Raw genomic sequence first — 288,358 nt, 5'->3', positions numbered from 1 at the left:
GAGAGAAAATCAAGGTGAGTCGGCCGTTTTTCCAGCAACGCCACTTGGCTTGCATTGCACAGGAAGACGAGCGTTTATCTCCAGAGTTCACAGTAGGAAACTGGAATTACAAATTGGGGCAGTGTCGAGTGAAACTGGGTTAAATATTGATTGAAGTGGGAAAGCGGAAAATGATGAAGTTGTAACGGTTTTTGTGTATTATTTCAGATTGTTGTATTGGGTATGTCTTGTAATTTGAATATGTGTGTTTTGCATGGGAGTAGCAAGGTAGTTTCGGAAGATTTTGTGGGTATGCCTGTTCCTTCTGCATCGCTCGATCTGGAGGAATGTTTCTGGAGAATGATTGTGAGAGGCGAAGTGTGAGGTATAATAAAAGATCCACCATCCGATCCAGGGAGTGCACAGTTGTGGTAGATAGATTACGAGACCGTAGTATGGAAATTCTCTTATGATATTGTCGTAGGTTGTAGAATTTGTGTGCTAATGAATAAATCAAATAGTGAAAAGAAAGAGATTAGTGGCCTATTTCATTAAATTGTATGTTATCATAATGTCCCGAATTTGTATAAAAGCCGTTAAATCAAAGACAAAAAGTAAGTGTGGTATTGCCAGTGCGTAGTGTGCAGACAGAGTTCTATAGTCAGATGCGTGTTTCCGTTGCGTATTATTCATGCAGGAGGATAATTTGTAACAAAATCGTAAGATACGAGAATTCATGTTGCTAATCCACTCGCTTGGCAAACCACCCATCTTGCAGGCCTGACTGCTTGATGCCACAGTATGAGAAAGGCAAGTGGGTGCCTCTCATAATTTCGACCCTGCCAGGATTATTTTTGTTAGGATATTTTGTTGTTAGGGTTTGTTGTTAAATTTTTTATTTTTTTTAATGGAATGTATTGTGATAGCGCTAAGAAGTAAGGTTTTCAGTTTGCAATTTCTTTCTGGAATGGTAAGGATCTTTTATTTTATTTTATGTAATTAATTGCGGTATCGCACAAGGGTAGAAGATCGTTTTATAATTTTTTTTTTTTTGCGTAATGTCCGTAGTAACTAGGTCGCAGGCTAAAAGTATAGTCACCATGGAGAATAACGATTCTGGCGTGAACGTAGCAGAGCAGCGGGAAGTAGGTGTTGACCGTGAGTTAATGAGAGGGGACGGCAGGCACTCCGAAGAGGCTGTATTGTTCAGTGGACCGCTGAAAGGGGAGCCTTTGTGCAGGGGGCTTTGTTCACTATCGGGGGCCTTTCCGAACGACGCGGGCGAGCAGGGACTCGGTCAGGTAGAGAGTGAAAGTGCAGCTACCCTTAGCGAAGCTACGGTTGCTCAGGCGAACGAGGAGAGCGTGTCGGAAGAAGCAATACTGCAGTTTTTACAGAAGATGGATAGGGAGGCTAAGGAGAGACATAGGGAGTTTATGGAAATGATGGACGCGATGTGTAGAGGTAATGAGGAAAGATGGGAAGCGATGGATAAAGATAGTGAGGAAAGTATGGAGGCATTGGATAAGGGAAATAAAGAGGCAATAAGGAAGGTACACTCAGTTACCGATGAGCGTCTGCCCGTAGTTAATAATCGGTTAGATGAGGGGGAGAAGGATCTGGGTGCGTTGAAGGAAGTATGTGACGCAGTGAAAGAAAAAGATAATAATTTGGAGGTACAAATATTTGCAATTGAGAGTGATGCTACTGAACGTAGGGACGTTTTGCCGGATGAGCGAATCGAAGAGGTAGTGGTCAGAATGAATATGATTAGTGCAGATGCAGAAAAGATCAGTACAAGAGGCGAGACAGGTTCTGACAGTACGCAGCGAGAGGTTTGTGCCGATCAGGAAGAGATACAGCCACCATTACAGTTTAAAGAGGGACAATTAGAAATAAGTAGGAAACATAGTGAGCTAGCACAGTTGCAATTAGCGTGCAGTAGCGAAGGTGACGCACCACCAGGTAGATTGCCGAGGGAGAGTGAGATAAACTCAGAAAGCGAAAATAGGCAGAAGGAGAAAGGCGAATTCACAGAGTCAGAAGAACGGTTTTGTCGGATAAAACAGGTGGCAGACTCAACTGGGTATAGTCCAAGGCTGTCTCAATTTCAGGACGCATTACCTTCATCGAGGGGATTGCTCCGCAAAACGAAGTTTGTGTATAACTATTTGAGAGACGAGGCTAGAGCGAAAATGCAGGAAGACCTTAAAGACGGTAGTAGCCATTTAAATGAATTCTGGTCGCAAAGTAAGCAGGACCAGGTTACGCAAAGCATATTGATAATGCCAAATCGTAACGAATGTGGAATAAGGGATCCAGTGTCGTGTTGTCAGAAAATGCTGAGACGAAATAGGGATTTGGATGTGCCATACGAACCTGCGGAGTTCATTAGGATTCGTATAACGAAGTTGCCAGTGAAATTGCGAGTAGTTATAGCGATAGCAGGCAGAGGCGTAGACGATTCTGCGTCATTTCAACACTTGGGTAATGAGAGCGATATCGTGAACGGAGACAGGTCAGATAGTGTCGAGGGTAGAAACTATCTGAATGACAGGAGAGCATGGAATCCAGGCATTTCATTCTTGTCACAATGGGTTCAAGAATAGGAGAAACTAATCCAACATATCAGCCCTTAATATCTTGCTCTAAAACACATGCAGCTGGCACTGAAAATTGTCTATGTAGCAGACAAACTCAACTAATATGTAGGAATGCAAATACCATACTTCTGATCAGAGAATAAAACGACAGTAATGGAATCTGTTAGGCTGGTATCTCAGTAAAATTTGCAAATTTTTTATTTCGAACAGTAAAGTAAAAGAGCGGTTTCTTCAAAGAATCCAGTTGCTAAAATGTTATGTAATAATGTCAAGGAGTCCAGTTGAATTAGTGTGATTTGACTATTGTAGATACTAAACACGTAATATAAGAGGTAAACATTGTGATCGAAGTTTTTAAATTATATGCCATCTGATCTATAGTATGTCATTGTCGTGGTGACAGTTATAATGAAGTGCTGTGTATGGTTGTTCGGAATCTGGTGTTAGTGAGAGAGGCCACTTGCACCTAAGTTTCCAACACTTGGGTTGCCCAATTCTCCCAGCTTGTATATTCTCTGCACACATTTAATTTTCGTGTAAGCACATATTCCTAACTAGGAAATTTTTTACTGTGTATAGTGGACCATTCAGAGTGAGGCGGATTGTACATGAAAATGCTGTACTGATTGAGACGATCAAAGGAAAACAATCTCGAGGGCTTCATCACATTTCTAACATCAAATTATGGAAAAGTTAAGGATAGATCTAAGGTAGTCAATTTATGGTAGATAGTCAGTATATTTATTTGTGGTGTGTAACGTTGTGCAGAGTCAAATCGAACGTAAGAATTTTCAGGCGGGATGTCAGGAAGTATGACGGAATAGACTGGTCGAATGAGTCATGAACAGGAGTCGACAGAGTGGCGTATGTACGTGTTTTTTGTCGTATGAATAAGGATCAAGCAGGAACGACGTGATGATTAATGAGTGAATAAAGATAGTAGATAGAGAAGCGACGTGATAAATAGTAGTGGATAAAGGTGAATTTTTGAGGAGAGAATCGACGTGAAGCAGTGTGAATAATAATAGGGAGATTCGACGTGATGAAACAGCGGTAAAATAAAGGTGAGTAGAATTGAATAATGTGGAGATGTCTTAGATGTATGTTACAGAGAGGCCTGTGTATGCTGCAATAGAGATTGATGCCAATGGCGAAGGAAGACCGGGAAATGATGGAGTAATGGACGGACGGAGAGCCGAAATACGAATGAAGAGATGAGGACAACTGCACAATGTGAAAGGACGTAAAGGGAGTATGAGACCCAGAAGGTGAACGTTGTGGAATACTGACGTAAGATGTAATGTAGGTGTAGATCTAATTCTTAGCATAACAATTGCGATTTGAGAAAAATAATATTTTTTGTTGTTGTTGAAGCCTCGTACCAGTATAACTAATCAAAACGGTACCAAGAATGTGTACAGCTATTTTTTTTGCAGGTTGATTAATTTGTGTATTTTTGTTCTTAGATGAAATATCGCGATTCTAAGTTGATATTTAGCATAAAGTAAATGCAGAGGTAAGCCGATGGAGAGAGGTGCCAGAGTGAAAGGACGAATTCGGAGTCTGGAATGCTATCTCCGAAACAGCTTCATGTGTTATGTGGTTGAGTATAAGGGAGCAAAGGTATGGTATGTTGTCGTGAGTGTGGTGGTGTTAAGGTTAGCTGACTTCTAGTCCTATTCTGTTAGTGTATTAATGGATTGAATGAGAGGGAAAATGTGATGTCTGGTGAGTGAGAGTCGTAGAGTATTGTGATCAATGCACACACTCCTGTAAAGGGGATGCTACCGATCCATAACTAAAACATTATTGTGTTTTATTGTTTGTTGGGATGAACCTCAATGTCAGGTCAGGATCTGTCATACGTGTCCTAGAAACGTTGCTATATATAATGAAATGTAAAATATGTGAAGAGATACTGATTTCAGTCTGTCACAAGCACAAGGGTGCATTATATGTTGTAGATTTAGAGTCACCAGTTCCTAAAATGTTTATTGTGTTAGGATGTTAAAGTAGTTTAATATTTAATAACCTGTGGTAGGTAATTGAGAGTTGTGTAGATTATTTTCTCATTTTTTTGTTAGAACACTTTCAAGGGATTTTAATTTCAGTCTGTCACAAGCACAAAGGTTCATTGTATATTGTAGCTTGAGAATCAACAGTTTCTAATATTTTCACTGTGATAGGATGTTAGAGTAGTTTACTATTTTGTATTGTAATTATGAGTTGTATAGATTGTTTCTTATTCATTTTGTTCTTTATTTTACACCTTCATGTTTTGTATGAGGGACGACAGGTACAATGAATAGCGCGAGTGTGGGCTATCTATAAAAAAAGGATAGATAAATGTATGTTGTCTGTGTAGAAAACTAGGGTGTATAATTTTATGTTCTTTTTAGAACAAAGATTCTTTTGTTACCAATGTAGCTAATAGATAATACATGTAATCAATGAGTGTTTAAATGCTGTATATCCTTTTGTCTGTAATGTTGCGAGATGCACGGAAGATCTGGCTAATTGGGTGTCGTAACGCCCATACCGCTAACGGGCCGAGCTGACGTCACCATGGCGACAGGCGACACAGCCGCGGCACTCCCCACTCCATTGTCGGACGAGGTGCGCTCCACGCGCCCGCTACAGCAGGTCAACGGCCTGGGGCGACACGCACGTATCACTGGCCATTCATGAGATCCGCCACCCTTACGACTGGGGAAGGTATCCCGCGGAGGCAACAGCGGGTGGTTTCTTCTGCTCAACGGCGCGCGCAGCGACGCTACTGCTGAATGGACGGGGCGCGACAGAGCCCGGCGAGCATTTTTTACCTGCAGCTATTAACTTGTACTGGACTGTGGAGCCGTGAAACAAGATGACTGCGACTTTCCATAAGGTGGAAAGTGAAGGACTGGTGTTTCCACATTGTGAGTGGTGGAAAAGATGTTGTCCTTAGCAGACGGGACGATTGTTTTGTTTTGTCTTGACCACTGAATGGTGGGATCCATAAACTTTTGGCAGTGACTTGTTAAGTGTGCTTTGTGAATTGCATGTGGGACACTTGGTATACTTAGAGGACAGTTGTCGTTTGGTGAACAATTATTGTATGAAGGCAAGAAACTAGAGTGAGACATTGACAGTTGCGTCTGTAGTAGGAGACATTTCTTGAATTGGCGCGGGAATAAGTGCTGTTTGTTGAAACTCACGACTTTTAATTACACCATGAACTGAAAGGACAGAACCGTGGGTAATAGTAGTTGTAGGGCCATTTTTTTGGACGAACAGTTTCGTGTGGATGGTACTCTGAGAGTGACTATGACATTTGTGTTTAATGAGAGATACAGTTTACTGTTCAGTGCGTGTTCAAAATGCCGAATTGAGTGACTAAAAGACTTTCGTCCGGGTAACCATGGGAGAGCTTTGACACCGAGACAGTGGTTCTAGGAAAACTATCAGCAAACTTTTTGACCCCAAGAAAATCACAGAATGAAATGTTTCCGTGTGACTCGCAAGATAGGGAATAATGTATTTGTAATTGTGTAAATGTTTTTTTTATATGTTTCATTCCTGAAGGGACAGCAAGCGTAATTGTATTTTATTAATAATTGTGTTTAGAATAGTTAGTGTTTGTTTTTTGGTTTGTTCTGGGTTATCAAGTTCACGTAGCATGTGTATTAGAATATTTGGTACTATGATGCTTTAACTATTAGCCAGTGGCGTAATACTAACGTAGCGGCCCTTGTAGCATTTATCAGTAAGGTTGTCACAGGGGAGAAGAATTTGCATTGCACAACAAATATCGGAATTAACTGATGTATTTTGATGTCGTGCATAGTAATAATCTTGTTGGTGTTTTGACTGAAGCCACTTATTTCTATTATCACAGTGGTGATATTTCACATTAAAGTGTAACGAAGGCTAGTCGAAATGCAAGTTCTTGTCGTCTATATGTGTGACAACAGAGAAATGAACAGTAGAGTAAGATAAGAGAGCTACTGGTGGATTCAAGCACTTATTGATAAACTATTTATTGCGAGTATTGATCAAAGTTGATGGACTGACTAGCTCAGCAGCAGGTATTTGTACTGATGGATATAGGATAAGGTTAAACTCACTGTCGAGTAGCTGTGGCAATTGTTTAGGTGATGATAGTTAATGAGGTGTGACATGATGTCTTAGACGAACTATATTACGTAACCAGTATGTAACTTGTGGAATATTTTATTGTTTTTCTTCTCAGTTTTTATTTCTCTGTAGGTTTGAGGTATATTTTAGAGTAATGGTATGGAGCCTGACATTCTACGTGTAACTAGTGTACGAATTTTTTTTCTTTTGTTGATTTTGTTTTGTATTTAGACTTTGCTGTGTAAGGGTTTTTACAGCGCAATTTATGAATGTCAGATTACTTGCTCTGTGTTTGGACGGTGAGCCATTTAAAATTTCATGAGTAACGAAGATCCCAGTAACTAAAGCAAAATTTTATCTCAATATTATTTTTTCATTTCTATGATGTGATGTTTTATTTGTCATGTGGATTGTTATATATTTGTATGTGTACGTTACTCAGGATTGTGGAGAGTACAATATAATTTGGTCGTCTATTTGAGGTCACCAGGGGCTAAGGTCTCCTCCTGGTTATTTTGATGAATTGCTACGTTTGTTTTAATACAGTTTTCTTAAAAAAAAAAAAAAAAATGTTCGGAACTACCCTCGCATTGCAAGGATAGTACCGTGCCATTTTTTTCTGCATGGGTAGCCGGTGATGAAAGGGTACAGTACCGCCCAACATTGAGAATAGGTACGAAATTCTTGTCAGAACAACACATTTTTTGTGTAAAAGTAACTCAATAATTTCAATTAATACAGCGAAGCCGGATACCAGTGTGGGAAAGAATGACAAGTTATTTATTTAATTGATCACATGTGCACTTCCGCAAAATAAATCCCTACATCCCGTTTGGTGAGATCTGTGTGGTGTAAATGAATGAATGTATGGTCGTCTGCTAACCACAGATAGTGAATCGATATGAGCATCTTTGAGTCGATCCTTTGGGTACCTTTGGTGAGACCAAAGAGATGGAAGTTACCAGAGCTTTGAGCGTCTGAAATGGGGCTGACCAATAAGGTAGCAAGGTGCTTCTCCCACTTCGAGAGAGGTGCGAGAGAACGAAAAGACGGCCATGTTTCAGACTCGGGACTCTGGCGCTGAACCTTCTGCTGTGAAGACCTGTTTTTTGTTGTGCTCCGTAATGAAAGCGTGGAGGCATGGTATGGATGTGGAATACTTAAGAGTAGTTAGAACTAATCATTTCTCTTTCCTAGGATCTTTTGTGGGGAAAATTACAAAGTGAGGCAGGTAATTTTAAAGGGATTATAGTAAACCAACGGTCACAAAGGGACCACGTGTAGTTATAAGTTGAGATACTAGCGTGGGTACAATAAGCTGAAATATTTAAGAATTAATATCGTGTGTACCATAAGCTGAAATATTTGAGAATTAATAGCGTGTGTACAATAAGCTGATATATTTAAGAATTGCGTGTGTATCATAAATTGAAGTATTTAAGAAATATCATTCCGTGTGACGCTGAATTTAAACTCTGAGAGAAAATCAAGGTGAGTCGGCCGTTTTTCCAGCAACGCCACTTGGCTTGCATTGCACAGGAAGACGAGCGTTTATCTCCAGAGTTCACAGTAGGAAACTGGAATTACAAATTGGGGCAGTGTCGAGTGAAACTGGGTTAAATATTGATTGAAGTGGGAAAGCGGAAAATGATGAAGTTGTAACGGTTTTTGTGTATTATTTCAGATTGTTGTATTGGGTATGTCTTGTAATTTGAATATGTGTGTTTTGCATGGGAGTAGCAAGGTAGTTTCGGAAGATTTTGTGGGTATGCCTGTTCCTTCTGCATCGCTCGATCTGGAGGAATGTTTCTGGAGAATGATTGTGAGAGGCGAAGTGTGAGGTATAATAAAAGATCCACCATCCGATCCAGGGAGTGCACAGTTGTGGTAGATAGATTACGAGACCGTAGTATGGAAATTCTCTTATGATATTGTCGTAGGTTGTAGAATTTGTGTGCTAATGAATAAATCAAATAGTGAAAAGAAAGAGATTAGTGGCCTATTTCATTAAATTGTATGTTATCATAATGTCCCGAATTTGTATAAAAGCCGTTAAATCAAAGACAAAAAGTAAGTGTGGTATTGCCAGTGCGTAGTGTGCAGACAGAGTTCTATAGTCAGATGCGTGTTTCCGTTGCGTATTATTCATGCAGGAGGATAATTTGTAACAAAATCGTAAGATACGAGAATTCATGTTGCTAATCCACTCGCTTGGCAAACCACCCATCTTGCAGGCCTGACTGCTTGATGCCACAGTATGAGAAAGGCAAGTGGGTGCCTCTCAATGTATTTGTTTATTCTTTAGGAAGATTTGGTGCGTTCCGTTGGATGATATCATTCGTAGAAACATTTGAAACAGAGATGTCCTGAATGCCATGAGCGCGAAGGCAGGTTTGCCACAGCTACATTTCTTCGTATGAATCTCACTCGAGAAAGAAACGTCGTTAAAAAATGGTTCAAATGGCTCTAAGCACTATGGGACTGAACATCTGAGGTCATTAGTCCCCTAGACTTAGAACTACTTAAACCTAACTAACCTAAGGACATCACACACATCCATGCCCGAGGCAGGATTCGAACCTGCGACCGTAGCAGCAGCGCGGTTTCAGACTGAAGTGCCTAGAACCGCTCGGCCACAGCGGCCGGCGTAGTTAATACTGATGAAGATTTCGCACGTTGGCAATAATTTCGCAGCAAACTGTGCCTAACGAATCCCTTGTCTGAAAACTGGCGCTTGGAATTTATTATTAATCAATATACATTACAGGAATTTCACTGAAAACAATTTCAAATAATTTTCTCATTTTTTAAAATTCATTCATCTGACATATAGTCAATAGAAGAATAAGAGCTACGTTATATAAATATACCCTGGAAAACATTCGTCCAATAATCTTCCACAGCCATGAATATATAAATGAAAAAAAAATATAAAAGTACGAACACGGGGCGCAAATTAAGAAGCGGTGACGCTAACCACTGTGTCACCATTTCGTCTGTGGATAGCGCGCGCTAAAAGACACCTGGAAAGTACCCCGAGAATTATGACCATCGTTTTTTCAGAAACGGTCGCGTATCTATAGACCAGCCGAGACGTTCGCTCATTTTGACCCCTCTTCCACTGAACTAAGCTTCTGTGAAGTCTGGTTATGGCACTTGCCGTGTCCCCCTCGTTAGTCCACTTTAGTCGATAGCCTCAGCTGAGGTCACGAACAGAGGCAGAGCTCTTTCGAGCATGGCTCCATATTGACCTTCATGCGAGGCACTATGGTGCTGAGAGAGAGGGCGTGTCTTCTGAAGCGCCTCCCATTCGTCGTTGCGGACTGCAGCATTTCGTTTAAGATAGCAAGAATCCTCCATAAATGACAGGTGAGTGGTTTTCCGTCCTTCTAAGATGATATCAGTGAAGGACAACTTGTTACTGCAAAAGGCTGGAATTTGTAAAGTACCATGCCAGTGTGGTGTGGCTTCATTGGTCAGACCACACGCAGCGGAAAAGAACGCTGCACTGAACATGAAAGCTGCATTCGCCTTTTACAAACAAGCATGTCTGCTATAGCCGAACATTGTGTTTCAACCAGACATTCAAGGAAGTATGATAAAAACAATGATTCTGACCGCACTGACATCTTTTCGGGACCCCGTTATAACGGAACCTGTGGAGATAAGCTTGACGGAAAAAATCTGATTAATCGTGATTGCGGTTACAAGTTAGATGGTGTGTGAAACACCATCACCTCCACGATTTTCTCTACTCGAAGAAGAGACCGAACGAGGTGGCGCAGTGGTTAGCACACTGGACTCGCTTCGGGAGGACGACGATTCAAACCCGTGTCCGGTCATTAAGATAAAAGTTTTTCGTGATTTCCCTAAATAGCTGCAGGCAAATGCCGGGATGGTTTCTTTCAAAGTGCACTGCCGATTTCCTTTCCCATCCTTGACACAATCCGAGCCTGTGCTGCGTCTCTAATGAACTCGATGTCGACGGGACGTTAAACTCAATCTTCCTTCCTTCCTTAGTCGAAGAAGACAGTGTGTGCTGACGGCTGTGGCGACCGTTAACGCAGAGGACAGCTGAACTCTACGGTTTCACCAGCGAGGGCGCTGCCGCTGGCTAGTCCGGTCCGTCTGTCAAGTTGATTTTGACGCGTGCTCGGAATCCTCACAGCAAGCTGTATATCACGGAACGGAGGGTGTCTTCGCGATAGCTCGCCTGAGGGTGACTGGCAGGAGCCCATTTAAAATATCGTGGGGTTTATGAATGACCACTGGCTGCAAGATCGAAATTTGTATGAACTTCCAGGGATTTGTCGCCAGTAGTGTAATGTAGTAGCAGTGGCCTTTCCACTATGTACAACGCATCGCGTTTATTTACGTTCAGGGCCAACTGCCACTCCCTGCATCTATCGCTGATCCTCTGCAGGTCTTCCTATATTTCGCTACACTTTTCTGGAGGTGAAACCTTCCAACAGACAACAGCATCATCGGCGAATAGCCTCAAGGACCCTCCAATGTAATCTACAACACTAAAGCGCCAAAGAAAATTGTATAGACATGCATACTCAAATACAGAGATATGTAAACAGGCAGAATACGGCGATGCGGTCGGCAACGCCAATGTAAGACAACAAGTACCTGGCGCAGTATTTAGATCGGTTACTGCTGCTACAATGGCAGGTTATCAAGATTTAAGTGACTTTGAACGTGGTGTTACAGTCGGCGCACCAGAGATGGGTCACAGTGTCTCCGAGTTAGTGATGAAGTGGGGAGTTTCCCGTACGACCATTTCACGAGTGCACCGTGAATATCAGGAATCCGGTAAAACATCAAATCTCCGACATCGCTGCGGCCGGAAAAACGTTCTGCAAGAATGGAACCAACGACGATTGAAGAGAATCGTTCAGTGTGACAGAAGTGCAACCCTTCCGCAAATTGCTGCAGATTTCAATGCTGAGACATCAACAAGTGTCAGCGTGCGAACCATTCAACCGGAGCCTGGGCCCGTCAACACCGACGTTGCCCTGTTGATGACTGGAAATATGTTGCCTGATCGGACGAGTCTCGTTTCAAATTGTATTGAACGGATGGATGTGTACGGGTATGGAGACAACCTCATGAATCCATGGAGCCTGCATCTCAGCAGGGGACTGTTCAAGCTTGTGGAGGCTCTGTAATGGTGTGGGGCCTGTACAGTTGGAGTGACATGGGATCCCTGATAAGTCTAGATACGACTCTGACAGGCGACACGTACTCAAGCATCCTGTCTGATCACCTGCGTCCGTTCATGCCCATTGTGCGTTCCGACGAAATTGGGCAATTCCAGCAGGACAATGCGACACCCTTCACGTCCAGAGTTGCTACAGAGTGGCTCCAGGAACACTCTTCTGAGTTTAAACACTTCCGCTGGCCACCAAACTTCCCAGACATGAGCATTATTGAGGATAAGTGGGATGCCTTGCAACATGCTGTTCAGAAGAGATCTCCACTCCCTCGTACTGTTACGAATTTATGGCAGCCCTGCAGGATTCATGGTTTCAATTCCCTCCAGCGCTACTTCAGACATTAGTCGAGTCCATGCCACGTTGTGTTGCGGCAGTCCTGCGTACTCGCGGGAGCCCTACACAATATTAGGCAGGTGTACCATTTGGCCCTTCAGTGTAGATAGTCACACTACTACCCCAGTCGCGTGAGATGGAAGCAGAATTGGTTTATTGTAGTAGACGCGGCAAACCCCGAGCACGCTTTTGGCATTGTGCTGAAGAAAAGTTCGAAATAGGTCCCTGAACTCTTTCTATGTGACGCAAGAAGAGCACGCGGAGATTCGTGCGTCGCCACCTTATTTTCGACCGACGTGAGTTTCGGGAGTTCCATAGTGATGCGCTGCGTCAGAACAGCTCTGTGCTCCTCCTCAGTAGTTATGCGCCAACCGTAACGACGTCGCTGTTGCTCTGAATTCTAAATCCTATTTAGTTGCCAGGTGTCAAGCAAATGGTGCCACGGTCGGTTCAAGGGCGTGCGCACTTCCGGATACAGAGCTACTGCGGCACGACTGCACATGTTAAGGTTCCGTTTCAAATGTCACGCTTACAGCTGCCGTGACAAGGCGGAAGCACCAGCACGAATCTGTGACGGAAATACTAATACACCACTTAAAAATCAACACTGAAAACCAGATCACAGCTAAGTTAATGTCATTTTTCGCTCCCCCGTTTCCTCACGCAGGAAAAGAACCGGGACCAAGACTTCGCATCACATCCTGCTACATTCTTTTTCAGTCCGAGTTTGATTGCCGACGCCAAAGACTAGGTCGTCGATAGTGTGCTAACATCTACATCTGTATCTGTGTGATTGTTTGCAATTCACAATTAAGTGTCTGGCAGAGGGTTCGTCGAAACACCTTCAAGTTATTTCTCTGCCGTTCCACTCTCGAACTACGTGCGGAAAACACGAACACATAATCCCTCCATGCGAACTCTGATTTATCTTCCTTCGTTTTGCTGATTATTTGTCCCTATGTAGGTGGGCACCAACAAAATATTTTCGCATTCTAAGAAGTTAGTTGGTGGTTGAAATTTGGTGAGGAGATACTGTCGCAACGAAAACGCCTTTGTTTTAATGACTGCCACGCCAATTCGTGTATCATATCCGTGGCACCCTCTCCCCTATTTCGCGACCGTACAAAACGAGCTACCCTTCTTTGAAATTTTTCGATGACTTCCATTAATCCTATCTGATGCCGACCCCACACCGGGCAGCTATGCTCCAGAAGAGGGCGGACAAGCATAGTGTAAGCAGTCTCTTCAGTAGACATGCTGCATTTTCTGAGTGTTCTGCCAACAAATCGCTGTCTTTGGTTCACTTTATCCACAACATTATCTATGTGATCGTTCCAGTTTAAGTTATTCCTATTTGTAATCCCTAAGTATTTAGCTGATTTCACAGCTGATTTCTGTGATTTATCTCGAAGCCGAAATTTAGCGGAACAATTTTAGTACTCGTGTGGATGTCTTCATATTTTTCCTATTCAGTTGCCCCGCCATACAGATATCTTGTTTAAATCATTTAGCAAGTAATATAAGTTAGTAGGTTTCCACGGCCGGTATCATTTTCGATAAAATAATTGTTCAAAATGGTTCAAATGGCACTGAGCACTATGCGACTGAACTTCTGAGGCCAGTCGCCTAGAACTTAGAACTAATTAAACCTAACTAACCTAAGGACATCACACACATCCATGCCCGAGGCAGGATTCGAACCTGCGACCGTAGCGGTCGCTCGGGTCCAGACTGCAGCGCCTAGAACCGCACGGCCACTCCGGCCGGCGATAAAATAATTCTGGGTATTGGGTCGTGTTCGTTGTAACTATTAGAACAGCTAAATTGCCGACGTTTCGACCGACTTGCCGCTGTTTTAGTAATAATAACGATGCGGTCCAGTACCCAGAATCATTTTATCCGAAATTTAGCAATTGGTTTTGATCATCTGACGACTTAACAAGACGGTAACAAACGGTGCAAACATTCTAAGCGGCTGCTCAGATTGTCTCCTACATAGTTTTATAGATCAGGAACATCAGAGGACCTATAGCGTTTCCTTGGGGACACCAGATATTACCTCTGTTTTACTCTAAGACTTTATGTCAGTTACTACGAACTGTGACCGTTCTGGTAGGAAATGATAAATACAGTCACACACCTACGGAGATACTCTATAGGTAAATAGTTAATAAACATTTTGTTCGAGGTAGTTCATACTGTTCGAACACTGTATATGTTCCAAAATCCTACTGAAAATCGACGTTAGTGATCAGCGGATGACTCTTATTTCCTTTCTTGAGTATGGCTGTGGCTTGTGCAACTTTCCATGCTATAGGTACGGGTCTCTTCGTACAGTGAGCGGTTGTATATCGAACTCAAGCAAAGAGAGTGACACAACTCAAAAATTCAATACTCGATAAAAATCGACTACGAGAACAAAACTAAATGTCCATATTGCTGGTGTATAGAAGGCAGTGGTATTTACTGCCAAAAGTACTTACTTGAAATTAAGAGGAAGTTTATACTATTTCAATATAGGTTGTACAGTATTCTTTAGCTCGATTTTTCTCAGATATTTCATTTTTGAGTTGTAGCACTGTTCTTGTCGGGGTGGGATATAACTACTTAGCGTGATGCTGTTGTATAAGCATACTATGGAAGGAACATGACTGGTATGCAATTTGAACCGGAGGTCTTTATTGAATGATTTAAGCTGATTCGCTACACTGAGGATATCTACTAATAAAGGAAGCTCCCCATCTGGACCCCCTCAGATTTAGTGGTAAGAAAGCCCATTGGATGGCCCGTCAAAAACTGAACACAGATCAAGAATTAAAACAGGAAGAAGGTGCACTGAACTATAAAAAAAAAAAAAAAACTAGCAAAATCGTTGCGGTAAACGGTCCAAACGTAAGAGGGGCGAGCTCGAGCGGACTTCTGAATATGTGGTGTCATGGGTATGTGGTCATGGTGTTGGATTGCGAAAGGGGAGGTCCGTGTTCAAATCTCAGTCAAATTAGTTACAAAAGTATGAACTGTCCGTCCGGTCACTGATGTGTCTGTTCACAGTATTCAGATATGTGTCGGTGTCGTGTTTTAACGTCCGTTTGCAACAGCGAGGTAAAGGAAGGGACATGCAGACATATGTACCTCGTATCTCTTCCACATAAGTACCACATGTCATGGCACTTGCGCCCGTTTTGGAAATTTTGACTCTTGAATTCCTTTGTTGTAGCACAGTAGACACTGTTTTTTTTCCCAATTCTGTGAGATCTCTATGCGATGTCTCGCCTGCTCTCGCTATTCATTGCCCTTACGTGCGACGGTAATATACGCTTACCACATGACTCATTCTACAACCAACGTGTAGTATGACAATTGCCAAGACTACAGAAGGAGAACACACACGTCAATGATCGGACGGAAAGCACATAATTTTGTGAAAAGAATATAGGGCACGAGTGAGACACCGTGGCCACACAACTACTATACCGTTGTTCATGCAGTCTGTTAGATTCTGCACGTCTTATGCTTGGACCGTTCGCTGTTTCTATTTTGCCTCTCCTTCCTGTTTATGGAGTTTTGACATAACGGCCAACACATGGGTAATGTTCGGCTGTAATTTTTGGTACAGCATACGGAAGGTACAAGGAAAGGAACAAGTCTCAACGGAACCTTAACTAGAAACATCTCACATAACGGTTTTTTTGCTTTTGTACTATACGCAAGCCTAAATAATTTCGTTTCAGTTTGCCTTATCTGAAGTACCGGCAGTTTTTAAATAGTGTATGCGTGTTTTAAGGGGTTTAATAAGTCTAGTATTAACAGACGTAGCTTAATGATGTGGTTTTAATCAGTTTTCATCAACTTCGGCTTTTCTTCGGATAGTATTTCGTTATGAAAGTGCTCCTATAAGTAGAAGCTATTTGTCGTTGATAACAGGTGCCTTCAATCATTTGAGTGTTCTTACGAAAACTATAGTCTGTTTTCAACGTGTATCTATGTAACTTGACGTTCTTCTAATAACACGATTCTACAACGTACTTGTTAAACTCAGCTAGTACACAAATATTTACTAACCTACATAACTTGTTTACACCACCTCTATAAAGCTTACAACGTCATTTCGTTCAAGATAATCGTAGCAGTGCCACACACAAACTTCCTGACGCCACCATTTTACCTCACCAAACATCGGGCTTCAGTAAAAGATGTGCCTTTGCCAGTCTAGTAATGGATCTATGTCAACAACACTGTTGCATAGAATGAGATAACAAATTCATCAAAGATGTTAAGTTTAAAACGCTATAAACATATCACAAGGCAAAAACTATGTAATATCTTACAAATCTATTGCTTTAGAGTGAATAAATGTAGCAATTCCTACAATTCTGAGTCATAATTCTCACACCTTTGTGTATGTACCACTCAAAACAGGAATGCGAGGGGAAAGTGCGGGCTTGCCCCTCGTAGGAGCTGCGCCTGTCAGAAGCAGTAGTCTTAGTCAACACCAGAGAATGTACGGAGGCGCTAAGCAGTCTTAAAAGAAAGAGCAAGCGAGAAGAGCGGCTCACTCCACATGGGAAAGTCGTGCCGGACTTCCAGGAGTCGGCCTTCAGGGATCAGCCTGCGAAAGAACTACACATAGTACTGTCGCAAGAGCCTTACCCTGAATTCCGACAATGGGTATTCACTCAGAATTTCCGAGGTTTCACCTGTGCCCCAAAACTTTCTTTCAAATTGGTTATGTAGCGCTTTCAATTGCACAGAACACCTTAGACTTCTAAATCAGCACCTATACTCTGCGAATCTATATGATGTGCGTGCACAGGGTACTTTTTATTGTAGCAGCTATACGTGGTGAACTCGACATCTGCCGGAAAAATTTCGAAGGTTGTTCAGGGACATTTTCTGAGTGTTTTCGTGCAAAGGACCCCTAGTCTCCGGTGGTTAGGTACAGCTTAATTGCATTCCGGTGATTTCTTACCCCCACTAAAATTTCTGTCTATACTGCAGTGATAATACACTCCTGGAAATTGAAATAAGAACACCGTGAATTCATTGTCCCAGGAAGGGGAAACTTTATTGACCCATTCCTGGGGTCAGATACATCACATGATCACACTGACAGAACCACAGGCACATAGACACAGGCAACAGAGCATGCACAATGTCGGCACTAGTACAGTGTATATCCACCTTTCGCAGCAATGCAGGCTGCTATTCTCCCATGGAGACGATCGTAGAGATGTTGGATGTAGTCCTGTGGAACGGCTTGCCATGCCATTTCCACCTGGCGCCTCAGTTGGACCAGCGTTCGTGCTGGACGTGCAGACCGCGTGAGACGACGCTTCATCCAGTCCCAAACATGCTCAATGGGGGACAGATCAGGAGATCTTGCTGGCCAGGGTAGTTGACTTACACCTTCTAGAGCACGTTGGGTGGCACGGGATACATGCGGACGTGCATTGTCCTGTTGGAACAGCAAGTTCCCTTGCCGGTCTAGGAATGGTAGAACGATGGGTTCGATGACGGTTTGGATGTACCGTGCACTATTCAGCGTCCCCTCGACGATCACCAGTGGTGTACGGCCAGTCTAGGAGATCGCTCCCCACACCATGATGCCGGGTGTTGGCCCTGTGTGCCTCGGTCGTATGCAGTCCTGATTGTGGCGCTCACCTGCACGGCGCCAAACACGCATACGACTATCATTGGCACCAAGGCAGAAGCGACTCTCATCGCTGAAGACGACACGTCTCCATTCGTCCCTCCATTCACGCCTGTCGCGACACCACTGGAGGCGGGCTGCACGATGTTGGGGCGTGAGCGGAAGACGGCCTAACGGTGTGCGGGACCGTAGCCCAGCTTCATGGAGACGGTTGCGAATGGTCCTCGCCGATACCCCAGGAGCAACAGTGTCCCTAATTTGCTGGGAAGTGGCGGTGCGGTCCCCTACGGCACTGCGTAGGATCCTACGGTCTTGGCGTGCATCCGTGCGTCGCTGCGGTCCGGTCCCAGGTCGACGGGCACGTGCACCTTCCGCCGACCACTGGCGACAACATCGATGTACTGTGGAGACCTCACGCCCCACGTGTTGAGCAATTCGGCGGTACGTCCACCCGGCCTCCCACATGCCCACTATACGCCCTCACTCAAAGTCCGTCAACTGCACATACGGTTCACGTCCACGCTGTCGCGGCATGCTACCAGTGTTAAAGACTGCGATGGAGCTCCGTATGCCACGGCAAACTGGCTGACACTGACGGCGGCGGTGCACAAATGCTGCGCAGCTAGCGCCATTCGACGGCCAACACCGCGGTTTCTGGTGTGTCCGCTGTGCCGTGCGTGTGATCATTGCTTGTACAGCCCTCTCGCAGTGTCCGGAGCAAGTATGGTGGGTCTGACACATCGGTGTCAATGTGTTCTTTTTTCCATTTCCAGGAGTGTATTTACACAACAGTGCAAATTAGCACGTTATCGGTATGTGACTTGCATGGAAACAAATTCATTCCATTCACTCACGGTACCTGCTGCTGGAAACATTAATGGCCACTTTATTCTTCGCGTTCCAGAGAGCATCCAGTACTCTTCGGTTATAATGTTTAGCAGTAAGAGTACAGTGGTATCCGTGTAATTCAGACTTCGTCCCTGAAGAGAACTAAGCACAGTTCTAACTGAACTACATAGAAATTTCGGTCGCCAGTAGACCTGTATGCGAAAAAAAAGGCGAGTATGTTGTTACAGAATCAATCAGCTACGATCAGTGTTTCACGAGAAAGACACTTTTTGTTTTGTAATTTTGATGTTGCAGCTTTAGAAAGAAACAATCTGCAGTCCGCAGTGTAAAAAAAAATACGTATTCAAGTTTAATGTTTTTACTGTATCTCTCACGTCACACAGTAGGAGGCAACATTTACGACATATATGCAAGGTGTCCCATTTATCTTGACCACCCTAAATAACTGTTTGTCCAGATGCAAATTACAAAATGTTTCAAGCAAATGTTCTTTAGCCGTCTAGGGGGCATCAATCAGCATGATTGCCTTCGTTGTAGCTTTGTTTTTTTTTTTCAAAGATATGAAGAGCGGTATGACTTTTTTAAATGGCACCTTGTATTTTTTATTCGGTAATTTATTTCCTCTCCTAAAGGTTTATTCAAAAATGTATCACAGTGTACCAATCACTGAAACACAACGTTATTAATTACATAACACAACACTGACGTTGACACTACCAGCGCTTAGTGCAGCTCCTCGGGGTAGTGGAACGCTGAATGCACACCCGTCATTCTGTCAACCATCGTCAGTTGAAGAGTTGTGTGAGTAGCAGTACACCAACGAAGAGAAGGTGCTACTCATCTATGGGGAATGTAAGTTAGCAGAACAGTATTTAGTCCTTTTAAATACTGTTGTATCGAGTAGGCATTTAGTAAAGGCTGTCCTTCCTACAAACTGCATCGACATAACGTTTCTTTTATTATTGTTGTTGTTGTTATTGTTGAAGGAAGGCGAAATGCTACGCAGGCAGCGGAACTGTACAGAGAACGATATCCTGACAAGAACCCCCGTTCCCGACGGATGTTTTCTCGTCTTGTTGCGACGCTTCAGGAAGCGGGAAGTTTCAGCCCACGACAACGCAATCGTCGTAGCACTCGCACAGACGAAGCTTCCGCTGCTATGAATCCACATGTGAACACACGACAGCTTGAAGACGAGATTCGCATTCCTAAAACCAGTGTACATCATATTCTTACACCTCACTGGTTCCATCCTTACCCGGTACACCTAGATCAAGAATTGCATGGGAATGATTTCCAGAATCGTGTACAGTTCTGTCAGTGGGCACAGCAGCAAATCCTCATCAACCCGAACTTCTTCTCCAATGTTCTATTTACAGATTAATGTTCCTTCTCAAACAAAGGACAGGAAAATGCAAGGAACAGACATTATTGGTCCAGCGACAACACACGATGGCTTAGACAGGTGGAACATCAGCGTCAATGGAGAGTTTACGTCTGGTGTTGGATGCTTGGTACTACTATTATTGGCCCCTATTTCATCAATGGTAGTCTAAACGGGACAGCGTATGCTACCAGCAGTGTCTCCTCAACGAACGCTCATCGAACGTTGCTGCTTATGGGCCTCCACAGAAGGCATCTGGATCATGTACCCATGCTGACTGCTGTTCATCGGCGACGAAGGCTGGAATTTTCACGCCGCTACCGTAACTGGACGTCCACTGAAAGGCTGCAGATGACTTTTCAGATGAATCACGCTTTATGCTCCATTGGTTAGATGACCGCTCTGCCCGCATCTCGTGGTCGTGCGGTAGCGTTCTCGCTTCCCACGCCCGGGTTCCCGGGTTCGATTCCCGGCGGGGTCAGGGATTTTCTCTGCCTCGTGATGGCTGGGTGTTGTGTGATGTCCTTAGGTTAGTTAGGTTTAAGTATTTCTAAGTTCTAGGGGACTGATGACCATAGCTGTTAAGTCCCATAGTGCTCAGAGCCATTTGAGATGACCGCTCGACTGTCGGAAGGATCCAGGCGCGAGGAGGGAGCGTTGTGCTTTGGGGAATGTCTTCGTGGCGTTTCCTTGGTGATCTCGTCATTCTGGTAGGCACACTGGATCAACACAAGTACGCATCTATCCTTTGGGACCATATCCACTCTTACATGCAGATGTGCACACGGGTCCATATTGTTGTTCTTGTACGCAAACACGGACCAAATGAAAGAATTTCAAGATAAAATTATAATTTCTACCACATCATGTCATTCAGATGTAAACAAGAAATCTGCAGACAAAATGATGGTACACAGAGAAAACAAAATTTAATTTATCACAGAGGACAGGGAGAAGCAATTACACATAATCAAGCAAACTACAGGGGCTAAAAATGTCATCCCCAGCTAAATGAGAGACAAAACGCAGAAACAAATAGCAAAGTAGAACAAAATTCCTGGCCTCTGGAGAGAACTAATAATGCAGTCAAATGGGTGTTCAGGAGGTAATATTCTTCAAAAATAGCAAACATACTTAGGTTACATAAAGTGAAAGTAAATTTCTCCACAAAAAAAGAGCCTATAAAAAAATTAGTGCACGACTTAAACAACAAAAAAAGATAAATTGGCAGACTCAGACATATGCAAAATCACATGTAAAAGTTGCTGAAGCTAGCACGTAGGACAAACTGGCAGGAACTTTCATACCAGGTACGCTGGACACATCGACTGTTACACACATAACCAATTCACAAAATCAGCAGCAGCAATACACATAAACAACACTGAACACCCTTTCAGAAACGTAGAAGAAGATCTTAAGACACTTCATCATTTCCAGAAAGCACATACAAAGGATCTGACGAAGGGCATGGAAATTTTTGTACACCTAAAAAGGAAGGGGAAAATTCTCAATGAGTGAATCACTTAATACCTTCAAACGTTTCTCCAGTGCATGTTGACGATAGGAAATCACGAAATATATTCACTACTTCATACAACTGAATCACTATTTACAACAAAATAGAATATAAAGGATAATTGATAATTAAAAGTCGTCCGCAGCTCGTGGTCGTGCGGTAGCGTTCTCGCTTCCCAGGCCCGGGTTCGATTCCCGGCGGGGTCAGGGATTTTCTCTGCCTCGTGATGAGTGGGTGTTGTGTGGTGTCGTTAGGTTAGTTAGGTTTAAGTAGTTCTAAGTTCTAGGGGACTGATGGCCATAGATATTAAGTCTCATAGTGCTCAGAGCCAGCCATAATTAAAAGTCACTAATCGTAACGGTAAGACAGAAGCTACAAATGACAAATTGATGCAAATAATGTAAGTTGCGAAGAGTGTAACACCTTGACAGCATCAAAATTTGTGAATCTACACTGTCGTGATAACTTTGTGCCATACTTTGATTTCACGAACAAACAGTGTGATTGATAATTTGGAGTGATGGTTTGTATGTGTGTGGACCATTCAGATATAAACAAGATAGTGTAAGAGGCACAGGTCTTGTAAGTAAAAAACAAAAATACGTGAAACTCACAAGATTGATTTTGTCCGATTTTCCAATTACAGTAAAACCACAAAAGACGAGCGCAGCGCAAGAGAGACAAACAACACCATTTCAAACATCACATAAAATTCCTACACTTGCACCTGACATTGAGAATGAATTCTCGAAACGCATCTTGCTAAGCACACGAAAACACGTAGCTGGTGCACTGATTCATTATTTAAATCAGGTTATGATGTTTTGCTTGAGCCTTTCCCGACGGACATGTTGTATATATGGTTCTCGGGCGAGACGTCGGATGTCATAGTGAAAACTCCACAATATTTCGTCAGCGCAACTGGCCGACATCTTCAGGTGCGACGAACTCACTGCTCTGGCAGGACCAGGGCTCCCCATTTATAACAGTTTTAAGCAGGAAGTGCGCATGCGTGGAGGCGTTCAGTGCATCTCTCTTCTACAGTGCGACAAGTTTGTCCGATGTACGAGATGCCGCAGCTACAAGGAATCTCGTAAACACCGGGTCTTCTTAGGCCAAGGCTGTCCTTAGATGAGCCCAAGAGAGCTCTGAGTTTTGCCGGCGGACGAAAACCACATTTAACTTTATGCCTCTTCAATAAAAAATGGTTCAAATGGCTCTGAGCACTATGGGACTGAACTGCTGTGGTCATCAGTCCCCTAGAACTTAGAACTACTTAAACCTAACTAACCTAAGGACATCACACACATCCATGCCCGAGGCAGGATTCGAACCTGCGACCGGAGCGGCCTCGCGGTTCCAGACTGAAGCGCCTAGACCGCACGGCCACACCGGCCGGCTCCTCTTCAATAGTCTTCCTATTTTTGAAGAGACACCGCCGATGTATGGCAAGATGACCATTCCCCTTTGTTCTTCGCCTTCTTCCACTTCCTCACGTTGGGTAACCCGCTTTGGTTGTAAGGCACGGCGAATCTCCCGTTCGGAGTATCCATTTTGTTGGAAAATGGTACGCAGATGGAGTAGCTCATTGGATAAGCTGTCTGAGTCTGATATGGCTCGTGCTCTGTGGACCAACGTCCTCAGTACGCCATTTCGTTGCGAAGGATGGTGACAGTTGGTGGCCTGTAAGTATAACTCCGTATGTGTTGGTTTACAGTACACTGAGTGACCTAACGTGCCATCTTCTTTTCTCCGTACCAACACGTCCAGGAATGGAAGTTCGCCGTTTTTCTCCATCTCCATCGTGAACTTGATGTTGGGATGAAGCGAGTTAAGATGCCCAAGAAAAACATTTAGCAATGCAATGTCGTGAGGCCAGATAACAAAGGTGTCGTCCACATATTGCCAAAAACACGTAGGTTTCAAATCCGACGTCTGGAGCGCTCTCTCCTCGAAGTCTACCATGAAAAGATTAGCCACAATGGGAGGCAGGGAATTGCGCCGCCGTCAGTCTGTTCAAAGTATTGTCCAGTAAATAATAAGTATGTCGAGGTGAGCACATGTTGGAATAACTCTAAACGTTCCCCATCCAGCTTCTCGCTAATGAGCAACAACGATTCCTGCAATGGTACACGAGTAAAAAGTGAGACTGCCGGCCGCGGTGGTCTAGCGGTTCTAGGCGCGCAGTCCGGAACCGCGCGACTGCTACGGTCGCAGGTTCGAATCCTGCCTCGGGCATGGATGTGTGTTATGTCCTTAGGTTAGTTAGGTTTAAGTAGCTCTAAGTTCTAGGGGACTGATGACCACAGATGTTAAGTCCCATAGTGCTCAGAGCCATTTTTTTTTAAAAGTGAGACTACGTCAAAACTCACGAGTATATCTGATGGTGCGAGCCGTAAGTTCTTGAGCCGACGAATAAAGTCTTGTGAGTTACGGATATGAAGCTCACACTTTCCTACTAAAGGGCTCAATTGCGCTGCTAGATGTTTCGCGAGATTATACGTTGGTGCCCCGATATTACTCACAATAGGCCGAAGTGGCACATTATCCTTGTGAATTTTGGGCAATCCGTACAGCCTGGGAGGTACGGGCGCCTGTGTACGTGGTCTCTTAGCAACCACATTGGAGATCGTGCTGTTTTTGAGGAGCTCCAAAGTTTTCCTCTGAATTTTTGCTGTGGGGTCCTTATTTACTGTGCGATATGCAGAGTCGTTCAGAAGCTGGTGCATCTTGCTCAGATACATCGACGTGGAGAGGATAACAGTCGCATTTCCCTTATCCACCAGCAAAATCACAATATCAGGATCTTCTCGTAGGGATCGAACCACTGGCCTCTCTGCAGCTGTCAGATTGTTCTTAGGCACTTGAGCCCGTGTCAGAGCACGGCAAGTCTCCCGCCGGATCTCCTCGGCAGATTCCCTGGGAAGTTTTAGGATGCCTTGTTCGACGGAGCTAATTATGTCCAGAACAAGTGGTGTCCTCGGAGTGGGTGCGAAGTTCAATCCTTTCTCCAGGACCGATACCGCCACGTCAGGCAAAGGTTTGGCTTTTTTTTTTTTTTTTTGTTTATGGGACTCAACATCTTAGGTCATAAGTCCCCTAGAACTTAGAACTACTTAAACCTACCTAAGGACATCACACACGCCCATGCCCGAGGCAGGATTCGAACCTGCGACCGTAGCAGTCCCGCGGTTCCGGACTGCAGCGCCAGAACCACTAGACCACCGCGGCCGGCGCAAAGGTTTTTTCCGCTAGATTGTATACAGTTCGTCTACGAACTTCGTTGTTCTCTTCTTGTGGTAAACGGTCCCTGAAGCGATGAAACTTATCAATTTGACGTGCTGCGTCTTGTTGTCGTTTCCAGTCTGAGAACGCCCAAGTAGCGCTGTCAACCCACGTCCAAGAATCAGCGGACAGTCTTGACGATATCTTCAAATGAAGTGCCAAGAGCTCTCTGGATACGAAGTCCAGTTCTCGCCGAGTATGGTGAATCCTTTCTCTTACCAGTGCGTGGCTTCCTCGATTTTTTATCCTTTTAGCGGCTGCAGAGGTTATGAAGTGCGTCACCTTAGCGAACGTCGGAATAACTCGATGATCTCGGCATCTTAATAAAAACGTAAAGGCACAAAGCAGTCTGCTCTTCTTATTCCGTAGTTTATCAAAACTATTAACTTCTTTTACCATCTCCTCCCCGTACAGGTATCGGATGTGTTGCTTGAGGCTTTCCCGACGGACATGTTGTATATATGGTTCTCGGGCGAGACGTCGGATGTCATAGTGAAAACTCCACAATATTTCGTCAGCGCAACTGGCCGACATCTTCAGGTGCGACGAACACACTGCTCTGGCAGGACCAGGGCTCCCCATTTATGCCAGTTTTACGCAGGAAGTGCGCATGCGTGGAGGCGCCAAATTCGATGGCCAATAGCGACGATATCAACTGATAGCTGGAAGGACAGTAACACCACATACAGGATGAAGAACCAAATACTTCGGCGCACGCGCGGATGCTACCGCCGCTGCTCTGCGTTGCCATCGGCAGCCCCAGCGACCTCTGTCGGAAGCCGCAAGCAGTACTGCGCGTCCACGTAGGCGCCTTGATTATCCTCCCGTTGTCAACAGAATATTTATGTTGCTGGCGAATCGTCGTCCGTCTTATGACCAAAAGTATTCCTCTCTGCTCGAAGCGACTTTAATATGGCCAGTGCAGGATCCCATGCTGAACTAAGCTGAAAGCCCGTGTCTCTGCTTACAAGATTCGTCGAGCTACGTATTTCCACTGCTTCCTTAATAACACTGTCCCAGTACGAACTCGTCGATGCGAGAATTTTTGTATGTAGGTAATTCATAGAATGGCCTGTACTGAGACAATGCTCGGCCACTGCAGACTTTTCTGGTTGCTCCAGACGAGTGTAGCGTCGGTGTTCAGTGCATCTCTCTTCTACAGTGCGACAAGTTTGTCCGATGTACGACATGCCGCAACTACAAGGAATCTCGTAAACGCCGGGTCTTCTTAGGCCAAGGCTGTCCTTAGATGAGCCCAAGAGAGCTCTGAGTTTTGCCGGCGGACGAAAACCACATTTAACTTTATGCCTCTTCAATAGTCTTCCTATTTTTGAAGAGACACCGCCGATGTATGGCAAGATGACCATTCCCCTTTGTTCTTCGCCTTCTTCCACTTCCTCACGTTGGGTAACCCGCTTTGGTTGTAAGGCACGGCGAATCTCCCGTTCGGAGTATCCATTTTGTTGGAAAATGGTACGCAGATGGAGTAGCTCATTGGATAAGCTGTCTGAGTCTGATATGGCTCGTGCTCTGTGGACCAACGTCCTCAGTACGCCATTTCGTTGCGAAGGATGGTGACAGCTGGTGGCCTGTAAGTATAACTCCGTATGTGTTGGTTTACAGTACACTGAGTGACCTAACGTGCCATCTTCTTTTCTCCGTACCAACACGTCCAGGAATGGAAGTTCGCCGTTTTTCTCCATCTCCATCGTGAACTTGATGTTGGGATGAAGCGAGTTAAGGTGCCCAAGAAAAACATTTAGCGATGCAATGCCGTGAGGCCAGATAACAAAGGTGTCGTCCACATATCGCCAAAAACACGTAGGTTTCAAGTCCGACGTCTGGAGCGCTCTCTCCTCGAAGTCTTCCATGAAAAGATTAGCCACAATGGGAGACAGGGAATTGCGCCGCCGTCAGTCTGTTCAAAGTATTGTCCATTAAATAAAAAGTATGTCGAGGTGAGCACATGTTGGAATAACTCTAAACGTTCCCCATCCAGCTTCTCGCTAATGAGCAACAACGATTCCTGCAACACGGGCTCAAGTGCCTAAGAACAATCTGACAGCTGCAGAGAGGTCAGTGGTTCGATCCCTACGAGAATAACGTATAATCTCGCGAAACATCTAGCAGCGCAATTGAGCCCTTTAGTAGGAAAGTGTGAGCTTCATATCCGTAACTCACAAGACTTTATTCGTCGGCTCAAGAACTTACGACTCGCACCATCAGATATACTCGTGAGTTTTGACGTAGTCTCACTTTTTACTCGTGTACCATTGCAGGAATCGTTGTTGCTCATTAGCGAGAAGCTGGATGGGGAACGTTTAGAGTTATTCCAACATGTGCTCACCTCGACATACTTTTTATTTAATGGACAATACTTTGAACAGACTGACGGCGGCGCAATTCCCTGCCTCCCATTGTGGCTAATCTTTTCATGGTAGACTTCGAGGAGAGAGCGCTCCAGACGTCGGATTTGAAACCTACGTGTTTTTGGCGATATGTGGACGACACCTTTGTTATCTGGCCTCACGGCATTGCATCGCTAAATGTTTTTCTTGGGTATCTTAACTCGCTTCATCCCAACATCAAGTTCACGATGGAGATGGAGAAAAACGGCGAACTTCCATTCCTGGACGTGTTGGTACGGAGAAAAGAAGATGGCACGTTAGGTCACTCAGTGTACTGTAAGCCAACACATACGGAGTTATACTTACAGGCCACCAGCTGTCACCATCCTCCGCAACGAAGTGGCGTACTGAGGACGTTGGTCCACAGAGCACGAGCCATATCAGACTCAGACAGCTTATCCAATGAGCTACTCCATCTGCGTACCATTTTCCAACAAAATGGATACTCCGAACGGGAGATTCGCCGTGCCTTACAACCAAAGCGGGTTACCCAACGTGAGGAAGTGGAAGAAGGCGAAGAACAAAGGGGAATGGTCATCTTGCCATACATCGGCGGTGTCTCTTCAAAAATAGGAAGACTATTGAAGAGGCATAAAGTTAAATGTGGTTTTCGTCCGCCGGCAAAACTCAGAGCTCTCTTGGGCTCATCTAAGGACAGCCTTGACCTAAGAAGACCCAGTGTTTACGAGATTCCTTGTAGCTGCGGCATCTCGTACATCGGACAAACTTGTCGCACTGTAGAAGAGAGATGCACTGAACACCGACGCTACACTCGTCTGGAGCAACCAGAAAAGTCTGCAGTGGCCGAGCATTGTCTCAGTACAGGCCATTCTATGAATTACCTACATACAAAAATTCTCGCATCGACGAGTTCGTACTGGGACAGTGTTATTAAGGAAGCAGTGGAAATACGTAGCTCGACGAATCTTGTAAGCAGAGACACGGGCTTTCAGCTTAGTTCAGCATGGGATCCTGCACTGGCCATATTAAAGTCGCTTCGAGCAGAGAGGAATACTTTTGGTCATAAGACGGACGACGATTCGCCAGCAACATAAATATTCTGTTGACAACGGGAGGATAATCAAGGCGCCTACGTGGACGCGCAGTACTGCTTGCGGCTTCCGACAGAGGTCGCTGGGGCTGCCGATGGCAACGCAGAGCAGCGGCGGTAGCATCCGCGCGTGCGCCGAAGTATTTGGTTCTTCATCCTGTAGGTGGCGTTACTGTCCTTCCAGGTATCAGTTGATATCGTTGCTATTGGCCATCGAATTTGGCGCCTCCACGCATGCGCACTTGCTGCCTAAAACTGACATAAATGGGGAGCCCTGGTCCTGCCTAGCAGTGTGTTCGTCGCACCTGAAGTTGTCGGCCAGTTGCGCTGACGAAATATTGTGGAGTTTTCACTATGACATCCGACGTCTCGCCCGAGAACCATATATACAGGTTATGATGTTATTGATGCACAACAGGCGATCGTACCTTGTGGTAGTCAGACGTGATCGAAAGGAATTTTGATTATGCGTATGGTTGCCCTCACGTTCCCATGCAGTCCAGCATCGGGCCACTCCGAATGTTCCACAAATCTAGATACTGCGCAATTTGACCAGTTGGCCAAATGGATACCCACAATGAGGCCCTCTCCATCTCTGTCAGGTGCTGCTAACCCTGTCTCACACGTGACGCTGGATCTCCGTATCCCTCAGAGTGAGCACTTACCATGTGACACTGTTTACGTCCCTCACAGACCATGCCTGATAAGAACACTACACACCAACAACTTCAATGCACCCTGGTAGCTACTCTACCTGCCACAGAGAACTGCAACTCAGTCGGGCTTAGGACAAACTGGTTGTAATAAAGGCATATTTATTATCAGCTCTTAGCTGTAACTGCGACGTTTACTACGTTTTTTAAACATATTCTAGAAATTCTTTCGTCGACTATGAAGTCTATCTCATATTATTGTGATCGTGTTGTTGGTGAGAGAGAAGGACTGGGAATAAACCCGGTCTGGAATATGACCTACTCCCATCGGCTAACTTAAAAGTCACATCCAACAAACTGTATCATTGTCAACAATGTCACAGTCCTCATCCCACAACAAGTTGCGGAAATGCTTAGGATTTCACTCAGCGTTGGCACGCAGTCTGGTGGTTAGGGAGTGGACACCACCAAATCTCCTTCCTTCTCTGGCAAAAAATTTTAAATACGATTTGAATTAGCTAACTGTGCGGAGATGGTCATTGCATTATCACAGGGTACGTTGTGAATCTAGATAGGAACTATTGAGAATCCTTATCAGAAGAAACTGAAAAGCTGCTCAGATGATGTGTGCAATTTGTGGCCGCATCCTTTGAGCGTTACTAGAGGGACACTCAACAAAGGCACTGTGTATCACGTGAGCAGCCTATTTCAAAATAACCAGAATAGTTTACGCTAGAGCAGAGGCGGATTAATGAAGATTTGTGGGTGGGGACGTTTGCCTAGAAGAGAAAGAAGACCTAGGGGTCCTCTCCTTGAAGATTAAGGAAAAAGCCTTCAAAAACTACTGTTTTAAGCTGTTTTGATACTTAAAAGTATCAAGCAATCGAAAAAATGTGATTTATTTGAGACAAAAAAGTTTAAAATTTCTTTGAATAGTGTGGCAGTCACAACCTTTCTCTGAGTAACTTCTTTTATATAATTTTTAATACACAGCAGCGAGCTCATAAGCCTTTTGTTAACACAGAGTTGATAAGAAAATTAAAAGCAAATAAACTGAAATTAGAATAACATGATTTTGATACTGTAGTTCTTAATTTGTTGCCAGTTATATTTTGGCCAGTTTAGTTCATATATATTTGGCGCCCACAATTCGAACAGGAGGGGAGCACAAGTCACTGGTACAGACAGTACATTCTCTCCGACACACTAAGTAAGGTGGCTCGGGGAATACTGAATTAAATGACAAAATCCACTGACCAAGACTGTAAATTCATGTGCTTAACTGTGGCGCAGATTACAAAAAAAAAAAAAAAAAAAAAATGGTTTTAATGTAGTTTCAACTCTAGGAGGGGGCGATAGCTCTCTCGCCCCCCCCCCCCCCCTCCGCCTTCCTCTTTAATCCGCCCTTGCATAAGAGATTTCGAGAAAAGAAACTACCCTCTATGTAGGTGAGCGAAAAGGACAGGGCACGAACAGAGAATACAGTCTTCCGCACACCGTTTTGTTTTTTTGAGTCGTCAGTCTTGTGACTACTTTGATACGGACTGCCACGAATTATTCTTCTGTGGCAAAGCTTTTCATCTCAGAGTAACGCCTGCGGCCTACGTCCCCAATTATTTGCTGGATGTATTCCAGTCTCTGACTTCTAAAGTTTTTTCCCACTATATTTCCATTTAGTACTGTGGAAATTATTCCCTGGTATCTTAACACATGTCCTGTCATCCTGTCCTTTGTTCTTGCCAGAGTTTTCCATATGTTTCTTTCCTTTCTTTGGCGATTTTGCGGAGAACCTCCTTAGCCCTTATCTTAACAGTCCACCTAATTTTCAAAACTCTTCTGTAGCAAAATATCTCAAACGTTTCAGTTTTTCCACTATCCGCGATTCACTACCATACAACGTTGCGCTCCAGACGTACATTCTCAGAAATTTCTTCGTCAAATTAGGGACTATTTTTGGTACCTGTAAACTTTTCTTAGCCAGTAATGCCCTCTTTGCCTTTGCTAGTCTGCTTTTTTTGTCATCTTGTTTGGCCGGTCACGGCTTATTTTGGTTCCAAGGTAGCAGAATTTCTTACCTCCGTCTGCTTCGTGACCACCAATGCTGATGTTAAGTTCATTGCTATTCTCATTTATTCTCTTTCTCTTTACTATACGACTGCGAAATATGTGAACTATGGCAGAAATACACGGTCGAGTCACTATCGCCTTTATTCGACGTGAACGTGCAGTAAGCACTCACAAACGGCAAGTGGCAGCACTAGCAGTGCGTGGTATATAAAGCGTGCCAGTTGACGCAGTAAATAGTGCAGTCTTGTCGTAATGCGGAAACGCAACGATTTATCGGAGTCCAAAAGGGCACGATCATTGGCTTTTGGGGCAAGGGTGTAAGCATTTCCGAAACGGCGCAGTTTGTAAATTGTTTGCGTGCCGCCGTGCTTAAAGTATACCGTGAATGGCAAAATGGCGCTATCCAAAACCGGCGTAGATGCAGCGGTTGTGCACCACGGGTCATAGATGAAAGAGGTGAACGATAGGTGCTGAAACGTGTACGGGTTAATAGACGAGCTACTGTTGAGCAGCTGACCGCCAGTTGAACCAAGGGACTACCAAAAGTGTCTCCTCAACGACCCTGCGAACATTGCTGCCTGCAGGCCTCCACGGCAGGCACCTGATTCATGCACCCGTGCTGGCTGCTGTTTTTCTGCGACGAAGGCTGAAATTCCCGCTCAGGTACCGCAGCTGGACGGCCACTGACTGGCGACAGTTGGCCTGTGGATGAATCACGTTTTATGCTCTATCGGACAGATGGACGTTGGAGTGTACGACCCTGCCATAATCGTCGGAAATGCCCAGGCCGGAAGAGGGAGGGTTATCATTTGGGAAATGTCTTTGGGGCATATCCTGGGTCATCTCGTCATTCTGGAAGGCACAGTCCTTAGGGACGATGTTCACCTCTAAATTCAGTTTGTTTTTCCTCGGAACGATGGCATCTACCAGCAGGACAATGCAACGTCTCACACAGTACACAGTGTACGTGCTTAGTTCGAAGTGCATTTAAATGAGTTTACCGTTCTCCAGACCCTGGTTTAATCCCAGTCTAGAATCTGTGAGATCAACTTAGTCGGGCTGTTCGCGCCATGGATCTTCAACCGAACAACCTAGCACAGCTGGCCACAGCACTGTCGGTACTCTCCAGAACCTAAATGATTCTCTTCCTGCACGTCTTGCAGCGGTCCGCGCTGCAACAGGTGCTTATTCAGACTTCTGACAGGTGGTCACACTAATGTGACTGGACGGTGTAGTAAGTGTAGTGGAGACTACTCTCAGGAACGTGCATGCGGCAAAAGGACCGAGCAAGATGGCGCATGGTTAGCACACTGGTCTCGCATTTGGGAGGTAACGGTTCTAAACTGCGTCCTGCCGTCCATATTTAGGTTTCCCGTGATTTTCTTAAACCGCTTCAGGCAAATGCAGGGATGGTTTCTTTGAAAGGGCACAACTGACTTCCTTCCCCTTCCTTCCCTAATCCGTTGGGACTGATGACCTCGATATTTGGTCCCCTCCCCCAAATCAACCATCCAGAAATTAAGAAGGGCAATAACTATGAGATTCTTGAGTGGACAGACATTTTATCAAGTCAGGTATGGACGAAAATCGATTGAAAAAACGAGCAAATTAAATTGTTGAATGCGAAAAAAATGGAAATGAGTGTATGGCGTTGTTGGCCGGGAGGCCCCATCCGTGGAAGTTCGGCCGCCAAGTGCAAGTCTTATTTCAGTCGACGCCACACCGGTCGACTTGCGTGATGATGAGGACAACTCATCACCCAGTCCACGAGCGGAGAAAATCTCCTACGCGGTCGGGAATCGAACCCGGGCCCGCTTGCACGGGAGGCAAGAACATTACCACCCAGGTAAGCAGGAAATAACGTAGGACATACACAGATAGAAAAAATCGACTCAGACAGAACTCTTAACAGAGGAGAGCAGCAGAAGCGTTTCAGCGAGGAAGTAGAAAAACTTACGCAGCTACTTCGTTTAGCGCCCAAAGGCTATGCGAATGATTGAAAGTTAAGGCCGATCTAAGTCAGACTGCAGCAGAAGGTACCAATCGGCTGTCCGTCGTGAGGCACAAGAACGCCAAGAGCACACCGTCGTGTCCAAACAGACCTTCGGAGCATTACTGCTTCACCACTACGTGTACGCGCCTGTCCAATTAGCATCCGTGCCAAGGGAATTCTGATCTTTACGTCACCTTATTGTGCCTCCGCAGTGTGCCTCATTATTATAATGACGGGGGAGTGAACATGCAATTTTTGCGTGTCTATTGTCTTCTTGCAAAGTTACTTGACGTCACCATCATATAGACTTGAGAGGTACCGGCAAGAGGGCTCTGTTTGAAGTTTTCTTTTAACAAAACAGACCACCAAAAGTAAACACGTACACTGTCACGATACAAATAAGGCGTGCGTGGGTGCACAAAAAGAATACCTCTGGAGAAATCGGCGAATGAAATGCCACGTAAATGGCAACGTGCTTTACAAATTGTGGGACATTTAGAGGAACTTTTCCGAATAATACTGTCTAGACAGCTTAATGCTTCTTTTGATCTATTACAGTGTCATATGACTTATTTCGGCCATTGTTATCATCAGCTCCAAACGTAGCCGAAGAGTGCAGATGTTTAATTGCGTAATGACACTGAACTTCGTTTCAGAAATTAGAAGTTTGTATCTGATAACGCTAGCAGCTGAAACTTATAACAAAAGACTGCTAAGCGAACTCCACAGTATTAATGGTAAACGTTCAGAACGATGGCTGACTCATTCCTTTCCTTTGTCAGTCCTACACTGTATGAATTTTAATTTGTGGTAGGAAAGGTTGACCAAAGACAGGGGCAATTATTGAAAAAATTATATCACTCATTCATTATTTATTTCCTGTTGCCATTTGGCAACATTATGCAGTCACATGTAACTCACTGTTCAAGAAACGACAGTTTTAGAAGAGCACAACGAACAAGAAAATTTTTAAACAAATACATTTTATGAATCAAACATTTTGGTGATGCTTAGATTTGAATTTAAATGTCGTATTATCGATCCGAGGTGACTTTTAAAGCCAGATATTGGTTTGAAATTTTGAAATAAATCTGAAGACATTAAAATTACTCTACATGATATTTAGTGAAACAGTTATTATACTTGTTGAAGTACAACTCCACATTACGTTTTTCGCGTTTAACAACCGCATTACTTTGCAATCTTCATTTTTGCTCCTCTGTTTTCTATCTAAATGAACAGGCCAGTGCCCGATCTGATCAAATCTGACATTTTTGCTTGAATGGAGTGGACCTGCTTCTGCTTCTTTGGTGTGGTTTACTAAATAACTTGCCAACCAGTCTTTGATGAAGTACTGAAACAATTTTCAGCGAAGTTTAAGCCAATTCAATTCTAAAATTTGCTAATTGGAGCTACTTTGTTCTAGACTCTCGAATGCGGATACTTTTAACTCTGCGATACAAACCCTGCTGTTGATTACAGATGCATCAAGAAGATGGTAAAATAATCTGAAAATGACGGTAAGGTATGCTGTTTAAATGTCGGTTTACGAAAACAACTGCGCCCGGTTGTACACCCAACAACAGTACAAACAATCTGAAGTATCACTTCTTACTATCCATTATGATCCTGTATCTGCTAGTGTGACTGTATAGAAGATCCACTCCTTCCTTTGTACAATCTTTGGAAAAAGTACAAAAACGTGTTCCTGGCTACTTCTATCAAATCTCTTTATATTGCTTACAGGTTCATTTCATACAAACGTCGGTGGGAACATGGCTCTCTTCCAGAGTACATACTTACAATCTGAAGTGTCTTTGTTGTGGTCTTCAGTCCGAAGACTGATTTGATGCAGCTCTCCATGCTACTCTGTCATGTGCAAGCGTCTTCATCTCCGAGAAACTACTGCAACGTACAGCCCTCTGAATCTTCTTACTGTTTGCATCTCTTGGTCCCTCTCTGCGAATTCTACCCCACACGCTTTCCTCCAGTACTAAATTAGCGATCCCTTGATGTCTCACAAAGCGTCCTAACAACCGATCCCTTCTTTTGGTCTGGTTGTACCACAACTTTCTTTTCTCCCCAATTGTATTCATTACCTCCTCATTAGTTACGTGATCTACACATCTAATTTTCAGCATTCTTCTGTAGCAAGACATTTCAAAAGTTTCTATTCTCTTCTTGTCTAAACTATTTATAGTCCATTTATCACTTCCATACATGGACACACTCCATACAAACACTTTCAGAAAGAACTTCCTGACACTTAAATCTAGACTCTACGATAACAAATTTTTCTTCTTCAGAAACGCTTTCCTTCCCATTGCCAGTCTGCATTTTATATCCTCCCTACTTTGCCCATCATCAGTTATTTTGCTTCCCAAACAGCAAAATTCATTTACTACGTTAAGTGTCTCATTTCCTAATCTAATTCCCTCAGCATCACCTGATTTAATTCGACTACATTTCATTGTCCTCTTTTTTTATTGTTGATGGTCATCTTATATCCTCCTTTCAAGATACTGTCCATTCCATTCAACTGCTCTTCCAAGTCCTTTGCTGTCTCTGACAGAATTACAATGTCATCGGCAAACCTCAAAGTTTTTATTTCTTCGCCCTGGACTTTAATTCCCACTCCAAATTTTTCTTTTATTTACTTTACTGCTTGCTCAGTATACAGATTGAAACTCATAGGGGACAGGCTACAACCCTGTCTCACTCCCTTCTTAACCACTGCTTCCCTTTCGTGTCCTCTACTCTTATAACTGCCATCTATTTTCTGTACATATCGAAAATAACCTTTTGCTCCCTGTAGTTTACCCCTGCCGCCTTTAGAATTTGAAAGAGAGTATTCCAGTCAACATTGTCAAAATCTTTCTCTAAGTCTACAAATACTATCAGCGTAGCTTAGCCTTTCTTTAACCCATCTTCTATGAGAAGTCATAGGGTCAGTTTTGCCTCGCGTGTTCCAACATTTCTCCGAAATCCAAACTGATCTTACCCGAGGCCGAATTGTACGAGTTTTTCCATTTTGCTGTAAATGATTCCTGTTAGTATTTTAGAACTGTGACTTATTAAACTACTAGTTTGGTAATTTCGCACCTGTCAGCACCTTCTTTCTTTGGAACTGCGATTATTACATTCTTCTTGAACTCTGAGTGTATTTCCCCTGCCTCGTACATCTTGCTCGCCAGACAAAAGAATTTTGTTATGGCTGGCTCTCCCAAGACTTTCGGTAGCTCTAACGGAATGTTGTCTACTCCAGGGGCCTTGTTTCAATTTAGGTCTTTCAGTGCTTTGTAAGATTCTTCACACAGGGTCATATCTCCCTTATCATCTTCCTCTATGTCCTCTTTCATTTCCGTTAATACTGCCCACAAGTGCATCTCCCTTGTATACACGCTCTATCTACTTCTTCCACATTTCTGCTTTCCCTTTCTTGCTTAGGACTGATTTTCCATCTGAACTCTTGATATTCATACAGTTGGTTCTCTTTTCTCCGAAGATCTCTTTTCATTTTCCTGTAGGCAGTATCTATCTTACCCCTAGTGATATATGCTTCTACATCTTTACATTTGTCCTCTAGCCATTCCTGCTTCCCCATTTTGCACTTCCTGTCAATCTCTTGTTTTAGACGTTTGTATTCCCTTTGGGCGCCTGCTTTATTTATTGTATTTTTATATTTTCTTCTTTCGTCGATTGAATTCAATTTTTCCTCCGTTGCCCAAGGATTTCCGCTAGCCCTCGTCTTTTTTCCTACTTGATCCTCTGCTGCCTTCACTATTTCGTCTCTCAAAACTACCCATTCTTCTTCTACTGTATTTCTTTCCCCCATTCCTGTCAATTGTTCCCTTATGCTCTCTCTGAAACTCTGTACAACCTCTCGTTTAGTCAGTTTATCCAGGTCCCATCTCCTTAAATTCCTGCCTTTTTGCAATTTCTTCAGTTTTAATCTGCAGTTCATAACCAATAACTTGTGGTCAGAATCCACATCTGCCCCTGGAAATATCTTACAATTTAAATCTGGTTTCTAAATTTCTGTTTAACCATTCTATAATCAATCTGAAACCTTCCGATGTCTCCAGATCTCTTCCACATATACAACCTTCTCTCAAGATTCTTAAACCAAGTGTTAGCTATGATTAAATTATGCTCTGTGCAAAATTTTATCAGGCAGCCTCCTCTTTCATTCTTTTCCTCCAGTTCACATTCACCTATCCCACTATCAAATTTCAGTCCCCCATAACTAATAATTTTTCGGCTCCCTTAACTATCTGAATAATTTCTTTGATCTTATCATACACTTCCTTAATCTCCTCATTTGCGGAGCTAGTTGGCGTATAAACGTGTACTACTGTGGTGGGTATGGGCTTCATGGCAATCGTGGCTACAATAATGCTACATTCTCAAGTACATTCCGGAGTAATCTAACAACCACATTGCTGCTAGCTCCAAGAACAGGCTCTGCATAATTCTTGCCCCATTCATGTTCATGGCCTGACTACGTTTTCATTTTGTAGGCGTACCTAGATACATCACACAGTCAAAGCAATATATGTATAGTAGCACACATCTGTTCATCTAGGGCAGGGGCGGACAAACGTTGCACGCGGCTCATGAGCGCACAGCGCTGCACGTGTGCTGCTCGCGTACAGGCGTCGACCGGGGCTGTGGCGACAGCCGGCAGGTTGCGGCAGTGTAGTGCCAGGCTAAGCTGCGGACGTTGATGCGAAGCGAGCACTATGTAGTGAACGTTGTATTTCAAGAAACGGAGAAGTGGAGATTTGCTATCTTTAAAAAAGTAATGGGAGAATCATTTTTTCTTTGTGCAAAAACGTGAAAATTCGAAATGTTTAATATGTGCCAGTATTCTCGCTGGTAAACGGAAGTTTAGTATTGAAGGCCATTATAATAAATTTCACAAGGACGAGTACAATTTATTGTCGGATTCTGAGCGGATGGGGAATTGACTGAGCTTAAGAAGAGCGATCTGACGATACCAGATGAATCTGTCGTAGTTGGCCGGCCGGAGTGGCCGAGCGGTTCTAGGCACCACAGTCTGGAACCGCGCGACCGCTATGGTCGCAGGTTCGAATCCTGCCTCGGGCATGGATGTGTGTGATGTCCTTAGGTTAGTTAGTTCTAAGTTCTAGGGGACTGATGACCACAGCAGTTAAGTCCCATAGTGCTCAGAGCCATTTGAATTTGTCGTAGTTGCTGTTGTCACGAGAGATCTGCGACTTTCTCTCGTCATGTCTCTCATCTAACTGATTTAACATTTTATGGAGCACTGTTTTCAAGTTTTCAGGACGACAACAATAATAGCCCAGCGGTATGTGCAAGTTACAAGACTGCGCTTAATATAGCGAGAGCTGGAAAACCATTTGCTGAATTAATAAGTCTCGGTAAGAGCACACATCAGTGATGAAAATTTACGTAACTGTTTGTGTTTGTCTGTATGTAGAAATTTTGTTCCAGATATTAAACGTATTGTAAACTCCACCTGTGATAATTAAATAAAACGTATCGTAGGTAATAGGTACTCTTTCAAACCATGATTTCTTTCAAGCACACCTACTAACCTTATTCATTCACTCAATAAAGCAAGCTAGGAAACAAAACGCATTACAGAGGAAGGAGCGGACAGAAGGTATGGTGGGGATGGGAGATAAGCGGGTGGCCAGCTTGCCCCTGTGTGCACGCGGAACAAGTGTTAACTGCACGCGCGCAAGTGCAACGCACATGTGCAGGATTCCTGCCCGCCCCTGATCTAGGGTTAACGACGGTTCCATCGGAATTGAACCAAATCTTTCATTCAGATGTATAAAAATAGGTGTTATCTTTCCCAGCTTGTCGTATGGAGTACAGTTTGATAAACTGTCTTGAAAAGTGCAAGAAGCGCCTCACTTGCTCAAATTTGTTGTGATAGTAATACTGTCTTGTACAATTGGCGGGCCCACAACGCTGTTCTAGTACATCTTCACATTCTTCAATGTTACAACAGAAGAAAGAATGTATACACCTAAAACCTTCCCAGTACCTTCCACGATAACATTGCAGAGCTTAAACACTTTCATCTGAGTAGTATAAGTGTAGATTCTCGTGAAAGCAACTCCAAAACATCTTGAGCAAAAAAATATATGAAAAGAAGTCATATGGAGTTTTCTTGGCTGGTATCTCGCAATGATTTTCTTCCTAGGAAGAAACTATCTGTGTTGTATGTAATGTCCTACCTTACACAGATATTCCAGGAGAACGTCCACTTGTACTCGCAACTGATGATCCTGCTGCAATTTCTGGTGGCTGCATTCATTGACTGCCCAGTACCATCAGATTCATTTCAAGTTACTCCTAGATAGGAAGCACTGACTTCGGAAACAATAAGATTAACGTTTTCACTCTGGTTTTCCACGAATTCTTGCTACTGTCACAAATTTCTTCTTCATTGCCACATTCATCTTCACTTTCATTCGGAATAAAATAAATTTTTTTCAGTACTAATATGACATAAACGAAAAAAAACGCAACACTAAGGAGTTGTGCGACATAAACGAAAGTTGGCCTGCGTGTTTCTACATCTGAAAGACGCTGTCTACTTAAATTTCAAATGGCTCGAAGCACTATGGGACTTAACATCTGAGGTCATCAGTCCCCTAGAAAATGGCTCTGAGCACTATGGGACTCAACTGCTGAGGTCATTAGTCCCCTAGAACTTAGAACTAGTTAAACCTAACTAACCTAAGGACATCACAAACATCCATGCCCGAGGCAGGATTCGAACCTGCGACCGTAGCGGTCCTGCGGTTCCAGACTGCAGCGCCTTTAACCGCACGGCCACTTCGGCCGGCCTTCAGTCCCCTAGACTTAGAACTACTTAAACATAACTAACCTAAGGACATCACACACATCCATACGCGAGGCAGGATTCGAACCTGCGACCGTAGCAGCTGCGCGGTTCCAGACTGAAGCGCCTAGAACCGCCTGGCCACAGAGGCCGGCCCTTAAATTTCACTCCAGTCGCTTAAGAGTGGCGCTAGTACCGCCATTATGAGAATGTAAATCAGATTTGCTTTAAAAATTCTTTGTAACGGTCATGAGCGTCGCTTCCTTTGAGATAGGACGTGGTGAGTTGATGTTAGTCAAGAACGCCTTTAAGGCGACAAAGACGCCATTATCAACAAGCCACTGAGTTTTAACTAGATCCTGTAATAGGTGAACGAGAAGCTGGATATATCTTCTGAGATACTGCAGAAAGACTTAGAGGGATGTAGCCACTGTGCATGATTGCTGATAGCGTTGGTCACAAGAATGTTCGGTCACAAGAAGATCGGGTTCCGGACTGCCACCTGGCACTACTGGGAGGGAAGATAATCGTGTTGACACTATCGCTCTGTCGCATCTTACTGCATCTACAGCGGCAACATGAGCAGCAGGTGGCACCGCAATGTCACAACACATAGGTTACTTCAAGGACAGTTCCGTGCCAGAGGCCCTGTAGCGTACATTCCACTGACTCCAAACCACCGCTGTTTGCGACTTCAGTGGCGCCAAGCTAGAGCTCATTGGTTGGCAACCTGGAGATCTGTTGTGTTTTCTGATGAAAGCCGGTTCTGCCTCGGTGCCAGTGATGGCCGTGTGTCTGTTAGAAGGAGGCTAGTTGAGGGCCTGCAACCAACCTGTCTGCGTGCTAGGCACACTGGACCTGCATCTGGAGTTATGGTACGGGATGAGACTTCATATGACTACAGGAGTACTCTCGTAATTATCAGACGCATCCTGACTCCAAATTTGTACGTCACTCTTGTGATTCGACCTGTTGTGCTGCCCTCATGAGAGCATTCCAGTGGAAGTTTTCCAGCAGGATGACGCTCGCCCACATACCGCTGTTGTAGCCCAAGATGCTCTACAGAGTGTCGACATGTTGTCTTGTCCTGCTCGGTCATCAGAATAGGTCAGGCGTGCACTACACGCCGGAAGCGGCTACAAGGGTAGCGGAGTGCGTGTGGAGTGCACATGGGGGTTTTTTAGGTAAGAGAATTCCCTCCCTAGGCCCGACAAGATGTCTCCTGAGACTCGGCAAGGTAGGAGTAGGCAAAATGCAACAGGGAATAACAATATTAATGTGCTAATAGTAAACTGCAGGAGCGTCTATAGAAAGGTCCCAGAACTGCTCTCATTAATAAACGGCCACATCGCCCATATAGTACTAGGGACAGAAAGTTGGCTGAAACCAGACGTAAACAGTAATGAAATCCTAAACTCAGATTGGAATGTATACCGCAGAGACAGGCTGGACAGTGAAGGGGGAGGCGTGTTTATAGCGATAAGAAGTGCAATAGTATCGAAGGAAATTGACGGAGATCCGAAATGTGAAATAATTTGGGTGAATGTCACGGTTAAAGCAGGCTCAGACATGGTAATTGGATGTGTCTATAGGCACCCTTGCTCAGCAGCTGTTGTGGCTGAGCACCTGAAGGATAATTTGGAAATTATTTCGAGTAGATTTCCCCACCATGTTATAGTTCTGGGTGGAGTTTTTAATTTGCCGGATGTAGACTGGGAGACTCAAACGTTCATAACGGTTGGCAGGGACAAAGAATCCAGTGAAATTTTTCTAAGTGCTTTATCTGAAAACTACCTTGAGCAGTTAAACAGAGAACCGACTCGTGGCGATAACATATTAGACCTTCTGGTGACAAACTATTTGAAGCAGTTAACGCAGAACAGGGAATCAGCGATCATAAAGTGGTTACGGCATCGATGATTTCGGCCGTAAATAGAAATATTAAAAAAGGTAGGAAGATTTTTCTGTTTAGCAAAAGTGACAAAAAGCAGATTACAGAGTACCAGACGGCTCAACACAAAGGTTTTGTCTCAAGTACAGATAGTTTTGAGGATCAGTGGACAAAGTTCAAAACCATCGTACAATATGCGTTAGATGAGTATGTGCCAAGCAAGATCGTAAGAGATGGAAAAGAGCCACCGTGGTACAACAACCGAGTTAGAAAACTGCTGCGGAAGCAAAGGAAACTTCACAGCAAACATAAACATAGCCAAAGCCTTTCAGACAAACAAAAATTACGCGAAGCGAAATGTAGTGTGACGAGGGCTATGCGAGAGGCGTTCAGTGAATTCGAAAGTAAAGTTCTATGTAATGACTTGGCAGAAAATCCTAAGAAATTTTGGTCTTATGTCAAAGCGGTAGGTGGACCAAAACAAAATGTCCAGACACTGCTAAGAGGTCCGAGCAGATGTAATTTCGATGTATTGCTCATGCGCTGCCTGCGATATGCAAGGTCTCTGACCAGAGAGCAGTGTTGACTGCAGTAGGAACTGTGTAGCTGTAGCAGTAAGTTGTTGCTAGTCTGGAGTCTGCTCTGGTCTGGTATGGTGTATCGTGTTGGCTGGCCCGGTCGCGGTGCAGTGATGCCGGAGCCTGAGTATTATTGTATAAGGTAAAAAGCAGCCTCGCGCATATGTAGTAATGTTATCTGAAGTCCCATGTAAACGTTTTAAAAATGTCATAATAATAATCTTTCTCATATGAAGTAAATTTAGCAACCATTCATTTCAATTTAAAGAATTTACTAATTTCTCCAATCCATGATCATCCCGATTATTGCAAAAGAAAAATCAGTTGTTTCCCTTTCATAAATGACAAATCTATCGGCCAGTATTGCACAGGGCTGTGCCAGAAAAATTTATTGTAAGAGCAGATATATATGCGTTATCCGGCGACTTCATTGTGGTAAGACTTTTTCTTATTTTTTATTCAGAATGATCTTTCAGGGCCATGACGCAGCACTGCTGTCGTCCAAAATTTACCATGTTAAATTCACAGTCAATTATTCAAAAGTTATAAGTGAGCGACAATTTAATTGAGAGGTTTGTTACATTGTATTATTACCAGGTTACGGAAATTATTTTGTTGGGACGATACACTGAATGTGAACGACATAATTATATTTTTTACTGTTGACAGGTTTAGGAATTTTTCTGTTTTGAGGTTACGTTAAACGAGAAAGAATTTTGTGGGGAGGTTACACAACAACCGGCCAGGATCGTATTTTTCTTTGTGAATTTCCGAGAAGTAGTCATATATCTGCTCTTATTTACTTAAATGTAGTTTGCATCTGGCGCAACCCATTTACTAATTTGTTACTCTTTCTTTCACAGATCATCGGCAGTTTATTGCTCTTTGTTGTAATTGTGTTTGTTCCATTTCGCTTCGTCTTTGTTTTATTTTGTGCTTAATTTTTGATTTGTGAGAAAATGCCGCGAAAAACTGTTAACAGTACATCGCGATGTGCAATGAGTGAAAAAGCCGACTCGAATAATTTGACCGATAATACTAGCGACACTCAGTGTAATAGTGATAATCCCCTAATTACAGGTAATCAGTGCCTGCCGATCACTAGTATTGAGTTAAATTCTAATGATGAGCAAACAAATTTAATTATGTCCACATTAAATGTAACAATTGATGACGCGGCACGTTCTGATACAATGAACGCTGCCCAGTTTGACATACCCGGTTTGCAAAATTTGCATTGTGAACAGATAAACTTTTCCCACGAAGATGAACAATGTAGTCAGAATACGTCAGATTTATTTGATTCCGATGTAGTGGCCAACAGTGCACATCCGATTGGCAAACCTTTTCAAGAATCACAAAATGACCAAATGGTTATACAAAACGTGACACATACAGATACATCATCACACAGCACAGAGAATAGAGTAGGTAATTTTGGCATGGATCAAGTTGTAGTATTATTACTACAATTCAATGAAAAAAAAAGATAACAATTACAAACAAATTAATGAAAATCTCCAACAGTTGAATGAAAAACACGACAACCTAAATGAACAGAACAAACAACTTAGCGAACAGATTACAGCCGTTGCCGTGCAATCTCATAATACAAAAGAACAATTACGTGAGGAAATTAAGCCTTGTGCTAGGAACAGTAGTGAAGAAATTAGATCTGTGGCACAAGAATTAAGTAATATACATGCAGCCACAACTAAATTACTTAGAGATGAAATTAGTGCAGTCGCTAAACAATGCTCTGAAAACGCGACACAGTTACGCGACGAGTTTAAATTAATGTCATCAGAACTTTCACGCACACTGGATGCGAAAGTAGACACGAAATTTGAACAACAAAACAACCAAATTGACGAACGTTTTAATCACCACCTACAAAACAGTGAAACGCGTTACCGTAAATTTATACAGGAACAGAATAAAGTAAAGCAACAAGTCATGGAAACAACTACTGCACAGAGACAGGAAGATAAGCGTAAGTTGTTTACGATAGCAAAATGGTTCAAATGGCTCTGAGCACTATGGGACTTAACTGCTGTGGTCATCAGTCCCCTAGAACTTAGAACTACTTAAACCTAACTAACCTAAGGACATCACACACATCCATGCCCGAGGCAGGATTCGAAACTGCGACCGTAGCGGTCACGCGGTTCCAGACTGAAGCGCCTTTAACCGCACGGCCACACCGGCCGGCTACGATAGCAAAAACATACGTAGACAACAATATTGCTACAGTATCGGACGAAATCAAACAGTTGAACACCGAATTGCATGATGAAATCTCCGATCTTAAAACAAAAACAGACACACACACATTAGACTTTCAGACAATGACCAACAGACTTGAAAAGTTGGAACTAATACAGGATGCCGATGCCATTAAAGCAGACCTTAAGAAATTGAACAAAACCACACGTAAAATACAAAAACAAATTAATGCTTGTGATACTAAAAAAGATGATCAGGTAAAAGCACTGACTGAAAAATATGATGAATTGGCCAGTCGAATTGACGTTATCGAAAGTAATAATTACATCAGACGATACCTCACCAGTTTCGTTTAATCAAACACCTGAATTCCAAAATTTACAGCAGACGATCAGTGAGATAGGTTCGTCCAGTAATACATTACGTAGAAAATTGTCATCTTTACAGCAAGAAGTGACGGAGATGAAAAATATTTCATCCTTTAACACATCACAGCATACGCCATTCTCCGAACATTTGTCAGACTCACACAGCCAATATAATTTAGGTAATTTACAGAGAGTACGTGACTTAGATTCCGAAGTCACAGACAAATAGGTTATCATACAATCCTGAACCTGTTAAGACATACAGAGACGATCATTTTGATTACAAGCACTTTCTATCCGTGAGAAAATTTAAGGTATTTAAAAATGACAGAACACAGATTCACCCCTTGGATTGGATACAACAATTTAGCTTTGCTTTTCCACCAAATGGCCCGTAACACACAAACTTGAATTTATTTGCAGATTTTTGGAAGGCGAACCGGCAACTCGCATGAGACCGATCGCGAGACAATGCTATTCGGTAGAATTTCAGAATGCTGTTCTGTCAGCGTATTGGTCGAAGACGACACAGCGCGGAATCAAGGATCAATTAATTAGTTTACCGAATTATGAGAACTCAAATTTTCCCACTGTGACGCAATTTTTTGAACACATGGTCCAACAAAACCAGTACTTAAGTGAGCCATATAGTGAATCTGCACTCATACAATTATGTATTTCTAAATTACAACGATCGTTAAGAGTATCACTTTTAACGGGTCAGCAGAAAGAAAATATTTCGGCATTCAGAGATCTGTTACAGCTTTTGGAAGTTCAGCAATCAGATTATTCCTTCATAACCAAAAATTTTTCACATCATAACCAAGGCCAACCAACATACAGTAATTACGATCAGCCATGGTATTTCAATAGCAAAGGTAATAGACGCTCCAGGAACGACAACCACCAGAACTTTAATAACAGAAAAAATTGTAATTATCAGTATCGTCAAAATTATCATCAACAGGAACCACATTTTGGTAACAATAGAGGTTTTTCCCAACAACAGCAATAAAACCAACCGGTTAGCATACCTAACCAACAATGTAATGTGCAAGGTCAACCAAGCTTTAATGTTTCGCCGCCTACACGTATAGCGTCGGCTCCGCCAAATACACTCCTGGAAATGGAAAAAAGAACACATTGACACCGGTGTGTCAGACCCACCATACTTGCTCCGGACACTGCGAGAGGGCTGTACAAGCAATGATCACACGCACGGCACAGCGGACACACCAGGAACCGCGGTGTTGGCCGTCGAGTGGCGCTAGCTGCGCAGCATTTGTGCACCGCCGCCGTCAGTGTCAGCCAGTTTGCCGTGGCATACGGAGCTCCATCGCAGTCTTTAACACTGGTAGCATGCCGCGACACCGTGGACGTGAACCGTATGTGCAGTTGACGGACTTTGAGCGAGGGCGTATAGTGGGCATGCGGGAGGCCGGGTGGACGTACCGCCGAATTGCTCAACACGTGGGGCGTGAGATCTCCACAGTACATCGATGTTGTCGCCAGTGGTCGGCGGAAGGTGCACGTGCCCGTCGACCTGGGACCGGACCGCAGCGACGCACGGATGCACGCCAAGACCGTAGGATCCTACGCAGTGCCGTAGGGGACCGCACCGCCACTTCCCAGCAAATTAGGGACACTGTTGCTCCTGGGGTATCGGCAAGGACCATTCTCAACCGTCTCCATGAAGCTGGGCTACGGTTCCGCACACCGTTATGCCGTCTTCCGCTCACGCCCCAACATCGTGCAGCCCGCCTCCAGTGGTGTCGCGACAGGCGTGAATGGAGGGACGAATGGAGACGTGTCGTCTTCAGCGATGAGAGTCGCTTCTGCCTTGGTGCCAATGATGGTCGTATGCGTGTTTGGCGCCGTGCAGGTGAGCGCCACAATCAGGACTGCATACGACCGAGGCACACAGGGCCAACACCCAGCATCATGGTGTGGGGAGCGATCTCCTACACTGGCCGTACACCACTGGTGATCGTCGAGGGGACACTGAATAGTGCACGGTACATCCAAACCGTCATCGAACCCATCGTTCTACCATTCCTAGACCGGTAAGGGAACTGGCTGTTCCAACAGGACAATGCACGTCCGCATGTATCCCGTGCCACCCAACGTGCTCTAGAAGGTGTAAGTCAACTACCCTGGCCAGCAAGATCTCCGGATCTGTCCCCCATTGAGCATGTTTGGGACTGGATGAAGCGTCGTCTCACGCGGTCTGCACGTCCAGCACGAACGCTGGTCCAACTGAGGCGCCAGGTGGAAATGGCATGGCAAGCCGTTCCACAGGACTACATCCAGCATCTCTACGATCGTCTCCATGGGAGAATAGCAGCCTGCATTGCTGCGAAAGGTGGATATACACTGTACTAGTGCCGACATTGTGCATGCTCTGTTGCCTGTGTCTATGTGCCTGTGGTTCTGTCAGTGTGATCATGTGATGTATCTGACCCCAGGAATGTGTCAATAAAGTTTCCCCTTCCTGGGACAATGAATTCACGGTGTTCTTACTTCAATTTCCAGGAGCGTAGTAACGCACCGCAACAAGGAAATCAGTACGTACAGAAAACACATCATTTCAACTCTTATCGCAACGCGCCGTATAGAAATGACTATCATGACAGACGTAAAGGTAATGAGCACAATTTTCGGCGTACGTTTAATAACAGTCGGTCTTACCAGCAACAGAATCATCCGCAACAACAGATTATCATGAATGAACCAGACACTAGATATCGTCCCGAACGTAATACGTCAGGACGAAATAACAGAACAGTACAAATAGTCGAGATGCCACGGCATCCTCCCGCAAATAATACCACGTCAGATAGAATTTGACTAGATACAGTGCAGAATGAATCTTCCAGCAACGCAAGCAATACTTTTGACACAGAGAATCTTGTTCACGAAAATGTTATTACTTTTGACGATATCAGAGACACACTTTTGAATGAAAAACCAGTTATTCAAAAAACCATTTCCCACCCTGTCATTGAAGTAAAGATTGGATCATTCAGATTTTCAGCAGTAATCGATTCTGGATCACCTATGCCAGTTATAAATGAAGAAACTTTCAACGAATGTAACAAAGAGAGTACCTATCCTACGTTATCATTAGGCAAAACTAAAGTAAAAGGAGCAGTATCTGGTAAAGGAGTAGATGTAAAGTTACAGACACACTTATCTTTTTGTATTGCAAGTCATACGTTCCACTCAAATTTTTGGATTGTTCCTTTATTGAAAACAGGCGTTATTTTAGGTACGAATTTTCTGGTACAACACGACGCAATTATTGACTTCCAAAATTCCTATTTAATGTTAAAGGATGAAAATGAACAACTGGCTTTAGAATTTCAGCACTCTTTATCTGCGGAAGAACAAACAATTAATCGTACAGGGGTCATTTCTGCATCACGTAACATAGACTGTCATTCCACATTGTTCACAGATACGTACGTACACAACTATAATACTCCAGACGAAGCCGACTATGACGTTATGCAAATGATTTCTGATAAAGTTAAACAGAGCAGTGCAAATACAGACGACGAACGCACGCGACTACGCAAAATTCTTTTACAGCAAGCTCCAGTTTTTGACAACGTACCTGGTACTATGTCCGGTTTTATGTATGAATTTCAAGTTAAACAGCACGACACATTTAAAGCCAAACATTATCCCATTCCATACATTCACAGAGAACAAGTTAAGAAAGAATTGCAAGCTATGCTTGACCAAGGAATTATTGAACCGGCAGTTAGTCCGTACATAAACCCGCTCCATATTGTTAAGAAAAAGGATGGTTCACTTCGCCTCGTACTTGATTCGCGTCATATCAGTGACATTATTATTAATGAAACAGATCGCCCACAGACATTAGAAGAACTTCTACAGAAATTTCATGGTACTGCTATTTATTCCACGTTAGATTTGAAATCGGGATTTTGGCAAATCCAGCTCAATCCGAACTGCAGAAAGTACACAGCTTTTCACTGTTTTGGTGACTGTTATCAATTTTGTAAATTACCGTTCGGTTTAACTATTTCTTCAGCACCATTTATTCGCGGTTTGAATACTATACTTCCGACAGAACTAAAAGACAGAATCACAACGTATGTAGACGACATTCTTATTGCAGAAGCTAACTGGTCTGAACACAATCTGATTCTTTAACAACTGTTGCAAACTTTTCGTGCACAAGGACTCACAGTTAATCTCAGGAAATCGCACTTTGGCAAAACTTCTATAAAATATCTTGGACATGTAATTTCAGCAGAAGGCATTGCTCCTGACCCGGAAAAACTTCAAGCTTTACGTGACATTGCTGTACCTACGACGAAGAAACAACTACGCAGCTTTTTGGGCTTAATTAACTTTATTTCGTAAATTTATTCATTACTCTGCTTTAGACACCCCTAGATTATGTCAATTGACGGGTAAAAACACTATTTGGTCCTGGGATAGCCAAGCGCAATCTGAATTTGTCAATCTGAAACAAGCTTTGTTGAATGCACCACTTTTATCACATCCAGATCTTACTAGAAAATTTTCCCTTGCCACCGACAGTTCTAACACCGCTTTAGGCGTACACATTTTTCAGGAAGTTGAAGAAGATGGTTCTACAGTAATTAAAAACATCGCCTTTGCGAGTCGCATTCTGTCACATGCTGAACGCAATTATTCTGTAACAGAGCTTGAAACATTGTGTGTTGTATGGGCATTTACGAGATTTCGGCATTTTCTTTATGGAAGACATACGACCGTTTACACAGACCATAGAGCTATCCAGTTTTTACTTTCAGCAAAATTTACACACGACAGATTAAGCAGATGGAAACTTTATTTACAGGAATTTAATTGTACAATTGTTCACATTCCCGGTACACAAAATGTTGTAGCAGACGCACTATCCCGTTCTCTCAGCAACAATCAGCAAGACATCGCAACCAATTTCTGCCAAGAAAATTTTAGCGTCATGTATATTAAACAAGTTGCATTTGAAAATTTCATTTCGTCGTCATTACGAGACATAGCACAAGAGCAGAGTAAAGACAACGTATGGAAAGAAATTAAACACCTTTGGCAAGATAGGAATAATGTTACCATCAGAAACAATTACACTGTACGCAATAATATTCTGTTTCGCCGCTCTCACCCTGACAGCAACAATTGGTTACTATGCATTCCTGACGAGCTTGTTAACAAATTAATTTTGTGTGCTCATTTAAGTTACGCACATTACGAAGCCAGAAAATGTTTTCTTATACTGAGACAGAACTGTTATTTTGCCAACATGGAGAAACGTATTCGACGAGTTTTAGCGTCATGTAAAATCTGCCAGAAAGCTAAGTGAGACACGACTTCACATATTCCTCCGTTACATCCCATTGTACCTGTTAAATTGAGACTCATGGCCGCTGTGGACATTTTTGGTCCGATTCCCAGAACTAATAGAGGTTTTTGTTACATCTTTGTCGCTGTTGAACTCACTTCGAAATTTGTAACCTTTACACCGTTACGCAAAGCTACTGCTAAAACTATTTCGAATGCATTTGTAAAACATTTTCTATTTCATGTAGGGCATGTATTGAAAGTAATTTCCGACAATGGACCACAGTTTCGATCTGCGATATGGACACGTATGTTACGAACAAGAAACACTTCTCCGATCTATATATCCAAGTATCACGCTTCTTCGAACCCTTGTGAACGACTAATGAAAAAAATTGTTAAACTATGTAGAATATACTGCCATAAAAAACATATTGGTTAGGATACACACATACTGTCATTCCAGGATGTAATTAACTCAATACCAAATGAATCTACTATGCTATCTCCGACTGTTATATTGAAAAATGTTGAACCACCTAACAAAATTAAAGAATTAGTATCCTTTCCAACATCTCGTCGACTACGCCACCATGAAATAATTGACATTGCACTCAACAACATCGAACGTGCCGCAGAGCGCCGGAGAAGACAGCAAAAACAGGTTTGTACACGCCGTGACTTTCACGTTAGACAGAAGATATTAGTACGCACACATTATTTATCCAACAGAGGAAAGAGTAGATGCAGTAAATTTGAGCTTTTATACGCAGGTCCATATCGAATTCGCAGCATTCCTCACCCCAATATAGTACACGTCGAAATTTTGAGAACCAGAAAAAGCAGGGGCAATCACCATGTCTCCAATATTAAACCCTTTATTGAATGAACATACTTTATGATTTATCACACTGTAATGCCATTTCCTGATTTTTATATGACCACTTATGCAATTATATTTGTATGACTACTTGCTGATGATTATCATATTTTTTCCTGGCAAGTGCCCGGAAAGGTAAGGTTAGCAGGTCGCTTTTCTTGACGTTACACATCAGACCGTGCACATTTTTCCAGATAAACTACATATTTTATGACCACTTATGCAATTCTATGTATGTGACTACTTACTGATGATTATCATATTTTTTCTTGGCAAGTGCCCGGCAAGGTAAGGTTAGCAGGTCGCTTTTCTTGTCGTTATATATCAGACCGTGCACATTTTCCATTTTTTGTGTAAGTATGATTGTTTCCCTGTTTTGTTTGTATGCACTACGAAATCTTTAAGATATAACAAACACCAGTTGACTTTGACATTTTTCTTTATGATATCTCAATATCTTGACCATTCTACACTTCTGGCTACTGCATTATGAGACTGTGTGTACATTTTTGCACCTGAACGCTCGTTATGTTTTTGACATAATACGTTTTCTGTCATGCTATGCTGTATGCTTAATTATATCACTAGAAACAAGTTTTTATTTAATGGGTATATGATTTAAATGCAAGATATTAATCCTTATTCATCATTTTCAGAAAGCAATAACGTGTAAAAGAAATAAATAAAACAAACCACAGTGGATTACTATGAAATGGGAATTTCACCTTCGGAATGAACGAAAGAAAATGCGATACCTTGTGATGAAGAGTAAATGGATCAGAATTAACAAGCATTAACAAGAATATACTATACACATCGTATGATAGCAGTCTTAACTAATTATTTTTCTTTCAGAATACGAGGCGATTGATGCAGGCTGTCAGACAGAACTACACATCTTAGTTTTGGTGATGAAATAAGAAACTCTATACTATGAGTAGTTGTATGAAGTAAATGGTAATGTGGATAATGAAGTGTCTTTTTTGCAGCTGATAATGAATGATGATGAATAGGTATATGAAGAATATGCTAATATGAATAATGAAGTCTTTCTTTGCAGATGAGGATAATGATGAAGTTTTTGTATTTACTGTTAGTTAAGAAATGCTATGTAGTTATTTAAGTATTTGTTGCAGTTCGTTTTGACAGTATGTCTTATATCGCATAGTATAATGACTGAATGTTTTGGAAAGGACAGCTACAGTATATACATATTGAGTAAACGTTTCATTACCTGTTAATTCGAAGTTTACTACTTTTCAGTATAATATGCGTTTCTTCTTTCAGCTCAATAATCCATTTTGTATTTTTTCCAGGAGAGGCTATTCATGATATTAATGTGCTATAAGCAGTTAGTCATTAAACCTGTTCTAGTACTTGCATTTTTTTTACTCATTTGTGTGTGTCATTCATGAATGTGATCGCATATACTCTACTTGTTCATAACCTTGCTACAGCTGACTCATGACGAATGACGTTATTAATCGTTATTTGCAGCAATAAGTCAAAATCAAATATTTTCATTCCCCAGCAATTAATTGTCGATCCCAACGCAATGCATTGCTAGCACAAAAAAAATGTATTACCAGTCCCAAATAATGCTACTACTTTAAGAGATATTTCTGGTACTAAATATAATGCAGGTTTCTCAGGTGTATTGAATTCATTATATCTATGTATTATTGGACCACAGACCTTGAGTAATAGTTACAGTGTGTTACATTTTAAATATGTCCTATGGAACTTGAATGATGAGTTCTGAGTAATACTGAATGATGTTTTGTAATAATGCATATATGCTATGCCAATAATTTCTGTAAATAATATTTTTGTTATACTCTATAAATGCTATGCCAATAATTAACTCTCATTTTCAATGATGACTTCTGAATAATACTGAATAATGTTTTATAAAACTATATGAATACTTTGTAACTGGCCAATGAATGCCACTGTTTCTTATATTTTAAATTTGTCTTATGTCACTTACATGCTATTATATATGAATACCAGTAGCTTGATGCTACACTCATTAGTTCCTGTTTTGATTGATGACTTCTGAATAATGTGTAAAAATGGTTTGTAACTGGCCAATGAGTGCCAATAATTACTATAACTAGATGAATTATGTAAATGCTATGCCATTAATTAACTCTTGCTTTGAATGACCACTTTCGAATAATGCATAAAAATGGTTTGTAACTGGCCAATGAGTGCCAATATTTATTGTAATTAGATGACTTATGAATAATGGTCAGTAATACTCCATACATAGTACAGAAATGTTTAGTAACTAGGCAATGAGTGCCAACAATTACTCAAATCGGTTGATAGACTAGTGTAATTCTCAATGATGACTAGCATAAGACTTAATGTCCTTCACCTTCTGACCTAATTACCAGAAATTACTGTAATATCCGTTTGTCCTGTCCATCCTCATGATCATGGAGCACTATATTTGGATTTTGCACTAATTCTACGTTGGTGAAAGAGTATGGATTCTACAGGAGTGTGGTGTTGACACATCATGCTGTCCACCACCTTGACGATGGAGATGTTATTATGGTCCCACTGTTTGGTGTACCTAATATACTACCAAAATGATAACATCGAATATTAATACAACATTTCAGTGTCTTGGCTACACTGATTAATACTTCAGGGAAGAGATCTTCAGATTGTCTCACTTGGTGTTGTGCTTCTGTAGAAAGATATGGACTTTCAGTTCAACTACGTGCAACCTACTGTGCTACAACCATGATGCAATCCATCCCTTTCCTTTCCTAGTTCTTGTAAAATGATAAAAAAATATATACAGTGCGTGTGCACTTTATGTCATTTGTTAATATGTTTTGTACTCATTACATATCCTAGTTCTTGTAAAATGGTAAAAAAATATATATACAGTGCGTGTGCACTTTATGTCATTTGTTAATATGTTTTGTACTCATTGCGTATACATTTTGTCATTCTTTGATATGTTCTGTACTCAGTACATGTGCACTTTATTTCATTTCATGTTCTGCACTTATATATATACGTATATACTCTGTGACTGTAAACTAAGTTAATTACGTAAATTATAGAAAAATTTGTTGCTCATGGCAAGTCCAATTGACACAACATCGCTGCCAAATTTTTGCGCCCCCCCCCCCCCCCAGTGGAGGGTTATGTAAGAGGTCCGAGCAGATGTAATTTCGATGTATTGCTCATGCGCTGCCTGCGATATGCAAGGTCTCTGACCAGAGAGCAGTGTTGACTGCAGTAGGAACTGTGTAGCTGTAGCAGTAAGTTGTTGCTAGTCTGGAGTCTGCTCTGGTCTGGTCTGGTGTATCGTGTTGGGTGGCCCAGTCGCGGTGCAGCGATGCCGGAGCCTGAGTATTATTGTATAGGGTAAAAAGCAGCCTCGCGCATATGTAGTAATGTTATCTGAAGTCCCATGTAAATGTTTTAAAAATGTCATCATAATAATCTTTCTCATATAAAGTAATTTTAACAACCATTCATTTCAATTTAAAGAATTTACTAATTTCTCCAATCCATGATCATCCCGATTATTGCAAAAGAAAAATAAGTTGTTTCCCTTTCATAAATGACAAATCTATCGGCCAGCATTGCACAGGGCTGTGCCAGAAAAATTTATTGTAAGAGCAGATATATGAGGGCCGTTCAGAAAGTAACCTCCAGTTGATTTAAAAAAATACACCAAGTTAAATAAAAATATTTTAATATATACATCTTACAACTACATCTTTGCACTATTTTTCTACATAATCTCCATAGTGATTGAGGCACTTATCGTATCTCTTCACAAGCTTTGAAATTCCTTCTGCATAAAAATCACCCGCTTGTGCCTGGAGCCAGCCTGTGACCGCATCTTTGAGCTCTTCGTCGTCATCAAACCGTTGTGACCCGAGCCATTTCTTGAAATGCATGAAGAGGTGATAATCACTTGGCGCCAGGTCTGGGCTGTAAGGCGGATGGTTGATAACGTCCCACTTGAAGGACTCAAGAAGGGCCGTTGTTCTGCGAGCAGAGTGAGGACGGGCGTTATCGTGCAAAAAAACGATACCGGAAGTCAGCATACCACGGCGTTTGTTCTGTATAGCCCGTCGTAACTTTTTTATTGTTTCACAGTACACGTCTTGATTAATGGTCGTACCACGTTCCATGAATTCAACCAAGAACACCCCTTTGGCATCCCAAAACACCGTTGCCATCAGTTTTATGGCAGAAAAATCTTGCGAGGCTTTTCTCGGTTTGGTAGGCGAATTTGAATGTGCCCACATCTTTGATTGTTCTTTTGTCTCAGGGTTCACGTACTTAATCCAGGTTTCGTCACCGGTCACGATTCTGTTTAACAATGGTTCTCCTTCGTCCTCATAACGTGACAGAAAGTCTAATGCAGAGGCCATTCTTTGAGTTTTGTGGTGGTCGGTAAGAATTTTGGGCACCCATCGTGCACAGAACTTACGGTAACCCAATCTTGCTGTCACTATCTCGTACAAGAGAGTCTTAGAAATCTGTGGAAAACCAGTAGACAACTCCGACATTGAGAAACGTCGATTTTCACGAACTTTTGCATCAGCTGTCTGAACGAGTTCGTCAGTCACCAATGATGGTCTACCACTCCTCTCTTCATCATGAACGTTTTCTCGTCCACTTTTAAATAAACGTACCCATTCACGGACAACTCCTTCACTCATAACTCTTGGTCCGTACATGGCACAAAGCTCACGATGAATAGCTGCTGCAGAATATCCTTTGGCTGTAAACAACCTTATGACAGCACGCACTTCACATTTGGCGGGGTTTTCTATTGCAGCACACATTTCAAACTGCCACAAAAACTAAACTAGCGCAGGTACGACGTTCACTCGACCACGGCTTGATGCCGACTGACCTGTTGAGTGCGTGAACGCACAGATGGCGTCGCTACTCCCCCCACAACCCGCACTGTGACCAATCGGAGGTTACTTTCTGAACCGCCCTCGTATATGCGTTATCCGGCGACTTCATTGAGGTAAGAATTTTTCTTTTTTGTTATTCAGAATGATCTTTCAGGGTCATGACGCAGCACTGCTGTCGTCCAAAATTTACCGTGTTAAATTCACAGTCAATTATTCAAAAGTTATAAGTGAGCGACAATTTAATTGAGAGGTTTGTTACATTGTATTATTACCAGGTTACGGAAATTATTTTGTTGGGACGTTACACTGAATGTGAACGACATAATTATATGTTTTACTGTTGACAGGTTTAGGAATTTTTCTGTTTTGAGGTTACTTTAAACGAGAAAGAATTTTGTGGGGAGGTTACACACTCTGTGACCAAAATGGTACTGAAACAGAGGATGACAGACTAAAGGCCGAAATACTAAATATCTTTTTCCAAAGCTGTTTCACAGAGGAAGACTGCACTGTAGTTCCTTCTCTAGATTGTCGTACAGATGACAAAATGGTAGATATCGAAATAAACGACAGAGGGATAGAGAAACAATTAAAATCGCTCAAAAGAGGAAGGGCCGCTGGACCTGATGGGATACCAGTTCGATTTTACACAGAGTTCGCGAAGGAACTTGCCCCCCTTCTTGCAGCGGTGTACCGTAGGTCTCTAGAAGAGCGTAGCGTTCCAAAGGATTGGCACAGGTCATCCCCGTTTTCAAGAATGGACGTCGAACAGATGTGCAGAACTATAGACCTATATCTCTAACGTCGATCAGTTGTAGAATTTTGGAACACATATTAGGTTCGAGTATAATGACTTTTCTGCAGACTAGAAATCTACTCTGTAGGAATCAGCATGGGTTTCGAAAAAGACGGTCGTGTGAAACCCAGCTCGCGCTATTCGTCCACGAGACTCAGAGGGCCATAGACACGGGTTCACAGGTAGACGCCGTGTTTCTTGACTTCCGTAAGGCGTTCGATACAGTTCCCCACAGTCGTTTAATGAACAAAGTAAGAGCATATGGACTATCAGACCAATTGTGTGATTGGATTGAAGAGTTCCTAGATAACAGAACGCAGCGTGTCATTCTCAATGGAGAGAAGTCATCCGAAGTAAGAGTGATTTCAGGTGTGCCGCAGGGGAGTGTCATAGGACCGTTGCTATTCACAATATACATAAATGACCTTGTGGATGACATGGGAAGTTCACTGAGGCTTTTTGCAGATGATGCTGTGGTGTATCGAGAGGTTGTAACAATGGAAAATTGTACTGAAATGCAGGAGGATCTGCAGCGTATTGACGCATGGTGCAGGGAATGGCAATTCAATCTCAATGTAGACAAGTGAATGTGCTGCGAATACACAGAAAGATAGATCCCTTATCATTTAGCTACAAAATAGGTCAGCAACTGGAAGCAGTTAATTCCATAAATTATCTGTGAGTACGCATTAGGAGTGATTTAAAATGGAATGATCATATAAAGTTGATCGTCGGTAAAGCAGATGCCAGACTGAGATTCATTGGAAGAATCCTAAGGAAATGCAATCCTAAAACAAAGGAAGTAGGTTACAGTACGCTTGTTCGCCCACTGCTTGAATACTGCTCAGCAGTGTGGGATCCGTACCAGACAGGGTTGATAGAAGAGATAGAGAAGATCCAACGGAGAGCAGCGCGCTTCGTTACAGGATCGTTTAGTTATCGCGAAAGCGTTACGGAGATGATAGATAAACTCCAGTGGAAGACTCTGCAGAAGGGACGCTCAGTAGCTCGGTACGGCTTTTTGTTAAAGTTTCGAGAACATACCTTCACCGAAGAGTAAAGCAGTATATTGATCCCTCGTACGTATATCTCGCGAAGAGACCATGAGGATAAAATCAGAGAGATTAGAGCCCACACAGAAGCATACCGACAATCCTTCTTTCCACGAACAATACGAGACTGGAATAGAAGGGAGAACCGATAGAGGTACTCAGGGTACCCTCCGCCACACACCGTCAGGTGGCTTGCGGAGTATGGATATAGATGTAGATGTCTCCAGTCGAGCACACATGGGCCATCATCGGACGACAACTCCAGCGTCATCCACAAACAGAATAATCCGCCCCTGTATTGACCGACCATGTACAACAGGCATTGGACTCCATTCCATAAACTGACATCCGGCATCTGTACTACACAATGCACGCACGTTTGCATGCTTGCATGCAACATTCTGGCTGTTACACCGGTAATTAATGTAGCAGCATTTCACATTTGCAGTAGCTTATCTCACGCATACATGAATGTGTGAGACTGTAATTTTAATCACTTAAATATGTTATGTGCACAAACATACTCTCGAATTTTCATCACTCTGCATTATAATTTTTTGATGTTGCGGTTGTTTTCTGTCAGCGCAGTTTCATTCTGCTGAGGGACTGGATTGAGAAATCTTTACTGATAATATTCAACGCCGAAAGCCTCGCACAAATGATGTTTTGGTTACTTTGCGTGATTATACATTTCATTATAATGTAAGAGTAATGAGAGATAATGAATACTATGACAGAGAATGTTTGCTAAAAGGCCCTCATATCACTGCATGAGATTTCAAAGAAAAGATCAGAAACTATTAAGAATTCCTTAAAAAGTGAAGGCATGTCTCCAGCTGACAAACTAGGGAAACACAGAAACGAAGCTCAAAAACCTACAGCAGAAGCAGAGCAAAATACCTGCACTCACATCATGTCATTCAAAGGGATGTTCAGTCACTACAGCATAAATAAAACAGAGAAAGTATACTTGCCTGAAAAACTAACTATCAAGAAGATGTTTCAGATTTATTAAGAGACACAGCCTATCTGATCATCATATGAAACCTATCGTAAAATATGTAATACAAAATTCGGTTTGCCTCGATGTGATACATGCAGGACTTGAAAAAAGTTGTCTGCAAGTTTCAAAGCTCTAGCGGCACAACTCACGCATGCAACAGATGGAATGAGCTGACGTTAAAAATAATATAAAGAGAGGGAACAATGAATATGAACTTCACCGCCAAAAAGCTAATGCATTATGTCAGTTTATAAGACAATCTAGATAGAGAAGCAGAAAGTTTACTTTACATTACATTAATACTTGTTCCATATGTCATCAACACGACATTTCCTAATGATGTGGAATGTGTCAGCTTAACATAACGATATAATTATTTTTTATTTACTATTACTACTTCATACCTAAAAATTCATGTCTTGAATAGGAGCTGTCATGCAAAAATTCTTTTACTTTGTTTTTAAACGGTGGTTGGCTATATGTCAGAAATCTGTCAGTCTTTTAATTCCGGAAAGTGACGAAAGACTTTTTTGGCACCATAATTTACCCCTTTCCGTGCCAAAATCAGATTTAACCTAGAATAGCGAAAATCATCCTCCCTTCTAGGTTTTATCTATGCATTTTGCTATCATTTTTGAACTGGAATCGGTTATTAATAACACATTTTATAAGTGAATATATGTGTTGTGAAGTGCTGTGAATATCCCGAGTTCCTTAAATAAACGTCTGATAGGCGATCTCGGGTGGGCTCCAGCTATTCTTCTGATTACACTCTTTTGTGCAATGAATATTTATTCTCTTACTGATGAAATATCCCAAAAATGATGCCATATGAAAGCAGTGAATGAAAACAGTCGCAGTAGGCTAATTTACTGGTGTGTTTATCACCAAAATTTGCAATAACCCTAATAGCATAAGTAGCTGAACTCAAACGTTTCAGCAGATCATCAATGTGTTTCTTCCAGTTCAATTCCTCATCAGTGCACACAACCAGGAATTTTGAATATTCTGCCTTAGCAATAGACTTCTGTTCACAGTCTATATTTATCAATGGTGTTATGCTATTTACTGTACAGAACTGCGAATACTGTGTTTTCTCAAAATTTACTGAGTGTCTGTTTGCAGAGAACCACTTAATAATTTTCTGAAAGACATTATTTACAATTTTCTCTGCTAATTCTTGTTTGTTGAGTGTAATTACTATACTTGTACAGTCCTCAAAAAGAACTTGCATCTTCGTGAATACAGAGTGGGAAGTCCGCCGAAATATTGTGCCCATTGGACACTGTAGACCGGCAGTACACCCGTGGATATTTTGATTATCATTTGTACACTGTCCAACTCATACCACAATATTAAGTTTATCTAGAAGAATTTGTCGGCCGAAGTGGCCGTGCGGTTAAAGGCGCTGCAGTCTGGAACCGCGAGACCGCTACGGTCGCAGGTTCGAATCCTGCCTCGGGCATGGATGTTTGTGATGTCCTTAGGTTAGTTAGGTTTAACTAGTTCTAAGTTCTAGGGGACTAATGACCTCAGCAGTTGAGTCCCATAGTGCTCAGAGCCATTTGAACCATTTGAACCATCTAGAAGAATTTCATGATTCACATACTCAAAAGCCTTTGAGAGATCCCAAAAAATCCCAATTGGTGATGCTAGGTTGTTCAGAGCATTTAAGATCTTAACAGTGAAAGCATATATAGGATTTTCCGTTTAAAGCCTTTCTGAAAACTAACAGTCCTTTTACAGAGCACGTTAAATCCTTATTTCAATTCTTGCTATATGCATTTTTCTTCCTTTGCCTGCACTCGTTTCACACGTTCTGATCTCTGCTTCCGGAGCTCTTCGATGTTATGAGGGTCTTTTCTTTTTCTTTCTCGTTCATCCCTGAAGATCACTTTCTGAATTTTGTTACTGAAAACATTCGTGTTGTGTATCCATTACGTTGATGTTTTCTTCTTTGCGGTCATTTAGTGTCTGCGCAAACCATGCAAGTTATCTTTTCAGCCTCGTAATTATACTAAGGATTTGCTTCGTCCCTCTGTCTATCTTGACTTGCTTTGTCTGCATCTACACGCGAGAGGCGTTCAATAAGTAATTCAACACTTTTTGTTTCTCCGCCAATTTCGGTTGAAAAAATGTGGAATTTTGCTGTGGGACATCGCGGAATATTCCCACTTCAGCCCATCCATTTTCATGAAGTTACGACAGGTGACGACGTCATGCATAGCTTTCAAAATGACGTCTGCAAAAGAGGTGCGTTCCAAGGAGAGACCACTGAGTTTCTTTTCGCGGAAAATCAGAGCATCGCAAATTCATAGGCGCTTGCAGAATGTCTACAGAGACCTCGCAGTTGTAGCCGGACCTAATAAAAAATGTAATTAAATTATAAAAATGAGTAATAAAGAGATGTTATTTAACTACATAAGTGAGAGTATACGTCTACATTTAAATTTAATACTGTGGATACAGTTCCACAATTTTCGCGGCTCGTGGTCTTGCGGTAGCGTTCTCGCTTCCGGCGCACGGGGTCCCGGGTTCGATTCCCGGCGGGGCCAGGGATTTTCTCTGCCTGGAGATGACTGGGTGTTGTGTGTCTTTCATCATCATTTCATCCTCATTCACTCGCAAGTCGCCGTAGTGACGTTAAAGAACTTGTGGAGCGGCGGCCGAGCCGCCCCCGCGAGGGTTCTCCCGGCCACCAATGCCATACGCTCATTATTATTTCTTACTTCCACAATACCATTATTTAGTTCCCAATCGCAGCGTAATTAAACCGGCTTCCTATAGCGAATATTTTGTTTATACAGACTGCTCTCTATTGTTATAAGTTTCAGTTCTGTCAATACCTTGTATCTCTTACACTGAAGCGCCACTGAACGGTATAGCCATGCACATTCAAATAGAGACACCTAAACATGCAGAATACGGCGCTGCGGTCGGCAACGCCTATATAACACAGGTGTCTGGGGCAGTTGTTAGATCGGTTACTGTTGCTACAATGGCAAGTTATCAAGATTTAAGTGAGTTTGAACGTGGTGTTATAGTCGACACATCTCCGAGGTAGCGATGTAGTGGGGATTTTGCCTGCGACCATTTCACGAGTGTACCGTGAATATCAAGAATCCGGTAAAACACCATGTCTCCAACATCGCTGCCGCCGGAAAAAGATACTGCAAGACCGGGACCGACGACGGCTGAAGAGAATCGTTCAACTTCCGCAAACTGTTGCAGATTTCAGTGCTGGGCCGTCAACAAGCGTCAGTGTGCGAACCATTCAACGAAACATCATCGGTATGGGCATTCGGAGCCGAAGGCTCACTCGTATACCCTTTATGAGTGCACGACACAAGCCTTACGCCTCGCCTTAGCCCATCAACAGCGACATTGGACTGTTGATGACTGGAAACATGTTGCCTGGTTGGACGAGTCTCGTTTCAAATTGTATCGAGCGGATGGACGTGTACGGGTATGGAGACAACCTCACGAATCCACGGGCCCTGCATATCAGCAGGGGGCTCTTCCAAGCTGGTTTAGGCTTTGTAATGGCGTAGAGCGGGTGCAGTTGGTGTGATATGGAACTCCTGATACATGTAAATACGACTCTAACAGGTAACACGTACGTAAGCATCTCGTCTGATCACCTGCATCCATTCAAGTCCATTGTGCATTCTGACGGACTTGGGCAGTTCCAGCAGGACAATGCGACACCCCAAACGTCCAGAACTGCTACAGAGTGGCTCCAGGAGCATTCTTCTGAGTTTAAACACTTCCGCTGGCCACCAAACTCCTCAAACATGAACATTATCGAGCATATCTGGAATGCGTTGCTGTTTAGGAGACATCCCCATCCCCTCGGATTTATGGACAGCTGCAAGATTCATGGTGTCACTTGCCTCCAGCATTACTTTAGGCATTAGTCTAGTCCACACCACGTCGTGTTGCGGCACTTCTGCGTGCTCGCCGGGCCCCTACACGATATTAGGCAGGTGTACGAGTATCTTTGGCTCTTCAGTGTATTTTGTCTAAGAGGCGACGACGTATGAATTGTTCGTCGGATCCTGTGTAGCAGTTCGGTCGACGTGCAGTTATATGGGCCTCATTTCCTTGTTGTAGAATTCTTTTTCTTTAAGGCTCTTGTGGGACATAACGTGAAGTAATTATGATACGCATTTTTCTCTTCTGTAACTCACTTATTATTTCCCTTCTTGGAATACACGCTTTTAACATTAACTTCATAACAGAAGGCACAACTGCAACTACACATTGCCCCCTTAACCTCACCGCCCCGCTAACTGACAACTTACGACTAACGGTCCGTGACGTCTGTCTGGGATCAACAGCTACAGCAAGAAGAGCTCAGCTCAAAGATATATCTATCTTATTCGAAGCCTACTCGTAACTTGTTCTTAATCCGTGAAAGCACGGTTTTCCCTGGCGTCCTCAAGCTCATGTTGGATATATATCTACATACTATTTCTTATTATTTAATTTAATGACATTTCACTGGGAAAATAAAAACAATTAAAGGAAGAATTGCGTAGATAATTTGTTCTTCAGGTGTAGATAATTATTTCTTGCCATCGCGACCTAAAGGCCCACTTCACAGTGAACAAAAACACGGTGAGTCGTTGGGCAGGTTGGCTGTCATCATCGGAACAAGGTCGCGCAAATCTCTCTGATCGCCCGCATGCTGGCCGGCCGCACAAAACTGTGACTCCTGCAGTGCTGGAACGTGCGGACACTCTCATTCGTGGTGATCGACGTTTTACAATCAGACTCCTTGCTACTCAATTTGATGTTCCTTTTGGTGATGCTGGCACACTCGCCCACCAGTTAGGGTCCCTCACCGCCCTACAGCCCTAGTCTCGTACCTTCCGACTTCCATCTTTTTGGCCCAATGAAGGATACTGTCTGCGGGAAGCAGTTCATGGATGATGGAGAGGTTATTTCTGCAGCAAGACGTTGACACCGACAGTGGAGTGGTGCTGTGCGGATGTATAGCTCCTCCCAGTAAGGTGGTGTAAGACTGTCACGTTGATCGAAGATTATATTTAGAAGTAGAGTTTAGTAACCAAATGAATGGGGAATAATATTATGTATTGGAATACTGAACAAAATTAACCTGCTTTCAGAAAAAAAGTGTTGCATCACTTATTGATCGCCCCTCGTATATTCAACAAAATTTTATGTACTCTATGAAACAAACAGCATTTCTGTGGCAGCAGGAGAGGTACCCTTGAGTATTAGACGTCAAATGCTGTCAGACAAATTTTTCAATCAAGGCATGGCGTTCATGGATAATCCTGTGTGCCTCCAACAGAAGAAATAACATTCTGGCAGTTTGTGCCAGCTTTGAAATCTGGTGTCCTGTGTTACAGTCTCTAATATTCATCAGATTTGCCTTTGTTTCAATATACGGCCTTGACAAACCCTGTTATCGGACTGCAATGTGTTTATATGTATATAGGGCGAAAAAAAATTCACGCACTCGGACTTCACAGCGAATATTACCGACATAATTTTACATGCTACAGACGAGGACAGGACAACAAAAGTTAAAGACGATAGCTTAATATCTATGTCCACCCTCCGCACGAACAAGCACGGAGTTTGAACGTGGAAACGATAATATGGCTGTGCTTAACAAAATACGAAAGGGTTTTCAAGTACCGCCACCAGTCAAAAAATTTGTCGGCTACTAAGTTATGTATTTAGCGATATGCTTCGAGGTGATACCATATCAGGCTATAGTGGCATTACAAAAATATTTAACGTAAGTGTGAATATATATTGAAGTTTCTTTACATGACTTCTATGATCGTCCTGTGGAGAGAGAGAAAGATAACCTAGTGACATCGCTTCTTACTAGGTTATCCTTCTCTCTCTGCACACAGGATGATCACAGTAGTCATGTGACACTTATGTTACATGTTTGTGTAATGCCACTATAGCCTGATGATGCGGTATCATCTGCAAACATGTTGCTAAATAAATAATGTAGTAGTCAATAAATTCTTGAAATTTTTGAAACAGTGACGGTCGATTGATGGTTAATATGGCTTCAAGTTACTTAACAAAATACTTGGCACGGGATTGGCGATGAGTTGCCAAAAATCTTGTGCTTAAGCAGATACGCAAATACTTTATCCTCTGTCCCCGTCGCACTCGAAAGCTAGTTTGTAGAGCCTTCAGTAAAGCAAGGTGACGCCTTCCTGCCTCGCTTTGTGTTGACATCCGAGGTGTGTCCCCAGGTGTTAAAAGTCGTGAGTCAAGCGTAGATGAGGAGCAAACTTCCCCTCGCCTTCCCCACGCCTCCGGCGGAAGAGATTAGCACCCTTCAGGGAACTTGACAGTCGAGCCCCGGGGCCAGAAAATCCACTCGGTCATCGTCGGAAGTGCCTTTTATGTACGCTGCTGTAAATTCTAGTCCTCGTTTAGTGCCGAAGAACTTTTCACTCCGAGAAGTAGGTACGATTTTTAAGGACAAAAATTAACGTTGTACATTGTGCGCTCAGAACAGGAATTTCTTTGCGTGGAAACTCGTGAGTGTACATTACTTCAACCATACACCCATACTGGGTTTATCACAATTAGCTGCGAAAAACTGTCACGGGTGAACGCTTACGATAATTGAAGCAAAAATGTTACAGTAAACAAAGGGCCCGGAAACAAGCCGTTTGCGACATAATAGCAACTTATTATTATTCGTATAGCTCACATGATCATTTTACATTCTTCCGTGATGATTAAATATACACTACTGACCATTAAAATTGCTACACCAAGAAGAAGACTATCGTGCTGAAACCACATCTCCTGATGCACATTCAGTGGCACGTCTTTCAAGAACGGTCCAATACCTTTTGTAGGAAGATCAAGTATGCATGACCAGTTAGCGTGAGTGGAAGAAGATATGGCCTAGTCACATGACCGTCCAAAATATCTGCCCAAGCGTTAATACCAAACCGGTGCTGACATCGCCGAACATGGGCGACATGAGGATTTTCGTCTGCCCAGACATGATTGTTTCGCGAATTCAGAATACAACCCCAGTGAACTTATATTCATCTCGACGTGGAAACAGGGGTGTGTCGATGCAGCGGTGCAGAAACCACGCCTCGTGCGGTCGGCGACACATTGCGGAAAATCGGCTGGACCCCATAGCGTACCTTTTAAGTAGTGCAGATGTAATTGTTGCTCACGCTGAACGTCCCAGACGATACTTTGACTAATACCCACTGAACGTGCAATTGTTCAAGTACTCGTTGACTAGTTCTCTTCAAGGCATCTTCAGATTTGGACGTGCGATGTCCTGCCTCCTCACGGTGAAGGCACCTGTTTCTCGGAGATGCTGCGTAACTTGAGCAAAAGGTTTGTGCGATTGCGTGCTACGTTGCGAAAAAGTGATACAGCCGACTAGCAGCTCTTCCGTTAGCTCGACCTTCACCATACACAGGGAGCATGTCTGTGTATTCCGATAACGTCCACCGAACCATGTTGACTGTATTGGAGACGCACAGGCATTGAATAGATCTCGCAACAAGGCAGGTGTTAAGTGACATCAAGCGACCTTTTGACGTAGTACACGTCATACTGTGTACCCTACTGCATACAAGGACAAGCAACACCGAGAGTTTCTCCTTTCCCTCAGCAGACGTGAACGCATTACACATCTGGACTGAAACCGTAGTGGAACAGAAACTGTACGTTTCCGGGCGTGGGTTCCTATTCGAAATACAATGTACTCAATCCCCACTACAAGTCCTAGAAGTTTGTAACGGGAATTTCCGAACACCCTGTATTCTGTAGTTGGTTACACAGAAGTGAGTTCTGATGAGTAGTACACTTCTGGAAACTTCTCGTCTAATTGACGATGCAATATTAAATGATACAGGCAGCCCTGAAAGTGGCATTGATTTAGTAGTGCCACTAATTATTCTCATCGCCTGATTTTGCTTAACATCAACTTTGCGAGCTCGTACACTGTTTTTCCACGGTCGAGCTCATTATTCTGTAGCAAACTATTGTCAGTGAAACAGTAGGAAGAATATCTGCGTTTGCACCCCATCCAGACCCAGATACCTTTCTAATGATATCAGTTCTGGTGTTCACCTTTTTCCTGTATTTTCTAAGCGATTCTGAAAAGTTAGGGTCCAATCTAAAATGACCCCCAAGTATTTTGGGTATCCGTTGCGTTCCAGAGTGACTCCTCAAACCCCCTATATTTAATTTGCGATTCGCCTCACGGATATTAAAATAGTAAATATTTATCTATCTTTTAGATGGGTCTGGCTTTTTGTGTTAATCTGTGGTCAACGCTCTTTTGCACTGTTTCAGGACTGCCAATTGACAAGCTGGCGCTAGATCGTCAGCAAATTGGTTCTTTTTAGCATTCGTGTCGGGTATATCTCTAATTCTTGAAGTAATTACTCATTTTGTGTTAATCTGTGGTCAACGCTCTTTTGCACTGTTTCAGGACTGCCAATTGACAAGCTGGCGCTAGATCGTCAGCAAATTGGTTCTTTTTAGCATTCGTGTCGGGTATATCTCTAGTATAAAGTTTAAAAAGGGTTGGTGGTAGCACACAACCCTGAGGTAGTCCATCATTCACCTTTCACCATCCACTAAATTTTTCTCCGAGAAATGCTTGGAATCGCCTTTTGCTAAGCATGCTATACATTAAATTAACCAGCATTTTGCATGGTATGATTTCTGTAGCAGGCCATGGCGCCATACTGTATCAAGTCTACATCTCTACTGACGTCTGCAACCGTACATATTCCGCAGTCCACGATACGGTGCGTCGCAGAGAGTACCTTGTACCACTACTCTTTTTTTTCCATTCCACTCGCAAATAGAACGAGAAAACATCGACTGTCTATATCGCTACCTTGGACGAAACCCGGCACATCTCAAAAACCACCAACTTAGAGAAAAAATCCCTTAAAGATAACAACCAAAGTTTCACTCAACATCACTTTTCTCCATGAAATCACATCAGCACTGTCTTTTTCTTTGTAAGTACTACATACTCAGAGGTAACTTTTACATAGATTTTCTTTCATTTTGAGTGATAAATTACCCTAATGGCTTCGTTATGCGACACTTTTCTACAAAGAAAACTTCAGTTTCAGTTAAAGGGTTTTGATTTGTGACACATAAAAATACAAATTTCAGCTCTTATATCTGTAAAGTGTATGAAATAAATAAATTAATAAAGAAATAATTATAAGAAAATATTTATTTATTAAAAATACAACATAACACTGCACAAATTATTTGAATCAAATCAAGAAATTAATCAACTCATTTCTTTTGGTTTGTTTTACATTTTACATAAAATAGTTCTCAAAGAAAATTAACCTACAACTTACCAAAAAAATCAAAATAAAATTTTGGAACTATATTTTTATGTATTAACTGCAACAGTCCAGCCTTTTTAGCATCTGATACACCTTTCTTAACAGTATAGGCTTTTGCCAGACACACCTTCTGCTTGCCAGTTTCTGATGTTTGTGATTGAGTTGTCTTACGATTATTAGTTAATAATACTACTTTAAAATCTTGTTCACTATCAGAGTTCTTTCACATCAGCTCGTTTGGTTTATCTCGGCCGATCATAAAAATCTAAACTTCAGAAATCTTGAATGTTTCTTTGTCAGTATTCCTTTTATTGATCTCCATGCCTTCATTTTGAAAGTCATAAAAATCCTCATAACAAAGCTCGTGCACAGTATATAGCACGCTTTTTTTCCGGCCTTATTAGGCTCACATAATGATCAGGAACATAGACAGGACCACAGATTTTCGAGCTTTCCTGATCTGTTTCTCAATATTAGAAAATACACTGTCTCCCTCGTTTTGGGTGTGCCCAGAGATTAAATATTTGTGCGTTATGGCTTTAATCCACTTGAAAGTCAGGTCAATATGGCTTTACGGTACATAGTAATAATGTTTTTATTTTGACCGGCGCAGTTGTCTGAACAAAAAATGATCTCTGTTTTGTCTCCGTTGCTTGACTCATTACCCCTTTCTTGATGCAGTTCTAAATAACGCCATACACAGGAAGTAATTTCAACAGAACCTCGATTTGCTTGTCCTTCGTGCCAAACGTAGCAGTTAACTGAATTTGTGTTAAGCTGAAAAATCGTGAAATTGCAAACGTTCAGTTTGGAAACGTAGTAAAACGTTGAGGCATCACCCACAGGACATGGTAATACAGCCTGTAAGTCATACACTGCTACTGTATTACTACAGCTCTTATCTTCCTCAATCCGTGATAGATCTTTTTTCTCTTTCAAATGGTTCTCATATTACACTGCAATTTTTTTCTTTTTCTTCATTAGATGCATTTTCAAACTTGATGCAGAGCTCGCACTCATCCTTCTTCGGGATAAAGGAAGCCAGATTAAATTCTTTGGTAAAAACTGTGTAATACATGAGGTAATTACCATACTCCAACTTTTCTTCTTCCCACATCTTTTTGTAATCTCTATAAAGGTCACTTATTATTTTACCAGCTTCAATGTATTCTTTAGAAGTTCTGGCACGGCAGTAGTGACTAGAAATCTTCGGAATTGAGCTGATAAGTTTTCTAATATTTTCTTTTACACTACTGGCCATTAAAATTGCTACACCAAGAAGAAATGCAGATGATAAACGGGTATTTATTGGACAGATATATTATATTAGAACTGACATGTGATTACATTTTCACGCAATTTGGGTGCTTAGATCCTGAGAAATCAGTACCCAGAACAACCACCTCTGGCCGTAATAACGGCCTTGATACGCCTGGGCATTGAGTCAAACAGAGCTTGGATGGCATATACAGGTACAGCTGCCCATGCAGCTTCAACACGATACCATAGTTCGTCAAGAGTAGTGACTCGCGTATTGTGACGAGCCAGTTGCTCGGCCACCATTGACCAGATGTTGTCAATTGGTGAGAGATCTGGAGAATGTGCTGGCCATGGCAGCAGTCAAACATTTTCTGCATCCATAAACGCCCGTTCAGAACCTGCAACATGCGGTCGTGCATTATCCTGCTGAAATGTAGGGTTTCGCAGGGATCAAATGGAGGGTAGAGCCACGAGTCGTAACACATCTGAAATGTAACGTCCACTGTTCAAAGTGCCGTCAATGCGAACAAGAGGTGACTGAGACGTGTAACCAATGGCACCCCATACCATCGCGCCGGGTGATACGCCAGTATAACGAATACACGCTCCCAGTGTGCGTTCACCGCGATGTCGCCAAACACGGATACGACCATCATGATGCTGTAAACAGAACGTGGATTCATCCGAAAAAATGACGTTTTGGCATTCGTGCACCCAGGTTCGTCGTTGAGTACACCATCGCAGGCGCTCCTGTCTGTGATGCATCGTCAAGGGTAACCGCAGCCGTGGTCTCCGAACTGAGAGTCCATGCTGCTGCAAACGTCGTCGAACTGTTCGTGCAGATGGTTGTTGTCTTGCAAACGTCCCCATCTGTTGACTCAGGGATCGAGACGTGGCTGCACGATCCGTTACAGCCAAGCGGATAAGATGCCTGTCATCTCGACTGCTAGGGATACGAGGCCGTTGGGATCCAGCACGGCGTTCCGTATTACCCTCCGGAACCCTCCGATTCCATGTTCTGCTAACAGTCATTGGATCTCGACCAACGCGAGCAGTAATGTCGCGATACGATAAACCGCAATCGCGATAGGCTACAATCCGAACTTTATCAAAGCCGGAAACGTGATGGTACGCATTTCTCCTCCTTACACGAGACATCACAACAGCGTTTCACTAGGCAACGCCGGTCATCTGCTGTTTGTACATGAGAAATCGGTTGGAAACTTTCCTCATGTCAGCACGTTGTAGATGTCGCCACCGACGCCAACCTTGTGTGAATGCTCTGAAAAGCTAATCATCTGCATATCACAGCATCTTCTTCCTCTCGGTTAAATTTCGCGTCTGTAGCACGACATCTTCGTGGTGTAGCAATTTTAATGGCCAGTAGTGCATTTCTGTTGACACAGTCGGTTGTTTACCGTGTTTTCCCCGTAAATCAGTGGAAATAACTGCTCCTTGAGCAGAAATTCTCTTTTCCTCAACAGTTCTAACCATTCGTCCGCTTATATCTAAAGTAGCAGTAAAAAAACTATTTACAAACTTTTGATTTTTCACCATTATGATCAACTATCTTCCTTCTGATAGCGGTACCTTGGCTGCACGGTTGTCATGTTAGCAGCGATGTAATCACGTTGCCTCTGTAAGTCTCCCATTTTCCAATAATCTTGAAAAATATTTTGTCTCTCTTCATCAGAAAATTTTTTTCAGCATCTAAGCCGACAGTTTTCCCCACATGGAGGCACCATTTTCCGAGCTTCTCTCATTACTAGAGTCCTTTCAATTGTTCCATCGTCATTTTGTATTTTCTTTGTGTACTTATAACTTTTAACATAGTTCCTTAGGATTTTGCTTTCATTTTTGCCATTTGTCATAAATCCTCTTTCTCTTTCGAGTTTTATTCTCAGATTTACATGGAAATGACACTTTTCTTTTACCTTTTTTTCTCCCTTCTTTTGACTTTGTAATTCTTTAAGCAGATTGTGAATCTGAAGTGGATGATGAGTCACTAGAATAGGCAACAAAATTAGGGTCAGCATCCGTGTCGTCGGAATCAAAATCTTCAAAAAGTTCATCTGCAACACTCTTCAAAAACGTGGAGGTACTGTTTTCACCTGGATCACTACAATCGTTTTCAGCAGATGTGTATCTGCTGAGGTTGTTATCATTTTGATCACCAGAATCATTCAAAACGCTACTGCCTTGTAAAACATCAGTGTCATCACAGCGTCTCGGAACAGCTGCAAGAAACAAAATAAGTACCTTTCATGTGAATTTCATAAAATATACTTAACATAATACATGATTTGTCATTGCACAGAACCGACTTTGAGAGCTGGTCATAATATGCTGTGCATTTTATTCAGTACTGTTAGGACGTTGAAGCTCCCAAATTGTAGCATTTTGATCATTTCGTTTGACAGCTAACGTGACAATTAGTGGACTTCGTGAACTAGCCGACATTGTTGTAACTAAAACAGATTCATCACTATATGTACTTCTTTGTTTTAAGAGTGGCACAAGACAAAATATTAGAGCACGACGTTACAGTTTCGAAAAAAGGTTATGAATAATTTTTGAGAAGAGTGGCACATCTCGAAATAAAACAAGAAAGTTTGTTTAAATGGCTCTGAGCACTATGCGACTTAACTTCTCAGGTCATCAGTCGCCTAAACTTAGAACTAATTAAACCTAACTAACCTAAGGACATCACAACATCCATGCCCGAGGCAGGATTCGAACCTGCGACCGTAGCGGTCGCTCGGCTCCAGACTGTAGCGCCTAGAACCGCACGGCCACTCATGCCGGCCTAAAACAGGAAAGGAAATAGTATCTAATCTCACCACTCTTCATGAGTGGTGTCCTAAAAACTTCAATGCTCAGTGTAGATGAGATGTTCTCAGTAACCTATGGACCTCCGGTATTCCGTTGCACTGTGTGCAAGAAAAGGTTTGCATTTCTTCTAGAAAACCTCCGCTTCGATTATAAAGCCACCAGAGAGGCCAGAAAAATCAACGACAAATTTGCGGCTTTCAGTGAAGTGTGGGACATGTTTGAATCTAACAGTGAAAAAAATTATAGTCCATCTGAATATGTCACAGTAGATGAGACTCTACTGAGTTTTCGGCGTGCCTGTCCATTCAAAACGTATGTCCCATCGAAACCCGACAAATATGGGTTGAAAATAATGTCACTATGCGACGTAAGGACATTCTATTTTTTGTGTGGCATTCCATACACTGGCAAGGACAACAGAATAAAGAGGAGACCTGGAGATTTGCCTTTACCTGCCCAGTATGTTTTGCGCCTGACGGAATCTATCAGGGGTTCTAATAGAAACATTACAGCAGACAATTGGTTCTCCTCATTGAAGGTGACTGACGCCCTCCTCCAAAAGAAACTCACATTTGTAGGGAGGAGGAACAAACCACAAATACCACCATCAATGCTGCTTTCCGCTCCAGTAGGCTCTTCAACATTTATGTATAAGGACGACAAAACTTTGGTGTCATTTACCCCAAAGAAAAATAAAAAAGTTTTGCTTGTATCGTCTATGCACTTCTCTGGAGAGATAAATGAAAAATCAAATAAGCATGAAATTGTGGAGTTCTACAATCTAACTAAAGGAGGGGTCGATGTATTAGATATGCTTTGCCACAGCAGGACCACAAAAAGAAAATCGAGAAGATGGCCCATGCGGTACTTTTATGCTATTTGAGACATCGCTGCTATACATAGTTTTATCATTTACAAAAGCAATAGCAAAATGGACAGCTTTTCAAATGATGCGAGAATATCATTTCTAAAAATCTTGCGCTCTCTTTGACAAAACCTCTTATGGAAAAGAGGTTGAATAACACACATCTTCCCCGTGAGCTCCGTTCGTCTATTGGAAAACTTTTAAAAAAAGAACCAATCGAATTAGACAAGCCTACTCAAGCACAGCCACTAAAAAAAAGAAGATGTGATTTTTGTGACTGATCAAAAGATAGGAAGGGGAATGCTTTTTGTAGTAAGTGTAATCGTTCTATATGTGGGGAGCATAAAGTTATTATATGCCCTGGATGTAAAGAAACAGATGTGATAAATTGTGCCAAATATGTATTTTCAGAGCTGTATGTGATCATTTCCAGGATAACATTACACATTTATTATTTGTTCCTATTACATTATGTGTACAAAGACATTTATTATTGAGAACTTTATATTTCGAAACTGCTGATACTGTAGTTATTTTCTACAATTAGTAAGATATGTTTCTCATTTAGTTCCTATCTTTAGAAATTCTAAAGCACTCAAGTTCCTAGTTGATGACTGATTTTTACTATGTTCTCAATAATTTTATAGAGAATATTTCTATTAAGGTATTTTTTGTAATAAAGTTCCTACTTTTTCCAAAGTACTTTATATTCTTACTTATTGACTATAAAAATAGAAAACTTGTTGTTGTAACAAATATTATATGTGTTTAATTGATAATAAAGCTTTTTCCCATTATTCATTTTTTACTTTACCCCGAAAAATCGATATTTGGAGGGTGGGGTCTGATCCAACCCCACCTTACCGTTTATGTCAGGAAACTTCACCTTACCATTAGAGGGTTAATGCAACATGACATAACTGCTCTCTAGTGGCCGAATACGTCAGTTACGTTTGTGACACTCTTCCACATAAAAGTATTCCACTTTCTCGTTTTGGTGATGACATAAGCGAAAAATCGGCATTTTTAGATTTGCCGGCTTTCTTCAAAGGTAGCGATATGCCTCCGTGCAAGCCCAATCCTCATGGTCCTTACGCGAAATGTACGCTGGAGGCAGTAAAATCGTTCTGCAATCAGACTCAAATGTACATTCTCTAAATTTTGTCAGTAGTGTTAATCGAGAACAACGTCGCCTTCCCTGCGGAGATTTCATTTGAGTTATCGAAACATCTCCATAATACGGTACTTGCTGTAACGAATCTAGCAGCCTGACCTGGCGGGGATCCCAAACATTCGTGCAGTACTCAAGAATGGGTTACATTAGTGTTCTATACGCGGTTTCCTTTACAGTCGAGCCACGCTTTCCTAAGAAACCGAAGTCGACCATCCGCCTTCCCTGCTACAGTCCTTACATGCTCGTTCCATTTCATATCGCTTTGCAACGTTACGCCCTGATATTTAAACGACGTTATTGTGTCACGTAGGGCACTACTAATGCTGTATCCGAACATTACAGGCTTTACCTACTCATACTTCTACCTACTCACTACTTCTAACGGTCCCGCCTAAGCATAGCAGAAGCGCGGGGCCAGTCCTACCAACTGTTGATGTTCAGGAACAAAAATCCCGTTTATATTTGATCCCCCCTCGTATAATGTGATTTGCGGTCTCTCAGTGACTGTACGTGTTGATGCACTTTAGATGCGGTTCACCCTTTACGTCTGTATGGTCTAATGTTGTTTTCCCTCTGGTCGCCACATGTGCTTTCCCTGCCTTTTTACAACAAAGTTGGTTGACATACCTCAACATGTCGTAATTGTCCATCTCTTAATACGCACCTTATAGACATAGTATAAATCGTGACACGCAATTTCATCTGGACTTTTCTTTGGTGTTATTCTCATCACAGGATTTTCACTCATAAGACCAGTTTTTTGTATATAGGAAGCCATTTGATTGAATACCTTCTTTAGCCTATTTTTTTCTATAAATGGAACATTCTGAAAACATCTCAATCTAAAGTATTTACAATCGTCACCTTTAACATGACTCATGGCCCACAACCCTTTTCGAAGAATCGGAGAAACGACCCAAATCTTTTCTTTTCCTTGTACCTGTATTCTGCACAAATCTGGAATCTTTATCTTCTTTCTCCGACATTTCTGATGCCTTCACTTCACTTAGCAAATAATTTTACACACAATCTCGGTAACAGCAACACAAGAGTGTTTCCGCTTAACTTAACGAGAAAAACTCCTTTTCCAGCCTACTATGGCTGCACATTGTGGAGCAATTTTACACCAGTCTTTGCTTTACACTGAGATGACAGAAGTCATGGGATAGTGATATGCACGTATACAGCTGGCGGTAGTATTAGGTACATGAGATATAAAAAGACAGTGCAGTAGCGGAGCCAACATTTGTAGTCAGATGATTCATATGAAAAGTTTTCCGAACGCGATTATGGTCGTACGACAGGAATTAACAGACTTTCAACGCGGAATGGTAGTTGGGGCTAGATGCATAGGACATTCCATTTCGGAAATCGTTATGGAATTCAATGACCCGCGATCCACAGCGTCAAGAGTATGTGAAGAGTACCAAATTTTTGACATTACCTCTCACAACGGACAACGCAGTGGCCGACAGCCTCCACTTAACGACCGAGAGCACCAGTGTTTACGTAGAGTTGTCAGTGCTAACAGACAAGCAGCACTGCGAGACATCAGTTCGACAGTCTTCTCACAGAAGAAAAATGGCCAGTAGAGTTTCCGTCTGTGACATCACACAGAAAACGTTAAACTTTAGCGGATCTCTTCCAGGCGCGACAGCTTCGTGAGAACGTTCAGTGTCCCACACTAATACAGTTTGGCGATTAATCTTTCCAGACAAACAGAAGGTTGCTTCGTCTCCGAATATCAACTTAGAGTTGAAATTTGGGACTTGCGAGGCACATATCCGTTAGGACAGTGCGGCGAAACTTGGCGTGAATGGGCTGTGGCAGCAGACAACTGACGTGAGTGTCTTTGCTCACGACATCGCCTGCAGCGCCTCTCCTGGGTCGTGAACATATCGTTTGGACCCTACGCAACTGGAAAACTGTGGCCTGGTTAGATTAGTCGCGATATCCGTTGCTAAGAGCTGCTGGTGGGATTCTATTTGGCGCACACTCCATGAAGCCATGCACCCAGGTTGTCAAGAAGGCACCATACAAGAAGGTGGTGGCTCCATAATGGTGTAGGTTGTGTTTGTATGGAATGGACTGGGGGGGGGGGGGTCTTCTGGTCCAGCTGAACCGGTCATTGACTGGAAATGGTTATGTTCAGCTACTTGGTAACCATAGGCAGCCGTTCATGTACTTCATGTTCCCAAATAACGATATAATTTTTATGTATGGCAATGCGGCGTGTCACTGGGCCACAGTTGTTCACAGTTGGTTTGAAGAGCATTCTAGACAATTCGAGCGAATGATTTGGCCGCCCAGATCACCCGACAAGAATCCCATCGAACACACATGGGACATAATCGAGCGGTCAGTTTGTGCAGAAAATCCTGCACCGGCAACACTTTCGCAATTATAGATGGCTATATAGGCAGCATGGCTCAATACTTCTGCAGGGTCTTCCAGCAACTTGTTGAGTCCTTGCCAAATCGAGTTGCTGCACTATGCTGGGCAAAAGGAAGTCCGATACGCTATTAGGAGGTATACCACGACGTTTGTCACCTCAGTGTATTACTAAGCATTGCAACAGTTCGCAGATCGTTTACAACGTGTAGGTGACTGGCAAGTAATGTTGGAAAACCAGTAGTATGAAGCTCTAAGTAGAAAATGGACTCTGGTCGTTCTTCCTCACCACCGAGTAGATCTTGATCGTTTTTCTCAGTAACATCAATACTTTGGCATATGAGGCGTCCAGAAGCAAACTGCAGTGAGTGCTCTAGAACATTTTTTTTTCAGGAAACGCAAAAAACTTCTTACTTACTTCATATGGCAGATATTCGAAATTACTTTTCATCATAGATTTATGCTTTCCTAACGAGTATATTTCTGACAATCCCTGAAATATTCGGCTTTTATTTTGCTAGTTATTATCTAAAACAATTTAGATTCACCGAGTTTTGCCTCTGTTCCCAGGGATCTACAGGGATATTATCATTACACAAAAATAAAAAGACACCTTAATACTGTTACAAAAGATTTAATGACTAAAACTGAATGTGATTATAAAGTATGTGACATTAAATAATAGTTTGAAGGTAGTTAATACAAAGTATGTGACATTAAACAATAGTTTGCAAGTAGTTAATACGTCACAAGCTTTCAAGTTCTCTCCCGTCCCCTATAAATTACACTGGCAACTCATTGTCCTCTGGATGAATTTCAAAGTCTGAATTCCATCTACATTGTTCCCAGCTGTCTGACAAGGGAATACATTCTTGTAGAAAGCAGGATTTTCCTTTTCTTCCCAAGTGTGCCCGAAATGCTTTTTGAGCACGGAATCAATGTCCCTCACTTTAGCTTCCTTTAAGGCTTTTCCAATTCTGATAAAGTTTGGCTCCATGGACAAGTAGGCTTTGCCTCGTCTGCATATCCCTCTTCCTTCACCAGCGTCCATTCTATAAGCCACTTGACCTCTTACTAGTGCATTTCTTTGTTTACTTCTGGTGATCACAACCCGTTTCACAGGGGCAAATCTGAAGTGTCATTGACGAATTGGCTTAATGACATCAGCAACTGCATCCTTCCAACACAGATTGTTGACATCTACTCCTAAATGCAAAACTATTCCGTGATCCTCAAACACTTCATTGTACTCACTCGGTGAGGTTATTGTGACTTCAGACCTGAGAACCTTTTCTAATTGGCCAAAACTTCTATTGGGTGGTAGAAACGAATTCCAGCCATTGGATAGAATATCTTCACTCGTTTCACGTTGACAGGAGCTTCTTGTGTTAACAAATAGCACAGCATACCCAACATCATCTAGTTTTTGTTTTGCCCTCCACAACTGTCTGATATCAGTCGGATGGTATGGATGTCAGTTAAGTCTGTAGATGTTAACCTGTGATGTACACAAGACACTATTTCATTGGATCCCTTTGCAAAGTCTGTTTCTTTCCATGTGTATATAAATGTGTTCTCCTTGTTTTGCCGTGAACCAGATGGTCCGTGACAGATTGTAAAATTTAACACGTACATTTGACGTGTATAATAAGATCTTTGATCTTGCAGTTTAGGCAGTGGAAGGTTTTTCTGGCAGTCAGATGTCAGGGTTTTTTCACCACAGTCCTCAACTTTCAGTATGTCATAAAAGGAATTTGTCTTAGCTTTGTGTAAAGCAAGTTGTGTTGTCAATTCTTGTTTCTTCACCTCATCTCCAGTTGTTCGGGTTAGTTGCTTTATTTGTTGTTCTAAGCCGGCCGAAGTGGCCGTGCGGTTAAAGGCGCTGCAGTCTGGAACCGCAAGACCGCTACGGTCGCAGGTTCGAATCCTGCCTCGGGCATGGATGTTTGTGATGTCCTTAGGTTAGTTAGGTTTAACTAGTTCTAAGTTCTAGGGGACTAATGACCTCAGCAGTTGAGTCCCATAGTGCTCAGAGCCATTTGAACCATTTTTTGTTGTTCTAAACTGATGCACACTGAGCAACGGTCGGTTGTTGGGAAAGCGAAACTGATATTATAATCAGATACAAAAATAGATCTGAATTGCTTTATCCTCAGTTTTCTCTGGATCCGCATTCAACATTTCCAAAGCTTTGCAATCGATAATTCACTGGATATAAAGAATCTACTGATGTTTTTTTCCACGTCAGTAGTGTGATAGCACTGGTTTCAGCTTCTCAATAAACTCCTTAACCGCACCTCGTTTTCCTTGATAAATATTCGCCATTCGGCCACCACCTCGTCTTTCAATTGGAGCTTCTCCTGACTGTGAGTACCGTCTACAGACTTTTTGTATTCTCGCTGTTGATATGCCAAGAAAACTAGTAAACATCTTTTAGCACACGCGCAATTGCTGAGTTTGGTTTGCTGCTTTCAGATGGGGCAAATAGTATCTGACTGAAGTATTTATGTTTTTCCTGGAATCTGCGGCTTCAATCCAACGCCTCCTCGGAGATTCGACTGATGAGTGTATAATTATAAACTCGTCCTGTTTAATTTTGTCTGCAACTTTATAAAAGGCCTGATGTGATCTCCTTATATCCTGCATTGATACTCTTGCACACTGGTATACTGATGAAGCTTCTTGCTTGCAATGGGAACCCACTTGCAGAATATCTACCAAAGAACAGTACTAATAAGGAGAAAGCTAGGATAATACACTAAAAAAATCATATACTGTAGTACGTTTTCCTAAACAAATGATTATAAAATCAATGATGCACTGTTCATTCGAGGAAATCGTTCCTGACTGCAGCCATATGAAATGACCATAATTTATATTAACATAAACCTAAAACATCACAGTGTAACTTACTGTTTACAGAAATGTTGGTAATGAAGGTCTTATTTACATGCAGTTAAATAGCACAAAATACTAGGGTTGAGGACTAAATCTTACCTCATGCGTTTTGCTTTGTTCCTCTTCCAGTCAGAAGGATTCCTTTTGGAACTGATTGTACATGTATTACATCTGTAACATCCATGATTATGGAGGAAATGATAAAGCACTGTTCGTATTTTATCCAACAACATTACCAAAAACGGTCTGCATGCACTCACAAACAAGCCAAGCCAAGAAAAAGGCGCCAATATGGCTAGGTAACAGTTGACGTGCTACTGTTTTTCGTGTCACATTAGTTTGCAGTAGGGACAACTTGACAAATTGCCACCCATAGGCTCAAAAGTAAAGTTTATGAAGTAATAAGCTGGGAAGGCTGTATTATTCGGACAAAATACATAATGTGTACAAATCGAGTTTTTGCATCTTCAAACCTTTTTAATAATGGCGCGTGCTAAGGATACACCAAATTCTGCTTCTTTATCATACAATGGATTCACTCAGTTTTGCTTTGCAACCAGAAGTGGAAAGACAGAGTTTTACATCTGCAGACGGTTTTAGATGTATATTTTAGGGCAGAAAAAAGCTGTTTTGTTCGTGTTTTAAGAGCGTAATCGATAGATGGCTGCACAGAGAACAAAATGGTGGCACCAACTCATTTTCGAGAAAAAGTGGATTTACAGCAGTTTGCATCTGGACGCCTCATATATCTTCGAGCGGCTTGAACGTTTTTACAAAAAACAAACCTTGCCACATTATAGTAATTCCATTCCCCTATTAGACAGCTTTTTGAACTAAACTTTAAATTTTGATGGACCTTGATCGCTATTCCCATACACTCTTCATATATATACATATTTCTTATTATGCACACTTATGTTCATGATTGTACCTGACAAATACATTGTACCAAATTGCTCTTTGATGGATGATTGAATAATACCATCGGAACTGCCTACTAGTGACATTTATTGAATTGCAAATTGGTGGAACATGCATTCAAAAATGAATTTATTGGTTTTAGGCATTAAGGGCCGTACACCCAATGACATGTCATAGGTAATATTTGAAAGAGAGAAGACATGTAAACTACTGTGACACTGACATTCTGATAATCTAATAAAACAAGAACTCAGGCCTGCATCGACGTATACCTCCATGCGGTTCAGTTCCATCGACATTTCAAGAATCTTTCACTTTGTTGCGTCCACAAGTCATAATGACATGTCTTGCTTACTATTTTGTTCATTGCGCAAACTTTTTACACAAAGAAGTACCAGGTGTAGAAGAAGTATGAAACCGGAATTTCCCTATAGGTGGTGCTAGCTGTCAGTGTATGGCCCGTGTATGACCGCGTCTGCAGCACCATCTTGCTTCCTGTTCAAACGGTTGACGACGAATACATCGGTATCTGTTTCAAATCCGTAAACATGTCGAGTTTTGTGCCTACGAACTTCAATTTGCGGGCAGAACTGGTTTTCTGTTGTCATTTGAAGAAAACTGCTGCAGAATCGCATCGAATGTTTGTCGAAGCTTTCGGCGAACATGCTCCTGGGAAAACACAGTGTTTCGAGTGGTTCAAAAAATTTAAAAGTGGTAATTTTGACGTGAGAAACGACGAGTGAGGGAAACCACCGAAAAAGTTCTAAGAAAACGAATAGCACGCCTTGTTGAATGAAGATGATACTCAAATTCAACAGGAACTCGCGGAACAATTGACTGTAACGCAGAAAGCCTTTTCTCCTCGTTTAAAAGCAATGTGAAAGGTGCAGAAAGTGAAAAATGAGTTCAGCGAAACGATCGAGGCATTCATTTGGGAAATAGTAGGACATGCGGCTTATTCTCCAGACTTGGCTCCGTCAGATTACCATCTATTTGCATCACTGAGACACGCTCTCGCTGAACAACGCTTCAGTTCGTATGAAGATGTCTGAAAATGGCTCGCTGACTGGTTCGCTTCAAAAGAAGAACTGTTTTTTTGGCGTGGCATTCGTAGCCTGCCGGAGAGGAGGGAGAAACGTCTAAATACCAATGGAGATTGTTTTGAATAAAATATTGTTTATCAGTTTCAAACAATAGAATGCATAATTATTGAACCAAAATCCGGTTTCATAATTCTACACCTGGTAGGTAGGTTTTTTGCAAACATGAACATTAAACAAGTGACCAGAATGAAATTCTCACTCCGCAGTGGAGTGTGCGCTTATATGAAACTTCCTGGCAGATTAAAACTGTGTGCCGGGCTGAGACTCGAACTCGGGAATTTTGCCTTTCGCGGGCAAGTGCTCTAACAACTGAGCTACCCAAGCACGACTCACAGCCCATCCTCACAGCTTTAATTCCACCAGTACCTCGTCTCCTACCTTCCAAACTTCGCAGAAGCCCTCCTGCATACCTTGCAGAACTAGCACCCCTGGAAGAAAGGATACTGCGAAGACATGACTTAGTCACAGCCTACGGGATGTTTCCAGAATGAAATTTTCACTCTGCAGCGGAGTGTGCGCCGTTGTGAAACTTCCTGGCAGGTTAAAGCACCGGCCCGCGAAAGGCAAAAGTCCCGAGTTCGAGTCCCGGGCAGGCACACAGTTTTAATCTGCCATGAAGTTTCATTAAACTTGTGTTTATGATATGAAAGTTGAAAATGTAAGGAGGAAGTGTAAGAACAAAAAGGAAGCCAGTAGTCTGTGTGACGAAATGCCGTGCAGTCCACTGCAACTACACATGCTTATGGGTGCCCACAGGGAACGTTGATCAGCCTGCTACTAAGAAAAAAGTTCTTGTCAATGTGCAGCAGTCCCATTACGAATAGAGTGTCACGCAGGTACATGAGCCCTGCAGTCTTTCTCAGCGCATTTTATACGAACTACTTATTAATAAAATTGCTTTTTTTGTTACTCTTAGCTTTACATATCAGCTTCATGGTGAAGTGCCCATCATCTCGCTAGTGTCAGACTTTTGCGATACTGGGATTTAGGGAAGACACTGCGTGAAATCCGAAAAGTTGCAATGAAAATTACGGGTCGTTAAGATTTTGCGTTGTGTGTATATTACGCCATTTGTTGCTGCGAATGAAATTTAGCTAAATATAACGTGGCCTCTAGATAAATGTACCATATGCCTTGCTCAAAACTTGTCACTGAATACAATTGTCTGAAGAAGAAAAAGTTTAAAAAGTCAGATGAAAATAATTTCCCAATTCTGATGAAGTCCCTGAGGGATTCCGTAAGCCAGAGCATCTTTAACAGAGAATAACTAGAACTGAAACTTATGAAAGGATTTTATTCCTACATTTCGGTTATCTTTGACATATGAAAAAGCACAACAAATAGCGCACCATCATTTCGTTCCCATCCCTGTATAGATGGAACAAGTGAATCTTCTTACAACAAGTATCTTTTCATTCATCAGTGAAATAGATTTTGACTAAGGTTTTCTGCAAATCGTCAGTGTGCTCACAGTTTCAGAGTTACATAAGCGTTTTATTGGGTCAGTTCTAACCTGCAGCAAAAATGCAGCACCGTTCCATTAGAAAAAAACAAATTTAATCCTATTTATCTGTTGATATCAAGGTTACGATAACATGATAGTCATTACTTTATGAACGTTTGTGACTATACACTAAGGGTAAAACAGATTATAAGTATATATAATCTATCTTTAACACATCAAAAGACAATTAAGGCGAAGAAGTTAACCACTTCACTCTGAATGAGGATAGAAACAGTAATATACTACATTGTTTGCTGTGAATGACTTTCAGATTTCTCAGACGAAGACCAGGGAGTAAAACCCTTAGCTAAGTTTTCCTTCCAGTCGTTCCCTATGAAAAATACGCTGGGTTACAGCTTTGCGCCAAAATGCAACACGATTGGTGATTTATTTTTGTGTGAATTAGTAACCTTCTCTCATTTGAAGAAGCCTCATCAGTTATGAGTAACGGCTACATTTATCTTGTAACTTCTAAAATTTTCCCGGCATATTTCTTCTTCTAATAATTTTCTGGTGTACAACCGGATCCTGTCTACATTCTGTCACAATATTTCGGCCCAGAGACATACGGCCATCTTTAAGAGAGTAGACAACTATTGAAGAGCCCAAGTGAATTTGCAATATTTATGCAGAACCTCGCGCGTGCGAAACGTGCTGGCGTCTTTCGGCCAGCCGAGTTGTGTGTGCTGCCATTGGTGGTAAAAATTAGAGATGATGTAATCATTGAGTATCGAATGACCCCGTCATTTCCGTTGTGAGTGGTAATTTTAATTACAGGATTCTAATTTTTATCCAACTTAAAGCCATGATTTATAAGGTTATCGGCAAGACATATTTCCACCGGTTCTTTGATTACTAAAGCCCAAAAACTGGAAACCGGAGCTAAATTTTTTTTCTATTGTATTCCATTGAGTATCCCATGGAAATACAATGTTCTGCTACTGCTGATTTTAACGTTTGCCGAAGACACTTGTATCTTTCATGTTCTGTACAACGATCTTGGACAGTTCGTGTCATCTGAACTATGTATGCAGCATCACACTAACAGGGAATTTTGTAAACGACCGCTTTTTTTTTCGTTGTGAGTCATCTTCAACGGATACAGCCACGGCCAAGCTCTTTGCTGGTGGACAGGAGATAACCCTGATTTCACTTTTCCAAAGCCATCTGCCTATTTCGGAAGACACTTTCCCGGCATATGGAAGACATGTAGATGATTTATAGTCGTCATCAGTGTCCTCAGTAGTAGTAGACCAGAGATAGAGCTGGCCCATTTTGTTAGTGTGGGTTGCCTACATCAGGGGCAGGTATGCACTCAGGGGCAAACCTATTGTTCTCCTTTAACTGACTGGTACTTAACCTATTGTTCTCCTTTGACAGGTACTTAACCTACTGTCCTGCTAAAAGGATTCTTCCTCCCCCCCCCCCCCTAAGGAAACCTCCACACTCACTGCTACAGGTACACTTTTTTCAGGTCTGAGTTATTGGAATAGCCCCTCTCACTCTTATCAGTTTGATTGACTACTTAATTAAATTGATCTGTTAATTAACCTCTCCCTCTCTGGTAAACCCCCTCCCCTCCCATCCTCCCTCCCAGAAATTGGCAGCAAATAGACTCCATGCCTACTACAGTAGTACAAGTTTATATGCCAACTAGCTCTGCAGATGATGAAGAAATTGATGAAATGTATGACGAGATAAAAGAAATTATTCAGGTAGTGAAGGGAGACGAAAATTTAATAGTCATGGGTGACTGGAATTCGTCAGTAGGAAAAGGGAGAGAAGGAAACATAGTAGGTGAATATGGATTGGGGGGAAGAAATGAAAGAGGAAGCCGCCTTGTAGAATTTTGCACAGAGCAGAACTTAATCATAGCTAACACTTGGTAAAGAATCATAAAAGAAGGTTGTATACCTGGAAGAATCCTGGAGATACTAAAAGGTATCAGATAGATTATATAATGGTAAGACAGAGATTTAGGAACCAGGTTTTAAATTGTAAGACATTTCCAGGGGCAGATGTGGATTCTGACCACAATCTATTGGTTATGAACTGCAGATTGAAACTGAAGAAACTGCAAAAATGTGGGAATTTAAGTAGATTGGACCTGGATAAACTGAAAGAACCAGAGGTTGTAGAGAGTTTCAGGGAGAGCATAAGGGAACAATTGACAGGAATGGGGGAAAGAAATACAGTAGAAGAAGAATGGGTAGCTCTGAGGGATGAAGTAGTGAAGGCAGCAGAGGATCAAGTAGGTAAAAAGACGAGGGCTAATAGAAATCCTTGGGTAACAGAAGAAATATTGAATTTAATTGATGAAAGGAGAAAATATAAAAATGCAGTAAATGAAGCAGGCAAAAAGGAATACAAACGTCTCAAAAATGAGATCGACAGGAAGTGCAAAATGGCTAAGCAGGGATGGCTAGAGGACAAATGTAAGGATGTAGAGGCTTGTCTCACTAGGGGTAAGATAGATACTGCCTACAGGAAAATTAAAGAGACCTTTGGAGAGAAGAGAACCACTTGTATGAATATCAAGAGCTCAGATGGCATCCCAGTTCTAAGCAAAGAAGGGAAGGCAGAAAGGTGGAAGGAGTATATAGAGGGTTTATACAAGGGCGATGTACTTGAGGACAATATTATGGAAATGGAAGAGGATGTAGATGAAGATGAAATGGGAGATAAGATACTGCGTGGAGAGTTTGACAGAGCACTGAAAGACCTGAGTCGAAACAAGGCCCCGCGAGTAGACAACATTCCATTAGAACTACTGATGGCCTTGGGAGAGCCAGTCATGACAAAACTCTACCATCTGGTGAGCAAGATGTATGAGACAGGCGAAATACCCACAGACTTCAAGAAGAATATAATAATTCCAATCCCAAAGAAAGCAGGTGTTGACAGATGTGAAAATTACCGAACTATCAGTTTAATAAGTCACAGCTGCAAAATACTAACGCGAATTCTTTACAGACGAATGGAAAAACTGGCAGAAGCGGACCCCGGGGAAGATCAGTTTGGATTCTGTAGAAATGTTGGAACACGTGAGGCAATACTAACCTTACGACTTATCTTAGAAGAAAGATTAAGAAAAGGCAAACCTACGTTTCTAGCATTTGTAGACTTAGAGAAAGCTTTTGACAACGTTAAGTGGAATACTCTCTTTCAAATTCTGAAGGTGGCAGGGGTAAAATACAGGGAGCGAAAGGCTATTTACAATTTGTACAGAAACCAGATGGCAGTTATAAGAGTCGAGGGGCATGAAAGGGAAGCAGTGGTTGGGAAAGGAGTGAGACAGAGTTGTAGCCTCTCCCCGATGTTATTCAATCTGTATATTGAGCAAGCAGTAAAGGAAACAAAAGAAAAATTCGGAGTAGGTATTAAAATTCATGGAGAAGAAGTAAAAACTTTGAGGTTCGCCGATGACATTGTAATTCTGTCAGAGACAGCAAAGGACTTGGAAGAGCAGTTGAACGGAGTGGACAGTGTCTTGAAAGGAGGATATAAGATGAACATCAACAAAAGCAAAACGAGGATAATGGAATGTAGTCAAATTAAATCGGCTGATGCTGAGGGGATTAGATTAGGAAATGAGACACTTAAAGTAGTAAAGGAGTTTTGCTATTTAGGGAGCAAAATAACTGATGATGGTCGAAGTAGAGAGGATATAAAATGTAGACTGGCAATGGCAAGGAAATCGTTTCTGAAGAAGAGAAATTTGTTAACATCGAGTATAGATTTAAGTGTCAGGAAGTCGTTTCTGAAAGTATTTGTATGGAGTGTAGCCATGTATGGAAATGAAACATGGACGATAACCAGTTTGGACAAGAAGAGAATAGAAGCTTTCGAAATGTGGTGCTACAGAAGAATTCTGAAGATAAGGTGGGTAGATCACGTAACTAATGTGGAGGTATTGAATAGGATTGGGGAGAAGAGAAGTTTGTGGCACAACTTGACTAGAAGAAGGGATCGGTTGGTAGGACATGTTTTGAGGCATCAAGGGATCACAAATTTAGCATTGGAGGGCAGCGTGGAGGGTAAAAATCGTAGAGGGAGACCAAGAGATCAATACACTAAGCAGATTCAGAAGGATGTAGGTTGCAGTAGGTACTGGGAGATGAAGAAGCTTGCACAGGATAGAGTAGCATGGAGAGCTGCATCAAACCAGTCTCAGGACTGAAGACCACAACAACAACAACATGGAAATTGGTGGCACTTTGGTGGAGAAGAAGGATCTCATAACAGGAAATTAAGGGTATATTGTTTATTTATAACAAAAAATTCAGTTTGTGGGGGTTGGATTTCTCTTGCTCATCATTCTCTGCTGTTTGGAAACATATAGGTCTTGTAAGAAGTAATTACATGGGGCAAACATGTTGTGTAACCTAATGTTCGGCACTGTACTCTGGGAATCTTAAACTAATGTTTGGCCCTTTGTTGGCACTTAACCTATTGTTCTGTTATGTGGTTTTCCATGGCACCCCATTTCCTTAAACTATTGTACTGCCTCTGACACCAAACTAAGAAATTAGTTATGTCCCCCTCCATTTTCTGGCACACTTTCCGAATTTAACATGGTTTTTAACGCGATTTCTGGCATTTTACATTGTCACCCACCCCCTTAAACTACTGAACTGCGTTTTACATAAAAATTATGCAAACTAACCTAGTGTTCTGCACTTAACCCTCTGTTTTGCTCCATGTCACCCACTCATGCACACCCTCCCCTTAACCTCCCGTTAACTATTGTACAACTAACACCATGTTGATATAAAAAATTTATGCAGATTAATTAAATCGATATTCTTCACATGTATGAGGTAGTTTTTTTTTTAATTCACAGCATCCTATTGTTCGGTGTAATCGATGGAATATAGTTTAAACAAAAGATCGCTAGTAAAAAACACATCCTGCCACCCGACACCCGACGACGATATCACTGACTCTGCATGGCCCCCAGGAGTCAGGGTGAACCGGCGGGCCCTGCAAAGTGATGACACGGCCGTCAGGTGCTGAGCCATGCACATGTGTCCATTCAGGTTCCAAAAGTATGAAGCAGTGGCATCCCTTTCATATTTGACACCTGAGAAATACCTGTCGAAATACGTGTTCACCTAGGCACTGTTGCTGGCGCAATGATGCATAGCTGCGGTGCAGGTCCAGCGCCGAGAGGTGTTTCCATAGCAGCTGAAAGGTTCTCAGTGTTATGACAATGTCACATATTTATGTAAATAACAGCCAAGTCCCCCCTCTGGATGTGCTATAGAAATCTGTTGCAATGCTTGCCAGAATAACACAGGCTACATTGTTCCTAGTGATCCTAACGGGACATGCGAGCTCCATCTAGCTGTGCATGCATGCTTACCTGCCCAGCTTGGCTGATGCATCGTCGTGAAATGTTCATCCCTCTGTCAACATACGTCTCAGAAACATTTAAAGTTCACACCGCTAAAGCCCTTCATCATGTCTGTGCACGCTCGCAAGAACACCATTAATCATAAACACATTCTTGTTGTTTGGAAAGAGAGCACTGTCTAAGCACAGGTGGGCAGAAATCAGAACAACTATGCAAACAGAACTCTAAGCACTATCTGACAGAAGACTAAATTGGCGGGAATTTACGGTATCCTACAATTACTGGCCTGGAGATGTCCTAATGCCACAGTGGTGGATGAGTGACGGCATCCCCGCAAGAGATGGATGGTGTGCTTCAACTTGTCTTTGAACACTTGCTTTCTCAGAACTTTCTGTAGATACCTTGTCTCTATCTTGTTCGAATCAGTTTGTAGACGCTCCTACGTCCGGGCACAAAGGATGTCTTGTGAATGAATGGAGCATTATGATTGGCTGTTATTGAATTTACCCACTGAATTACTGATACTGCCAGTGTGGGAGCACTGTCCGTCTTTTTTTTTTTTTCTGCAGACTAGACTTTCAGCAGCAAAAACTATTTTTTACAGATCACCGTATTGCACCGACAATTAAGCACTGAAAAGTGGCCTACAGATCATCAAATACGGAAAGACTCTTACTCAATTACACTGCTGTGCTACTGAGGACAGGAGCTTGAATATTAAAGTGTGAAACCTATTTCCAACTCAGCGATATATCACCGCATATTGTGTCGATGAAGTAAACATACAATTCGTATCCTTCACCATACAAAGTCGCCCCTTTTACATCATTTGTATAGCTATCGAACGCCAGACACTTGTAGGTATACCACGAAGACAGACAGCATAAGCACATGCACTGTAGGTATTGTCCTCACTGCACTAGATATTTCCCACAAGGTCGGGGGGTCATCCACTCCCGACACGTGAACAGAGCGCCCTCAAATCGAAGTCACTCTCAGAACTGTTGTATAAAGGCGGGGTCGGTCCCCCTCAGCACAAAGACGTTACTGTTTCTGATCCCGACCTGCTTGCTTGCTTACTCTTCTACACCCATCTCCAGACTCTGGGATAACACGAACATACGTAATTTCGCATTGTTTGACAGAATATCAAACCATTTTTGCGATACTTCTCGATATCAATCACATAGCAAAATTGCTTGCATAGCAGTACTGCTTGCGCAACATAGTTCCAAAGATATAGACTGGAAATTATTTCTCTAGAAACCCGAAACTTTAGCCAGGTGGAGTGTACTGTAAACCATTGCGTAACTAGAAACTTATCCCGTCTGCGAAGATCTTTACGTGAAAACTCGAAAAAAATAGAGAAAACTGATATTTCCACCCGTGAATACCGATGTCGGTGATATAACAGATTCAAAATCATCCCCATAATTTACAAAGTCAACTAGGTGTTTCTTATGTCTATAGAACTAGCCCGTCTTTCACCTGCTAGACGCGCAAACCACAGTCGATGTCCTCTCAACTAAATAAAGGCGCGAAATGTGCAGCCACACGTCTATTTGAATCTTCTCAAATTTCCACACGATCATGAAAGCTGTCCAACACATTCTAAGTATTAGTTCGCTATTCGGTCGTCTAGAGGACGACATTGGTAAGTCAGCTAGATTCCTACACCCCAACCAGCCTCTCCATTCGGACAGCTCCTACCGTTAGCAGGAAACGTGAATCATTCCCGCCACAGGGCACTGGCACTGCACGCCAAGCACGCATAGACAGAATCGTCCTAGGAAAAAAACCGGCCTCATATATATTTCATCCCTGTACTTACAATTAAATATTACGATTGCAGTTTCAATTGGACAACATTCGACAATGAGCGAAGTATCGAAAATACACCTTGCTCATGGCTGTGGCTCTGGAAATAGAAATATCTGTACCACTCTTATGACTTGCTATCACAGTATTCCATGTCAAATCCATACCTTCCTTACGGCTGGACATAGTAATTTCCTTTGCACATGTCAGAACACACACACATACCTTATAAACCTGATGCTTATGGTGAACCTATCATGCACCTCCTACTACTAAGTATAATGCTTCGCCAATAACTGATTGCCGGCGATACGAAATAATACTGACCGAAAATCAGTGATGCATGGACATGTCTCATAAGTTTTTCTTGCGAGTGGTACCACTGTATCAGAAAGAGCGACGTAATCGTCTTACAAACCACCAGATGTAAAAAACACTACCATATTGCTATCACAAGCGGTCTTGGTTCTACAGGTGCACACAAGTATCCATGTTAAAGCTATACCAGCTTTATAAATCGAGGTATGGCATTACCTCTGAAAGGAGTGTTTTTTCCAGACAAATAGTACGACATTGAATATAGACGGTAATCACTAGAGTGTATATTATCAGACCAGCAGTGTGATTACAGATCACCGAATTTAGAAAGTGATTTTGCTAAGGAATGTAGTATGAAGCCGATATTTGCAACTCCCTCATGCCGCTGCTAGATATTTCTCCAGTACTCTAATGCATTCTGTCTCGATGCCATGTCAGAGGTTATGCGATACATCCACTGAGTTATAGGCGATGATGGTTGATTGAGAGGGAACACAAACAGTAGTAAATGGTGTGCTGATTGCGGTCGTAAGAAATGTACACTAGCTTTTCAGATCTCTAGTGCTATACTTTCGGTAGAAATGATGTCTATGATTTGTAATCAAGTCGCTCTATTGAACCACATACCTGTGTTGGATCCTACGGAGAAGTCCTCTAATGATTACAGCCACTAGTGAATCATATTTCTGACTCTCTCATATCTCGAAACGAGTCATCTTTCTCGAACCTATCTGCTACTGTAAAATTCCAACATGGTTTTAGGTAGTCCCTATACATCCTGCAACTGCCCTTCAGACTCTGCGCGACCATACCTGCAGTTTTGCCCATGTGATCGTTCAAATGTAAGTCGGAAATGAGTAGAAGTTGGAGAAAGCTTATCTACCACTTTCTGCAACCCGTGTAGAAGCAGGCGAAGCTGAGTTACTGCGACAGAACTGTGTTTTGACCATTCAATAGAAAAGAAGCCTGCTCCTGCAACATGAGGTAGTATGAAAGACAGTACGGGAACTGGTGTAAGGACGTGGATTTGGCTGCTGCACTGTGGTGCTTCTCCAAACTACAAACAGGTACTACAGGTCTGAGTCCCTCAGGGCCCATTCTATCATCGTTATTCTGTACCATCCACCAGAGAAAAATTACGAACTATGAAAGCTCCACTAACTGCATCCGATAGAGAACTTGATAAGATTTTTACCGCATCTCTCTTCTCCCATAACTCGAAAACAAATGCCCCATGTGTGCCAGCATCGAGCACATGTGACGATCCTATTAAATATACAGCTGTTGATCCACTGCCATACATTTTGTTTTTTTTTCCCGCCACGACTTCGAGGTCTTTGTCAGGTTCTAAACTTACATTAACACATATTGATCTATTGCTTCTAACAGAAAACTAGAAGTCACATGGTATAAGTCATGTTGTTACTGCTGCTACCAAAACACACCACACCACACACACTGGATGATTTTAAATAAAAGTCAGTTACAACTTAAGGAAACTGGAAGAGTTTGGTGGCGTTGTGAAGAGTTTCCAAACTGCAGTTTGAAAGTGATTGATGACCTCTGCATATAAACTCATCTGTCACAGTGATGGAATAGCTGATGGCTGTGCATTCTGTTTCGACTGATCCCTCATATTGCAGTCATGTGCGTAATCACTGTTTCGGTGCTAGCCATTCCCAGAAGGTGTAACCCCTCCAACCAAACTCTTTCTCTAACTCAAACAAGGCATGTCAGTCAATCATTATGTGGTAATCAACAGCGTACCAGTGGATGGATGGGATGGAAAAGACACCGTCGATGTACTGTAATAATAAGCATCACAGTTGATAGTGCGAACAATTTTAGCAATTTTACAGTAATTTCAACACCGACCAATGATGCGACAGCATGTTCCTCAATTTCAGTATCATAGCTAAAACTCCCCTTCTCTACTTTGAGAGTATCATTGCGAATGTAGATAGATGACTGTGCAGTACATCTATTCGGGATTGTTAATTTTCGAACACATACATCATTAAAGTATACCAGACAGCACTCTACATATTTCTACCACATCAAGCGTAGTGCACAGCTGACGATCTATCCCTATGTGGATGGGAGTCACAGAGCATTCTCGCAGTCTTAGGATAAAAGATTGAAAGACCCACTCGCACTGTCTTTGACCAGCCCACCCTGCAGCACAGGTACCAATTTAATCTGCAGCTGAGCAGAAGTAGAGCGCTACATTCCACGTCTCACGAATGAATGGAGTTTGCCGAGTCCTCGCCCATCCAAGTGCACAAGATTTTTCCAGATGTGCCGATGTCAATGAGGTTAGCACTCCTTATCGAAGTATAGTACCAGATTTGAAAGTGTTGTGGTGTAATAGCAGACGGTTAAGAAGAACAAGAAACGGGTGATTTTTATGCAAGATGGAGTTCTAGACAGATGGAATTCAAAGCATTTTACATAAATCAAATACGCTATCAATTTTAAAGTATAGTTCTAGTGTCTGGGATCAGCACCAGGAGGGTATTGGCAAGAGAGAACATAAACACACACACTCCTAAGGCTACACGGTTTTGCACTTAAAACAGGCTATAATGTTAGACTGCTTGAGTTTCTGACCTATCAGTCGTGTGGAATACAGCGCTGTTAATATTCCAATGTAAAAAACATATTTCCAGCGCATGGAATACATCTTTCTTGCAGGTTTCTCCACGATAAACTATGGTAACAAACTGTAAAATGAAAAAATTCCTTCCTTAAAACAGTGGCTCTGTGTGATACATGTACAATATAGCTTTCCAGAGATGTATAGCGTCCACTGTTCACACCCGATCACGGTTCAGAGATTATACTATGCCCACGTCAGTCCTATATAAAATGATCATTAATAACAGAGAATACCTCTTACAAGGAAACAGATAAATGCATAGCAGCAGTGTTCAACGTGTGAAATTACACGTCACGGCGCCACTAGCTCCGTAAACAGCACATCTGTCAAGGAGATGTATACAAGGGGATTGCAGTGTTTCACAAACACCTATCGCTAACTTAGTTATGAAACTATTTTACACCCAAGATGCGATAGAGAATGTGTCGCGTTTCATCACACATGAGATAGAAGTCCTCTGATGACAGAGAGGTTTACTGTTAACAATCGCAAGTAGACACTGCTCTAATACCCACACAGAACATGCGACTGTATACAAGTCAGAACATCAGGAAAAAATGGTCAAATGACCGCCAACAACTTCTCCCTCTCCCTCTCTAGAATGCATCATCAGTCAACCATTAAATCGTACCTCGTTACAATTCCATCTCAACCAACCACACCATCCTCTCTATGTCATCCTTTAAAGCAGAAGCAAGTAAGTTTAGGGCAGATGGTTCTCTATCTTCCTGAAAAGCATCAAATACAGTAGTCAACTCGCGTGTGTCACTGTTACCTCAATAGACACACAGTAGAATGCTGCCTCGATGGGAAAAAGTTACTGTTTCCCTTGTTCCCTTCGCTTCCGTGTCAATGTTCTCTCGAATTCCTCTTGCTGTAGCATACTTGTTCCCACGTACAAATCGTTCTGTGCCAACCAGAAGACACACAAGTACTTCCTCAATTTCCCCGCATTTCGGTGTATATTCCCTCAATTTATATGTATTTTTCGCTATTGTATCGATTTTATGTCAGTTCTACCCATGCGATCATATCATAACCTCTCATTCCATGTTCTAAAATTGCTTGTAAATGTAGTATAGCTGCCAACACCTAGCGCAAATGCACTGATCGGGAGGCATAGTATAGCACTGTACTCGATTGTATCCAGTCGCCTCCATACCACATTTGCAGAGTGTCTGCTCTGTTTCTTGTATGTTTGTATGTCTGTGTATGTGCTTGTGTCACGGACGGCAGGTAAGCATGCGTGCACGGCTAGACGCAGCTTGCATGTTCCGCTAGGAACAATGCAGGCTGTGTTATTCTGGGAAGCATCGCAACATATTTCTACAGCGCATCCAGAGGGGGGACTTGGCTGTTATTTACATAGATATGTGACGTCGGTATAACACTGAGAACCTTTTATCTGCTATGAAAACATCTCTCGGCGCTGGACCCACACCACAACTATGTGTAATCGCGCCAGCAACAGTGCCTAAGTGAACACGTATTTCAACAGGAAATTCTCTGGTGTCAAGTATGAAAGGGATGCTACCAGTTCATACTTTCGGGATCCAAACGGACACCTGTGGATGGCTTGGCAGCTGACGGCCACGTCGTCACTTTGCGAGGGCCGTGGTTTTACCCCGACTCTTGGGGGTGCATGTGCAGTCAGGGGTGGCGGCAGCGGCGGGCGGTGGGTGGCGGGATGCGTTTTTTATTAGCGATCTTTTGTGTAAACTATATTCCAAAGATTTAACCGACCAATAGGATGCAGTGAATTAAAAACTACCCCCACATGTGAAGAATATCAATTTAATTACTTTGTATAAATTTTTTATATCAATTTGGTGTTAGCTGTACAATAGTTAGCAGGAGGTTAAGGGGAGGGTGTGCGTGAGTGGGTGACATGGAGCAGAACAGCAGGTTAAGTGCAGAACACTAGGTTAATTTGCATATTTTTTATGTAAAATGCAATACAATAGTTTAAGGGGGTGGGTGACAAAGAATAATGCGCCAGAAATGGCGTTCAAAAGCATGTGAAATTCGAGAAGTGTGCCAGAAAATGGTGGGAGGACATAAGTAATCGCTTAATTTGGTCTCAAAGTCGGTACAATAGTTTAAAGAAATGGGGGTGACATGCAAAACCACTTAACAGAACAATAGGTTAAGTGCCGACAAACGGCCAAACATTAGGTTATGACACCCAGAGTACAGTGTCGAACATTAGGTTATGCACCTTGTTTCCCCATACAATTACTTCTTACAAGACCTATATGTTTCCGAACAGCAGAGAATGACGAGGAAGAGAAATCCAACCCCCACAAACTGAACCTTTTATAAATAAACAATATACCCTTGAATATGAAATCCTTCCCTTCGACTAAAGAGCCACCAATTTCCATATATTCCATACACTGCCTTGAAGACCCTAAATTTTTTAAATATACAATATTCTACACATTGCCTAAATTGTTTAAACAATATTCCACACACAGCAATTGATTTCTGGACAAATTCTTTAACTAAATAAATAAGCTATATTCCATACACTGCCATAAATAATTAAATAATATTCTATACATTGACTAGAACTGAATTCCCTCCAAATGACCCATCAACTGAGTCTTTTTCTTTCGAGTTTCTGGGTGGGAGGATGGGAGGGGAGGGGATTTACCAGTGGGGGAGAGGTTAATTTATTAATTGATTTAATGAAGTGGTCAATCAAAGTGAGAGGGGCTATTCCAGTAACTCAGACCTGAAAGTGTACCTGTAGCAGTAAGTGTGGAGGCTTCCCAAGGAGTGAGGGTGGGGGGGATGGGGAGCAGGTGGGGAACAATAGATTAAGTACCTGTCAATCAAAAGGAAGTATCCTTTTAGCAGAAGAATAGGTTAAATACCTGTCAATCAAAGGAGAACAATAACTTAAGTACCTGTCAATCAAAGAACAATAGGTTAATGACCTGTCCATCGAAGGAGAGCAATAGGTTTGCCGCTGAGTGCATACCTGCCCCTGATGTAGGCAACCCACACTAACAAAATGGGCCAGCTCTCTCTTTGGTCTACTAGTCTCAGTACTTTGCTTCTAATTATTATAGCTGTTCATGGCCTTCCTTATTTGTCATGAAATGTAGCCATTCTCTTCAAAAGTCTTCTCAAAGTGTTCTAATTCAGCATGGAATTTCTTATTGACCGATATTACGTGCACCATATGTGTTAGGGTACTAAGAACACAGACGGTCTGTGCAGGGTGATGGCAGCTAGACACTTGAAGAGACAGATCTATGTGTGTGGGTTTTCTGTACACAGAATGTCACAATGATACATCATTCTTGCAGTGTACTAGCATGTCTAGAAAGGATAAAGTCCAATTTTCCCCATCACCACTGTAAACTTGATGTTCTCATGTAATGAGTTTACTTGACAAAGAAATTTCTCCAGATCTTGTCAGCCGTGAGGCCATACAAGGAAAGTATCTACAAAACGCCAGAAAACTGTGGGCTTTAAAACCACAGACTCAAGTGCCTTTAATGGATTCGTTACATCATATTGGTAACTTATTTAGTGCTGACCTCACAGCCTTGTCTTAACGAGCTCTCTGCTCATCCTACTTCTTATTTAACAATGAACTCTTTGAACAGACGTCGTCGCCATGGGGAGCCTTTGCCCTGTGTAGTGGCCAACCTTTTTATGGAGGACTTCGAGGAGAAAGCACTTGAATCTCTCAATCCATGAAGTTTCATTCTGTTTCCTCCTCCCCTTCTGGGTGGTTCACTTTTTTGCGTCACTTTATATTACATTATGGTTTGCTCTGGACACACAGCCAAGGCTTTTAATGGTTGTTACTATTTCTAGTACCAGTAAATGAAGGAAACAGGGAAGGAAGATTAGGGTTTAACGCCCTGTCAGCAGCAAGGTAATTACTTGTTCCTGGAGGGCAGATGCAGATGTGAAGGGGCTACAACGTGCTTGGTGTATACCACAATGATCTTCCTTTCTGGTGGTCAGATGTCGTCGACTGGAACGTTGTCGATGAGTGTGCTTGCTCTCACGTTCCCCTACAGTCCAACACTGGGGTGCTGTCATATCCACAATTCCCCACAAATCTGTATATTCCATGATTCGACCAGCCGTCCAAATGGAGACCCTTGATGATGCCCCTTTCAACCTCTGTCAATAGCTGAAAATGCTGTCTCACGTGAGTTCACAGCTTCTATATGTTCTTCACAGTGATAATTCAACACCTGACCCTGTTCACACCAGTTACATACCCTACCATGCCTGGTAACGCTAAGCACGAATAACACTAATTGCAATCTCGTGGCTATCTACCTGTCACAGAGAATTGTAATACACCTGCCACTGGTATGTTGTGTACTAAGTTACACTGAAGTGCCAAAGAAACTAGTATAGGCATGTGTATTCAAATAAAGAGATATGTAAACAGGCAGAAGACCGCGCTGCGGTCAGCAACACCTATATAAGACAAGAGTCTGGCACAGTTGTTCAGTCGGTTACTGTAGCTACAATGGCAGCTTATCAAGATTTAATTGAGTTTGAACGTGGCGTTATAGTAGGTGCACAAGCGATGGGACACAGCACTTCCGAGGTAGCGATCATGTAGGGATTTCTGTACAACCATTTCACAAGCGTACCGTGAATATCAGGAATCCAGTATAACATCAAATCTCTGACATCGCTGCAGCCAGAAAAAGATACTGAAAGAATGGAATCAATGACGACTGAAGAGAATCATTCAACTAGACAGGAATGCAACCCTTCTGCAAACTGCTGCAGACTTCAATGCTGGGCCATCAACAAGTATCAGCATGTGAGCCATTCAACAACGCATCATCAATATGGGCTATCAGAGCTGAAAGCCTACTCATGTACCCTTAGTGACTGCATGACATAAAGCTTTACACCTCACCTGGACCTGCCAACACTGACACTGAACTGTTGATGACTGGAAACATGTTGCCTGGTCAGACGAGCCTCTTTTCAAATTGTATTGATCGGATGGAAACAACCTCATGAATCCATGGACCTTGGATGGCAGCAGGGGACTGTTCAAGCTGTTGGAGGCTCCGTTATGGTGTGGGGTGTGTGCAGTTGGAGTGACATGGAACCCCTGATACGTCTAGATACGACTCTTGACAGGTGACACGTATATAAGCATCCTGTCTGATCACCTGCATCCATTCATTTCCATTGTGCATTCCGACGGACTTGGGCAATTCCAACAGGACAATGGGACACCCCACACATCCAGAATTGCCACAGAGTGGCTCCAGGAAGACTAGCTGGCCACCAGACTCCCCAGACATGAACATTATTGAGCATATCTGGGGTGCCTTGCAACGTGCTGTTCAGAAGAGACCTCCACCCCCTCATATTCTTACAGATTTACGGACAGCCCTGCTGGATTCATGATGTCAGTTCTCTCCAGCACTACTTCAGTCATTAGTCGAGTCCATGCCATGTTGTGTTGCGGCACTTCTGCATGCTCGTGGGGGTTCTACACGATATTACGGTGTACCAGTTTCTTTGACTCTTCAGTGTAGTTAAAAGAGGGGCTAACTCAGCTGCAAATTCAGTATAGAATCTGACAGGGATTCCATCGAGCCCTGGAGCTTTGTTCAGTTTTGACAATTTCAGCTGTTTCTTAGCACCACCGACACTAATTTATTTCATTCATCTTCTCAGTGGTGCGAGGATTAAAGCCTTTGCTTTGCAACCCTCAGTTTCAGTTCCTGTCCCATTCACTAGGGACTGGACACTATCTCCACTAACAGCCTTTACATACAACCAGAATTTCTTTGAAAAAGATCACATGTCAGTATTCTGCTACAGTAGTCATTCAAGGCATCACGCATTGCTCTCTTGATGGCAAAACGCATTTCCATTCAGCATCTCTCTATCTATAGCCCTACACTTTGTTTTACACTTATGATGTAGTGATCTGTTTCTTTACAGTGACTGCATACCATGGAGGTTCCCTCTCATTATGAATTGTTCTACTGATTACATATCTGTCCAGTGCATGGTCAACTGTTCTTTTAAACTTGAGCCATATTTCCTCTACATGCTCCTGCTCTGTGCTGAAGGTTCCAAGTTCCTCATTGAAATATGACACTAATGATTTTTTAACTAGTTTACACAGCTTGGTACAATTCAACAGAGTGTACAGCATCACACTAATGAACAATATTGTAGTGGTGTGGCATAAATTTTCTCATCATTGTCTTATCAAATGCAAGTCTAGAAGTATTGTCACCATAAAAATCAGATATTTCTTCACCACTAAGAAGTCACTTCCTACGTGAATCACAAATTTCGCTTTGCAACATTACTTAAACTATTAACTCAGCTTACTGCGCCACTGAGATTCTAGTGCCAACAAGGATATGATCTCCTCTCAATCAGCCCTTGTCAAAATTATGAATGGTTACCCTGTAAGCAAATTCTTCCTCGCCTCTGCTAATAGATATGACAATTTTAATAGCTAATGTAATCAAAATACCTTTTTCAGTACAGACTGATACTAACACTTACTCTCATCCGATCAACCATTCCAAACAGAGCAACTACTGATGCACTTTTTTTTATCTGCTCCATTTCAGAGGCATGGGCAAGCTCATTCCTCCCGACCCAAGAGATATCCCTTCACTCAAAGTCTCTTTTTTCAAAAACAGGATTTCATCTCTCTTTCAGCTGTTACAATTTATTTTGCGATTGCAATTTTGGCATTAAGCCATTTTCAAGCACAAGATTTTGTCATATTGGCATTAAGCCATTTTCAAGCACAAGATTTTGTCATATAGGCAGAGAAATGATGTAAAATATTCTCTCTGCCTACATGTCAAAATCTTGTGCTTCAAAATGACTTAATGCAAAAATTGCAATCTCAAAATAAAATTCAATGCCTGAAAGCAAGACAGAATCCTTTGAAAAATTTATAGAAGATGTCGACCCACACTACAAGAAAATAATGTCTCCATCTGTTGGATAAATTTCAAGAACCAATATTAGAGGAAGACTCAGCAACAAAGTCACTGTGGAACTGACTGCAGGCTGCACTGTTGTATTCTGAGCACAAATGGCAACTGTGTAATGTGCTAAATGCATTGCAGGTATCAGTAATGCTCGAAACAGTGTTCTGTGTAATGTGAGTGCATTATGTTGGAGTTAAGTGATTTCAAATCTGGGCAAATTGTTGGTGTTAGCATGGTGAGTGCTTCCGTAACCAAGTGAGCCGATGTTTTTGGTGTTTCAAGAGACACTGTATCAAAGATTTATATCGTGCACAAGGAAGAGGTAAAACATTGCCCAGCAAGTCACAATGCAGATGAAAATGTGTGTTGAGTGATCCAATATTATAAAAAGGAAAGTTGCTACACACCACATAGTGGAGATGCTAAGTCGCAGATGGGCACAATAAAAAGACTGTCACAAATAAGCTTTTTGCCAATGAGGCCTTTGTCGAAAATAGGCAACACCTACACCTACACACTCAAACACAACTCACACACATGACTGCAGTCTCTGGCAGCTGCAGCCACACCCAGCTAGCTTCTGCTACTAGAGACTGCAGTCATGTGTGTGTGTGTGCGCGCACACTTGCGTGTTGTCTATTTTCGACAAAGGCCTCATTGGCCAACAGCTTATTTTTGACAGTCTTTTTGTTGTGCCTACCTGCAACTCAGCATCTCTGCTATATGGTGAGTAGCAGCTTTCTTTTTCATAATATTGTTACATTCCATCCTGGATTTTCCATTGTGTTGAGCAATCACGATAGATGGTCATTGAAGAGGATTCTAATGAAAAATAAGAGGACAGCAGCTGCAAAAGTCACTGTGGAACTGAATCTCACACTCGTGAACCCTGTCAGCACCAAAACAGCACGAAAGGAGCTCCATGAGCTGGGAACTGCAGGGCAAGCTGGAATTCCAAAACCACTCATCAGAGATGCAAATGCCCATAGTAGGAAAACAAGGTGCCAAAGCCCTAGAACCTGGAACACAGAGCAATGGAAGAAAATCATTTGTAGATTGGAGTCTTGTTTCACACTGTTTCCAAATTCTACCCGAAATTACATCCCATGAATAAATATAGTGGCAGTTTGGGAATGGTTTGAGCAGCCTTTCATGGTATTTCATTGGCCTCTTGGTTACTCATCAAGGTCACATAACTGCCAAGAATTATGTTATCATTTTGGATGATGAGATCCAACCCTTGGTAAAATGTTTTGTTCTCCAAATGTGATGCTGTGTTGCAAGACAACAGGGCCCTAGTTCACACAGCACCCATAATCGGGGACTCGTTTTGTGTGCATGATAATGAATTGTCGCATGTCCCCTGGTCACTACAGTCACCAGATCTCAATATTATTGAGCCTTTGTAGTTCACTTTGGAGAGAAGGGTGCAGGATCACTATCCACCTTCATCATTATCACCTGCACTTGTCACTATATTGCAGGAACAATGGCATTCAATTCTTTCTATGCTTTACCTGTATTAAAATTTCTTTTCACATTGTCCAGATTTCTAATAACGATACAGCACCACATCTTCCTCTGAACTCGAATCAGTGCTCAATATACTGTGTGTAATGAAAAGATGCTTGAACATAACAATCAATACTGCATATCCTTCAAGCTCACAAGCATCAGCTGCAGTTCTCATCCCTTCAGAGCAATGCTGCGTGTGGTACTGTGTTGCCAATACGTCAGTAACCAGTCAGCAATTTTCATCATCCTGCCAGTTCTGTTCCTTCTGTATACTTCCGTGTGTGGATGGCCTTTGAGTTAATATTCTAGAATTGAAAATTCACTCTTCTTGGAACACGTGCTGATATAACAATTCCCAAATGATTATGATTCTACTCTGAACTGGCACTCAAATCCAGGCATTTGCCTCTAGTGGATGGACCTCAAGCCAATTGAAAGTATGAGTGAGTTCACAAGGCATACTAAGAATGTACATGGAGCAGCTATTGCTTTGCATGCTGTGGATATATGGCTTGAAGCCCAGTTCCACAAACATTTCCAATACATAACAAGCACTCATTAAATTCCATCTTTTATTAACAGCTGTGAATGATGAAACTTCCAGTGTGATGGATACTGCAATCTCTAAATGCTGACTGAAAATCAAAGAACTGAAATTCGGGAGTTAATGATTTAAATTTTTGTCCAGTTAACTAAACTCAGATTTTCTGTTGCTATTGCACCTCACACAATGTGACTTCATTGCTACATATAAGTTGTTTGTGTGTATACCTACTGCTAAGCCCAAAGTTTATGCAGTGAACGGTCACCTGTTCTGAAATTACTTTGAAATGTATCTACTTTCGCACCACATGTTATTTGACATTCCTAAGAAAAATAAATCACAGATATAATAAATTCATCCAGCACTGTCTTATAAAGGTTTTATTTTGAGGCAACATACCTTTTAGCAAGAATCTTTTATTGTGCAAAAGCATAACATTCTTTTTTTGTGATGTAAGCATTTTTCCCTTGAGAAGTGGCTACACTTTGAAAGTTGTTAATAAAAACATATTATTGCCTTGGTTTTACAGTTACAATTTGCAAAGATTTGCTTCAATCATACTACAGCAATAACTTTTTTCCGCCAGTCATTACATTTCTCAACAACAACGACATACAACTAACCATTACCTTTTGTTATAATGACATTAAAAATTAGATATTCAGAGGAGTTGTGGAAGGCCTCAAGGCCATTTCATGGTCAATTAATTTATTTGATTTGGCTGGGAAGTTATCCTCTTGCAGCTTCTATACTGTACTTCAAAACCAATACACAAAAGTAATACCACGAGTGTTATAAGGTTGTTAAGATCAAAGGTGCAGTTAAGTTACCGCATTAAATGAAGTCACAACACCTTTGTTTTGATTTACATTAATTTGGCAACTAAAATGAGTGCTTGCTGTTGTCTTTCTGAGTGACAACTTGCTGTTGTCTTTCTGAGTGGCAATGTGAGTCATAAATACTTTGAAATTTGATATTCCATCTGTATTTAATGCAACATGGTTAAAATGAAATCTTTAATTGCAGTATCAGGTATGACTTACGAAAACTGACTCTCTTATGAAGAGGTAAACGCAAAGGGAACAACAATGGTGATAAGAAAATGTTTAAGTGCTTACATTTATTAAACAGTAAATGGAATTTTATTTTGAAATTCTTGTTATAGATCAGATCACGTAACAATGTTACACTTAGAATAGAATTTTTCAAATATATGTGGTTTCTGAAGACAATCAGAAAATATTCTTCACATTAACCTTTTAATGCCTGAATAAATTTCTAGATGAAAAATAAAAATCAAACATTGTGGTGCTTTAGAGGTACCAGAAACACTCAGGAGACTGCAGCACTTGTCAGAAGCATTGATAGCTTCATGAAGAATCAGCATCTACTGGCATTGGCATTCAAAAACAGTTAACTTTCCAGTTATTAGCACAGCACTGGTATGATATGAAATCGTGACACTCGGCATTACAGGGTTAAATGAATTTTCTGTCAGAACATGACAGAAAAATTACATAGGAAACACATTCCTGATGTTCTGGAATTTCATCAGGTGATCAAATAAACAATATTTTACAGAACATTTGGAAAATGTTTCCTATTTAAAACAGTTTAGCAGACTTACAGTTTGCATGATGTCAAACAATTTTCATCACTGTTCTTAGTCCATAAACTGCAAAACCAAAACTTCACAAAAATATCAACACCTAATATTTCTAATATTATTAGTCAAAGTAACAACACATTTATCAGAAAATAGATATTGCAATAATTAATTATGGCTATGCTCACCATACATGAAAATATGTGAAAATTGTGGCCAAACACACAATATTACCTAAAAATATGTAATGCATTTTATACTTTTTCAATCACAGTTTTCATCCACTTACATATAATCATATGTACAATGAGATTCTGGTAAACTGCACCACATCAGTTTCAGGATGAGATTCTTGGAGAGCTTCACAGCAAACACTGCTCCAAGCAATGAGGCCAAATGTTGGGAATAAATAGTTTGCCCTAAAAACTGAGGCAATGCAATTACCCAAAAGTTTGAAAGTGTCTGCACATTCCACACTTTATTCTCTATGTGGGTGTAGCCTGTTGACCTGTCTTGGGCCTTCAAGGCCTGTACAAGGAGTTCATTATGGGTGTAACCTTACTGTAAAGTGCTACTGACTTTTGATGAAGCCTGAAGACAAACTATTGCTGTTGTCTAGTTCTCTCTCAGAAATTAAACAGTTGACTGGGCAGACAATGAAATATAAATGTTTTTATTTGTCTTCAAAATAAGTCTGAAAAGGATGAAAATATAAAGGTCAACTAGCTGATTGCTGAGTAGAGCTCTGCATCATCTCTGAAGTTGGAAAAGAATTTTTCCCGTGGTAACCAAACTAATTATGGCGATGGTGAAACCAATTAACACACAAGTGGACTGCATTGGGAGGAATACTGCTAAGAAGCAGTTATGTGACATCACATGAACTGCTCATAAGGGAAAGCTTTTGTATCATATGGCTGAAAATTAATTTGGATTCAAACATCTCATTCATAACACTGGGCAACAACCAAAAAAACGTCATGGGTTTCTCAGCTGATTTAGACTAATTTTGGTGTTCTGAGTCCGAATATCACATTGATTTTGCTCTATCAGGTCAACTTTTTGAGATACAGCCATAGGCCTACATGACCATTTTTCCCTGAAATGTAAGCCTTTTTATAGGCTTCAATATGCTAATATTAGGGGTTTTAAGGGGATTATTCAGGACATATGAAAACAAAAGAAGCCTTTAAGATTGTAACAGTTAATCATTCCAATAGATGCCTTTTTTTCTTACTATAGTATAAAATTTATTCTAATTTTTATTGTCTGACAGTCAACTGCATATTTCTATTACTATTTCAGATTGATATGGCTTCTGCGCGACGTTCATGCATGAATAATCCAGACTTTTCTGCTACATCTGCGGAGAATACACGCTTTCAGTGGACAGGAAGAACATCACGGGCTTTGTGAAGAACGCCTACCAGGCTTACTTTCAAGTCAAGCTGGGTGACCAAGATAAGCCCTGGGCACCGCACACGGTCTGCAAGAAGTGCGTGGAATACCTCCGGCGAAGGGCACGAAAACTTCACTGAAGTTTGGGATTCCGATGGTTTGGAGGGAGCCCTTGGACCATGCATCGGATTGTTACTTCTGCGCCATCAATACTACTGGCATCAACCGGAAGAATCGGCACAGCCTCCAGTACCCCGACCTTCCATCTGCCTGCCGTCCAGTTGCTCACTGCGAAGAAATTCCTGTACCAGCGTTCACAGAGCTTCCTAACATCGACGACGAGGCCACCACTGCAGACGAGGGAGGATATATAGCAGACGAGGAGTATGAAGCACAAGATGGTCGGCAGCTCTTTTCACAATGTGAGCTTAATGATCTTGTTCGGGATCTCAGCTTGTCGAAGACTTCATCCGAGCTGTTGGCCTCCAGACTCAAAGAGAAAAATCTACTTGGCGAGGACGCGCGTATCACTTTCTTTCGTAGAAGGCATGAGGACTACATGGGCTACTTCTGCCAGGAGGAAGACCTAGTGTACTGCCGAGATGTCGCCGGTCTTCTTGTTAAACTCGGGGCTCCTACATACGATCCGAGAGATTAGCGACTCTTTATTGACAGCTGCAAGCGCTCTTTGAAGTGTGTGCTCCTCCACAACGGGAACGAGTTCGCCTCAATCCCTCTTGCTCACTTCCACTCTCGTAGAGAAATATGAAGCAGTGAAGTACGTGCTCGACAAAATCCAATATGAGCAGCACCAATGGATCATCTGCGTCGACTTCAAGATGGTGAACTTTCTACTTGGTCAGCAGTCAGGGTTCACGAAATACCCATGCTTTATATGTATGTGGGACAGTCGAGACAGAGCCCAGCACTATGTAAAGAAAGTGTGGCCGCCACGAGAGCAGTTAGTACCTGGTGCGAGAAACATCATAAACGAACCTCTTGTTGACCGGGAGAAGATATTGATCCCACCGCTACACATGAAGCTTGGGTTAATGAAACAGTTCACGCGTGCTCTGGACAAGGATGGGAGGTGCTTCCACTACCTGTGCCGAGCCTTTCCGCGACTGACCATTGAGAAGCTGAAGGCCGGCATTTTCGATGGGCCACAGATACGGCAGCTCATAAAGGATACAGAGTTCGAAAACTCCATGAACACGTTAGAGTGCGCCGCGTGGAAATCGTTTGTGCAGGTGGTGAACAACTTCCTGGGGAACACGAAGGCAGCAAACCACGCCCGACTCATCAGCAGCATGATAGAGGCCTTTCAAAAGCTCGGGTGTTTGATGAGTATAAAGATGCACTTCCTGTACTCACACATGGAGAAGTTTCCTGAAAACCTTGGGGCGATGAGCGACGAGCAGGGAGAAAGGTTCCACCAGGACATGCGCCAAATGGAGGATAGGTACCAGGGGAAGTGGGACGCAGTCATGATGGCGGACTACTGCTGGATTCTGAAGAGAGACAACCCAGCAGCTGCTCACAAACGGGAATCGAAGAAACGCCGATTCATGCCGTGAACTCTGAACTTTTGTGTCACGTAACGCTCATTGTTATACTAATATTATGATAAATATGCTTATTTAATTTGATGGAGTAAATAAAAACTTAATGAATTTGCATATGTTGACTTTTATTTCTTGAGGAAAACGGAAAAAATCTTCCGGGGTTTCTCAGCAGATGATACAAAGAAATTTGTTTTGTTTTTTTTTTTTTTTTTTTTTTTTTTTACGAAAAATCGATTTTTAAAAATTTCTGTAGCAAAAAATCCTGACCTGATAGAACAAAACCAAGGTCATTTTCGGACTCAGGGCATCAAAATTATTCTAATTCAGCGGGAAAACCCTAGACTTTTTTAAAAAAATCAGACAGGTAATAGAGATAGAAGAATTATAGCCAAAATGGCATGAATAACATCAAAGAAAACATATGCACTGTAACTAAGGGTCACAAGAATTTTTGCAAGAAAGCTCTGATCATTTCTATTTGTTATGGCACAAAAGTGTGAGGGAATTAAGCCTTCAGTTCTGAGATCCTCCCTCCTGAGCCCACCAAAATATAGTGTTGAATGAGGCCGACAAACTGATACGCATTAAAGCGAGTTAGGGAAAATATATCAGTGACTACACATCAATCTTGTATCAATACAGTCTGAAAAGTTTTCTGAAGGGCACTCTGTTATGTTGACCTAATGGCACTGTCTTAACATGGAGTGTGGGAATTGAGATTTCTTTAAACTCTGATATTGTTACACGCTGTGGTCATAATATTTCTCAGTGGAATGGGAGTTATATTGCATGTGTTGACACTAATAGTAAATTTATTTGGTTGGTGAGCAAAGCCTTTCACATTTATTTACATTCACTAACTAAATTGTTTCTCCAGAAAAATATTACACTTTTACTGAGAAGATGAGGCAAATACAACTTGAATGTTACATTTCATACAATTCTCTTATGCAATATACTCATTACAATCACAAAGTCATGATAATACTTAACATATTGGAGTTACATGACGAAACTTTAAACTATGTATTTTCCGTCTCAATTAAAGCTTTGCAGTGCCAAAATATAAATGACACTTTTCTGCTCTGGGTTTACGCAAAATTATAGGAATTATTACAATAAAGATGAAAAAAGGGACTGGAATGCAACAAAATCACACAAGAGAATCAAAATTATATTGTATCAGCACCCATGGGTCATTTTCTAATGACCACTGCAAGTCTGCATGATGTGTAAACATTTTTTGTGTCATTTTTCTACATGTTAAAAATAGAACAATTTTAAATCTACAAATAATAAAGTCATAAAAACAGATAATACAAAAAACATTGATCAACACAATTTTTTTACTTTATTAAAAAATTAAAGACTTGTACTTTCCTTAGAGCACAGAACTGCCAGTCACATTGTCTTCTCTAATGAGATACATGAATAAACTCAAGTCACACAAACTGTTGTCAAGCATGTTTTACACGACAAATATGTTTCTATGTGTGTCACAGGAACGTCACTAAATTTGTTAAAAATCCTCTAACAAACAATTAACACTAATGCTACATTTGATACCCTACACACAGCCCATCTGATGGCATCAAACAAGAAATATTATCACAGCCTGTAACTCGATCATTATCATTTAATTAAATCTGATATAATAATATATATTTTATCTGTGATTAATTTGAATAGAAATCATTAATGCAGAAAAAGAAAACGATCTATCTAACATCTGCTGAAACTGGGACAAAATGGGCATGACTGATAAGGCATACAAAGAGTTACAAATATTAAAGCTTGAGATTTTGGAATGAACAGTTTCATTGTCAGGAAAAAGGGGATGACTCATACGCAAGAACTGCATAACCTGAGAATGCAATCTGCCTGACACTGTAATTTATGGGGCTGAAGAGCTTAGAGAAAGTCATAGAAGCACAGCAGTGTGTGGTGAGGAGACCACACACAGTACATCTGGAAGCCTTCAGGTGACATACAAATAATAAATTTTTAATGCAGCAGGCACATACCAGGACTGTTTGCCCTCTACATCTCGGCGTAACAGAGTGCTCAATGATTATATCATATTAATTTTCCACTTGACTGTGTTTGTTGTATACTTTATTTGCAGTCAATTTTGAAGCTTTTTCCTACTTCATCTCCAGGCATTTTGGTGCAGTTATCAAAATGGTATACACCTGGAAGTATATCCTGTTGCTGTACCACAGCATTAAATGCCTGAATATGAAGCAATAGTAGGTTTTGAAATCTACTGCAAATCAAGAACAGCAAATGCAGTTAAGAGAAAAATGAATAATAAAATTACCTTCACACATCACAGCAAAGCACTCCACAGATGATGTGCCCAATATTCAACAACATGGAAAAGCAAGACAGCCAATAGTTCCTCTCAGCATAGACCAATTTCATACTGCCAGGAGGCTTCTTGACAAAATGAGTCACTGTTTTCTATGGAATGTGGATAAGAAAGGTTCACCGTTACTGGGCAGCACCTTGGATTTCGACACCAGGTGTGGCAGATGACATTGTGACCACATATAGAAGGTAGGTATTCATCATTTGCAGAGTAGTAACTGGTAACTGCGTGCGAAAGAGTCAGTTTAGAGGGACTCAGTGTTGATCAAGCCTCAACCCTGGACTTGAATCCTGCTCTTGCTGTGCTGCTCAATATTTAGCTATCCGTACCTCCTCAAAACAGATTTTGTCTCTGATCTGCAATTAGATCCTGTAGCTTCATAGTGTTCAACCAGACAAACATTAAAGCAGTTCAGGTGACATTTATTGTTGTTTGTACTTTCCTCGGGAGGTTATTAGATTAAAAAAAGAAATCCAATTATCTAGCACCGCTTTGCAGCTAGCTAACCATACCTCCTCAATAAGTGTCAAGCAACATGTAGACCATTTACTGGATGCGACAGAGGACACGAAAAACATGAAAATATGAAACGTTCCAAAGGCATAGGAGGTGGTACAGAACCCTAGATCAAGAAAGCCCACAGTTAAAGGAGGAGGAGGAGGAGGATATTGGTGTTTAACGTCCCGTCGACAACGAGGTCATTAGAGACGGAGCACAAGCTCGGATTAGGGAAGGATGGGGAAGGAAGTCGGCCGTGCCCTTTGAAGGGAACCATCCCGGCATTTGCCTGGAGTGATCTAGGGAAATCACGGAAAACCTAAATCAGGATGGCCGGACGCGGGATTGAACCGTCGTCCTCCCGAATGCGAGTCCAGTGTGCTAACCACTGCGCCACCTCGCTCGGTCCCACAGTTAAAGAGCACAAATCAAGCAAGTACAGAAGGTTCAGAATCAGTAGCCTCTTTTGTTCCTATTAAACATGTCCCATTTAGCCCAATTTTTGGCTGCAGCACATTTTGATTATCTATGTGTTCATACACAGATCAGATAATATTAAGTTACATTTATTAATGGTAATTTTAATGCATAAAATATTCCCACACTATAGGAATTATACAAACTGAAATGACTTCAAACAACGATTAAAAGAAAGCACATCAGCAGAGTGGTTGCCCACTGAGCTAGTAAAAATACTTGCTGAATGCTTTGAAAAATACTTACTCTTACAGCTTTAACAATTAAGTATGCAACATTGTACAATATGTTATATTTATCTTCACAATTTCAACTGAAGAATTAGTTCATACTGCTACTCACTTACGTAGCCAAGCCCGATGTAAGAAGCCATTCTGTAATGGTGATACTTAATTAACAGTACATACAAAAATAAATCTTCACTATCCTGACAAAATGTTGGACCTCCAACTGTTGGTCCTCACATATAAACAAATTTATCACTCTGAAGTCTGCTACAAAATTAAATGCATTTTCAGTCTACTGTTTTAGTCAAAAGTAACATGAGAATTATATTAAAAATACAGCTTATTTTTCATACTCAGATGCTTGATCAAAAATAAAGATGCACTATTATGTCTTTTTTATTTCTTTTTGATTTGTCAAATTTAAAAAATAAAGGTTTCCTTCGCTTTCTTGAGGAACATTTCTTTCGTATATAGTACAAGTAATCTGTACAAAACAGGCCCTCTTTACTATGGGATGTCCACTGTCATAGATGAAATCTTTGAAAATAATAACAACACTGCAAAATCATGAAAAATATTCTTGGCCCCCACTTAATGGAAGACAACTACAGGTAAAATCCCACAAAACAAAAAATTTGTCCAGCCTTGTGGCAGACATTTGAAAAGGAAGATTAAAATTTTATGTATACGTTTACAGACGCCTAGTAACAAGACTTACCCACAAAATCATAATCAAACAATAGAAAGTCCAGTTTGGAATGTCAAAAGTACAAGATAAAGATAGATTGCTATTTGCCATAAAGACAACATGTTGAAGTTGCAAACAGGAACAATGGCACTGTGGTCTGAGCTGCTAGAGATGGCAGTCACGTGTGCGTGAAGTGTGCTTGCTTGCATGAATGGCTGTGTTTGTTTCCTTTTCTGAGGAAATCTTGGCCAAAAGCTAAAGTGTAAATGTCTTTTTGTTGTTGTTGTCTGCAACTTAACATGTCATATTTACAGTAAGTAGCAAGCTAACTTTTCCTTATATTGTCCCCAAAACCAGAACAAACAAGGGATGACTGAAAACTACATCCTGGAGTCAAATCAGAAAAGATGTAGAAAGAGCACAGATAAATTCCTCAAGATTTTAAGTAGAAATTCTTATACATAAAAAAGTGGCATTTGGGAAGTGGCATTTGGAGAACAACGCTGCAAAGAATGTAGGATTAAAATGGACTGAAGAAAAAAAGGGAATGCATGGATAAAAAAGAAAGAAAGAAAGGAGCAGACAGGAAACTCAGACAATTGAATCCTACAGCTATGCATGACCTGATAGGGTCTAATAACAATAATAAAGGTAAAGTCTGTGGCGCAAGCCCATAACTGTGCTACTGAACAGACTGCAGGTACAGTATAGCCTTTATTTGCTGCGGCACTAAGAGGGGTCAGGTGACAAATGCAGCATCATTGGAGCATTTTACCACTGAGAAGGATCCCTGGTACTCATTTGATAGTAACTGAGTGGACCTGGGACCATCCAGAGGGTCAGGAATGAGGAAAAATCCACACCCTTACCCAGGACTGAACCGAGGATCTTCAGGGCCAGAGTCTAGTACTCTACCTGTTAGACCATGATAGCCACAATAATTTCAATAATAATAATTTAAGTGTTAATTTCTGCTTTTTCTTACACACAGATAATATTGTTAAGTTATTGTCAGACTTTTGCAAGTGGGAACAAACACCTAGGAGCAGTTAGGAGGGAGCTCTCATACAAGTAAGCAGTTTAAATGAAAGGATTGGTAATTACAAAAGCTATAATTTTACAAGAGGTCAAAACTAACACTTCTGTTTCTCATGATGATATAGTTGCTTGAAAATCGATGAAAAGCTTATTTTTAATGCCAATTGTATCCTGGCCTAAAGTATCTTGGCTTGGTGTTCATTTTACAAGATTCCTCCTAAGAAATACATAACTTAGTGAAGAAAGAGATTCAGCACGATTACAAAGCTCTTTCCAAATGAAACAACATACAGCTGAGGTGTTGAGCCATTTAAAAATACATAAACAGGTTGAAAACATTGTTGAGCATTCAAGTAATATCCTTCTTCAGACTTAACTAAATTGCCTCTCCCACCCCCTCCCCCGTACACACACACACACACACACACACACACACACACACACACACACACACACACACAAAAGGAAGATTAGGGTTTCACATCCTGTTGACATCAAGGTCATTAGGGAGGAGCACAACCTGGGATTGTTTCAAGGAAGGGGAAGTAAAGTGGCTGTGCCCTTTCAAAGGAATCATCCCAGCATTTGCCTGGAATAACTTAAGGAAATCTTGGAAAACCTAAATCAGGGTGTTCAGATGCAGATTTGAACTATCATCTTCCTGAATGTGACTCCATTGTGCTAACCACTGCACCCCCTCATTTCGTCGGTCATGCACGTGCACCCTCACTCACACACTCACACACACACACACACACACACACACGCACACACACACAGAGAGAGAGAGAGAGAGAGAGAGAGGGAGGGAGAGAGCACTTAAGTAACTGGGATTGCACAGCAAGAGTATCTTGTGGAGGAATTTGACAGCATATCAGGAACAGGCTGTAGGGTTAGGACTTGATTAGGGATAGGGATGCTTTTCTGAGTTCACACTGACAGATGGAGTAGAGATTCATTAAAAATGGAATGTATCTATAAGGAGAGAAGAAAAGAAATGATATGGGTGTGAACACAATAGAGGAACACTCCAGATTAAACTGGAAAGAACATGCTAAAAGGAAAAGCAATGAAATAAATATGGGGAATAGAAAAATAAATACATGAAAAGGCTGTAAAAGGTTCAAAAGGGTGAGCAATGGCAACATAAACAGAAATTATACAGTGGGCTGTAGGATAGTTCCGTAGAATGAGAATATTTCATGTACGATTTAGGACTGTCGTGCATGGAAACATGAGGGAAATAATGAGCAGGAGAAAGGTGGATAGAACAGGGGATGACACACAATTATTTGATGATTAAATACTATTAAAAAGATATCCAATTGTCAGGACAATGTAGCCATGCATGTGCATGTTTATATTAGTTAGCTCTGAATACGAACACTATTCAAAAACTCAGTAATGTTTTCATTACTGTGCCTGAAGACTGCTGAATATCTCACCATAGTTGCCTTTACTCCTTCCATAATTTGTATTCTGCCCAGGACGTTCCAATACCATTTGGAAAGAAAAGAAGAAAAATGACTTCATCATCAATGCAAGAGTCAACAGAACAAAAACAGTTCACTGCTGTATTTCTGAATTATTTTATTGATGGTGGAGTACTCAACTGCCATTACTGTGGAGAAAAAGAGTGCTGGCTGGAAGATATTATTAATAATTTAATTTATGATAGTTACACATAAATTAAATAAAATATGATCCACACTAACCAGAGATGAAACAGCCAAACTTAACAAGTAATCAAATGTAACACAGGTCACAGCAACAACAGAAAGTGCTTGATTAATCTCAGCATTTTAAGCCACTTCTCTGGAAGTATATGTGGGAATAGGGAAGATACAAATAATAATGTGTCATCAAGTACCAAACAGAAACCTGTATTCATTTATGTGATATTTTTTGCAAATTTTTGTTTGTTACGTCTCCTTTCTAACTTTTAAAAAAAGTTATCATTGTTTCCAATCACAATTTTCACATGTGCCCACTAAATCCTCATTTTCAAGGACAACTTAGTGGCTGCATTGTCAGTCCAGTCTACTTCTCTGTCATTTGAGATCACTGGAAATGCCAAGAGCCTTCAACAGATAGTTGTAAAATGAACAATGTAATTTCACTAAAAATTCTCAGATACATTTTTGATTCATACAGAAGTGATTTGGTCCCATGTTATGGCTTTTTTTAGGATATAAAGTTATGCACAAAAAAAAAAGACAGGTCACTAGTCAGCAAGGAGCTGAAGTTGTGACCAGTAAAGAGGGACTCTTAACAGAGCAAGAGGTAATAGCACAGTAAGAACACTTTACACATTTTTCTATTTTTCAAATTCATCATTTTTTCCCTTCTGATCTGTAACAGACCACTTCAGCTTCATTCGCATTATTCACAGTTCATTTTTAAACTGGATGTTGACCTATTGTTCTACAGCAATTAAAAACCAAACACTGATTTTGCAATTTGTCTTGAAATGAACTAACAAAAACAGCATACTGTGTTTTTCTGTGAAAGAAGACATTAAGAGATCTCTGCCACACAATCTACACAGCAAAAGACGAACTAACTGGAGAAAATCCTACAATATATTTTGGTGTTTACATAATCTCCATTCAAACACTCTTCTTTTTCATCTGCTAAATATTTTTAGTCTTTGCTATATACATGAAGACTACTTATACCATCAGCTCATGTGAACATTATGTGAAGATATGGAGAACTGCATTAAGTTGTTTCTTTAGCTTTTAACAACAGTGATGTGTATGCAGCATATTAAACACCACATACCACACTCAATCTTTGTTACCAACAATTTCCATATAATTAAGGAGCATAAAATCATGAAAACAGTTTATTTTAATTGACAGTACTCCATAGAAATCCAGTGAACTATTTGGTTTCTAGTTTTAATTGCTCTATGTCTCTGTCTTAGACATTTTTATAACTACTACTTTCATTGTGACTAAGTTAAACACATCAACTAAGAACATAAGAACATAATGACATCCAAACATACAAGGAGCAGTGATTATATTATTAACAAAATACATGGCAACACACCTGATAGATATGTAGAGTATTTGGGTTTTTACCCCTGTCCAATAGATGGTATCCAATAATGTACTACATTAGTAATTGAAACATTTTTCTACAAATCCATGTAACTATGTTTGTAACATTTACTATTTAGCATTTATGACTTCTACCTTTTTTATGAACTGATATTCTAAATGTCATGATGATTAATATCAGTATACATATTTATAGGCTTTGATGTACTGCACTACTTAGTGACCCATTATTGTTTACATAAATGGGATAACAATGTAAATAATTTAGGAGTATGAGCTCGAGTGCAAACACACACACACACACACACACACACGCCTACCTATGTGTGTGTGTGTGTGGGGGGGGGGGGGGGGGGTTGGATGCACGTGTGGGCATGAACTCCAGCTCGTCAGAGGGTTTCCGCCAACAACTGGCAAAGTTTTTGTTCTCTTTTCTGCATCTTTATCAATGACTCAATACTTCAGCTAACACAAGAGTAGTCACCTTCACTCCTAAATTATTTACATTCTGTCAGAACTTGCCTTACATATATAAATGGGATAATATTTAATAAATGTCATCCAGAAGGAAAAAACCATGAGAGATTACATGAATCCTGCGGTAAATATCAAATTTTGAGTTTTTAGCTATGATTTTCTTTTAAAGGAACTACAAAAAAAAAAAAAAAAAAAAAAAAAAAAAAAAAAAAAAAAAAAAAAAGGCAACAGAGAGAAATATGTGCAAGAATGATACAAGTAAGAGAGGAAACAGTAAGAAACACAAAATCCTGTATGAGGAGAAACAAGAGATATTGTTTGTATTTCTTGTAAGTATATGAAAGTAATACAAAAAGTAAGGAGTATTTCATCGCAGACCTTGAGCTCCAGTTAAGTTTTTACCGTTCCTTTGTTTTTCATGCTAAGTTAAGTGTAGAACCATGTGTAGTGCTATTCATTCAATGGGTCTGTTCCTATAGTAAATGGGACAAGCTTGGCAAAAATCTCAGTAAAGCTAAGTGTGCCATCCACTGTGAAATGTTACTTGTGATTGGCTTTTACGCAGCTGGAAAATGTTAGATGCACTAGCATGTATAGCAGACTTGATATTGTATTTCACAATACTGCAGATTTGTTACTGTCTATGGCGATGGTGTTACAAAAGTGTTTTATTTCAGAAATTAGTGCTTGATGATTAAAAACGGGTGAACAGATGTCAACGATAAGCAGAAATGGTATTATCAACTGTCATTTTGGACTGACAAGGAAAAGGTGAACTGCAGCAGTAAAAGAATAAATGACTTCATGAATAATGCACATAATCATTGTTCAGCACGTACAGATTTGTGTGTGAATTTCTAAGAACAGATCCATGCCTACCAATTTTTGTACTTTGAATGACCAAGCAAGTTCGTATTATCTGAAGGTATTGCTTACATGGTGTTGGCAAAAGTGTGAATGTTCAGGGTGTTTATATGGAGTGGCACATAAAAGTACATAAAGTTGTGCTTAGCCTGTTTTTGCAGTGTTAATACATTTATATGATGAAATATTCTTCAATTATTAAATGACCCTTAGTGTTAGTTAATAATGAAGACATATACAGCTGTCCACTAAATGTGAAGCTGGCTTACAGACCAAAAACATCATTTAGTAATAATATATTAAATCCTCCTCCAGACAAAAGGCTACTTTCCAAGGACATCCCCTAGATCATAGTTTTCAAGCAACTTTGGTGTAACAGTTCAACTCAAAACAAGAAAATAAGTACACAGTATGATTCAGCCCAGTTATCTCTCTGACCAGTATTTCTACTTTTTTTACGCCTTCTTGTGTTTACGAATCTTAAAAACTATTTAATACCACTGATTATATATTGACAAAACTGTGGAATCATTACAAAAAAAACTTTGAATAAACAGTAACAACTCTGCATTCAACTGTCAATGACAAAAGGATGTGTTCATACTGGACAGAACAGATAATGTGCATCTTTACTTAACTTACAGCAATGACCACTTGGTTCTGAAGCTATTTCTACATACACATACAAAGGAAATTCTAAAGAGGAACAATGGTACTTTAAGATGCTAAGGAGATTTTTAATTAACATTTCCTTATAGTAAAAGTTTACTAAGCATGCAGTACATGTTCCATGCAGCTTTCTGGCAACCACATGAACTGCCTGGTCTCCTCCTCATTAGATGGGCAACAATGTGGAGGAGCTTTCATCAGCATGTCTCGGACTTGCTGCATGTACTAAAATTTAAAGATAGAACAGCAAATATTAATGGACATGAAGTCCCTGCAAAAACACAATAATAAATATTGTCAAAACTGAACTGAATTTTATTTGATCCTGTATGATTACATTGTGTATTGATCCTGTATGATTACATTGCATACATTAAATTTTTGTGTACTACAGGACACTTTTTATGAATAAAACAATCTATGTCACTTAATAAATTTCATTATTTACTATGCCATTTCAGTTACTGCCATCACAGATATCTGCAGTCAATATTAAATGAACAAAAAGAGCAATAGGCATTTTTTATAATCCAGCTACTAGAGCTCATACATCAAAAAGAGTAGAACTTGCAAAACAGCCTTCAGTTTCAGTATTAAAAACCCATGCATAATCTGAGTGTCAACTAACAAACTGGGTCAAAAAATTACACATAGATGTAAGTTCCATCCAGCAGGTGAACCCAGTGTGTTGGATGTTGTCTTCAAATTTTACTTTCTTTTCTTTATTTTTCCACCTTGATGCTTATAGCAGCTCCATCTTGCAGAAGAACCAGTAGCCTGCTCCCCGAGGTAGATAACTTGGCATTTAGGCATCAGGAGGCCTGCACATGTCACACTAGCAATCCTCAAAAAATATCAAAAAACCTGTTATGGCTAAATTAACTCTCTGTTCAAAACTGTTTGCAGAGCTCTGTTTCTGTGGGTAAAAATTTCTAGGTTCTCCAGTACATTCTAGGCATGTCCCTTTAGGGCTCCGTGCAACATTCCCATGCTTTCAATTAAGTTAGGTCTCGTAGTTGAAAGCATGGAAGTGTTGCACGGATCCCCAAAGTACGTGCCTTAAGCTTACTGAAGGACCTAGATATTTTTACCCACTAAACAGAGCTCCATAAACATTTTTGAATGAATAGTGAATTTAGATATAACTGGTTTTTTTGACATTTTTCAAGAATTTTTAGTGAGATGTGGGCTAACTGTTGTGCTCTCCTGCTGTTGTCTGGGCCAAACCTAATCTAACACTGAAATTAAAACTGCAAATGGACCACTTGCATAGTGCATACTTATGAAACGATTGGGAATCATTTACAGCTCTGCACAAGGAACTTGTGGTCTGTTCCTGGAACAACACAGGAAAAATGGAAAACCTAAGTCTACTAGGGATGCAACTTCACACTGGCAGACTAATAGATGAAACACTGCACACGAGTTAACTGTCCACTGTATTTCAGAGAGAAAGACTGATAAAAAAGCTACTATCCAAAAGCAGCTTATTTTATGACATCATAGTTACATGTATCCACAAAACAAAGAAAAATATATTGTATATGCGATGATAGGAAAATGCATATATCAGAAGCAACGTGTATGTCATGGAAATACTACTTTCAGACAACTTGTAACAATTAAAAGAAAGTGCTGTTTCACAACTGTTCAGTGCCTGAGAACAAAAACAATAAAAACATGATGCCATGTTAGCTACAGCTGAGTTTAAGATGCACCAAACCACTAACTGCATCAAGAATATGTACAAGTGAAGAGCCATCAGTAATTTTCTCAAAAAGGAAGTATGATTGAGACACATTATTTCTTAGACCTTCCAAGTGATTCACTGTTATCCGCCAGCGTTCCATATCTTTTCAACATGATATTTCGACGTCATAACTCAGTGTCTTCACCAGGCGTTTCATGAGACTGGTTGGCAAGGTGACTAGGTCCCATAAGAACAGTTGACAGAAGATCTAAGGAACACCAAAGCCATACCAAGCTACAATAGGCCACTAAACCAGCAATAGCAAAACATTGTCTGGAACTTGAACACACCATGAATTATGAAAAAAAATCAGGATCCTGGCTCAAACCCCCAGATTAATAAATCTATTTAAATCAAGATGGCAGAGAACCTGAACAACTGGGAAGCATACCATCTCAGTACAGTGTGGAAACCAGCTTTGGTACTACTATAAAAACAACGAAAGGAAGTTCCCTTCACCAGTAATGGACCTCAGATGACCAGGGGCATAATTAATGAGATCAAACCTCTTAGGGAGCACCAGGCAGCGACTACCTCATCAGGAGACAGTCACAGAGGTCACAGACAAGTTTGGGAACAACATCAACCACCTGACACCTCAGGCACCACACAACCTGCGAGCAGACATAGGATAAATCGACACAGTTGCCATCACCTTGAGAAATTGCTGCAGCACGCATGGACATAATATGCAGCTCCTACAGCAGCCCGATGCTGCAGGAAATGCACCTCGCAGGCGCAGGGCAGGAGAATGACGCAGTCAAGCGAGAAAGCCGCAATGGTCACAAACAGCATAATAAATGTCTACTGCATTATGATCGTGCTAGGAATGCACCTGGTGAGCGTGGACCTAATATGGAACACAACTGGATGGCTTCCACAGGGAAAAACAGCCACAACAGGCACGGACATAAGACAGAATGCCTTGAAATGGATATCACTGCCACAAATGGCCATAGCGGGTGCAGAAGGCACAGTGAGCACCAGACACAGTCCTTGCATAGATATAGGACCCGGTCAGTGTGTGAACTAGTCTCAGGACACCTGATGAAGGCACTGAGTTATAACATCTAACTATCATGTTGGAATGACTCTGAGCACTGGCAGTACACCCGATTCTACAAGATGACAATGAATTGCCAGGAAAGTCTAGGAAAATATAACTCAAGACCCTATGGGGAGGAAATGTGCATGAAGATGAAGCTACAGGGCATGCTACAACAGTGCAAAGAGGATGATGAGCTCACTCCACTTTCTATTCAGATGCAGAGAAAGAGACATCACGCCCGTATTGCCAAAATTAAACATCATATCACATCTAATGCGGCTAATAGGATTAAGCATTGTGCCAGTATGGTTCTGGTACGGGAATGGATCCATGACATGCGGCATAGAGTCTATGTCACCTCCAGGGAGCTACTACATCTACATCTGGACTTGGAAAACAACTTACCACCAGAGGACTTGGGCAGGATGGACTGTACGTCATGGTCACTGGCAGCATGCATGAAATACAATACCCGCAAGGTGGCAAATCTAAGTGGTCGCATATTACAAAATGTCACCTTGAAAGTACTTGGAAAGAGTCTCAACTTTGCAGACCCTCCTAGAGACCTATCAGTTTCCAGCTTCAACAGCTCTGTGGAGCAAGTGTTTAGCACACTAACATTAATTGTTACAAAATATATTCGGATAGAGAAATGCAGGGCACTAACCAGAGACAGGACGCCCAAAACGAACATCTCAAGAGGTGAGAGGATGCTCCTCAAGAGTTGCAAAAAGATGAAAGCTCAGTGGTTTTACCCTTGGACAAGGGGAACTCATACTGCTGAAGACAGACCTTGACTAGATGTGTCAACTTTTACAGGGACCTGCATACAGTCCATTAGAAAATGACCCCATGAACAGAATGGACAGGAAAACCCAGGCTCTGCTTAAAGAAACAAGACTGTTTGAGAAAGTCGTCAAGCACCTGAAAGCTAAGACACCAATACCACCCAGACTATATGGCACCCACACTATATGGATTACCCAAGGTCCACAAAGATGGTTTATGGCTTTTTCTGATCATAAGCTATATCAGTGCAGCCACATACCCTACAGCCACCCATCTTCAGATGATGTTAGCACTATATGAGTGAAAGTGCATCCATTACACCCGCAACTCCTCAGACTTTGTGGAACATCTCAAAAATATACACATCTCAAACACAGACATCATAGTCAGCTATGATGTGTCTCTTTCCACCAGGGTATCAGTTCAGGACACACTCAATTTAATCAGTGAGAGGTTTGACGGAGATCTGCTAGATCTTTTCAAGCATATTTCAACATCAACTACTTCCAACGTGGAGGCCAATTCTTGAGCAAACTGGAGGAGTGTCAATGGATAGCCCCTTATTCCTGGTCAGGGAAAATCTGTTTATGGAAAAATTTGAGGATGAGGCACTTACTACTCCTGCCTACCAGCTGATGTGTTTCTTCAGATACGTTGATCATACATACGTTCATCATCTGGCCACATGGCTGGAAAAGTATGGACGAGTTCCTGGACCATATGAACTCAAGACATCCCAACTTTAAGTTCACCATGGTACTATCAAATGATGGTCAACTCCTGCTCCTGGATGTCCGGTGAAGTGGTAGGCAGACAGCACATTAGGCTACAGTATGTATAGGAAACCGACACATACCAACTTATATCTAGAGGCCAACAGCTGTCATTACCAGCACAGAAAAATAGAGAGCTGAAACATTTGTACACCAAGCCAAAACACTGTCCAACCTAGACAGCTTGACAGCAGAGTTAGAACATCACAGCAAGAGTTCACAGACAATGGTTAATCAGGGAGGTCCAACAAGTGCTGTATCTCATCAGATGACCTGATACAACTGGAAAGGAACAAGTCGAAGAGACTAGGAAGGTAGCTTTTTTGCTGTAAGCAGGGCCTATATTTGCTAAGATCAGCAAAATGCTGAAGAAACACTACATAAAAGTGTGTTCTGTCTGCCAAACAAGATCAGGGTGATCCTTGGTTGGTCAAGAGCGATCTGGGGTTAGAAAACTTGTATCTACCATGTACCATCTGAATGGGGTATGTCTTCCATCGGTCAAACCACAAGAACAGTTTACATAAGATCTAAGAAACATGAAAGACATACCAGGCTATGATAGGCCACTAAATCAGCAATAGAAGAACATTGCCTGAAATTTGAATCTACCATGAATTACGAGAAAACCAGTATCCTGGCTCAAACTCTCAGATTTTGGGATAGGGTCATTCCATGTCAATTCAACCAATTTGAGAAAATGTTCCAGCTGATATTCTCAGATTTGACTGAAATTTAGCACACCAATGCTACCAAGTGTGGAACACTCATGTACAAAATTTTAAGTTCCCCTGCCAATTAGTTCCAGAATTATGGCTTGTGAAAGAAGGTGGAGTGACCCGGAAATTGCAACCCGCATCTGGCAATCTATCTTCAGACCCAACTTCAGGTCTTAATAACTTTGGAACTATTCCACACAATCCAGTGAAATTTTTACAACCCAGTAACATCCATTTAGAGAACACACTCCATGAATCAAAACACCAACAACATATTTCTGAGGGAAAATAAAAAATTCCAAAATGTGATTTAAAAAATGTAATATGTTAAAAGGTGCCCTCTATGTGAAATATAATTCACTAAAAAAGGGTATAAAATTTTTTGTGGTAAGCTTAATGTGGCCTAAACATACACAGAACTCATCTTGACATATCAGTCACACAAACTGAGTTACATGCACACAAAAAAAAAAAAAAAAAAAAAAAATTGAAAAATTATCTGAAAAACATGGATTGTCCAAGTGTGGTAGCACAAAAGGGACAAGTGATATCCAAGTCAAATTTCTAATACTGCATAAGTAGACCATAATATAATATGTGGCAAAATTTCAATTTGTTATTGCAAGGCATTTGTGTACCATAAAAATTGACAGAGATGTATTTGGTTATGTTTCTTTTAACACGATTTAGCAAGTAATAGTGATGATGCAGACAGCTTGTTTCAGATAAAGCTGCAGCAATTGTTGGGAACCATCAGGCAACAGAAAGTTAAACAATGGTAGTTTTCAGGGACAGAATGAGTCATTGTTAGGCAGGAACAACAAAGGAAACAAGCAACAATAACAGGTTACTCATGTTTTTAAGATTCTAGTTCAGACTGGTCAGTACTGTTGTGGAAAGTCAGTATGGAGGCAGAAGAGTGTACTAGTGGTGCTTTTGTTCAAACAAGTTGCAGTACTGGTAGAGCACAAGCATCTGAATGTCATAAAACAACATATGGAACAAAATGTGGCATTTGCTTTGTACTGTATGATCTGGATGAATCGGACCAAGATTTGTTGCTATGGAGATCCGGGATACACCCTGTGGGCACAAGAAGTACAGTTCCAGGAAACTTTAGTGTTTGTTATCATCATACGAAATTGTTTCTGGATAAGTATTCTTTCCTACAAAGAAGTTGTTTTGATCCATTTCGGATTCATAAGAAGACAGTGAAGTGTAGCTTCAGAGAATTTGATATAAAAACAGTATTGAAAGTGAATCAGTGCATGGGACTTAACATGAAACCAGGACAAAAGATATGTTCCAGGTGTGTTACACTGCTAAAAAATTAAGAATATTCTGCTAATTTACATGAAAGTGACGAAGAGTATCAGCCACCTGCAACCACAGCCAATGAGCAATTAAATACTTCAATGACTGCTCTTGGTTTGTCTCCCATGAAGACACACAAAGTTGGGAAAAGAGACAGGCCCAGCTATGGTAGAAAAAAACTACAAGAAGCTCAAATGGAATTGAAACACAAAATAGCTGACACACTAATGGTGGAAGAGGAAGAACTATCTGCTCCAAAGGAACAGAAATTATGCCAGAAATGCTCTGATTTGGACAAAATTATGCATGATTTGAGAGAAAAATGTGCCATATCCACACGCCAGAAAAAAGTAGCTATTCTTATCCTTGCACCTTCCAGCTGGTCTATTGACTACACTGCAAAGGAATTCAATGTTTCTACATATATGGTAAAGCAAGCTAGGAAAATAAAAGCAACCCAAGGAGTGCTTCCACAACTTCAGCAGGCTCAGGGTAAGCAATTGAGTTCAGAAATAAAGGTGCTAGTGTTGGATTTTTATGAAAATAATGACTACAGCTGAATAATGCCTCGGGTGGGGGGGGGTCTATGTAATGGTGAAAATGGGAAATGTACGTGTCCAGATGCAAAAAAGACTGTTGCTATGCAACATATCAGAACTGTATGCAGAATTCAAGGAAAAGTATCCCAATACCAAAGTAGGTTTATGATTTTTTTCAATCTTCGGCCAAAATGGGTTGTGCCTGTAAGTGCAAGGGGCGCACACAATGTTTGTGTATGTGAGACCCATCAAAATGCTAAGCTGATGTTTGTTGCTATAAAGGATTCTGGTCTGGATTACAAAGGTGCAATGAAGTTGCTAGTGTGTGGCATAAGTTCCTACCAGTGCATGATGCACAGGTGTGAAAAGTGTCCTGGTAAGGCAAATCTTGCAGAACACATGAAAAAAAACTGTATGGTGAACTCCTTATGGATGATGATGAACTTGTTTCTAATAAACAATAGACACACCTGGATCCCACAAGTCTTGAAACAAAGCAAAGTACAGTGGAAGATTTTGTTGAAATGTGTTGTCAAAAAACAGACAAACTGACCACACACAGCTTCACAGCAACAGCACAATCGGCTTACCTCCAGTTTTGCAAGGATAATTTGAAACAAGATGAAATTATAGTAATACTAGACTTTTCTGAAAATTATGCATTTATAGTTAAAGATGCCATCCAAGGATATCATTGGGCCAGCAGTCAAGCAACTCTCCAGCCATTTGCGATTTACTATAGAGATGAATCAGGTGATGTGTCTGTCATGAACCTGTGCATTTTTAGTGACTGTTTAATTCACGATGCCATTGCAGTTCATGCCCACATTCGCACTGTCATGGCATATGTGAAAACAAGCTGCCTCACATACATTTTACGAAATACTTCAGTGATGGGGCAGCTAGTCAGTACAAAAACTGTAAAAATCTCAAAAATTTATGCATGCATTACCATGATTTTCAGATTCACGCAGAACAAAATTTTTTCACAAGTAATGGTAAAAATGTATGTGATGGTGTTGGTGCTACCATTAAGCACGTCATCACGAGCTAGCCTGCAGCACCCTACAGAAGGTCACATTCTAACACCTCTTCAATTACTTACCTGGGTACAGAAAAATATCTCTGGCATACAATCATTCTGTGTTTCGAAAGATGAGGTGAAATCAGTCGAAGAGTTGCTAAAAAGCAGACTAGAAAACGTTAAAACTGCTGCAGGCACAAGGAGCCATCATCACTTCTCTCCAGCGGACTCTGACAATGTGCAGATGAGCAGACTGTCCGGTTATAACTATAGTTTCATGCCCAACATATGTCTTCACAGTGTGTCAGACTCAGGATTCAGAAGCAAAAGCAGCAACATACAACCAGGTTGCCATATTACTGCTGTTTATAATGACAAATGGTACTTAGGATGTGTTGCAGAGTGCTGTGAAGCAGAAGGTGATGTATTTGTGAACTTCATGGCACCAGCAGGACCGGCAAGATAATTTCATTGGCCACATTTGGCAGATAGGTGTTGGATTCCTTTTGAACATATTCTTATGACAGTACCAGCTCCTACCACAGTGTCAGGAAGACAGTACAATTTGCCACTCAACGTACAAAGTACAGTAGCTAAAGTGTGGGAGAACTTCTGTTTGAAGCACAATCGACTGGTTTTTAGCAGTTAAGGTGCAGTAAACATTAATGATAGGCTGTGTTAATCTGTCTATATGTTGTTGCTTAGTGATTAAGCAGTTGTGGGAGAGGATAAGAAGAGGCAGAACAGTTTATAATATGTTTTTACAAAATTGTGTTGTGAAACAATGACCACATCACCAAAAACATCTGTCAACTTCCGTTGCACACAAATGTCTAGCCCGTTGCACACAAATGTCTAGCAATAACATGCTGAAATTTTGAGATATTATCATTATGGTCTACTTATGCAGTGTGTGAAATTTGGCTTGGATACCAATTGTCCCTTTTGTGCTACCACACTTCGAAAATCCATGTTTTTCAAGGTAATTTTTCAAATTTTTGTATTTTCATGTGTATGTAACTCAGTTTTTGTGACTGATATGGGCATGATGAGTTCTGTGTATGTTTAGGCCACATTAAGCTTACCACAAAAAAATTATACCCTTTCTGAGTGAATTATATTTGGCATAGAGGGTACTTACAATATGTACCTTTTAACGTATTACATTTTTTAAATCTCATTTTGAATTTTTTATTTTCCCTCAGAAATACGTTGTTGGTGTTTTGATTCATGGAGTGTGTTCTCTAAATGGATGTTACTGGGTTGTAAAAATTTCACTGGATTGTGTGGAATAGTTCCAAAGTTATTAAGAACTGAAGTTGGGTCTGAAGATAGATTGCCAGATGGATTGCAATTTCTGGGTCAGGCTGCCTTCTTTCACAAGTCATAATTCTGGAACTAATTGGCAGGGGAAACTAATACTTTGTACACGAGTGTTCCACACATGGTAGAATTAGTGTACTGAATTTCAGTCAGATCTGAGACTATGAGCTGGAGCCCCTGGTTGAACTGACATGGAATGGCCTGATAGTGTCATTTATGAATCTATTGAAATCGAGATAGCAGAGAACCTGATCAACAGGAAAGCAAGATACCAGCTCAGTATGTTGTGGCTTTTGAACTACTACAGAAACAATGGAGGAAAGTTCCCTTCACTTGTAGGCAGAAACAACCGCCTCAAGAGACAGCCACAGCTGTCACATATAAGACAGGAAACATCAGCCCCTGAAACCACAGGCACCATACAAACTGCGAGCAGACACAGGACACAACTCCAGAGAATCGCCATCGCCATGAGAGATTGCTGCATCATGCACAGACATAATATGCAGCTCCTACAGCAGCTCAAGTGCACCTTGAAGGCACGTATCGAACTCAGTAGTGCAGGAGAATGACTCGACCATGAGAAGTAGCCGCAGCAGTCGCGAACAGCACAAGAAACCTCTACAGCATTACAATAGCGATAGGAACGAGTGTGGCAGGTGTGGACCTAATGTGGAATGCCTTGGGACAGCCGCCACTAAGACAAACAGCTGCAATGGACCCGAATGTAAGAAGAAAATGTGGGATGAATACCACCACCAGAAACGGTCATAGTGTGTGTGCAGAAGGGTACAACGGACCCCTGACACTGTCCAGGCATAAACATGGGACCCGGTCAGCTTATTGACCAGTCTCAGGAAACACATGAGGATGATGATAGGCGACATCAAAATATAGTGTTGAGAAGATACGGAACACCAGGAGTACACCCAATTCTACAAGATGACAGGACTGACACAGTTTAGTGCAACATAACTACTGCATTACACTCTAATAGAAGTACGTATGCCAGTAACAATACTCAAGCAAGAAGTACTTTTTATTTACAACACACCTAAATATGGGTCACTGATGATGCTGGACAGTGACAGACAAAACTTAGATAATGTGGATAAATCTTTGCCTTTTCACGCCTTTCATTCCTAAATAAGGAGAAATGAAAAGAAAGGCAGTGACATCATAGTTTCTTCAAGCCAAACCCAAGAAAATATTCTTTGTTTTAATATGTTTGCATATTAATACAGTGATATGTTAGCAATGTCTGAAGTTTTATCCTGTTGATACCAAAAATGACTATAAGCCAATTTTTTTCACTTTTCAAGGACTACAATGGGAAAATAAGCAAAAGAGAGAAAGAATAATTTATCCACATTAACAGTGAGTGAGGTCTGTGGCTGTAGATTGAATTACTTGTAGAAATACAACAACAAGACACATTTTGCATAGCTTTATTTCTGTTTGAAACATGTATTGGCAAAAATAGAGCTGCACAAAAAGTGGCTGGCTGCTGCATTCCTTCAAGTGATGATAGAAAGAAACTTCTGCAGCATGGACGTACTCCATACATGACACAAAAAGAAATGAATGCTAAACAGTGGATATAACTTGGTTATATTATTAACCAAGCAGAGAATTAGTATCTGCCTGAAACTAAAAGAATACAGGTGATAAGTCTACAGACTCAGTACCACTGTAATGGGAATGGGAAAGTGTAAATTTTGTACATTTTGTTCAGAAGAGGACCAATGCATTCACGTAGACTCTCACACACGGGAAAAAATTACTTTCTTGCAGATAACTTACAATTTGAAATTATAACAGTACTACACATTCAGTACCTCAAAAGCAAGAAATTGTGGGATATAGCAACAATCATGCATGGTACTAACTTGTTTATTCCTTCTGGAAGCATCTTGATGATCCACAATCCTCTCTGGGTAGTCCTTTCCAATAACACAGCCAGCTCGTTCTTGCACCTCAAGTGGTGCTTTCCACGGCTCATATAAATATTCTACCGGATAGTTTTGTAGTTCAGGTATGTAACGCCTATCAGGAAAAATATAAATGTTGTAAAGTATCAATGCTTACTAACAGAATATATTAATACAGAGTAGCTAGCAGCGATGAAGTAGAAAATGTGCACCATTTTATATAATTCATTGGAGAAAAATTATGTTTGTGCTACATACAATTAACAACAATAAAAATAAATTATAAATCACAAAATCAGCATGAGATTCTATGTACTACAACATCAAATTAAGACATACTGGATGTGTTCCAGGAGTATTTACTAACTGGTAGTTACGATCATAGTTGCCTAGTGACTATATAGCATATGGCAATTATCATAATGGCACCACAAGTAGTTTGCAAGTGTGTTAAAATACAAGAAGACTTAAGAAAACTGCTCAACATGTAACACTTTCAGCTCATAATGAAACCATTACGTTTAGCGTGTTATATTAAAAATAATTGAAAGAAAGTGGTAAAACTAAAAACTGTGACAAAGACATTACATGTGCAGAGAGTTCATCACATTACGACAATCTAACAAAAACATCACCCTCAGATTTGTGGCATTGCAAGAAGCATGCTATTAAAGGCATTATATAAGTTAACTGCAGATCTCTGTTAATATGAGTTCAAAATAAAAAACATGGTTTTGCACATGATGAAGGTATCAAAGATGATTTAGCACTTTTACTCAACACAAAGACAATAAAGATAACATTACTGGCTTGATTTAGGATGAGATACACATCCCAAGATCTACCTAAATCAAAACTGTGAAACAGAGAAGATCGAGACAAGCCTTACAGTGAGCTGTAGCCAAATACTTGGGTTAGAAATATTGTAATTTGCAATGGAAACTTATGTAGAAAATGTGTGAAAACAGTGAGCAGTGGAGATATGTGCTTAGAATATGAAACAAAATTTTACAACAATGTAGGAAAAGATAGATTACTACTTAGCATAAAGATAAAATGCTAAGTTGCAGATAAGCAAAATTAAATGACACACTTAAGCTTTCAACCACAGCCTGCGCCGGAAAAGAGAAACACACAGTTCATTGAAACAATGGGTCTCACTGAATGAATGGTGGGTTTCATTAAACGAATGGAGTGTATTTCTATTTGTCTGATGAAGGCTATGGCTGAAAGCTGATGTGTAAGTGCCTTTTAATTGTACCTCTCTGGAACTTAGTATGTTATCTTTAGGGTAAATATCAACCCATCTTTTCCTACATTGTTGATATTCCTACCTGGAGTTTCAATTGGTTAAACAAAATTTGACTTTCTATGAGTGCACGTGGATCTATATCTACATCTATACTCCTGCTAACCACAGTGATGTACATATAATTTTATTGTGGGTTGTGTGTGATACCTGCAGTATCACTATATCAAATGCAGATGTACTCCCAATAAACAATAAAAAGGAGGTCACCAACATCAGTGGTGAAATTGTAAGCACTATAAAACAGCTGAACGATGAAACTGGCACTCATTTTATCCGGACAATTGCTACTGCTCAGGATGCTAGTGCTTTAAAACACCTTAATGATCAATGATATTTTATCCATAATGGATCCTGTGAACTCCATGCCTGTTAATGGCTGTTGGTAAATAATGCAACCAGCTACAAACCTTTTAAAATGCTTTTATTTTAGAGCCGTAAGCGGTTTTTGGTATTCATACCCATCTTCAGACGGGTAACGTTTCCAGTTACGTAAATGCTTTCAACAGCAGCATGACATCAGCTCCAGAACTGCACAAGAATATTTGAATATTTACTGTGACTTAAGTAGTGTCAATGGCAAAAACGTGCTAATATGGCTGCATTTATTTAGATTTAAGGTGAAATAGTTGCATTTACTTACATATATCCCAGTGGACTACATTTCATCTTGCCATAGCCCTTCCACAACAATGTACAAACTGTTGCATTGTAAACAGTATATACATTCTAAACAAATTGCTGTGGCAAGTAAAACACACTTCAAAATATTCTTCAAGTCATTCAGTGTGAAACCCAGACTGCCTGGAAGGAAGGTAACAAAACGAGATACAGGTAAAACAACAGAAGCCATGGATAAAACAGAACTGTATTATAATGGAAGAGTGGTATTGCCACATGTGTTCCGAAATTTCTCTGGAAGCCCAACTGAGAATTCCTGAAGCCAGCTTCTATCAGTTTTTTCTTTTTTCTGCAAATAATTTGTGTCAATACTTTGCTTCTATGACTTATTAAACTGATGTTTGGTAATATTCACACCAGTCAGCCCTTGCCTTCTTTAGAATCGGGATTCAAACTTTTTTTTATTATTATATGAAGATATTTTGCCTGTCTCATACATCTTGCATACCAGGTGTAAGGGTTTTATCGTATAATGGTTGGTTCTTCCAATTCCATGGGGCTGATGTCTACTAAAGGTGCCCTGTTTTGAATTATGGTCCTTCAGTCCTCTGTCAAAATCTTGTTGCATTACCACTCATCTCGTCTACCTCCACTGGTTATATGTACCTTCCATGTTTCAACCTTCTGGTTTTTTTTCCATTCTTAGATCTTTATATTCATGTAGCGGCTTCTCTTTTTCTCCAACGGTTTCTTTAATTTGTCTGTGCATGTCACCTATCTTTCCCACAGTCATGCATGCTTCTATAGCTTTGTATTTTTCCACTAGCCATTTCAGCTTTGCACTTTCTGTTAATCTCATTTTTAGGTATCTGACAGCATGTGCTTTTTTTTGTACTTCACTTACTACTGCAGAGGGAGTTATTCACTTAAAATTAAAAAATACATAATAATTAAGTTTTTATACATTTTATAATTTGTATTTAACAGCAAGTTTAATGGAGTTATATAATTTAGTGAAAAACTGCATAGCAGATTTCACTTAATAGCTTCACACACATAGAACTAGAAAGGTCCAGGAAAACTATGATACATCAGATCTGTTAAGTGCTACAGTTACACAAATATGCAATAAAAAGTTTGTAATAAGGGGATGATTATGTGCACCATGGACAATATATCAGTATGGGCACATGAACCCACACAAAAGGTCCAGTACACTGAATGACATCAAGGATCACCACAACAAAAAAGTTGCCCTCATGTTCTGAGGCTTCCATACAAATTTAATTACGTGTATAGATAAAATAATTTTGTGTGGCTCAGTTGCCTGGTACAAGTCTTTCTTTTGGCCATCATTTCGATGACTAGTCCAATTACCCATCCAGGAAAAAAGCACGCAAAGTTTAACATGTAATCCAAATCACATGTTTCGTGTGACTCCTCCATCGTTGAGGTGTGAAGGTCAGAGATTCAATCCCACAACTTCTCAAGTTGCATGCATGTCTTTAGTACTAGACTACCAAGCTAACATATAGATAGTTCATGTATAGATTTTATTGAGTTTGCATCAAAATATGTGACGTATGTGGCCGTATCTTTTGATTTCATTAACTTAGAAGCTTACATTTTTCACACCATCAAGGGACTGTAGACAGCACTATGTGACATAAATGTCAAGATGATACCTCTACCCTTTCCTGAGAAAAAGGAGTCTTAACAGTCAGGCAGACAGACAGACAGACACAGGCAGGCAACAGAATGATCCTATAAGGGTTCCGTTACAACAACTGAGGTACAGAACCATAAAAATATCAACATGAACTCAGATAGTAGAGGACTGCAGATTAAGTGTTATTAGGAGCATAACAGTCACCTTTTCCTTGCAGTACTTAAAGGTAGAATTGCCACTGCATCACATTCCACACTGACTCTGCGAAGGTTATTTCAATTTTTGGCTGTAAGTACAACAGCTTTAGCAGTGACATCAGTATGAAAACAAATGAAACAGTAAAATATGAGACATTATGTTAACTCACTTTATATACTCCCCCCAAGGATCGAACCGCCTGCCATAGTTAACTGGGCAAACACAATGTGAACAATCAAGAAGTTGTTCAAAAGCAGAACTGGACACCCACATCCAGTTGCCTGCACACACTGACCAGTCAGCATCCAACAAGTACTTCAAAAAGTGTTGCAAGCCTGCCTCCCAACTGATCCACAGATCTCCACGCGTAAGAAAACAGGCCACAGCATTACGAGCCACATGGTGAATCCAACCTTCCTGTGAGAACAGAGGGACATATTTTAGCTACTAATTTCCTCTCTCTCTCTCTCTCTCTCTCTCTCTCTCACACACACACACACACACACACACACACACACACACACACACACACACACACACCTTTGATCTTTCCCCATGCTGCGATATTGTGATAGACATCACTGAGATATTCTCTGATGGTTGTTAGTAAATTCGCATAGATTTATTTTTCATTAACAACTTAGCTCTAATTGTCAGATTTTAAATGAATAAGAGGCAATTGTCAGATTTTAAACAAATAAGAGGCATCAAAATTTGAAACCACAAAAATAACAGTTACATCATCAAACAGCTGAATTAAGAACACTTTATATACGCTATGGACATGACCCAAGTACAGCCTAAATTTTTATTATTCAATTATTTTAATAGGTAATATGCAATCAAAATATATGTAGTTTTAATGCAACAAAGTATATTTTTAAGCTGCAAGTTACATGAATCAGTTATGTGCTAAGCACAACAGTATTCACTAAACTAATCGTGCCAACATAGCATTCATAATGAGACTCACTAGCAATCTAATCACACTTCATATTACTTTTCTTGTTGTTTCATCACAGGGTAGAAGGAGATGAAATAAAAAAAGAAAAAGATAGATATATAAAATACATCTGGTGTTACATTCAGAAAGTAGCTCTTTGTCTGACTTTATATGCTGCTATGACACGAGCAGTCATGATGAGGTCAGCTCAAAAGCAGTTTAGATTTAAAAAGTGGGTAAGATCCCATTCAGATTCATCGAACTGATAAAAAAGTTGTAAGATATGTAGAAGATATTACCAGCTTTAGCTGTCGCATAGCAGCATCAATGAAAGGATATCCAGTTTTCCCTTCTTGCCATCTCTCTAGATGTCCCTTCTCAGATCCATCTTTCCATGGAATGTTCAGGCATATTGGATTGTTAGCCATTTCACCATAAAACTCATTATTGACTGACATTGTGTAAAAATACTCTCTCCTTATTAACTGGTCAGTGATCTTTTGGTTCAAAGGAAGATTGCCATTGTAAACAGAGTGGAACAAGTCATGAATGCTCCAATAAAACCTGGGAAAACAATATATGAGACCAGAATGAATTTTTAACTCTACAATGGTGTGAGCACAGTTTTGAAACTTCCTGACAGATTAAAACTGTGTGCTAGGTTGGGACTCAATCTCGGAACCTTGACTTTCGTGGGCAATACTACTACCAACTCATAACAATAATGGAAATTTGTGGATGCAAAAATATGTAAAATAGGAGAAAAACAACCACTTACCTATAGATGATTGGTGCGTGGCACACAGAAACGTGTAACGGTAACGGTTAACACCAGATTCAAGCTCCTGCTCTTTTGCTCTTTTTCGAAGAGTACACGAACACACACAAACACACACACACACACACAACTAAACAGACACTCAAGCATACACACACACAGTAGCAGTGAGACTGGTTACTGAATATCAATTATTGGAAGTAGTTGCTGAGTAGATGGAGGTGGGGAGGGGATAGGGAAGGATGCACAAGGCAAGGAGGGGGAAGCTGAGTAGCGTGAGGTAGGTCTTTTGCCAGATAACTCAGCAGCTGCGCAGCAAGACAAAAGGTGGTCAGAGGGCAGAGTGTTTAAGGGATGGGGGGGGGGGAGGAAGGTGGTGGTGGAGAGGGAGGGTGGAGTAAGGGAGATGGGAGGTAAAAAGGGGGAGACCACTGTGGTGGTGTCTTTGTCTGCAGGAAGGATAATAAGGTATATAAACAAATTTGTTGTACTACATGGATACTCATATGACACCCTCCAATGGCAATGCATTTATGGGCTGTCTGGAGAAATCCTTCCTTTCCAGCCAATATTCCTGATATGAAAACCAACCTAGACCTTATTATCCTTCCCACAAACAAAGATCCTGAATTGTAATGACTATGTGATTGAGGATCTCTGCCAACTTTCTGACACCTCTGCAAACAATCGTTACGACCATGATCCCATCCCAGAAGTCCAACAAGACCTTCAGTAGTTACTGAAGGCCTTAGATCCATCTCAAAACCTGACAGCATCTCCCTTCTCACAGCAGCAACATCCTGCACTCCTACCTTTTACGTACTCCCCAAACTCCACAAACCCAACCCCACAGTTGTTCCCACTGGTTGTCCTATTGTGGCTGGGTATAATGCTGCCACTCAACAAACTTCTGCATTTGTTAGCTGACACCTCCAAACCATTATCCATAACCTCTCATCCTAGATTCAAGACATTGCTCACTTCCTTCACCACCTTTCCACAGTTCCTGTCTCATTACCGCCAGACTCCTGGTTGGTCACTGTGGGTGCAAAGGCCTTATACAGAAAAACATCCCCTGTGCTCATGACCATGCAGTCATGGAACACCACCTTTCCCAATGTCTTCCTAATAACAAACCGACCACCTCTTCCTAATCCTTCTGGCCAAACACTTACTGACCCACAATTCTTTCACTTTTGAAGGCCAAATAAATATAAAAAAATCCAAAGCACTGCCATGGATAATCACATGACGCATTCTTATGTCAGCTTGTTTATGGGCCATCTGGAGGAATCCTTCCTTTCTATTCAACACTTAGAGCCCTTTGTCTGGTTCAGATTCACTGATAACATTTTTCATGATCTGGACTCATGGGCTGGCACCTTTGCTCCTTCCCCTGTAACCTTAATGCCTGTTCCCAAACTCATTTCACCTGGCCCTCCTCAACTTCACACATCATCTACCTAGATGTTGATGTTCTCTTCTCAGATGTCTCCATAAATATATCCACTCATACCAAGCACACCAACCACTAACTATACCACAACTTAGAGAGCTGTCACCTGTTCTATGTCAAAGTGTCTCTTCCATAGAGTCTCACTACCCATGGACACCACATCTGCAACGGAAAGCAGGAGTCACTGAAATATACCAATAACCTTGCCAGAGCCTTTACTGACACACAATATCCTATCCAGCTCATCAGTAAACAGACATCCAATGCCATCTACTCCTCTGACACCAATAATCCTGTTAACCACCCAATGACCATCACTCGTCTAATCACTCAGTGTCACCCTGATCTTGAAAAGCTTAATGACATCCTTCATCAAGGCTCTTACTATCTCTAGTTGTGCCCTGAGATGAGAGAGTCCCACTCAATATCCTACACACATCACCCAAAGTAATGTTCCACTCCCACCCATCCCACAGAATATCCTTGTTAATCCCTGATACACTCTTGCTCTTAATCCTGCACCTCACGAGTCATTTCCCTTGTGGTCGACTCACGTGCAAGACCTATTCCATACATCCGCCCACAACCTCCTACCGCAGTCCAGTCATAGACATCTCCTATGCAATAAAAGATAGGGCCATGTGTGAAAACAGCCATGTTATATATCAGCTACACTGCAATTACTGTACAGCATTCTATGGGGGCATGACAAGAAACCAAGTGGCCACTCACATGAATGGCCACTGATAACCTGTGGCAAACCACAAAGTTGACCATCCAGTTGCTGAACATGCTGCACTCCACAACATTAATGACTTCAACAGCTGCTTCACTAAACAGCACAAGTTTCTCTGAACTACACAGATGGGAAATTATCTCTCCAGCGTACCCTGCACTGCTGCAATCCCCCTGGCCTAAATCTCCACTAACTTGTTTTCCAATTCCTCACCTTTCCTTTTCCCTTGTCTGTCCACACCACTCCTTCCCCTTCAAGATCGTGTACTACTTTCTCCCAACACTCTTCCTTCTCCCGCCCCCCCCTTTCCGTATGCTCTCTCTCTCTCTCTCTCTCTCTCCCCCCCCCCCCCACAGTTTTTCCCAACCCTCCCCCGTATTTTTTTCCTCCTCTCTCCCTTACTTCTCTCCTCCGTTTCCCTCTTCACCGTCATCTTTCTCTCCTTTTCTCCCTTCCACCCTCATCTCCTGTCTAACCCTCATATATGCTACCCTCAGAACTCTTTTCATCTTACTATGCAGCTGCTGAGTCATCTTGCAAAAGACCTGCCTCACACTACCCAGCTACCCTCTCCTTGCTTCATGCATCCTTTCCTAACACTCCCAGGCAACTACTTTCAATAACTGATATTCAGCTACTGGCGTCACTGCTACTATGAGTGTGTACACTTCGGCGTCTGTGTCGTTGTGTGTAACTGTGTGTACTCTTATTAGAAAAAGAGCAAGAGCTTGAAAGATAATGTTAATTGGTTCTATTATGTGTATCTGTGTGCCATGCACTAATCATCTATACGTATTTTTAAATGAAATCATTCTGCTGTTGGCTATTAAAAGCAATTTCAATAAATAAAAACCAAAAGTGGAACGATTTCATTCAAAAATTTCATCAAACTTCTGCATCTGTAAGTAAGTGATTGCCTTTCCCTTATTTTACCTATGATCAGCTCAGCTTCCCGGGCACAATTTACACACTGCCCTCATAGGTACACTTCTGCCAGTACTTCTCTCTTACTTTCCAAATTACACAGAGGACCCCTTGCATATCTTCCTGGACTAGCACTCCTGAAAGGAAGGACATGGCAGAGAATTGGCATAGCTACTAATCATCAGTCAATGCATTTCTCCACAGTAAGCTGTACCCTTTCTTTCAAGAGTGCTAGTCCAGCAAAATATGCAGGAGAGCTTCCGTGAAATATAGTGACAGAAATGAAGTTATGAGGGTGAGTCATGAGTCTTGCCTGGATAACTCACTCGCTAAGAGCATTGCCCGTCAAACTCGAGGTACCGGTAAACAGTCTTGGTCGGGCAAACAGTTTTAACCTGTCAGACATTTACTATATATACAGGGCTATTACAAATGATTGAAGCGATTTCATAAATTCACTGTAGCTCCATTCATTGACATATGGTCACGACACACTACAGATACGTAGAAAAACTCATAAAGTTTTGTTCGGCTGAAGCCGCACTTCAGGTTTCTGTCGGAAGAGCGCTCGAGAGCGCAGTGAGACAAAATGGCGACAGGAGCCGAGAAAGCATATGTCGTGCTTGAAATGCACTCACATCAGTCAGTCATAACAGTGCAACGACACTTCAGGACGAAGTTCAACAAAGATCCACCAACTGCTAACTCCATTCGGCGATGGTATGCGCAGTTTAAAGCTTCTGGATGCCTCTGTAATCAACGGGTCGGCCTGCAGTGAGAGAAGAAACGGTTGAACGCGTGCGGGCAAGTTTCACGCGTAGCCCGCGGAAGTCGACGAATAAAGCAAGCAGGGAGCTAAACGTACCACAGCCGACGGTTTGGAAAATCTTACGGAAAAGGCTAAAGCAGAAGCCTTACCGTTTACAATTGCTACAAGCCCTGACACCCGATGACAAAGTCAAACGCTTTGAATTTTCGGCGCGGTTGCAACAGCTCATGGAAGAGGATGCGTTCAGTGCGAAACTTGTTTTCAGTGATGAAGCAACATTTTTTCTTAATGGTGAAGTGAACAGACACAATGTGCAAATCTGGGCGGTAGAGAATCCTCACGCATTCGTGCAGCAAATTCGCAATTCACCAAAAGTTAACGTGTTTTGTGCAATCTCACGGTTTAAAGTTTACGGCCCCTTTTTCTTCTGCGAAAAAAACGTTATAGGGCACGTGTATCTGGACATGCTGGAAAATTGGCTCATGCCACAACTGGAGACCGACAGCGCCGACTTCATCTTTCAACAGGATGGTGCTCCACCGCACTTCCATCATGATGTTCGGCATTTCTTAAACAGGAGATTGGAAAACCGATGGATCTATCGTGGTGGAGATCATGATCAGCAATTCATGTCATGGCCTTCATGCTCTCCCGACTTAACCCCATGCGATTTCTTTCTGTGGGGTTATGTGAAAGATTCAGTGTTTAAACCTCCTCTACGAAGAAACGTGCCAGAACTGCGAGCTCGCATCAACGATGCTTTCGAACTCATTGATGGGGACATGCTGCGCCGAGTGTGGGAGGAACTTGATTATCGGCTTGATGTCTGCCGAATCACTAAAGGGGCACATATCGAACATTCGTGAATGCCTAAAAAAACTTTTTGAGTTTTTGTATGTGTGTGCAAAGCATTGTGAAAATATCTCAAATAATAAAGTTATTGTAGAGCTGTGAAATCGCTTCAATCATTTGTAATAACCCTGTATTTATTTGCAAATTTATTATACAAGTTCCACTAAAATAAAAATGAAAAATAAAGTACTCAGCTCACCTTAGGCACAACCAGACAATTGAAATTAAGGCAACAACAGAAAACCACAGGTGGATTACAACCAATGGTATGAGATCACAACTATGACTGCAATGCTGGAAATGTGGTAGTAGTGTTTTCTTGTAACAGAGCAAACTGGAATCATCCACTCGTTCTTATAAAATTCCAGACAGTAAAATATTATTATTTTTCTTTCATTTATTTGACGTAGTTGTGGGAATAGCCCACGTACAACTTTTACAAATTAATTATCCATTTTCTTGCTTAACATGGGAATCTTAAAGTCTTATTGTTCATAAGGTAATTCCACAATTATTGATGCTTATAGCCTATTTGGTTCACACAGAAATAATTTTTTTGGGTAAATATCCGTAATTTGAGGATTGGTAAAAACACCTGTATGTAGAATTTGAAGTGAGCTAATAAACTGTTCTGACTTAAGTCTACTTCGCAAACATCTTATTTTTTCCAAAAACATCATATAGTAAACTCTTGATTATCTACAGTAATTGGGGACTGGAAAACTGCGGGTAATCCACAATTTAAGTACACAGTAATGTATTAGGATAGTTAAAAAACAAAGATTAATTACAATGTCTAACTAATGTTTATGATAAATTCTACTTTAATCATCATAGTACGTGTGAAAATATGGAACTTACAAGCAATACAGAACAATTTAATTTCACATAACTTACACTACTCTTAAAACAAATAATCTTGAACTGATTTCTGCCTCGGTGAGGTAGCTTTTCTTTTAGTCTAGTAATCCTTCGGTCCACTGAAGTGATGATGCACGACTGATTACCGTTTCTGAAATTAGAGGAATGTTGTCATCTTTGTCACTGTCATTTGCCTCCTTGGATTCCCCTTGTATTCGCTAAATGACAGAAGTGTCACTCAACATCTAATGACCTAGCTGTGTGTGGTCAAAGTCAAACCAATACGAAATATTTTCTCTGTCAACAGCTTCACACCCTGAAGTACTCTTCAAAACAGCTGCTAACGTTGCTAATGAACAGTCTTCTTCGTAATAAGAGTTACTGATGAAATCAATTTTAGGGTTAATGTTTTTCTATGACATGGCTATGGTTGATTGTTTCACCTTCAACACTTTCTACATTGTGTCTAGCACAGTTAATTGTTTCCAAAATGTTTGAAGATTGCTGCCCTCATCAATAACTTTTTGTAGTAGACTTCCTCTATAATTTTTCTTCATGGCAGCAATGACTGTGATCCACTGGTTGGATTAAGGGTCTCACATTTGGGGTAAATATTTTAAAAATATCATCTCATCAGCCAATTTCAGAACATTTTCACTTGGATGCAATGGTGCATTGTCCAGTAGCAATACAGCCTTGCAGATGGACCCTTCAACAATAAATGTTCTCACAACTGTTGCACAAAGCAATTACAGAACCACATTTGAAATATTGTGTGGTCCATCCAGGCCCCTTTCTGGTGAAGATATGGACAGGTAAACTGTGCATTTATTTTCTTTTGAAAAAGTACAATTTTTTTGTATTGCCTATTATACCAAGTTTAACTTTAAATGATTCCATACCATTATCACAACACAATACAGTTATCCATTCCTGGCTTGATTAATAACCAGAGACACTATGCTCCGTCTCAAAAGCGTAAGTCTTTGTTGGTAGACAGTTTCCAAAGAACTCGGTCTCGTCTGCATTGTATATTTACTCGTTCTAAATTTTCTCATGCAAAAACTCCTGGGAATCATTACAAAATTCAGAATCAGCCTTATTATGCCCACTTAATTTTTCTTTTTGGACATTAATATTTTAGACTTTGTTAACTAGCCACAAAGATGCATTAAATTCTCCTTCTATCCCCAAGGTTTTGAGGAAAAACTGAGCTTATGTGGTACATATTGGGTCAGATAATTTTATGCCCTCTGCCTTTTCTGTTGAAACCATTCCAATATGGCTTTATCCCAGTTCTGCATATGTAGACATTTCCATAGCCTTCCACTTCGACAAATGAGTTAGAACTGCTAGCAAATTGGATTATTTTATCTTTGGTTTTTCGAAAATCATGGATCATTGTTTCACCACACTGTAAATCAATGTGAGATTTCATCTAACAATACTGGCTTCTTCCAGTTAGTATACGATTTCCTATAATTAACACAACACATTTTCAGCACTAACAGAAACTAATGACTATCTTCCTCAACAATTACAATCCACTGCTTGCAGTGTTCGAGCAGGGGGGGGGGGGGGGGGGGAGGAAGGAAGGAAGTGGAAGAAATAGACTATGGATAATTCACAAGGCAGACAATTCACCAACAGATAACCTACAGTTTATTATATTTCAAAAGTTTTTCAAGGAAAGTTTGCATCTTTAAGAATGTTCCATTTTTAAATGGTAATTATTTCCAAAATTCGGTTATCTTGTTATGTAGCCCTAATTATTCTGATTGCAAAAATTCTCATTAACGTTAGGAATACATGTTAATTTGCTAATTATCTGATCTAGAAAACTCCATATTTTAGCCATTCTTTACAGGAACCATGAATCCCCACATGAGTACACACCATATTCACAAAATAGCCCATTTAATTCTGTAAATTCCATGTCATTTAATTTTGCTAGCTTTCCTAACATAAATGAAATTGTAATAACAAATTTGAATTAATATTCATATGCATGTCTATAAATGTGCATAATGAATTATGCTTCAGCTAATCCTCGCTTACTCATCAGCAGGCAAATATCCATGCCTAATTATTTTTGTGGACATTGAGAAAGTCAGTCCCTCTTTCGCATTCATTTCATCAACATCTCTTTGAACAACTTTTATGTGTAGTGTATATGTAAACGAACCTAACTTCATGCTGTTTTTACACCAAATACGTAGAGAAAGTGTACTGCATATTGTCACAGAAGCAGTTCAGTAGCACAGTCACCATGGTGTAGTGGTTATGATACTAGACTGTTGCATGGAGGGTTGTGAGTTCTAAACCCAACTGGATTGTAAAATTTTACTTTCTATAATCGGTTCGAGTACATTCTAGAAGTATCCACAAATGTCAAGAATCATTGTATTGGAATGGTCTGCCGCAGGCAGTTCGCTCCGCACTTTTGTATGTGCAAGTGCTGAATAAATCTTCGTTAAGTGACGTTAGTGTTCATCATTCATCTAATTACACCTTTATCTACGTGACATTATTCTGGTGGAGACGCTGGGTATGGCATTTGTGATAGCGCACATTATCGACGACACAGTGGCTCCCATCGGGCTGCAAAAAGAGCTGACGTTCACGTGGCGAGAACTCAGAGTTCGAGCCATATTCAATAGATCGCAATCTATCAGAGACAGAAGAAGATGAGGACTTTACAATGGCAGCAACTGTGTGCCACCACATGAAACATCCTTCCGGGTTCTCTGGTGATGATGGCCAAGATCCAAACAAGTGGCTGAAGGTATATGAGCGTATAGCCAAATTTAACAAATCGGATGACACTGTGTGTGTGGCTAATGTATTTTTCTACTTGGAGGGCACTGGCAAGCAATGTTATGAGAACAACGAGGAGAAGTTCACAAGCTGGGAAGTATTCCAGGCAGAACTGCGCAAGTATTTCGGCAACACACGACGACAGAAGTGCAAGCCCTACTCCTGAAGAAGGTTTCAACAGCAAACGCCGTCATAAAATGGTGCCAGTATATTGAGACAATGCATCAAAAAATAATTACATGTAAAAAGTTTAAACGGCTTCCAAACATTGTATCAATGTCTGTGATGGAGGAAGAAACTGATTTCACAAGTGTTCTTCATCAGATGGTGAGAGAGGAAGTTCAGAAGGCACTTGCGTTGCACGACAAGCAAAAAAAACCTGAGACCCTTCAAGAGGTCATGAGGGAGGAAGTGGAACAGACATTGAACCCAATCTCTTGTCCTTCATTTCCCTTTAAAATGGTGAAAAAGTCGCGACCCAGATGGATTTACGTTTCTACAATGCCGCATGAGGAACCTGTTTGGACACCAAGGAGGACTAACGTCTGGAGGACCCAGGATAACCAACCATTATGTTTTCACTGCGGACGACCGGGACTTGTGGTACGCTATTGTCGAGGAAGGTGGCGGATATTTGATGACACCTGCGCCAGAAGACAGCAGATTAATCTTAGAACGACGCCAACTCCTGAACGACGAAGATGAACAAGAAGATGCAGGTGCAGGACGACGTAGGTCACCATCGCCGCAAGCTAGCCGATGGAGAGGACGTTCCCAAACACACCAATCAAGGTCTCCATTGCCGTTTAGAAGCTCCAGCTGATCACCTAGCCACCGCAATCTGCAAAACTAAAGGGTGCAACCTTCCTTGGAAGTGAGGCCGCTGAATAGAAAAATCCTCCCTGTAGATCACTACAAAAATGATAGGGAACTATGTCAATATCCTCTTGGATGGCCGACCAGCCCAAGTTCTTGTGGACTCTGGAGCATCATATTCAGTCATTTCGGAGAAATACCATCGCCAGTTGCAGAAAACTGTATTCATCAACAACAAAACATCCCTGCTGAAGGTGGCTAATGGGAAATATGTAAGACCTACAGGAAGATGTATCACTCGTGTGGGTATAAGTGGCCATGCACAGCCCTTAGAATTCCTCGTCTTACAAGACTGTTGTCATGATGTCATTCTCAGGTTGGGCTTTTTGAAAGCATCTCAGGAAATTATAGATTGTGGTCACTCCAAGATTATGCTAGATGAGATGGAATACTGTGGACAGGAAGATGAGCATCCAAATGCGTGGAGACTATGTGTGCTGAATGAAGTGATCATTCCTGCAGTTGGCGCTAGAAAGGTAACTGTTGTGTCATACCATGCATCAACCTATGGATCTTGTAGTGGAATTTAAGAGAAGCACACCACTGAAGAACAATTTGGTCATTCCAGCCACTGTTGTCTCGTTTAAGAACAGATTCAGTGAATTGTGGATAGTTAACTGTCACCGAGAACCGCAGAACCTTCCAAGATGCATATGCGTAGCAAACGTTGAGCTGTTAATTGCAGAATAGCTGAGCATCCTAGAAACCTCCCATGCCGAGTCTGTGGGCGAAATTAGCACTACCACTACGAGACAAGATCTTCTAGGTCAAATATCACCAGATCTCCACAAGGAACAACATGAGAAGCTACTTGCCATTCTTCAAGCGTTCTCTGAATGCTTCAATCCATAGGTGAAGAGCAAATTAGACAAATCGACAATGAAGCACCGGATTGGCACTGGAGACCATCAACCAATAAGCCAGAGAGCATAATGTGTGTCAGCAATGGAACATCAAATAATTCGCAACAAGGTAGAGAAAATGATGAAGCATGACATCATTCAGCCTTCGCAGAGCCCATTGTCATCACCAGTGGTTCTCGTAAGGAAGAAGGATGGCAGTTGGTGCTTTTGTGTTGATTATAGGAAGCTTAATAAGATAACTAAAAAGGACGTTTACCCTCTTCCACGAACTGACAATACACTATATGGTCTGAAGGTGGCTCAGTTTTTCTCAACCACTGACACGTACTCAGGATACTGGCAAATCAAAGTAGATGAGGCTGATCGTGAGAAAACTGCATTCATCACCCCTGAGGGCCTGTATGAGTTTAAGGTAATGCCATTTGGTTTGTGTAATGCACCAGCAACTTTTGAACGGATTATGGATAATCTTCTAAGTCACCTGAAGTGGACGATGTGTCTTTGTTATTTAGATGACATTATATTGGGGGACTGATGACCTAAGATGTGAAGTCCCATAGTGCTCAGAGCCATTTGAACCTTTTTTTTTTTTTTTTTTTTTGACATTGCATTGTTCTCAGAGACATTTGATGAACACGTAAAAAGACTGAGGGCTGTTCTTAAGTGTCCCCAACAAGACGGATTGAAACTTAATCCAAGAAAGTGTCTCTTCGGAGCAAAAGAAATGAAAATACTTGGTCACCTTGAGTGAAACGAAGGTGTGCGGTCAGACCCAGAAAAGGTGAGATCTATAATGGAATTTCCTATTCCTTAAAGTATTATAGATGTGAGAAGCTTCCTCGGCTTATTACCGTTGTTTTATGAAAGAGTTTTGTATCAAAGTCAGGCCACTCCAAGAGTTGTTAAAAGCTGATGCTAAATTTATCTGGGGTGGTGCTCAACAAGATTCTTTCAATGTGCTGAGAAAAGCTCTGACGACTGACCCTGTACTTGGTCTGTATGATGAAAGAGCACCTACAGAACTACATACAGATGGGATCTGTGCTGTTCTGATGCAAATTTTGGATGGAAAAGAGAAGGTTATAGCCTATGCTTCTAGGACACTTACAAAAGCCAAGAGAAACTACTCAATGACAGAAAGAGAATGTCTTGCTGTGACCTGGGCCATGTGCAAATTTTGACAGTATCTCTATGGAAGGCCATTCACAGTTGTTACAGACCATCATTTACTTTGCTAGTTGACAGGTCTTATGAAATCCAACAGGACTACTTGCCAGGTGGGCACTACGTCTTCAAGAGTAGGGCATTACCATAGTGTACAAAAGTGGGAGAAAACACCAAGATGCCGACTGTCTCTCAAGAAACACTGTGCCAGACAATCAAGACTTTGATGAAGATAATGACTATCTCGCTGCACTCCAGGATCTCTCTGCTGAACAGAAGGACGCCAAGATATCTCAAATTATGCTTGCCTTAAATCAGTCAGAGGATGTGAAATAACAATTTAAGGTAGTTAATGGATTACTTTGCAAGAAAAACTTTGATCCGTTTGGAAAGAGGTGGCTACCAGTGATTCCTAAACACATACGCTTAGATGTTCTACAAAAATTCCATGACACACCAGAAGCCGGACATTTAGGATTTATTAAGACATATGATAGGATCTGCAAGAGATTTTTCTGGCCAGGTCTATTTAGCAGTGTCCGTCATTATGTGTCGCACTGTCGAGAGTACCAGAGGAGAAAGGCAGTCCCTCAGAAACCACCTGGCTGACTCATACCAATTCCACCAGCCAAAACGCCTTTCCAGCATGTTGGGATTGACCTCCTCAGACGATTTTCAACATCTGCTAGTGGCAATAGATGGATTACTGTTTGCACTGATTATCTGACACGCTATGCCATTACAAAAGCCTTAAAAACAGCCGAAGCATCCGAGGTGGACAAATTAATCGTGGAAGACATTGTATTAAAACATGGTGCCCCAAGGTCATTAATTACAGATTGAGGGAAAGTTTTTCAATCGAATCTTGTGGCAGAGATAAACCATCGGTGCAACATTAGTCATCACATGATGACAGCCTACCATCTGCAAACTAACGGGCTTACTGAATGCTTTAATAAGACCTCGGCTGACATGCTATCAATGCTCGTCAATGTGCTACCTTTCATGATGTTGGCCTACAACACCAAACAAGACACCACAGGATTTACCTGAGGAAGCTCGGCAGTTAGCTCGACTCCACACGCTGCAGGCTCAAGAAAACGATCGCCAAAGGTATGACGTGAGCCACTGCCCTGTTGTCCACCAGCATGGTGACCTCATGTGGGTCTTCACTCCTGTTCAGAAGGTTGGTCTCTCTGAGAAGCTCCTCAGGCGCTACATTGGACCTTATAAGGTTGTAAGACAGTTGTCTGATGGTACTTATAAAGTTGAAGATTTTTACCCCGACACAAGACGACGAAAGATCAGATATACAGTCCATGTCCTTCGAATGAAGCCCTATAAGGATCCTGCAACCCAGGGTAAATTCGAAGCTCCAATGTCAGGCAACAAGCAGAAAGGTGACGAAGAGCGAAGTGGCAAAGGAAGTTCCAAGTAGATCACCACCAGTGTGAGCACCAGTCATTGGGAGTCGGAGTAAGCAGGACCAATAACTCGTTCCCGGACTAGGAGGACATATCACCAGGATGCTGTTCTCTTAAGGAGGGAGCAATGTCGCAGAAGAAGCTCAGTAGCAAAGTCACCGTGGTGTAGTGGTTATGTTGCATGGTGGGTCATGCGTTCTAAACCCATCTGGACTGTAAAATTTTACTTTCTATATTCGGTTCGAGTACATTCTAGAAGTATCCACAAATGTCAAGAATCATTGTACTGGAATGTTCTGTAACTGTATATATACTGTATGTGTTCTAGCCGGAGGCAGTTTGCTCCACACTCTTATATGTGCAAGTGCTGAATTAACCTTTGTTAAGTGACGTTAGTGTTCGTCATTCATCTAATTACACGTTCTTCTACGTGACAATATATTGCGACTGTCAAATATTTCATAATGGAATATACATAATAATCTGTGACAAACATACTGTACAAGTTACTGTATAGAAACTGAACACTGTAATGATACACAAGTCAATAAATGTTGAAAAGTGTCGAGATAACTGATGCACCATTTCATCCATCATTTCAAACTGTCATTAATACAAAAGGACACTACTCACAAAAAAGCAGAAGCACTTAGTTATCATTAGGTATACATAAAAGGAGGAACACTTCGTATCTTTCGGAGTTATCCTTTGACGAGCTAGAGTAAACACACACACACACACACACACACACACACACAACCTACATAGTGTTGGCTAAATTAACAGTGCCAATCACACACACACACACACACACACACACACACACACATATATGCCCCTACATAGTGTTGGCTAAATTAACAGTGCCAATGTAATTTTTAGGCAGGTGGACTTGTTGTTGTAGGGATTCTGTCAGGTGGGGTGGGTAAAAGAGGAAGGAGGTGGGGAGGCAGAGAGAGGGACTGGAGGTGGGTGGCTGTAGCTCAAATGGAGACAGATTGCTGGCTAGGAACGCAAAGAGGGAGGGTTGGCAGATATGTGGGCCGGCATGACTGTAGCAGTGACACATGCTGAATATGACGTGTAGCCATGAATTGTGCAAGGTTGACAGGACAGAGGAAGTGGAAACTGTTGGGTGGAGGGTAGGGGGGCTAGTGGGTTATCTGAGTTTGAGGTCAGGATGGCTACAGGAACAGAGAATAACTTCCACCTGTGGAGTTCCGAGATGTTCACGGTGGATGATAAGGTCCAGATGGCTCAGGCTGTGAAGCAACCATTGCCACCAGGTGGTCCACTTCATTCTTGGCAACAGTTTGGCAGTGGCCATTCATCCTAATCGACAGCTGGTTGGTAGTCCTGGTCGACAGCTGGTTGGTAGTCACACAGACATAAAAGGCTGTGCAGTGTTTGCAGCAGAATTTGTATATGACATAGCTGCTTTCAGAGGTGGCCCAGCCTCTGATGGGACAGAACAAACCTATGACAGGACTGGAGTAGGAGGTGCTGGATGGGTGGATTGGGTAGGTCTTGCACCTTGGTCTGCCACAGTGATATGATCTAAGATGTTTTGTAGGATGGGTGATTGGTGGAACATTACTTTAGAAGGAATGTGAAGGATCTTGGTTGGGTGTCCCTCATTTCTGGGCAGAATGAGAGAAATCAAAGCCATTGCAAAGGATATGTTTCAATTGTTCCAGTCTAGGGGTGAGCCTTTGTAGTTGATTCTTGTGGTTGGTGGGAGGATATGGCACAGGAAATCTGTCTGTGGACTAGGTTTGGGGCCACAAGGTTGGAGTAAGATGTTAACCGTCATCACCAATCCCACTCATATTGAACCCGTTCATCAACCCCTCACAACACCCGGACACTGCTTAATAGAACTCTTCAGTTTACCACACTCTCCAAAACTCCCTCACAACACCTCACAAAACCAAGAACCCAAGCAGACCCAAAACACTGTTGTCAAACTCTCCACCAAAAACCTCCACCCCATACAAGTTACAGTCCTATCCAGAAGCTAAACCTTCAGCCCCCCCCCCCCCCCCAAATTTAACCATGTTGGAGTTGTCAAAGACCTACTCTTCTTTTCCTGATCCCTACAGTGGAAACACTTTTTCGCCAGCAGTCCCTCAAACCAAAGCCAACCTAATCTCAACAATGAACCTCCCAGTTCATATCACTATCCATCTGTGAACCTTGCCCCCCCCCTCCCCCCCCCCCCCCCCCACTTAACCACACTCCCCACAGACTTATCCTACCTCATTAGATTCTGGGCACCTGTGAAAGCATTAATGTCGCAAGCCAAATCTGCTGCAAATACTGAACAGCCTTTTATGTTGGTATGACTACCAACCAGCCATATACCAGGATGAATGGTCACCACCAAACTGTGGTCAAGAGCAAAGTTAACCACCTGGTGTCACAACATGCAGCTGAGCACAGCAGGCTCAATTTCAATTGCTGCTTTGCAGTCTGACCCATCTGGATCCTTTCCTCCACCACCAGCTTCTCTGAACTATGCAGATGGGAATTATCCTCACAACACATACTCTGTTCCCGTAATCGTCCTAGTCTCAGGTAACCGATGTCCCTGCCACCTCCACCCACCAGTTTCTCCTTCCTCCAGCCTGTCAACCCCTCATGACGCTTTTGACCGGCTGCTACAATTGTGCCAGCCATATACCTGCCTCCCCTCCTTCCCGCATCCCTAGTTGGCAAACTGGCAGCCTTCTTCTGAGCCGCTTGCCAACCACCTCCAGTCTCTATCCATGACTTTCACCTCCTTCTCCCTCTATCCATCCCAACTGACACTACACCCACCACAACAATTTCACCTGCTGAAAGACAGCATTGCAGCATTAGCACTGTTAGTCACCATGGAGGGGTGTGTGTGTGTTTTATTCTAGTTCCACAAAGGACAGCTCTGAAAGCTAGAAAGTTTTCTTTCTTTTGTGTGTACTTACTGACAACTCAATGCTTGTGCTTTTCGCTGAAGTTCAAAACCTGAGCTGCAGTGCCCGAAGCTTATCTATGAACCCAAACAATACTCAAAGCTTCCCTTCTTCCTTTATATGTTGGAAGTTTGTCTTTTCTCAGTCCAGAATTGAAATTAGTAACTTGAGTTGCTCCAGTTACATAGGGTCAGAAAGCACCATCTATTTAACAAAACATCTACATATATGCTCTGCAAAGGTGGAGGGTGTTTTTGGTGTCATTATCATTTTTCTGTTTCATTGGAGTAGATTGTATGGAAAGGGCAACTCTACGTAAGTTCTGTATGACCTGTGAGTTATAGTTTATTTGATTTTTCCTATTTTGGTCATTTTGTGGGATTTACATTGGAGGAAATAATATGCTACCCATTTCTTCCCTGAATGTACACTCCCACAATTCCAACAGTCAATTTCTCTGTGCTGCACAACAACTAATTTGTAGCATTTAGAACACCAGTTTGATGAGTACAGTGAAAAAATACACTACAGACAGGCAATATAACTGTATGCAGTATTGGCCTCATTTTAGTGCACATTTTAAGGAGCTCTAATACGAATACTACTACATCATATAAGACGAGTGGTTGCCTGGCATCTGTAGCAACATTCACAAAATGTAGGTATGATTTTGATGGCAAAATATATCAGTTTATGGGTGGTCTTATAATGTGAATGCAGGACACGTCCAGTGGCGCTCTTGTGGAATGGGTGCAGGATTACAATGGAGCTCCCTGTCACATGCACACATTAACTATAAACTAGGAGAAAATGTAGCAAGTAAATTTTACTTTTATTACTGTTGATTGCCACAGAGAGAGGGGCAAGGTGTCAGTTAGCTGAAAGCAGACTTTGATAAATGAGCAAGAACTATATTTGTACGAAACACTCAATTTACTTGCCATTTACAATCTGCATAAAATCTCGAGCTTTTGATGAAATTCTTGATTTTCCTTGTCAGAGGCAAGAACAGCTATGGCTGCTGTTCTGGTGACAATTTATAGCCTACAGACAGTTTGAGATTGGTTGGTGAACATCACAATTGCCAAACTGCTCGATATTTTACCCAGATTTGATGCCATGAGTAGACGAAGAATGTTTTATAAGAGGATGTTGTTGTGGGAAACTTCAATTAAGTGTGAACCAGACTAGTGGCTGACTGTTGTTGACAGTGCTAGTTCCTACGCACTGATTCTTATCTTGTTTATAGGTCTGCCAATCAAAGAGGAAAGAAATTAAACAAATTAAAACCTTGAGAGCAGAGGTCATGATTCTCCCATCACAGTTATTTACAGGCAGAAAATAAAAAATTCAGATGATTCAGGGGAAGATTTCCACTCTCAGTGAGCCTCAACATACAAGGCAAACAAATTTCAGAAAGAACAGATTTCAATAGTTTATTACAGACAAACTATAAATGATAGAAACATGTTGTGCATGGCACTGGACAGAGGAAGGTTCAAAGCTTTGACACAGCTGCACTGTTGTTTGTCTGACGATACATGGTGACTACACTTTGTGCACTGGAATTTGCATGAAGTACTACACTTTGTGCATTGGTACTTGCATGAAGTCAAGATCTTGTTTATTGGTTTTGGCCTTAAAGGTCACTAGACTTCACACCTTACACTTTTTTCCTGCGAGGGTTCATAAAAAGACAGTCTCTGGCCCATCTCTGACAGCTACTCTTCAAGTTCTAAGAAACTGAACTGTTGCTTCCATAAAAAGGGACCTGTTGATTAGTGTGTGGAATGAAATGGACTACTGTTTTGATGTTTCTTGAGCAATGCTTGGTCTTTATGTTGAGTATATGCTCCAGTGTCTGTGTGAATATAAAACTTTGAACCTTTCTTATCCACTGACATGACCAATGTGTTTCTATCTTTCACAGTGTGTCTGTAATAAACAGTTGAAATCTGTTCTTTCTTTTTGAATCACCCAGTACTTAAAATCATGCACTTACTTGCGAACAGAGAGGCATCCAAAGCGAAGTGCTGCACTTTGACTGGTTGGTGGCCCCAGGAGGTCAGGTTTCGACTGATTCGGAAGATAGTAACCATCTCGGAATGCTGCCTCCTCTAGAGACAGGCGTTCTTTCAAGTGTTCCAGAGCTTGTGTCTCTCCACCAATCCAACGGATCATTTGTTCCCCACTGCCCATTTCAGGAAACACACCAAATTTTTCAGGTGTTAGAACACTGTTGACAACCTGCAATCAACATTTCTTTCATTAAGATTTGCTTCAGAAACACCATCAACGCCACCAAAAACACTGCACCCCAGCACACTTTTCAATAAATTCGTGCTAATCACTTCCATTTTCTTGTTTTCTCTTTATGTTCATAATGGTAATGAGGACACCTGCACATCACATTCAAAAGAGAAACCTGGAATCTTGATTCAACTGAGAGAGAGAGAGAGAGAGAGAGAGAGAGAGAGAAGGCAGAAGTTAGAGTCCCTTACTCCTTACAATAGGTTGTTCATTTTCAACCTACAGGCTGAGCGTCCTGCCCCCCCACCCCCCACCTCCTCCTTCCAACCTTCCCCATTCAATAACACTTTCCATCTTGAAGAAGAATGTATTCTAAAAGACAAGAGTGAAGTTTTCTGTATTAGATTTTTCTGTTTGCACCTCCTGAAATCAGTACTGGCCAGTCTTTCATCCATAACAACCTTTTTAAAAAGAAATAAAAAACTATGCATATTATGCTCTCAATTAGATAGCACGAAATGTGTAACACACACACTAATAAATAACAATACCACTGTTAACAATGTAGGAAAAGCCATATTGCTACTTACCATAATGAAGACACATCAAGTTGCAGACAGGCGCAATTAAAAGACACTTAACATAAAGTTTTCGGCCGAGCCTTCATCAGTAAAAGAGACACACACACACCATTCACACACACAGAAGCACACCTCATGCAAACATGGCTGGCAACTCCAGCATCTTGGACTGGAATGCAATTATCACTTGGGATGCAACCAGCAATCAAGGTGAGGCGGGGAAGGGGAAGGGATAGCAGTGTACAGGTGGTGAGAGAGAGGAACACTATCAGGTGGAGTGTGCAGGGACTAGAATGCCGACAGGTGCAGCACCAGAAGGTTGTGGGGCAGGGAGGTGCGGAAAAAAGAAGCAAAGAAGGAGAGGAGAAGGGAAAGACGAGCAGATGTGTTGGCAGAGGGCAGCAAATAAATGGGGTGAGAGATGAGAATGGGGAGGAGATGACAGGACAGAGGAGGTGGAAACTGTTGGGTGGAGGGTGTGGGGACAGTATGTTACCATAGGTTGAGGCCGGAATAATTATGGGAGCAGAGAATGTATGATACGGATACCTCTCATCTGCACAGTTCAGGAAAGCTGATGGTGGAGGGAAGCATCTGGATCAGGGGCGGGCAGGAATCCTGCATGTGTGCGGTGCACTTGCACACGTGCAGTTAACAGGTGTTCTGCGTGCACACTGGGGCAAGTTGGCCACCGCTTATCTCCCCTCCCCACCATACCTTGTGTCCGCTCCTTCCTCTGCAATGCGTTTTGTTTCCTAGCTTGCTTTATCGAATGAAGGAATAAGATTAGTAGGAGTGCTTGAAAGATATAGTGGTTTGAAAGAGTACCTATTACCTACGATACGTTTTATTTAATTATCACAGGTAGAGTGCAACAAAATAAGGTTAGTAGGAGTGCTTGAAAGATGTCGTGTTTTGAAAGAGTACCTATTACCTACGACACGTTTTATTTAATTATCACAGGTGGAGTGGAACAAAACTTCTACATACAGACAAACGCAAACAGTTATTTAAATTTTCATCACTGATGTTTGCTGTTAACTGACACTTACTAATTCAGCAAATGGTTTTCCAGCTCTCGCTATATTAAGTGCAATCTTATAACTTGCACGTACCGCTGGGCTATTATTGTTGTCATCCTGAAAAATTGAAAACAGTGCTCCATAAAATGCTAAATCAGTTAGATGAGAGACATGACAAAAGGAAGTCGCAGATCTCTCGTGACCACAGCAACTTACATTAGAGTCATCTCGTATCGTCAGATCGCTCTTCTTAAGTTCAGTCAATTTCCCCATCCGCTCAGAATCCGACAATAAATTGTACTCGTCCTTGTGAAAATTGTTATAATGGCCTTCAATACTAAACTTCTGCTGACCAGCGAGAATACTGCCACATATTAAACATTTCGAATTTTCACGTTTTTGCACAGAGAAAAAATGATTCTCCCCTTCCTTTTTAAAAGATAGCAAATCTCCACTTCTCCGTTTCCTTGTTCCACTCTGCCTTTCCGGTTCTTGAAATACAATGTTCACTATGTAGTGATCGCTACGCATCAACGTCCGCAGCTTAGCCTGGCACTACACTGCCGCAACCTGTCTGCTGTCGCCACTGCCTCAGTCGACGATTGCACGCGAGCAGCACACGTGCAGCGCTGTGCGCTTATGAGCCGCGTGCAATGTTTGTCCGCCCCTGATCTAGATGGCTCAGGTAGTGAAGGAGCCACTGAAATAAAGTGTGTTTTCTTCAGCGGCAGGCTGTGCCAAACGGTGGTCCACTTTACTCTTGGCAACAGTTTGGCAGAGGCAGTCATCCTGGTGGACAGCTGGTTGGTAGTCATACCAATGTAAAAAGCTGTGCAATTATTGCAGCAGTGCTGGTATATGGCATGGCTTCTTTTGCAGGCAGCCCTAATGGGGTAGGATAAACATGTGACAGGGTTGGAATGGGAAGTACTGGGTGGTGGATTGGGCAGGTTTTGCACCTGGGTTTTCTGCGGGGATATGATCCTTGTTGGTTGGGACTGGGAGTGGCATAGGAATGGATTGGATGTTGAGGAGGTCGGGTGGGCAATGGAACTTAGGAGGGGTGCAACGTATCTCAGGTACAATGTCCCTCATTTCAGGGTGTGATGATAGGTAATAAAAGCCCTGGGGAAGGATGAGTTTCAGTTGTTCCAGTTCAGGATGGTACTGAGTGACGAAGGGGACACTCCTTTGTGGCTGGTTCTTGGGGGTGGTGGGAGGATTGGAGGTGTGAGGGGAAATGGCATGGGAGATCTGTTTGTGGACTAAGTCTGGGGGACTTGGTGAGACCCTCAGCATACTGAGGAAGGGAGTTTTTGTCACTGTGGATACACCGTCCCCAGATGGCCAGGCTGTATGGGAGAGATTGTTTGGTGTGAAAGGGATGGCAGCTGTCAAAATGTGGGTACTGTTGGTGGGTTTAATGTGGACAGTGATGTGGATGGAGCCATCACAGAAGAGGAGGAGGTCAACATCTAGGAAGGTGGCACACTGGGTTGAGGAGGAGCATGTGAAGCAGATGGGAGAGAAGGTGTTGAGGTTGTGTAGGAATAAAGATAGGGTGTCTTTGCCTTGATTCCAGATCATGAAGATATAATCAATGAACCTGAAAAAAGACTAGGAGATTGATATTTTGGGAGGCTATGGAGGGCCCCTCTAAATGGCCCATAAAAAGGTTGGCCTAGGAGGGAGTCCTGTGGGTGCACATGGTTGAGCCACAGATTTGTTTATATATCTTCCCTTTGAAAGGAGAAGTAGTTGTGGGTTAGAAAAAGTTAGTAAGGTGTCTTTTGAATGAGGTAGTGGGTTTAGAATCTGAAGGATATTGGGGAAGGTAGTGTTCAATAGTGGTAACACACTGACCATGAGGGATGTTGGTGTATAGGGAGGTGGCACCAACAGTGACGAGTAGGGATCCAGGAGGTAAAAGGGTGGGGATGGTGGAGAGTTGGTGAAGGAAGAGGTTGGTGTCTTTGACGTGGGAGGCTAGAGTACGCGTAATTCTTTCGGTGGGGGCACAATAACCAGCCACAATGGGGAGTCCAGGATTGTTGGGTTTTGGGAAGCATGTAGAAGGTGGGTGTGCAGGCTGTCATACGGGTGAGGAGGGAAATGGATTCATGGGAGATTTTGTGGGAGGGCCTAAAGCTTTAAGCAGGGATTGCAGGTTGTATTGAACTTCTAGGATGGGATCACTCTGCCAATACTTAGAGGCGGAGGTGTGAGATAATTGGCAGATGCCTTCTTCCAGGTAATCACTGCAATTCCTAAAAAGAGTGGTGAAATCTTTGTCTGCAGGTATGATGATTAGGTCAGGATTTGTTTTGTGGCTGTGTATGGATGTTCTTGCTTCTACTGATATGTTAATGTTCTGAGGAAGGGACCTGGGGACGGATGATGAGGCTAAGTTGGAGATAAGAAATTCCTGGAAGGTGCTTAAGTAGGAGGTTCATGGATGGATGGTAGTATGAACTGGAAGAGGCAAGGTTCACTGTTGGAATTAGGATGGTTTTGATTGGAGGATTGGCAACAAAGAAGTGCTTCCATTGTGTGCATTGGTAGAAGGAGAGTAGGTCTTTGTCAAGTCCAGCATGGTTAAAGTTGGGTGTAGGGCTGAAGGTAAGCCTTTGGATAGGACTGAAACTTCTGTGGCGCTGAGAGTTTTGGTAGAAAGGTTAACAAAGCATTACAAGGAATGTTTTGGTGCTGGATTTGGTGAAGAGCTGGTAGGGAGTTTTGGGGGATGTGGCAAATTGAAAAGGTCAGCTGAGCAGGGTTTAGCTGCTATGAGGGGTGGACGAGGAGGAACTCTGTGAGTATGATAGAAATTGGATAGTGGTGCCCTGAGGTAGCAGTGAGAGAAAGGGATTCAGTTTCAAAGATATGATATGTGAAGTAGGGATTGCAGAGTATTAGTATCTTGCAGAGAGAGCAGACATGGTTTTGGGATACCTGTGCCATGGAGATGTGTTTTTGCAGTACCAGGTTTGTGAGGGCCAGGGATTGGTTGAATCTGAAAAGGTGTGGGTCATTGTGAAATGAGGGGTGGGATCCAGAGAAACGAATCTTTATGGGTAGGTCATTTGGGGGAATTACATGGTTTAGGGAGCATTTAAGAAACAGTATGTGGGATGTAGATTAAAACTGAAGAAACTGCAAAAAGGTGGGAATTTAAGGAGATGGGACCTGGATAAACTGAAAGAACCAGAGATTGTACAGAGTTTCAGGGAGAGCATAAGGGAACAATTGACAGGAACGGGGGAAAGAAATACAGTAGAAGAAGAATGGGTAGCTTTGAGGGATGAAATAGTGAAGGCAGCAGACGATCAAGTAGGTAAAAAGACGAGGGCTAGTAGAAACCCTTGGGTAACAAAAGAAATATTGAATTTAATTGATGAAAGGAGAAAATATAAAAATGCAGTAAATGAAGCAGGCAAAAAGGAATACAAACGTCTCAAAAATGAGATCGACAGGAAGTGCAAAATGACTAAGCAGGGATGGCTAGAAGACAAATGTAAGGATGTAGAGGCTTATCTCACTAGGGGTAAGATAGATACTGCCTACAGGCAAATTAAAGTCCTTTGGAGAAAAGAGAACCACTTGTATGAATATCAAGAGCTCAGATTGAAACCCAGTTCTAAGCAAAGAAGGGAAAGCAGAAAGGTGGAAGGAGTATATAGAGGGCCTATACAAGGGCGATGTACTTGAGGACAATATTATGGAAATGGAAGAGGATGTAGATGAAGATGAAATGGGAGATATGATATTGCGTGAAGAGTTTGACAGAGCACTGAAAGACCTGAGTCGAAACATTCCATTAGAACTACTGACAGCCTTGGGAGAGCCAGACCTGACAAAACTCTACCATCTGGTGAGCAAGATGTATGAGACAGGCGAAATACCCTCAGACTTCAAGAAGAATATAATAATTCCAATCCCAAAGAAAGCAGGTGTTGACAGATGTGGAAATTACGGAACTATCAGTTTAATACGTCACAGCTGCAAAATACTAACGCGAATTATTTACAGACGAATGGAAAGACTGATAGAAGCCGACCTCGGGGAAGATCAGTTTGGATTCCGTAGAAATGTTGGAACACGTGAGGCAATACTGACCCTACGACTTATCTTAGAAGAAAGCTTAAGGAAAGGCAAACCTACGTTTCTAGCATTTGTAGACTTAGAGAAAGCTTTTGACAATGTTGATTGAAATACTCTCTTTCAAATTCTGAAGATGGCAGGGATAAAACACAGAGAGCGAAAGGCTATTTACAATTTGTACAGAAAGCAGATGGCAGTTATAAGAGTTGAGGGGTATGAAAGGGAAGCAGTGGTTGGGAAGGGAGTGAGACAGGGTTGTAACCTATCCGCGATGTTATTCAATCTGTATATTGAGCAAGCAATAAAGGAAGCAAAAGAAAAGATCGGAGTAGGCATTAAAATCCATGGAGAAGAAATAAAAACTTTGAGGTTCGCCGATGACATTGTAATTCTGTCAGAGACAGCAAAGGACTTGGAAGAGCAGTTGAACAGAATGGACAGTGTCTTGAAATGAGAGTATAAGATGAACATCAACAAAAGCAAAACAAGGATAATGGAATGTAGTCGAATTAAGTCACGTGATGCTGAGGGAATTAGATTAGGAAATGAGACACTTAAAGTAGTTAAGGAGTTTTGCTATTTGGGGAGCAAAATAACTGATGATGGTCGAAGTAGAGAGGATATAAAATGTAGACTGACAATGGCAAGGAAAGTGTTTCTGAAGAACAAAAATTTTTTAACATTGAGTATTGATTTAAGTGTCAGGAAGTCGTTTCTCAAAGTATTTGTATGGAGTGTAGCCATGTATGGAAGTGAAACGTGGACGATAAATAGCTTAGACAAGAAGAGAATAGAAGCTTTTGAAATGTGGTGCTACAGAAGAATGCTGAAGATTAGATGGGTTGATCACATAACTAATGAGGAGGTATTGAATAGAATTGGGGAGAAGAGGAGCTTGTGGCACAATTTGACTAGAAGAAGGGATCGATTGGTAGAACATGTTCTGAGACATCGAGGGATCACCAATTTAGTATTGGAGGGCAGTGTGGAGGGTAAAAATCGTAGCGGGAGACCAAGAGATGAATACACTAAACAGATTCAGAAGGATGTAGGTTGCAGTAGGTACTGGGAGATGAAGAAGCTTGCACAGGATAGAGTAGCATGGAGAGCTGCATCAAACCAGTCTCAGGACTGAAGACCACAACAACAACATATGTGGGATTGGGTTTTAGCCACAGAAAGGGATATTTTTCTGAACTGGTGCAGAAAGTTGGAGCATAGGTCCACAGTGGGAGGAATAGTGTAAAGGAAATGGCAATGATGCAGAATTGTGCAAAATAGGTGTTGACGTTTGTAAGAGGAGCCAGATAAGCAAAAAAAAAAAACACACAAAAATGCAGAAAAAATACATAAAGATACACATAAACATGTAAAGGTATGCAAAATACATACAGATATGTAAAAATATGCACAAATATTTAAAAATATGCAAAAATATGTGAAGCCACATGAAATTATGCACAAAACATTAAAAATGTACAGAAATGTGGGAGTAAAGGAATGATAAGGCATGGGAGTGTGCATGTGTGGCGATAAGTGAAGAGAGAGGGAGGTAGGATGGTTTAGGTCATGGACCAAAAGTTCATGTGGCATGAGAACGTGTGGACAACAAAACACTACAGTACGTCAGGATGGAATCAATAGGAATAAATATATGGGATCAATAGGAATAAATATAACTATTGGAGGGAACAATCTGGGGCATCAGTTGCTGCATCAACAATCCGCACAGACACGAAGTCTATGTTGTGCACGGATGATCATTGATGCAGTGCGGCTCGGAAATAGATGTGGTTTGGTAGGTGGTGAATAAACACAAAAAGAAGGGAAAGAACAAACATTGAGAAGTGTAATGCTACAGAGAAGAGTAATAAACAAAAACATCACAGGGTTGTAGGATGGAAGAAAGTCGTTCGGCAAAATCAAATAATGGAAACCCCGGTAGGAATATCAACACTGTAGGAAAAGACAGTTTTCTACTTACTGTTAAGATTCATATGTACACGAGTTGCATTTGCACAAGTATGTGTGCCTGTTCGACCGAAAGTTTTGTTTGATAGTTTTTTTGTTGTGCATATCTGAAACTCAGCATCTCCACTATATGGTGAGTAGCAACTATCCTTTTCATAATATTGTACAGATTTTATTGTTGGAGTCGGAGTACAGGTTCAGATCTGTGAGGGATGAGGGATGAAAGTGACTGTCATTTTCAAAGGAACTCTGCTAGCATTTGCACCAAGTGATTTAGGAAAAATTGTGGAAAGCCAAAATCTGGATGGCTGGACAGCAATTTTAAGCACCATACTCCCAAATGTGAGTCATATGTCTCATCATTATACCACTTTGCTTGAACATATTGCAATTACCAGCATTTTAAATATATTTTGCTTTAACTGAAACTACCTAAATGTGAAGAAAACAAACAATATGCAATTCAGGAATATGGGTAAAAACCAATATCTCCATCTGGTACTGGGCAGAAATGAGTTAGAAAGGGTATGATGTGCAGAACTGTTAGGAATGAATCTCGCCGAAGACTTAAACTGGAAAGACTATGTAACTAACCTCTCCCAGAAACTCAGTTCCGCACGTTTTGCTCTGAGAATTATTTCTAAAGTTTTCTCCTCAGATGGTGCTAGAATGACATATTTTGGTTACTTCCAGTCCCTTGTAGATTATGGAATAGTTTTCTGAGGTAAAATTAATAGTCCACTAAAATAAATTTGTACATTACAGAAAAGAGGTATCCTAATGTTGTCACATAGCTCGGCAAGAGTGCACTGCAAGCCCCTATTTTAAAAAAAAATTGTTTGCTTACTGCACCCTCATTTTACTTACAGAAATTTATGTTGATAACAAGGGGTAGACTTGGTGACCTGCTAACCGACTCTGGTTACCGCAATCACAATACTCGCACTTGTGGGTCTCTCCATATACAACAAGTTAGAACAACCTACACTTAAAGACACATGAGCCACTTTGGTGCCATTCTTTATAATGTGCTGCTAACATACATAAAGAGGTTGGAGAAGATAACTGCTTTTGGATAGGAGTTAAAATCATTTCTTGTTAAGATGTGTTTCTACAATGTCAATGAATATGTTAGGCCTTCATTCGTTTTTGGGTTCTTTTGATTCTGTTAACAGATGTACCATCGGTGCTGTGGTTGTCTTTGCAAAGAATATTTCTGCTGTTTGTTTTCTGTTTCCTCCGTTTCAGAAACAGCATGATACATCTCTGCTAAGAAAGGATTTGGTGCTAGCTAGCTGAATTGTGATAGTTACAGTGCTTGCAGGTTTTCATGTGCCCATGCTTTACATACTTTTAGCAGTGCTATATAATGTGCTCTTGTATTTTATTTCTTGAGGGATGTTTTAAATCAAAGTTTCATGGTTTACCTACTTCATTGATTGACTTATTGTGTGTTTGTACTCTTCTACAGTTATGTAACTTGATCATGTGCTTTCACTTTTTCAGTAGTGTTTTTATTTTCAAAATTTCTTTTTCAGTTATTTACTTATTGTGCATGTTGTACTCAGAACATAGACAATGTATTTTGTGATTTCCCTTTCAAATCACGTACCAAGTCCGCGTGGCTGCTCCAGTCTAAAAGTACTGGACTCGCATTCGGGAGGACCATGGCTTCCCCTTCTCACTAAGGTGAATGCTGGAATGGGTCCTTTGATTAGCCCATGGTCAATTTCCTGCCCTGTCCTCGCCTTATCCTATCCTATTTTGCCTTAATGTTTTAATACAAATATTACTTCTGTAATGTTTCTGACATGCCCGATGTGCTATTGTACTAAATGGTCTACAGACAAATAAATAAATAATAAATGGTACTGAACAATTTTTACACATGTGGAAATGCATTACTGTGTCATCCTTGTTGTTGTTGTTGTTGTTGCTGTTGTGGTCTTCAGTCCTGAGACTGGTTTGATGTAGCTCTCCATGCTACTCTATCCTGTGCAAGCTTCTTCATCTCCCAGTACCTACTGCAACCTACATCCTTCTGAATCTGTTTAGTGTATTCATCTCTTGGTCTCCCTCTACGATTTTTACCCTCCACACTGCCCTCCAATATTAAATTGGTGATCCCTCGATGTCTCAGAACATGTTCTACCAACCGATCCCTTCTTCTAGTCTAGTTGTGCCACAAGCTCCTCTTCTCCCCAATTCTATTCAATACCTCCTCATTAGTTATGTGATCAACCCATCTAATCTTCAGCATTCTTCTGTAGCACCACATTTCGAAAGCTTCTATTCTCTTCTTGTCCAAGCTATTTATTTTCCATGTTTCACTTCCATACATGGCTACACTCCATACAAATACTTTCAGAAACGACTTCCTGACACTTAAATCTATACTCGATGTTAACAAATTTCTCTTCTTCAGAAACGCTTTCCTTGCCATTGCCAGTCTACATTTTATATCCCCTCTACTTCGACCATCATCAGTTATTTTGCTCCCTGAATAGCAAAACTCCTTTACTACTTTAAGTGTCTCATTTCCTAATCTAATTCCCTCAGCATCACCCGACTAAATTCGACTACATTCCATTATCCTCATTTTGCTTTTGTTGATGTTCATCTTATACCCTCCTTTCAAGACACTGTCCATTCCGTTCAGCTGTTCTTCCAAGTCCTTTGCCGTCTCTGACAGAATCACAATGTCATTGGCGAACCTCAAAGTTTTTATTTCTTCTCCATGGATTTTAATACCTACTCCGAATTTTTCTTTTGTTTCCTTTACTGCTTGCGCAATATAAAGATTGAATAACATCGGGGAGAGGCTACAACCCTGTCTCACTCCCTTCCCAACCGCTGCTTCCCTTTCATGCCCCTAGACTCTCATAACTGCCATCTGCTTTCTGTACAAACTGTAAATAGCCTTTCACTGCCTGTATTTTACCCCTGCCACCTTCAGAATTTGAAAGAGAGTATTCCAGTCAACATTGTCAAAAGCTTTCTCCAAGTCTACAAATGCTAGAAACGTAGGTTTGCCTTTCCTTAATCTTTCTTCTAAGATAAGTCGTAAGGTCAGTATTGCCTCACGTGTTCCAACATTTCTACAGAATCCAAACTGATCTTCCCCGAGGTCAGCTTCTACCAGTTTTTCCATTCGCCTGTAAAGAATTTGTGTTAGTATTTTGCAGCTGTGACTTAAACTGATAGTTCGGTAATTTCCACATCTGTCAACACCTGCTTTCTTTGGAATTGGAATTATTATATTCTTCTTGAAGTCTGAGGGTATTTCACCTGTCTTATACATCCTGCTCACTAGATGGTAGAGTTTTGTCAGGACTGGCTCTCCCAAGGCTGTCAGTAGTTGTAATGGAATGTTTCGACTCAGGTCTTTCAGTGCTCTGTCAAACTCTTCACACAGTATCGGTATCTCCCATTTCATCTTCATCCTCTTCTGTTTCCATAATATTGTCCTCAAGTACATCGCCCTTGTATAGACCCTCTAGATACTCCTTCCATCTTTCTGCTTTCCCTTCTTTTCTTAGAACTAGGTTTCCATCTGAGCTCTTGATATTCATACAAGTGGTTCTCTTTTCTCCAAAGGACTTTAATTTGCCTGTAGGCAGTATCTATCTTACCCCTAGTGAGATAAGCCTCTACATCCTTACATTTGTCCTCTAGCCATCCCTGCTTAGTCATTTTGCACTTCCTGTCGATCTCATTTTTGAGACGTTTGTATTCCTTTTTGCCTGCTTCATTTACTGCATTTTTATATTTTCTCCTTTCATCAATTAAATTTAATATTTCTTCTGTTACCCAAGGATTTCTACGAGCCCTCGTCTTTTTACCTACTTGATCCTCTACTGCCTTCACTACTTCATCCCTCAGAGCTACCCATTCTTCTTCTACTGTATTTCTTTCCCCCATTTCTGTCATCCCTATAGCTGAAAAATGATAAAGTGAATCCAAAAGGCACACAATAAATAAGAAAATAGTTAAGAAACTGAATGACATAGGACTTGAGCCAATCATAGCAAGAACTATTAGCAGGGCACATGTGGAATTCAGTACTCATTTAAAATGAATGCAACAACAATAATGGTGTTTAGTTTATAACTTTCTCATTAAGATAATGTTGCTGAGGATCTTGAGAAAGGAAAGATTACAGCAAAGACACCATCATCACTACCAAAACATGGTTTACACTCCCCTGCAGTCTAAAAATGAATCTCGACAACAGGGAAATATCTTGCAAAACAAATAGGTAGCTTCACATCTGTAGTAACAACAATGGAGACTCTGTTCATTAGCTGTTAGCAGTACACCTGCTTTGACAGTCTCTATTGGCACCAACTGGGACACACATTTAAAACCTCTCATCAAACAGCATGTTACCCATTAAACAGAAAAAGCTTGGATAATTAACTGATAATTCCGAATATGCTGCACAACCTAATACTGCAAAACAGTAGTGCTTCTCAAACAAACTAAGTGTACCTTTGTAAAGCATTCACTTATAGATGCAAAAGGCATCAAAGAACCAGAGGAAAATAGCTGAATATTTATGCTAACTACAAGTATTAGTATGTCATTTCTTAATACATGTTTCAGGGCATACTAAATGAAACATACCTTCAATTCTGTAGAAAGGTAATCAGAGAGCTTTCCAAATGTAACACCTGTCCAGTCTATATCGTTCACAGGTCGTGGAGGTGGGCCAATAACACCAACTGTATGCTGTAAACATGAAATCAAAACACTTAATCATCGGCTTAGACATATTACAATTTGATTCAATGAAACCAGATACAGTTTAACAAAGGTCTGTAGTGGCAAGCTGAAGCGTAGAGTACAGTGAAACGCTTGCAAAAAAATGCTATTGCTCATTATCTAATACCTTTATGGTGATACATGAGGAAAATGGTTTTTCTACCTCTTGTACATAATTGCCTCCTTGCATAAAGCAGTAAATTTCAGAAATATCAGTGAAATTTATTGTCAGTTACATTTATTCTGTGGAAGACCGATTTCTTGTTATTTATACCAAACAGAATGTTGTAATGCTACTACTCACAATATAGATGAGAATTTAAGCACCAAATTTTCAGTCCAAAAATATTAATTATTTGCATTGTCTACATCATACTATCACGCTTCTTCCACAATGATATACTATGTTTAGAGCAGGTAAATGTTACATGAATACTTCGTTACTTATTTGGTGAAATCAGAGATGTCAAAGATTGTTGATCATATTTATATGTTACTTATGTTCACTGCAGAGGCCTTGAGGTGATTTTATGTGTGTTTTGCCACCGCTTGATAAGTAGATTTTTTTATTTATCCAATTAAATTATTATGAGGTGATTCATTGGATTTTTTGATAGCCTTATCTGGCTGTGGAGGATTTTGCTTAACAACCAACTCATTTTCGTTTTTAGAGACCTTCATTTATTCACACAAACCAAACTGAACTCAACAGCACTCATACTGAATGACTCAATGCCTTATCTCAGTCGCAGCTGTGATTGTCTTTATAGCCTTTTAAGGATACACAAATTGTTCACTTCTTTGCTATGACTTAGGATATAATTACAATTTTATAATTCAAATTATTTTTCTTCAAGATTCACATTAAAATTTTCTTAATATTTTAAAAATATGATTAAAGTGATAAGTTTTTTCATCCAGTTTTGTTGAAATAATTTAAGTTCTCACATACAACACATTTCAATATTTTTTCCTGTTCACTTTAGGTTTTAACACTTGCCCACAAGAGATAGAATAACAATTAATAGTAACATTCTTCCAGCAATCTTAACATTTTCAAAATCACAGTCTTTTTATTACAATCCCATGAATTATGTAATGTTAACAGTTCCACGTCTTACAGGTTGTACAATAATAATCGTTACCAGTCACAATAGAAGGTGATTTTATTTAACATGACCAGTTTCAGGCTTGCGCCCACCTTCAGGTGGTTTACAGTCATTTACCTGGTTCTACACGCAATGATGGAATTCACTGTTTGAATAAAAAGCAAATAATGTGATGATGGCTATAAACAGTGAACTCCAACACTGAGTGTGGAAACATGGACATGAATGTACACCACCTGAAGATGGGCACAAACGCGAAACTGATTCTGTTAAATAAAATCACCTTCTATTGTGACTGGTAGTGGTTATTATTCTTCACCCTATAAAGCAACAGTTAGAGATTAGCTGCATCCTTTATGGATAAAATTCACTCAATGACTTACATCTCCCTATTATTGATTCACCTGGTCAGTTATTTCAACTATAGAATAATGAATGTAAATAAAGGAAAAAGATAGAAACATGAGTATAACTGCATAGCACTATTGTAATTCAGTTTAAGCAACATACAAATTGAAATATTAGCTATATGTGTATAAAACGTGTATCATATTGTTCATTTGACGAATAACTGATGATAGTCGAAGTAGGGAGGATGTAAAATGTAGACTAGCAATGGCAAGGAAAGCGTTCCTGAAGAAGAGAAATTTGTTAACATCGAGTACAGCTTTACGTGTCAGGAAGTCCTTTCTGAAAGTATTTGTAAGGAGTGTAGCCTTGTATGGAAGATGGAAGTGAAACATGGACAATAAACAGTTTAGACAAGAGAATAGAAGCTTTTGAAATGTGGTGCTACAGATAAATGCTGACAATTAGATGGGTATATCACGTAACTAATCAGGATATACTGAATAGAATTGGGCAGAAGAGAAATTTATAGTACAACTTGACTAAAAAAAGGGATTGGTTGGTAGGACACATTCTGAGGCACTCAAGGGATCACTAATTTAGTACCTGAGGGCTGGAAGGAAGCATGAGGGGTAAAAAATCATAGAGGGAGACCAAGAGATGAATACATTAAGCAGATTCAGAGGGATGTAGGTTGCAGTAGTTACTAGGAGTTGAAGAGGCTCACATAGGATACAGTAGCATAGAGAGCTGTGTCAAACCAGTCTTTGGACTGAAGACCATACCAACAACAACAACAACAACAACAACATTACAGTGTACAAGAGAACTGCATCATATCGGGAATCTGATCATACATTATCTAATCAATAACCAACTAACAACCCTATTGAACCTACAATTACTGATGAGACAAAATATCAAAATTTGATGATCTACAAGATGTTATTTCATTTGCAGAATAATCTTAACTCAATTTACTATACAACTATTTGTATTTGTTTTCTGGGCCACACAATGGTCAAGATAATTAGACTAAAAATTAATTCAACCTAATTACTTGATGGTGATAAAGCAATTAGATGTAGCTGCATTTTTTGGTCACAAAAGCCTTATAACTAAGTATTTCAAATAAACTCACAAATTATGACTGCCTTATCACAAAGTATTAAATGAGTTTGTTCAGCTAATGTGCTACAATCTAAGGAATAAACAGCTGTTGGCCAATTACTACATGATTGATCCAATTCACACAGTAATCAAATATCCTCTGCAGAAAACAAAGCTCAGTCACTTATGTCTGCTTGTGTCTGTGTATGTGCGGATGGATATGTGTGGGTGTGCGAGTGTATACCTGTCCTTTTTTCCCCCAAGGTAAGTCTTTCCGCTCCCGGGATTGGAATGACTCCTTAGCCTCTCCCTTAAAACCCACATCCTTTCGTCTTTCCCTCTCCTTCCCTCTTTCCTGATGAAGCAACAGTTTAATGCGAAAGCTTGAATTTCGTGTGTATGTTTGTGTGTCTATCGACCTGCCAGCACTTTCGTTCAGTTAAGTCATATCATCTTTGTTTTTAGATATATTTTTCCCACGTGGAATGCTTCCCTCTATTATATTCAGTTTTATTAATAGGTACACATAGTTATCAATGATTTTTCCAAGAGTTGCTTTGTAGGATACTAGCATATTTAAAAACGAAGAAAAAACTGTAAATGTTCTTCTATATCTTCCTCTGCAGGTGCTAATACTAAGATGACGAATGAAAAAGGACAAGATAGTATGATTTTCCATGTGCCACCCATAGTTCATCTGCTGATGAGTGGGGTGTCTGTCACTGGTCTTTGTTTACTTTTGTACTTATCAGCTGCTCAATGGTTCTTCTGTGTCTCAAACCATCTTTTCTAATACCAAATTTTCATAAAATAACTTAGCCAGCATAATTCCAAGCTCTTTGGCACTTTGAATGGCTTTTAATGTGATACTTTCTATAAGGCGCGGCTCGTGGTTTCTATACTGGGGAAGGCTGCGGCATTTATCGATCGGAGCCAACATAGACCTCGGGTTACACTACAGATTAGTCTGACATAAACAACTAAAAATTCAGGGGGAGGGGGGTGGCAGATCACTCTCTACCCATAATTTTACGTACTGCATCTTCTATAATCAGGTATTAAATATAATTAAAAGCTCACTTCGGATTAAAATCTTTGGTTAGTGTTTTTGTACATCATTACATATTCTGACACTTTGCAGCAAATCATATGAAAAGACGCGTTTTGGAGAGATCTTTAATGCGATGAATGTTAACTTTGCGGTTGCTTAATATTTTTGGTGTTTTCAGTACTAAATTTAGGGCGTTTATTGTGGTTAACCTCCAAAGCTCGAAGTTTACGAGTTCGCATGACGATACTGTGATGTTTTCGTGACGTCACAAGTCTTGTGCCGTGATTGGGTGGCATGAGCAATCCGTGCAACTGCCATATTAATTCACATGTTTGAGAAGCGAACAGTTCGTATGTATTGTGTATTATGAAAATATGCATTTATATGAAATAGCGCACTAAAGATATCTCCAAAATACGTCACTTTTAGTACGGTTTGTTGTGCTACAGTACACAAAATGTGACATTGTAGCGCAACACACTGTACCGGTACCAAAAGTGATTCGTTTCGGAAAATGTCATCATGTTTATGACTGTCTAAACATGACACTACACTTTTTTACTCACTTCACTTAATAGGCTAAGTAGGACTTAATATAAAGAAATTACCTCTTATCAATTATGAATGCACTTTCGTTTACCTCAATTCATTTGGTTATAGACGAAGTCAGCTCGTCTCCCCTTCTGCGCAGCAAAATGGTCTATGACCACTTCATTGAAATTTGGCCGATTCAATAATTCTTTTTCTAGGGAACACATTGCAAGCGCACAAAGTCTGTCCTCATTCATAGTGTTGCGCATGAATGTTTTCACTCGCTTTAACGTCGAGAAGCAGCGTTCTGCCTCGCCGGTCGTTATAGGGAAGGTTACTATTATTTGCAGAAGTTTTACACTTTCTGGAAAAGCTTTAGCCAGATTGTTATCGTAAAGAAAGTTCAACAAGGTCATAGCACCTGACGCCTTCATAAAATCTTTTCGGCTGTACAACACGTTCAGCTCATGACGTAGATCAGAAGACTGTAAATTGAACAAATTAACAACTATTTTAAACTCTTTTTCCGGAAAAATAGTTTGATGTTTTGCAAACAACGATGGATCAAACAGCTGTGCAATCGATAAGTGATCATTGAAACTGAATCGTTCTCTGATCTGAGTTGCGATGAGGTCGCAAACGTTTCGTGCACACACTATTCTTGATTCTGTGAAACGTCCCCGTTTTGCAGTTGGTTCTACCTGTTCCCAGTGATCGTCGGTTTCAAGTGAGGCCCTAATTTGCTGGACAGAATCTGCGAAGTGCGAAACATATTCAACAGTTTTCACTGCATCAATATTCCTCTGCTGCAGTTGATTAAAGAGAATGTCACAGTGAGGCATGACTGTATTAAAAAAAATTAACCAGAAGAGGAAATCTTCGTCTTGCAGGAAACCCTTCAGTCCCGTGGCCTTGTTTATTGTCTTGTAATCACTGGCATCATCATCAATAATTCTTTCTAGGCACTCAACAATTTCCTTTTGGTATTTGTACACAGTGGTTACGCTCCGTGATTTAAAATTCCATCTGATGGACTGAGGACAGGTAGGAATACGCTTCTTCACTACTTCGTCAAGAATGGCTGTACGGGTAGAAAACCGGGAAAAAAAGGTGGAAATTCCTTCCAAGTTGCTAAAGAAGATCCGCTCTTGTTTATTGCCCGTCACACAACGTTCAACAATTAAATTTAACTGATGGGCGTAACAGTGAATAAAGTGAGCAGTCCTGTACACTTCTCTAATTCTAGTTTGAACTCCACTTTTATGGCCACTCATAACAGGAGCACCGTCGTAACACTGAGCTATCAGTTTTTCAGGTGTTTCATGTACATTCATTTTCTCCAGCTCACAGAGAACAGCTGCAGTTACATCGTCTGCACTGTGACTTCTTGGGCGTACAAAGGAAATAAATCTTTCATTTATTTGTCCCAGTAGCTCATAGCGAATTATTAGGACAAATTGTGACAAATCTGCACAGTCAGTAGTTTCATCAACTTCTATTGCGAGAAAGTTTGCCTTCGACAGTTCACTCCTGATGAGATTGAGGCATACCTCATAAATTGATTCCAGGAGTTCATTTTGAATTGTCTTCGATAGGCCTAAGAAAACACGGTTTTCTGATTTCTAAATGTGCTGCTTCAAGACGCAGTCCAGTTCTGCCATAAGACTGACTAATCCTCGAAAAATTCCTGGGTTTTTGGAATCTTCTGTTTCGTCGTGGCCCCTTAAGGCAAGCTCGAATTTGCCGCAAAATTTAATACAGTCTATCAGTTTACCCAGAATATACCGATTTTTTGATACATTTTCATTAGATATCTTTATATTACGACGGTAAGCACTGTCTAATTGGCACATAATGTCCACTTTCCCTAGCATTGAAAACTCAATGAACCCATTTACATGTATTTCGCTGGAATTATGTTTTTTCACCTTTGCGTGAAAATTCTTTAAGTCAGCGATACCAGTTTCAGTCCAGGCACTATCAGTACTATTTGTAAGAAGACAGGTGAAACAGAAAAATGCATTTTTCACTTCACAACCACTCAGCTGCATCGTACATTGCTCTATTAAAACTGCGTTTGTATCCTTGCCTAGATTTGCACTGTTTCTGTTCTTGATTGAGCGTTAGATCGGGTCTGGGTGCACCAAGTTCTTTCACTTTCATCCTGTGGCCGTGCACACTGAATTCATATTGCGCTGGTTTCACACTCGCCGTATGTCGCAGATATTCACAAGGAAGTAAAACTCACTAAAATCTTGCAAAATACACTCCGAAATAGAAACTTGCTATCACACGGTATCAACAAAAGCAGTCAGCATCAGCAAGTAAGGAAAATAAAGTAACGGGACAAATTTGTATCAAAATTCAAAAATAAAATTTTCTAAGCAATTGGTCCACGATTCTATATTTTTTGTAGTTAAAAAAATGCATTTATTTCAAAATTTTCATTTCAAGTTTGAGTGGGGGTCTGAAAGGGCTAACAACTATGCCATTAGACACAGAATAGAAGCTGGGATCAAACAAGGATGTGGGAGTAAATCAGTTGTGCTCTTTTCAAAGCAACCATCATGGCATTTAACTTTGGTGGTTTTGGGAAACTGCATAATTTTAGACAGCAGGAGAGGCACATGAAGCCCTCTCCTCCCATGTTAGAGTACCATGCTGTAACCACTGAACCATCTCAATTGTCTCAATGTTATGCTCAATTGCACTGCAAAACAACTGTGCTAAAGGCTATTATAGAATTTCTATACAACGTTTAGTAGAGATGGACAGAATACAAACTCATATGAACATCTTAACTTTTCCCTGGTGGAAACAACATTTAAAATTCATGTTGCATGAAGAGGTCTTGGGGTAATCCAAGAGTGTAAATTAAATAATGATCAATATTTACAGTGCCACTGAAAAATTATTTGCTTATATTCATATAATTTAAAATGCATTACATCTTATACTTACCAAGAACATCTGGTATGTTAATGGGGGCGTACCTCCATTTGTTTTAATAACAACATTAGGATCCCAAAGTGTGTGAGAGACTTTTTCAACACAAATTATTCCATGCTCTTCACAAAACTTTTTAACAGCGTTATCTCGGGGACGCCAAATTGGTTCACAGTCCTAAAAAAGATGACACTTCTGTCAGCATTATTTACAATGAATTACATATAATACTTAAGATATTGTGTTAGCTATTTAAAATGGTTTGTGTGCTATATGTATGTGATGCCCTTATTAAATGAACTAAAGAAAACAAAAATTTGGAACAGGAAACTGCTATTGGGCTGATGAAAAATTACCCACGAATATCTCGAGTTAAAGGACAAAAGCTACAAACCATTTCAGTAAAGTATCTTAAATATCAGAGTACCACACGATCCTACACTTCACTTTCCCATCAATATTCCCCTTCAGTAATTTCTAAATATATTCAATAAAGTAACAGGAGTATGTTATAACGTCAAGTTTAACAAATATATTTCAGAACGACACAACACATATAAGTCACAGAGTAAGTTGACAAGCAAGACATGTGTACACGTTAGCATTAGAATGAGCACTGAGTCCCAGTCTAGCGGCCGATGCTCGGCTGGCCGCTTAGGTGGCGCAGCTGCTGCATGGCTGGCAGACAGCGCCGCACGTAGAGGACGCACGTAATTGCGCGGCGGCGCTTTGAATGATTGGCGAGTCACAACACTTTTCCCCCCTTTGAAATTGTTGCACTGGTCTTGATGGAGGTGTCCTGGAGATGGCTAACATCCATAGGCGTTGTTTGACTCGCCGTAAAGTCTCAAGGAGGAGGCTTCCCGTACGGACGGAAGTGTCCCCGATGATAACGGGTCGAGATGACAGGAGACGTAGGGGTCGAATCTGCTGGGGCCCCCTGCACCAATCTGCCCGTTGCGGCAAGTCCAGTTGATATGACAGGAGACATGGGCGATGTGTCGGCGTCCGTTGGAGGAGGAGGCGAGTAGATTTGCTTTGACAGAGGATGGTCATCCGGTTCCTGCATGGGCACGTCTCCTGGTGGCGTCCGTTCTTGTGCTGGCATCGCGATGACGGTGAGAGGGCTGCGTTGTGAGTATTGAGAGATGCCAAGATTCCGAGCGTCAGGTAGAGCCAAAGGTGGTGTAGCGGCATTCGGAACAGGCGTTGCCGGCACATGAGGCCGAAGCTGGTCCGAATGACGCACTGCAACACTGGTGTCCGTCTGGATTTCATACAGGCGTCTGCCACAGTGTCTTAAGATGTGGCCCGGGCTCCATTTTGGACGCCTGCCATATCCCCGTACCCAGATGAGGTCGTCGGCGGTGAACCGGCCAAGGGAAGGCACCTGCGGCCGTGAGGTGGGAGGCCGCAGAAGATGAAGTAGCGTGCAGGGCTGTCGGCCATGTAAGAGCTCAGCCGGGCTGTGGTCGCCCATAGGGGTGAAACAGTAAGACGCCAGAAACTGGAGAAGCGCATCATCAGCAGCAGAAGAAGTCAGAAGTTTCCGCATCTGAGTCTTAAATGTGCGGACCAGTCGTTCAGCCTCACCGTTGGATTGTGGATGGAACGGTGGGGCCGTGACATGCATAACACCGTGACGAGCACAAAAATCCGCAAATTCGGAAGAGGCAAATTGCGGACCATTATCAGTAACAAGAGTAGAAGGGAGGCCTTCCAAAGAAAAAATGCAGGCGAGAGCACTGGTGATTGCCGCGGTGGTAGGTGACATGCAACGGACAATGAAAGGAAAGTTAGAGTAGGCATCAATTACGAGGAGCCAATAAGTACCTAAAAAGGGTCCCGCAAAGTCAGCATGAATTCGCTCCCAGGGCTTCTCAGGCGAAGGCCACGGTGACAAAGATGACTTCGGGGCAGCGGCCTGTGACGCACAAGGGCCGCAGGCAGCGACCATGTGTGCTATTTCAGAGTCGATGCCAGGCCAGTACACATGACGGCGCGCCAGAGATGTTGTGCGAGACACACCCCAGTGCCCTTGGTGAAGGAGGCGCAAGACCGAAGCACGCAAAGACGCAGGTACCACGACACGCGGCGAAGCATTGTCAGTGGCGAGGAGGATAACACCATCCCTAGCCGTGAGGCGGTAGCGCAAAGCGTAGTAGTTCCGCAATGGATCAGAAGTCTTAGCAGATGGGCGATCTGGCCAACCCTTCTGAATACAGCGTAAAACCCGGGAGAGGGTAGGGTCAGAACTCTTAGCAGCCGCCAGCCTGTCCCCAGTGATGGGGATCCCGTCCCCAACCCGCTGCTCGGCAACATCCAGGTGGAAACACAAAAGTTCGTCCCTATCGAATGTCTGATCAGGACCCATGGGAAGGCGAGACAGAGCATCAGCATTTGCATGTTGAGCCGTTGGCTGGAAATGAATCTCATAATTGAAACGAGACAAGTAAAGAGCCCAACGCTGGAGGCGGTGTGCAGCCTTGTCGGGAAGTGACATTGATGGATGAAACAAGGAAACAAGTGGTTTGTGATCCGTAACAAGATGAAATTTTGAGCCATAGAGAAAAACACCAACTTATGAAGAGCATAAATAATGGCCAAAGCTTCTTTTTCAATTTGAGAATACTTTTGTTGGGCGTCTGTGAGCATTTTGGAGGCATAAGCAATGGGTTGTTCCGAACCATAAGAAAAACGGTGCGCAAGGACTGCACCGACCCCGTATGGAGAGGCGTCTGTGGCAAGAACAAGATGTTGGCCAGGTCGATAAGTAGCCAGGCATGGGGCCTGTTTCAGCATAGTCTTCAAATTCTGGAAAGCCGCATCGCATGACGCGGACCAGTGAAAAGGCATGTTTTTATGTAACAGGCGATGCAACGGCTGAGCCACTGAAGCCGCAGACGGTAAAAACTTGTGATAGTATGCTATTATCCCCAAGAAGGCCTGCAGTTCCTTAACAGATGTAGGGCGAGGAAGGGCATCGATCGCAGCGACAGTTTGCTGAAGCGGACGAATACCATCCCGAGCGAGTTGAAAACCCAAGTACGTGATAGATGCCTGAAAAAATTGTGATTTCTGAAGATTACACTTAAGAACGGCAGTCTGTAAGACATGAAAAAGTGTGCGGAGATTTTGAAGATGTTCTTCAGTGGTGGAGCCAGTGACAACAATGTCGTCCATGTAATTGATACACCCAGGGACAGGGAGCAATAATTGTTCCAAGAAACACTGAAAGAGAGCAGGGGCACTAGCAACCCCGAATGGCAAGCGTTGGTATTGATAGATGCCGAAAGGCATGTTAAGGACCAGAAACTGCCGGGAAGCATTGTCGAGAGGAAGTTGATGATAAGCTTCCGACAGGTCAATTTTAGAAAAATACTGGCCTCCAGCAAGTTTAGTGAACAGTTCCTCAGGACGGGGCATAGGGTAAGTGTCGATGAGGCATTGAGCATTTACAGTGGGTTTGAAATCGCCACAGAGATGAATATCACCATTTGGCTTAGCAACGACAACGAAAGGAGAGGACCACTCACTGGAAGTGACAGGAAGCAAGACCCCTGAAGTAGTGAAATGATCCAACTCCCGTTTTACCTGATCACGAAGGGCCACAGGAATGGGCCGAGCCCGAAAAAACTTAGGCCGAGCAGTGGGTTTGAGTGTGATATGAGCTTCAAAGTCGTTTGCACGGCCTAACCCAGGAGAAAAAAGGGACGAAAATGTCGTCGACGAGGAATCCAGTTGAGCATAAGGAATAGCATCAGAGACAATATTGACAGAGTCATCTATGGAGAACCCAAAAACGCGAAAGGCATCGAAACCAAAAAAGATTTTCTGCGTTGCTCTGGAGGACCACAAATATGGGAACAGTGCGAACGACGGATTTGTAAGATACCTCAGCATTAAACTGTCCCAAGAGAGAAATCTTCTGTTTATTGTACATCCGTAATTGCCGAGTGACACGTGACAGGAGTGGAGAACCCAACTGAAGATACGTCTGAGAATTAATTATAGTGGCAGCAGAACCGGTATCCACTTGCATGCGAACATCTCGACCAAGGATTTGGACCAGTGAGGAATAACTTCCCTGAAAGGGAAGAAGTGCAATTGACAGACAACACAGAATTAGAATCAGCGTCATGTTCATGAACATCATGTATGCGGTCGGATTTGCAAACGGGAGACACATGACCTTTCTTTTTGCAATTGTGACACACAGCCCAACGTTGGGGACAATCCTCGCGTAAATGTTTCGTAAAACACCGCGGACATGAAGGAAGTTGCCGGGGGTTTTGCTGCAGTTTCTTAGCGGGTTGTTTACGGCTAGGCCGAGGCTGCGTGTGGGAGCGCACTGCGGCCACGTCGGCCGGCGGGGACGCACCGCACGCATCATCAACAGCGCACAGAGGTTGTATTTCCCCGACATCACCCCACGCCTCTATCTGCGCCCCAGCGGCGCAAGAAATTTCAGAAAACTGTGCAATGGAGAGAACTTCATCTAATCGGATTCGCCAACTGAAGGGCACATTGCCGAACTTCTTTGTCGGGTGCTGACCGGATAATAGCATCCCGTACCATGGAATCGGCATAGGATTCTTTGTGAACGTCAGTAACAAATTGACACTTTCGACTGAGGCCATGAAGTTCAGCAGCCCAAGCGCGATAGGATTGATGTGGCTGTTTTTGACAATGATAAAAGGCCACACGAGAGGCTACAACATGCGTTTGCTTTTGAAAATAGACAGACAGAAGTGAGCACATTTCAGCAAAGGACAAAGATGCAGGATCCTTCAAAGGAGCCAATTGCGACAACAACCAATACATTTGAGGTGAAATCCAGGAAAGGAACAGAGACTTACATGGTTGTTCGTCCGTGACATGAAATGCCTAGAAGTGCTGTCGAAGACGTTTTTCATAATCAGACCAGTCTTCCGCCGTCTCGTCGTAAGGAGGAAAAGGAGGTACAGCCAACAACGAGAAACGCCCCGTATTTGACGCCGCGACGAAATCGCGAATCGCCGCTATTAGAAGCGTTTGCTGTTCAAGGAGATTTTGCAATAGTTGCTCGACAGTAGCCATGGAACCCTGTGGATCAACGGTGAAAAGGAAAAATCCACTACCTCGTCGCCAATTTTATAACGTCAAGTTTAACAAATATATTTCAGAACGACACAACACATATAAGTCACAGAGTAAGTTGACAAGCAAGACAAGTGTACACGTTAGCATTCGAATGAGCACTGAGTCTCGTCGTAAGGAGGAAAAGGAGGTACAGCCAACGACGAGAAATGCCCCATATTTGACGCCGCGACGAAATCGCGAATCGCTGCTATTAGAAGCGTTTGCTGTTCAAGGAGATTTTGCAATAGTTGCTCGACAGTAGCCATGGAACCCTGTGGATCAACGGTGAAAAGGAAAAATCCACTACCTCGTCGCCAATTTTATAACGTCAAGTTTAACAAATATATTTCAGAACGACACAACACATATAAGTCACAGAGTAAGTTGACAAGCAAGACACGTGTACACGTTAGCATTCGAATGAGCACTGAGTCCCAGTCTAGCGGCCGCTGCTCGGCTGGCCGCTTAGGTGGCGCAGCTGCTGCATGGCTGGCAGACAACGCCGCACGTAGAGGACGCGCGTAATTGCGCAGCAGCGCTTTGAATGATCAGCGAGTCACAACAGAGTATTAAGGTATAGTCTAACATTACAAATATGAATTGACTTCCAGTGAAACTTGTCAAAAAGTGTGAAAAAAAAAAGAGATCTGTGGGTAAAAGAGATACAAGCAAGAGAGTCAGTAATACATTGTTCGTAACTTTAGGTCAAAAGATGCAAATTAGGGATGAAGAAGTGGAAAATGTTCAGGTAAAATTATGGAATATATGAATCTCAAGCAGCTTATTTGCAAAGCATAATAAAATGACAGTATTACAAGGACTGAATCATCACAGCCAGATGTGTATAGAAGAAGTAAGGAAGATTAAGGTTTAATGTCTAGTGGACAAAAAGGTCACTAGAGATGGGTGTATCAAAAGAAAACATGTTGTCGATGCATGAAATGAGTCAAAATCGGCATGAGGAAAAGAGAGCCAATAAATACAATATAAAGCAGGACATGTGATAAATAACAGTGGAAAACAAAGGATGGGGATGGTAGAATTGTCTGATAACAAGGTAAGAATGAGAAAAAAAATTGGCAATGAACCAAGAAGAGGATAAAGGAAAAGACAGTATGAAAATATGGGGTGAGAAGAAAGGCAGTTAACAATAATAATAATCCTCTTGCAAGTATTTTAAGGCCAGCACTGCCCCTCACTTCCTGTATTTCACTTCCTCTGATCATGCCAGTCTCCTTCTTGCAGTCCTCTGGCATCCATCACATCCCAGACCTCTCAACTACAGCCCCTCACAAACTGTTCACATTTTCTTCTTTACATCCTTTTAGATATCCATGTAATTTCAGATTTTCATCTCTACGGTCTCTATTACTGATTTATCAACACCCATAGCCTCTCCTAGGTTGGTATTTGCAACATGGTACAGCTGGGAGATGCCACAACTTTGTCTCCACAAGTCCATCTCTAGTGCAAGCAACTTGTTTCCACATTTCTGCTCTGTACACATCAATGTTTTCAAAAACTGAGCATTATATCACCGTTTGGTACTTTTTTTATTTTGTTATGCCGTAGGAAAAAGTTCAGTTGTCATACAGCCATCCTGCCCTGCCATATTTCATTATTTATGTCATCTTTACTTTTTCCATGTCACGATATCATAATCCCTTCCCCCTCCCAGATATTTAACCCTTGAGCTGGTGCGCCTATGTATGAAGTGGGCCAACAACAAATAATACTGTTTTGCACAATTCCACTGTTGTTTTACAGTTGCGATCCCACCTCTACTAACATAGAGATAAGCCGTTTTATTATACATCCAAGAAAGCAGCAGCAATAAAAATAAACGGTGAGCCAGGTGAGAAAAAACTGTACAATCCATGCATGAAAACAACCCAGATTCCAAGTAAGCAGCACAACCCCTTAATGAAGCAGTTGCTTAAGAGATAATTAGTAACCAAATAAGTGTTTGGCGCTGATCTGATGCAACTGCTCTCTTTAGTATTCCGAGGGGATCATTAATGCACAGTAACACTTGTATGTAGCAACACAGTGATACAATGAAAGTTTATTTAATTATTGTTTAATTAAAGAATGACTTAACTCGTACACTGTACATTTTTATCATTGTTTAATTAAACTAAAATTACACTGTGATTCTGCTCATAAATGTTTACCTTGGTGACATGAAGAGACAGCTATGCTTTACATGTGTATAAAATATGCAGCACACCCACTCCTGTAATCAAAATCAGTGTGCCCACTCAAGGTTTGAAAGACTTACACTGAGTTGACAAAAGACGTGGAACAGCGATATGTACATACGAGGTCTGTTCAAAAAATTCTGGAACATTCGTAATTTTGTGACGATGGTGTGTTGGTGCAAATGCAGTTGGCATCTCTGCCCACACCTGTATTTAATGTGTAACTGCCCGAAGTTTCATTGTTGTATGTCTGTTACTGTTCAGTGTTGCATTGAGTAGAATGTTGTGTCGTGCAGTTTGCAAATTTCGAAATGACAGAGTTAGAGGAGCGACGTCTGCATTAAATTTTGCATGAAACTCAACAAAACTCTACAGAGACACACCAAATGATGCAGGAAGCCTACGGTGATTGGTGTTTAACCCATACTTGGTGTTACGAATGGTTCACGTGGTTTAAAAATGGCCAGATGGAAGTTAAAGCTGACCCTCATTCAGGACGCCCTTCGACATCTACTGATGACATTCAGTGTCAGGAGTCAACGAAATTCGTGCCACAGTGACAAACTGTCAATCAGAACATGTTGCAATACCTGCGAGAAAATGTGAGAAGGAAACAGCTTGAAATGTAGCGGACAATTCATGGCTCTTGCATCACGATAATGTACTCGCACATTCATCTCTGTTGGTGCACGACTATTGCACAAAAAATGAAATCACTTTTCTACCTCATCCTCTGTACTCTCCAGACCTGGCTCCTGCAGATCTTTTTATTTCAAAGTTGAAAATCCCACTGAAAGGATGAAGATTTGCAACAACAAATGAGATAAAAGAAAATTTGCAGACAGCGCTTCATGCGAGCCGACAAGGGGCATACCAAAACTGCTTCCGGAACTGGAAATGGCGTTGGGAGCAGTTATTTATACTCAGGTGGTTCTTGTGAAAGGTTTCCAATGTGATTATGGCCACATGATGGGAATTAACACAATCTGAAAACAGAATGATAGTTGGAGTTAGATGCATGGGACATTCAGTTTCAGAAATTGTTAGGAAATCCAATATTCATAGACACAGTGTCAAGGGTGTGCTGAGAATACCAAATTTCAGGTATTATCTCTCACCACAGGCAATGCAGTGGCCGATGGCCTTCACTTAATGACTGAGGGCAACGGCTTTTGGGTAGAGTTGTCAGTGCTAACTGACATGCAATACTATGAGAAGTAAGTATAGAAATCAATGTGGAACATATGATGAACTTATCTGTTAGATTAGGTGACTCTCCATCCAATCCAGATAACAATAGCTGTAGGAAACTCAGAAGTATCAGTGTAAGATTGAAAGAAATGCCTCCCACAGGTGAGTGTGTTAAAATCCTTATAGTAAACAGCCGAAGCATTCACAACAAAGCGCCAGATTTTGAAGCACTAATGAAAAGCAGTGAAGCTCAGAGAGCTGGTTGAAACCTGAAATTATTAGCAGTGAGATTTTTGGGGAAAATTTAAGTGCATATCGAAAGGATAGGCAAATAAGAAATGGAGGGGTGTATTTATCGCAGTAGACAAAAAACTCAAATCCACAGAGATATAAATTGAAGCCGCATGTGAGACTGTTTGAGCAAGACTCAATATCAGGGGTGGGCATAAAGTGATAACTGGATCCTTCTATCGCCCACCAGGCTCATCTCCTGATGTAACCAAAAACTTCAGAGAAAACAGGTCACTTGTACATACATTCCCCAATCATACTGTAATCATCAGTGGAGACTTAATCATCCAACAATTAATTGGGAAAATTACAATTTTCTCAGTGGTAGGCGTGATAAAGACATCCTGTGAAACTTTACTACATGCCTTTTCTGAAAACTACCTAGAATGGATAGTTAGGAATCCCACTCATGATTGAAATATATTGGATCTAATGGCAACAAACAGACCTGACCTCTTTGAGGATGTCCATATCGAAACTGGTGTCAGTGACCATGATGCAGTCACAAAGTAAAACTAAAACAAGCAGAACGACATGTATGTTCATTAAACTATACAAAAACTAACAAAGTGATAGAGGGGCTGGCCAGTACTTACCTCAGCTCAGTACAGCCAATAGATACACAAAACAGAACAGAAAATTTACGTATCCTAGCTTTCAGAACTTTGTTCCTTTGTCAGGGAGGAGAGAGGGGAAAAAAGGGGAAGAAGGGAAAGTGGATCAGTTACTCACAACCCAGGTTATGAAGCAACAGGGGAAAGGTAAACAGGGAGGGTAGCAAAGATGGAGGCATGGGTGTCAGAGGGAAGCCAAAGATATTCTACTGTAAGTACTGTGTCAGCTTCAAACCAAAGAGGATGCTTACAGAAGTAAAGAGGTATATAGTATAAAGATAAACGCAACTATGTAGGATGAAAACATTCGTGAATGGCAAAAGAGGAAAGGGAAAGAGGAGAAGACTGAAGAGTAAATGGGAGTGAGGTTGGTTACCATAGGTTCAGTCCAGGGGGATGGCGGGATGAAAGGATGTGTTGGAGCGCAAGTTCCCCGTTCATGCGGGCACAGATGAACTGTCCGCTTAGGAGATGTCCAATACCCAGTAGCAGAGCATGCCCTCCAGCATAATTCTAGGGACCTAGGAACCTGCTACACTGTTATGTGCCATTTGGCTTCTCCCACCCAACACCAATCCCTCGGAACTGCGGAGATGGGAACTTATGTTCAGCTACTTGGAGATCATTTGAATCCATTTATGGACTTCATGTTCCCAAACAACAATGGATTTCTGTGGATGGGAATCTGTCATGTCACCAGCACAAAACTGTTGTGATTGGTTTGAGAAACATTCTGTGCAATTCAAGCAAATTATTTGGCCACCCAGACTGCCCAACATGAATCCCATCAAACATTTATGGGACATAATCGAGAAGTCAGTATGTGCACAAACCCATGCACTGGCAACACTTTCACAATTATGGATGGTTATAGAGGCAGCATGGATCAATATTTTTGCATGAGACTTCCAACAGTTTGCTGAGTTCATACTATGTCGAACTGATGTACTACACCGGGCAAAAGAAGGTCCGACACAATATTAGGAGGTATCCCATGGCTTTTGTCAGCTCAGTGTAAAATATGGCTCAGAACCTCAGTGTCTATCCCCTTATCTGACTGGCTCCAACCTACAGGTCCTCTACGGTATTGTCGCCAACCTTCAGATAATCAGTTTTTCCAGACTAATTGTGAGGCCCCATCTCTCACACTCATTTTTTAACTTCCGAAGCATGTACTCAGAATCATCCTGGTCTTCTGCTACAATGACCTGGTCATCAGTGAAGAGAGGTGTGTACCAGATTGCATCCCCCACAGGGACTCCCATGTCTCTACATTTGCTCTTCAAGTCTTTTAAGTGCTTCCTCCACACAAATTTTGAACAGTGTCAGTGCTAATGGGAAACTCTGGTTACACTGAATTTCTGACTTCAATGGCACTTCATTAGGAAAGTAGAAAGTGCCATCAACAACGATAACAACAACAACAACAATAATAATAATAATTATTATTATTATTATTTCTTTCTTGTCTCAGACGCTATGTCTGGTTAAAAATGGAAGGAGACACGGACCTTGATCAAGCATGACTTCCTTTTAACTGTACGGTATATGTTACATTGCATTTAGGAACTTTCGGGTAATTGAACAAGCGTCCATAATTACAGATTTCTGTAGTTGTATATATAAGTTTGAATGTAGCTGTATTGCATTGATATACTGGTGGATATTGTGTGGTATGACTCCTGTAGTTGATAGTATAATTGGTATAATGTCAACTTTATCCTGATGCCACATGTCCTTGACTTCCTCAGCCAGTTGGATGTATTTTCAATTTTTTCTCCTGTTTTCTTTTGTATATTTGTTGTATTGGGTATGGATATTTCGATTAGTTGTGTTAATTTCTTCTTTTTATTGGTGAGTATGATGTCAGGTTTGTTATGTGGTGTTGTTTTATCTGTTATAATGGTTCTGTTCCAGTATAATTTGTATTCATCGTTCTCCAGTACATTTTGTGGTGCATACTTGTATGTGGGAACATGTTGTTTTATAAGTTTATGTTGTAAGGCAAGCTGTTGATGTATTATTTTTGCTACATTGTCATGTCTTCTGGGGTATTCTGTATTTGCTAGTATTGTACATCCACTTGTGATGTGATCTACTGTTTCTATTTGTTGCTTGCAAAGTCTGCATTTATCTGTTGTGGTATTGGGATCTTTAATAATATGCTTGCTGTAATATCTGGTGTTTATTGTTTGATCCTGTATTGCAATCATGAATCCTTCCGTCTCACTGTATATATTGCCTTTTCTTAGCCATGTGTTGGATGCGTCTTGATCGATGTGTGGCTGTGTTATATGATACGGGTGCTTGCCATGTAGTGTTTTCTTTTTCCAATTTACTTTCTTCGTATCTGTTGATGTTATGTGATCTAAAGGGTTGTAGAAGTGGTTATGAAATTGCAGTGGTGTAGCCGATGTATTTATATGAGTGATTGCTTTGTGTATTTTGCTAGTTTCTGCTCGTTCTATAAAGAATTTTCTTAAATTGTCTACCTGTCCATAATGTAGGTTTTTTATATCGATAAATCCCCTTCCTCCTTCCTTTCTGCTTAATGTGAATCTTTCTGTTGCTGAATGTATGTGATGTATTCTATATTTGTGGTATTGTGATCGTGTAAGTGTATTGAGTGCTTCTAGGTCTGTGTTACTCCATTTCACTACTCCAAATGAGTAGGTCAATATTGGTATAACATAAGTATTTATAGCTATTGCCTTGTTTCTTGCTGTCAATTCTGTTTTCAGTATTTTTGTTAGTCTTTGTCTATATTTTTCTTTTAGTTCTTCTTTAATATTTGTATTACCTATTCCTATTTTTTGTCTGTATCCTAGATATTTATAGGCATCTGTTTTTTCCATCGCTTCTACGCAGTCGCTGTGGTTATCCAATATGTAATCTACATCTACATCTATACTCCGCGAGCCACCTTACGGTGTGTGGTGGAGGGTACTTATTGTACCACTATCTGCTCCCCCCTTCCCTGTTCCATTCACGAATTGTGCGTGGGAAGAACGACTGCTTGTAAGTCTCCGTATTTGCTCTAATTTCTCGGATCTTTTCGTTGTGATCATTACGCGAGATATATGTGGGCGGTAGTAATATGTTGCCCATCTCTTCCCGGAATGTGCTCTCTCGTAATTTCGATAATAAACCTCTCCGTATTGCGTAACGCCTTTCTTGAAGTGTCCGCCACTGGAGCTTGTTCAGCATCTCCGTAACGCTCTCGCGCTTACTAAATGTCCCCATGACGAATCGCGCTGCTTTTCGCTGGATCATGTCTATCTCTTCTATTAATCCAACCTGGTAAGGGTCCCATACTGATGAGCAATACTCAAGAATCGGACGAACAAGCGTTTCCCTTGACTATGCTATTTTTCTTACATTTGTCTGTTCCAAAAGCCATATTTATATCATTGCTGAATACTTCTGTTATCTTTAGTAATTGGTTGAGTTGTTGATTTGTTGCTGCCAGTAGTTTTAGATCATCCATGTATAGCAGATATGTGATTTTGTGTGGGTATGTTCCAGTAATATTGTATCCATAATTTGTATTATTTAGCATGTTGGATAGTGGGTTCAGAGCAAGGCAGAACCAGAAAGGACTTAATGAGTCTCCTTGGTATATTCCACGCTTAATCTGTATTGGCTGTGATGTGATATTATTTGAATTTGTTTGGATATTAAGTGTGGTTTTCCAATTTTTCATTACTATGTTTAGGAACTGTATCAATTTAGGATCTACTTTGTATATTTCCAATATTCGTAGTAACCATGAGTGGGGTACACTATCAAAAGCTTTTTGGTAATCAATGTATGCATAGTGTGGTGACCTTTGTTTAGTTTTAGCTTGGTATGTCACCTCTGCATCTATTATCAGTTGCTCTTTACATCATCGTGCTCCTTTGCAACAGCCTTTTTGTTCTTCATTTATAATTTTGTTCTGTATTGTATGTGTCAATAATTTCTGTGTAATGACTGAAGTTAATATTTTGTATATTGTTGGTAGGCATGTTATGGGGCGATACTTAGCTGGGTTTGCTGTGTCTGCTTGATCTTTAGGTTTCAGATAAGTTATTCCTTGTGTAAGTGTATCAGGGAAAGTGTATGGGTCTGCAATGTAACTGTTAATAATTTAGTTACATGTGAATGTGTTGAGGTGAACTTCTTTAGCCAGAAATTTGCTATTTTATATTTTTCAGGGGCTTTCCAATTGTGAGTAGAATTAATTGCTTGGGTGACTTCATGTTGCAAAATTATCACTTCAGGCATTTGTGGTATCAACTTGTATGTGTCTGTTTCTGCTTGTATCCACTGTGCATGCCTGTTATGTTGTACCGGGTTTGACCATATGTTGCTCCAGAAGTGTTCCATGTCTGTTATGTTTGGTGGATTGTCTATTTTAATGTGTGTGTTATCTATTGTCTGGTAAAATTTCTTTTGGTTTGTGTTGAATGTTTGGTTTTGTTTCCTTCTATTTTCACTTTTTTTGTATCTTCTAAGTCGTTTGGCCAATGCTTGTAATTTCTGCTTCTTTTCATCTAATTGCTCTATCGCTTCTTGTTGTGAGATTTTACCTAACCTTTTTCGTTTTTTTTTTTTTTTTTTTTTCTCTGACATTTCATTTCTTATAAATTGTGTTAGCTGTCCGATGTCTTTTCTCAGTTTTTCTATTCTGATCTGTAGCCTGTGTTGCCATGCTGGTTTTGTGGGTTTCTTCTGTGTGTTGGTTGGTTCTGATCTCTGCCTAGTGTGTATATTTAGTGTAGTGAGTGCTCCTATATAAACCAGTAGTTGTAACTCTTCCATAGTTATGTTTTCATTTATTTTTTTGTGTATGATTGTGTTGATAGTTTTTATTGTTGTTTCGACTTGTGGGTTATTTGGCGGTCTATGCAAGAATGGTCTAATGTCTGTATTTGTGTCTTTGTATTCTACGTATGTCAGCTGAAATTTTTCTTCTATATCTAACATGTGTGTCACTTCGTGTTCTATTTGTGCTTGTTCTGGTGGCTGTCTTAAGATTTCGTTTTCCTCTTATTGTTTAATTGATGCGTGTTGTTCTTTGTTTGTTTGCTCTGGGATGTTTGAGTCCATTACTGTATTTTCTTCTTCTTCTGATTACACATTATTTTGTTCCAGTATTTGTTGTACTTGTTGTTTGATGTTTTGTAATTCTGACTGGGGTATCCTGTTATTTTTGATTATCACACGGATCTGATCAGCTAGTCATTGTTCTGTTAAAAATTTTAATTCTGGGTATCTGGTAATAAATGTTGTGTATACTTGTGATCTGTATCCAGTTATGTTGGTTCCTAGGTTTGTTGCTTGGTAATAATAGAACATGAGGTGTCGATTAACTTCATCTGACCATCTCATCCTCTGCCTTTGTTTTCCTTCTAGGGTGGTTGCAGGAAGCATATCCTGCAAAACACCTCTATTTGGATTTAAATCATTTTCCAGTTGGCTAGCAGTGTCGTTACCATTGTGGGCGGGCATAGGGTTCAAGCGTCGTCCCCGACCATGACGGTGCTTGTCCGAGGCTTCTTTAGTTCTGTCCTGAACCAACTAATCACACTAAAAGGGGGGTTAGCCCTATTAGTGGTTTGTTCTTTTCGTCGCCTTTTACGACTGTCAGAACATACCGGAGGCCTATTCTTTTCCCGGGCCTCCACGGTGTTTATTATTATTATTATTATTATTATTATTATTATTATTATTATAGTGTAAGACTATATGATAAACTTGGTGGCTATTACAGCTGATGCCTACTGACCTCACATAGTAAATGAAGACTCATTTCTCCACTCATAACATTAATGGAGTGAGAGGCATTATTTAATAGAATGAAGGGAAGAATAGTTACATGAGACAGTAATGAAGTTGTGACGAAGCAAGCTGGCATATTTTTACTTCCCCTCTTGTTTTGCCATCTGCCTCCTTAAAAATTCATTTTTTTCATCTCTGACTAATTACTACTAACACATGAACCTGGAGGATAAACGAAAGCTCCGCAAATCTAAGCCCAAGCCTAATTACATCTATATGCATAACTCCACTGGGCAACTGTATTGCGTTTCGTGCGACCGGATCTTCAAAGCAAAGCTTGGTTTTGCAAGACACATCTGAGCCCACCACAATACGGACTAAACGACTGACGGAGTCACTGTCGCCGGACACGGCGAGGAGGACATGATAATTAACATATGTGAGTATAATCTGCATTTTCATATAAGAAAAAGGTTGGCCCTCAGTTTTAAAGAATATAACACCAGATCTAATTTTGTGCTTAGTTTTATGTATGTAATTGATTTTCTAATTTATTTTGACTATTCCTAATTAATACTTTCACTATAGGGTGAAATCCATGATTGTTTTGTAACTTAAATTCTATTGTTGACATATAAACAAACATAAATTCTGTAATAATTGTAAACATTTGGAGAAACAACTAGTAGTATTCTCAAAGGATCTATTTGGATCTATTCGAAAACATGTTAGTTAAGCCAGCCCTTAATTAATTCCAAAGTAATTAACAGTTTTGTCAAAAGTATACAAGACAGTGTGATGGGAGACATGGAACAACAGGAGACTGGTCTGTAGACCATGGTGGTTATAAATCAGATATTAATGTAACTTTGAATGATGGGGACAAAAGTCCTATTGTAGATGAAATGATAAAAGTGTCATATACATTGATTGGTGATGCGAGCGAAATGGACGAAAACAGTACCGAAATCGGTAAGATCGTTAAGGTTAAGGAGGAGGAACCTAGTAGCACAAGACAGCAAGAGCAAAAGTTTGCAGCAGATGGAAATTTCAAAGCAATGTTAAGGCAAATTATGAGTAGTCTGAGTAGTATCTGTATGAAATTAGAGTGGAAAAGAAAACCATAGCATCAGAACTGACATGGTTAGCTTAAAGGACAAAATGAAGAAAGAAATTAAAAAGGAGATTCAGGCAGTCAGCTCTAATCTTTCAGAATTAAATAACATGGTTGAGACGGTAGCTAAAGATTGTGATGAAAAGATAAAGACAGTAGCACATAACACTAATGAGAAATTAACATTGATGAGTAGTAAATGTGTAGAAGAGAGAAAGAAGCTTTGTGATGACTAAGGTAGGATGTTGGAAGCTTCAGAAAAACAGTGTAAAGATGTAGTCAAAGCAGCCAGGAAATTTTGTGCTGAAAATAGGGTGAAACTTGAGCACCAAATCGATCAGATTAAAAATAATTTTGAAACGGAGGTAGAAACTAAGTGTGCAGTAGTGGTAGAGGAAAAACCAGTAAAAGTAAATGAAAATTTAAATTCAAAATTGAGGAAAATGGAGAAAAAGATGGAAGAGATACAAAATCTAAAGCATAGAGAAAGTGAAAGTGGGTCTGATTCTGACAGCAGTTGTAATGATGATAGCTATGACGAATCCAGTAGTGATGGGGACGAGGTATTTAAATTTATAATCAATAATGATGGCAATGTGTTAAGTAAAGAAATAATAAAGGAGCATAATATTAGGTCTAATGAAGAGTTAGAGTTTGAAAGTGGTAATGAGGAAGAGAACCATGCTATATGTCTGATTGTGTCTAATAATTATTTTGGTAAGCAGGATGACAGTTTTTCTAGGGAAAAGATTAAAGAGGATTTGTTGTATGAAGAAGATCACATGGTCAGTAAAAAGGAAGTGTGACACCCTGTAATAACAGCAAGTATACAAGGTATTCATGTTAAGTGTTTACTGAGCAGTGGTAGTGATTTGAATGGTATTTCACAGGCATTTTTTGCATCTATTAAGAACACAGAGGGTATAGTAGTGATGCATGTTTCTGGAATAAAAATTATTGGTGCTACTGGTAAGCTATCAAAGAGTGTGAAACAAGAGCTACTATATTAACTGTGGAATTGCCAGGATGGCTGTTGGAGTACAATTTGTTGGTGATCCAAAATCTCAACATAGATGTAATATGTGGGACTAATTCCTTGTGCAATTAGCAAGTATGGGGTTCAACATTCTGTGTTGGATTCACTATGTGGCTTAATGCTTTACCCCAGCTGTCTGTCTCATTTTTCATGTTTCCTGAGGTAGTCAAACTCTTCTCCTATCCTAGCTGTAGTTTATAAGTGAATCAGAATTATTCTGTCTCCTACTTTCATGTGATTTTGTGCAGCAGGATACTTTAGTATTGAAATAATATGCAAAAGGTTTCTCTAGTGTTATCTGTGTGTATATGTATATTATATTGTGTTAGTTATAAGTAATGGAATCATAAGAGGATGGAAGAAAGTAAATTGGTACCATGGTTAAAGAATTTCTGTCTAACAAAGAGGTAAGGTAAAGTGAAAATGAAAGGTGTCAGCATATGTGAAGGATAATTAGTATCTGAAGTAATCAGCTCATTGGTGCAGCAGCAGAGGCAATATGCAGTAAAAACCATCTTGAATACTAAGTTATTAATATTAATTGTGGTATAATATGAGTGTTTGTGTTCAATGCATTCGGTGTATGGAGATAACTGTCTACCTATAGAAGTGTGTCATGGTACAGCCTTTTCTAAAATTAAGGAATTACAACTGTAAACATAGTTGCCTGGAGTAATATGTGTGGAAAGAACAAGCAAGATTGGTATGTGTTATCACCCTTCAGGCTTAAGCAGTTTGATAGAACACAGTGAGATACCAGTTTTTCTAAGTGATAATTTTGTCTGATCAGTAATGAGAGTTAAGTTTGCCTTAGCATAAGGATCTGTTACTGTGGAATGTTTCTGCAGTAGAATCAATTTTCCATTGGATAAACAGAGAAGGTGTTTATTTATCAGATAATGAAACAATAATGAAATAATAAAATAATGAATGATGTTAGGATCTTAATGGTTAGGGAACCTGTCTCTGCAGCAGAGATAGTTTTTGAGAATGCATCCACTCCACTAGCTAACAAGGTAAGAAACATAAGTAAAATAATGGAGCTGACAGACAGGAATAATGAAAAAGAAAACTGTGTACAAATAAATGTGGTGTAACTATATTGGGTGATCAAATTTTGAACTAGGCAACATTGGGTACTGTGCATATTGTGCAATTCATGACACTGCAGCTGGGAATGAGAGCCTAACAGAAAGAACAATATTTTAGTGAGGTACAAGTCATTCAATGCTGCATTATCGGATGTATAGGTAATCTGAAAACTTCTGTTTGTGTACTGAGGAATTATGAGCTTAAAGTGGTAATACTGAAATGAAGAACAGTAAGTCTGCTGATTAACTGATAACTGTGTTGCTAGGTTGATGTGAATATTCGGTAACATTTTGTGATTTTGTGAGGATTTTATTTTCTGGTTGAATGAGAGTAGTGCTCAGAGTTGATTTGAGAAGTGGGACAATGATTTGGTACAACTTCCATTCCCTTAATTTTGATCTGAGTAGTAATTAAGTTATGTGATGGTGACACTATTCTTTTTTCATAACATAATGATTAGTATATCTATGCTACTGCAGACCTTGAGTTTTTGCTATTTTGCAAATGGGAAAGACACCCAAATCTTTCAAGTCTAACCAGTTTCAGACAGTTATTACTTAGAGTAATGTTTTGCAGTGTAATGTGCATTGATTTTAATTTTCTTTCTACTTGACACCTTTCATACTACAGTCCATTTCAGTGCTAATTATTGTGAGATTATGAGAACTTTGTAATGTATCTATTTATGAAGAATGATCATTATTTGCCATTAGTGTTTTTCCTTACATTTAAAAGTAAAAGTGAGTGTACTGAAGTAGGGTATTTTGCCTAATTTTTTCATGTGCTATGGCAGAGGAGAACCACCTCCAAGGGAACTGGTGGCAGCGCATTGCCTTACTACCTGCCACTTGGACCTGTTGAAGGCATGGACAACTTGGTGAGAAAATGTGTAAAAGGTCATTAAAAGTCTGAAAGTGCTTGTGAAAAATACTGAACATGGAGCACATGAAATTTTCTGTCTAAAAAAAGTGACTGCAATATGCAGTGTAATTTAACTTTTTGCAACCCATGAAGATTTATTTTGTTAAGCAAGACGGGCCTTGTATAAAGGGAAATGTATCTTAAAATGTAATCTTCGCTTACCCAAAAAGGACATCACTTATGACGAAGATGCCTGACTTTTTTTTAAAAAAAAAAGTATAACTTGTGGATATTTTGTGCAATTTTACAATACACTGTATGTAAATATTTTGTATAAGGATTTTCATATGGCCAGTTCATATAAGTATAAATTTGTGGGTATATGGTAAAACCCAATGTCTGGGGTCAATTGTAGTCGCTGAATTGCCCAGTTAGTTATTTGCAATATCTATCTGGTCAATCCAATGAGGGGATGATGTGATGAAGCAAGCTGGGATATTTTTACTTCCCCTCTTGTTTTGTCATCTGCCTCCATAAAAATCCATTTCTTTCATCTTTGACTAATTACTATTAACATACATGAGTATAATCTGCATTTTCATTTTAAGAGAAGGGTTGTCCCTCAGTTTTAAAGAATATAACATCAGATCTAATTTTGTGCTTAGTTAATTCCAAAGTAATTAACAGTTTTGTCAAAAGTATTGTTTGCATAATGATATCTGTTAATTTCATCATTTAAACAAATAATTTGGCCTAACTCTCCATAGTAGAAGAACCAATTTTTCGATGTTTTCAGTTAATCGAATGATTTAAGTTTCAATTGTAATTTCTGTAAATTAAATGTCGAGCAATGTATAGTTTCAGTGCCTATTATTGTGAGGATATATATGGGCCCAAAGTTTGGTACCAAGACAGTCAGTCCATGGCCAAATTTCAGACGAGAAACCTGTAATGGTTAGGTCAACAACAATGCATCAACTTAACTGTGAAATAAGTGTAACACAATTAGGCTGTGTGTTAAAACAATGACAGTGTCTGTTACACACATAACTTTTTATTCTTCAAGAACTGTGAAATGTGTTGTTAGGATTTTATTGCTCATAGATGTTCGACAGTAAACTATTCTAGCAGTATGTGGATGTTTGCCTGCAAACTATTAATGAGGCTTATCGAAAGTTAAACAACAATGCACTGGGCACATAACTGCGTATTATTGGGGGAGTTGTGAAAAGTGAAAGTAAAGAACTGTGAAACGCAAATGTACACCTATTGGCTACATCATTTAAAGCAGTCAATGTTTGACTTCCATCCCCCATTTTTCAGCCCATATAGTAACGCAGTACATCGACACCGAGGACCATCAATGAGGAAATAAAGCAGGCAAACGTCACAAAGTCTAATACAAGATGGGTAAGGTAAAGGTCAGTGGAGCATATATAGTGACAGTGTCAAAAGTGACAGGCAGAGAAATCTTTAGAGTTGGGAGTCATGTGATTTGCCACTTGGTGGGCACTGAATTGTCAACATTTACTGCTCAAAGGGAACAAAAATAAATTTACAAGAAAGCAAACCAGATTGTTGGAAAAAGCAAGGGGGTCAGCTCCACTTCTGAAGCAACAAAGCAATGAGAAAGCCTTGCCTTTTTCAGATGATGCCAGTTTATGTTTCATCCTTGATACAATGCTGTATAACACCATAAAGCATAGCCTACTTTTAACAACAATTTTAGGAAACCTTTTAAGGGCGATGGTAAATTGTAGTGCTGTGAACATCAGGTGCATTTTACCCAGAAGAAATATATACTAATCTGAGCAAAGGGTTTTATGGTTTTCCACAACATCTGACTCATTCCTGTATCCATAATGACCCTGATGGTGGTGTTCTTCTCTGATAGAATGTTTTATGTTGTACGCTCTAGTATTTGCAGAAGGCATAAAAACACCACTAGATGACACACTTGGCCTGGTACTTCACAGGCCGACAGTGACTCGGTAACAACCGGAGAACAGAACCTCGTGAATACAACAAACTCACTTACGAATTGAACTATGGCAAGTAGAGCACCCTACCTATGCAGATACGTGCACAACAATAACACAGCACATGGCTGGCAATGGTGGCTAATGACTGAGCACAACTCCTAGGCTAGGTCTGTAGCAGTCTAATTCCTAAGAAGCACTGGCCTGCTATGCTTACCGCCACTCACAAGTAAACACTTCCACAAGCAGGTCTGCCCATACAGTGCAAGGTTCTGCACTACTCTGCTGTTTTACCCATGCCAGCACATCTGCCTCCATCAGGACATCCACTGGCAGGGGTACTAAATCCCCCCACCCCCGAAAAGGCCACATAGGGCCAAAAAAGGCCAGGCTCAGATAGCGACCTCCGGCGCAGAACCAGAAAGAGCACGAGAGAACCTGGCAATGGACTGACCACCAAAGGAGGTAAACTGTATCTACTAGCTCCGCCAGAAGGGTGGAAGGACACGGAGTTGCAGCAACGAAGTGTCCACCAGTGGCAGTGGAGGAGAGGAGGCACAGCAGGAGAGGGGTGAGTCGAAAAGCACAGGCTCCACTATGGCAGATGGATAAACGAGCTGCACTAGGACCTGAGGATGCAGGCAACCGGTAGAAGGTAGAGGTTACGAAGGGGATGGCAATGATAAGGCACGATGCTGCAAGCGACTCCAGAAACTGTGTAGCAATCAATCCTGCCACTCAGGCAACTAGAATGCTGTAGTGGTGACGTTCCAACAAGGTGTGTGTGCAACTGATTGGCATGATGAGTCAGCTGCTCCCCACTGATATCCACTACAAACAACAGCCGATCTCTGTGACCTACCATGACACCAGGAAACCACCCAACCAACCAGCTGAAGGAATAGGCCCAATTGGCAGCCCAAGGAGAAAAACATGGCAGGCCATGGTGGTCTGCCAATCCAAGAGACCCTGCAGATGGTACCCATGTAAACATTCCAACTAAATGCCCTCATTGACCACTGTGCCCAGTACACAGCAAGAAACTTGACTATGCATCATCATCGGATGAGGCACACACACACTTCTGGCTCTCGGTCTCCAATGTATGCACAAAGCGCTCCACCTCTGAGTTAGAAACTGAGTGAATACCATTGCAAATACAAAAGTCTTCAAACTCCTGTGACACAAACTGCCTACCATTACTGGACACAAGGGTCCTATGGGATCACTCAATAGCAAATAAAAAAAGGGTAGGCATTACGAGGAAGACAGTTTGGCTGCATATGGGAAATTCAACAATGTATCAACTACCAACAAACTTAAGCACCCCAAAAGTGAATCTGTGAAATTGACATGCACACTGTCCCAAGGCCACTCTGGGACCAGCCAAGGAGAGAATTGGCACAATGGAGCGGCCTGGTTCTGAGCACAATCCCCACAAGCACAAACCATGTGCTGAATGTCATTATCAATCGCTGGTCAGTAAATAAGATGTCACACCAATGCCTCATCTGAGCCATACCCCGTTTTGACACATACAGCAATTCGAGTATGCGAGGACACACTGCCAAGGAACAACCACACAACCACTCAACAGCATTGCTCCTCTGTGGCAACCACGAGGACCCCCTGGTCAACACTGAGTTGAGCATGAAGAAGACACGCTGGATCCACAACTGAAAAACACGCTGTGGCCAACCCATCTGGACTGCTAAAACTATTTTCTGGAAAAATGGGTCAACAGCTGTGGTGGTCGTGATCTTTCATACAGTCAATAGAAAAAAATAGAAAATCCGGCAGTGTTTGCTACAGGGTGTCATCCGATGCCCCCCTCCCCCTCCCGGTAGCCTCCAAAGTGCATCAGCATTGGCATGCTGGTGGTGGAGGGGTAACAAATGTCATAAGAACAGTTACTGAGAAAGAGAGCCCACTGCTCCAATCAGTGTGCAGCTATGCAGCAGCTCGGAATGAGGGTCAAATAAGGAAACTGATAGCTTGTGGTCAGAGATGAGGAGGAACCTCACCCCAAACATGAAAAGGAGAAACTTTTTAACCCCATAAATAATAGCTAGAGGCTCTTTTTCCACCTTTGCAGCCACTCAAAATGTTTTGTTTGCGAGTGATTGCACCGTTTCCGTACCTAGCCACAAGGAGGCAGATCAGATCTTCGCTATCACACGCTGCATACATGGTTTAGTGTTACATTACAAAAGTATTACAATGTTAATAAACTCTCAGCAAATGTATGAAAACCAGAAAAAAATAAGAACATAGTAAATTAAACTCAATATCACTTTACAAAAATAAAATTCTGAAGGAGAAGGAAGATATATAACGACAGATGGATAGGAGTTCTGCAGAGAAGAGGGAAGACAAAATTAATTAAGATATAAAGTGAGGATTGAAATAACGAGGTAAAAATCTATTTGTAGCGGTTATGGAAAAGAGATAGTTGGGGATCTAGAGTTACGTAGAGGAGTGTAATAAAGTAACAGGTTCCCTTTCCCCAAAAATGGTATGATAGCTCGAAAGGTGTGAGCGTATCGTACTCATGTGATGTGCAGAAAAGTTTACATAGTACTACGTGTGTGCCCTGCAAATGTGCTGCGCTGTATTTTATATTATGTTTTTAGCATATTACTGACATACACATTCACTAAAGGATTTACACTGGTGATATCTGCTGATGGACACATATACTACACTTTTCCAATAATTACATCTGTTCTTACTACTAGGCTCTGTGTTGAATACCACAGCAAAGTTCTACTTTCTATTTCAAGATAATTTATCACATGTCCTACTCCTTAGACTGATTTCGTGTATCTGAAGTATTATATGTGTATACATTGTATACCTCCTAAAAACAATGCTGACATATTAATTTTATGTTACTTTCAAGGATACAGAATACATATTAATTACATATTACAAAGAAATACTTATCTCAGTACACAACACAATACACAAGAAATCATAAAATACCCAGAAAGGATGTAAGAACAGGCAACAGCTGTGCCTTTTGTGAGTTTTAAGTGATGGTACTTCCATATTTGCACTCACTATCATGGATTTATACACGTATTGTCCTATTTGATGCATATCTTTTGTGAAATTGTGAGCCCAAATAATGGGATTAAGGTTTTAAACAAAGCAACACATGCCACATAGGCATGATCCTACAGGTGTGCAGTACAGTTTTACATAATGATTTTAAATTACACAGAATTACACGTGAGAGAACTACACTGAACTGTGTAGTGTAAAAAAGGCAAACTACAGCATTACCAATATACAGTTATATATATTTTATGGGCCTTTGCATTAATCTGATCTCGGATATGTTCATTCGAATAGAACTGATTTAAAAGTGTGCTAACAATCATTTCAGAATACTCTTATTACTACTTGTTATAGAAGCTTCAAACATGCTAATTGTTCAATGCACTTCTGGTTTTCTTACAGTTGCTTGCCCTTGTTGCTTAAAAGCTGAATTAAGTACAAATAGACAATTACTAACACAAACAGACAACTTCATCTGCTTCAAAACGGAGGTTAAGCACAGCACAAGCAGTACAGTATTATGATTGGTCTACATACACCCTTGCCTTATATAATATTGTTTTAACATTTAAAATAAGATTTTAATAATTTACTTCATACTGGTATTAGCCACTGTATGTCACACTCACTTATGATTGATAAACTAAAGCATGTGAACATCACAATATATGAGTTTTGAAATTGGTTACTGCGAATAGTTACAAGTAATTACTAATAGTTATACAGATTTACTGAAAGTTATACAATTAGTCTTCTATAGGGTCCTAACCCCATCTAGTTAAAACTACATTAAGGATACATAAAACATTAAAGGCTATGAGCGGTACATTTATATATACCACCTGTAACAGAGGGCACAAGCCCTTTAAATGGAGCTACTTTTGAATTGTAATTATTACACACATTAGCTAAAGTATGTGCACTCCCTTCCTTTTTGGGGCGTCCGCCATCAGCTACTAGTGTAGTATAACTGCAAAGGGTGTAAAAGGTACTGATGACTACAGGGTCATTCCATATCAAATCACCCAATAAAAAATAAATTTTACACCCACCTCTTTAGATTTTCATGAAATTTGGCTCAAATGGTTCTAACACCATCCTGACAACACCTGCAAATTTTTTTTTTGCTGTATCTCTTATAGTTTTTTTTAATAAATTTTTAAAGTTTTTATGTTTTGTATTTTCCGAACCTTCGGAAATGGTAAATTTAATTTGTATTCAAAACTTTAAAATTGCTTATCTTAAAAACTCTTTTAGATAACATCATGAATTTTTGCAACAAGTTTATTTATTATACATATTTGAAGATAAAAATGATATTATTAAAATATATTAATATTTTCTATGAAAAAATATATGTATTTCTTTCTTTCTTTCTTTTAGCAGATGTTTCGTTTTATAATTGCAATATCTAGAGTCTCAGACCTGATAGAATGCTCAAATTGTTTTAATTTACTCTTAAACATATAGGCTACTTGATAAAACAAAAATAATGATGGCTTTTTAACATGTTTATTAATTATAGTAGATTACATTAGAATTATGTACAAAGATAGTGTACTTCCGACACTTATGTATAACCCAACTGATTGCTTGAAACATTGAATTTTTTGAGTAATTTTGTCTTTGTAATAAACATTAATGCTGATTCAAACTGTTTTTCCACTTCATCCAAGAGCTTTCAGTTCTTTTGATACAGTCTTTTTTGAAGTAATACATTCTTCCAGTGCCGCTTGATTGAGGTGCGTCTACTACACAGACTATGTGCTCCAAAGGCACTATGCAAGAATCTTCTCTTTCAGGACAATAAAATGATGCAGCTGGTCCTGAAGGATGTAGAAATAGAATTTATGCATCTTCTTCATCAGTGAATATTGTTTTTACCAGTCCAAAGTACCAGTTACCATCATAATTTGCAGCCACATAGCTATTTATGGATGGTTCAACACGAACCCAATCAGAAGAAGAATGGAAAGAAAAGACTAAGGAGGGTTTTACACTATCTGTAGTCCTTCTAATTTCAAGGTTGGTTGTTGGAAGTGGTTTGAAGTTATGAAAACTTCTTGTTCCAGGAATGGTTCGGGTTGCTGAAAAACGTTTTTCTAGTTTTAACCGTAGCAAATCAGCTTCTTTTTTGTCAATAAAGTGAAAATGAAAGTTTTCAATATTTTTTTCACAAAACTTGTACACCTCGATTGCTGTCATTATTTGTTCTTCGTCTGAAAGCTGTAGACTGGCTTTCCTTAAAATTCTTTTAATAGTTCCTCCTAAGCCATCACAAATGGACTTCCCATGATTTGTTGCAAAAAAAGAGTGTTGGACCTTCAAATTAAAGTCTCCCAAGTGTTCAGTCAAATTTTTAAAACTGTTTCTATCTTTGTACTGCCCGCCACAACCATCTGTAAAGTAGTGAACTGAGTCAATGTCAGTATGAAGTAATGACAGCCACTTTGTAATTTCTTTTTGTACAAAGTTAACAAAACCAGTGTCATGTTCTTGGTCATCACTAATAAAACAGTGGTTGGAAACAAAAACATTGTTTTCCTCATTTCTTAGAAAAACTCCAACTGGGTGTAGAGTACAACCACCTCTATTCCAGTGGTAACTTTTGATCTCATTTTGTATAACAAAGGAATAATTTTCACTGAAATCCATCACAATAATTGCTGTTTTGGGTGGTGGGTCTTCTTTCAATCTTTTAAAGGCTGCTGATTGGGATTTTGCTATAAACGAGTGCGGGGTGAACTTTTCCAATGACCTAACCAATAAAGAAATGTAGTCTTCAACACTGATAGACTGTTTGATCATTTCTGCCCTGTCTGTGTTAACCCACTGACTGATTACAATTTCTTCTTCTAAGTCATAATCTTCACTTAGTTTTTCAGTTAAGTACTCAGTTAGCGCAGTATTTGCAGGACAGCTGTCGCAATGATGTAGCATGCAGTTTTGGTTTTCCGTATTGCACACAAGCATCTTAATTAGGTCTTTATAAGATTCTTCAATTTTCACAGCATCCAGTAATAGTTTAACATTCTGGTGGATACTGCATACACATACAGTGTGTGTGCCTGCAGCACCAGCAAGGATACACCATTTAGGTCTCAAGAAACAAAATTTTGAAAATCCTACTTCTACCTCGGGATTCTCCCATTTGAAAGAATAATAGAGTTCTCTCAAGTTACACAAAATGAGTCTTTTTTGCATGTACACATTTTTTTGAACACTTACTTTGTATTTTGTTCCAGGTAGCACTCTGGAACTTTCATCCTTTTCATAAAAATCTGTTACAAGTCTTACTGTATTTTCAGAAAGAATTTTACCTTTTTTTGGACCAGGAGTTTCCAAAATACCCTTTTCAGATTTTAGCTTTCTAGCTTGTCACACCATGTACTCACTTACATTAAATTCTTTCATCATTTTATTTCGACTCCAAGAATCTGGAGCCAAGGTCAGAATCTGGATTTTTTTCTAGACCTCCCAACAGATGAAATCTTCTCTTTCACAAGAGAAATCATTACATCAAAATCCTTTGCTTTCTCAACCACACTTTTATCTTCTTCGTCATCATCAGAACTTGGCGCATCACATTTTAATGCTTTTGAAACCGCCTTTTTTGCAGTCTTTTCAATACTGCTAACCTTCCTTTTAAAATAAGGCCCTTTACTTTGTTCTGACAAGCCATGAAGCTTTATCGGTATTAAACCTAAATTATCAAGAGCAATGTTTGTTTGTACGAGGGATTCATTCCTGGATTCCAATGATTCTAATTCAACCATGACTTCATCATCTGTTTCACTTTCATTGATTTCAACTCTTAATTTTTCCTCACAAAAGTTACGGCATGTTGAGCAAAGCTTTTGTCCAGGTTTTATGCTAATATTTTTTGTCAGTAATTGTTTAGAAAGATCCAAGCCTACACTTCTCAACAATTTTTTGATGGGCTTTTTGTGTTTTTTTAGTGGGTCTACACATGTTGTTTGATACTTTTCAAAAACATTTAAAAAGTAGTAGCTGTGGTGTGAACATATATTCTTAAATTCACACAGATTAATTCCAGATCATAAGTGGATCAAATCTTTTTCTTCCTCACTCAATTCAGATACCGGTTGTAACTTTTTTGAAGGTGTGTAGGTTGTTTGGAAACAGTCAGATTTTTTAAATAATCCTACGCTACAGGTTTGAATATCTGACATACTGATTTCACTTTTGGTCTGATTACTGTTCTGGTTACTTTTATAGGATATTGGAAAAGAATCTCTGTAAACTAAGTAACAGTACTTACTGAAAGTTCGAATAAACTTAATAAAATACTATCCAAGCACTATTTAACACTGTAATAATTTTTTACTTCAAAACACAGGAGTAACAAAACAAAATCCAAGCGTACAGTGTTACTCCAAGAAGACAAAAACTTATTTTCGGTGTCTAAGTCAGTCACTTGGTACTTTTTATTTTTAAAATATAATTAATATTATTTTAAAAATTAGATAACTATTAAACAGGTTAAAAAAAGCCAACATAATTTTTCTTTTATCTAATAGCCTATACAAATAAGAGTATTTTAAAACAAATTTGAGCTTTCTATCAGGTCTGAGACTCTAGATATTGCAGTTTTTGTAAAACTAAACATCCGTAAGCTAAAAAAATAAATAAATAAAAAACTTGTAAATTTTTTTCATTTGGAAGATTTTAATATATCTTTATGGTAATTTTTTTAACATTTAGATATAATACACAAACTTATTCCAAAATTTCATACTGATATCTTGAGTATTCTTTAACATACAATTTTTTTAGTTGTGAGGACACGTTTAAGTTACGATTTCCGACTGCTGAAACAACGCCAAATCTAAAAACTTTAAAAATTTATATAAAAAAAAACTGTAAGAGATAGAGCAAAAAAATTTTATAAGTGCTTTCAGGATGATAAAAGAAGTAATTGTACCAAGTTTCATCAAAATCTGACATGGTTGGTGTCAAGGCCTGGGTGACTTGACATGGAATGACCCTACAGACATTTCCAGACCTCTGTTTGTATGTATAATTCCAGTTGTTGCTAGTGCGGAATTTTCATATAGTCTAAAAGCCTTCTTAATTACTTCCAGGCTGGATACTTCAATTCAGGTATGTTCTCCATATTGACACTACATCTCATTCTTGATCCATTCAACTTTGTGTGTCACTTCCAGAGTTAGTGTCAGTACTTGTATCTTTAGTGTAATTTTGGCCTTGTGTTGCATGATGTTCCTGCCTCCTACCATTAGGATTCTGTCTTCTAAGAAGACCATACATTTCTGTAGATACCTTATCTGTTGTGTCATTGAGTATATTCCAAGTTTCTTGGTTACGTATTTTTTGTTTTATATCTGTATCATCTAGTACTTGCCTTACGTGCGTAAGGGTATTACACTTAAGTGTAACATGTTCGGGGGTCCCCAAATCACCAGAGACACTAATCCAACTAATCCAACACATGTTAGATGTACTGGGTATGGCCCATGGCCCGTTAAAAAGTGGACCATCCCACGGCTTGGATCTACATGTGTCAATCTCAGCCTTTCCTCAATATCCGGAAAGAAGGAGTAGACGCGACGACCCTTGTCAGAGGATTCCCATTCCCTTTGCCACATTCATTACGCCATTTTTTAAGTCCCAGTCTGTCCGTAATCTCTTCCCCAGTAATCTCCTGCACCTTATCTCCTCTTCCTTTTTGAAGCCAGTAGGAGGCAGCCCTATATTTTATTGTGATGTCAATGGGGTAGATTCCCATGACCACACACAGAGCTTCCACAAATGTTGTGCTGAAAGCGCCAGCCGTTCTCAATAGCGTACTTCTCTGTCCTCTTCTAATAACAGTTTTGTTGGTTTGTAACACTAATCAGTAGTTCAACTGGACAGCAGAAAGCATCTTCGAAGCGTAAGTAATGCGCTGTTTGGTACCATCCAGGTTCGATGGACAGGATGGACTGGGGCGTGTTACAGGCCAAGGTCAAAATCTTACCTGGTGTACAGGAAGCCAGGCAGGGAACAAGGCACAAACACTGTTTCTGAGATTTAAAAGCCTGATGGCAATCCGCAGATCAGACAAACTTAACACCCTCCAGGCAAAGACGGTTGAGAGGTTGCAGATGTGCGCAGTCTGGGGAATGAACTGAGCAGAATTATGAAATATTACCCAAAAAAGACTGGAATTCCTTTAGGTTCTTGGGAGCTGATAAACTGATGAAAGCCTTGATGCAGTCATCCACGGGGATGAGACCACCTATGACTAAGCACATGACTGCACCTCGAAAAGAAAAAAAATTCCACTTTTCCTGTTTGGAACAGAGGCCACTCTCCAGGAGGCATTGGAAAACTGACTGAAGGTTCCTTAAATGCTTCTCCTGGCTAGGGTCTGTGACACAGATGTCACAAGATACCTGATCCAGTAGGGAATGTTCTGAACCAACTGCTCCAAATATCATTGGTAAATTCATGGTGCAGACGAGATTCTAAACTGTAAGCGATTAAACTAGTAGAAGCCAAAATGGGTCTTGAGGGCAAAGAAAGTCTGAGAAGCAGATAAGCATCAAGCAAGTCAATTTGGGAACAAAACAGCCCCCCTGACAACTTTGCGAAAAACTCCTGTTGCTGTGGAATGAGGTACAAATCCATGACACATTGCACATTGACCATCTGTTTAAAGGTACCAAAAAAGTAGCAAGCTGCTGCTGGGCTTCTGAATTAACACCAAAGGAGTGGCCCACTGTCTCAAGGAAACATGAGAAATGGCACAATGATCAAGCCAACGCTGCAACTCAGCCTTGACCTTGTTGCGCAAGGGGAAGGGAACGGGGTGTGGGCGACAAATTTTGGAACCCTTAACAGCTTAAAAGAAACATTTCCCTTGAAATTTTCTGCCCGGCCCATGGTATTCTCAAACAGAAGGCTACAGGATGGCTGTAAGAAGTCAAAATTGTGAAAAGGAATGGACTGAGACACTAAATGCACTTCAACCATGATCTGAAAGCCGAAAACAGAAAAGGCATTGGGCCCAACGATATTTTGCGCTAACAATGAACTGACCACTAACAATGTAAGTGGCCATTCCATATTCTTGTAATGCACAGAGATGGAGAATTGCCCTACAACAGAGAGCACGGTTGATGGAGTGACCATTGTAGCTCTGGGCACCCCAAGATCTTGTATGCATCCAAATAAGTAAGGCTGACTGATGCTCCTGTGTCTATTTCAAATTCAACCGGCTGCCCATCCAGAATCAAAATCAGTGAAATATGCTGGGGCAACAGGTGCAAGGCATCAGAGGCAGCCCCAGAGTCTAGTGAAAACATCAGGGAACTCTGATGACTAATTTATAGGGCCCGTCGACTGTCACAGACAGTTGCCAAATGGCCTACCTGCCAGCATACCCCCCACACATGGCCTCCACATGTGGGCAGTTGCATTGAACATGCACACCTGATGAGTCACCTGCCAGTTATCAGGAGGGACATCCCTTGCCACCACCATAAGCTCATGCAATTCCCCGATTTGGGCAACATAGGCCAAAGACAGGTCGGACAAGATCAATGTCCTAGTTTGCACCTCAGGAGCTAACCTGACAATCACATCCCTTATCAGCACGTCTGCATTTTTGGGACGCTTAAAATCATTCTTGTGTGATAGGCCTTGTGAATCTGCGATCCAAGCCACATATGACTGTCCAGGGCGTGTTTGGTGCTGGTTAAACTGCAACCGTACAACTATCACATGTGTCTGATGGCCAAAATATTGGGTAAGCAACTGACAAAGCTCATCAAAGGAATGCTTCTCAGGCTCAGTGGAGGGCTTCAAATTTTGGACAGCTTCATACAAACCCACGCTGCTGGACAACAACAAAGTGGCCCTATCAAATGGATTGTCAATATGCCTTATCTGACAGTGACAGAAGAATCAGCACAGGTAATTCTCCAAGCTTTCACAGACTCATCAAAACCAGCAAACAGTGTCAAGGGTCGTAAGGGCAGAGAAAGAAATTGCCCCGCAGGCAGGTGGCCTCCCACCAGCGAGGTAAGGGTGCAAACCAAGTCCGCATTCTGCATGTGCTTCTGTTGCTGCCAATGCTCCAGCTGCTGTTGCTCCTTCCACAGGCACAACTGTTCCTGCCACCACTGCAGAAAAAGTGGACCCGTGGTTGGCCAAAGTGAACACTATGAAAACAGGAAAACAAAAAGGAAAACACAGGGGCATTATGCGCGTAACAATGTGCCTCATACCACTTTAGTACCTGCACAAGGTCTGACAATGCTGCTACTCGATACAATCAGTACGGTGTTGCAAAGGCTGACCGTCACTTGCTAAAAACCGAGCAAGAGAACCTCGTGAATGTACCGAACTCATCAGGTGAACTAAACCTTGGGAAGCAGAGTGCCCATAACTGCTTAGGTAAGCGTACGACAACTCAGCATGCATCTGACACTGACAGCTAACAATTTAGCACATAACAACTCTCACCACGAGCGCTGGGCTAGGTCCACGGCCATCTAACTCTGCAGGAGCACTGGCCTACACAGTTTACTGCCGCTCACAAGTAAACACTTTCATCAGTGGGTCTGCCCATATGATACAACATGTGCCTGGAAGACTTCTGAAGTACTCTGCTGTTCTATCTATGCCAGCTCATTTACCTCCATTAGGGCATCTGCTGGCGGGGATACTAAATAAGTCATAATAAACTATCACTCAAAATACTGTCAACATAGTCCATGAATCACAGAAACTATTAACTAATTGCCAATCAATGGTAAATGAGATGATGGCTGATAAAGAATGGTTTTTCTAATACTTCTCCAATAATGATATATATCTTCCACATCTGAAAGATATAAATGAGCTGTGTCTTATGATTCATACTACCTAAGAAGAAGCTCTGGGATAATATTGTCTGGTCACCAAGGATGGCAAACACAACATGCATGTATCACTAATTTTTAGTGCAAAACAATGTTGCACAAACACCATCTGCTTGTTGTCACAACCGCAATTGCAGTGACAAGCTAACATATATTGCACTCTCAAGTTATTTGCTTAGCAAAAACTACACAACTCTATAAGGACGAATGACACTTTTGTATGAAATTTGTAGCAAAGATGGTGGAGTATGCTTTTGCATTTTACTTTTACACAATCAGCCCAGAGTACAGGCTTCTCTTCCACTGAATTCTATTTCCTAGTTTCTGCTGTCAATCACCCTCTATGCCTATCTGCAGCAAGTCCTCATGGATTCCATGTCTCCAACTTTTCATTGGTTTGCCTACTGGTCTTCTTCCTCAGAGAGTCACGTCCATTGGTTTCAAAGAACATCCACGTTTAACCATCTGAGCAACATGCCCTGCTATTGTAAGTCAATTGGTTCTCATCAGGCCTACAATATTTGGTATGTTGTAGATCTCATCCAGCTCACAATTATGAGAAATCCTCCATTCCTCAGTGATCTCACCATTTGCTGGACTACAGATCATCCTTAAGAAATTCCATTCGAAAATGAGAATATGATTTAAGTCTTTTCTTACGGGCACTCCAAGTTTCACAACTATATAGCCCTACAGGTAGGAACAGTGTTCTTTACAGCTGGAGTTTGAAATTCCTCGACTGACTGTAAGTTTTCAAAAACTGACTCATACTGAAGTATGACTGGTTAGCAGCTTGGAACCTTGCTTTGGTTTCTGCCTCATGTGAAGCATTCTTTGTAAAGATTACCCTCTAATATTTAAAATTATGAACACTTTCGAAGCATCTGATTATGGCCAAATGGCTGGAGCAGTTTCTTGAATGGGCGTGGGGCCTATCATCAAATATTCAGTATTTGATTTATTCACAAGGACACCAATCCTGCTCAATGACGCCTCCATGCTGTCACTCATTTGCATCAATTTTTCCTTAGATCTGAACAATAGGGCCACATCATCGTCAAATGCAAGATCTGTGATTTTCTGACTCTCTACCTCAATCCCATTGAAATTCTTATAGAGAGCTAGCTACCCTCTCATTATCTTTTTGAGCGCCATGTTGAACAATATCAGTGACACGTCATCTCCTTGTCTCAACCATGTGTTTATGTTAAAGCTCTCCATGTCTTTGATCCAAAGCTTGTGAGCTAACAAGCATTTTGCTCTCATTTCAGTATATGGCCGAAAGAGTCAGCCTTCAGGAATTGTGAAACGAACCCTATCATCCAGGACCGATGCCACAAAGAGCACAGATTCACCACGAGATGGGGAAACTCACAGGTGTCTATTGTCTATTGAGGCCTAAGCGCTGCAGTGTGCGAGAGACAGACGACAACCTACGTCATAGGGAAACCCCGAGTGAGACAGACGACAACCTACGTCATAGGGAAACCCAGTAGAAGGCTTTTGTGGCCAAGGAGATGTAGCAGTGTTAAATATGCTGGACTTAAGATCGGCCATAAAGGGAAACATTTATGAAAACTATTTAATTCTGTAGTAATGCAGGGAATTAAGCCATAGTAAATTTAATCTGCCATCCTCCATAAAATTTCATGGTGAACCCAATAAAACTTGAATATTGATCATTTCTATAATAGTTTAAGATTTACTGTTATAGTGAAATTAATAAGTTTTGTAACAAAGACCTGCATGCTAAAATCTGAACACTTTGGTCGATTTTAACGATCCGCATTTCATACAGAAGCACATCATTAAAATGACAAGCGTTGTAAATATCAACTCTGTAACTTCATTTGTTTAAGAGATATAGTAACTTTAAATTATCAGTATTTTCAGTTAAGCATCAGATCATCATTTCCTCCACACAAAACACAATGAACGATGACAGCATGACACCTTATTGAATCATTAGGCAACAGAATATTTGTTGTCAAGTTTAGTGCATAATAGTTACTTTTGTTCTTTATTGATTTATCAGAAAGCACATTGAAGCAAGGCTACTGGCCGTGACATTCAAAGTTAAGAAATTGTATTGGTTTTATGTAAAAGAAATTAACATTTATTATGTAATGGATATTATTGTTACTTTGTTTAGAACATGAAAGTGGTCAAGCTTTGATTATTTAAAGATGTTAAAATGTAAATTAATGTAGAATAAGCTGTAGCCAATCATATGGACAGCTTCAGGAAAGGGAACTGCTCTAGTCAGTTGAGCGAAGATGTTCGGCACACGGGAAACACTGTTGGAGACGGGCAGACAGCGGTGCTGGTTGAGACACCAAAGGGCACGGTTCGGATTGAGACGCGAAAGTCGACAGTCAGTCTTTAGGCAGCTAGGAAGCGAAACGACTTAGAAAATTTCACTTTGTGAGGTATTGCAGGACTTATTCTCTGAGCGGTGAGTAGCCGCGCACCTGGTGTGAACTCTTAACTTTTCGTGTAAATATCAAGGTGGAGTATTGGACTTGTTTCACAATGAGATTGTGAATGATTGAACTGTGTCAAATGGATATGTGCTCAAGTGTAATAGTAATTCTAAATACAGCCACTTTCACTATTAGTTTTCTTCCTGAATAAACATTACTCTAACTAAATGTGAACTGTGAGGCCTACATCATTTATGGGTCATTAATTTGGTTCCCGATATTACCACTACTGTTATTAAATGTTATATTAACTTTGTAATTCACAAACTTGCCATCAGCCACACAATTTAACCAAAGGGTCACAAGTGTCTAATTCAGGGCGTGTAATGCGACGCATGCGGTTCAACCCCTAGATGAGTTTGAGCCAAGACATTTTGACAAAGAGGAATCGCATGTGAGCCCGAACATCTATGGGATGTTAGCTCACAAGCTTCACTTTGCCTTTTGAATCACTCAGACAAACTCAAACTAGGGTGAGAAGTTTCTTGGTTATTTCAACTCGGATAGGAAGTTCATGAGGCTCTCCCGATGAATGCAGTCATATACCTTCCTAAAATCTATGAAAAATACATGAAATGTTTGCCACATTCCCATATCTTTTCGGTGAGCTGTTGAGCTGTCGCAGTACACAGATGTTGTCCACAAGCAAATGGTCATTTCTGTAACCACCGTGATATTAATCAAACATTTTTTCTGCAAACAGTTGCATTCTATCCAGTATACAGTTGACAAGACATAGCAGATGTTCAGATGTATCCTCTACCTTTCTAGTGTATGCATGGGGCACATGACCACTGTCTCCCAATCTTCTGGGACCTTCTCCACAATCCAGATCCTCTTGATTAGTTGTTAAATTTTCTTGTGCAGTCTCTCCTCTCCAACTTGAATGACATCTGCCAGGATTCCATCTTCTCCTGGACTTTTGTTGTTTTCCAACTTCATTATATGATTCTTTATTTTATCCAGAGCATGCAGAGGATAATCTAAATCAGAGGGTGGGGGGGGGGGGGGGGTGTTCAAACTTTTATCTTACCTGATGTACATAACACTAACTGCTGGGGATGGGTTGGTGGGGGGGGGGGGGGGGGTAGAATAGCTGGAGGTATATACAGTTAAAACATTTCATCGTGTGGTGGGGGTTTCAAATTAAAAATATTGAATTTACCATAACTAAACAGAATTTTATGGATTTTTTTCCTGATCATTTGACATACACTTACTTCTTAAGTCACACTGATACTTGTTTTGAGCCACATGCAGCCTGCACGCCTCAGGATGAACACCTCAATCTACCATGCCATGGGGTTGGAACTCTAACAGATCTTACAGATTCATCATAGTTGAGGTGCTTCCTGAAGTACTGTTTCTATCTCTCAGCAATGCTGAAATCACTGGTGTGTTGTCTTAAGACAAACTTTTGATGGCTCCGATATCCCTTCCCGAATAAGTGAACTTTCTGGTACATCTTTTGATCCACTTTTGCCAAGATATCATACTGAACCTCATCTATCATTCCTTTGCTCTCCTCAGTGTTTGGTTGTTCTCCATACTTCTTCAAACTGTACTTTGCCTCATGCAAAATTTGTGTCTCGCAGCCAGCTCATCTGGTCTTCTTTTCTCTTTGCTAAAGTCTTAATGCACTTGTCCCCCAACAAAATCACTGGCCTCTTTAAGAATGACTGTGTTTGCCACCTCATTTACTGCATCCTAGATGCATCCTAGACTTCTTCCTACATTTCTTCCGGGTTCTGTTTTGAATCCTTTTCCTGAAGAATTTCAAGACTGTTGCTGGGTCAGAGCTGAAATTCATCTTTCTTTGCAGTATCTTCGAGTACATCCACATAGTCATGTACCACTTTCTTAGGATTGTTTCTAACTCTGGCTGTGGGTTGTACTTGTAGCCAGCATTTTTCTAGGACTGTAGCCCTTGCTGTCTCTACACCTATCACCTAAACCTTTGCTTTCATGTCAATTCCTATGTGATCTATCTGATTAACTGTTTTACCACCTGGCAAAACCCAAGTTCCTTTATGGATATCCTTCCAATGGAACTTTGTGCTGCTGATGAACATCGCTTTTGAAGTTGCAAACCTTATGGACATGATGCCATTGTTGTTGCTGAGCTCATGTAATCTATGTCTTCCAGTGGTTGAATGGAATATGTCTTCTCTTCCCACTTTAGCATTCATATTGCCCAATAAGACCTTACAGTTGCTACTGGGGATGGCATCCATGACTACCTCCAACTCTGGTCAGAATTCATCCTTCACTTGGGAGGTGCTTCCTTCTGTGGGTACTTGGCAGTTCACAAATGACATTTTACATATCTTCATGCGTATTGTTAATAATGCTATTTAGGGGTCACTGACAAAAATCCTAATAACTCAGTAGCTCTACAAGCCTCACTCACAAAAAATCCCATACCCAGTTTGTGTCCTGCCTCACAGCTCCCACAAAAGACAGCATACTTTTCAACATCAAGGGTACCAGTATCCTTCCAGTGAGCTTCCTGTAAAGCAACTAAATTCTTCCTATATATTTCAATCTCCTTGACTAGACTGGTTGAAACACCTGTTTTTATAAACTATAAATAGTCCACATTCAAAATTATATTCCTTGTTCTCGCCCTTTTCATATATCTTTTACTATGAAATTCCGAGGCTTTCTTGTAGTCTGTTACCAAGTTTTTCATGATGGCGATGGATTACCACACCAACCCCAACCTGGAGGACTAGGGTTTCTGATTTAGGGGTAACTTTTCTCTGTTGTTGTTGTAGTCTTCAGTCCTGTGACTAGTCTGAAGCAGCTCTCCATGCTACTCTATCCTGTGCAAGCTTCTTCATCTCCCAGTACCTACTGCAGCCTACACTCTGCTGAATCTGCTCAGTGTATTCATCTCTTGGTCTCCCTCTACGATTTTTACCCTCCACGCTGCCCTCCAATACTAAATTGGTGAACCCTCGATGTCTCAGAACATGTCGTACCAACCGATTCCTTCTTCTAGTCAAGTTGTGCCACATGCCCCTCTTCTCCCCAATTCTATTCAATACCTCCTCATTAGTTATGTGATCTACCCATCTAATCTTCAGCATTCTTCTGTAGCACCACATTTCAAAAGCTTCTATTCTCTTCTTGTCTAAACTATTTATCGTCCACGTTTCACTTCCATACATGGCTACACTCCATACAAATATTTCCAGAAGCAACTTCCTGACATTTAAATCTATACTCGATGTTAACAATTTTCTCTTCTTCAGAAACGCTTTCCTTGCCATTGCCAGTCTACATTTTATATCCTCTCTACTTCGACCATCGTCAGTTATTTTGCTCCCCAAATAGCAAAACTCCTTTACTACTTTAAGTGTCTCATTTCCTAATCTAATTCCCTCAGCATCACGTGACTTAATTCGACTACATTCCATTATCCTTGTTTTGCTTTTGTTGATGTTCATCTTATACTCTCATTTCAAGACACTGTCCATTCTGTTCAACTGCTCTTCCAAGTCCTTTGCTGTCTCTGACAGAATTACAATGTCATCGGCGAACCTCAAAGTTTTTATTTCTTCTCCATGGATTGTAATGCCTACTCCGAACTTTTCTTTTGTTTCCTTTATTGCTTGCTCAATATACAGATTGAATAACATCGTGGATAGGCTACAACCCTGTCTCACTTCCTTCTCAACCAGCTTCCCTTTCATACCCCTCGACTCTTATAACTGCTGTCTGCTTTCTGTACAAATTGTAAATAGCCTTTCGCACCCTGTGTTTTACCCCTGCCACCTTCAGAATTTGAAAGAGAGTATTCCAATCAACATTGTCAAAATGTTTCTCCAAGTCTACAAATGCTAGAAACGTAGGTTTGCCTTTCCTTAATCTTTCTTCTAAGATAAGTCGTAGGGTCAGTATTGTCTCACATGTTCCAACATTTCTACAGAATCCAAACTGATCTTCCACGAGGTTGGCTTGTATAAGTTTTTCCATTCGTCTGTAAAGAATTCGTGTTAGTATTTTGCAGCTGTGACTTATTAAACTGATAGTTCGGTAATTTTCACATCTGTCAACACCTGCTTTCTTTGGGATTGGAATTATTATATTCTTCTTGAAGTCTGAGGGTATTTCGCCTGTCTCATACATCTTGCTCACCAGATGGTAGAGTTTTGTCAGGACTGGCTCTCCCAAGGCTGTCAGTAGTTCTAATGGAATGTTGTCTACTCCGGGGGCCTTGTTTCGACTCAGGTCTTTCAGTGCTCTGTCAAACTCTTCACGCAGTATCATATCTCCCATTTCATCTACATCCTCTTCAATTTCCATAATATTGTCCTCAAGTACATCACCCTTGTATAGATCCTCTATATACTCCCTCCACCTTTCTGCTTTCCCTTCTTTGCTTAGAACTGGGTTTCCATCTGAGCTCTTGATATTCATACAAGTGGCTCTCTTTTCTCCAAAGGTCTCTTTAATTTTCCTGTAAGCAGTATCTATCTTACCCCTAGTGAGATAAGCCTCTACATCCTTACATTTGTCCTCTAGCCATCCCTGCTTAGCCATTTTGCACTTCCTGTCGATTTCATTTTTGAGACGTTTGTATTCCTTTTTGCCTGCTTCATTTACTGCATTTTTATATTTTCTCCTTTCATCAATTAAATTCAATATTTCTTCTGTTACCCAAGGGTTTTTACTAGCCCTCGTCTTTTTACCTATTTGATCCTGTGCTGCCTTCACTATTTCATCCCTCAAAGCTACCCATTCTTCTTCTACTGTATTTCTTTCCCCCATTCCTGTCAATTGTTCCCTTATGCTCTCCCTGAAACTCTGTACAACCTCTGGTTCTTTCAGTTTATCCAGGTCCCATCTCCTTAAATTCCCGCCTTTTTGCAGTTTCTTCAGTTTTAATCTACAGTTAATAACCAATAGATTCTGGTCAGAGTCCACATCTGCCCATGGAAATGTCTTACAATTTAAAACCTGGTTCCTAAATCTCTGTCTTACCATTATATAATCTATCTGGTACTTTTTAGTATCTCCAGGGTTCTTCCATGTATACAACCTTCTTTCATGATTCTTGAACCAAGTGTTAGCTATGATTAAGTTATGCTCTGTGCAAAATTCTACCAGGTGGCTTCCTCTTTCATTTCTTAGCCCCAATCCATTTTCACCTACTATGTTACCTTCTCTCCCTTTTCCTACTGATGAATTCCAGTCACCCATGACTATTAAATTTTCGTCTCCCTTCACTACCTGAATAATTTCTTTTATCTAATCATACATTTCATCAATTTCTTCGTCATCTGCAGAGCTAGTTGGCATATAAACTTGTACTACTGTAGTAGGCGTGGGCTTTGTGTCTATCTTGGCCACAATAATGCGTTCACTATGCTGTTTGTAGTAGCTTACCCGCACTCCTATTTTTTTATTCATTATTAAACCTACTCCTGCATTACCCCTATTTGATTTTGTCCCTTTTTAAATTTTCTAACCTACCTGCCCGATTAAGGGATCTGACATTCCATGCTCCGATCCGTAGAACACCAGTTTTCTTTCTCCTGACAAATTTTTTCTCTAGACAAATTATTTTCTCTACAGCTGTTGAGGGTTATCTCCTCTTTCCTTAAAAATGTGAAATGATTAAGGCTAGGGAATGGGAAGATACGGTGCTGTGAGACCCACTTCATCTGGTTCATAACTAAGACTTGTCTGGCTTGGGAGATCTCCGCAGCAGGTTACGCTACCACCAGCATAGCTCTTACTGTCATATGAACACACAAACCTCTCTGTCCTGTCCAGATGGACAATGCTACTTGAAGGTGGTGTCTTCTGCAGAGGGGATGGGTACACAACTGAGTAAATAAATAAATACTATTTTATTGAAAGACACACAGGAGAGGAGTTTCACAGACTATTAAGCAAAGAGGATGCAGACTTTTTAGCACATAATTTGACCCATATAAACTTGGATTTTTGATTTTTATTAAATCGAACAAGCAAATCTACAACGACCATTTTGTTTCTTATAACAGTGTTTACCCAGTAACAAAATGCTTCCATATCTGAATGGTTAACGTCACTGCCTTCAGTGAGGAAGAACTCGGCTTTGATTCCTGGCAATACCTCAGTCCTTGTGAATGAGGATCTGCTTGAATAAGGAAGCAGCGGCATCATCAGGATTCATCTACTGGCAATAATGCTGGAGAGACTGGTGACATCTTCCACAACCATAGATCATTCCCTTCACTGCCTCGTAGGTAGGAGTCGACCAGTCAGAACGGGCCTAAGGCCTAATCTGTGAGTGGTTTGTACTTACTTTTTATCCAGTAGCTTTTGATGAGAGCACACCAATTCTTATCACTAACAGTGTGTTGGTTGCAGTCAATCTCACATGTTAACAAAAATGTTTTTAGTGAAACACGCTGTTTTGGACAAGGTACTTCAGTTGTTCTTCAGATCCATTTTCAACATTTCAACGCATTATCGAATAATAACTGACTACCCACAAGAAACACAGGAATCAACTGCCCAAAATGACAAATATTATTCCTGAAAACCATATCAGAATCTAATGCATGACAGTAAAAATTTGAAGAATAAAACACAAGAGGAAGTAATATATTTAGTCCTAAACAATTACACTTTTAATGCTACCATTACTACAGCCTAAAGTGAATGCAAGACTATACCACAGAAGAACTTCAAGGAAAAGAAAAGGTTATCAAGCTGCTGAGCCATACATACCTGTTCAAAACAAAGTTTATAAAGACCTAGCTCTTCATGCAAACCTTTAAACACAGAGACTGAGTTGTTGTGAAAGACATACAATCGTCCACCAACTGCTCTAAGCTGCCTGTCAATATCTTTGAGGGATTCGATCAGAAATCTCATTCTGTTGTAACCTACATTTTTTGTACCTGGAAAATACTTTTTACATTACTATCACACAAAAATAATTCAATGTTCACACAAAGTATGATATCAGTCTTTATCCTATGAGTGCCACCATGGTTAGCATGTGGTACTACACAATTCATTTTTTTTTTTTTTTTAAGAATTATTCTAAGATTCAATTATTTTAGAAAAATGAACAATCCAACTGCAAAAGAGGAAAAAATATCTACTTATCAAACAGAATCAGGACAACAAGCACAGACTACTGTTTAGTAAATTATTGTCCTTCACAACAAAAAGTTTCTTCGTCTGAAAAAAGATGAGACTTGGAGAAAGTGAGATTTAACAGGAATTGATTAGCAACATCAGTGTAAAACAAATGTGAAGCAATACCAAAAGGAAAGAAAATTTGTTCCCTTGACCTAAATAGTTTCCCTAATGAATTCCTAATTAATTACAGTTCTTTTAGACCTTTACTCTTTATTGATACTGAGAGTATCTGCACACACCTTAACATAGCAGTTGGATGTTCAACTACAGATAGGGTTTACTTTTTGCATAATGAAATGCTGACTAAACTTTTAGTGTACCATCACTAGCACTATACACATTATCATGAACACAAGATCAGTCAATACTATGGGCAAAAAAAAAAGTTTATAAACTCGATCTCATTCTTTGCCGCATATCATAAATAAACTTTGCAACTGCAGTTACCAATGAGACATTAGTTACTTAATTAGTCATTTAGTTAATTATGTGTTAAACAGATCATAGTCATGACAAATGTTACGATATGTAACATGTCAATTGAATAAACACACGACACATATTAACTAAAAAAAAAAAAAAAAAATGTGTGTCTGCATGTTGGCCATTTACAAGTTATCTTCTATGTAAATGATTAATTATTGCTACTTAAGTGTACTTCTGTGGAGCAGAAGTTGTTAAGGAGAAATATCTTCAGTGTACATTTGAAAACACTTCTATCACAGATCGGACATTTTATTTCTATTTGTAGATTGTCAACTACTCGTAGTTTTAATTGCATATTTCACAACTTCCTGTGCCAAAGCTAGATTCATTTGAAGGATAATGTCAATCATTTCTCCTCCCAGTACTGTACTTGTGAATATCTATGTTCTTCCCAAACTAAAAATAACTTATCAGCCAGCGTAAGCTCCAGTTCAAGAACCCGCTGACATCAACTGCCTCTGCCAGACTGCCTGTAATTTATCTAGTTTACTACATTTTTTCAAGTACTTAAAACAATAACATTAAGTTATGTTTATCACTGTTGTAATCCTATAACGTAAGCACACACAATCAAACAACTTGCAAATACAAGTGCCTCCATGGCCGGCCGTGGGAGGTTGCCTCACATCTGGAAAGGTGGTGCAGCAAGCACTGTGTCGTGTGCATAACAGGCCAATGTAAGCCGATCGTGTGAGCCCTCAGCCTCGGTCCTGTTTACTTACTTACTGTATGTTCAATAATGAGACTGTATGTTGATGTGTTCTATAGTTATGAGACTTTGCACTGTTCTATACTTCATTAAGTGTTTTGTGGACCTCTTCATGTGGAAGCAGAATAAAACTTGGTTGGTGTTCTTATAATGTGTCTGTACAACGTTAAAACAACTTGGTGTCAAGTGCAGTATTCTACTCCATTTGTTTCATTTCTTGGTTCGAGATACAACCAACATATCAGTGGAACAAATTCTTAAACTCTTGTTGAATAAAGTGAGCTCTCACTGACCAGGCTCTCTACATGGCACTAAGCAATTTGGCAGCATCACTGACGTGCCAGGTTCCACAGTCCTTTCCTCTGTATGATGATTCTACAGAAGATGGGGACACACATGAAAAACACCGTCAGCAAAATTTTCAAACTTTTGGAGTCACTGACCCAAATTTGTACAAGGCTTTATTTTTGCCATGAATTTCTCCTCATGTTTATCATCTTTTGTCCCCACTAGCTCGTCTTCAGGAGCCTGCCACTCTCTCTTCTGACAGACTGTGTCAGTTGCCCTTTAATTATCATTGCAAATGTACTCATGTTACAGCTGCTCAGACTGAGTAGCCATTTGTGCTTCCTCTCCTCCTCAACTGCCATTGGTTAGCTCACAGGCAGATTACAATGTTGCAGCCATGCAACAGCCTTCATGCCACACAGGGCAGTGTCACGATAAGCAGCAGTCAGCATCTCAACAGCGGTTGCATGCTCCTCTTCTGTTGAGCCCTTTTTGATTTGTTCAATATGAGTGGGCTATGTGCCCACAGCATTGGGCGATGTGAACCATTGTATTAAAAAAAAAAAAAAACATATTGCATCTATGTGCAACTCTCAACCTCCTTCACCAGACATGAACATGAATGTGAACAGTGTTTCTGAAGTGACAGTAGCACCAAACAAATTCTACATTGAAGTACATGTGATGGACAAGATATTAGAACTGCAAGTGGACATAGGTCCAGCATTCACTTTGTTAAATTCTCAAACCTGTGTCGATCTTGGATTAATGGTGTTGTCCACTCTATCTTGCCAGATGATGACAAATACCCACATTGGGGCAATTTTCTACTTATGTAGTGTACAAAACAGTTGTTTAGCCTTTGATTTTTCTAGTGCTGGGTGATGCCAATACTGAAAAATTATTTAGTTAGACACCTTCAAAATTTTTGGGCTCTCTATTTCCAATGAACTGTATGTGGTATCAGGCAGGTTCCATACCAACAACTGGACACACTCTGCTTGGAATATTCCTTCATGTTTTTGGAAGATTTAGGGTGTGCTACTGACTTCAAAGCTCACATTACAATAAAACCAATGGCATGACCCTATTTTTTTTTATTTTATTTATTTTTTTTATTTTTTCATACTATCCAGTCCCATTAGCTTTACAGGAGCAAGTCAAATTGGTACCACATCGACTCACATCTTTGGGTGTTATCACACCCGTCTCCTCTAGTGAATGGTCTACACCTGTCGTAGTTGTCACAAAACTAATGGCAACCTTCAGCTCTGTGCTGATTTTAAAGTGCCAGTAAATTCACAGTCAACTACTGATACTTGTCCCTTACCACATCAGAATGTAACCTTAGCACAACTTTCCAGGGGCCAACATTTTCCCAAAATAGACCCATCAGAAGCATACTTACAACTGTCTCTGGATGACGATTCAAAATCAAACCCTTCAGGTTATATCAATACCAGCACCTGCCATTCGGTGTGGCTAGCACCTCGCCCTTTTCCAATGATTTTTGGAGCAATTCACTGCCTTGGTGCTGGAGTGCATTAACTACCTGGATGATACTGTGGTCTCAGGTTCCTCAACAGATTAACATTTGTGGAACCTTAGCGCCTTATTCACGGTACTACAAGCCAACGGTTAGAAATGTAATTTGGACAAATCACAATTTCTTCAGCTGTCTATCATCTATCTTGGTTTTGAAGTCTCGTATGCTGGCATCAAGCCTTTACACCAGCACATCGGTGCCATTACAGCTTTGCTGCGTCCTATCAACGTAAAAGGGTTGTAAGCCTTTCTTGGAATCATACTGAACTACATTGAATTTCTTCCTGATGCATACACACTGGCCCATTCATTTCAAGTTCTCTTACATAATGGTGTTCCTTTTCACTGGCTGCCCACCTGTGAGTGTGCTTTTAACCTATTAAGGTCAAAATTACATTTGACACCTTGCTTGGTTATCTTCCAACCAGTCCAACATCTTGTTTTGGCCATGAACACTTCCCAGTATGGCCTTGGGGCTGTTTTCATGCACAAACATATGGACAGTTTCGATCGTCCTATTGCATATGCTTCCAAGACACTGAATCAGGCACAACAGTGTTGCTCACAGATAAAAAAACAGGCCTTCGCTGTTGTATAAATGCTCAAAAAATTTCATGTTTTCCTTTATGGTTCTAAGTTTCATTTGATTACTGGTCATAAACCTCTGGTTTCTCTTTTCAGTCCTTCATCATCTTTATCAGGCAAAGCGACCCATTGCCTGCAATACTAGGCTCTTTTTTTTTTGTCATCTTATAACTACACAATTCATTTCTGACCAACAGCACAACACTCTAATGCAGATGCTCATTCTCGATTGCAGACTGGCCCCAATCCAGCATTTAATCAGGATGAACAGTTGTGTCTGCATTTAGACATCAAAGCCAAAAACAATTGTGTCTGGTTTTCCCACTACCAGTTCTTGGATTTTTGCGACTGTCACGGCCGATCCTGTCTTACATCAGGTTGTTCAATTTGTCCATGTAAGGCCAGATAAACCACCGGGCTGAGCATTGGATTATTATGCTCTCCGCCACTGCCTCTCACTTTCTGATGATGTGTTACTATTGGGTACTGAAGAGTTGGTGTCCAGGGTTGTGATCCTGTCCACATTGCAGGGGGATGTCATGCGCATCCTCCATCTGGACCATTGGGGCATCTCTCGTACAAAATTGCTGGCCTGCCACCACGTGTTTTGGCCAGGTATTGACAATGAGAACATGCACATTGTGAAAGCCTGACCACAGTGCACTGGCCTGCCTCCCACTGCCCCTGGGAGTGTATTCATGCTGATTTTGCAGGTGTGTTTCTTAATCCCAATCTCTTGTAGTAGTTGACATTTTCTCAAAACTTCCATATGTGGTTCGTTGCCTGTCAACATCCATGGCAGCTACAGTCACAGCCCCCCCCCCCCTCAAAATTTTTTTTCCTTAGAAGGATAGCCGAATACGCTTGCGACGGACTTTGGCTCCAGTTTATGTCACAAGATTTTCAAAATTTTTGTATAAATGGTTGCATCTGACATGTTACGGCTCCTCCCTTCATACCCAGTCCAATGGAGAGGCAGAGCGACGGGTCCGTACACTCAAAACCCTCATGCGAAAATATATTACTCAACCTTCTACCAACGAAGCCCTCAATATTTTCTTAAGTGCATATAGGCGGACTCTAGTTGGTCACCGTAGCACTGTGGAGCTATTTCACAGCCGCCAGCTCTGTACGCTGCTTCATTTGGTTTCGCTGATGCCCGGCCACCCACCAGCACCTGCCTTTCATAGATTCCATAAGCGCTCTGCCGTCTAGGCCCGCGGATTTGCGAAGGGCCCTAAGGGGATACCAGCAGTCGTCCACCACTGGGCTTGGTGTCACAACACCTTGACCAGCTCTGTCCACGTGTGACTGACAATTCAGCAGAGAGCTCTTCGACCCGCAGCCACCTCCACAATCTGCACTGGCCCTCGCAGTGCGGTCCACGCCTCCTCCGGCTCCTGCGGTGTGGTCCACACCTCCTCTGGCTCCCGCGGTGCGGTCCATGCCTCCTCCGGCTCCTGCGGTGCAGTCCACACCTCCTCTGGCTCCTGTTTTCTCTGCTGCTTCTATCACCAAGTGCTTCCTGTGTGCGGACATGGATACAGCACTATCATCACAACTGCTCCCTTATGGCCTCTGTCAGGGGAGTGGGCGCCAGACTTGCCCACATCCACACCATTTCAGACCATATTCTCCTGTGCCAGCACAACTCCTGCTCCAGCAGTCATTACCTATTGACTGCTCCAGCAGTCATCACCTATTGATGAAGATATGGACATCTCCACAACAAACACTTTTCCCCAAGGGCGAAGGATTGTCTTAACCCTACAGTGAGAGTGTGCACAATAAAACAACAAGTGTTATAAGTGCCTCCATGACCAGCACAGAGAGGTTGCCTCGCAACCTGTACATACAGCAAGGCAAGTACTGTGCCGCATGCACAAATACCCAATATAAGCCTGGTGTGCCGGGCCCTCGGCCTCACTATTTTTACTTACTTATTGTATGCTCACTTACAAGACTGTACATTGATGTATTCTGTAGTTATGACACTTCATACCATTTTATTCTGCATTCAGTGTTATTGTGAATCTCTTCATGTGGAAGCAAATTAAGAACTTGGTTGATGTCACTTCTGACATTGTGACTGTAAAATGTTACAAGAATCATATTAGCTGATTTAATTTACTATGTCATTAAAGCAAGCGTGGTTCCTCACCAGTATGTCATGTCTTAGGTGAGAAATGACCTGCCCATATGGTCAGTGCAAGTTCTCTTTTCCAAAGACTCTGCCTATTCGCATGTACAAAACACAAAAAAAGCTCCCTTGTTTTCTTTGGACTTCAGGAACTACAATAACAGTTTATAATGCAGCAAATTTTAATACTTCTTAAAGTTAGTGAAAACTTAGGCTGTTCTTGCCTTCACGGGAAACAAATAACTCAATAATTCTCATCATTCGCTCACTACATCCTGAATAATGACACTCATCTTTTTGTTAACACATTTTTATGGATTGTGTCACTCAATATGTCAATAGGGGTGCCTCTAGAACAGGTAGCTGCACCACACGTCACTGCTGTTGTTTAGACAGCAGGTATTTTTCTATCTATTTAATTGTAGTTTCATTCTGATGACTATTTTTTTATAAATCTGTATTACTATTGCACTTAAAGAGAAGTACATGGAGCTATGAATCTATGTGACAAAAAGAAAAATGCTTGCAGCTTTTTCCCGTACTGAAGGCAAAGGGGAGGGGGTGAGGGAGGAAGGACAATATGGACAATAACCTTTAATCTGATAATACGGTAATGGCAAAGTCATTAGAGACAAGCAAAAGATTGGATCGGCAAGAGGACAGAGAAGGAAATCAGTCATGCTTTTGAATGAATCATCCTGGCATACACCTTTAGTAATTTGAGGAAATCGTGGAAAACCTAAATCTGGATGGTTGTCAGGGACTAGAACCGATGTCCTGCTGAGTGCAGCGTCTTACCACTGCATCACCTGGCTCAGTGATAATACTGTAAGCTGTGAAAAGTCTTGACATTGGAAAGACAATACAGCCTTTGCACTGCACAGAAAAATATTACAACCATACAAAGAAATAGGAGCCAGCAAAAGAGAGCCAGTCTAGACTGCAAACATTTTCTACAAGGACAACAAAACAAAAGAAGAAATTAAAACATCTAATAAGCTCTCATTAAAAAGGAAAACAGAGCAGGATGGGGTAGAATGGAACAGTGGATATGGTGAAAGTGCATTTGCAGTGTCTGCTGTTACTGTGTTGCCTGCCAATGTTGGTAACAACTAGCATGACGAGTAATGGGACTGAGCAAAACAAAATGTGAATTGGTTGTCAGTTGCCATCACAATGTGTGTTTTTAATTTCCTGTGGTTTATAAATAAAACTACCTGGGATTTTTTTTTTCTGTCGGGTTAAAGAATTTAAACACACTGTCATAATTTTCATCAAAACATAAGACATACAATTATGTTATTGCAATAACTAATGTATATCCCAGACTACACTACATTTCTACCTATTACAGCAATCCTATTTTTGTGTTGAGATTCACTGACTCTGCCAACTCACAAGCAAACTGTCACATTCCAGACTAACATAGGTCTTGGGCTACAGGTCAGTCTGTGAGCACATCTAGTCCCCTTCCCCCATTAACATCAGTTGACATCACAAACTCACAACCACACTGAAGAATTGCAACCTAACCTTGGTGTTGAGCTATGCTACAGGCCAGTCTGACAGCACCTCTTTCTCTTCCATTCACAAGCAAATTGTCACATTCTATAATCTAGATCTTACACTTCTTCACGGTGTCAAAATGTCAAGACACCCCCCCCCCCTCCATATTCATTGGCCTTATCAACCCTAAATCAAACTGTCACATTTCAACCAAACCTAGCCCTAGGACTATGCTACAGATCAGTTTTTCACCATACCTCGTTTCCTTTCCGCTCTCCATATCAAAAACAAATGTAGTCAATTTGTATCTTCTGCCAAAGGAAATAATTAGATTTAGCAATTCTCACTGGCTACCATACGAGTAGCTACAAATTGCCAACATTGGCTTGCAATGCAAGAGCTATAAAATACAGTGTGTGCTTCAGCCGGGGATATCTTTCTTTATACAGACTTACAAACTAATTATGTAATGATGAAAGCACCTGAAAAAATAAATACATTCTTTACAGAAGTACATATTTCAGCAAGTATACTAACATTGCTTTTATTTCTAAACAAACCTGAAATAAAAAAATTTCAAGCATGACACCCAAAGTATCAGTTCTTATACTGGGTGATTCAGGAGGAATGTCACATAATTTGTGAGGTGATTCTACATGCGAAAATAAACTGAAAAAGTCCTTTGAATATGTGTCCAATTTTTTATCATTACAGAACTAGAGGAGGATGAAGACTACAGCCATCCATGAACGATTATGAAGACAACTGTGACTATTACTTACAGAAATGCTGGGTAGGCGCTGTGGTGGGCAAAATAATGGTGAGACAGATGACTGATCCATCCTACAAGATGTGTTCAAGAAGCCCTCCACCCATCTCAGTGCACTTGTCAACATGCTGGAGGGTGTGTTGGGTTGCACACTGAGCATCATCTCAGCGGGCTTTAATACACACAACAGTGTCAGTGATGCAAGCGATACATTCTTCATGTGTATCCACTTTGTTGTGTACACAATGGGGTTAGGTCAGGTGATCCGGCAGGCCAGTTAATGAGTCCGCCATGGCCAATCCATCATTGAGAAAATGTGTTACCCTAATACTGGGATACTTGTCTGATACAGTGAATCGGTGATCCATCATGTTGCAGGTACATTTGCCATCGTCGCACAAATGTCATGTCTTCTAAAAGTGCTGGGAGGTCTTCTATCAGGAAATGTGTGTATGCTGCAGCTGTCATGCAATTTGGCAGGAACACACAACCTTTCACCAGATCGTCAATCATACCACACCAGACATTCACTGAGAACCTAACTTGGAATCCTGCTTCCCTAGCGTCACGTAGATTTTGCATCACCCATGTATGAGAACTGCAGATGAAGTGTATTGCATGATGTCTCTGTGTACAGCCAACCATTTACAAAATTGTTGTCTGCTTATTGAGTCACCTAGACGCAGATATTGCATGGGCTGCATATGGAATGGGTACAAGCCCTCAGAACGTCATATATGCCACACTTGCATTTGTGGAATATAGAGCTGAGTGTACTGGTAGTGAGACACTGTTGTACCATTGCAATAATGTCTTCCCTTTTTTCAATTGAGTGGACGACCTCACATTCTGATGTTATGTGTACATTGGGTAGTGTACCAGATTCACGCAATGTTCGAAAAACCCTGGGAAATACCCTGGCACAGGGGTTCATTGACCAGGGAAATGTCTCTGGCATTCAGTCACAGCTGCACAGCCACTACAATTACAATACCTGTACACAAACGACACGTCTGCATATTCTGCATGAACCATGAACACAATGGACTTGCTCAATTAAATAACACTCAAGCACAACACACACATGGCCTCACGGCTGCTCACTGATCCAATTTAAGACTGCACACTGGATATGCTTCCAGCTGTTGCCTTGGTGCAACGATAAAGTGCTGCCATCTGCTGGAGAACCCCCACACCTCCTGTGGGCTGGATCAGTCATCTGTTCCACCATTATTCTGTCCACCTCAGCACCTACACAGCATTTCAGTAAGTAATTTTCACATTTGTCTTCCTATTCTTTCATTGATGTGTGTAGTCTTCAACTCGCTCCAGTTCCACAATGATCAAAAGCCCGACACATGTTCATATGACTTTTTTGATTTATTTTCACATGTTGAATCACCTCACAAATTATATGACATTCCTCCTGAATCACTTTGTTTGTGTCAACCAATAACAAGTTTTCTATTTGCTACCACTGAATGAACATCATCCAAACCAACAGCATACAGTATCCTAATTCACACCCAAAGCAATGCAGTGATTTGCATTCCATCTATGACAGCATCTGGCAACACAAAAGAACAGCATGCCCATACTGTAATTCCTATAGTACTGACTGTGACTGTGTTAGCATCATAGCAGCAGCAGGAAGGCAACAAAGCCCATGTTATAGATGTAGATGCATGCAATACGCACAAAGCACCCAGTGAGGTACCCAGAGATAGGCAGTTGTGTATGGATACTACCACAGTACATCAAAAGATCCCTTCTCAATTGGATACCACAGCAACAAAAACGCTGAGTTCACCAGCAACCTACCAGACAGTTATTCCTGAATAACACCACTATATTGATCACACAAGCAGTCACCAGTTACAACCTTACGTGTACAATACAAATTGGCGACACAGCTCCAACCCATGATTACAGTTTGAGCAAGCTCCTTCTAGTTATCTGTCCTTTGAATCTTTACAGTAGCTTTTTCTGAATAAAATTCTCTCAATTTTTAAGATATGTCAAATCAAATTAAATCCTGAAGGATTTGAAAGTTACTATGACCATTGTTGTCATCACACTACCTTTAGCTTTTCAAAAGTCAATTTAGTGTGGGTCATATCTGAGATCATACACTATAATAAACTCAATGTCTATGCAAGGAATTCTCCCTCTTATTTGAGCAAGAACCCCCTTTTCTGCTGCCACTGATGGGCACTAGTTTTCATGGAGCATATTCAATACCGAACACCTACAAAAGGGTACATGTGAATCTGTGGTAATATCATCACAAAAATTGACAATCTATCCTCAATAGATCATGTAACAATCAGAAAAGTAGTTGTTCTGTTGGGCAGGCAGTCACTACCTAAAAACATTAACCAAGTGGTAGCATATTTTCTGCTAGGTCTTGACAATGAATAACATTAGTTCAAGCTGGATAAATCATAAACTCTCTTTCAGCACTATCAGCACATGAAACATTTTTCTGCAGTTTTATATAATAGTTTCTATGTGAGATTTCACATTTCAAGAATTACCTCATTAACTGGAACCAATCAAATTGCCCATCTACCCAAGTTTTCTTCCTTTTGCAACACATACGTTTGCTTTGCAATCTATGATGTGCCATCCTCAAGCCAAAAGTCAAGTACTTGGGGCATGTTCGCAGATTAGATAGGGTAAGACCAATGAATATTCAAATCTAAGTTATCAAACCCCCCATGAACCATGGACCTTGTCGAGATGCGGAGGCTTGGGTGCCTCAACAATACATATGACCACACCAAAGAACAATGACAATGGAGGGATACCTGTGGAGACACCAGACTAACCTGTGGTTCCCAAAGAGGGGCAGTAGCCTTTTAAGCAGTTGTAGCATCACAGTTTGGATGATTGCCTGATCTGGCCTTGTAATATCAGATAACATGGCACTGCTATGCTAATATTGCAAATAGCTCAAAGAAGGGGAAAGTACAGCTGTTATCCCCCCCTCCCCCTTCCTGTGCTGCTATGCTGCATGCGTTAACGAAGATGGCATCGTCTTGGGTAAAATATTCCAGAGGTAAAAAGAGTTCCTCTTTCGGACCTCCTGCTAGGGATTACTCAAGAGAACGTCATATGTCCTCAGGAAAAACAAAACTGAGATTATAAGTGTCAAATGCCATGAAAGGGAAGTCATAGTTTCTGCTTGAAGGAAGCTTATATCCCGCAAATTACATCTCTCGCTTGCTTATGCAGAATTTTATCACTTACCACTACCATCAGCGATGACAACTCACAACAAATGAAATAGAAATTCACTAAACAACTTGTTACGATCACATTTAATGCTCACATTAGCTAGGGACTCCACAGCAGAGTGCTCAGACACTACTGAATGGTCATTGACTGTCAGAGTATGCGTGATGTCACGTGGAATCTTTTATCATTCAAAATCTTGAACATGGCTGGAGGCTACTGCAGGTGAAAAACAGCCAAATCAGTTGCAATAGTAAAAAAGTTTATTAAAATCCCCTTACCTAGCTTTTGAAGTCTTTAAAAATGTCTTCTTCAGAAGGATCAATGACTGACACTGGATATATAATGTTGTCACATAATGTTGTTTATCGTACACCCCCCAACATTATGTAAGCAGTGTCAATCACTGATCATTCTAATGATGATGTTTTAAGGATGTCGAAGACTAGGTCAAGGGATTTTAATAAAACTTTTTACTATTGCAATTGATTTGCATGTTCTTCATCTTTTCCTCATGAAGAATGTTAGCTCTCTTAATTGGGCAGGTAGATCAGAAAATTTAAAAAGGGAAAAGGAAAGGTTGAAATTAGATGTGGTAGGAATCAGAGAAATATATGCCAGGAAGGACAGGACTTCAAGTCTCATTAGTGAAGGGTTATCACCACAAAATCAACTACAGTCCGATCCACGAACGATGGCAGTTCACACATGTCAAGGCATGGACAGGAATGGCACTGTTGACAATTCCAAATGACAGTTGCAGTACACACGTGTGCATGATTTCCACTTGAAGGAAGCTTATACCCTGCAAATTACATCTCTTGCTAGGTTATGCAGAATTTTATCACTTACCACTACCATCAGCAATCACAACTCACAACAAATGAAACAGAAATTCACTAAACAACTCACTAAGATCACATTTAATGCTCGCATTAGCTACAGAATTCACAGCAGAGCGCTCAGAACACTATTGAACGCTCATTGGCTGTCGGAGTATGCGTGATGCAGATGCACGAAGCAAGCCTAAACTCGGCCGCCATCTTTCGTGACTTCAACTATAGCAGTAAAGCAGGAGAACCACTGATCTTGAATAAGAAAATACAAATGCAGGTGGGCTAGTATGAAAACATAGTGAGCACATTGTCATAGCCAAGACAGACCAGAAGCCCATACCCACCACAGTAGTGCAAGTTGATATGCCAACTAGCTCTGCAAATGACAAAGAAACTGGAAGAATGTCTGCTGAGATAAAGGAAATTATTCAGATAGTTGGAGAGATGAAAACGTAATTATGATGGTTGACTGAAAATTAGTCATAGGAAAAGGAAGAGAAAGAAAAATAATAGAACATGAACTGGGGGAAAGCAAAAGGAAGCAAACTGGTAAAATGTTGCACAGAACATAATTTTATTATCGCTACCAATTGGATCAATAATCACGAAAGAAGACTGTATACTGGAAGAGACCTGGGGAGATTGCAAGTTTTCACATTGATTTAATAATGGTAAACTAGATATTTCAGCGCCATATTTGACACACGCTACTGTTTACAGACAGCAGACTGAAACTGAAGAAATTGTAAAAATGTAGGCAATTAAGGGGATGGGATCTGGATGAATTGAAGGAAACAGAGGTTGTTGAGAGTTTCAGAGGGAGCATCAGGCAACACTGGACTGAAATGGGTGAAAGAAATACAATAAAAGGCAAATGAGTGGCTTTGAGAGATGAAATTTGAAAAGCAACAATGGACAACACATGTAAAAAGGCAAGGCCTATTAGAAATCCCTGGATAACACAGGAAGTATTCAATTTAACTGATGAAAGGAGGTGCAAGGTTGCTAAGCAGGAATGTCTAGAGGACAAATGAAAGGCTGTAGAAGCCTGCATAACCAGGGGAAAGATAGATGTCACCTACAGCAAAATTAAAGAGACCTTTGGAGAAAGGAAAAGCAGCTGGATGAATATCAAGAGTTCAGACAGCAAGCCAGTACTACGTGAAGAAGGAAAAGCTGAAAGGTGGAAGGCATATAGAGGGTTATATATGGGGAAGAACTTGAGGACAACATAATGAATAGGGAAAAAAAGTAGGTGAAGATAAGATGGGAGACATGATGCCGTGAGAAGAAGCTGACAAGAGCACTGAAAGACCTGTGGAAACAAGGCCTCTGGAACAATGTTCCCTCACAATTACTGACACCTTTGGGAAAGCCAGTCATGATAAAATTATTTCACCTGGCGTGCAAAATATATGAGATGGGCTAAATACCTTTAGTTTTCAAGAATAGTGCAATAACTCCAGTTCTAAAGAAGCCAGGAGCTGATAGGTGTGAATGCTACCAAACCATCAGTTTAATGTAATGGTTGCAAAATACTGACTATTTATTCACAGAAGAATGAAAAAGCTGGTGGATTCCAGCTTCAGGAGAAATGTAGAAGCATGCGCGGCAATACTGACCAAGTGACATATTTTAGAAGGCAGTGTGAAGAAAGACAAACCTATGTTTATAGCTATTGAGACTCAGAGAAGGCTCTTGACAATGTTGACTGGTCTACACTCTAAGAAATACTGAAGGCAGTGACGATAAAATACAGGAACTGAAGGGTTATTTACAGCTTTTACAGAAACCAGATTGGTATCATCAGTGTCAAATGCCATGGAAGGGAAGTCATAGTTGAGAAGGGAATGAGACAGGGTTGTAGCTTACCCTTGACGTTATTTGATCTGTACATTGAGGAAGCCTTAAAGGAAACCAAGAAGAAATTTGGAAAGGGAATTAAAGTTCATGGAGAAGAAATACAAACTTTAAGATTTGCCAACGACACTGTAATTTTCTTAAAGTAGGCAAAGAATTTGGAAAAACAGTTAAACGGAAAGGATAGCATCTTGAAAAGAGATCATCGGATCAACATCAATAAAAGTAATTAAAATTGAGTTAGGTGATACTGGGGGAGCTAGATTATGATACGAGAAATTACAAGCATTATTAGCTTAGTTTTGCTATTTTGGAAGTAAATTAACTGATGATGGCCAAAGTAGAGAGAATATAAAATGCAAACTAGCAACAGTAAGAAAAGCATTTCTGTAGGAGAAGAATTTGTTGAGATCTCATATACAAGTCCAGTCACATTAATATAATTACCATCTATTTTTAATGTCAACCTGCAGTAATCACTCAAAGATCACAGGTGGCAGCACTAGCAGTGGAGAGTATATAAAGCATGTTGGGGGGCACGGAAAACACATTGTTATAATGCAGAAACAGAGGCTGGCTCGAGCAATCAAAGTGTGCACATCACTGCTACTGCACAGCGCACTACGACTCTTGTCGAGTCTCAATGTTTGGTGACACGAGAAGAAGGCACCAATGGCAAAACGTGCAATGGTAGCCTCAGGCACCAGAGGAGACAGGTGTAGCCTCGCCTTCTCATGTGGAAGAAACCACTGAAGAAGACACCAAGACAGGCAAGCTGGAAACAGCAGCAGCACAATCTTCTGTCACCACAGACTGGCCACTCTCACCAGTCAAAGATGAAGAAAGTGCCAAAACAGAGTTGAGGGGCGACCAACTGTCGCCCCCCTCCCCCCCACCCACCCCAGTAGAAGAAGGCCTGCCGCAGGTGTTCACCCATTACATTGGCAACATTCCACGGAAGGATATGCGCACCAACGTGACGCAGTTAGCCAAGGCAGGAAACAGCATCAGAGTAGTCAGCCAAAGCCAAGTTCTCAAAGCCTGCATCAGAAACAGCAAGGAGTCACAGCACATGGCCAGGGGCTTCAGAGAGCATGCAATCAAAAAGCCAACTACCAATAAGAGCAGAAACAACCGCTGATGCAACCTGAAGGTGCTCAATCTGAGGTCTACCTTCGCAGATTGAGTGATGAGAGGCAGTCAACCACTTTGACGAGCTGGGCTTCTGGTGGGGTACAGCTGACAAGAGGCCCACCTGGGCCTAGAAACTGATCAAGGACTTCGACAAATAATTGCAATGCTACCACTGCTGAGCGCAAGTGAACACAATAGCAGACATTGCCCAAGGCATCCTGACACTGCCCCACATGTGCCAATTGCAATGGCCTCCTTGTGGCAAGCTGATGCAGCTGCAGCAAGCACCAAGGTACCCCTGAGAAGAGACTACATCAAAGACACAGCTGCAGCAAGTGACCGTCAGACAGGGACACCAATGTGGTGCTGGAGAGGAGGCACCCAACACCCACTGAGAGTGGGAGTTAGAGACCTAACGCTGTGTGCTGCAGTGCCAATCACCGAGATGTCTGTGTGGCTAGCCAACCCACTGTCGGCAGAAGTTGTGTTGGCTGCCATTTCACCAGTGAAGAAATAGGCACCACACTGAGCACCACTGCAGCTAGTGCAAACCCCGCCAAGATGTTCACAGTTGCAGAACACGCTGCAACCAATCACGAGAAGGCCGCAACCATACCAACACATGTTCAGACAGCCACACAAACTGAACAGCCTGCCACTGTTGTGGCCCCTGCAGTGATGCAGATGATGCAGGAGACTATAGGGGCAGCCATTCAAACCGAGCTGTTGGCCATCCAAACAATGTCAGATAACTAGAGGACAAACTCTCAAATCATTCCAAACATCATCAAATCCATGCTAGAAGTCAGACACGTAAAGCCCTGTGGTCCTTCTAAGATATAAAACACAGATGCGAGAAACGAAAAACAATGCAGTCGTTGTCATACTGCAGAAATGGGCCGATCTATCTGACATCCTAAAGGGCATGATTGTTGGCTTTCCAGCCAAGGGTGGAAGCACTGCCAAAATGGCTAACTTTCTATGGGTTTGCATGCTGCCATGATTAAAGAACACCATGCATCACAAAATGGCATTATCCAAAAATGGCACAAAAGTGGGTGTGGTGCACCACAAGCCATAGCTGGCATCTACATCCATACTGTGCAAATCACAGTGAGATGCATGGCAGACAGTTCCTCCCATTGTACCAGTTATTAGGGTTTCACCCTGCTCCATTCACCTATGGAGGGTGGGAAGGATGATTGTTTGAATGCCTATGTGCATGCAGTAATTATTCTAATCTTATCTTCATGATCCCTGCATGAGCGATGCGTAGGGGGTTTTAATATATCCCTAGAGTAATCATTAAAAGCTGGTTCTTGAAACTTTGTAAATAGACTTTCTCAGGACAGTTTACATCGGTCTTCAAGTCTGCCATTTCAGTTCCTTCAGTATCTCTGTGACACTCTCCCATTGATTAAATAAACATGTGACCATTTGTGCTGCCCTTCTCTGTATACGTTCAATATCCCCTATTAGTCACGTCTGTTGTATGTCCCACACACTTGAACAATATTCTAGGATCTCTTTTGTAGACTGATTCCACTTCCTCAGTATTCTAACAATAAACTGAAGTCTACCATCTGCTTTACACACAACTGAACCTACGTGACCACTCCATTTCATATCACTACAAAGTGTTACAACCAGATATTTCTATGTGTTGGCCGATTCCAACAGTGAACTCATTGATATTATTGTTTAGGATACTACCTTCTTGTTTTGTGAAATGCACAGTTTTACATTACTGAACATTAAGAGCAAGTTGTCAACTCTGTACCACTTCGAAATCTTATCAAGATCAGACTGAATATTTATGCAGCTTCTTTCAAATAGTACTTCATTGTAGATAAACACATTACCTGCAAAACGCCTGATTTTACCATTAATTTTGTCTGCAATGTCATTAATCTACAACATGAACAGCAAGGGTCCCAACACAATTCCCTGTGGCACACAGATACTTCTACATCTGACGATGACCCTCCATCCATGATAACATGCTGTGTCCTCCCCAACAAAAAGTCCTCAATCCAGTCACAAATTTCACTTGATACCCCATACGATTGTACTTTTGATAATAATCGAAGATGTGGTACTGAGGTAAATGCTTTTTGGAAATCAAGAAACACCCCATCTACCTGGTTGTCTTCATCAAAAGCTTTCAGTATGTCATGTGAGAAAAGTGCAACTTGGGTTTCACATGATCAATGTTTTTGGAAAACATGATGGTTGGCATGTGTCATTCTGTTCAAGATACCTCATTACATTTGAGCTCAGAATGTGTTCTAAGATTCTGCAAGAAATTAATGTCAAGGATATTGGACAGTAGTTTTGTAGATCACTTCCATTACCTTTCTTGTAGATGGATTTGGCCTGCGCCTTTTTCAAAGACCTGTGCACAGTTTTTTGTTCGAGAGATCAACGACAAATTATAGTTCGAAGAGAGGCTAACTCAGCTGTAAAATTCAGCATGGAATCTGACAGGGATTCCATCGGGCCCTGGAGCTTTGTTCAATTTTAACGATTTCAGCTGTTTGTCAACACCACACACACAAATACTTATTTCATTCATCTTTTCAGTGGTATGAGGATTAAATTGGGGCAATTCTCCTGGGTTTTCCTTTATAAAGGAGCATTTTAAAATGGAGTTAAGCTTTTCAGCTTTGCTACCCTCAATTTTCCTGTCTCATTAGCTAGGGACTGGACACGAACTTTGATGCCACTAACAGCCTTTAAATACAACCAGAATTTCTTTGGATTTTGTGAAATGTCATTTGACAGTATTCCACTAATGTAGTCATTGAAGGCACCATGCATTGTCCCCTTGACTGCCAAATGCGTTTCATTCAGCATCTCTTTATCTATAGCCCTGCGCTTTGTTCTACACTTATTATGCAGTAATTTCTATTTCTTTAGAAGTTTCTTTGCACTGACTGTATACCATGGACGTTCCCTCCATTATGAACTGTTCTACTGGTTACATATCTTCCCGTGCTTGGTCAAATATTCTTTTAAACTTGAGCCAGACTTCCTCTACCTGTTCCTGACCTGTGCTCAAAAGTTTCAAGTTCATCACTGAGATATGACACTATTGATTTTTTATCTAGCTTGCTGAACATATATAACTTTCTGATTGTTTTAGTTATACTTTGTACTTTGGTAATCATTGTTGCCACAGCCAACTCATGGTCACTGATACCAGTTTTGATGCAGACTTCCTCAAAGAGGTCAGGTCTGTTTGTTGCTATTAGATCCAATATATTTTTATCATGAGTGGGGTACCTAAGTATCTGTTCTAGGTAATTTTCGGAGAAGGCATTTAGTAAAGTTTCATAGGATGTCCTATCACGCCCACTACTAACAAAACTGTAATTTTCCCAATTGATTGTTGGATTATTAAAGTCTCCACTGATGATCACAGGTGTGAATTGACTGCCCCTAGATGAATGAAGGGACTATCAACAGAGCCTCCTGAATGACCTTTCTGCGAATGTTGCTCTCTAAAGTCCTCTGCAGCAGTCACCTGGTTCATGCACTCGTGCTGAGTGCTGTGCATCAGCCACAAAGGCTGAAATTTGCCTGCCAATACCACATCTGGCTACACAGTGAGTGGCAACAGGTGGTCTTCTCAGATGAATCACACTTTACGCTAAATTGGACAGATGGCCATTGGCACGTACGGCCCTGCAACAATCATTGGAAGGATCCACACCGGAAGAGGGAGTATTATGGTCTGGGGAATGTTTTCCTGGCATTCCCTGGGTGATCTTGTCATTCTAGAAAGTACAAAGGGCCAATACACTAATGCATCTATCCTTGGGGGCCATGTCCAATCCTACATGCAGTTTGTTTGTTACACCAGCAGGACAATGCAATTATGTCACATAGCTCTCAGTGTATATTCGTGAATCGAATACCACGAGGAGGGTTTGTCATACTCCCCCGGTGACCAAACTCCCTGGATTTAAACCCAATCGAGAATCTGTGAGACCACTTCAATCTGGCTGTCTGTGCCATGGATCATCAAGCAAGGAACCTAGTGCAGACGACTATGGCACTGGAGTTGGCATTACTCCATATTCCTTCCAGAAACTCAGTGACATTCTTTAAGCTTTTCAAAGTTAATGCTAAAAATATAAAATAAAATGCTGGAGATTAGGTGGGTAGATCGAACAACAAATAAGGAAGTGCTGAATCAAATCGAGGAGAAAAGAAATTTAGAAAAAAATCTGGAACACCTTGACTAAAAGAAGGGATCAGTAGATGGAAAAAACTCCCAAGACATCAACGAATAGTTGATCAGGTAGTGGAAAGAAGTGCGAGGGTGGAAAGTGAAGAGGGACATCAGGGGTAAAATACAACAATCAAGTTGAAATGGATGCAGGTCGTGGTAGTTGTGTAGAGATGAAGAGGCTCACAAAGGACAGATTATAATGGAGAACGGCACAAAACCAGTCTTTTGCTGAAGATAACAGCAGTAACAAAACCAACATCGCCAAAGCACAAGCGCAGCTCAGAATAATTAATTATTATCTACAATCCCTCTTAAAATCACAATGATGGCTACGTGATAAACAAGTTCTGAAATGTCAGTGTTTCAATCATTTTGATTCCAAAATGCAAACAGCTTTCAATCAAGGACTGTGTCACAAGCATTTCACATCATGTCACACTCATTTATGCAATAGATGTGCACATCACTGTTTTAAGGTACTGGAACAGTACTGTCATCAAAATATTTAGTTGTAGATGCCGTCATCACCAAACAAGAACTATTCATAATGTAAAATGGAAGAGTTAGCCATTTACATAAGGCTCTGTAACTTCACTGATTACAAATATGGAGTTCCAACCCACTAGTTGTGAACACAAGTCCTTCTTGTGAATCGGGTTTAACTCATGTTGTCCTGTGTGCATGCCAAAACAGCTTGTTAGGGATTTTCATTAAGTATGAACAACTTAATTGCAATTCTTTATAATGCACTGTCAACACATATAAAGAGGTTGGAAACGGCTTTTAAGGCAGAGATAAAAAATTTATTGTTATGTTTATGTGGTTTATAGGCACTCAAAAGTGAGGTTATCAGTGCCCTCATTTCTTGCTAAACAGCATTTCTACAGTGTAACTGAATATGTTAGCTGGCAGAAATATTAAGCCCTCCTTTATTGTTGAGTACATTTTGTTCTGCTAAAAGGTGTAGCATTTATGAATTGTGTGCATTTGCACATGAATGTTTCTGGTGTGGGTTTTCTGTTTTCTATACTTCAGATGCAGTGAAGTACACCTCCTCAGATAAAAGTATCAGCTGCAAGAATAGTTGTGATGGATATAGTGTTGACAAATGTTTCTGTGTTTATATTTTTCAGAAGCATAACATTACAAAGCTTATATTCTTCAGAAGTATAACATAACAAAGCTTTACATTCTAGTTATATCACTGATTATGTTTCTTGTGCATGATGTAAGCTTCTCATGGACTATCTTCTCAATTTTTTCTTTTTTTTCCAGATTGTACATCAGGTGAGATGGTTACAGAAAGATTAGGGCAGGACATCCGTCCATCTTGATTTGGGTTTTCCAAAGTTGCTAAGATGAATGCTGGGCCGGTTCTATTGATATAACCATGCACGACTTCCTGCTTAATCCTCACCTAATCATATCCTACTCTATAACTTGTTATGCATATATTATTTCTGTATTTATCTGACTTGTCCTACAGGTCTACTGTTGTAATGAATGGTCAAAGTGCAAATAAATAACATAATAAACTAAACCGATTAGTTTCTAATTATAACAGTAGGTTCTTGTAATGATCTAAGAAACTAACCCTTATCTGACTTAATGCAAATGCCTTTAATCTGAAAGAGTAAGAAAATTATGTTGTCTCTAGGGAGTGTATAATTAAACTAAATGCCTAGACAACATTAGCTATAATGTCACTTTCACATCAGCTAATTCTAAATCCCATTTTCAATCTGTGGATGGAAAAGGTGGGATACTATCGCTTTGACAGTGCAAATATAATTCTGAGTTCATTTAGTCACACAGCATGACACTGGTCCAACTTAGTTGTTTATGAAAATCTATGATTACCTGCGCTTTCTCCATCGAAGATGAATACTGCATAAAATTCTTCACTTTCTTTCAATGCTTCGTGCAAGGCTGGGTTGTCATGTAAGCGCAAGCCATGCCGAAACCAATGAACTGTAACCTTCCGTTTCACTCCTCCTGCCATAGCTGTTGAAACAATAACAAAATGAATAATCAGCTAAAAAGTGAAAAGGGGCGAATTACAGCTAAGTGTCTGTCCGAGAAATACCTTATTTTATAGTCAAATACAGCATGTTGACATTACCTACGACAATGTATGGACTGCTGGCGTATGCAGGACTCTCAAGGCACTAGACCCTGTGTCGGCTTTAACAGTTATATAAGTATGCAGCTGGTGATCAATAAACTGGATGCTTCGTTTTTATTTTGAGTTCAATCACTGGCAACACTGTAATCATGGAATTATAATTCCGTTTAATATTCCAACAGCTTTACTTGCAGCGTAAGTGTTAAACAGCTGACTGAAATGAACACCAAATGTTTTTGGATGAAGCTTAAGAGATGATTGTTACACAACAATACATGCAACACTCTACATAAAAACATTTACTTTTGTCAAAACTGCAGTTGGCGTCACACAGTGTCAAATTCGTTTTCATGTTTAGAAAACGTACTTGTTTATCATGCTGTAGTGCAACTGTAAATTGTTGGATCGGCTGCTAGACAGGAAGAAAATCTTTAGAAGGCGTAAAAAATTTGCGACTGTGCACAACAGGCGTTCCGTTCGTGGCATAAATTCGCTTGTTCTATGATTCTCAATCCGCGTGAGTAGCAAAATTCTGCTCTTACCTGGTTAGGTGAACTCATGAGTAGAAATCTAATAGAACGGAATCAAGCTTATAGTCGACGACATCTAAGCTTCAACAGAAGTACAATCGGCTCATTCGCAACAATGCGGGATGGATCTACGCCCCGTAGCACTAATCTTAACGCCTTCTCTAGGAGTGTGCTCCATGTTATATAGTGTTTCCATTTGCTGTATGCTCTGCGTTGTAGAGTGAATAGGATTCCTATGTTTAACGTTTCGATTTTTACTAGAAGTCTCTGTATCGACGTACCGAATAAAAGTATGAAGCTAAAATCTGCAGAGCCTCGACATTTCTTATAATACTCTTTCCTGGTCCTCAGAGTTTGTGAAAAATCAGTTACATTGTTACTTTCCTCTATTCTCTTGTAGTCGAGCAGATAAAAGCGCTGCAGCCCCAATGGCTCTGCCATATTTGATGTTCTCTTCACTTGATACGCGTGATTAATACCAATGAAAAATTTCGGCAATGGTTACAACCTTCCGCCTGCTCTTAGCATATGATTATTTCTTGAAGATAATCTATTTTTGTAAGAGGCTTTTACACGAATTTACGTAACTATTGAATCCTTGTATAACATATGGTCAATAAGTCTTACAAAATACTCGACAGCTTCTAAGTTAGAGCTTCTGGCTTCAGCATGTTCAAACCAAGTCCTGTATATATTGAGCGTCTGAATGAGGTAGTGAAACACAAATATTCTCATTTATCTCTGCATAGTGCATGGCTGAAGATCCATTGTACGGTAGCTCTACACTATTTCTTTTGTGTTATGAGTGAAAGATGACTATCTACACGCTTTATAAACAATTTCCCTTACAGATGCCTGACAGGAACTGTGCAACAAACTCCATTCGTCTTCCCTACATAGTACAGAATTTACTCAATTATTATGTATCACAGCAGTTTTTAGTATAAACCCTTAAATATTTATATGGTGTGACGTGTTTTAAGATGATCACCGTTTATTCTTTATTCGTTTGATGTCGGGGTCTTTGTTGTGGCCATTAGATGATCACCATTTATTTTTCTGTCGTATAGTATCAGGTTCTTTCTCTTTGTTATGGTTATTATCTTGCACTTATCGGCATTTAAAGAGAGCTGTCATTAGAGCATTTTTTTCCCAAATACCTCTGCATTTTCTTACAACTGTCCAACGACGTTACTTTCTCGCGGACATTGTCACCAAACAATTTTACAGTGTTGCTGACCCTGTACCCAGATAGCACAGTAAGCCGGTTTCAAACTTGTTTCCAGATGTAAAGTTCAAGTATATAAGCTTGATCAAAGCTGGAATATTCAGGCCTGTTAGTTGGATTCAAGCTTGAAACAAACATCAAAGTTGGCAGAGTTCAAGCTATATTTCAAGCTTGACTTATCAAGTTTGGCTCCAGCTGTATCTACACACGTGGAATACAGCCTGGTATTTACAGCCTGTTTTAAGCTACATAATTATTAATCTGAATTTATTGAACCTAATAAATTAAATAAATATCACAATGGAAATGGTGTGAAAAAAATTATCAAGACATGTATGTTTAAATTTTTTATTTTCAAAGTGTTTAAAATTGTTTTATTTTAAAATTTAATTATTCTGAAGCCCCTCCAGCCCCAGCACACAGACCAGAGCAGGATCAAATATCGCTGACTTCTGCCGGTATAATGATCCTGTAACAGGTAAAAGAAAATGTTAGCCATACCTAAACATAAAAAATGTAAACAGTTGAAACTGATCAACCTAAATATAATTTATGCCCCAGATTAGCAAAATAACTTCAAACTCACTGATGTAGTAAGAATCATTAACTAGTATAAACGTCACTGAGTAAGCAGCTGCTTCTAGTGACTTCATTCCAAAGAGTTTTTAAAGTAATTTGAAATAACTTTTTGTTTGAAATTTTTAAAGTAAAGATGACATTTGCGTAATTTTGCGATGACTTCGTGAAGAAGCCACACATCACTATTTCTAACAGTTTCAGGGCCATTTAATCTGAATTATAAAGAAACAATTACTTGAAATCATATACAACTCATACTGTAAGCTTGTAAGGAAACTACCGTTTAGAAAAACGTAGACGTTTTATTCTATCCACAGTTATTTTTTGGTGAGTAAAACTGAATCAAAATGAAATAAAAGATGAAATCGAAATGAATTTAAGAAATTACCAGTTCAGTGGAACTGAAATGTAAAAGAACAAAAAATGTTCTCCTTGTCATGTTTTAATATTGCCTTTTATTAGATTTCAGCCACATTACAAATAACAATAAAAGTAAGATGTACGAGTAGGCCTTGCAGTATTATTTCACCTAGGGAACAACAAAATTAAGAGCAATTGAAGACCAGTCAAAGCTACGCAAATAAGAAAGACTGACACCTATGTAGTGACTGGTTCTTGATACACTTTTTCCCGTTCACCATGTCATTACTATTTGTATTCGCAAAGAAACTTTTCACACTTCACGATTATTCATTCATGGTGTGACACACACGAGTATTTACAAGTAAACGAATGTAATAGGGCGATATATATATATATATATATATATATATATATATATATATATATATATATATATATATAAAGGCGAGATTTTAAAAAGGTAAAATAACATTAAGTATTAATTTATTGGTGCCACATACTAGAGAGCATATATGAACAATTTATATTTTGAACATTAACAGTTCTGTTACACTTTCTTGGCCACATGATGTAGTGTACTTTTTCTACTGAACTTTCGCTGTCGTACTGGGTTATATTAGTCAAATATTTACCGAAACAGTTGCATATACTCTATAAGATCGTATTGTCCAATACAATTGGTAATTGTAAGATGGTGAATTCTTTGTACTTGGCACTTGGCAGCATCTATCATTTGCAAGCTGCATTTGAAGCGAGTGGTTTATTCCCAAATAATACTGACTGGGAAAATTTACTTTCCCCTCAAAAAATTTGTAATTTTAAAATTTATAATTCGCTCTAGCATCCTGCAACAAATGGACTTTGAGGATATTGGTCTGTAATTCTATTAATACGTACGTTTACACGAGTGACGCAGTATTTTGTCATCTAAGTGCATCTGTTCACAGTACAAGAAAGTCTCAATAAATATGAACTAGGAAAAAAAGCTAATTTCGCAGCTTATTCAGTTTAGAATCTAATAGGAATTTGGTTACTGCCTGGTGCAATTTTCGCTTTGGATACACTTAACTGTGGGTGTTATTCGAATATATATCATTTGTGACTGTGTGGGCCCGCCAGACGTTGGTAGGTACAAGTAGTATCCTTATTCAATTGTGACACTTCACATTTTGCTTTTACATCAGCTGCTTTCAGTTTCAAAACCATGCTAATCCACAAGATCCTGAATCGATGGTTTGGATCTGTCCATTATCTTTCTTATGACCAGAACTTCCTTGGACTTCTCATAGATCTTTTGCCAGAATATGACTATGGAAATTATCCTTTGCTACATATATAGTAATTCTTACAGAAATACAAGTTAGCATTAAGTTTTATCCAGCAATTTTTCTGCAATCTTTTGTATAGCAAGACAGCAGTATTCTCTATTTTCGGAGCATTCTTTGAATGCTTGCATTAAACCAAGAGGGGTTTGTGTCAGATTTGATTACTTAGTGCATCTACACTGTTGTGTTAAACTTCAGGATGAAAGTAATTTTAGCTTGATGTGCCACTGTCAAGTAGCATAGCTCAATGAAACTTGGCCCATACATAGAAATAATTGCTAAAACATAGTACAGAAGATAACTGAGAGAAATAGGCATGAGAGGAACAGAAATGACGCTTTTCTTCAAAAACAATAACTACACTTAAATTATTGCGATTTATGATGGTCCCCTGGACATGGCAAAAGATGGGGTATGGTTCTTAACACGACGTGTGGTGAGCATGGACGGCAGCGTAAGCTCTGCAATGTGCTTCCATGCTGGCCACAAGACTGATAGAAGTTCTTGCGGTATGAAGTGCCATCTACTTCTACACTCTGCAAACCACTGTGAGGTGCACTGCAGAGGGTATGTCCCATTGTGTCAGTTATTACAGTTTCTTCTGTTCCATTCACTTATGGAATGCGGGAAGAATAATTGTTTGAGTGCCTCTTTGGATGCAGTAATTATTCTAATCTCATCCTCATGATCACTATGCGAGCGATACATAGGGAGTTGTAGTATATTCCTAGAGTAATTATTTAAAGCCAGTTCTTGAAGCTTTGTTAATATACTTTCTCAAGGTATTTTATGTTTATCTTTAAAAGCCTGCCAATGCACTTTCTTCAGTATCTCTGTAACACTCTCCCATTGATTAAACAAATATGTGACCATTTGTGCTGCCCTTCTCTGTATACGTTCAATATACCATACTAGTCATATCTGTTGTATGTCCCACACACTGGTTTTCCCCCAGTCGTAATACAAAACTACAGGGACCTTAGTGTCCTCAACACAACATTCGCGGAAAGGCACACACCTTGCACTCTACACACAAAGTACTCTGGGGATAGGGCCTCACTGTACGTATCAACTAACAATGAATATAAAGATCTCCTTATCTTCCTCAAAGAAAAGGGGATCGAACATTATACGTACAGGACTGCTGAAGAACGGACACAGCAGTACGTGGTAAAGGGAGAGGACCCCAGTACCCCAAACACTACAGTACAAGCGGCGCTCAACTTCCTAGGATTCGACTGTAAAAGTGCTTCCAGGATGACGGGCTTCCGCTCCAACCACCGTCTACCACACTACCTGGTCGAGATGGCCGACACGGCCGCCTCCCTCGGCCTTCTGCAGATAAAAAGCCTTCTGCGGATGGACGTAAGGGTAGAGATATACGAACCGCCACAGGTCCCCCAACAATGTAACAACTGCCAGCGGTTCGGTCATTCAGCCCTCCGCTGCGGCCTGGCACCCAGTTGCCGCGGATGCGCTGGCAAACACGCATCCAACGCATGTACACTAGTCCACGAAAACATACGCCGTTGCGCCAACTGTGGCCAAGACCATGCGGCCAACTACAGGGGCTGCGACGTGTACAAAGAGGCGCAAAAATCAACAGTCAAAGCCACCCAACGTCATAACACGTCCAAGGCCCGCATCCAACCCTGTCAGGAATGGAGTGTCGTTCGCGATGGCTACACGCCCTGGGGGAGCGGAGCAGGCCGCGGAACCTCTGCGCCCAGCACACGCACCTAACACAACCGCTGCGACAACAACACAGTCGTCTCAGCCAACACACAACACTACAACCACACCGGTACCAACACCAGCCCCCAAAAACAACACAACCCCACCCCCTGAAGCCACTGCCTGCGAACATACACACGACACACAGGAAGACACACTTACACAAGGAACCCCAGAACCAAAAACCCAGAGAAGGCGTAGGCGACCACGTGGAAACAGGAGCGGGAACACACGTGCACCACAACAAAGTACCCAACAACAACAAAACACGGACACACAGAAACACAGTCAGCAAGCCAGTGATACCAGCACACACACTACTCCACCCCCAACCACATCTGACACACAGGCGCCTCAAAATGTTCCACATAACAACAACACAAGCGCCAGCCCACATATAATGCCAACACCCGCACCAGCGGCCGCCAACACCACAACCGAGTCACAGGCCGACACACACAACACCAACACAACACTTGAGGGTTTATTGGAAACAATATTCCCCCATCACACGACCGCTCAGATCTTTAAGAAGTTCGTGGCGGCCGTCACCACACTCGTCACACGGCTCATAACTGCTCAACCCGGGCAGTACTGGGCCACCATACAAACAGCACTCACCACACTGTTTACACCCATACATGGATAACACGCCACACCCGGCCCCCATCACAAACAACGAGACACTGACACAGATCCTGTTCTGGAATGCAGACGGGATCAACAACAAAAGGGCGGAATTTGCCGCGCTCATGGAGCGTAAGGGTATCCTTAACGCACTACTGAGCGAAACTAAGCTCAAACCACGCAACCAACTAAACTTCACCGGCTACTACGTCTATCGTACTGACCGACCGGACGGCTCCGGTCACGGCGGAACAGCCATCATCATACACAAAGACATAGAACACACAAACATAGTGCTCCCTGAACTTGAAAAACTAGAGGCAACCGCCGTCAGGGTCATGTTCAACGGAGCCTACGCTACACTGGTGTTAGAATACAACAGCCCTAAAAACATTAACACACGCGACATCAGCACAAAACTCAACATATCACCGCGCGTAATAGCCGCTGGAGATCTTAACGCGAAACACCCGGACTGGAACTCACGAATACGAAACTCCAACAGCAAGAAACTATACGAACACGCACTAGGACGAAACTACATCACACTAGCGCCGACCGAACCGACGCACATTCCCTACCGGAGGGGACACAGGCCAGACGTGTTAGACATGGCCCTCATCAAGGACATAACAAAGACACTCAACGTTTCCGTTGAAAACGATCTGCCCTCAAATCACCAACCCGTTATACGGTACATTGAAGAAACACTGCAGCACATGGAACAACGCAGGATGTTAGTCTACAGGCGCGCGAATTGGATCCAGTTCAAGGAAACGCTTGACAGTCGCATCCCACCCATCCACGCGATTAACGAGACAGCCCAAATTGACGAGGCAGTTGAAACCCTCACCGGCGCCGTCCAGGACGCAATAGCCGACAACATACAAATCCGCACGCCACAACAACACAGTGCTGCCCTGCCCCAGGAAATCCTGGGCCTAATCTCAATGAGGAACCGCCTCAGGAGACATTGGCAGCGTACCAGGCGCCAGCACTTCAAACAGCACATTAACAGGCTCCAGGGTATAATCCGGGAAAAAATACAAACATTTAAGACACAACAGTGGGACCAGAAACTCGAAGGGCTGAACACCACACGACCTGGCTTGTGGCAGCTAGCCCGACACTTCACCAGGGAGAAACTGTACTCCCCCACGTTACAAGGGCCCGACGGACCAACATATTCTGCGGAAGAAAAAGTGGAACTGATGGCCCTCACACTCGCAGCGTCATTCACACCGAACCTGGATCCCTCAGGCCCAGCGTTCACACTTTCTACGGACCAGGAGGTCACATGCATCTTGACCCAACCAGCGCGCAACATCATCCGACAAGCTAGTACAGCAGAAGTCAAATGAGCCATCATGCATACCACCGCTAGGAAGGCCCCTGGTCACGATGGCATCCAAAACCGTGTCCTCCAGTTCACGGACAAAGCTGTAGACTACCTAACACACATCACGAATGCCATACTCAAGCACCAACACTTCCCAGCCTTTTGGAAGACGGCCAAGGTCCTGATGTTCAGGAAGCTGGGGAAAGACCACTCCCTCCCACAAAATTACCGACCCATCAGTCTGCTGAGCGCGCTCAGCAAGATCGTTGAGAAGGTAATATTAAAACGACTCACCAGGCACTGTATCACAAATGACACCCTGAGACCGGAGCAATTCGGTTTTAGGAATCACCACTCAACAACACAACAACTCCTCCGCGTCGTTGAATACATAACACACGGATACAACACAAACAAAGCAACTGGGGCGGTGTTCCCGGACATCGAAAAGGCTTTCGATCGTCTATGGCACAACGGCCTAATACGCAAACTTAGCGACGCAGGGTTCCCCGACGGGCTCGTACGTCTCATACACTCATATCTCACAGACAGGAGTTTCAACACCGACGTGCAGGGCAAACAATCGACACGACATGATATACAGGCAGGAGTACCCCAAGGAAGTATCCTAGGGCCCTTACTGTTTAACCTCTACATTAACGACCTCCCAGCTACACACAACACGATGGTAGCAATCTATGCGGATGACACCGCCATCCTTGCGCAAGATTGGAAGCCATCTAACATTAACTCACGACTACAGACTGCACTCAGAACGGCGGAGCCTTGGCTGGTGAAATGGCGTGTTAGAGTGAACGTCGAAAGTGTGAGGCCGTTCTGTTCACTAGAAGACCGAAGCAACTGCGCAAACATCAGCACTGCAATCCAATAACACTACACACACGCCCAATACGTTTCCGCGAGAAGGTCAAATACCTCGGTGTCTGGCTGGACAGGAAACTACACTGGGGGGACCACATTCAACACGTGACCAACAAAGCTAACGCGAGGCTCAAACAACTCTACCCTGTGCTTAACAGGCGTAGCACACTGAACAGGAGGGTGTCTAGGTCCATGTACGTGACACTTATTCGACCCCTGATGACATACGCAGCCCCTGTCTGGGGATACGCTGCGCCAACTCGCCTGCGCCGTCTGCAGCTCATACAGAACAAAGTACTCAAAATCATAAGCAACGCTCCGCGCTACACACGCATCGCGGACCTTCACCGGGAATACCGGCTAGATACTATCTTGCAGGTATTCCAAAAACTCTCCACACGACTGTACAATAACACGAGACACTCGCGCAACTTGTTTCTCCTTTCTCTGGGTAACTACGACCACAACCATAGATGGAAGCATAACAGACCAAAGACATTACTGGCTAGGAATTAAACATCTATGGTCCATAGAACGCTAACACGACAGTACTGGCGAGCCCCTGCAACACAGTTATTACTGGAAACCCCGGATGTTCGACCAGCCGAAAAACAGGCAACCGCAGGGAAACCGTACTGCACACAGCACGCAAACCAGCCCCACACACCCCCTACACCGTCTGTGAGCCGATCTATGACCGATCGCCCACTAATCTACAACGACCCTGAACTGTTGCAGGGACGCAGCAACTGCAGCAAGCGCCGCAACAAGCTCCAACAACGACAAAGGTAACGATGCACGATACCTCGAACTAACATAACCACACCTTGCATGCACTGTCGCAGATAGCAAGCCGCTACTGCCCTTACTACCTGTCCTACTGTCGCAGAGGTTTTTTTCCCTCGGCTCTTGCCTTGGCACTTTTTTTCCTCTGCCTTTACAACCGCTACCCTTCGATCACTTTCGTCCGCTCTCTATCTCCTGATGGACCATGTTAATGAGTAATCTTACCCAGACGCATGGATAACATCACAGCCCGCATCCTGTGACTCCTGATTCAAAAACTAACATGTTATACGGAGGTGACAATAGAACTTTTGGTTTGGTCTCCACGTTGGTGTGGGCATGGAGGGGCCCCATCCTATAAAAAAAAATAATAATAATAAAATAAAAAAAACACACATACTTGAACAATATTCTAGGATGGGTTGCACAAGTGATTTGTAAGCAATCTCTTTGTAGACTGATTACACTTCCCCGGTATTCTATCAATAAACTGAAGACTACCACTGCTTTACACGCGACTGAACCTACGTGACCACTCCATTTCGTATCGCTACAAAGTGTTACAACCAGATATTTCTATGAGTTGGCCGATTCCAACAGTAAACTCATTGATATTATTGTTTAGGATACTACCTTCTTGTTTTGTGAAATGCACAGTTTTACATTACTGAACATTAAGAGCAAGTTGTCAACTCTGTACCACTTCGAAATCTTATCAAGATCAGACTGAATATTTATGCAGCTTCTTTCAAATAGTACTTCATTGTAGATAAACACATTACCTGCAAAACGCCTGATTTTACCATTAATTTTGTCTGCAATGTCATTAATCTACAACATGAACAGCAAGGGTCCCAACACAATTCTCTGTGGCACACAGATACTTCTACATCTGACGATGACCCTCCATCCATGATAACATGCTGTGTCCTCCCCAACAAAAAGTCCCCAATCCAGTCACAAATTTCACTTGATACCCCATACGATTGTACTTTTGATAATAAGCGAAGATGTGGTACTGAGGTAAATGCTTTTTGGAAATCAAGAAACACCCCATCTACCTGGTTGTCTTCATCAAAAGCTTTCAGTATGTCATGTGAGAAAAGTGCAACTTGGGTTTCACATGATCAATGTTTTTGGAAAACATGATGGTTGGCATGTGTCATTCTGTTCAAGATACCTCATTACATTTGAGCTCAGAATGTGTTCTAAGATTCTGCAAGAAATTAATGTCAAGGATATTGGACAGTAGTTTTGTAGATCACTTCCATTACCCTTCTTGTAGATGGATTTGGCCTGCGCCTTTTTCAGACCTGTGCACAGTTTTTTGTTCGAGAGATCAACGACAAATTATAGTTCGAAGAGGGGCTAACTCAGCTGTAAAATTCAGCATGGAATCTGACAGGGATTCCATCGGGCCCTGGAGCTTTGTTCAATTTTAACGATTTCAAAAAAAATGGCTCTGAGCACTATGGGACTCAACATCTTAGGTCATAAGTCCCCTAGAACTTAGAACTACTTAAACCTAACTAACCTAAGGACATCACACACACCCATGCCCGAGGCAGGATTCGAACCTGCGACCGTAGCAGTCCCGCGGTTCCGGACTGCAGCGCCAGAACCGCTAGACCACCGCGGCCGGCTAACGATTTCAGCTGTTTGTCAACACCACACACACAAATACTTATTTCATTCATCTTTTCAGTGGTATGAGGATTAAATTGGGGCAATTCTCCTGGGTTTTCCTTTATAAAGGAGCATTTTAAAATGGAGTTAAGCTTTTCAGCTTTGCTACCCTCAATTTTCCTGTCTCATTAGCTAGGGACTGGACAACCAGAATTTCTTTGGATTTTGTGAAATGTCATTTGACAGTATTCCACTAATGTAGTCATTGAAGGCACCATGCATTGTCCCCTTGACTGCCAAATGCGTTTCATTCAGCATCTCTCTATCTATAGCCCTGCGCTTTGTTCTACACTTATGCAGTAATTTCTATTTCTTTAGAAGTTTCTTTACACTGACTGTATACTATGGACGTTCCCTCCCATTATGAACTGTTCTACTGGTTACATATCTGATCCAGGTGGTTTTCAGAGATAGCATTCAGTAAAGTTTCGCAGGATGTCTTATCGCACCCACTAATAACGTAACTGTAACTTTCCCAATTAATTGTTAATTGATTAAAGTCTCCACTGATGATTACAGTAGGATCGAGGAACGTATGTACTACAGAACATACCGGCACCAGCATGGTTGACGACTGCTGGAAGGTCTTTGGTGCATGTGGTCGTGCTGCACTAGCTCTTCCTAATGCATGTTCGAGGGGTTTTAAGTCAGGGAATGGGCAGTGCAGTTCTTTTGCCAAGTATCCTATCGTTCCAAGAGCTCCTCCGCCTGTGTAGTTGGACATGGTCGCGCATTGTCATCTATAAAAATAAAATCAGTGCTGAATGCACTCTTGAAAAGACGCACATGATGCCCATATAACATTGACTCCTCACACCATAACACCTGACTTCGCCAACCAGAACAGCAATTAAAAAATTTTGTTGGTGCTGAGCAACAGTCATGTAGTATTTTTTGAAAGAATAAACCAGCATTTGATTCTGTATTATTCTGTTTATCTTGTGTAGTGTCTATATTTCAGCTGCTACGCATTATCGAGTATAATTATAAAATGTCTTAGGCCATTAAATCATTGTATCATGTAACGTCAGCCCATCATAGATAAACGAGAGCTCCTTTGTGCTGACTATACCAGATATGATGTGTTAATCGTCTAAGAACTTTCTGAATTGTAGCCAATAATGATGTAAAAGCCGAAATCTACATAGTACAGAAGAAAAGTACATTAATATACAGTCAAAGGACATTAATTCTTAAAATAAAACTGTTTCTGGGTGCATTAGGCTTTCCCGTCTCTTATCATATGAGGGCAAGTCTAACACTGCAGAACATAATAGTTTTGATGGTCCAGGTGTTACAGTGTGGAGAGACAAATACTGCAAGGGGTATACTGACCGTAAAGTCTTTGAACACAATACACTCACTGGTCAACGTAATTGTGAAAATTTACTAATTCCCCATATGTGCCTTCACAGAGTAGCATTCGGCCCTGACTTCACTTTAATGGATGACACACAATTACATCAAACAGCATATGTGGAGAAGCACTTGGAACAAGAGGATATTCAGCGACTGAAGTGATCTACTTTTTTCCCCAACTTAAATTCAATTGAGCATATATGTGATGCTTTGGGGAGACATATTACAGCACATCCACATTTACCAAGTTTAAAGGATGTCAATGATAAGATTCGCTGATGAATTGCTATTCTCAGTGAAAGTAAACTAGACTTACAGAATCTGCTGAATGGAATGAACAGTCTAATGAGTACAGACTACAGATTGACAGTAAATTGAAGAAAGACAAAAGAAACGAGAATCAGCGGAAATGAGAACAGTGAGAAACTGAACATCAGGACTGGTGATCACAAAGTAGATGAAGTTAAGGTACACTGCTACCTAGGCCGTAAAATAATCCATGACAGATGAGGCAAAGTTGACATAAAAAGCAGACTAGATCTACATCTACATCTACATGGATACTCTGCAAATCACATTTAAGTGCCTGGCAGAGGGTTCATCGAATCACCTCCACAATTCTCTGTTATTCCAATCTCCTATAGTGCACGGAAAGAATGAACACCTATACCTTTCCGTACGAGGTAGGTCGGTGTCAACAAAATATTTTCGCATTCGGACGAAAAAGTTGGTGATTGGAATTTCGTGAGAAGATTCCGTCGCAACGAAAAACGCCTTTCTTTTAATGATTTCCAGCCCAAATCCTGTATCTTTTCTATGACTCTCTCTCCCATATTTCGTGATAATACAAAACGTGCTGCCCTTCTTTAAACTTTTTCGATGTACTCCGTCAGTCCTATTTGGCAAGGGTCCCACACCGCGCAGCAGTATTCTAAAACAGAACGGACAAGTGTAGTGTAGGCAGTCTCCTTAATAGGTCTCATACATTTTCTAAGTGTCCTGCCAGCCTTTGGTAAGCCTTCCCCACAACATTTTCTATGTGTTCTTTCCAATTTAAGTTGTTCGTAATTGTAATACCTAGGTATTTAGTTGAATTTACAGCTTTTAGATTAGACTGCTTTATCGTGTAACCGAAGTTAAGGAGTTTCTTTTAGCACTCATGTGGATGACCTCACACTTTTCGTTATTTAGGGTCAACTGCCACTTTTCGCACCATTCAGATATTTTTTCTAAATCGTTTTTTAGTTTGTTTTGATCTTCTGATGACTTTATTAGTCGATAAACGACAGCATCATCTGCAAACAATCGCAGACGGCTGCTCAGATTGTCTCCCAAATCGTTTATATTGATAAGGAACAGCAAAGGGCCTATAACACTACCTTGGGGAACGCCAGAAATCCCTTCTGTTTTACTCGATGACTTTCCGTCAATTACTACGAACTGTGACCTCTCTGACAGGAAATCGCAAATCCAGTCACACAACTGAGACGATATTCCATAAGCACGCAATTTTACAACGAGCCGCTTGTGTGGTACAGTGTCAAAAGCCTTCCAGAAATCCAGGAATACGGAATCGATCTGAAATCCCTTGTCAACAGCACTCAGCACTTCATGTGAATAAAGAGCTAGTTGTGTTTCACAGGAACGATGTTTTCTAAACCCATGTTGACTGTGTGTCAATAGATCGTTTCCTTCGAGGTAATCCATAATGTTCGAACACAATATATGTTCTAAAATCCTGCTGCATATCGACGTTAACGAAACGGGCCTGTAATTTAGTGGATTACTCCTACTACCTTTCTTGAATATTGGTGTGACCTGTGCAACTTCCAGTCTTTAGGTACTGATCTTTCGTCGAGCGAACGGTTGTATATGATTGTAAAGTATGGAGCTAATGCATCAGCAAACTCCGAAAGGAACCTAATTGGTATACAGTCTGGACCAGAAGACTTGCTTTTATTAAGTGATTTGAGTTGCTTCACTACTCCGAGGATATTTACTTCTACGTTACTCATGTTGGAAACTGTTCTCGATTCAAATTCTGCAATATTTACTTGGTCTTCTTTTGTGAAGGCATTTCGGAATGCTGTGTTTAGTAAATCTGCTTTGGCAGCACTGTCTTCGATAGTATCTCCATTGTTATCGCGCAGAGAAGGCATTGATTTTTTCTTGCTGCTAACATACTTCACATACGACCAGAATCTCTTTGGATTTTCTGCCAGGTTTCGAGACAAAGTGTCGTTGTGGAAACTGTTATAGGCATCTCGCATTGAACTCCGCGCTAAGTTTCGAGCTTCTATAAAGGACCACCAAGCTTGGGGATTTTGCGTCTGTTTCAATTTGCCATGTTTGTTTCGTTGTTTCTGCAACAGTTTTCTAATGCGTTTTGTGTACCAAGCAGGATCAGCTCCGTCGTTTGCTAGTTTATTTGGTATAAACCTCCCAATTGCTGCCAATACTATTTCTTTGAATTTAAGCCACATCTGGTCTACACTTATATTATTAATTTGGAATGAGTGGAGATTGTCTCACAGGAAGGCGTCAAGTGAATTTTTATCTGCTTTTTTGAATAGGGGTATTTTTCGCTTATTTTTCGAGGATTAGGGGATTACAATATTCAGTCTCGCTATGACAACCCTGTGTTCAGTAATCCCTATATTGGTTTTGATGCTGGTTATTAACTCAGGATTATTTGTTGCTAAGAGGTCAAGTGTGTTTTCACAACCGTTTACTACTCGCGTGGGCTCATGAACTAACTGCTCGAAATAATTTTCAGAGAATGAGTTTAGCACAATTTCGGATGATATTTTATGCATACCTCCGGAATTAAACATGAATTTTCGCCAACATATCGAGAGAAAATTAAAGTCATCACCAACTGTTATCGTATGAGTTGGGTATGTGTTTGAAATCAAACTCAAGTTTTCTTTGAACCTTTCAGCAACTGTATCATCTGAACTTGGAGGTCGGTAAAAGGATCCAATTATTATTTTAATACGGTTGCCAATAATGACCTCTGCCCATACTAACTCACAGGACGTAACTACTTCAATTTCGCGACTAGTTAAACTACTTCTAACAGCAACAAACACGCCACTGCCAACCGTGTTTAGCCTATCTTTTCGGAACACCGTTAGGTTTTTCGCAAAAATTTCGGCTGAGCTTATATCCGGGTTTAGTCAGCTTTCAGTGCCTATAAAGATTTGAGCATCAGTGCTTTCTATTAGTGCTTGGAGCTCTAGTACTTTCCCAACACAGCTTCGACAATTTACAACTGTTATACCAATGGTTCGTGTACCTATGTTCTTCCTTTGTTCAGCCTGTACCCTTTCTGACTGAAGCCCATCTTGTGTTTTCCCGAGACCCTCTAACCTACTAAAAAACCGCCCAGTCCACGCCAAACAGCCCCTGCTACCCATTTAGCCGCCTCTTGCGTATAGTGGACACCTGACCTATTCAGCAGAACCCGAAACCCAACCACCCTTTGGCGCAAGTCTAGGAATCTGCAGCCTACACGGTCGCAGAACCGTCTGAGCCTGCGATTCAGACCCTCCACTCGGCTCTGTACCAGAGGTCCGCAATCGGTCCTGTCGACTATGCTGCAAATGGTCAGCTCTGCTTTCATCTTGCAAGCAAGACTGACTGCCTTTACCACTTCTGTTCGTCGCTCGAAACCAGAGAGAATCTCTTCTGATCCAAAGCGACACACATCATTGGTACCGACGTGAGCAACCACGTGCAGTTGGCTCCACCCTGTGCTCTTCATGGCATGCAGAAGGACCCTTTCCACACCTGAAATGACTCCACCCGGTATGCACACGGAGTGCACATTGGTTTTCTTACCCTCCTTGTCAGCCAAGTCCCTAAGGGGCTCCACAACGTGCCTTTTGGAGCTCCCAACTACCAATAGTCCCACCCTCTGCGATTGCCTGGATCTTGCAGGCTGAGTGGTTTCCTCTGAAACAGTACAGGCGACAGCATCTGGCTCAGCGACAGTGTCAGCCACAGACAGCACCTGGAACGTGATTGTCAGACAAACCAGGGAGGCCTAACGTGCCGCCGCCCGGAAAGTCTTTCGCCGCCTGCTTCGCCCCGGGGCGACCGCCCACTCGACCACAGGTGAGGAGTCAGCCTCAGTGCGAGCAGTAACTGGGTTGGCCACCGGTGAGGACCGATCGGAGGACTCTGACGCGCTGGACGTCCGTTGGATCCCCACAGCTGGGCCACGACAGCGATGCCCATCCACTGCAGCCTCCAGCTGTGTAACCAAAGCCATCACAACCTGAAGCTGAGAGCGAAGTATCACCAACTCGGCTCGCATCTGCACAAAACATCACAGTCCCTATCCATACCAAAGACCGTGGAAAACTAAACTATGCAGATAAACGGACTATCGGCACGTGCTGCGCAACTCTAATGTAGACCCTGACAAAACGCACGAACTGTGTCTAGTAATACGCAGATATTCAAGAACCTAACTACCGAAGCACTCATGTGAAACTAAATAATTTACCCCTGATAAGGAACTTGTAATATATCACAAAATCGGTTTACTTTCTGACGCAAACTAAAACACAAGAACTGTGGCTATTTTAAATTTACACGCAGAAACTCAAGAAACTAAAATATTAAAGCACACAGATGATATAATAAAATTCGCTCCTGGTTAAGAACTCGTAAATGTCACAAAAGCGGTTTTTTTATCTGTTGCTGCGTCTGTCGCGGTCGGCTACTACCAAGGTTATTTAAAAGGGAGGTTGGGCCCGAAGCTAAATCGGCTGCGATTGGCTGGCGCAGTGACGTCACTGTAGGAGCGAGTCAGCGGCTAGCGCAGCAAGCGACTCTTACTAAGGACAAGCAACTACTTATAAAACCAATAAGTTCTCAGGAAATTATTTAAAACAGTTGATTTACCTGTTTAGATGTTTGCAGTAGAAGAAGAGTGTCGCTGTCTTGATTTCCGCTTCTGTGCTGCTGTTGCTTTCTGCATTTTATGCTTCGTATTGAGGAACCGCATACGAATGAAAAGTCGTGTTCTGACATATACATAGTTTTATAACGTGTGACGAAAATTTCGGATATTTAGTTTGGACAGCAGTGCATATTGTTTTCACTATATTTTTTTCTTTGGAAATACTATCCAATCCATTAAATTCATTAAAAATTAGTTCAAACTGAGACACCTTATGTAGCTACTCATCTGTTGGAACTGTAAGCCCACTGCGAGATAGAAATTCAATCCAACCATAATTTTCATTTGTTGGAGGACTTAAAATATCACCAGACGGCGTTCCCAGTGTCTTGTCACAGTTCTTTGCACGATATGCAATGTAGCCAGCCAGGTAACGGAATCCTTCTGCAGAGCAGTCACATCCCTCTTTGACAGCAGATTCTTCTGGTGCAGGTTGAACAGGAAAGTTAATATCTCGTAGCTCTTTTTCACCATCTATCATTTGCAGTGCTTCGCTCATGTCGCAAAATTCCTGTGAACAGATGTGACGTCAAAAATCCGTCACACTCATCTGCCTGTACTGAGGTGTCACTTGACAGAGGAATGTCATCAGCATTGTGTCCCAGCAGTAACAGCCGTAATCGATATTTTACTTCTGTTGGAGAAGGGTTCAAATGGAAATGACCAATTCCTCTGATCTGTGAGAAAAATTTTTCCAGTGCATCCTGGTTCAATCTTGCAGTTAATATATATTTTATTTGTAGTGGCTGAAGATCTGAAAACAGTCCAAATAATGACCGAACAGTTGTCATAATGCCTTTCTGGAATGGGAGCAAGTGATTTGCATTGCCTACACGCGTTTTTTCGGCACACGTATACAGTTCTCTCAATATTCTTTCTTGAACATCCTTATGTATCCCATAACCACATGATAACACATTCTTATTGTACCTCCGAGCATTCAGAATGTTAAATGCGCCGTTTGCTAGCTGAAAAAAATTTGCTGCTTCCTCTTCTTCAGACATTAGGTACTTTATGGCTTTAGCTGTGGTACTCGAAAAAAGTTGCATTGCCAAATAAACCCTTTGACGCTCTCTCCCCTTGACACTGAGATGAAGCTGTGACAGTTTAGGACACAACTTTATTTCACTCCTATCTAATGCGAGCAGTCTTTCTACAATAGATTTATTAACAATTTTCCCACTTGGAAGCTTTAGTCCGTCATCCAGAAAGTGGTTCCTCATTAATTTAAACAAATGCGGAAAATCTGAAAACACCCAGATACTGCGGATTGGAAAAGCAGGAATTTGTCTCTGTCACATTAAAATCTTTCCACACAGATCGATTTTTTGTTCCAAGGTCCCACACTACCGCAACAACATCGTAACCAACATCTTGTACAGAGCAGATAATACTGTTTAACCGATCAGCTGTTATTTGTGTGCCAAAATCATAGTAAATGGGTTGCTTCCATCCAGAAAACAAACCACGTACCATAACAAATAGCACGTTACTGTGTGGCCCTACAACACGATTTTCAACAGGATCATAAATAATATTGCTGTCTACATTCATTTCGTCGAATGATAGCAGACACACACGTTCAGTTTTTGTCAATACAGATGAGTGGGCTTTCATTAGTTGCAAAACGTCTGTCAGCACACCAGGAAAGCATCTGAAAGAGCGTGACGGCCATCTCTTAAGTGTTGACAGTCCTGGAAGTGGGAAACCGACCTGATTTCTTAAAAACAAATAACATTTCCTAGACACAGCACGAAGTGTAACCGCTTTACAAATATCTTCCCTTTGCCATTTTGCTCGTTTCTTTACACTCAACAAGCAGTTTATCTGTGGTTCAAATGGCTCTGAGCACTATGGGACTTAACATCTTAGGTCATCAGTCCCCTAGAACTTAGAACTACTTAAACCTAACTAACCTAAGGACATCACAGACATCCATGCCCGAAGCAGGATTCGAACCTGCGACCGTAGCAGTCCCGCGGTTCCGGACTGCAGCGCCTAGAACCGCACGGCCACCGCGGCCGGCAGTTTATCTGTGTTTTTTAAAACAATTTGCCTAATATTTGAGTCACTTTCTCCTGCACTTGCTTCTTTTGACACTTTTGTTGATATTTTATTTTCTCACCGCAAGCTTTCACTTTGAGTTTCAAATGCTTCTCACTACACCTGAGATTTGCACACATAGCTGTCAGTCTGCGGTTCCTGTATTCTAATTCTTCTATACGTTTACAGAGTTCGCTGATCTGGTTACTATCAGTGTCACAGTCATCTATCTCTGTTAACTGGTCTATTTTTCTTTTTTTCGGAGACACACTAACCAGGTGCTCAATTGCATTTTTCATTGTCTTTCTTGCCTGCAACCTGTCTGCCCTATTCGGAGAAACTGTGTCATCAGGGCCTGATTTCCACTAACACTGGGGACACTTCCTGGTATATTCACACTCGGCACTGCGTCTGGTTTAAGTGTTTTCTTCGGCGGTAGATTGAGAAGTTCTGCTCGCAAGTCACGTAGATAATCATCGGATGTGAAATGCAAGGAACGAACAGTTGACGTCGTAACATTGAAGCGATCTTTTCGATGGCACTTCATAATCCAGGCCTTCTGCACTTTAACGTGTTTTGGGAACGAATGATAAATTATATCCGTACCTTTTGTCTTTCGGCTGTACGACAGACACCCTGTTACAGCACACCCAGGCATTTTAACGCAACACTTTTACAAAGCACCGCAACAACACCACAAACTAAAGCAAAACAACAACATCGGTAAAACAGCTCTTTTGGCGCCTCGACACAACGTGCTCCTATGCTGACGTCATGCGCAGAACGACGAAATATTCGCCGATTTGCACAAGCCATTTGGGCCCCCCCTGGCTACTACTGCCTGACTGACTAACGCCAACAAGTGGTCACTAGTTTTCAAAATAAGCGAACAAACGACTATCGACTCGCGCTACGGAAATCTACGGGCAGACCCTGACGAAAACGCACGAACTGTGTCTAGTAATACGCAGATATTCAAGAACCTAACTACCGAAGCACTCATGTGAAACTAAATAATTTGCCTCTGATAAGGAACTTGTAATATATCACAAAATCGGTTTACTTTCTAATGCAAACGAAAACGCGAGAGCTGTGGCTATTAGATTTTAAATTTACACGCAGAAACTCAAGAAAATAAACTATTAAAGCACACAGATAATATAATAAAATTCGCTCCTGGTTAGGAACTCGCAAAGTCACAAAAGCGGTTTAATTACCTGTTGCTGCATCCGTCGCGGTCGGCTACTACTGCCTGACTAGCACTAGCAAAAAGGGTACTCCTGGCCAAGAGAAGTCTAGTAGTATCAATCATAGATCTTAATTAGAGGAAGATATTTCTGAAAACTTATGGAGCACATTATCGTATGGTAGCGAAAAATGGACAGTGGGAAAACCGGAAGAAAAGAGAGTAGCAGCATTTGCGATGTGATGCTACAGAAGAACGTTGAAAATCAGGAGGACTTACAGGGTAAGGAATGGGATCTTCTGGAGAATCGGCAAGGAACGGTATATATGGAAAACACTGACAAGCAGAAGGGAGAGGACGGTAGGGTACCTGTTAAGACATCACAGAATAACTTCCATGGTACTAAAGGGAGCTGTAGATGGTGATAAGTGTAGAGGAAAACAGGGATTGGAACACATTCAGCAAATGATAAAGGATGTAGGTTGCAAGTGCTGCTCTGGGATGAAGAGGCTGGCTCAGGACAGGAATCCGAGACAGGCCATATCAAATCAGTCAGAACACTGATCACTAAAAAAATGCACCAACCACCAACCAGCAGTTGTTAACTGCACTGGTGCAGGAATGGAACACCCTACCACAATCTTGCCAACTTTGTGACCAGTATGGAAAAACAGGAAATTTGTGGTTCATAACTATTCTCTTTGAATAAGAGTGTCCTTTCGTGCATCTCATTGCATATTTCTTTCAATTATCTTCTGTACTATACTGTATAGCAGTTATTTCTGTGTACTGGTATGTTCCAAGTTTCATTAAGCTATGTTACTTAACAGTGAACCATCACGCAAAAGTTATTTTCGTTCTTTCGTTTTGCACAGCAGTGTAATTAGTAAATGGCTAAAACTACCACATAGCCCCAGCTGCAGAAAGCTTGTCTAACAACATGGATTTCCAGTATTTCATATTATTATTGGCAAAATTTGAAAATTTAAAATGCTGTCATAATCTACTCATTAAGTGGGACAACTTTACATTAAGGATTTATCAAAATAAAGTATGTGTATGCCTTGAGGCAGCTTAACTCACGGCGCGAAATTACCTAGATTATACTTATCCAGATTTAGAGAATGAGACCACTTTGCGTCTTCTATGCAGTAAAACGTCTCCATCAGACATTGCATTTTACTTTATTGCTACTCTATTACTAACGATATTCGCAACACATTTCACAGACAGTACCCACATACACTACCGAATGTATCTAAAAACCACTGTACAGCACCATAGTTCAGGAGACATGAGGTCATGAACATTGAGATGCATGAAAAAGTAACTTTTCTTAAAGCGGAGTGATAATTATCCTGACTATACTGATCCAGTGTCTGATGATGAGAGCACTTAGCGACTTATAACATACTTTAAGCTTTATTTATAACCTTTTCTAAACTCTTTCTCAATAAAAGACCAACAAAATTATGAAAGGAACACAATTTATCGGTTATTAAATGTTCGTTTTTCATGTGGTAAAATTTCAACATCAAGCATGACGTTTTGGTTTATTATTTCTTTACTACTAAATCTATTCGCTACCTACTTTGCAGAATGTATTCACGTATACCACTGAAGATACTTATAAAATTTTTCCACTGTATATAACAGTTTAGGGTTTTGCGTCTTCGTCCATAAAGGTTTTAAATACACTCATGTTCAGAAAAAACAGAACACCTTGAACGACTAGACATAAGATGTTCATATTCAGAAGACATGTACATTAATATGTTCTGCAGAAATGATTGGCATTTCAGACACCTCAGCTCAGCATGTATCCTGTTGCCTGGTAAGCACAGGGTCTGCAGTGGGCCCTGATAAGTTCCTCAATGCACGATGGCATCGACACGTATAAGGTGCGAATGGCGTCCTGTGTTCTAGCCATCTGTGCTGCATTCACTTGGTTCCAATGTTCATCTGTGGTGGCAGGCATGGGTCACTGTCCTGCACCCATGGTTTCAGCGTATCCCATACATTTGTGATTTGCAACAAGTCTGGTGATCTAGTGGGTCAGAATAAAAGGTTGACATCCTGACACCATGAAGGCACGTGAACCTACAGCATCATGTGGTTGTGCACTGTCTTGCTGAGAAATGTCGCCTCAGATGTTGTGCAGAAATGGTATCGCTAAGGGCGCAGGATGTCATTACCTAGTACAAACTGGTCACAGTGCCCTGGACACGCACCAGTTGTGATGTATGATTGTATCCAACAGTACCCAACACCATAAGGCTGTGAGTTGGCGCCATGTGTTTTGTGTGAATGCAGTCACTGTGATGCCACTCCCCCTGTCGGCGACGAAACCAAATGCGGCCATCATTTTCAAACAAACAGAGCCTGGATTCGTCTGAAAATACTATCTGATGCCTTTAGTGTCCCCAGTGACATCATTTCATACACCATTGCTGTCTAGCGTGTTTCTGCACTTACGTCAAAGGTAGGCGGAGAAGTGGACGACGCACATGTAACCTATGCCATAATACACTGGAGAGCCAAAGAAATTGGTACACTGCCTAATATCGTGTAGGGCCCCCGCGAGCACGCAAAAGTGCCGCAACACGACGTGGCATGGACTCGACTAACGTCTGAAGTAGAGCTGGAGGGAACTGGCACAACAAATCCTGCAGGGCTGTCCATAAATCCGTATGAGTACGAGGGGGAGGAGATCTCTTCTGAACAGCATGTTGCAAGGCATCACAGATATGCTCAATAATGTTCATGTCTGGGGAGTTTGGTGGGCAGCGGAACTGTTTAAACTCATAAGAGTGTTCTTGGACCCACTATGTAGCAATTCTGGACTTGTGGGGTGTCGCATTGATTTGCTGGAATTGTCCAAGTCCGTCGGAATGCACAATGGACATGAATGGATGCAGGTGATCAGACAGGATGCTTACATATGTGTCACCTGTCAGAGTCGTATCCAAATGTATCAGTGGTCCCATATCAGTCCAATTGCACACGCCCCAAACCATTACAGAGCCGCCACCAACTTGAACACTCCCCTACTGCGATGCAGGGTCCAGGGATTCATGAGGTTGTCTCCATTCCTGTACACGTCCATCCGCTCGATACAATTTGAAATGAGACTCGTCCTATCAGGCAACATGTTTCCAGTCATCAACAAACTAATGTCGGTGTTGACAGGTCCAGGTGAGGCGTAAAGCTTTTTGTTGTGTAGTCATCAAGGGTACACGAGTGGGCCTTCGGCTCCAAAAGCCCATATTGATGACGTTTCGTTGAATGTTTCACATGCTGACACTTGTTGATGGCACAGCATTGAAATCTGGAGCAATTTGCGGAAGGGTTGCACTTCAGTCACACTGAACGATTCCTTCAGTTGTCGTTGATCCCGTTCTTGCAGGATCTTTTTCCAGCTGCATTGATGTCGGAGATTTGATGTTTTACCAGATTCCTGATGTTCATTGTACACTCGTAAAATGGTCGTAGGGGAAAATCCCTGCTTCATCGCTGCTTTGGAGATGCTGTGTCCCATCGCTCCTGAGCCGACAATAACACCACATTCAGACTCACTTAAATCTTGATAACCTGCCATTGAAGCAGCAGTAACCAATCTAACACTGCACCACACACTCGTTGCTTTATATATGTGTTCACAACCGCAGCGGTGTGTTCTTCCTGTTTACATATCTCTGTATTTGAATAAGCATGCCTATACCACTTTCTTTGGCGCTTCAGTGTAAATGGCTATGGGCTATCATCCCTTATAATATGCGATATGTTACATTGTTCCACTGTTGCGCCAGAGCCGAGAAGGATGCAGATGCAGTGCCATTCAGATGGGATGTCGATTATCTTCGGATGTCGATTATCTTCTCGAGGTTTGCTCTAGGTTGTGCGACCTTACCCATCTAGTCATGTTCTACGACTTTCCATGAATCATTCTGCACTGCTGAAACACTTTATCCCACACGAGCAGCAATTTCCTGGATGGATGCATCATATTCTCTCATGCCAATAATGCGCCCTTTTTCAAACCCACTTATTTGATGGTATGGTTTGCGCCTATGTCTGCGAGGCATCCTGCATGTCTGCTCAAGTCACACTGATCAGTTGCCTTCGGTTTATAGCGACAACGAGAGCCACAGGCACATTTTGCCGGTAGGTGGTGATGCGATGTGATATCGATGATGACCTTTAAGCTGTCGGCGACATGGTGCATGTACATGTCCCGTGAATATGAACGTCCTGTCTCTAGTCATTCATGGTGTTCTGTTTTTTCCGAAAATAAGTGTACTTAACATCAAATATTTAACACATTAACTCATTAAGTGATCAGAATTTTTAAGCTCTTTTATACACGGGAGTTTGATTCTTTAAAGAGCTGGGGGTTAGGTTTAGTTGTGTTTATGGTCTGAGTGAGCTGTAACCACAACTGTTATGTGTTTGTTGGATTTCAAGAAGTACATTTTCTCAGTATTGGTCTTCAATAAAAGGTAGATTTGCACGAATTGGCGGGCAACTATGGTGGATACCATTGGGAGAGATCTGGTGCAGGTACAGAGGCTAGTAAGTGCCAAGATAGCCAGTGTTGTGAAATGGATTAACACCCAATACAATAGTGAGTAACTGGACAACATATCCTCTATCAGCACGCACCTCACATTGGGAGTATGCATGCAGTCACACGTCGTTTCATTCGAACATCACATTGATTCACTACTGAAAAGTCGATCACTGCAATAAGGACGATAACAGATTAGAATACACCTGAAACGACTTTTGTTGATGTGACCATGTGTGTAACTGAACTTAGTTTGGGGGACTAGAATATTTCCCCATAGAAACTTCGAAGAACGTATTTTACTAAGCTGCTTCCTCGATGAACCTACCTGACAAAACTAGTGCCACTGGTTCAAAAAATTGGAAACTATTTTCCTCAGTTTTATCTCCTTCTATGGGAGCAACAGTGTCAGTGTGGCTGTTTGTCGACTGATTGCAGGTTTGCTTTTTAGAGGTCGTTTCTACACCCCCCCCCCCCCCACCATGAACAATGGACTTTGCCATTGGTGGGGAGGATTGCGTGCCTCAGTGATACAGATAGCCAAACTGTAGATCCAATCACAATGGAGCGGTGTCTGTTGAGAGGCCCAAAAAACATGTTGTTCCTGAAGAGGGGAGCAGCCTTTTCAGTAGTTGCAGAGGAAACAGCTGGGCTGATTGACTGATCTGTCTTGTAACACCAACCAAACTGGCCTTGCTGTGCCAGTACTGCAAATCCCTGAAACCAACGAATCTACAGTCGTAGTTTTTTCCATGGGCATGCACATCTACTGTATGGTTAAATGATGATTGCATGCTCGTGGATAAAAAATTCTGGAGGTAAATTAGTCCCCCATTCAGATCTCCATGTGGGGACTACTCAGGAGGATGTCATTATTAGGACAAACAAAATTGGTGTTCTATGGATCAGAGCATGGAATGTCAAATCCCTTAATCAGGCAGGTAGGTTAAAGTTGGATATAGTGGGAGTTATTGAAGTTTGGCGGCAGGAGGAATAGGACTCCTGGTCAGGTGAATACAGGCTTATAAATACGAAATCAAATAGGCATAAAACAGGTGTAGGTTTAATAATGAATTAAAAAATAAGAATGTGGATAAACTACTATGAGCAGCATAGTGAACACATTATTGTACCAAAGATACACGAAGTTCACAACTACCATAGTAGTACAAGTTTTTATGCCAACTAGCTCTACAGATGAGGAGGAGATTGAGGAAAAGTATGATGAAACAAAAGAAATTATTCAGATAGTTAAGGGGGCCGAAAATTTAATCGTCATGGGGGACTGGAATTCGATAGCAGGAAAAGGAAGAGAAGGAAAAAAAGTAGGTGAATATGAACAGGGGAAAAAGAATAAAAGAGGAAGCCACCTGCTACAAATTTGCAAAAAGCAGAATTTAATCCCAGCAACACCCAATTTAAGCATCATGAAAGAAGTTTATACATGTGGAAGAGACTTGCAAACAAATGGCTCTGAGCACTATGTGACTTAACTTCTGAGGTCATCAGTCGCCTAGAACTTAGAACTAATTAAGTAGCGGTCGCTCGGCTCCAGGCTGTAGCGCCTAGAACCGCACGGCCACTACGGCCGGCAGACTTCCAAACACCAGAAGGTTTCAGACTGATTACATGATGATAATACTGAGATTTCGGAACTATATTTTAAATTGTAAGACATCTCCATGGGCAAATGTGGACAATTTATTGGTTACGAACAGTAGATTAAAGCTGAGAAACTGTAAAAAGATAGGAATTTAAGGGGGTGAGACCTAGATAAACTCAGAGAACCAGAGGTTGTATAAAGTTTCAAAGGGAGCATTAGGGAACGATTGAGAAGTACAGTGGAAAGGAATACAGTAGAAGAAGAATGAGTAGCTTTGAGATATGAAATAGTGAAGGCAACACAGGATCAAGTAGATGAAAAGGGGAGGGCTAGTAGAAATCCTTTGCTAACACAAGAAATACTAAATTTTAATTGATGTAAGGAGAAAATGTAAAAATGCCGTAAATAAAGCAAGCAAAAGAGAATACAAGTGCCTAAAAAATGAGATTAACAGGTATTGCAAAATGGATAGAGGACAAATGTAAGCATATACCACTAGGAAAGATAGGTGCCGCCTACAGGAAAGTTAAAGAGACATTTGGAGAAAAGAGAACCTCCTGTATCAATATCAAGAGATTAAATAGAAAACCAGTCCAAAGCAAAGATGGGAAAGCTGAAAGGTGGAAGTAGTATATACAGGGTCTATACAAGGGAGATGTAACTGAGGGCAGTATTATAGAAATGGAAGAGGACATAGATGAAGATGAGATGGGAGATTACTTTGTGAAGAATTTGACAGAGCACTGAAAGACCTAAGTCGAACCAAGGCCCCAGGAGTAGACAATATTCCATTAAAACTACGGACAGCCTTGGGAGAGTCAGCCATGACAAAACTCTTCTATCTAGTGAGCAAGATGTATGAGGCAAGCGAAGTACAGGAAGGCAGGAAGGATGTAGTAATTTCAATTCCAAAGAAAGCAGCTGCTGACATGTGTGAAAGTTACCGAACTATCACTTTATAAGCACGATTGCAAAATACTGACATCAGTTCTTTACACAAGAATGGAAAAACTGATAGAAGCCGACAGTGAGGAAGAGCAGTTTTGATTCTGAAGAACTGTAGGAACACAAGAGGCAATAATGACACTATGACTGCTCATAAAAGATAGGTTAAGGAAGGACAAACCTACGTTTACAACATTTGTAGACTTACAGAAAGCTTTTGTCGATGTTGACTGGAATACATTCTTTCAAATTCTAAAGGTGGCAAGAGTAAAATATAAGGAGCGAAAGGCTATTTACAATTTGTACAGAAACCAGATTGCAGTTATAAGAGTCGAGGGGCATGAAAGGACACAGTAATTGAGGAAGGAGTGAGACAAGGTTCTAGCCTATCGTCAATGTTATTCAACCTGCATATTCAGCTACCAGTAAAGGAAATAAAAGAAAAGTTTGGAGTAGGAATTAAAGTCCAGGGAAAGGAAATAAAATCTTTGAGATTTGCTGATGACATTTTAATTCTGTCAGAGACAGCAAAGGACTTGGGAGAGCAGTTGGACTGAGTGGACAGTGTCTTGAAAGGAGGATGGAAGATGAGCATCAACAAAAGCGAAATGAGGATAATGGAATGTAGTCGAATTAAATCAGGTGATGCTGAGGGTATTAGATTAGGAAATGAAACACTTAAAGTAGTAGATGAGTTTTACTGTTTGGGTAGCAAAATAACTGATGATGGTCAAAGTAGAGAGGATACAAAATTTAGACTGGCAATGGCAAGGAAAGCGTCTCTGAAGAAGACAAATTTTGTAACGTTGAGTATAGACATAAGTGTCAGGAACTCTTTCCTGAAATTATTTGTATTAAGTTTGGCCACAAATGGAAGTGAAATTTGGGCAATAAACAGTTTAGAGAAGAGGAGAACAGAAGCGTTTGCAAGAATTGTGAAGAGTAGATGGTTAGATTACATAACTATTGAGGGGGTACTGAATAGAATTGGGGAGAAAAGGATTTTGTGGCACAACCTGACTAAAGAACAGGTTGATTTGTGTGACTAATTATGAGACATCAAGGGCTGAGCAGCTTAGTACTGGAGGGAAGCATGGGGTGGGGGTGGGGGGTAAAAATAATAGAGTGAGACAAAGAGATGAATACAGTATGCAGATTGGGAAGGATGTACACTCCTGGAAATGGAAAAAATAACACATTGACACCAGTGTGTCAGACCCACCATACTTGCTCCGGACACTGCGAGAGGGCTGTACAAGCAATGATCACATGCACGGCACAGCGGACACACCAGGAACCGCGGTGTTGGCCGTCGAATGGCGCTAGCTGCGCAGCATTTGTGCACCGCCGCCGTCAGTGTCAGCCAGTTTTCCGTGGCATACGGAGCTCCATCGCAGTCTTTAACACTGGTAGCATGCCACGACAGCGTGGACGTGAACCGTATGTGCAGTTGACGGACTTTGAGCGAGGGCGTATAGTGGGCATGCGGGAGGCCGGGTGGACGTACCGCCGAATTCTTCAACACGTGGGGCGTGAGGTCTCCACAGTACATCGATGTTGTCGCCAGTGGTCGGCGGAAGGTGCACGTGCCCGTCGACCTGGGACCGGACCGCAGCGACGCACGGATGCACGCCAAGACCGTAGGATCCTACGCAGTGCCGTAGGGGACCGCACCGCCACTTCCCAGCAAATTAGGGACACTGTTGCTCCTGGGGTATCGGCGAGGACCATTCGCAACCGTCTCCATGAAGCTGGGCTACGGTCCCGCACACCGTTAGGCCGTCTTCCGCTCACGCCCCAACATCGTGCAGCCCGCCTCCAGTGGTGTCGCGACAGGCGTGAATGGAGGGACGAATGGAGACGTGTCGTCTTCAGCGATGAGAGTCGCTTCTGCCTTGGTGCCAATGATGGTCGTATGCGTGTTTGGCGCCGTGCAGGTAAGCGCCACAATCAGGACTGCATACGACCGAGGCACACAGGGCCAACACCCGGCATCATGGTGTGGGGAGCGATCTCCTACACTGGCCGTACACCACTGGTGATCGTCGAGGGTACACTGAATAGTGCACGGTACATCCAAACCGTCATCGAACCCATCGTTCTACCATTCCTAGACCGGCAAGGGAACTTGCTGTTCCAACAGGACAATGCACGTCCGCATGTATCCCGTGCCACCCAACTTGCTCTAGAAGGTGTAAGTCAACTACCCTGGCCAGCAAGATCTCCGGATCTGTCCCCCATTGAGCATGTTTGGGACTGGATGAAGCGTCGTCACACGCGGTCTGCACGTCCAGCACGAACGCTGGTCCAACTGAGGCGCCAGGTGGAAATGGCATGGCAAGCCGTTCCACAGGACTACATCCAGCATCTCTACGATCGTCTCCATGGGAGAATAGCAGCCTGCATTGCTGCGAAAGGTGGATATACACTGTACTAGTGCCGACATTGTGCATGCTCTGTTGCCTGTGTCTATGTGCCTGTGGTTCTGTCAGTGTGATCATGTGATGTATCTGACCCCAGGAATGTGTCAATAAAGTTTCCCCTTCCTGGGACAATGAATTCACGGTGTTCTTATTTCAATTTCCAGGAGTGTAGGTTGCAGTATTTACTTGGAGATGAATGGGCTTGCACAGGATAGAGTATCGTTGAGAGCTGTATCGAACCAGTCTTTGAACTGAAGACCACAGCAACAACACCATAAGAAAGATAGTGGTAAATATATAAAGAACTATCACCTTCTCATCCTTTTGTCCACACTGTACGAAGTTTTGAATCGAATTTTGACTACCAGATTGAGAACTACACTTGACTTGGCTCATACCACTGGGATAGTAGTAGCAGCAGTAGTAGTAGTAGTAGCGTTATTCATCCATAGATCTCCTTTTACAAGGATAGAGGACATGTCAAAGTATTTACAAGTTTAGACCAATTTAAAATAAGCTAATTCGAATACACATACATTTACAGACTTCTAGTTAGAGACAACCATTAGATTTACTCCTGGTATACAATACTTGTTTTACAAATAACTTATTAAATAATGCAATGCCACACCGTTCACTCATATCTCACTATCAGTCACTGCACACACTATACAGGCATTGTTTCATGACATTTCACTCACTACACAGACACACACACACACGTGCGCGCACACACACACACACACTGGTGATCTCTGGGCCATTGCCTGTACCACAACTTCCCACTTGCTATCCTGAAAAACTGAGTCAGCATCCCTCTATAATGAGTGAGATGTTGAGCTCAGAAAGAGGAAGAGGTGTTAGTACTGTGCAATGCATAGCTTGGGGGTTAGTTTTTCTAGAAAAGGAAAAGGAAAAGGGTGTGACGTCATAAGCGCGTGACTGCGTGTGAGATCGCTCTCTAAGTTTTCATCTATTTTTAGGTTTCAGATATATATTTTAACGGTTTTGTGATAATATTTACTATATAAGTGACTTATTAGTGGTTTCTTCATTCACCTCTGCATTTCTTGTGTTGTGACCTGGTATTTGTGTTTCATATCGAGCAACTTAACCTCTTACCCGTGTTTACATTCCGCGCTGACCAGTTGCAGCTGTAGCGGCGCATCGAAAGCTAAGTACTAATTAATTGTTTGTGTATAGTAGTTTATTTAGGAACTTTAGTAGTCTTCAACCGGTGTTCGTGGTGTTTTCTGGTGAAATAACTTCAGAAGAAATTTTTGCGAACTGCTTTCAGTTTCGTTACTGTCATTAGACGTTTGATTTTCTTTCTGTGTTAGTATTTTGTTATATTCTCATTTGTTGTTGATTAATACTGTCAATAATAGTAGTTACTGTAGTATAGAGCAAGTTTGTGATTATTGTAGTCAGTTTTTAACATCTTCTTGTTGTAGTAGCGGAACTTAGATAAAGTTGTTTTCTTGTTTCAATAACTGTAAAATTTTACCATGAGTGAGAAGTGTGGGCTTTGCCGTAGGTTCGTGAGTAGTGGATTGCGGTGTGAGACTAGTTAGAAGTATTTTCACTGGGGGGAATGCAGTGGGGAAGCCAGTGGGCATTCTGGTGAGATCCTCTCCTGGAACTGCAGGTTATGCAGCAAGAGTAAGTTGATAGAGGAGCAGGAGCGTAAGATCTGTGCCCTTCAGGTGCAGTTGAAAAACGCACAGGAGGAGCTAGATAGGATGAGGAGGGAGAAGGGGGTTGGGGAATGGGAGCTGGCTGTTGGCAAGAGATCTGCTAGGAGAAGGAGATTTTCAGATACTTTTACTATTTGTGTTTGTAATAGATATGACCAACTGTCAGAGTCTAGTGGAGAGGAATCTCTAGTAGCTGTAGATGTAGGAAGTATGCAGCAGACCTCAGCAGTTACGGTGGCTAGGACAGTTGCAAAGTCTAAGAGAAAGAAGACGGTTCTGCTGTTAGGTAGTTCTCATGGTAGAGGTGTAGGCCAGCAGTTGCAGGAAGTTTTGGGGAGTGAGTACCAGGTCACCAGCATTGTGAAGCCTAATGCAGGATTGGCTCAGGTGACTTTTAACATAAGGGGGTTATGTAGGGATTTTACTAAAGAGGATCAGGTAGTGATTGTTGGTGGGGCTGGTAATAGTATTGATAGGGATGGGGAGTATGACATAGATCGTGACCTGGAAAAGATAGCCACTCAGACTGGCAACACGAATGTGCATTTCGTGTAACTGTTTCAGCGTCACGATCGGCCTCATCTTAATACAGCCGTCAGGCGTAATAACATGAGACTTGGGGGTGCGCTGATGACAGAAGGCATGAATCACATTTCAGTGGTGTCGGTGGAGTCTATCAGCAGGACGGGTTTCAATAGACATGGCCTGCACCTCAACAGGTATGGGAAGGGGAGGTTGGCAAAACTTATAGGTGACAGCATAGGTGGGGGTGGTGGGATCACTCATGGGAAAATTCCGGTAGTTGTGGGTGTTAGGGCTGTACCTTTTTTAGATTGAAGTCAGCTGATAGGTATTCCTGCTTAAGGGAAGTCTCTCTAACAAAGAAACCACTTTCTACAAAGCTTGGGTATCCGATTAATGAGGGAATTAGTATATTTCATCAAAATATACAAGGTATTAGAGATAAAGTTAGTGAACTGCTTATAGATGTTGACTCTGAAATTATTGGTATATCTGAACACTTCTTAAATAAGGAGATAATTCAGAGGCTTCCTTTACCAGGATACAGGTTGGCTGGCAGCTTTTCTAGGAGCTCTTTGCGGTGTGGGGGAGTAGCCATGTATGTGAAAAACGGTATCCCATTTGAGTCAATTGATGTTTCAAAGTACTGCACTGAAAAAGTGTTTGAATGTTGTGCAGGTGTGGTTAAATTTAGTGGAGCTAAACTTCTTACTGTTGTTATTTATAGATCCCCAGACTCCGATTTCACAACATTTTTGCTAAAGCTAGAGGAGGTTTTTGGTTCACTTTATAGGAAATACAAAAAGTTAGTTATATGTGGTGACTTCAATATTAATTGTATAAGTGATTGTGCAAGGAAAAGGATGCTTAATTCATATAATCTTATGCAAACCGTATTCTTTCCAACGAGAGTGCAAGGGAACAGTAGAACAACCATAGACAATATTTTTGTTCATTCGTCATTACTAGAAGGGCATTCTGTTAGCAAAAAGGTGTATGGCCTTTCAGATCATGATGCACAAATTTTAAGTCTAAAAGATTTTTGTGCTGCAACACATGTTAAATATAGTTACCAACTTTTTAGGAAAGCTGATCCAGTTGCTGTACAGACTTTTGTAAACCTTATCAAGGAGCAAGAGTGGCAAGATGTTTATAGTGCTGATACAGTAGACAATAAATATAATGCTTTCCTCAAGACTTTTCTCGTGCTCTTTGAAAGTTGCTTCCCGTTAGAACGTTCAAAACAGGGTACTAGCACAAACAGGCAGCCTGGGTGGCTGACTAAAGGGATAAGAATATCTTGTAGAACAAAGTGGCAATTATATCAAAACGTTAGAAACAGTAAAAATCTAAATGCAGCATCCCATTACAAACAATATTGTAAGGTGCTTAAAAAAGTTATTAGGAAAGCAAAAAGTATGTGGTATGCAGACAGAATAGCTAAGTCTCAGGATAAAATTAAAACCATATGGTCAGTCGTAAAGGAAGTGGCTGGTCTGCAGAGACAGGTCGAGAATATAGAATCAGTGCGTAGTGGGGATGTCCATGTTACTGATAAGTTGCATATATGTACAGTATTTAATAATCACTTTCTGAATATAGCAGGTGAACTAAATAGAAACCTAGTCCCAACAGGGAATCATATAGCGCTCTTAGAAGAAACTGTTCCGAGACTGTTACCTGAAGTGCTCCTCCATGATACTGACAAGAGGGAGATTGAGTTAATAATTAAATCACTAAAGACCAAGAACTCTCATGGATATGATGGGGTATCTAGCAGAATACTGAAGTATTGTTCCATGAATGTTAGCCCAGTACTTAGCCATATCTGTAACTTTTCCCTTAGGAGTGGTCGGTTTCCTGACCGATTAAAGTACTCGGTAGTGAAGCCACTTTATAAAAAGGGAGACAGGGATAATGTTGACAATTATAGACCCATTTCTATGCCATCGGTGTTTGCTAAAGTTATCGAGAGGGTTGTATATACAAGGTTACTGCAGCATTTAAATTCACATAATTTGCTGTCAAATGTACAGTTTGGTTTTAGAAATGGCTTAACAACTGAAAATGCTATAGTCTCTTTTCTCTGTGAGGTTTTGGACGGATTAAATAAAAAGTTGCGAACGTTAGGTGTTTTCTTTCATTTAACGAAGGCTTTTGACTGTGTTGACCACAAAATATTACTGCAGAAGTTGGAACATTATGGAGTAAGGGGAGTAGCTTACAATTGGTTCGCCTCCTACTTTAAGAACAGAAAGCAGAAGGTAATCCTCCGCAATATTGAGAGTGGTAATGATGTTCAGTCCCAATGGGGCACTGTTAAATGGGGCGTTCCCCAAGGGTCGGTGCTGGGGCCACTGCTGTTTCTTATTTATATAAATGATATGCCTTCTAGTATTACCGGTGTTTCAAAAATATTTCTGTTTGCTGATGACACCAGCTTGGTAGTGAAGGATCTTGTGTGTAATATTGAAACATTATCAAATAATGTAGTTCATGAAATAAGTTCGTGGCTTGTGGAAAATAATTTGATGCTAAATCACAGTAAGACTCAGTTTTTACAATTTCTAACTCACAATTCAACAAGAACTGATATTTTAATCAGACAGAATGGGCATGTTATAAGCGAGACGGAACAGTTCAAGTTCCTAGGCGTACGGATAGATAGTAAGCTGTTGTGGAAAGCCCATGTTCAGGATCTTGTTCAAAAACTAAATGCCGCTTTATTTACCATTAGAACAGTATCTGAAATAAGTGACATTTCAACACGAAAAGTAGTCTACTTCGCATATTTTCATACGCTTATGTCATATGGTATTATTTTTTGGGGTAATTCTACTGATTCAAAAAGGGTATTTCTGGCTCAAAAACGGGCTGTTCGAGCTATGTGTGGTGTAAGTACGAAAACCTCTTGTCGACCCCTATTCAATAGTCTGGGAATTTTGACATTGCCCTCACAGTATGTATTTTATTTAATGTCGTTTGTTGTTAGCAATATTAGCTTATTCCCAAGAGTTAGCAGCTTTCACTCAGTTAATACTAGGCAGAAATCAAATCTGCATGTGGAATGCACTTCCTTGACTCTTGTGCAGAAAGGAGTGCAGTATTCTGCTGCATCCATTTTCAATAAGCTACCACAAGAACTCAAAAATCTTAGCAGTAGCCCAAACACTTTTAAGTCTAAACTGAAGAGTTTCCTCATGGCTCACTCCTTCTATTCTGTCGAGGAGCTCCTGGAAGAGCTAAAAAATTAAGCAAATTCCAGTGTTACATTATTGATTTTCTTTATTTAAACTAACGACTTGTCGCCCGAATATGTTTCTTATATTTCATTTTATCTGTTTCTACAATCGTGTTATAATTTCATGTATTGACTCGTTCCATGGCCATGGAGACTTCTCCTTAATGTGGTCCCACGGAACAATAAATAAATAAATAAATAAAGAAGAAAAAAATCATAGTGTGAAGGTGTTATGTGGAATGCTGGATATTTTATATTCATTATTATTATTTATTTGTATAACATTTTTTTACCAAACCCCTACTCTGTTTTATCTAAGTAATACTTCAATGTATAAAATGAATTGCATAACAGGTACTTATTAGCTGCCTTTTTAAATAAGTGTGTTTTTGCAGTTTCTTTTATCTCTTTTGGTGATTCATTGTACAGTTTTATTCCTTGGTAGAAAATGGTGTTTTGAGTTTTATGTAAACATGGCAAATGTAAGTTGAGCCTAACTCTTGTTCCATGGTCATGGACAGAACTGTTTGTGGTGTAATTACCAATGTTATTTTTGATGTGTACAACTGACTGGTAAATGTATTCACATGGAGCAGTTAAAATCCCTAGTGTTTTGAACAGATCTTTACAATGAGCTCGACTTTGGTTATGATTCTTATAGCTCTTATCTGTAGTTTGAAAATTGTGTTCATATTTTATGCAATTGTTCCCAAAAAAATAATGTCATAGCTAAGAATTTAGTGTACATATGAATAGTATGTAACTAAACTACATACTGCTAATAGGCTTCTAAGGGCATAACATACTAATGACATTCTGTTTGCAAGTACCTTTGTGTGTTCATACCACTTCAAACGAGAATTAATAGTCATACCTAGAAATTTTGGATTTGTTACACAGTCTATAGACCTACTATCTACATTTAATTTAAGATTGTAATTTCCCCTCTTCAAACTGAAATCCATGCCATTAGTTTCTTTATGTTCAATGTCGCTTTATTGCTTATTGAGCAATCATAAACTTCCTTGAGAGGGTCATTTGCTTTCTCTGCAATGAGTTCTCTTGTTTTCTCACTGACTATAATATTGCTGTCATCAGCAAAGAGAATTTTTTCACCATGAGTAACACTACTTGGAAAGTCATTGATGTATATCAGGAATAGTATTGGTCCTAATATGCTACCTTGTGGAACCCCTATATTAATATGTTTTGGTTCTGATAAGTGTTTTACTAAATGTTTAGAACTATTTGAGGTTTGTGATTTCCCTACTCTTTGTATCCTATCTGCCAGGTATGATCGAAACCAGTTATTCGCTGCCCCTCTTATTCCTAATGCTTCTGATTTATTTAATTGAATCCTGTGATCAATGGATCAAAGGCCTTAGAAAGATCCAAAAAAATGCCTGTGACACACTCTTCTTTGTCAGAAGCATCAAGTACAACCTTTGCGAATTCTACTATGGCTCACTGTATTTTTGCCACTTCGGAAACCAAACTGTGATTCACTTAAAAGATTGTATTTATTCAGAAAATTCATTAATCTGTCTAACATAATTGCTTCCTATTATTTTTGAGAATGGCGAAAGCAGGGAAATGAGCCAGTAATTTTCTATTTCTTCTGCATTACCTTTCTGAAGTAAAGGCAAAACTCTTGCCTGCTTTAACGGCTCTGGAAATGTCCCTGATGTCAAGGATTCATTTATTATACTTGTTAAAGGGCCTTGTATAATCTGTATGCATTGTTTCAGTACACACATTTGTACTTCATCTAAGCCTACTGACTTTTTATTTTTTAGTTTTTGAACAGTTTTATGACTTCATTCTCTGTGGTTGGAAGAAATATCATTGTATTTAGTGCAACATTATTTACAGGTGTTATATTATTTGTTTTGGGGAATTTTTGCTGTAACATCTTTGCAATACTTGAAAAATGCTGATTTACATAGTTTGTTAAGTTTTGTGGATCATTTATTACCTATTCCCCCTCCCTTAGCAGTATGTTATTCTGGGTTTGTTTGCCTCTCCATGTTTCATTTTTTATAACATCCCAGACTGCTTTGCTTTTATTCTCTGCATTACATATTATTTTGTCATTAAATGACTTTTTTGCAGAAATCAACACCTTCCTATAGACCTTTTTGTATCTGTGATATAAATTTAAGAATTCTGTATCATTGCAACTCTTTTTCATGCAACTGAAGTGTTTAAGTGTTTGGGAGGACTTCTTAATACCTGCAGTTATCCACCTGTTTTTGTGAGATGTTGATACAGACATGCATACTTTTGGAAATGGCTTTTCAATTTTCAATTTAAATAATGTGGAGAATTTAGAAAATTTCATATTCACATTGGTTTCGTTATACACTTCATCCCAGCTTTGTTTTGCTAGTTCCTTTGAAAAATTTATTCTTTTGATTTATGAATGATGTTGTCTGTAGGCTTGTAGTTCAGGGAATGATTCTATGCGTGATTTTACTGATGTTATTTGACAGAGACGGCCTGATAGTCTGAGATCTTTTACAGCTACATCACATTTTCCCTGTCTATATTTGTGGCCACAAGATCAATAACTGATGCAGTCATTGTAGTAACCCTTATTGCACTATTAATCAACAGGTACATGCCAAAACTTTGAAGGATATTTATGAGTGAGCCGCTGGATTGATTTATGATATTAGTGTTGATGTTAATGTCCCTACACAGAATTATGTTGACCTTTGTACTTGACACTTCATCTAGAACTTCTGTTAATTTATTGAAAAAAGTGTCCACACTACCACTTGGAGATCTATACACACATAAAATAATTAATTTCTTGGTGATATCAAGCACTGTTAAGTCAAAGTGTTTGTCCTCACTTGCTGTACTGAGGTCATGTCTTTATTTAAACTGTGTTCCTCTCTCTGCATCAGTGCTCAGTAACAAACTGCTGTGCAGTTCAAAGATTGGAGCTCAATCTCTAGTAGTTGTATTTTATTTTTTATTCATTGCATGTTTTGATGGAGGATTGTTAAGTATGTGAAATGCCCCATGTTACTCTTTCCAATTGTTTGTTTTTCTTTGTGACATCTGGTATGTGTGATATTTGGAGTGTTAAAATCTGTTTTGTGATTGATTGTTTCAATATTTTTCAAAGTGCTGGAGATATTCTTTAGGCAGGGGAACTTATCTGGATTTATCCTAAAAAAAAGATTTACTTTTCCTACCCATGACAACAGGTATTTGACCATGTGTGGCCTGAGATCCACCCCCTATACTTTCATCAATCAGCTGTACTAATCTTCCTTTCCCAGTCCTATTTAGGTGTAGGCCATGCCTAGTGAAACCCCATCTGTTGATAATCCCGACAGGCACCAGAGAAACAAACGTTACAGCTCCATCGAGGTATGGCCAATCATGATGCCAGAACAGCTCGACAAAGTGTACGCTGGTGCCATGAGTCAGGGAAGCTATCTTGTCCAGGTCACCACCTGTCTTATACGCCCCATCCCTGTCCAAACTGTTTCCTACCCCATCTACTATCACTACATGGTCCTCTTTTATAAAGTCCTTACATAAAGAACCTAAGTCCTCTATCACATGACTCAGCCCTGCATTCAGGTTGAAGATACTGGTGGCCTGGTACACTGCCCCTAAATTTTCCTGTAACTGAGGGCCTACATCTCGCCCATGGCTACTACCTAGCAGCAGCACTTTCTTCTTCCTAACACTTTGTACCCTCCTAGGCTTCTTGGCCTTGGTTGAAGTGTGCTGCACATTTTCTGCTCCTTGTTCTACCTGACGCTCTTCTCCACTTAACTCTGGCAGTATCTACCTGAATTTGGTGTTGATGATGAAACTGTCAGATCGCATTCTCTTTCTTCCTATCCTCCTACTAGCTTCCAGTTTCCAACCACCCTCCTCCCCCCTATCTCCCTTGATCCCTCCTTGCTTTCCCTAACTGTGCCTGAAGGGCACAAATTTTCTTTTCCTGTTCCCCAGTCGAAATGTTCCTACTGCATACTGTGCAGTTCTAGGAGAGAGCCTTTTCTGTTTTCCCAACATTCTCCTCACTGTATACTCCCACTCCCCCCCCCCCCCCAGTGAAAATATTTCCTACCAGATTGGCAGCAAATCCCTCACTACCCTATAACAGCTCCCACATTTCCACTCATGGTCAGTTTCGAAAGAATAGTTAAGTTTAAAGAATGTTTAAAATTTGTCAACGATGTGAGATTTGTTGCATGTAGACAAAAAACGACACAAATGTCTTATGTGCAGTCGTTGTTTTTGTACCGGTCTAGAGATACAATGAGAGAAGAATGAATTATTAATTACTTTGCTTTTAGAGAATTTACGTATCAAGCGTGTTTGGGCAGGTTTTTAAACGTTTATAACTTGGAAAATGTAGGCCTAGATTGCGTCTATCTAACTGGTAAACAATACGAAATGTTTTAGTTAAATAAGATTTAGAAACGTTTAATTACACTTTTATTGCAACAATAGACACTGATGAAACTAGTAGCTGTCTTTTTACATCGACTTTTGCACTAGCACGAAAACTTGAATAGAATTTTTTGTGTTTATGTCACGCAAAGTTTCGGGTTATGTCGCGATTATCGGGACGTCAGATAACACGATTTTTTTTCAAGAACAAGCTCGGCTGGGATGCTAATACTCAGTTGTCCGACAAGAACGGACACTACAGCAAGTACACGAAAGAAAGAAAATTTAAATTTGACACAATTTCCTCTTAAATAAGTTGTTTTAGGGGACGAAGAAAATACCTGTGATCTCATTCGGTGGCCATCTTGAATACTTGCCGGCTGGGTTCTACACAGGATTAGATACAATTGATCATATTCTCACTCTCCACAAAACAGTTAGTAGAACAAATGAGTACCATATATCTCTTTGCCTTGTCTTTGGAGATTTTGAAAAGAGTTCCGATTTTATCAGTTATGCCGCTGTGTTAAGGTTTTAACAGAACAAGGAATACAACAGGGCTATATCAAAGTCTATATAACATATACAAAACATCCAAAACGTTTGTAGCAGTTGTTTGCCAAACCAATGAATTTACCATCGAAAAGGTTGTAAAACAAGGTGACTCTACATCTCAAATACTATTTTCAGCAGTCCTAGAAACGGCAATATCTGAATTGGATTGGAAAGCAAAGGGAATCCAAATTCTGGGAAAGACCTTAAATAACCAGAGGATGTAGAGTGGAGGAGTGACCATTTATGTAAAAAACAGTATTCCATTTGAGTACATAGATGTATCACAGCACTGCACTGAACAGATATTTGAATGTTGTGCAGGAGCAGTTGAATTTAATGAAAGTAAACTTCCAATTTGTGTTGGTTTTCTATATCCCCTAACTCTGACTTCAGAGCATTTCTTCTCAAGCAAGAGAGAGTTCTTGATTCACTTTGTAGGAATTACTAGAAATTAGTTATATGTGGTGACTACAATATTAATTTTGTATATGATTGTGCAACGGAAAGGATGTTGGCAGATCTCATAAATGCATATGATCGTATAGAGACTGTGTTTTTTCCAACAAGTGTGCAGGGGAACAGAAGCACAACCATAGACCAGTGTTTTCATTGCTAGATGGGCATTCTGTTAGTAAAAGGATGAATGGCCTTTCAGACCAAACAAATGTCACATATAATTGCAAACTATGCAGGAATGTTAATCCAATGGCAATAGAGAGATTTTTAAAGCTCATCAAGGAACAAGAGTGGCAGGATGTTTATAGTGTGAAGAATATAGATGACAAATTTAATGCTTCCGTTAACACATTTCTCATGCTCTTTGAGAGTTGCTTTCCATTAGGACATTCTAAACAGGGTACTTGCAGTAAAAGGCAACCTGAATGGCTGACTATTGGGATAAGGATATAGTTTAGAAAAAATTGGGAATTACATCAAAAGTTAGAAGTAATCACAATCACGCTACAGTAGCCCATTTCAGACAGTTTTGTAAGGTGATTCAAAATGTTATTAGGAAGGAACAGAGTATGTGGTATGCAAATAGAATAGCTAATTCACAGGATAAAATCAAAACCATATGGTGAGTTGTGAAGGAAGTGACTGGTCAGCAGCTCTATGTCGACAATATAAAGTCAGCTTGTAGTATAAATATTTCTGTTGCTGATGAATTAGCAATGTGTACAGTATTTAAAAATAATTTTCTGAGCATTGCTGGTGAATTAAATAAAAATTTACTTTCTACAGGGAATTATATAACTCTCTTGGAAAAATGCCTTTCCGAGTTTGACGTTTGAATTACTCCTCTGTGATCAAGGGGAAGATTGAGTCAATAATTAAGTCACTGAAGACTAAGGACTCCCATGAATATGATGGAGTGTCTAGCAGAATATATTATAGGGCACATGTTAGCCCTGTACTTAGCCATATTTGTAATTTTTCCTTTAGGAATGGTCAGTTTCCTGAACGATTAAAGTATTGAGTTGTAAAGCAGGTTTATAAAAAGGCTGAAAGGGATAATGTAGACAATTTTAGATCTCTTTCTATGCCATCAATGTTTGTTAAAGTTATTGAAAAGGCTGTGTATGTAAGGATCATTGATCATTTTATATCACATAATTTGTATCAAATGTACAGTTCGGATTTAGAAGATATTTAACAACTGAAAATGCTATATTCTCATTTCTCTGTGAGGTACTGGATGGTTTAAACAAAAGGTTTCGACCACTAGGCATGTTTTTTTATTTAACTAAGGCATTTGATTGTGTTGATCACAAAATATCTCTCCAGAAGTTGGCCCCTTATGGAATACGGGGGTAGCTCACAGTTGGTTCACCTGTTATTTTAGCAACAGACAGCAAAGAGTCATTATTCACAGTGTTGAGAATAGCTGTGATAAAGGGTCTGAGTGGGTATAATATAATAAAAAATACACAATAAAAAATGTTTAGATATACGGAAATAATAAGATTAATTTTTTGGCACTTGGACAAGTACAATAAGCTGGGCTATACCTGTTAATGGTTTCATATTAGTTCATGCTCTTTCTCTTGTAGTAGATTTATGCTCACCATTTAATGATACTACATCCAATCCTTATATTCATTTACAAAATCATTACCATATCCATGATATTGTAATCGGATCTTCATGATAACTCCATAGTACACAGGTGGGCTTCTTCAATTCTTCTTATTACAGTACTATTTGGAATACTAACTCAATTTTTCACTAACGAAAAACGAGTGTATTATTTCTTTTACAAACATAAAAAATTAAAGCTTTTCACTTAATCTCATAACCAAAATTGCTAACGCCGATTACGCTCTCAAATAACGTGCGTCTACCTTCGTTCATTAGCAGAGAACGAATCCGTCCTCTTACTGAGGTACAGGAAAAACGTCCTATGTTTTTGAACATTTGAAAGCCGAAAATACATGACGGTAGGAGCAAGCTCTACGCTGGGCTACCGCTTCACCTTTTCTCTTTGCCTTTAAAGAAAATGAAAACATAAAAGCAAGAAATGCAAAAGGTACATCACAAATGCTCACCCTAATATACTGTTTGAAATTTGTCTCTTTATTTAGGGAGACAGTATACAGTAGCGTTATTTACATTGGAGATCATAGTTTGGTCACTTAGTGCACGTCAATGGAGTTTTAATATACTAATGCTACTACAAGTATATCTACAAAGCTACATTTCTTTGTCCATTGCAAATTCATACACCTAAATACATTCGCATATATTTATATTACATAATTGCACGTCCATGTTTTGATACCGTTTTAGTTTGTTATTTATCTTTACATTTGTTAAGCTGTATGGCGTGAACAGGGGAAAAATTTTAAATTTCTGAAACAGTCTTTTCACCACATTTTAAAAATTGTTTTTCTCACTTGCTTTCGATTCATTGGCAATTCTGAGAAGGTGTCCTTTTGGCACACGCTATCTCATTGTTGGCTGTACTTATGACAAGCAGCAGCTCACTGATCACTGCGTGCATTGCAGTAACCCAAGTGCCACGTGAGCAGTAGCACTGACCGCGTATCCATTGTAATGTCACGCCAGGCTTACGAAGTCATTGTTTTGTATGCCCTCCAGGCTGGAAAATGGATACGACGGATTCAGCTCCAACACTCAACCTGAAGAACACCAATACCTCATCTCGCACCTGAATGATGTTTCGGCCAGTGAAATTGAAGATAAGGACCGGACTGCAGGACTCGGCATTATCTTCCATTGTGCATTATTGTTCAATGGTCCTCACACATCAGTTAGTGGTTATACGGATTTCCTCTGATTTCTCCGTCGCACATGCATCACACTCACTGTATTCACTTCGCTAGACTGTAGCATTTACTCTTATCACGGCTCGGCCATTATTTTCACTATTATCAGGCCTTACTATTTTTGTATCATTTCACACGAGTATTTTACTCGTCCATCGCGTTGCACTCCACATGCATACATAAATGGTTCTCCTTCAAAAATAAAATGTCACATAAAATTGATGATAGAGCATAAATTTTACATAGACATAGATATTGACAATAATGAAGTTGACAAGTAAATGTACAATTCACATTCACATATCATATATGGGCTCCATGTTAGGCACCATCTTACACACTAATAAGTAAATTAGAAGGAATCTTGCATTTATTCTGAATATTTTCATTTTCTTTTCTTGTCTTGCAGGACCGACCTTCTGTGCAAATTTATCTTCATAACTACACATAGAAAATACGTTCCAGCACTACTCACTACAAGAAAAAAGAGATTATTTGTTAGGGTCTGCTTCAGAGATCAAGCTACTTCTAGGATTGCAACTTGTAGTCCGTCGTTAGTGTACTTATTCTATCCTTGGCATTTGATGAATCTTCATACTATGTACAATATTTACGAGTGCTCGTTTGTGAGCGAGTATGGGGGATATTTTATCACTTGACAAACCTTACTTTATCACTGCTTGTTATTCGTCGTAGTATTTTACATTCATGTACATATATTTCAAGCCATACTTCTGCCTTATTGATGTGACGACATACACATGTTTACCTTCATAACGTGTGACTGATAATGTTACTGTAATTTTGTCATGGGTAACTCCATTCATAGTTCGTTCCCGCTATAGAAGGAGGTGCTTAAGCTAAATGTACTTCATTCGCTTCTGCATGTGTCAAGAACTCACGTTATACGAACTATTACAGAATGGTACGTAGGAAGAATGGTTGTCATAAGTCTCCATACTGACACTAATTTCTCGAATTTCACGAAAAATACTCTCTCGAAATTGCACTAGTAAACCTCCTTGTGATACACAACGCCGCTGGTAATTTGCATTTCCTTGTCGCCTAGTATCAAAGTTTTCTCTCGAATTTCTACTATCTCGGCCATTGTCATACCAATGGGACTGATATTTATTTTTGTACCTTCGGTCACCCTCTGGCCGATAGGTAAACCAATTGTACTGATTTTCGTTGCGGCGCGGCGGTGCATAAGGATGCCATTCATTCATACACACACGACCATTATAGAATCCAAAGCCATTGCCATTATCGCAGTTTTTTTCACATTTGGGTTGTGTTCATTACCATTACAATAACAAGGCATGGCTTGCCCATCCTCATGAATTAGATCTATTGAGTCGAGCACTGAGAGAAAATACTCGAGATCATATTCGGGAATGGTTACTAATTTATCCTAACATTTGTAGCCAACTTGTTCTTTAAGATTTTCAATACATCGATGTGAGACATCAGATTATTCCAGTAGCAGGTCTTGTTTAGATAGGTTTCAGAATAGCTTCTTAGCTCCCTGAATTTTGGATGATATGATAATGAGTTAAATACCTCTCATATTAATTTCTCTTGGATAGCTGTTGACCAGTATTTATATAAAAATGCATTCTCAAATTGATCATATGTCTCGCAGAGTTCCTACATCTCTGCAGCCCACAAAAGAGCATCGCCTTCTGTGTGATCTACCATATATTTGATCTTTTGAGCTTGTGTCCAAATCCTAGGCAGTACATTTCTAAAGGCTTGGACAAACACTACTGGGTGTGTTCGCTTAGTTTCATTTGAAAATATAGGAAACTGTCGGTGTTTTATTAAACTCTCGTCTATTAACAACGCTGTCCAGCAGGACGGAACAGCATTTACGTGCGGTGGTGACATATCTGTCTCAAAAGTTTTGCCAGTTGCTCACGTCGCGCGTCAGCATGCGCTCGCGCGGCGTTGCTTGGGCATTGTTGTCAGCGCCACTGATTTCTCTCACCGGCGGACGGCTGTTTACAGCTCCACTTACCGCACCCGACAATGATATTGCTGTAGTTTGTTTGGTAACTATTTCGTCCATTTATCTTTGTTCTACCTGTTTCATATCATGCTCTATGCGTTTTAAAATCTCTTCTTCCTTGTCCCCCATTGCTTCCTTTACCGCTTCCATATAAGTATGCTTTTCACGTACGCATTTTTCCGTGAACGTTGTGTTTTAATCATTTGTATTATCCTTTACTGCTCTGTAAAGTTGCACAATGTCTGAGTTGATTCTTTAATGTTCTATCTAAAGTAATCTTATCTCCACTGTGATTTTCTTTACATTTTCTGGTAAGTTGTCACAGAAAGAATGCATCTTCGCTACTTCTGATAGTACATTATCTATGTTAACCTGCATATTATTTTGCATTATCTGTAAATTTTCCTAAGTTTCTCTGATGTGGGATAGCTCCTGTCCATACATGTGTGAGACTGTTTTTCTTGCACTGTGCCTTTTAATTTCTCACTCATGTCATGAACTGAAGTTTATACTTGTTAGTTAATTCTCCTATCCACTTCCGTGGAAATGTGTGAAATGTGTTGTGTGAACTTCGTATCCAGATTATTGAGTTCTGTGAGCAAATTTTTTACCTCAATTGATCTCGGACTTTACTGTGGTCATGTCTGTTTGTATTGTGTCTAAACACGACGTTTTTGAATTGATTGCGTCCATGTCTGCTTTCATATTAGTCATGTGAGTTTGTATTGTCTCTAAACTCGACATCTTTGACTTTACTGTGTTTAAACCAGACATTTTTGAATTTGTGCCTGTTAAGGCTCGAAATAAGGCTTGCATAACTTCCCTTGTCAGTTCAGTCCTACGTCTGTCAGCATCTGCGTCTGTACTATGCATACTACTTGCATGTAAAATATTCCCTTGTCATGAGGTGTTTCTCAAACGACAGAATGCATATTCAACCATATGTAATTGTAATCTCAATTATTGGTCACTCAATATGCTTTTTGTACTGGTAAAGACCTGTCATTCCCCCTACTTGATTACAATTTAATTAACCTCTGAAGCTTTAGGTACTGGATTTTAGGAAATAGGTGTTTGGATTTTCTAATATATCTACTAGGAACATTTTTTACCTGCATTGCGCGGTCCTACCATATTGTTGTCATGTATTTGGTAGTTCCCTCTATTGTACTTTTTGTCCACTCTTGATATTGTTATCTTCTTCCTTCTAATTTATTTATTATTTCTTTTTTTCAGTTAGTATTTTTCCAGTGTTGCATCATTGTCTCCATCATGTCATCAGCGAACATGGAACATAAAGAAATTATTAACATATGTGTATATTCATTGTCTTATGATTACTAGTACTCACAGTTCTGCCCACTACGTATCGTCCTGTCATGGTAGCCACATTATAATATAATAAAAATTTATAATAAAAATGTTTAGATATATGGAAGTAATAAGATTAATTATTTGGCACTCGGACAAACACAATAAGCTGGGCTATACCTGTAAATGGGTTCATATTAGCTCTGCATGGACGAAATGGTCTTTCTCTTGTTGTAGATTTATGCTTACCAATTAATGATACTACGTCAAATCCCCATATCCACTTACAAAATCTTTACTGAATCCATAATATGGTAAATGGATCTTCGTGATAACTCCAAAGTACACAGGTGGGCTTCTTCAATTCTTCTTATTATAGTACTACTTGGAATAATTACTCAGTTTTTCATTAACGAAATACGAATGTATTATTTCTTTTACACACATAAAAAATACAGACTTTTCACTTATTCTCATAACCAAAACTGCTACAGCCAATTACGCTCTAAAATAACGAGTGTCTACCTTCGTTCAATAGCAGAGAGTGAATCCTTCTTCTTACTGAGGAACAGGAAAAACATCTTATGTTTTTTATCATTTGAAAATCAAAAATACATGACGGTAGGAGCAGGCTCTATGCTGGGCTACCGCTTCACCTTTTCTCTTTGCCTTTAAGGAAAACGGAAACACTAAGAAAGCCATGCAAAAGATACATCACATGGGGTACAGTCAAATGCTGGATGCCCCAGGGATCAGTTTTGGGGCCACAACTGTTCCTTATTTATATAAATGATGTGCCCTCTAATATTAAGTATAACTCTAAACCATTTCAATTTGCTGATGACACTAGATTAGTAGTAAAGGATGTTGTGTGAAACTTTGGCTCGGTTTCATGACTTAAGTTCATAGCTTGTAGAAAATAAACAAACTCTAAATCACAGTAAGACTCTATTTTTACAGTTTCTAACACACAATTCAACAAAAGTCGACGTTTTAATTTCATGGAATGGGCATATGATTAGTGAAACTGAACAGTTCAAATTTCTAGGTGTTCAGATAGATGGTAAAGTGCCGTGGAAAGCCCACCTTCAAGATCTTGTTCAAAGACTTAACGCTGCCATTTTTACTATTTGAACAGTATCTGAAGTAAGTGATTGTTCAACACGAAAATTAGTCTACCTTGTTTATTTTCATTCGCTTATGTCATATGATATTATATTTTGGGATAACTCTTCCCACTTTAAAAGGATTTTTTTGGCTCAGAACCGAGTGGTTTGGGCAATAAGTGCTGTAAGTTTAAGAACATCTTGTCGACCCTGTTCACTAGTCTGGGTATTTTGACAATGGCCTCTCAATATGTATATTCTTTACTGTTGTTTCTTGTTAACAATATCAGCTTTTTCCCAAGAATAAGTAGCATTCACTCAGTTAGTACTTGTCAAAAGTCCAACTTACATTTGGATTGGACTTCCTTAACTGTTGTGCAGAAGGGCGTACAGTATACTGCTGCATCGATTTTCAATAATCTACCACAAGAATTCAAAACTCTTAGCAGTAATCCACACGCTTTCAAATCCAAACTGAAGAGTTTCCTCATGAGTCTTTTCAACTATTCTAATGAGGAGTTCCTTGAAAAATTAATCTGATTGTTATGTTGTATTGTTTATTGCGCTGTCTTAAACTTATAGATTGACATGTTTTGGGTTCATAAACGTTTTATTTTTTTATCTCTTGTTACTTTCTTGTTGTAATTTCATCTACTGACATGTTCCATGACCTTGGAGATTTGCTCCTCAATTTGGTCCTATGGAACTTGACATCTAAATAAAATAAAAAGTGATCTCCTCCCCCTCGTACTGTTACGGATTTATGGACAACCCTGCAGGATTCAAGGTGTCAGCTCCCTCCAGCACTACTTCAGACATTAGTCGAGTTTATGGCTGGTTCAAAATGGCTCTGAACACTAGGCAACTTAACTTCTGAGGTCATCAGTCGCCTAGAACTTACAACTAATTAAACCTAACTAACCTAAGGACATCACACACATCCATGCCCGAGGCAGGATTCGCACCTGTGACCGTAGTGGTCGCTCGGCTCCAGACTGTAGCGCCTAGAATAACACGGCCACTCTGGCTGGCTACTTGAGTTCATGCCATGTCGTGTTGCGGCACTTCTATATGATTGTGGGGGCCCTACACTATATTGGGCAGGTGTATCAGTTTCTTTGGCTCTTCAGTGTAGTATAGAAGAATTTCAATATTTGTTAGCAAACTTGTGCTAGTCTGGTTTGATGTTGATCTAAAAATTAACTATGATTAAACGAAGATCATGATGAGTGAACGGAGAGCAGAGGGAAATATAGCTTGTGGAATTATGTATCTGCAAAGAGTCACAGAATATGTCTATGACATGTTAAATTAGGCAAGTCAGCATAGGGAAGATACTCTTACCTTGAAATTCTTGTGGGCTGGTCATATTGCTCGAAGGTGGTCAAAACAAGAAGTAGATTGGAGACCACTTTATCAAAAACCCAAAGGGAAGACCACTGGACAGATAGAGCAGAGATTTAAGAAAGACAGTTGGATTGAATTGGCAGCAGGCAGCTCAGGATAAGTAGTAATGGAAGAACATGCAGGGATCCTATGTTACATGCTGACTCAAAGTGATTGATCTGTATGATGATGACGAATACTGATGATGATGGCTATTGAAATAGTTGCTAAAATAACCATTTTTACGAGACCTACGCAGGATGATCATAAATTTGCACCAGATATAATTCTCATAACACACATATGTATTCTGAAAATACTATCCCTGTGACACAAATTTCCCCAGAAAATGATATAATAACTCATTAGTGAATGGAAATCGCAAAATGAACTAGTTCCTTCATTTTTAACCAAGGTACTTCGTTAGTTCTAGGCAATGTGCGAACCAGCTGAAAATGTGATCTGCCTTTAGTCATAAAAACTTTCTTGTGTTTCATTGTTTCAGAACCATTTTTATAACATGTGGAGATCTGTAAGAAATGCTAAACTGTGTGTACTGTGTCTTATCAGAATTCAGTAATCCTTGAACTATATGGAAATTTTTTTATATGTTATTTGCTGCTTAACCCTATGCTTGTGTCGTTTGTAAAAAAATACAAAATTTGTATCTTCTGAAATCACAAATACAGGAAATTCGATCTTTGTGATACACAGTTTCTGATTGCTTCAATTTCTGAGTGCCTATCATCATGTGATTGACATGACACTGATACACATTGCTTTTTGTGTTTCAGGTCAGATAAAAAACACAAACCATGGTGCCTACTGTTTGGCAATATTATAACTTATGCATTAGAATGTCATAGTTAACACAATCAAAAGTCTTAGCCAAGTCACATATCTTCCCAGTAGTAGTAAATTCTGATTTACTGATTCTATTACATCAGCTGCCAAGGTCAATATAGCCTGTTCCCTTAGCAGTCCTTTTTAAAATCGAGATTATTTCCTACTGAATATAGGATGAGTCAGATGGAAAGTTACTCGCTTTGAGGGTGATAATATAGTGATTCCAGAAAGGACACTTTATAAGCTTTATATCGAATGCTTTCCAAGACAGAACACCCTTTGTGTGCATTGTTATTTACTTTCTGTATTATCCAAAATTTGTCATTGTTTAAAATGTGCCACAGTGGTGTAGAGGAAGTTGAGATAAACAATTTGATAAAAGACACTTGTGCATTGTCAAGTCAGGATATCAACTCAAAGTGACCAAGAAAAACTATCTAAGCTGCTGTGATTTTAAACTGTTCTCACACTGTCTTCACGCAAACTGTTAGTCCTACAGAAAAAAATGAATAGGATCTTTTTTGTAGAAAATTTCATGTTGTTTAATTAAGTAGTGGTATGCGTTTTCACTGGACGGTACGAATTTCGAGTTATTCAAGAAAAACGTACAAAGGTGGTATTAGATGTGTTCTACTTCAGTAACCATTTGGAAAAGGGTATATGCCCATATGACGGTTTTGTTCAGAATCACGAATACTATCACTCCTCACAGCATGTAACTTTCCCCTGACTCACTCTGAATGTTTTCTTGTAATAAGAGCGTATAAAATCTGTGAATATTATCTTTTCTAATTGGTTTTGAAAATACTAACAGTAACAAGATGGGACAGTAATTATGTAATAATATCATAATTATACTATATCGCCTCTAAAGCTATTGTTAGAATACCTACAGCCAAGTTTACACAAGCCAGAGTCATGATTAGTGGCAATCCTGTTAAGTCAGTCTACTACCAATGTATAGCATTATGTTCAGGGAAATACAAATTGTAAACTTTTTGACTTCAATTGTTGACAGCTATGCAACGTCTGATATACTATTTTCCCAAACGTCCAAAGACTGCTGATCTGTCTGTGGAAGAGAGATAACTTTCTGTTATAGAAACAATACTTAAAGGTAGCGAGACACTATGAAGCCACACAATGTAGTGTATAGCGACAATATGTTAGTAAAAATGGCATGTTGTTAACAGTTAATGTGTATTATTATTAAGTAAATAACATTTTTCAGATGCCAGACAAATACTGTGTTGCAGGATGTGCAAACAGTTGTTATGTAGCTGGTAACAGCTACAGCATGGTGTTTCCCAACAAATGCAGACAAGCATTGACCAATTCCGTGGAAAGGCTGGATAAATTCCAGGAGATACATGGTCTATGGGAAACCTTTTGAAGAAGAGGACATAAAAACAATTGATGCATTATATATTTGCAAAAGAATGGGCAGAGGTACTCACGAGCTCGACAAAAATTATGTGAAAATGCGATTCCGATAAATTTTCCCAGTCTGTTACATTATTTAACTGAACCGAATGACTGGAAAATTTTCAGGTAAAGAAACACTGAAGCAAGGGGAAGACCTTCACAAGAAAAACAAAGAATGGTTTGTAGAAACAGTCGCTAAAAGCTGAACAAATGTGCATGAAAATGTAGGTGGGATTTTAGGAAATGAGTTCCGTTAAGTGGTAAAATACTGTGATAAACGACTCATTGTGTTTCTGCAGGTTGTCAATGAAAGGAATGTTAAAAAAATCGAACTCATGTATCTGATTCTCTAGTTTTTACCAGCTAGTTATGAAGATTAAGAACCATTCTTGATAAAAGACAATACATTATAATACAT

The 288,358-nt window shown here is 40.8% G+C and overlaps 1 protein-coding gene across 4 annotated transcripts; it reads right to left on the bottom strand.

Moving 5' to 3' along the window:
* Nucleotides 1-116,142: 116,142 nt before the first annotated feature.
* Nucleotides 116,143-236,636, bottom strand: LOC126235973 (cryptochrome-1). 4 transcript variants are annotated; one of them, XM_049944947.1, is made up of 11 exons: nucleotides 236,494-236,636; nucleotides 235,949-236,092; nucleotides 235,687-235,830; nucleotides 214,075-214,247; nucleotides 171,661-171,822; nucleotides 164,413-164,517; nucleotides 151,864-152,108; nucleotides 133,690-133,954; nucleotides 132,617-132,864; nucleotides 128,609-128,765; nucleotides 116,143-117,665 (listed from the first exon to the last, which is right to left on the bottom strand). In XM_049944947.1, exons 3-11 carry the CDS (start codon nucleotides 235,826-235,828, stop codon nucleotides 117,540-117,542), a joined length of 1,623 nt encoding a protein of 540 aa, XP_049800904.1. In that variant the 5' UTR covers nucleotides 235,829-235,830; nucleotides 235,949-236,092; nucleotides 236,494-236,636; the 3' UTR covers nucleotides 116,143-117,539. The 4 variants fall into 4 exon arrangements, with proteins under 4 accessions (XP_049800904.1, XP_049800905.1, XP_049800901.1 ...); XM_049944948.1 differs by lacking the exon at nucleotides 236,494-236,636 and adding an exon at nucleotides 236,255-236,380 and having other exon boundaries at nucleotides 235,913-236,165; XM_049944944.1 differs by lacking the exon at nucleotides 236,494-236,636 and adding an exon at nucleotides 236,255-236,380 and having other exon boundaries at nucleotides 235,949-236,165.
* Between the last annotated feature and the right edge of the window lie 51,722 nt (nucleotides 236,637-288,358).

Source organism: Schistocerca nitens, chromosome 2, assembly GCF_023898315.1.
Source record: "Schistocerca nitens isolate TAMUIC-IGC-003100 chromosome 2, iqSchNite1.1, whole genome shotgun sequence".
Lineage (NCBI taxonomy): Eukaryota > Metazoa > Arthropoda > Insecta > Orthoptera > Acrididae > Schistocerca > Schistocerca nitens.
The sequence above is the reverse complement of the archived record's forward strand: the minus strand, read 5'-3'. Positions and strand labels throughout refer to the sequence as shown.

Excerpts from the sequence above, each read along its gene's own strand:
- LOC126235973 (XM_049944947.1), bottom strand. The coding sequence starts at position 235,828 with ATGGCAGGAGGAGTGAAACGGAAGGTTACAGTTCATTGGTTTCGGCAT. Across the intron at positions 128,766-132,616 it reads CCTTGGGGGGAGTATATAAA|GCGTTACATACCTGAACTAC; the intron begins GTGAGTTAACAT and ends TTTTCCTGATAG. Across the intron at positions 117,666-128,608 it reads CTTCCAGAAGGAATAAACAA|TACATGCAGCAAGTCCGAGA; the intron begins GTTAGTACCATG and ends TTTAAATTTTAG.